At 33.4% G+C, this 243,793-nt stretch overlaps 2 pseudogenes; both read right to left on the bottom strand.

Annotated features, from left to right (window-relative positions):
- Nucleotides 1-1,361: 1,361 nt before the first annotated feature.
- Nucleotides 1,362-138,493, bottom strand: LOC113268769 (peptidyl-prolyl cis-trans isomerase H-like; annotated as a pseudogene).
- An 18,873-nt stretch (nt 138,494-157,366) lies between these two features.
- LOC113268770 (proliferating cell nuclear antigen-like) lies at nt 157,367-158,371 on the bottom strand (annotated as a pseudogene).
- Between the last annotated feature and the right edge of the window lie 85,422 nt (nt 158,372-243,793).

Below are 243,793 nucleotides of genomic sequence, written 5' to 3'. Positions count from 1 at the left end.
TTTCATAAAAGCAAATTTTTCAGTCCATTCATTCAGTCTTCATGTACTCAGTTTTTATTTTGTGGCAGAAGGGTAAGGAAAGGGGGAAAAAAAGCAGAATACAGATGTAAACTGCAGAAACCCTGACATTCTGGGGTAGATAAAAAAGAGAATCTTATAAAAAGACTGGGAAGGAGATACTGAAAAAGACAAGCAGTCTCTCAGAGACTAAAGAAAACCAGGATCACAGGAGGAAGTTGTCAAGATTACTGAGTATCACATAAACATCAGTTAAATATGGACTGAAAAGTTTCTGTCCATTGCATCTGTCCCTACCCAGAGAAGGTAGGGATGACTTTCTCTAGAGGAGTTAATTGCACGTGAGGGTAGATGTCAGATTGCTATTGCGTTACAGGTGAAGGTGTACAATGAATGCATGTAAAAACTGATGAAATCTGAATAAGACCTGTTGTCCAGTTAACAGTGTTGCACCTATGTGAATTTTCTGGTTATGTAAGATAATGCTTTTGAGAAAAGCTGTGTGAAGACCTTACAGGAATCTCTGTACTATTTTTGCAACTTCCTGTGAGTCTATAATTATTTCAAAATAAAAAGTGTAAAAAAAAAAAAGGAATGTCCAATTCAAGTAAATTTGAACCCAACATTTTGATTCTATGTTCTCAGTGGAAAGAGAAAAAATAAACAATCTTAAATTCTATTTAATAGTTTGTTTTTCATAGTATTTTGGGTGTCAAAATTCTGTAATCAACCAGGCAGTACTGTAAGACTGAGTAAATATACTGATGTTGTTGGAAGCCAGAATCCTCACTACACAAGAAGGGAATAAGAAATGCTGAATGAAAAGAGGCAAGAATGGAGATTCTGTGGTGTTAGATAAAAATTAGAAATGTCAGTATAAATTCATGATTTCACCATATATTAACATATTATAATAATATTTACCTATACATAGTTCAATGTGTAGCTTACTTATATAGTTAATATATTTATATGTTATATGGAAGAAGGAAGATAAAAATATGGAATGGGGGTTGGAGGTGGTGCCTGGGTGACTCAGTTGGTTAAGCGACCGACTCTTCGTTTCTTTTTTTTTTTTTTTTTTAAGGTTTATTTATCCATTTGACAGTGAGATAGACAGAGCCAGAGCGCGCAAGCAGAGGGAATGGCAGAGGGAGAGAGAGAAGCAGCTCCCGGATGAGCAGAGAGCCCAATGAGGGACTTGATCTCAGGCCCCTGGGGTCATGATCTGAGCCGAAGGCAGATGCCCAACCATCTGAGCCACCCAGGTGCCACTACATGAAGTAGTTTTATGTGATGGAAGAGGAAAAGTCTTCAAGGCATCTGATCAGTCTTGCTCTGGACTACATCTTCCCACACTGTGAGATCACCACAGGCAGCTTGTGTTTATTGTTGGGGCCTGTGGGGACATTCTCAATCTTTCGCATTACTAGAAGTTTATCAATGATTTTTCCAAACACTGCGTGCTTCCCATCCAGCCAATCGCATTTGGAGTAGGTGATGAAGGACTGGCAGCCATTTGTACTGGGACCACTGTTTGCCATGGAAAGCAGACCTGGAGCTGAGTGTCTGAGCTTAAAATTTTCATCTGCAAATGGCCCCCGGTAAATACTGGCAACTCCAGTACCATCTCCATTAACAAAATCCCCATCCTGAATCATGAAATCCTTTATGACCCTGTGGAAGGTGCTCCCTTTGTATACTATCAGAACCCCATCCTTTCTGAATTCTCCAGTGCAGAACTGCATAAAATTCTCGGCTGTCTTAGGCACAATGTCCGCAAAGATCTCAATCTTAAATGCGGCCAACTTCCTGGCCGCCAATGCTGACATCCCTACTCTTGGTTTCTGTTCAGGTCATGATCTCAGGGTCTTGAGGTTGAGCCTTGTGTGGGGCTCCATGCTCAGCTTGGAGTCTGCTTGAGATTCTCTCTCCCTCTGTCCCTTCCCCTCACTTATGCTTGTATACTCTCATTCTCTCTCTAAAATAAATAAATAAATAAATAAATAAATAAATAAATAAATAAATAAAAATATATATTATGGAATAGGGTAAGGCTTGGGAAATTCCTGACTTTATGATTTTGTAAAGGACTGATGTGTTCATTACTACTGGAAAATAATTGTTCCAATTATCTTTCAGTGGGCAAAGGCAAAACTAAAAAGGTCAATTTTATCCCATTCATGCCAATTATAAATAGAATGTGTGATCATGCAAAAGTTGGTAAAAAATGTTTGGGGATGTGTGTGTGCATGTTATAAAAGAGTAAGAACACATGTTAAAGTAAATGTAGCAAAATATTAACAACTGGTAAATCTGAGTAATGGACACTTGACATGCTTCTTGGAAGTTTAGAATTATTACAAAATTAGCATTTAGAAAGACCAAATATCAGATTAGTAAGTAGAAATTGTAAGTATAAACTAATAATTTAAAAAACTTATTTTTGAAAAAAAGAATAAAAAGTTAAATTAATGATTAATTAAATAAAAATGGAAATAATAATTTAAAAATAGTAACATTCAATTTTTTCTGAATATTTACTATCTGTCTTGCACTTTCAAAATGCATTTTATTTCTTCATTCATTTAATCCATGCAAATTCCTGTGGTGGTAGATTGTTCTCCTAGCTTTAGAGAGGAGAAAATGAAGGCATAGGGATTTTAAATCAACCTAGCCAGAGTGACTCAGGTGATAGTTGGAAAACTGGTTCAAATAGAAGCAGTCCAGTTCTCTAACCAGTTAGATCAACCATTGTAGTTGGTGAAGTAAACATCTTCATATAGTGATGAGAAGAACGCAATGTGTAACCAGGCAGCGAAGCCCATAGTTCCCTACTGTAGGAGATACTGGATTTCAAATTACATGTGGAAAGGTTGGCCCCAAGTAGCATAAATGTTACCTCTCTTGTGGTATCTAGAATTTACTGTGGCAATTGAACAGGGTGATTAAGATAGCTATTAAGATCATTTATGTAAAATCTATTTATAAATTTAGATGGAATCATATTATGTATCTATTTGGAAAGTCACATTATTGTTGGTGAAGACTAGAAATTTTAGCCTACTTAATAGGCATGGACCAAATTGAAAACCCCTTTATAAGCAGCTGGCTGCTTTTCATGTTTACTGTAATAATTTCTTGAGTTCAAACATAGCATCTAACATAATATTACGACGGGAAGTATGGCATTAGTGTAAAGAAAATAAGGCATTTCATTGCTTTTAAATTGATAGCAGAAATAATTTGATACAAGTAGAATAATACAGGTATATGGATAATCTAATTCAATTAGTTATACATACTTTGGATAATTGCTGAGAAGCAGCACTATTCATTCTTTTAAAAAGTTACTATGAGGGGCGCCTGGGTGGCTCAGTCATTAAGTGTCTGCCTTTGGCTCAGGCGTGATTCCGGCATTCTGGGATCGAGCCCCACATCAGGCTTCTCCGCTAGGAGCCTGCTTCTTCCTCTCCCCCTCTGCCTGCTTGTATTCCCTCTCTCACTGGCTGTCTCTATCTCTGTCAAAATAAATAAATAAAATCTTAAAAAATAATAATAATAAATAAATAAATGATACTATGAGGGGCATCTGGATGGCTCAGTTGGTTAAGCAGCGATCTCAAATAAATAAAATATTAAAAAAAAAAGAATACTATGAGATCATAATGGTATGTGTCCATATTGTGTACTTGTGAGATAATCAGGTACTTGTTATATTAAAATATACGTATATAAATGTAAATGTGTGTGATAGAGAATATGGGCCATCTTTAAAAAGCTCAGAGCAAATTAAAATCATTTCCACCAAGTGCTGATTTCCAGGTCTACTCGTATTGTGACGTACTTGTGATTATTATTCTGACTCTTGATTCTCTGTTTTCCTGCACATTTCTAATCCAGATTCAGAAAAACTCTTGGGTTGGTTTTTTTGGTTTTTTGGGGTTTTTTGAACCACTTAAGGAACAACACAATCATGAAATCTCTCTGCTTAAATCTTTTTAATCATCCACTCTACCTATAGAGTTTTATATGAAGTCCTTGAACACGCTCACAGTGACATTTTTGATCGACACTTCCCTTCACAGCATACTACCTTATACCCAGTCAGTCCCAGTGCTGATTGTGTTTGCATCCTCTGTGTTTTATAGATGTTCTAATGTAGAATTTGGGATCGCCTTGAAAATTTTACAAAAATGTGGACCCTAGCATTTGTAGGCAGTTTTCAATGGCACATAGAGGTAACTAGAATTTCTTTTAAAAATATTAAATATTAATTTCCCTCATATACTATAAGATATATTTCCAACAAGAATGAATACATGGAACACTTTGAGAAAATACAGTAGTGTAGAAGAGTTTGGTCACTTCTTATTTGAATCTACAGCAAGACAGAGAACCAACAGATAGGACTAATGGGAATTGAAAGGAGGTAAGGCATGTGTTCAGAGAAGCTTTAGTGTGAAGCCTTGGCAGATGAATCAGGGGTGCATAAACCATTGTATCAATGGTGGGTAGCCAAGAGTATGCATCATGTGCCCACTTGGTTTGAGAGGTCAGAAGACTGAAAGAGGGAAAGTGTCAGAGAAAAAGTTGGTCTTTGAGGGCATAGGGAATTCTCCGCAGGTTACAGATCATTCAGATTTGAAATTCATAATTGCTACCCATTCCATGTTTTCAAATTATAAGTCTAAATTAAACCTATTCTCAATTGTAAAGTGCTTATTTTTGACCAGAACTGATTAGAGAGTTTGTGGGTTCCTAAGTCTTTCTGTTTCCTTCTTTTCCCATCTGATTTTCAGGGATGGCTCCCTTGTATTGCTGTGATAGGACATATATTTTCGCTCATATTATGTTTTAAAAAGGGACAGCTCCCTGTCACTAGAGAAATAAATTAAAGTTCTTACATTGGTGCTTGGAATCCAAATGGACCCCAACTATCCCTGCCCCCAGAAACAGAAAAGGAAAGGAAAGGAAAAACAAATTCAAGATCTAATACCATCTAAACGTATTTATAAATAAAATACATGCACACATTTTGATATAAAATACAGTATTTGTAGCTCAATTTCAACAAGTATATTCTAAGTGACATTTTTCAGGTCACAGTGTAACTATCATGTTATTAATGGCCATTAAAACTGGACTGAAATCACTATGATCAGCCCAGTTGCAGCAGCAATAAGTGGGCTGGTTGTGAAAACACAACTTGATTGTTTTCATGCTTGATTTCTGACATGTGACAGAGGGGAAGAATTGTTAAAATTCACAGATTTTATCCCACCTACCCCTTTTGACTTTGTTCGCACTACCAGAGCACAGGGTTATTGCCTTCTAGACTTTGGCATCTGTGCTTCTAAGTATAACAGATTCCTGCCACTATGTAGAGGAACAAATACCCCCCAGTATGCTGAATGTGATGAGAGTATGTGAATGTGTTAGCTGAGGGGGTTTCTGGAACGTTACTTCTCCAAAACAAGAGAACTTCATTGTTTTTCCAGCACTTTCTCCAAGTCATTGAAATACAGAACTGTAAGAATCCTTGTTTACCAAATAACAAAATAAAACAAACAAACAAAAAAAAAAACGAAAGAAAGAAACACAAAACACAAAAACAATCTATTTCCTCTGCTCTCTGAAATATGGTGACTGTTGGAACAAGATGAACAAGTACAGAGACTTGACTTAGATTACAGGTTCAAACATGAATTCTAAAATTGTGGACTGGTTTGTCTAAATTTAGTGGCTTTTCTGTCTTCCATTCTTCTTTGATAATCTGCATGATTGCCCAGCCAAGGATCATTCAACAAACTGACCTAGCAATTTTGGTCACTCATAGTTTGAAATCTTCAGAAATAATGAGGGTTTGAAGCAGCGTTTAAAAAAAAAAAATAGCACAAATTCTGAGCTATATGATAAGCTAGCTCACATGCTGTTTCTAAGTGGTTAGTTTTTTATTCCTCTGGGAAAAATAAGGGAAAATAACCCAATTTTATTTCCTTTACTCATAAATCTTAAGGTTATTTTGATACTTAAGAAATTGGAGAATAAATAAATGGATTATTGCAAATGTCATAGCAGTACTTCTGTGCCTAGTAGGGGCTTAAGTTTTACAGTAATACATATTTGATAATACACACAACCAGGAAGATCATAGGAAATTTGCAGTACAAGTGAGTGTAGATTAATATAAGTAGATCTTTACTGAGTAAAATATAACCATCAGATTATATTTTATACAACAGAGAGATGGGAAATGATGATGGCTCTGAACTGTATAACATAAAGCAGAACAAAATACACAAAAGTAAGGAAACTATGGAAATGTGCTAAGCACTTCTAAAATGATTGGCTGCAGTAAAACATGAGGCCTACCCTCCCAGGTGCTCTTCTTTCTTTCTTTCTTTTTTTTTTTTAAGTTCTGAAATAGGGCTGCTTTGCCATAGCTAGTTCTAAGTGACCCTTCCCCCAAATTTCTTGCCAATTTTATAGTGTATAGAATTTTGGTGGAATTGTAAACTAAAGGTTTTGCAATTGGAAACTCAGATGCCTTAAAAAAAATCTTTCATTTGGCCAGACATACTTATATATCTTTAAAAAGTGAATTAAATAAACCTATTTAAGTGCTGGTAGAACTTCTTTAGTATATAAAATATTCTTAGAAAAAAATCAAACTTTATTTTTTCATAATTGAATTCACTTCATACCTTATACATCTGATTCTGTCTGTCTGATGCACAATGACACAAAAAATGATCATTTCTAGTTAAGTTGTATAATTTTGTTATTTCTCAGTCATATCAAATTATAACTCCAATTATATTCAGTATTATTTTCATTTTATGCTTTCAGCCCTTCTGAATTTCATGTTAAGCATCTAGTGGCTTATGGAAATACCAGCCACATTTGTGGGGAGGAGAATATAGAAGACTATTGGTTTTTCTTGATGTTATATTAATAGCATTTGAGTTGTAATCAGTTTCATTTGATCCTTAGGAATTACAACTTCATTGCCAACATTGACAATAGAAAACTAGTTAGCCTAGAAGGCTAATCAGCAAGAAACAGAACCAATTGCCTTGATTTCTAATTTGTTAAACTGGAGCTTATTAACAACATAGTTAATAAAAGAAAGTTCTTATTCTTATTGGCTCCTCGTCTTCTTTTCTGCATCCCCCCTCCCCGCCATTTTTCTTGGCATATTTTATTTGAAAAGTCCTCCTTCAGCTGTTATTTTGAGTTAAGAACCTTCTTTAGTCTCACCTTTAAACTTATTATGGACAAATATGACAACTTCCCTTGATTTTCTCATACTTGTACAGCACACACAAAAAATTGGCTAACATTATTTTATACCAACCATACTTTCTTATGGTAATTACATGCTTATCAGCCTTTCTGTTGCACACACTGAATCCTTATTCCATATGAAATAAGACTGGAGGTCAAGTAACCATCAACCAATCAAGCAACCAACCAACCAGAAAAATCTTTGGCTTTTTCAACTTACCTGTAAAATGTTTCCTTAATCTCCTTGTTTTAACTAAGTATGACAGTCTGCAGACACTGCTTTTCTGGTCTTCTTAAATACTAACTGATTTTTTTTTTCTCCAAATAACTTTATAAGCTCTAGGTTAAGAGATATGGTACATATTCTTGTAGCCCACACCCTCCTTTAGGTGTAAACATACATTTTGAGGCTCATACAACCAGAACAGAAACTTGTCTAATTTCTTTGGCATTGCAGTGATTTCTCCCCTTGATTGTCTCTTTAGGATGCTGTTATTGACTCTATCTTTCACTCTAATAGAAGTCCAGCTATCAGTCCTGAAGGGTGACTTCATAATCACAGGAATGGCCCTTCAAAACCCTGAACTCAGTTTCCAGCTCTCCCCAAATTCAGTGACTTATCTCCCAGTTTCCTCAGTGTAATGGGGTTCTCTAGAGAAAGAAAGATAATAGGGGATGTATTAGAGAGCCAATTCTAGAGGCCTCAGAACTAATTTGGAAAACTCATTTTTAAAATTCTCATCTTCTAAAACCACTCTCAATACTCAAATATTATTAGTCAGGATTCTCCAGAAAAACAAATCCAATACCTTATAATCCCATGATTATGAGGCTGAGAAGTCCCATGATAGGTTATCTGCAAACAGAAAACCCAAGAAAGCCAGTGGTGTATTTTGATGACCTAAGAGCCAGGAGTTCTTACCACAGAAGATCAATGCTCAGACTTACTCAGTTAACCAAAAAGAGAGGGAATTGTCTCTTCCTTTGCCTTTCTATTTCATTCAGGCCGTCAATGGATTAGATTATGCCCACCCACCTTGGAAAAGGCCATCTGCTTTATTTGGTTCTCCAATTCAAATGTTAATCTCTTCAGGAAACACCTTCAAAGATAGACCCATGTGTAGAGGGGAGCGGGGTGCAGGTCCTAGCAAGAATAGAAGCCTGAAAAGGAGCAAAGGGGGGAAAAGCCTTTTTTAATGGGGTCCCTTCAGTTTCCCTGTCTCGCTCGAATACTTTTTCCTTGATAGCCCGTAAGTTAAATACTGTTATGTAAAATTAACAATACATAAACACTATGATATAAAGTCAACATATTCTATGCTACATTAAAGGAATAAGAGATAAAAGAAAACAAAGACACTTGCACACACAAACATCTATCTTTTTCTATCTATCATCTATCTATCTATCATCTATCTATCTATCTACCTATCTATCTATCTATCTATCTATCTATCATCTATCTATCTATGTATCTATCATGTATCTACAGTTGACCCTTGAACAACACAGGTTTGAACTGTTCAGTTATACATAGACTTTTTGACAAAATCAGCACAGCACTATAAATGTATTTTCTCTTGCTTATAATTTTCTTAATAACATTTTCTTTTTTCCAGCTTATTTATTGTGAAAATAAATAATCTATATAACATTCCAAATATGTGTTAACTGCTTATGTTAAGTTTTGGCAAAGTCAAAATTATATGCCAATTTTTGACTGTGGGGGAGGTCAGCATCCCTCACCCCTGCATTGTTCAAGGGTCAAATTTATTACATTTCTTCTACCATTATCCCACCTCCTTAGTATCCATTTCCACATATATTCCCTAGATTCATGTTGGTATAAATTAGAATACTCGAGTAGTTCTTTTGGAGTGTAATACATCTCTTATGGGTCATTTGTTGTATCTCACTTTTAGGGGCTACTGGGTCTACGGTCTAGTTATAGATCAGAAGCAAAGAGTACACATGTGGGTGGTTCTAAGGAGAGTCAGCATTATGCCACAAGGCAACTGCTTCAGTGGAAGCCTTTTCCATTCTCTCAAAAAATGCAGAATATATGGTTAATCTGATCATACAGAGATGAAAAGGCTTACACTACTGTGGACAGAAAAGCCTGATACCACTGGGGGTATGGAAGCTACTTCCTTTGGCGGGTGGGAGACCTCTCCTCTCCTAATGGCAAAAAGAAAAACAAAACAGAAAAACAAATTGGAGGCCATGGCTGGCTTAGTTGATAGAACATGTGACTTTTTTTTTAAATTTTATTTATTTATTTGACAGAGAGAGAGAGAGACAGCCAGCGAGAGAGGGAACACAAACAGGGGGAGTGGGAGAGGAAGAAGCAGGCTTCCCACGGAGAAGCCTGATGCGGGGCTCGATCACAAAACTCCGGGATCACGCCCTGAGCCGAAGGCAGACGCTTAATGACTGAGCCACCCAGGTGCCCCAGAACATGGGACTCTTGATCTTAGGGTTGTGTGTTCAAGGACTACGTTGAATGAGGAACCTACTTTAAAAAAAAAAAAAAAAAAAAAAAAATATATATATATATATATATATATGTTATATTGAAAAAATACATATATATTTGATATATAATATATATTTAAATATATATATATATATATATTAGGTTGAATCTGTAAATCAGCATGAGGAAATTAATATTTTAAAGTCTTCCAATCCAAAAAAGAAAGAAAGAAAAAAGAAACAAAGAAAGAAACAAAGAAAGAAACAAAGAAAGAAAGAAAGAGAAAGAAAAAATAAAAGGAAAGGAAAGGAAAAGAAAGGAAAGAAAAGAAAAGAAAAGAAAAAAAAGCATCAGAATTTAGGAGCTCCATGTCCCTAGATTCCTGTGTCTCTCCACCTCCAACTTTAGGATCCCATTCTTCCATAATCAATACCCTCATTTTAACAGTAGACATCTTGTGAGGCTGGGAATTCAACCTGCTTTGGAATTCAGCCAGCCATAGAGTGAAATTCTATGTTGATTTTCAGCAATCTCATCTTTGCATCTGCAAGAGATAAGGGCCTATCTCAAGGACACAGGTAATTTACACCATGCTTGAACCGGGAATTTAAATCCCTGAGTTCATTCTTTTCATTCATAGGTCACATCATAGACACGGCAGGCTGTCAGTGCTTTTTGCTACTGTAAATAAAATCATTTGTGTCTTTAAATCTAATCAAATTGGAGAGCTAATTCCAGAAACCCCAGAACTAATTTGGAAAACTCATCTTTAAAATTCTGTTCCTCTAGACCTACTCTTAATATCAAAATCTGTATTAAGGAACAGAATGAATAATATGTATATATGATTTTTTATAATGTCTTGACTCATACAGTTATGAAGGCTAAGCCCCATGGTCTGTCATCTGCAAGCCAGAGACCCAGGAATATCAGTGGTGTAGCTTAAAGTCATGAGAGCCAAAGAGAAGACGTAGATTCCAGTCAGTCTGAAGGCCTGAGGACCAGGAGAGCTTGTTTCAAAAGACCAATTCTCCAGCTCATGTAATCAGGCAGAGAGAATTCGATCTTCCCTTTTATTTTTGTTCTATTCAGGTCCTCAATGGATTAGGTGATGTCCATGCCCATTGGGAAAGCTATCTGCTTTATTCAATTCACCATCCCAATTGTTAATCTCTTCCAGAAACACCCTCATATGCACACTCCCCAAATAATGTTTAACCAGATACCTGGACATCCCTTGGCCCAGTCAAGTTGACACATAAAATAAACTATCACATCCAGTCCTTTACATCCATGACCACACTATCTCAACTCTCCTCTTCACTGACATCCTTTTGAGAAGTGGTTGGTATTTACTGTCTCCACTTCCCCACCTATAATTCATTCTTTAGTCTGTTTCCTTCTTTGTCCCTTTCCTTTGCCATTAGCAGCTTATTTTCTCTCTTTTTCTTCGCTTCAAAACTGAATGTTCACTGACAAAGTTGCCAGTTATGTTCTGTTTATAGATTGTGTGACTGCCCTTTTCTAGACCATCGGGCACTGTTAACCACTACCCATTTCCTCAAATTGCTTTCCTTTCTCGCATCTTTGTGGCACCTAATCTTACAACATTTTAGTGGCCCTTATTTCTCATTCTCCTTTATTGTTTTTTTCCCTACTATTCTTTTTCCTTAAATGTTGATGTTTTCCAAACTGTGTCCTTTATCCTGAGCATATTCTAAGTGAATCTCTAATAGATTTTTTACAGCCTAATACCACTCCCTTAACACTCTGCTTTAAATACAATCTTCCCAAGGTTTTCTAATGCTGTAACCTCATTTAGAGAAAATAATAAAATATAACTGTAGAGCTTATTAAAATCTATCAGAGCCTATTACAACAATCCCCTAAATAACATGTCTTATTTTTTTTATAAGTCTTTGTAATGTATATCCAAATAGTGATATCCAAATATTTTATAATGTTATATGCTAGTCACTTTCACTTTCCATTATAGAAATTTAACAATCAATATCCATAACACTTTCAATTAACATAAAAATAGATGTGAATTCTTGCATCCTACTTTATATGCCATTATAGACCTAGATTCTATTAACAGATACTGTCTTTGTAAATAATAGGCTGTATATTTATTTACTGTGTACTGTTAAAGTATATAGTATGCTGTGTATTAATAGTAGTTTTATAAACTTTACTAAACAAATCTGATAGTGCAACAGCACATGAAAGAAGAAATGATATTTGCTGATGAGAAAATATTCCTTTAACAAATGTACATGTTACTTATGTACTCACAACTTCAGTGTTTAAATTAAATGTATGAGAAAGTTAAGAGTTGATAGAAAGATGGTACTATTGAAGAGAGCATCGGTATCTTTATCATTTTAAACAATTTTTATTTAAACTCCAGTACTTAACATCCAATGTAGTATTAGTTTCAGGTGTGAATATAGTCATTCAACACTTCCACACCACACCCGGAGCTTGTAAAGACTAGTGCACTCCTTATTCTCCATCACCTATTTAACGCAACCCCTCACCCACCTCCTCTCTGGTAACCATCTGTTTGTTCTCTATAATTGAGAGTCTCTTTCTTCCTTTCTCTCTCTCTCTCTCTCTTTTTTCCCTCTGCTTGTTTGTTTTCTTTCTTAAATTCCACATGAGTGAAATCATATGGTATTTGTTGATCTCTGACTGACTTATTTTGTCTTTTCTTCAACAATATTTTTAATTGTAAAACTTGGAAAGCCAAATAGAAATAATAAAATAGAATATAAATTATATATTCATTTGTAATGAATATGGATGCTTTGAAAATGGATACTATATTAAGAAGAATAGCAGAAATGTGGTGTATTTTAACTAACATGAATTTATATTAAGTCTTTGTTATTTTAGGAAAAAATTTCAAAGTATCTTCAATCCAGATTTATTTTTGACACACAATTTTACTTTCAGCTGATATAACTGTGTTATAAGTTTGAGCCCATGTGTTTGTATAAGATGGGAGACTACTGAATATTGTCTATGTCATTATTTTTACAGTTTGTGTCCTGTTCTTTCCAAAATTTGCGCAGCTTCTTGTCTCTAATGTAGGCTCTAAAATATTGCCTAAAACCAACAGCTAAGAAAGAATGACTGGAATAGAATGAAAATGATATGTATATTTGAATGAATATAGGAACCAATGAGAGCAGTCTCTGGGGGCACATGGTAATCATTGGTAATGGAGGCAGGATTTCTTTGTAAATTACAGTTTGAAGACCTTACCTAAAAAATCTCAGTAGTAAATATAAATAAGCACATTGTTTTATTAAATAATAGCTTTAAGATTCACAGATTTCCTTGTAAATCCTTTGAAATGTTCTGATCATGTCTATAGGCATTATGCTAAAGCAATATTTGTGAGTTAAAATGAATTAATCACTGGAGAAATAATTTAGGGTACTTGAGATCTGATTGAATAATATTCTAGGGAGATGGTATTAAATTGGGTGAAATACACTAAAAGGACTTCTTGTTATTTAGTGAGACAATTTCAAAGGAAACTATTTTAGGCTCAGTCTGCTAAAGATTTGAAGCTATTTTCAGTGGCTTGATGATTTGAAATGTTGATTGCTAGCCAACTAATAGATTAAGTCCTTTAGGAACGCAGATGAGTCAATAGTGCAGTAATAAGCATCATAATACTTAGCACTTTTAATATTCACAACATTTTATAAACATTATCTAATTAATCCTTATATCAATCCCATGAGACAGATGAATATCGTTCTCATTTTACTGATGGTAGAGCAAAGAATACTATGCGTAAATGCCAAGTCACAGAGTACAAAATGTTAGTATGATCTCAGACACATTTGCAAATGTGAATTTCTAAACATGATGAAGTTGATTTTTAGAGATTAAATATATGATTCCTAAAAGGTGGTACACTGTAATTAGCATTATATAAATACTTAAAGTACAAATCTAGTTGTTTATCTTTTACTGGTAAAAGTCATTTTACTGTTATTCTTTCAAATTGCAGGCAAGATTCTGAATTATCTTTTTTTAAAATTTTGTGTTTTATTATATTTCTTGTTTAAAATTGTGGACGAGAGTATTTAAACTCTCTTCAAACTCATCCGTTTTTGATTATTCTAAAGTTACAAAAATAATATAACCTCACTGTAATAAGTGACACTATGAAAACTGCCGATGAAGTTTTCTATCCCAAACCCGCCATCCCAAGAGACCGGAGGCAGCAATATTGGTAGCCTGGTTGGTTATGTGTCCTTTCACTCCTTTCTCCTTGCTCATACAAACATATATATTTGGAAGGATTCCAATTATTTTCTTATACATTTTTATACAGAAATAGCATATTTTACACTTTGCTTTGTCACTTGCTTTTTTCACTTTCATTTTGGTACTTATTTAAAATTGTACTGTGAAATAAATTGCCTTGATTTTATTCTTCATTGGCACTCAACAATACCATTGCATTTCTCAACCAAAACATCTTTTTATTTCACTTACATAAAATTCCACCTTTGTCACACATTTACATGTATCGATATATATATATATATATATATCCCTAGATTATTAATAATATTTTTCTACCTGTATTAAAACAATATAATGATTTGATTATAGTGGTTTATACAGATGGAGCAAATCTCTTTTCATTCATTTGTTGACTATTCTTGGGTATTGAATTGTCTATAGTGTTAAATGAAAAGAAAAGTTTGGGATTATGAGTTTAAATGCATTAAATTATCTTTATCACTTTCTTTCTTTCTTTTTTTATTTTTTTAAATCCCCTATAACTTACCCTGAGTCCTCTATGTAACAGAGCCTGAAAAAAAGAATCAAAGAATGGATATTTTATTTAGGAGGTGCAAATAGAAGGCAATAACAATGGGAAGGAGTAAGGAAAGGTGAGATGTAATGGGAAACCAAGCATCACCATGTTAGCTACTGATTTCAAACAAGCTTAAGAAAAACTGACCAGACTGCTCTAGATTTTACAGGACACTTAAGGACTTCTCCCCTACAGCTTCCTAGAGAAATTCTTTCTTGGTGCAACACAAAAGAGAGGGGAATAAGGTTTACTCCACGAGTGATTAATTCCACTGTCTCCTCTGGTGTCTTATCCAGTAACTTCAGTGGGCATTTGGGATCATAGACTCTCGTGCCCTGAAGTGAGGCAATGCCTCCAAATCTTCAGTGGCAGATGAGCCATAAACGCTCGGCTACAAACTGGTGGTAAAGTTGGAGAACCTGGTCCTCCCACCCTAAGTGATAAATTTAACTCTTTTAAGTGTAGATGGAACAGTGAGAAAACCAGCTATGTTCAGTACAATTTAAAAAGCATTTTAAATTAATTTTAGTATAGTTGATGTACAATATTATGTTAGTTTCAAGTATGCAATACAATGATTCAACTTCTCTATATGTTATGCTATTCAGAATCTTTTAAATAGATGTTTAGTTTCCATCTTAAGTGTCTCTCCCTGCATTGGTCTCAAAGTGCTGTATCCTTTCTTGTCAATACACATTTCTACTAAGAAACCATTCATTTCCTCAGCACTTTACACATCAATTGGATAGCAGTGTATTCTTAGACTCATTTGTCTCTACTGTATTTATGTTTATATCTTATTTCTCACTTCATTCCTTTCCCTTTGGATCTCTTTGCTTTTAATATTATAAAAGTTTTGTCTCTTTTGTGGTTCTTTTAAAAAAGAATCAGCGTTTGGATTATTTACCTTTGATTTTTTTGTTCTTTTTTTCAATTAATAATGTTAACTTCTATTCTTGACATTTTTTAGTTTGTTGTTTTTATATTGACTTTATACATGAAAGTAATTTAGACATAGTCTTATTTGGAGAAAGTGACCTATATAGAATAATATCTTCACATTCTTTTTACAATAAGCTTAAAAATGTTATGAGTTATCAATCTAAAATAATGTTATAACCACCTGAAGAATGACTACAGATGATTACATTAACAGTAAAAATTAAATTTACTTCCAGACATTGGAGAAATTTCAGTGAAAGATTTGTGTTCATTTTGAAAGTTAGGATATTACTGATTTAATAAGTATATATTAAAATGCCTAATCATCTTAGTGTTTCAAAGAAAAATAATAGGTAGATATTATCTAGAATTTTAAGTTACCAATTCATCACTATTTCTGATAATTGTTCCCCAAACTGTCTTTACTATAATAATTTCCTAACAATATTGCTTCAAATGTGACAGTATAACAATGGAGATGAACACAGAATTTATACTATTCATGGTCAATTTATTTTAAAATATTAAGTATATTTTAAAATTAGATTTCCACAATGCACTTCTGTGAAGGATTTTGTTCACCCACAGGCTCTTTTGTATGTGATGTTTCTATCACCTGAGTTCTGGGACTTTATATGAATTTCCTCAGTGATTTTAACACAACTTCATTCTTTTATTCTATATATCCTTCATATAGTATCTCTATTGTGATAAATCAAGTGTTACCATTATTATACTTTCTCTAGTCAATTTGCTTGAATATTCACTTTATTTCAGACATGGACTAAAATGATTCTATCTTTGGCTCATCTGTTATCCCAAATCTCAAACTCTGAGTACTCCCCGACTGAAATCTACCTATTTCTACATCTCTCATTCACTCACTCTTACAAACGTTTGCATGAATATTATTTTCTTGATCTTTCCATATTCTCCAAATCTATCATAAGTCTTCATAGTCATTTCTATGCTAATATTCAGCTCTATTACCATTTTTTCTCTTTCAAATCTGTGATGCTGAATTTTATGAGAAAAATAAATAAAATTATGCCTCACTCTACATTTAACTTTAGCCTCAACTTGATGGTTATTGATAAAATCTTTTTTCATGCCTTCTGTATCATCTTCTGATACACCTTTCTGTGGCTTCATCTACCCTTTTACATAATCTTCAAACCTTCAATTCCGTAATTCCTTTCCAAAGTTCCCGGCTTCATCTTCCAAAAGTAAGACCATCACACCAGTTCTTTTAAATTTTTATTCCAATGTCTTAAAAATATTATTGTTTCATTATCTGTTTTATTTTTAGACTTCCATCTTGACCAAGAAAAAAATTCTTGTTTTCTTTTCCTGAGATCTTTCTCTCTCTCTTTTAATTTGAAACACTTCTCCCTTGCCTAGGTACTCACTTTAGCAATTATTTGCCTTCCACTGCATTTTCTTTGTCTCTGATAGCTGCTTTCTAGTCAAAACACTTATTAGAATGGCTATCATCAAAATGACAAGAAATAATGAGTGTTGGCAAGCATGTAGAGAAGAAGGATCCCTTGTGCACTGTTGGGAATGGAAATTGGTTCAGCCACTTTGATAAACAGTATGAAGGTTCCTCAAAAAAAGTATAACTATCACGTGATCCAGCAATTTCACTTCTGGGTATATATCTGAAGGAAATAAAAACAGGATCTAGAAGAGATATCCACACTCTCATGTTCATCGCAGCATTATTTACAATACCCAAGATATGTAAACAACTTAAGTGCTTATCAACAGATGAACGGATTAAGAAATTATGGTAAACATATACAATGGAATATTACTCAACCACAAAAGAGAAGAAAATCCTGCCATTTACAGCAACATGGATGGACTTTGAGGGCATTATACTAAGTGAAATAAATCAGACAGAGAAAGTCTTATGATCTCACTCATATGTGGGATCTAAAAAGCTCAAAATTACAGAAACTGGGACTAGATTTGTGGTTGCCAGCGGGAGGAGGGATGGGGGAGGAGGATTGGGGGAGAATAGTTGAAGGTAGTCAAAAAGCATGAAATTTCAGTTATGAGATAAGTTCTGGTTATGTACGGCATGGCGACTATAGTTAACAATATTGTACTGTATACTTGAAAGTTGAAAGAGAGTAGATCTTAAAACTCATCACAAGAAAAAAATATTTAACTGTGTGAGGAAATGGCTGTTAACTAAGCTTATTGTTAATCATTTTATAATATATATAGATATCAAACCATTATGTTGTGCACCTTAAGTTAACACAATATTATATGTCCATCATATCTCAATAAAATTGGAGACTATTTTGTTCAAAGTCTCTCAAACAAAAAGCATGCCAATAACCTCCATAAATCTTTAGGTTGGGTTTATATTTCTCTTTTATTAAAAAAAAAACACCAAACTTCTAAAATATACCTGCTACCCTCAATAATTCAGTGAAATTATTTAAGCAACCTTGATATTTACATTTTCTTCACTGTAATTACCTTAGTTACTCCTAAGTTTTGACGGTGTTCAATATGTATCCCTTGTTCTTAAAAACAGTAACTTCTTTGGGGGGAGAAGTGTTCCCTTAATAGCTTTACACTTCCATTCATTCTTTATTGCTATTTTTTATCATTTATACTGGTATCCTTTTCTCCTCTATGTTTAAATAAAGTATGACTGTACTCATCTTTTTTCTCTTTTTGGGGGAATATTATAGATTAACTTTCTAAACATCTGTTTCATTCTTCTCTTATTTGGAGAGGTTACTCAGATTATTCAGAGCTAGAAATCTGGATAATAATTCAGGTTTTGTCACTTGGATGCAAATGTATAATATTTGAAAGACAAGCGAGGGGTAGGGATTTTTTATATAATTTCCATTTCTCTTCCGATTTTTTCCTTTCTTTGTTTCTCTTTACTTTCCCCCTTCTTACATTTATAAGCAAGCCATGCTTTAGACATTGAGCGACTATCTGTGGTGTCATTTCAGGGTCTATTCTTCAGTTTATTGGGTGCTGAGAGGCAATTGTGTGGTGACATGATGGCAGAAACATCTTTTACTCTCTGAGACGCAGGTGCAATTTTACATTAACAGATCTAATGTCATCCTCAGATGCAGTAGCTCTCCTTGCGGCAGTTCTGTGTTTTTCTCCCAATCACTTCTGAAGATCCACCCTAGAACTCATTCATTCAGTTCTTATAAATACTTATTTCCTTATATTACTCTTTTACCAACTTGAAAGTGACTTCATCTACTATCAAGAGTTTGATTTTTGTCTCTTTAGTAGTTAACTCAAAAATCTACGTATTTCACACCATTGGTATACTGGAAATGGAAGTAGGTTGAAGGGTTGATTCCAGCAGCCAGTTTAGACAAAAATCAATTACTTACTTTGAGTTTAAATCTTCTCAGGGTGCCTAGGTGACTCAGTTGGTTAAGCATCTGCGTTCAGCCCAGCTTGTGGTCCCAGGGTCCTGGGATTCAGCCCCACATCTGGCTTCCTGCTCAGGGGAGCCTGCTTCTCCTTCTGTCTCTGCCCTTTCTCCTGCTCGTGCTCTTTCCCTCTGTCAAATAAATAAATAAAATCTTTTTTTTAAAAAGCTTCTCGGCACTAAAAATAAAATAATGATACTTATCTCACATGGTTGCTTGAAAAAAATGAGATTATGTATTTGGAAGCATCTAGAATTGTTCCTGAGGTATATTATTTGTTCAATAATTTAAAGTGTTTTTTTCCCTAACTTTCTCTTTTAGAATTTTTTTCCCCATTCTTCAGATCTTTCATTGTGTATATATTAATTGATATCTAGGAGCTAGCCCAGATATAGGATATCTAAAATAGAAGTAATATTTAATAACCTTGCTTTTCTTAACTTTTTCTGCAATGAAGTTCCTTAATATTATTTCCCCATATTTGATATCCCCATATAAGCTTATTCATATTTACATAAATTTCTACCTTTCCAATCCACGACAAATTCCTATTCAGTATATTACTAAAACGTTTCTAATGTACACATTTCTTTCCATGACTGCAGTTATTATTCAAATTCAGTGTATCATTTTTCTCTAGAAAATTTTAAATAGATTCTTACTTGTTTTTGTGCTCTATCCACTCCTTGCTTCCTACCACTGTAATTGTCCATTGTGTAAGCCGTGTGGATGAAAGGAAATGAAGATATCAAAATATCAAAATGTTGTACTAGTGGTGCCATTGTTCTTCTAAGGAACTTTGGATTTCTTTCTGTATTGTATATACATTTAATCCTATACCTCTCTATCCTAAATTCTAGTTGAATTGGACTCCTGGTATTTGTTTACTAGACGTTTCTGTCCACTTGACCATTGCCCATACTATCTGCCTGCAGTTCCATTACCCCCAGCTACTTCCTTCACCCGACAAAAATGTTTTTTTCAGCTTCCTCCATGAAAAATGTCATGGACATTTTTCAATTTCTTTCTTAAAGGACATTAACACTTTTGCAAGATTAGAAAGTTAGCTCTTTTTCATAAATCTCATTGATATATGAATCTGCCTACTTGTTTCTTAACTCTTTCAAGACAGGGATTTTACTTACACTGTTTTCTATCTTGATATCTTTAACTGAGTGAACACTCAGAAAATAATTGGCAAAGTGTTGTTTTTATTTCAGTTTCTGGAATTATTCATCTTAAATATATATATGACATATTATAATAAAGGTCTCTAATAAATGAGTATGAAAGACAAAAATAAGAAAAGTCTCTCCACACTGTATTAATGGTATTTCCACACCTAAGCCATTGCAGGAGCTCTGTAAATATCAAATCTATTACCTTCTGTTCTGTGGGACTGAAACCTCTTTCATGGGTTTCAATTTTAATCCCATTTATAGTATTTAAATAACTTTATTATAATACTGAAAGAGTCTCTTGAATAGGTAACTTTCATTTTCAATTAGAGACATTTATCGAAAAATACATTATGTATGTATTTACAGGAAATGGAAATACATAGGAAATAAATGCCAAAAATAGAATTTCCACACTTGTTAAGGACAGTATTTCATAGAGTCTGTGTAGTTCAAGAATGTTTCAAATTGATTTATATCTTCTAGTCTGTTTGGCAACTTAGCTGAAGATGAGAGCCAGATTTTTCTCTTTTATTTACTTTTCAGAAGTTGTACAGACTATAATCTTTAAAGTATGATTTTCTAAAAGGTACTCTCTTTTTTGAAGTTCTTAATAATTAGACATGGAAATTAAGAAATATATTTCAACTTTGATGTGTGTGGGGGGATTTGGGTGTGAGTATGCGGATGTGAGTGTGTGTGTGGTGGATAGAAGAAAGGAATGCTGGAGAATTTTGAAATGACTTATTTTTTTCTTATAGTCTAATATTTAACTTTCTTAGGAAAACTTTGTTGATGTTAATGTAAAAAAACCCATTATGTGTTATAAAAGCCATCGTCAGATGTTATCTATCTTGACCATCAGAAAAAAAATTATCTTAATGTTTCTAAAAAGTTTTAATTAAAGATACCTGAAATCTAAATAGATTTTTAAGCAAAAAATCGTATCAGTGTAGTGTTGAGAACACTAGTTAACCTATTTTATTCTGATACATCAATTCCCATCCTTATCACATGGACAGATTATTTTATACAATTATTTTAGAGGTTCTACTTTTTAAAAATTTTTGTAAGCCACCTCAAGTACATTTTGAATTACATGATGTAAAAAACACAAGTTTATGTGCAAATAAGTCACTGAAAACTCATTGAGATTTATATTTCTCTTCTTTAAATATATATGTCTAATTTTTGAACTTTGTCTTATAAATTTTTTATTATGGATTTTTTTTCTTTCAGCATCTTATCTCCAGAGCCTCTCTTCTCTTAAATTATATATTTGAGGCAATTCTATACACCTGTGGTAAAGCCTCAAACACCTCAATTTTGGTGTGTTCCTGACTGGACTACACATAGTAAAAATGAAAACATATTTTGATTTCTGATCATCTTAGACTTGGTAATATATACCAAACTAAATCTTTATTTCCCTAATAATTGTTTATAATCTTTGCCATGTACTATGGTTTTAACTGAGGAGAAGGTCATCGTAATGAAATGCTGAGGGACAGAATGAGAAGACAGAAAAGAGAGTTAAGTGAGAATCCAGATTAAAAAGGTCTTGTGGAAACACTAGTTAATTCAGAACTCCAACAACAACATCACAGCATCAATAACCTAATTTGAGGAAGTAGAATTTCATGCAGTGATCTTAAGGATATGAGATAGAAATGAGTCAAGCTGCATTCAAATTTGCAAGGCAAACACATGACTATAATCACTTTCTTATACAGACTATACAGATTTTGTTCCAAAAAGGATTTAAAGTTGCACATGAATAAAAACTAATTTTGGTGATCTTCTTTTTACAAAGATCATTATTACATGAGAAAAGAGTTTCAAGAATGCTATGAGAGTCTGAGAGCATAAAATCATTGTACCTCAAATATTGAATATGATGGGCTTCATCAATAAATGCTCATGAGAGGAGAGTGCCAGGAAGTCGTTTAAGGAGAAGTGATATGGTCTAATCAGTAAAGGAAGCCCTTTTCTGTCATGACCAAATACAGAAAATAATTTCATTCAAGAAGAGATTTACAACTGCTCTGCACTGATAAGCAGAAGGCAAATGGATAGTAGTAAAGAGGTGTCTGAAAAAAATGAAGGGATGCAGAGACATGAAATGTTCTAGTTAGAGAGTTAAAGAAACGGAATGTGGTAGTCATCTTGCAACCAATAAGCAGGCAGAAAACACTTGGTATAATACAACGGGAGAAACAAAGACTTGCATAAGACCAAGACTCTGTACTCAAAGACAATACTTGGAGCAAGTAGATAAGCAGAGATCCAAGATTCTCTATGATTAAGTAATACAGGTACCTGAAGGGTACCAGCATGTGAACACAGGCAAAGTCAGGTTGACAGGAAAAGGTGACATTTAGGTGCTTTTGGGTGATCCACAGACTCTAGGTGAGGTTGAATTGAAGTTTATGCAACATCTGCTTCTCTAAGTTTATCAAAAAACAAACTCAGAGAAGCAGATGACTGTGCATGTGATTTACAGAGGAGTGCTACCAGGAAAAACTGGTAAGGATACAGGGAAACCTGGACGAGAAAGAAGAGCCACATAAGTGTTTGATTTTCAGCCAAGTCTCCTTACCTTGCAGAGGAATTCTAAACTGTAAGGGAGTCATTTATTAAAGACTGCCTCAGGGTAACTAAAATGCCTAGGCGCTTTTGGAACCCAAGCACAGGCCTCTGAAAATGTGCAGTTATTGGCCATGGGAAGAAAAAGCACGCAAAAGCAGAGGAAGAAGTGCCCCCCAAATATAAAAGGGATTATTGAGGATCTGGGTGGAGCGCTAACCATGTCCGTTGCCAAAACTTTATAGCTATTTATGTAGCTCATAGTAACAGTATTCCATGTTATGCTGAATTCTATTGTTGATGATAAAAATGAAAAAAAAAAAGGTATTTTTTTCATGTTGTAGAGTTTATAATTTTCAGTAAATTCTATTGTCTTCTTTACATAGTTCCAAGTTCTGGGTGTTGGGTTCTGAGAACCCAAAAGTATTGTGAAATATAGGAAGTTGATTATATACAGATAATATTTTCAGTGGTGCCTAATATAGGTAAGTATCTTTCCTTAATAATTGGGCTTAACAAGGCATATTATCTGTCTAAATACATTAGAGGCTATACTATGTAAATTTGTTAGAGATTGATTACTAAAATTTGGATGACCTTTACTTTAGAGTCTATTAAGAATTGGAAGCAAAATGATTATTACTGTTGTGTTTGTGTCTAATTATAATTAAGGAGTGTAACCTTAGTTTGTACTTCCTTTCACCTTTTGCGTGTAGAGACAACCCAGGGGTGAGCAACAGCAGTAAAACAGCACTATCTAAATGCTATTTATCTGAGAGGATCTTGAAAAACAGAATCTTTCTTTGGTGAGGAATAAGCAGGGACAATGGTACTAGATAGCAGTGGTGGATGGATATTTATAGGTTTCAGGCTTCAAAGAAGCTTCAATTTACTAAGACTCTTGACCTCTTAGAAGGTTCTAGTTAATTGATAGTGTTTCCTTGATATAAAGTTAGTGTAACCCGATCACTCTGAAAGAGAGAATAGATGTTTGGAAACCACAAATGTTGGTCTCTGAAATTCATCAGACTGGTTCCAAAGTTCAAAGTTTTATTGAGGGAAAGAGAATAAAAGTCCATGAAAGTGCAATATGATAAATATGAGGAATCTATTAGGTATCAATGTGTTCTTGCTATAGGAATTCACCAAAAACATAGTTAACTTTTTTTTTTTTAACCTGAGCAAGACAGTCTAGTTCAGTGTGAGGTGGTAGGTGGTTGTTAGCAATTGTTACAAAACGGGTGAGATGTTGTCTCTGTTCTCAAGGGACTTACGGCCCATTTTGAAAAACAAAACTAAACTATTTTAAACAATGAAAATAGTTTGATTCAACATAAATTAAAAGCAGAATTGCGTTTAAACTGTAGGAGTTAGAAAAGGATACAGTGCACATTTTGCTTTTTAAAGAAATTGCTGGGGCAATACAAAGCGCTGATTATATAGTTAAGAATTCAAAAGCATGTTAAGCCAGTCTCTATGAAGTGGTTTATTTAGAGATAATTTCCTTGGAAATTATCTTAACAATTAAAACACACCAATAATTTGTCACTACCACAGCGAATGAGCAACAAGAGAGAAGTAATTAAGTGAGGATGAAATTGGCAGGGACAATAGGCAACGTCTAATAATGGTTTGTGAAACTGGGAGAAAAATAAATAAAGCACTAATGAAAAAAGCATAAGAAGATAAAGAATTATAAATCTCTAGTGCCAGGCAAGGCACCGCTTTCCACAGTCCTAGGAGGCATCATGAGAAGTCAAGGTGTTCCCTTGTCATAATATACAGCTTCTCATGAAGTTATGTAACGCTCAACAATGAAAGGTTCCAGAAGGTGAGGAGTCTAACCATAGCATAAGAACAATATAGAAAACTCAGAAATAAGCAAGGGATCAAGGTGTATGGAATCATCCAAGGTCAGAGGCTTTGCTAGCTACTGTGGTGAAGAGTACCAAGCATATAGGTAACCCCAAAATGTGGTCAAAAGAGCACCAGTCAATGAAGAGTTAGAGCTGTATCTTGTCTGGGAGATGAGAGATGCTAAATGCTGGGAAAGAAAACAGTGGCCAGGATTTCTAAGAGTGAAATAGTCAAGCAGTTTTGTATACCCCAGGGTATTTTAGATTTATTATTGTCAAAATTAAATCCATTGGTTCATTTCTTTAATTTCCCATTTTTATCCTCCTATTGATTTATATTATCATAAATATACTCATATAAAATAATATATGGAAGACAATTACAGTTCAAAAATAATAAACACAATCATATACATAATATAAATACATTAATACATTCAAAATCACTGGTAAGTGCTTCCTTTATCATTTCTCTCTCTTTTCCTAAGATATAACTACCACAGTTTGGATTTTGACTTTATTATTCCACTTTTCTTTTCCATTGTTATATATGTATACATACATATATATATTATTTATATATTACACATTAATATATATTATAGAAAATTTTCCTAGAAATAATAATTTCAGTTTTGCTTATTTTTCATCATATTCTACATTTTATTTAGTCCCTGTGAGATACTATTGCATGGAATTGTGATTGTGGGATGTATGCATGCATATATATATATATACATTTATGTAATGTATTTATGCCTATATAGCATTCTATTTTATGAATATACCACACTTATTTCTCAATTCTGGTATTAATGGGCATATGGATTATTTCATTATTTTGCTATTATATACCAGTGGCTATGAATTTTCTTGTATGTGTTACATATACAAACAGAAGTTTCTTTATGGTATAGACCTATTTGGCATTGTCAGAATGTGGGGTATACATATATGTATTGGTATATGTTTTTATACACACATATACTTGTGGGTGAATGATTGGTGATATTTCCCTGATTACTGTTATGGTTAATTGTATTTTCATCTTGCTTATCTTTTTCATAATGGATTTTTCTTTTTATTATTTATTTATTTATTTATTTATTTATTTATTTATTTATTTATTTTAAGTAAGCTATACCCCCAACAGGGGACTTGAACTCATGACCCTGAGATCAAAAGTAGCATGCTCTATGGATTGAGCCAGCCAATAGCCCTGATTCTTCTTTTGTAAAATGCCTGTTGATATCCTTTGCCAATTTTTTTTTGCCTTTTTCTTATTGGTTTTTAATGGTTCTATTCCTCAAGATCGATCCTTTGTCACTTACAGATGTAGTTACCCGTGCAAATTTGTTGCTCGACTGTTTTGTTTTCTTTATGGAATTCTCGCATTAGAAAAAAAATTGTATTTTTACTGTGTGTTTCCATTTATAAGTCTGTTCTTTCTAGTATGTGGTTTTCCAGATGGTTTTGAGAAATCTTTGCCTATGTCAAGGTCCTAGGACTGCCTTCCATAGATATTTTAACAAGTTATATAATGTTACCTTTCGCATTTGAGTATTCCATTATCTGAGATGGAAATATAACTTTGTGAGGAGTTATCTGTAATAATTTTTGTTTGTAGGAATATGTAACGGTCCCAGCATCACTTACTTTAGAAGTCTTTCCCATCGCCAGAGATCTGCTGGCCACCGGTCGTGAGTCTTCCCTTATACATGTGTCTTATTCTGTGTTGTCTATTGTGTTGCTAAGACAGTCCCTCTCCTTTGAAATCTGACTGATATAATTACTATTTTTAACATTTCCTGACAGCTTACTCTTTGTAAGTGATTGCTTAAGAATTACTCTTACCATTTTATATTGTCTTTTGTTTTCTCCCAGAAAGGGCCTAAAAATGGGTGATCTAGGTGGATATTTGGACCAGTTAAAATAACAATTTTTCACCACTTGAGCATGACCTGACATTTTATTGGTTTTTTTGTTTTGTTTGTTTGTTCGTTTTAGGAAGAGAGAGAGTGTGAGCACGGCAGTGGCAGGGTAGACAGAGGGAGAGGGAGAGACAATCGATTTAAGCAGGCTCCAGGCCCAGCACAGAGCCTGACCCATGGCTCGATCCCATGACCTGAGCCAAAATCAAGAGTTGGTTGCTTAACCGACTGCATCAACCAAGGTGCCAGTGCCATATTATTGTTTAAGGTAATTCAAAAAGGAGTTTCTTTTCTTTTCTTTTTTGAATGAGGTATTAGATCTTTGTTCTTGACTTGAGTTGCTGCCACTAGAATCTGCTATGTATATGCTAAGATAATGTAAAAAAATTTTTTTTTGGAAGTTTTTGGAAAATTCCAAAAAATCTATTGCTATAGGGAAATGATAACTTTTAAAACACTCATAGTTAATCTTCATCAATATATAGCAATCTAGAATGTGATTTTAAAAAAGAAAACACAGAGGCATCTGGGTGGCTCAGTCAGTTAAGTATCTGCCTTCTGCTCAGGTCATGATCTCGGGGTCCTGGGATCAAGTCCCGTGTCAGGCTCCACACTCAGTGGGGAGGCTATTTCTCCCTCTCCCCCTGCTTGTGCTCTCTCTCTCTTTCAAATAAATAAATAAAATCTTTAAAAAAAAAAAGAAAAAAGAAAACACATATATATCTAAATTAAGAGTAAGTGACCCCACTGGGTGATGCATGGAAATGTTAAATCACTATATTGTGCACCAGAAGCTAATATTACACTGTTTATTAACTAAAATTTAAATAAAAACTTAAAAAAAGAGTGACTGAGTTCCTTATGCATTGATTTCTCTGAGGGGTTTGTTGGTGACATATAATAATGCTTTCCTGCTTAGACATTTTGTGAGCATTTCTCTGCTTTACATGTATGTTCCTCTTTTTTTCGCCTTGCTGGTTATTACAGCTTGATTGAATTCTAGCCCACCAGGAATCACAGTTATATTCTTCTTTTAATTAAAACTATTTAAACAAGCTGTTCTTCCTTCACTTGAGCAAAGCTATGTCTCCTAGTTACCTCTGCTCAGCATCTTCTTCCAATTAAATGTAATCTCTTTTGTCATAATTCTCCCAAATATGGCAACTTAAAAAAAGTCTTTGATTTAGGGACATTTTTGTCGCTTAATGGGAACTTGGCAGCTCATGTTTAGTCTGATTCTCTTCTTTGAATATCCTCTTCTTTTCTTGGAGTTTCTGTTTATACACCCCACTTGATGTAACACATTGTGAGCAAATTTAATCACTAATACACATATTTTTTCCCTGTTGAAGTTCTAAGATTATTTTTTCATGACCAAAACAAATAAATACACATGATATACAATATCTATCTATATAAACCTGTGGTTTATTCCCCAACAGTTTTTTACTTTCAAAAGGAAGTAATTTTTCTTTGAATTAAACACATTCAATACAATTATTTAATTATAACTGTAGATGTAATTGTGCCATATTCAAATACATAAGGTTAACATAATTTTGATAAGCAAAATTCATTCAATATGTAAATATTCAATTCATAGATAACACTCCATTTATTTGGTGTATTATCAGAGCTAAGAACTGTTGAGATATATTTATAAACAGCTACTTTGGTAGCTGGTAGTTTAGTTTGTGAAGTCAGAAGGAAAGAACCTATAGATAATTGATTATTAATCCAATAGTTTACAAAGTTGCCACAAAGACTTTTATCAAATGTTTCAAGGAAAACTAAAAGGGTTGTACTTGGTTTCAGCTTTATGGCTTTTTTACTCTGTAATTGTCAAGTTAAAACAGTGAAAAGGCCCCAAAGTGGAGAGCTCTGAGGGCTTTTATTATTGGTGGCAGGAAGAGGTTGGTGACTTTCTTCTGGAAGAGTTGTCTAAAACTGGACAAATTTTAAAAACAACAATTTTGGGGGCATTGCACATTGACTGACCAATCTTCAAGGCAGATAACAAATTGAGAAACATTTCATTCTTAAAAATAGTGTTAGAGTTTTGGAGAAGAATGATGGGACCATTCTCTTTCTAGCTCTTTTCTAAGAATGTTTTCCTTCCAGCATGAGGATGGTTATGAAAATTAGCAACTTTCCTTACAGAGGGAAGCAGGCTTCATTTGGGCAGAGTATGGGAAGCCCACAGCTTTGCCAGCTAAAAGTGGCAGAGTCATTTGAAAAGGGTGAAGTAAATCTAGGGACTTGCTAGCTAAAGTTTACAGCTCTACTTTATGGCAATCAATGGACTAGACAGAACCTTTAAAGGAAGAGCCTAGAAAAGAGAGAGACATGTAAAAACTGAGGAAAGTTCTCCTGGCAGACTAGGAAACTGTCCATGAGCAGATGAGACCCTAAGTAAGATGATGAAAAATGAAAGCCAAGAAAACCTTAAGAGCTGGCTGTAGCTTTGAGTGTCTTGCTTAGCTCAAAAACTGATGAGCGATAGTAGATTTTTGGGTATATGATGTTTGAACACAGTCCCCGTCCAAAACATTGGCTGACTAATTAGCTATGCAGATACAGTGGCAACCTTTAGATAGATAGACTGAAAAATAGTCACAATCGGTTTTAAAAAAAATCTAAGTAGTTAAGTGAGTATGTGAACACAATGAGAGAGACCAATTCTAGTTTAAGTGCAGGCAAGGTACTTTAAAAAAAAAAAGCAACTTTCAGAAAAAAATATTTTTAAAGATCCTGAGTTGCTACAGTATGTTACCTAAATATTTAGTTTTTAACTAAAACTCCCTAGACACGTAAGGAAATAGGAAAGTGTGACCCATCTTTCACTACAAAAAGGTCGAAAGAAACTGATCTTGAGGGGTTCTGGGTGTTTAATTTTGGAAACAAAGACTTCAAGGCAGTTATTATAAATGTATTCATAGAGTAAATAAGCAATTTTAACAATGAGCCAACATATAAGAAGATGCAAAAGAAAATACAAACTGTAAAAAAGAATGAAATTGAATTCTGAAGATCAAAAATACAGTAATTTAAATGAAAATTCATCGGGCATACTTAACCACAGACTCACAATGACACAGGAAAGGATCAGTGAACTCAAAATTAGTGGGAAATGTCCAAACCAAAGAAGAGAGAAAAATAGTTTAGAGAATGATGAAAAGAGGTTGACTGACCTACGGACTCAAGCAAGCAATCATTCCAACATAAATTTAATGTGAGTACCAGAAAAAGAAGAAATATTAAAAATTGCAGAAAAATTACTTATATAAAATAATTGCTTAAAACTTTTGAAATTTGATGATAAACATTAATCTACTGATGCAATGAACTCAGAAAACACAAAAAGAATCACACCAAGACACATAATAGTCAAACAGCTGAAAGCCAAAAACAAAGAGAAATCAGCAAAAGACTATAAATCCTAATGTACAGAGAATAACAATGTGATTAAAAACAGCTGGCTTCTCAGAAAAAAAAAAAGAAGGAAAGCAGTGGAATAACATATTTAAAATGCTGAAAAGAAAAAAGATCTATCAACCAAGAACTTAAACCAATTGCAGCAGAATGCACTTTTCTTATCAAGTGCATATGGCTCATTTTCCAGGATAATCCAAATGCTAAATCATAAAACATATCATATTGCATTTAAAATTATTAAAATTATACAAACTATATTCTCCTATCTTTATAGGTTTAAATCAGAAGTCAATAGCAGAAAGAACTCTAGAAAATTTCCAAGTATCCAGAAATTAAACAACTCAGTCCAAAATAACCCAGTTGAAATCACAAAGGAAATCAGAAAACATTTTTATTTGAATGAAAATGAAAAATAACAATGTATTGATGTATATGGAATACAGGTAAAGTAGTGCCTAGAGGAAGGTTTGCAACTTTTGGCACCTACATTAAAAAGGAAGATCTACGATTATTAATCTAAGCTTCTTTCTTATAAATCTAGAAAATAAAGAGGAAATCAAATCCACACACAGATAGAAAGGAGTGGGGGAAATGTCAGAATAAAAATCAGTGAGATAAAATAGAAAATAGAAAAACATCAATAAAACCAATATTTGCTCTTTGAAAAGATTAACAAAATTGATAAATCATTAGACTGGAAAAGAAAGACAGATATAGAGATAGGAGAGAGAGTGAAGGAGAGAGATGGACAATAAGAGAGAAAGTGAGAGACAGACAGACACAAATTACCAAAATCAAGAATGAAAATCAGTTCATCAATACAGATCCTAGACCATTTAAAAGATTAAATGCATTATTATATAAATAACCTTATACCAACAAATACAATGAAGTAGACAAATTCCTAGAAATAACAAATAATCCTAATAGATTTATCAGGTAAATGAAAGTCTTCTTAAGCTTACATCAAGAAAAGAAATCAATTTAGTGAAGAAAAATCTTCCTGTAAAGAAATGTCCAGGCCTAAGAATTCTATATAAACACTTACAGAAAATGGAGGAAGAGGAAATTCATCCCCACTTATCTCATAAAGCTCATGGTCCCTGGATAACCAACCAGAAAAAGACATAATAAGAGAAGGAAACTACAGACAAGCATATCTCTGAACATGAATGCAAAATATCTTTAAATATTAGAATTTCAGCAAAATATAAAAATCATTATGTATCATGAACAACTGGTGTTTATCCCAGAAGTGCAAAGTTGTTTTGATTTTCAAAACACCATAGTACACTATATTAAAAGAATAAAAGACAAAACCCTTAAGTACATTTTAATAGAGGTAGAAAAAGCATTTGATAATATTTAACATCCATTCATATTTTAAAAAATATATCAGGGCGCCTGGGTGCCTCAGTCATTTAAGTGTCTGACTCTTGATTTTGGCTCAGGTCGTGATCTCAGGGCCTTGGGATCCAGCCCCGCACTCAGCACAGGAATCTGCTTCTCCTCCTCCCTCTCTTCCCCCAACCTCCCCGCTCATACACTTATACACACACACTCTCTCTAAAACAAATAAATAAGATCTTTTTAAAAATGTATCAATAACCTAGGAATAGAAGGGACTTTTGTTAATCTAGTATAGAGCGTCTATGAAAACCATACAACCGACATCACACCTAAAGGTGAAGGTGTGAATGCTTTCCTCTAAAGACTGGGAAAAGAGTACGGATGATTCTGTTGCCAGTTCTAACCCCCTTGGTTAGGGATGACGAGGGATCCTCTCGGAGTGAAGGGAATGACTGGATTGTGGTGATGGCTGCACAACTGTATAAATGTATTACAACTCATTGATATCGAAAGTTAAAATAAGTGTAATTTGTGGAATGTAAATTTTGCCACAATGAAATTATTTTTAAAAGAGGAAAGGAGTCATATGAATATAAATAAAATAAAAATATTCTCTGGAACAAAAGACTGAAAGAAAAGAGAGATAATGATATTGAAGAATTCCCAAATGTGACATGAAAAATGTTGAAACAAAGCCTGTAATCAGATCCAGTTTGAAACTATGTCTATAGATTGAAAAAATAGACTTAAGAGATTATTTTTAAATTACCACAATAAAATTTTCAAAGTGCTAGGACATCAGCTCTCTTGACAGACATTTTATTCTAAACTTATTCCAAGGTTGGAAACACAGTATGAGATCAATAGATAAATTTTGATTGAATAAATGAAGAAAAATAATTTGCTACTTCTATTTAAGTCTCTAGTGATTTAATTTGGACTTTAAATAATTATTACATATTTTCATGCATTTGTTGGAAATATGAGGTGACTTTGAATACAACAGTAATATCAGCATTAATCATAGATTAAAGTATAAATATATTTTGTTTGCTGTTATGCTTTCATTACATCTGAAGTGGATTAATAAATAGAAACCAATTAATTGCTTCACTTGATTGCATGAAATGGTATTCTCTAGAAAACCACTAGGGTTGTGAATAAGAACTATTTAATTTAAGCATTATGCATTGTGTGATATATATTGCCAATTAAATAAGAAAGAAATGTTACATTATTTTAAATTAAACATTTTATTTATAACTGTAGGTGCCCCTTACAATGATTAAATTGAAACTTTTATTAGAAAATTATATTATTTCTGGGTTTTGATGAAAAGGAACTTCTCTTAAATTGATCAACATTCATATTATATGCATACATAAAGACATTTTATACTTTGGTCAATTCAAATAAACACATAAAACCCAGATCATACTTACCTATTGTTTCCAAAGAGCATTGAAATTTTGCACTTAGGCACTTTCATTAGAAATGCTGTATGAGGGGCACATGGGTAGGTTAAGCAACTGACATCAGCTCAGGTCATTATCACAAGGTCCTGGGATGGAGCCCCGCATCTGGCTCTCTGCTCAGCAGGGAGCCTGCTTCTCCCTCTCCCTCTGCCTGCAGCTCCCCCTGCTTGTGCTCTCTCTCTCTGTCAAATAAATAAATAAAATTGTTTATTTTAAAAAAGACATTCTATATGAAAATTAAAAAATATGAAAAGATATCCTTTCTCAGAATTTTCTCGTAAAGATTTCATATTCATCAGTTTGAGATATGCTCTTGGTGTCTTACTTCTCCATTTACACTAAACATGATTAACCATTCTTTCTTTGACATACTTCAGGAAGATGGGCTTTGATCCAACTGCCTCTTGGCTAAGCCTCTAGACTCAATGACTCAAACAGTTCAAAACTACTGATTCTAGGATAAAGACTTTGACACTTTGTTTTTTTCACTCTCTGTAAGTACTGCATATTATTAAAACATTTTTACTGGCTTTAAAAGAATGAGAATAGGCTAATAGTAATGATAGTAGAGAATACCTTTGTCTTATTTCATGAGAATGAAATTAGTTTCAATTAAGAAATTCTTAAAAATTTAATTTGTTTCTTTGTATGCCCCTGAATTTGGGGTATAAAAAAATTTCTGATAAAGTTTCAATTTAACAATTATAATTCTAAAATTACAGTTAAAATTAAAGATCTCTTCCAATATCACCACTTTTTAAAGATTTTATTTATTTGAGAGAGAGAGTGAGAGAGAACACGAGAGGGGGAAGGTCAGAGGGAGAAGCAGACTCCCTGCTGAGCAGGGAGCACAGTGTGGGACTTGATCCTGGGACTTCGGAAAAATGACCTGAGCAGAAGGCAGCTGTATAACTGACAGAACCACCCAGGTGCCCCTATATATCACCATTTTTAATTAATGACATCAGCATTTTCTGGTGTCATCAGTTAACCTCCCTGATCTCTGAGTACAGTGATCTACTATGTCCTTGAAATTAACCAAATTTTTAATTCATTGACTCATGCTCTATATTTAGTAATTGAGCTATATACATACATACATACATATATATAGATATATGTCCATAAAACAAAATGATAGTGATCTTTTAAAGAACTTTCTAGACATTCCTTGAGGTCAAAATCTTGAAGAAACAGAAGAGTGACCACTACAATGGCCTGACTGTCCTTCCCTTCTGAACGGAGTCTTCTGGACTAAGCATTACAGTTGACAGCATACATGTTCAATCTTGAAACTTACATATCTCCCACCCTTACCTTCTACCCAGTTATCTATGAATTCTTACATCTCCCCAAAATTGTATTTCCCCTGGTATATTTATTTTAAATACTTGTTTGTCTGGATTTATATTTGTTTTCTTACATTTATTTGTGTGATTTTACCATAGCAATTCCATGAATATTACAAAGACCAATATACACTGTGTTTCTGGAGAATATTGACTTTGATGGGAAGAAAATTTTGTTCTGTTATAAATAAACTACTTAGAGATGGTCATATAGTTTTCTTTTAATGATGAAGAAAATTTCAAACCCTTTTTAGGCACCTTGAAATACATGAACTCTGGGATCTTTAACACTAGTGCTAATTTCTTCCTTAGTATTTCACCACTCTTGTATTCCGTAAGAATTTCTGGGAAATTCAAGTTTACAAGCCCATGCTCCCTTAAATAATGGTTATAGAGTTATGAAATTGTAAGCTAAAAATAAAACGCATTTGAGAGGTAAACATTTTAAGCATATATTTCTCAACTCCTATTCAAAACAATATGAACTATTTTATTTTTTAAATTTTTTTATTATGTTATGTTAGTCAACATATAATACTTCATTAGTTTTTGATGTAGTGTTCCATGATTCATTATTTGTGTATAACACCCAGTGCTCATTGCAATATGTGCCCTCCTTAATACCCATCACCGGGCTAACCCATCTCCCCCACACCCCTCCCCTCTGAAACCTTCGGTTTGTTTCCTGGAGTCCATAGTCTCTCATGGTTCATCTCCCCCTCTGATTTCCCCCCCTTCATTTTTCCCTTCCTTCTCCTAATGCCCTCCATGCTATTCCTTATGTGCCACATATGAGTGAAACCATATGATAATTGTCTTTCTCTGATTGACTTATTTCACTAGCATTATGCCCTCCAGTTCCATCCATGTCGATGCAAATGGTAGGTATTCATCCTTTCTGATGGCTCAGTTATATTCCATTGTATACATGAACTGTAGTAAGAGATACGGAAGGACACTGTATCATTCTTAAAGGGTCTATCCAACAAGAAGATCTAACAACTGTAAATATTTATGCCCCCACATGGGAGCAGCCAACTACATAAGCCAACTGTTAACTAAAATAAAGAAACATATTGATAATAATACTTTAATAGTAGGAGACCTCAACACTCCACTCTCAGCAATAGACATGTATCTAAGCAGAAGATCAACAAAGAAACAAGACTGTTTGAATGACACACTGGACCAGATGGACTTCATAGATATATACAGAACATTCCACCCTAAAACAACAGAACACTCATTCTTCTCGAATGCACATGGAACTTCCTCCAAAACAGACTGCATACTGGGTCACAAATCAGGTCTCAACCTATACCAAAAGATTGAAATTATTCCCTGAATATTTTTAGACCACAATGCTTTGAAACTAGAACTCAATCACAAGAAAAAAATTTGGAAGTAATTCAAATACTTGGCAGTGAAAGACCATCCTGCTAATGAATGTTGGGATCAACCAGGAAATTAAAAAGAACTTGAACAATTCATGGAAACCAATGAGAATGAAAACACATCATTCCAAAACCTATGGGATACTGCATAGGCGGTCCTAAGGGGGAACTCAAAAAAGTAGAAAAATCCTGAATACACAAGCTAACCTCATACTTAAATGAATCATTTTAATGATAGGTTCTTGGTATCTCACAGACATGGACTTTAATACAGGAAGACTAATTGCTAAGTGACTCAGATTTATCCAAAATACAAAAGGAAAGTTTTGTGCTATATAAATTTATTTTGGATGTTTCTCAGAAAAGAATTATAAATGAATATCATCAGTAAATACAACAACAACATTATTTTAAATATTTGCCCCATTTAAGTCTTCCAGCATATGGATTTAGCATAGATTGAATTCTTTGTAATTTTACTTGTTAAACAAATATAAATTTCATAGACTTTCTGTAAAAATACTTTACTTCTTTGAATTCACTTTCTAGTCTTCACTTTGGCTTATTTTTATTCTCTGGTAAAGGGCAGCTTAGCTTTATAGCACCTGTCAGCATTGCAGGTGATACGTTTCTCTCAGTACATTTGGATAGTAGTGCGTGGAACAGTTGGTAGGTGATATTGGTGCATTATATAGACAGTCATCCTTTTGCCCAGAAACTTACTAAATCCTTTTTATAACACACTTCATCATTCACATGCACAGGCCTGATATCTAAAGTCTGTTGCACTAAAAAGGTATAGTTCAGCTTTTCAAGAAAGCTTTATCCCAAATAGAATTAATAATGCACATTCAGTGGAAGATGGCTAGGTAATAAAACCTGTAGGCATTCCTATTATTTATTTGAACATTACATTTGTTTTCAATGAGTTTGTGTATATAATATAAATGTACACATCTATGTTGTGTGTTTGTGTGTGGGTGTGTGAATGAAAAGCATGGTGGGAAAATAAAAATTTTTAGAGTAAAATATTTCCAAGTATGATCTATTTACATGCACTTTTTGTATGTTATATAAAGATCATCTATGTTGCATATATTATATACTTGAGTTTTTATTGATATGTGTAATATTAATAAATATAAAACATTTGGAAGTTACATTCAGAGAGATTTGGGACTATCAAATGCAAACCATCAAATTAAATTTCATAAATCTCAAAAAATATTCTAATGAAGTTATCTGACTTAAAGTAGGGGGAAAATGTTTATAGATGTTATTTATGAGCAAATAAAATATGGAAAATAGGAAAGGAAAGAGGGATAAAGTCCAAAATCCTTCTCTTGGCTTATATATCCCTAGTAATTTGTCTTCTCTCTAATTTTCTGATGGCAGCTTCTGCTAGTCTCTCCTTTATTTAGGAGCCTCCAATTATACTGACTTCCTAATTCCTAAACATCTAAGTTTGTCTTAAACCTTTTGGGCTTATTGTTTACTCTTTCCAAAAGACTCCTTCTTTAGATCTTTGTAAAGTCTTTGCTTTACTTGACACTACTGGGCATGTTAAAAAATATTTTAAAAGTTAAGTTCTCTCTCTCTGTGTGTCTCTCTGTCTCTCTCTTTTTCTCTCTCCAGATAAATAATCTAGTCTAAATCCATAAGTCTTGTTGGGAGGCAGAGCAGTACAATCTCCACTAGAGAAGCTAAAATGACCAGATACTGACTTTCTTAGCTCAGTTTTCAGCTTAATTATCATCACATGATATAGAGAAGGCCAATTAAATGCCATGGAAAATTCATTCTATTGTTTCAAAAGATTAATTTCTATAGCAACTCCAAAATTTTTGTAGCTTAATAAAGCTGATTTTTTAAATCTATACAAAACCAAATCAGTATGTAGCCTTCTTTATGGTTGTTCCAGTCTCAAACTCCCTCCACCTTAAGCTACACAACTCATGACTTGAAATCCACTCAAATTAGAAATATAATGGAGGGGCGCCTGGGCAGCTCAGTTAGTTAAGCGACTGACTCTTGATTTCATCTCAGGGCATGATCTCGGTGTCCTGGGATTGAGCCCTGTGCCTGGCTCTGTGCTCAGTGCAAAGTCTGGTTGTCTCTCTCCCTCTGCTCCTCCCCCAACTCGTTCTCTCTCTCTTTCTTTTTTTTTTTTTTAAAGATTTTATTTCTTTATTTGACAGAGATAGAGACAGCCAGAGAGAGAGGAAACACAAGCAGGGGGAGTGGGAGAGGAAGAAGCAGGCTCCCACTGGAAGAGCCTGATGTGGGGCTCGATCCCGTAACGCCGGGATCACGCCCTGAGCCGAAGGCAGACTCTTAACCGCTGTGCCACTCAGGTGCCCCTCTCTCTCTTTCTTAAACAGATAAACAAACAAACAAACAAACAAAATAAATAAATAATACAATCCTTAAGTTAAAAAAAAAAGAAATATAATGGAGGGTCACCTGCAGAAGTGATACATACTCCTTTTGTCACATCCTCTTAGCCAGAACTCAGCGGCATGGCTTGGTTAATGTAAAGAGAGCTGATAAATATACTTACGTGCAGAAGAAAAGGAGGGAGAAAGTTTAGTGAGTAAATATAGTATTTATATACATATTTAGAGAACAGTTGATCACCTATCAAAGTTTAATTATGTACACCATTTACACTACAATCTCATTTCTACAAATACGTCTTCTAGAAATATAGTGACACTCTATCCTAACACAATAAATGGTATCCAGAAATGTCAATGACAAAGAATGGCTTAATTTTGTGGTTAATGAAATGACCAGGATAAACATGCCCAGCAATCTGGCCAATAGATAGATAGCTCAAGCTACCGAATCTAAATCCATCTGAGTCATAGCTGTGTTTTGGCACATGTCATCTGGTACTAATTGTCAAATCTGGCTTAAATATTGATGAACAAATTTCTGGGACTTGTAGTCATCTAAGATTTCCAAACAGTGGGAGCTTGTGTAGGTAACTCCCTAGTAAATAACACACATTTTGTCAATCCATTCCTGACAAACCATTTGAAACAGGAAGTACTATAGCCCAGTAGCCCAGTTCAAGAATGAAAAAGGGTTGGAATCCATTTCTTTCTTTCTTTTTTTTTTAAAGATTTTATTTATTTAGTTGACAGAGACAGCCAGCGAGAGAGGGAACACAAGCAGGGGGAATGGGAGAGGAAGAAGCAGGCTCATAGCAGAGGAGCCTGATGTGGGGTTCGATCCCATAAAGCCGGGATCACACCCTGAGCCAAAGGCAGACGCTTAATGACTGTGCCACCCAGGCGCCCCTGCAATCCATTTTCTAACTCTATTATATCCAGAGTCACATTGTTCAGATATAATCATTGCATCAATCTAAAAGTCGTTAATAAGATCTTTTACTTTTTTTTTTTTTCATTTTAAGTCTTCAAAATCTGGTGTGTATTTTACAATTGTAGCATGACTAAAATCCAATTAGGTACATTTCAAGTGCTCCATAGCCACATGTGGTGAGTGACTCCTATACCAACAGCACAGTGTTAGGTCTTAGGGTATCCCTGTGGCCCAGAGGGGCATAGGGAAACAGCATGGCACCCATGCATCAGTGGGATCATCAAATCAAAGGAAGAGAAACATCAGACCTATTGGGAATGAGAACAAGAACGTGCAGTGGATGTATCTTGCTGGAACTTTGCCACAGGGTTACCCCAAGAACTTGGACTGAAACTAGAAGAGGCAACTGATTATAACTAAGGTCTCACTAGTTCAGCAAAATTAGGGTTTGAAATAGACATTCCTTAGTTGTGGAAAAATAATACAAGTTATGATTCCTGGATTGAGATTTATAATACACACTTAATTAAACAAAGAAGAAAATCTGAAAGTGTGACACAAACTATTAACCAGGTAGGTTGGGCCAGAAAGAGAGGACATTTGCCTTTTATTTTTGCTTTATGCTGTATAATGTAAACATCTCGGGGAAAGTTGTGGGGAATGAATTATTTTACTTTATTTTCTTGAGAAGATTATAATTTTTAGTGTGCTTCTGGCTGATAACAACTGATATAGTTCTACTTTTCTGTTTAGACCTTGACCTGAAAACTTTAGGGATAGTGTTGTTAGGTAGAGTTTTTTTATTTAATTAACATAAATTTAAAAGCAAAACCTATAGTTTTTCATTCTTCTATTAGTATTTGAGTATGGGCAGAATACTAAATGTAAAGGACACATTTTATTCAGAATTATTTTTATTTATTCATATTTTAAGTTTGTTTGCTTTTTCAATAACTAGTAAAATAATAGAACATATATGTATTTCTTAGATATTTTTCAGTCTTTTGAGTTATTGATCTTAATAAAAATAACTGTTAAGCCACAGACTTCAAGTTACTTTTCAATAGAATAAAACTGGAGAAATTCAAATTAGCAACTAATTGACTAGCCTATAAAAAGCCCTGGTTATAGTAGTATCATGTAGAAGATATCCACCCTCAACATGCAAATAAAAAAGTAGGTCACTAGTTGTTCTTTAAATAAATCAAATAGACCAGGATGTAAAATTTATTTTGTATCTTCATATGGATAAAAAAAAATCAGTCTGAATGTTCACTTATAGTTATTTGCTTAGCTGTTTATATCAAAGTCAAAGTTGTATAGATAAATTGTTTTGTTCTACAGTTAGGATACAGAATATTTTTCCCTAAGTAGAAAAAATAAATGCAAAACTGTGACAGGGTTTCAAAGATTGGAAAATATTGGAGAAGCCTATAAAATGATCTTGTCTATGCTGTACAGTATTATAATATCTGGCCATATTTGGCTATTAAAATTTAAATTAATTAAATTTAAATTTAAAAATTCAGGTCCTAGGTTACACCATCCAGATTTCAAGTGCTTAATAGCCACATGTAGGTAGTGGCTCCACATTAAACACTGCAGATCAGAAACATTTCCATCATTGCTGATAATTTTATTGGACACCACTGATAGATCTGTAATCTAACTATGGATTAAATAGTGTTCACCATTTTACTAGGAAAATATTAATCCTTTGAGAAAGAACTAGAAATCATGTGTATTTTATTTTCATGGATAACACTCAATATGATATTTCATGAAATCCGTAAATACAATATTACTACTAATAAATGTAAGACAACAGAATCTTTTTATACTAGTTAAGTGGTAGAAACAATGGGAGGGAATCACTGTTTCCTCAATATTGCTCTAGGCATATAAATCCTGTTCTAGGAATATTGCAAGCTTTCATTGTTGCTTTAGTGTATTGCTATGTCATTCATCTTATAAAAGTGAGGCTTTATCATTTCTGGGGGCATTTTTCTAGAATAGTTGAGGACTTACATGCAAAAAAAAAGAATGGATTTGAGAGAAAAACTGTTAAATCTTTAAATCAATGGGATAAGATATTTTCTCATCATTTAAACGACAGATCAATGGTAAAGATCATTCTGGAATAAAGTTGATATTCACTACCAGGAGCTAGGATGAAAACTGGAAAGTGAAGGATCGCCACAGATATAGATATATAGATAGATGATAGATAGATAGATAGATAGATAGATAGATAGATAGATAGATAGATAATAGTTTTCCTGGGATCTCCTGTAAAATTGGCCACAAAGCCTTGGAAGTTTTTTTTCCCCTGACTCAGTCAGAACCTCTTTTATTGTAAGTCAAACTACTTACATTCTTGGTATTTTACTTTCATTCCAATCCGTTGAAAGAATTTTTGAAACTTGTGTCTGGTGCAGCTGTACCAAGGATATAAAATCTGGACTTTGTTCATATTTAAGCAAGACTTCCAATGTTGAACTTGACTGAAGTCCAAAAACGAAAATACCCTGCCCTCACTCCCAGGGATGTTGCTGTGCCCACACAGAGACATACTCCTTCCGGTAGTAAAACTCATAGATTTTGTGTGCTTTGTTTTACAAAGGCAATTCATTTTTAGAAATATATCCTTAGAAATCAGATGATTTATTTTCCTTGTGACTTTCTTTGTATGCAACAATTATCTGATAAGACAGAAATTCTACAAGAAAATAATTAAACAAATATAAATTGAAGCAGGATATCTGTGATGATATCTTAGAAATATAAAGCAATTTCTATTATACCCACACGAGCCATTTCTATTATTTTTCATATTAATTTGACTTAATAGCATCTTTTCCATTTCTAACAACCATAAACATCTGAAGAAACCAATGTGCTTCTGCATCATGTACTTTCTCTCTTAAAGTTATATTATTCCTTGAATCATCAGTTACTTCAAAATAAAGCCAATCACAAATTTACCTCAGATTTTAAAGAAGCACTCATTTAAGAATAGCTAATTCTGGAAACAAATATTTGTACCTCAAACAGCTATTAAGTTTGTTTGTTCCACTACTGTCTTATTTTCCCTAAAAGTTTAATTATTAAAGGTAATGATTTTTAAAAATATTTTATTTATTTATTTGAGAACAGGGGTGGGGGAGAGGGAGCATGAGCAGGAAGAGGGGCAGAGAGAAAAGGAGAAGCAGAGTCCCCGCTTAGCAGGGAGCCCAATGAGAGACTTGATCTCAGGCCCCTGGGATTATGACGTGAGCCAAAGGCAGATGTTTAACTGACTGAGCCACCCAAGCGTCCCTAAATGTATCATTTTTGTTTCGTGTTGACCAATGAATGGTATTTAACAGAACTTTTTTCCACAGCAATGCTATAATTTATTGTATTTCCTGATTTCCCCCTCTCCTATTTTCTACTTAAGTTCCAGTCTAATGTTATCTCAGTAAAAACAGAGAAAAATAATTATTTCAGTGGGAACAGCAATTGTCAAAAACATTTACTCAGTTTCTTGAATTTTCTCTAATAGTTTTTAAAAGAGTAACATCACGTTGAAATGTTTAATACATAATTGGCCTTGTGCTTCTTTGACTTTACTCATGTAATTGAATTTTCCAATGCTACACATAGGCATTATGATTCCCTTTTCCAAATGAAGAATATGGGTTATAGATATTAAATGACACTCCTCAGTTAATGATGATGATGATGATGACACATGACTTCAATATCCATATTCTTTATGCTCTTTCAGATGATAACGTGTAGGAAAGTATCTGAAATGGTCAGCTGTAAATTCCAAATATAGTTAGGTGCTGATTGTAAATGGTGAAATATACTGAAGTACCTAGGAGCCTGCTTTCCTATCGTTTCCACTACAATGATTCAAAAATAAAAACGGAGTGGATTAAATCCACATGATCCATCCGTTTAGGTTTTAATATTAAAACAAAGCATTATGTATTTATTTACCAGATTAATTAAATAGCATTGTCTCATAAAATCTTGGTATATACAAACGTGGTTCTATAAAATGAAACTGAATAGTAATTTTGAATACTGCCAAAGAATAATTGTACCTGACAAGTGAAACAGGCCTGGAAGGCTTTACTTAAGACTATTCAGTAGGGAAGAGATTGAACTCAACTCCCATGAAACAAAAGGTGGGAGAATTTTTAAGCATGGGGTGAGTTAGTGGAAAATGCAGGAAGACATTAGTTACAGGTGTGAGTAGGCATTCTGTCCTTGTTAATTGTCCCCTATGGAGGTTAGATTCCTATCCACCCACAGTGACTTGGACATAGGGGAGCTTCTTTGATGGTTACATTTCAAACGGACAGCTCCCAGGTTCTTAAGAAAGACATTTTTGGATTATAAAACTGGAAAGAGAGGGAGAAAATTTACATCTCAAAAAGAGCAAGACTTTACAAAAGAAAATTTGCTGAAGTAAATGCTCTAAGAAAAGGGACATCAAGGGCCTAGAGTCTGGAAGAAGCCTGTCTAAAGTTCAAGCTGAGGGAAGTGTTAAGACAATCTAGGTTAATATTGGATATTTACTGTTGCAGTCTTTCTTTTCCTTTTTAACTTTTTATTTTGATATAACTTTAGGCTCCCTTTGCAAAATTTGCATAAATCGTACAGAGAATCCCGACAGTCTTTTTTCCAACTATTCTTACTATTATTAACACAATGCTATTAACTATGTAACACATTTGAATTTCACCAGTTGTCCCACTAACATCGTTTTTTAATCCAAGTTCTCATTTAGTTGTTACATCTTCTTGGTCTCCTTCACTCTGTGACAACTTGTCAGTCTCTGTGTGTCTTTGATGACCTTCAGATTTTTGAAAAATAGTAATCTTTTTTTTTTTTTTCCAAACTGCCTCTCAGTTTGGGGTTTGTTTAATGTTTTCAGATGATTAGATTGAGTTTGTGCAATTTGTCCACGGTTGTCACTGAAATTACATTGCTCTCTTCTCTGTGCATCATACCAGAGTGTACTTGAAGTCAATCTCTTATTACTCATGTTGACACTTTGATCACCTGACTAAGGCAGTGTCTGCCAGGTTTCTTCACTGTACTTGGTTTTTCCCTTTATAACAAATTAGAATCTGCTGAGAATATACTTTGAGACTATGCAAATATTCTTTTCCCCATTATATTTTGCACACTAATTTTAGCAACCATTGATGGTTCTTGCCTATAATAGTTACTATTTATTAATAGTAATTTTCATTTTCCATTATTCCTCTTCCATTTATATATCAAAATTCTATAAGGAAGAATTTTCCTCTTCCCTCAATAACTTCTGCTTTTCATTACTCATGTACTTTTGTAAGATGGACTTGTGGATACTTATTTTATTCTATAGATTAGAACCCAATACCATCCCTATTTATTTTGTTGTTTATACTGCTGTATTTTCCAACAGACATTCCACTGTGGGAGACTTAGACTTAAGGGAGCTGAGAGGAATACAGGAAACTTTCTATCCTGTGTTCACCCCATATTCACTCAATACTTTTACTGCTCTAACAAAGATATAGTTTTATTTCTGATGTAAAAATACAGATTTAGGCACTCCATGACTGGCGAGTGTCTCTTCTGTCTTCAACAAATGGCTTCTGCTTGTGGGTCCATGAGAACTCTTACTCCCCACCTCATCTTTCCACCAGTAGAAAGAAGGAAAACACCAGGAAAGTGCATGTCTAATTGTTTTCAGGACAATTTGCTCTCAAATCTCATCAGCTGGAACTGGTGATATAGCTGCATTTCTCTGAAATTATTGCTAGGAAAATAATCTAATCAGGAAATGTAACTCCAGCATATATAGAGCAAAAACTCTATCATAATGGAAGAAAGAAAAAGAAAACTGATATCAGAAGACAACTGATTGTCTTCTATAATTGACATGAAGCACAGTAATGAAGTTCACCAATGTGCCATCAGTCTGGACAGAAATTCTTTGTGATTTGATTCCGTATAGTGGGTTAATGCATACATTGAGGGATATGTCAACCACATATTCATTGTCTGACTGCTACTGCATGAGAGATTTCAAGTCAGAACTCCCCAAGCTGAGCCCTTCCCAAATTCCTTACTTACAGAAGTTATGAGATACAATAAAATGATTGCCGTTTTAAACTACTAAATCATGTGGTGATATTCAAAGTGTATCTTCTAACTGAGGCCTTCACTAGTTAACCTGTAAAATTGTAGTTCATGTCCCTGCCCCCACTCCTTATGCCCCTTACCTTGCATAAGTCTTAAACATGATGCCATATATTTTACATGGTTTTTTTTTTCTTATTCCGTGTTTATTTCCACTAAAATGTAAACTCCTTTTGGATGTGGGCAATGATTTGGGGCCAGTCTGTTTACTGCTGTAATCCCAATGCCTGAAAGTATATCTGGCACTTGGGGACCACTGAATAAGGATTTATGAAGGAATGACTGAAAGTTGTAAGAGAGGAGATGGTGAGAAGAAAGAAAAATAGAGAGCTGCATATAGATAGACTAAATGAATAATAATGACAGCATTAAAGAATACCTGATATAGATGGCCAACATTCATGTGTCCAACAAGGCTTGACTTGGTTCCTCTGAGCCCATCCGTGGCTCGTCATCTATTTAGACCTTTGATTTAAGTTTATTTTCTTTATTGCCTAAGAGATTAAGGAAGTTCTTGATAGGATAAATTATTCTTTCTGTGAGAACTAAAATAAAACAGAATAAGAAGCTACTTCATGGTAGGTAGTTAATGGAGAAATGATACGGAAATCAATTTACTTTCTTTGTCTCAACATGGTGTTAAAATTGTGGTTTTTATTCTTGTTATTTTCCCAAAACATATGGGTATGATGTCTTGGCTTGGTATATAATTTAATAAAAAAGTGTTTTTTCCTTTAGTTTGATTAATGCCAGCAGGACAAAATGGTGGTGGTGAATTTTCCCATACCTAACAAAAGTGTAGTTACTGCTGGAGATGGAGACTCTCCAAGGTTTTAATGTGCTTCAGGACACTTCTTTATTCATGAAAAGGGAAAACTTCACATTGGTCACGCAGTGCATTTGTATTTTTATTATTTATCTGAAGTCTTCCACAGGTTTTTGCTCTCCAAAAATACATGATCTTCTTTTAAATGGTTGTCAACAAATTTACCTTTCTAACAGTAGGAAATGCCTATTATTTTCTTCCTCATAAGTGCTACACATTGCCCAGAACAATTATAGTATAACTGCCAAAAGAAAGAGCTGTTAAAAAAATGTCAAACATGAATTTTTAATTTTCCCCTATCATATCCTTACTTTCCTCCCCTGTACCTCATTGAATTATAAATGTTGAAAGGATTTTGGAAATTATTATTTTACATGTAAAAAAAATAAGTCCATAGACTATCCTTTTTTTCTCTCTTTATCACAGAAATAAATAAGTTAATTTACTAGTATTAGTAACTATTTTTCCCAGGCTACCAATAGTGTAAATTAAAATACAATCACATCTGGAGTCCATATACGTTTCTACAATTTTAAAGATTTGTAATTTTATGAGCTCAATATCTTTTTATTTACTGCATTTTGTCTATTACTTTATACCGCAGGTGATGTTCCTTCCAAAACTGAAGACATTCCAGTGCCTATACAAATGTGATCTGTTTCTTGGATGATCATGGGTGACCTTATGGGTAATATAGACCAAAAACTAACTACCCTGCTTGGAATTTAAAGGCACTCGTGAAACTCCTTCAGTGTTAAATCAATGTTGTTATTTAAACCTGGAATTTTTTATTACCAGTGTATATTTGGAATGCTTCAACAGGTCTGTAGTTGATCTGTTCAATCTGTTTCTACTTTTTGTGCATGTTTAAAAAAAAAACCTGTCAAATAAAGGAGTCAAATTTTTTACTCAGGCAGATGTTATTGAGTTTGTGATATTAAGGTCTTCTGTGAAGGAAAAGATTTTGTGTAAAAACATTTACTGTAAAAATAATCCAAAGACTCTTAACTGCTAAACAAAAACAGGAAAAAGTTACATTTTCATTTTACTTATATCATTATAATATAAAAATATAGACTTTCTTTAAAATATTTTCATACCACTTTCTGCATATAGTACAAAGGGTCAGCTCTGGAACTCAGGAACCAGGATTGGGTTTTAAACACACAAAAAAGCTTCTCACGGAAGGGACATTATTTATTTATTTACAGGAAAACCTATTTCACAAACATTAAAAATTGGCTATATTTTTCCTTATAAGAGATCTTGAATGAATTTAGTATTTGTGATCTTATTTGAAATGACTAATGTGTTTTTATTCTAAAATAATGATTATTTTCTTCAATATACATATAATCATCTAAGAAGTTTGTTCTCTGGACTTTGAGAAGCATTTAAAAGTAAGATGCTATAAAATTAAAGTGGTTTACTAGTTTAGGTAGTATGGTGTATGAAAATGAGTGTTAAAGTAGGGTTGAATTCATGACTTTTTATGGTTATTAATTTTCTCCCCAATAATCTGTATTTTCCCTTTAGAATATCTACAATAAGATGATGCTATATTCATTATGTTTTCATATCTTACCAATATAAATAACATATGAAATCCATCCCCTTAAAGTTATTTACTAAATATTTCCATGTATGTATTATTTTCCCATTGCTGCTGTTACAAATTACCACATTTGGTGGCTTAAAATACAAATTTGCTATCTTATAGTTCTGGAGGTCAGAGGTCTGAAATGAGTTCCACTGAGCTAAAATCAGAGTGTTGGCGGGTGGCATTCCTTTCTGAAATCCATTTTCTTGCCTTTTCTAGCTGCTGGCATTCTTCAGTTTCTAGCTACCTTCCATATCTCAAAAACAGTAATGGCCAGGTGAGTCTTTCCAAAAGCTATGGAATCTTCCTCACATCACAATGCATCACTCTGGCTCTTCTGCTCCCTCTTCTATATGTAAGGAACCTTATGATTACTTTGGACCCCCAGGGGTATTCCAGGATAATTTCCCTATTTTAAAGTCCGGCTGATTAGCAAACTAATTTTGTCTGCTCTTTTAGTTCTTCTTACCATATAATGTAATGATTTCACAGGTTCCAGAGATCAGGATGTGGACACATGTGAGAGGCCATTATTTTGCTAACACAATATATTTTAATCAAAGTAATAGTCTGAGGATTACATTTATAGGGACTTGGTTGTTGTTAAATTATTTTACAAATGTTCTGATTTAAAGAATTAGAATACAATTAAATTCTCCCCTCTATGGCCTCAGATTCCTTTCTTGGGACATTTTATTTACTGGCATACATAAAATGTAGTACTTATTCCATTACATTATATTACATTACAAGACAGAACTTAGGTGGAATTTAGCATATGTATAAGTTCAATTTACTTGCTAAAACAGAGAATAACTAAAATGTTCACTTTACAGCATATATAATTAACTTTAGATAATTTGAAAACAGTATAAGAATTGAACAAAATTGCTCTAATTAATTTTACATGTTTGCATGCATATTTTCATTTCTGGTGAATAATCAGGATGGTTTGATGCTGCATGACTGCCTATTTTTCCTTCTATAGTATTTCCCACAAGTCAGCAATCAATCTATTCTTTCAAATTAATGTTACTTCTAACAAGAGACCAAATCAAACAATGGCCAAGTTCCAGGAATCTGATTTCCTGTTTTTATATACTGTATTGAAATTTATTTACAACTACAGCATGCTGATGGCAGTAAGTCTGCTTATTCAGAACGAAAATAATGAATGTTGTATAAATACAAATGCTTATGGGAAAGTGTTATGTGAATACAATTTCTGCTGTGATCTTTCAGGTGAAATATTAATGGACATGTTTTTCTAATAATGTTGCTCATTGAAAAAGTAATTAGAATAAAATTCTAACTCTATGTCAAGGGCTTATAGTTGTTTGAGGGTTATGTTAATCTGAGTTCCCAATGTGCTAATTTCATACTGCTGTTTATACAATATGGAAGATTAAAGGCACGTATTGTTCTTTTGATTATAGTTCACATATATCAAAAGAATCATCTGATTACTTGCTTCAGGGACACACTATTGTCTGAATGTCCTGTCTTATGAGTATTTTCGTGACTTACTATTTAATCCAACTTGTTAGCTTTATTGTCTTAATGACAAAATAGATAAGACAGGACAGATATTATTTTTAAAATTATGAAGAAGTTCAAGTGATTGTAATGTTTGAACCTTAAAATTTATTTTCTAAAAATGATTTTGTTGGGCCACCCAGGTACCCCAAGGCATAACATTTTGAAAAAGGAAAGTTGATGAACCCCCGAAACAGATAATCCAGTGAAAAAATGGACAGAAGACATGAATAAAAGTTTTTCCAAAGAAGACATAAAGATGGCTAACAGACACATGAAAAAATACTCCACATCACTCGGCATCAGGGAAATAAAAGTCAAAACTACGATGAGATATGACATCACACCAGTCAGAATGGCTAAAATTAACAACACAGGAAACAACAGGTGTCAGCAAGGATGCAGAGAAAGGGGAAACCTCTTACACTACTGGTGAGAATGTGAACTTTAGCAGCCACTCTGGAAAAACTATACAGTTTCCTCAAAAAGTTAAAAATAGAGCTACTCTATAATCTAGCAATTTTACTATTAGGTATTTACCCAAAGGATACAAAAATACTGATTTGAAGAGATACATGCACCCCGATGTTTATAGCAGCATTATCAACAATAGCCAAATTATGGATAGACCCCAAATGTTCATCAACTGATGAATGGATAAAGAAGATGTGGTGTGTGTGCGTGAAAGAATGAAATCTTGCCATTTGCAACCACGTGGATAGAGCTAGAGAATATTATGCTAAGCAAAAGAAGTCAGTAAAAAAAAAATACCATATGATTTCACTCCTATGTGGAATTTAAGAAAGAAAACAAATGAACATATAAAAAAAGGAGAGAGAGAGGCAAACCAGGAAACAGACTCTTAACTACAGAGAACAAACTGAAGGTTTCTGGAGGGCAAGTGGTCAGGGAGATGGTTTAAATGGATGGGTAAGGAAGGCACTTGTTGTGATGATCACTAGGTATTGTATGCAAGTGATAAATCACTAAATTCTATGCCTGAAACTAATATTACACTGTATGTTAACCAGCTGGAATTTAAATAAAAACTCAAAGAAAAAAAAAGATTATGGGGAAAAAATGAAAGTGGGTGACTTTTCATTATGAATGACACAATGAAAGAAAATAAAAACACTTTTAAAACACAGACTAAGCTAGAATTAGGGAAAGAGTTAGGGAGTACACAGAAGGGGGAATGAACCACGAGAGACTAGGGACTCTGGGAAACAAACTGAGGGTCTCAGAGGGGAGGGGGATGGGGGATTGGGATAGGCCAGTGATGGGTATTAAGGAGGGCACATATTGCATGGAGCACTGGGTTTATACACAAATAATGAAACATGGAACACTACATCAAAAACTAAGGATGTACTGTATGGTGACTAATATAACATAATAAAAAATTATTATAAAAATAAATAAATAAAAATTAAAAAATTAAAAAAGAGTTAGGGAGTACAGTGAAGGTTTATGGTAAACATGAATCACCATTTATATAAAAAGAAATACTTTCTTTGGTATAAGACATGCACAGAAAGTATGTATTTATATTTAAAGGCATTTCACATTTCTAGTATCACTCACTCCCCAGTATATTTCTGGTCCAGCAACCAGCATTTCAATATGTAGTTGTTTATGTGCATGAGTACAGGTTAAAAGAAACTCTGATGTAAATGAAACAGTAGATAAATACAGTAAAGTTTATGGAACTCAGTATGATGCAGAAGAAAAGACATAGGCCGTGTGTTTTGGATACTAGCTCTGCAGTTTTAAATAAAATGGGTCTATCAAAGATGTGCAGGGTGTCAGTGAGGTTGGGACATGCAGGTTGGCAAAATTTGGATGTTAAAAAATTAAATGGAGAATATCCCTGAGATTTCAAGTCTCTGCATTTCATTTTGTCAGTGCGTTCTAAATTTAGAAAATATCCAGGGGAACTTACATTTAAGGAAATCATCATTTCTGACAATGAATTGTATAACTTAAAGATACTATAAAGTGAGATAGTCAGCAACTTGTTCTACAAACATACTTAGAGCAAATAGATAGATGATAGCTAGATAGATAGATGATAGATAATGTATAGATATAATTAAAAGATAATTTCACTGATGCTCTGAAAATGCTTTTGGATAACTGTCATATGTAGTCAACAGTTTAATGTCTGCATATCCAGATTAGTTCCTTCAGTGCCTTTTTTTTTTTTCTTACTTCAATCATAGAAAAACATTCTGGAATGCTTGGGATATGGTTTCCCTTTTCTAGCATGTTGAGGGCTTCTGTTAACATCTTTATTCTACAGAAAAGAATTCATTAAATTGTCTAGATTGAAATGGTTTTGCACATATTCAGTGTGAAAGGAGAACTCTTGACAACCTTGGGAATTTCTAAGTTCTTTGGTCTCTTTCATAGTCTTTCACATGGGTTAGTCCTACAGATGGTTCAACTTATGTGGGAGTAATTTACTATAATCTTCCTTACACTGTCACATAATGCTTTTCTCTGCTTATCTTGGAAATATGAGCATAAAATCAGATATTGCTTGTGAAAAGTTTTAATACTCTAATCTAACCTGTAAAAAAGGCATATGCCAAATATTGGAAAAGTGGGAATTTTCTCAACAAAATCATAGTTTACCATATCTATTATTGAAACATTTAAATATTGGAAAGACCATATCCTAAATATGTACCCAGGAAAAAGATTTGTACAACCAGACTTTGTTAAGGAGTGATGATTAATAACCAAAGTCATATGGAGCATTTTGAATCTACAAATCAACTCATACTCAATGCTGTACTTCATATTTCTAAAATGCTTTGCTGTTTAGAAAATGTGTTCTTATATATTATTTTATTTAAATCACAAAAATCTTATGGTCTATGTAAGCTGATATAATTAAAACTACTAATAATGTCATAGTATTCTTGCTATGCTCCTTAATTTATCTTAATTTTGTTGATAGAAATTACAAAAATATGTTGATTGACTAACCAATATTATTAGATTAATAAGCACAGAAACAATTTTATTATCCCAAAATGTGTATTTTGACCATAAAATGCACCTTTATTTTAACTACATATGAGAAAAAAAAAACCCTCAAGATATATTATTTAAATAATACAAATAATAATGTGATAATGTTAATTGGGATCTGTTATATGAAATTGGCACATAAAGCAATCTTACCTTTATTTTGATTCTATCAATATCTATATTTCTCCAGTCAACTGGTTATTAAAAAAATAACTACCACAAATTAAGATGTCAGATTAAAAAATATATACACTGAATTAAAATAAGAATAAATCCTGTGACTTCACCAGCCATTAAATTTTCAAAAATAGTGCTTCAAACATTTTTTTTTTTCATCCTTGAAAGAAACATTAAATGAAAACAAATTATATAAAGTGTTCTTTTCTGGATATAGGTGTTTGTGTGTGTGTGGGTGTGGGTGTGTTTCATTTTGAAAGCTTCTTTCTAAGTCTATAATAAATAAACAAGACATAAATTAGAAAATTAAAATTTAAACATCTACCGAAAGAGAGTTTTATCTCTAAGAAAACATGCTGCTGTTTAAATATAAACTGAATATACACCTATAAGGAAATCATCTCTGTGAATTTACTTCAGTGTTTCATTGGGATGTTTAATTTGACTTCAATAAAAATTTGAGTTAGATTAAACTTTGAGGAATATTTAATATATTTGACTATGCTTATGTACAGTAGAAACAACATACAATAGAACAATTATTAAATTAATTTTGAGAGAGTCATTAATAAACATTTAACTGAAGCTGTTAAAGATGAGAAAACAGATGAAAAGTAATTTTTAAGAATTGGTGGGAGAGTCTAAACTATGACCTTTATTACCTCCAAACATATAAATTAATCTTAATTCAAAATGCATAATCTCATATATTTCAAAATAAAGGAGAGCTCATAATTATTTTGTGTACCAGAATGTGCTATACGACTGTCAGTGTTTTTGTTCTATATAAATTCTGTTAATTTTTCATTCATTTATGCTCTAGTGATGTAGAGGAATAGCTAAACTCCTATAATGATACAATTCTGTCTTTTAAAAAGTGATTTTCACTGTTTCTTATTGCTCGAAAAGAAAACATTAAATCAAGGTGAAATATTTTTGTTTTACATCAAAATAATGATTAAAAATACTAACTTTTGGGACTAATGCTTACTGAGTTTTATTTTCTGTTGTGATACGTTTTTAATCTGATAATTATGCAAACCCAGGTCAGACAGAAAATAATTAATAATACCACAATTATTTTAATGTACCGATATTAAAATAAATTTATCCACATTATGGAAAATTTAAAACAATTGTAATACAAGCTCATGGGCATATATTTAAAGAAATTGTGTACATTTATAAGATGGCTATGAAACCATTAATTATGGTTACCCAATTATTATCAATGATCATCTCTGAGTAATGAGATTATGTTCATTATTGTATATAATACTTTTCTTTGTATATTATTGTATACTATTCTTTTCTATATTTACACTATTCTTTTCTATATTTTCCAAAATGGTTATGTTTCTTCTATGCTTGCAAACATTCTTTTTTTTAAGTTACATAAAATTAATAACCAAAGAGTAGTTGTCTTATATTACTCATGGCCTTTAAACAGCATATTGGCCTTATTTATTCCTCACGGCAACTTTGTGGGGAATTTAAGATATAATATATAAGTTAGCACATCCCACTGCTGTCAAAAGGCACTGAAATCTAACCGTCTTCTGTCCTGAAGGCAAAACATTTCCCATTTTCCCTGTTAGAAATAAACTTCTTCAATGTGGAGGTAAACATAGCCTCCTTTAAAGGACACAAACAAAATGATTTGTGAAATTTCTTCGGAAAATTTAAGGCATGAATTCACTCCAAATTGGAATGTCTTATATTTTATTAGGTTTACCTTTTTCTTCCACTTTTCACTTACCTCGTATCTCAGTAATCAGCAGATACTTGCTTTTTCTCCTGAAGCTTATATTTTAATGGGGCTAGGGCAGGGGATGGCAGAGGCAAGTGGACAATAAACAAATAGCTACATAAAGCAATGTGACAGCAGACAATGACACATCCCTGGAAGGAAAATTCATCTGAATGAAAGGAAACAACATGAGTGTTCTTACAGACAGACCATCAGGAAAGGCCACTTGGGTATTACCCTTGAGCAGAGGTCTGGATGTGATGAGGTTGCAAGTGCAGTATTACCGGCTGGAGGAGGAGTGTTCCTCACCAAGACACAGGCTCGCTGGCCCTGTGACAGCAACACAAAGGAGGCTGGAGTTGCTAAAACAAAGGGTGACAGCAGTAGGATTTGAGGTCAGACAGGAGAGCACAGTTAGGCAGGGTCATATGGGGTCTTGGGGGACATGACCTGTTAATTTCCATTATATTCCCAACGAGAAGAGGAGCCATTAAAAGATTTTCAGGAAGGGATGAAATAATCAAACTTGGAGAACAAAATGGGGTGTGGGGACCAGGAGGGTAAGGAAGAAGCAGAAGCAGGGAAATCAGTAGGGAAGCTTTTGCTGAAGTCCAGGTAGAACCTGATGTTTGAGGTCTGACCAACTAGGTGAAAGGTATCACCAGTTTCAGAGATATGAGTACTAGGAAAGAAATAGACTGGGGAGTAAATCAGTGCCAAATGCATAAGTTATCTACTAGACATGAAAATAATCAAGCCAAACATCCATTTGAAGAAACACTTCCAGATTTAAGGATAGAAGCCTGAATTAGATAAATTAGCTGAGTTGTGTGTGGGTGAACTTTACAAAAGTGGAAAAGTAGATGTTGGCTTTACAAACATTTTCATTTGATATAACTTGGAAGTGTTTCTTATAATTTGGCCAGTATCAGTTTTCATATGAAGACTTAATTACAAAGTCTGTGGGAGATTTGGCGTTGAGTTAATCTGTGTGGTTTTTTACGCTGAATTATATCGGTGTGGATATAGTCTTTCATAATCCAACAATTATCACCCTTTCCACGGCTACCATCAGAGTCCAAAGAGCTAACAGCTCTCATTGGTCTGATCTCTCTGTCTTCCTTGATATTCTCTGACTATACCGAGTACATTTCTTGGCCAGACCTTTGCACTGGCTGGTATCTCTACTGGCAATGTCCTCTCTTGCCTTCTTCCATGGGTCTCTGTTAAAATGTTGCCTCTTACTCTTAATTATAGGAAACAGGGTTGCTGGAGGGGAGGTGGGTGAGGGGATGGGTTAATTGGGCGATGGATATTAAGGAGGGCACAAGATCTGATGAGCACTAGGTGTTATATGCAACTGATGAATTACTGAACTCTACATCTGAAACTAATGATACACTGTATGTTGGCTAATTGAATTTAAATCAAAAAAATTTAAAAATATTGCCTCTTTTGAGATGCTTTCTTTGACTCCTATGTAAAATAATACCCTCTCACTCTCACTCCCTCTCCCTTGCTCTGCTTTATTTTTCTTTATAACATTTTTACCATTGGTATGTTATACATTTGTTCAGCTTTTTTTTTTTTGTCTTACTAGAATGTCAGCTCCATGCTTACATATTTTGTATCTATTGTATCAGCAGAGCTTAAAGAGTACTTAGCACACACTAGGTGTTCTAGTCTATGAATATTGTTGAACATGCACCAGTTAATCATAGTGAGGTCAGTGATGAGCTCAACCATGCTTTGCAAACACAGTGAAATTACAGCATGTTCATAGCACACATTTAATAAAACATTCTTATTAAAATAACTTTTATTATCTCAAAGTTGTGAGACAATAGACTTTGGAATTATTAAAATTGATCTTTCAATATCATAGGAATTGACTTAGCAAACAGAAAAACAGAACTTCTGCTTTATGGTGATAAGAAACAGAGATAGTTTAGATTCACATATAATGATGATTGGTGTATAAATATTTGCTAATCTTCTTTCTTATCTATCTAAACAAGTTTGATTTTAATTTAGGGTTTCGCATTCTCAAATGCACTTTTATACTCCAAAGTTTCTTGCTACTGAAGCGTATAGCTCCTCTTCTAAGTTTGAGTTTAATCAAAGCTGTATTGAAAATAGTTAATGGTTTGTTTGTATACTAACCGCTATTATAAGTCATATTGTGTATATTCTGATGCAAAAAAGTGTTGTCAAGAAAACAAAACAAAATAAAAAAACCGTAAGATGGTGTATCCATTTTGTGATATATTAATATCACTAAATTATCTTTCTCTTTCCTCCTATTAGGAAATTAGATATTCTATGGTCAACAAATTTCTCATCATTAGACTGTACTTTTCATAGAAAGTAAGGTGTGTTAATTATTCTTCTCAATCATTATCACTACAAAGTATGTTAGAGGCAGAAGATTTATATTGATATTAAATTAAACCTGTTTCTTACTTCCTAATATTAGTTTCAGAAAAGAGAGTTATAAAACTGACATGAAATGGCAAACTGCATGATGTATCAATTACAACTCTCTTGTTAAACTTTCTGATGAGTCAGTTGTTTCACTGGCATCTAAATCACAATTGACTTTCATCACAATTGCATACATAAAAAGTATAACTGCTATGAGAATATACTTTACCTTTATTTAGTTTTGTGGAGGGTAATCTATAGCTAAGTCATGTTATATTATTTATTGAAGTTATTATTGTGTCTGTTTACTATGGGTTGAGCTTAATTAAATGAATTTCAGCATTCATATGAATGTTTTGAACTTTTTTTCTTTGAAAAATGTTGATACTTTTTCTTTGGAGTAAGAATCTAACATGGTGATTTCAGTTTTAAACAATGACAAATGCATCTCAATTTTTATATTTTCTCTACATTGGCTATAGTACATAAGCAGAAAGAAGAAAAAAAATGGATGATTATTTTACTAGGGCACGTCAACTCCTGCACAGTGAATTTCAGAAAGAATTTAAATGTGTGGACTCATTTTAAAACTTGTATTTATTGAAGTTGTGAAGAGGTTCAAATTTGAAGCATCTGAAGAAAAATGTATTTATTTGTGTCTTTGTTTCCTTTAAAGGAAGCAATCCCTTTTGGAAATAAAGATAAAAAGCAGTCAGGACTGTGCTGAGTCTATTTCTTTGTGTAGCTGTTTCATTTAAAGTAACAAATCCTTTAAAAAGCTAATATGATACTTGATAAACATCTTGAAAGAACATTTCACTGTTGTCACCAAACTACATTTTAAGCTCATGTCTTTCTCGTCTATTTGGAACCATTTGACATAATTTTTCTTCCTTAGAATGGAATGGCTGTATTTCCAGAATGTCCTGTATTACATATCACATATTTTAAAATCAACTAAAAGTTTGACATTGCTTATATGCACTTGTTGGTATTGGAAATTTCTACCAACTATCATCATCTTTTTTTTTTTTTTTTAAGATTTTATTTATTTATTTGACAGAGAGAGAGACAGGCAGTGAGAGAGGGAACACAAGCAGGGGAAGTGGGAGAGGAAAAAGCAGGCTTCCCGCAGAGGAGCCTGATGTGGGGCTCCATCCCAGAACTCCAGGATCACGCCCTGAGCCAAAGGCAGACGCTTAACGACTGAGCCACCCAGGCTCATCTTTGAACATAGTTTCATACACCTATAAAGTTCTTTCCCAAAGGTCACATATAAGACATTGTACAGCACATGAAAATGCTCCTTAACATTTTCATTACAATGTATTTAAAATTCAAAAATCATTTTTTCCTAATTCTTCCTTAAATTCTTCAGTGAGTTCAATGAAAATATTCGTAACCTTGGAATTACAAATTCATTCAACCTAGGGCTATTTATAGACCTGCTAACTTGAATAGTGAATTATTAAAATGTATGAAATAACTGGATCAGCCTTAAAATTAAATCTTACCATTTATATGTGTAGAACACTCAATGTTTTGTCTTCAGTTTCTTGTAATAAGGACAAATTTTTCTAGTTGTAATCTCTTCCTCAGCCACTCATTACTCCTAGAAACACATTCTTAGAAATTTAGAAAAATCTCTTTCTCACCCCTATAATGTATTTTGATTCCCCCTGGAACCACTTATGATCTTATGCAGATTGACAATAGAATTTTTGTAGTAGTGAAATTTTATTATAATTAAATAAATATCAGGTACTGTCTCTATAGAATAATAGATACCTACTTCCAGTCTAATTAACCATATTTTCCTTAGGTTCAATTACATTTATTTAAATACATAATTATCCATGATACGTCTTTTGGATAGAAAGTGATAAATTCATTTATTTTTTATGGGTAAGTGGTGAATAAAAAATTTCCTGTCTATTCTCACAAATCTTCCCTTGTGGCATTCATTTCCTGAGTACTCACATCTCTGTTTGACTGTCAATAACCTGAAGGCCTTCATTAGAGAATTCTCACTACTTGGTCCATTTGTTGTGCATTACAGTCCATAAAGTAATTGTTACAACACACTGTATGATGTCATCTGTATGGAAAACCAAGCAGTTCCAGGGTGAATGACGCTTTTCTCCCTCACTGTTTTAACTTTTACAAAAACAGAATTTCTAGAAAATTCCTTTATATTTTACATACTGTTTGTAAATGGGGATGACTTTCTCTTTGTGTCACAAACTTATTTTAAATGTTGAATTTTATTTAAATGTTAGATTTTTAATATTTTAAAATTTATAATACTTTTAGATTTATATAAGGACTCAGGCATTAAGATACAATGCAGAAAACATATCTTTATTTTTTTCTCTCAATACTTTCAGTAAACATTCCCTCATCATCTGAGTGTGTCATGTTCTATTTAAGACCACTGTGTTTATCAGAGAATTCATATGACTGGGTGGTAGAGGAAAAAGGAAGAGAAAAAAATGACTCTGGTGTTTTAAATGTACTGACAGACATAGTGTTGGCAACAGTGAGGAAAACAGCTTGCCAGGAAACAAAGAAACAATGTTTAGTTTTGAGGGTTATTTTGGAATAGCAGAAAGACACATATTTGGAAATGGATCTTAAGTAAATAATTGGTGGTAGTTATAGGCATTTGTGACTCATCACACTAAATAATGGAATTACTTTTATCAAGTATATTCCATATTCCAAACACCATTCATATCTCTTTACCTCCATTAACTACGTTGGTGTTCACCGAAATCCTGTGGGATAGATATCATTGGTAACTCCATTTTCCAGTTGTTATAACTGAGACACAAATTCTGCCACTTCCTCAAATTCATACAGCTAATATGTATTAGACTGCAATGTGAACTTAGAAAGTCCAGCTCTTGAGCCCATCATCCTGCCTAAACCCACACATAACTCTTTTCACAAGTACAAATTGTTTTAAAAATTCTATTCTTCATTGTTTAATATTTCTATAATGAACTACTGGATTAGATGTTTCATAAATCTCTTTAGTATTGTACATTTTAAAAATCGTTTTAAAAACTAATAATCATATGGCAGAAAAATATCTAGATTACAAAGTATTTTACTATGTAAACTTCATACATATTGTTCGAATTTTAAAGGAAAGAGACTCAGGCTGCTTATTGACATAGTGGTGAGATAGCTACCAATATGAAGCATGGAGGCCTGGTTTATTAGAATATTTAGTACAAGGCTTACCTCAAAAGTCTAGAACCCTTGAGAGTATTAGTTTTATTTATAAAAATGATAGAAGCAGATTTGGAATAGTTGGTGGCCTGGCAGCACCCACACCAGCTCTGCTTTTCTCTCATATTGTACAGAACATGATAAAATACCGTCAGAGACCACAGTATGAGAGTAATTATACAGACTGATCTTGGCTTTGGATTTCATGTGGGGATCTATTACATGTGTGTTATGAAATATATCTGGCATTATTGGCCAAAATGTCTATGTGATGCTGAAACCACTTCAGCGTGGATCTGTATGTACCAAAATGTCATGTTCTGAGATTCTTTAAAAATGCTGAGAAGACTCTGAGCATTAAAATAGATGATCTGTTAAAGAAGAAATGTATACATTTCTAATATTCAACACGTTCATGCATTGAGCCAGCCGATAAATTAGTAACAAAAAATGAACATTTTTAAAAAGGTTTATGTATTTATGTATTTATTTATTTGAGAGAGAGAGAGAGCATGAGTGCACTTGTGAGTGGTGTGGGGGGGGGGGTGCAGAGGGAGAGGGAGACAGTCCTAAACTGACTCTATGCTGAGTGTGGACCCGACTTGGGGCTCAATCTCACAACCCTGAGATCATGATCCTGAGATCACAACCTGAGCCAAAACCAAGAGTTGGACGTTTAACCAACTGCACCACCCAGGTACCCCCAAAGTGAACTTTAAACGGCAATCAACCTGATTCTAAATTCATAAGGAGATAGATTATTTCATTTATGTATATATGTAATCAGAGTTTACTTCTATAAACATATTTGGGAGTATATAAAGATTATTTAATGAGTGAGCAGTCAGAAATAAAAATGGATATTAAAATCATATGCAAAGATATGTAAATAAAATATTTAGGTTGAAAAATGAGACTAAAATAAATTACATCTGAAGAAAACAGTAAACTATATAAAATGTGAAACTCAGGAGCAAAAATTAAAACATGTCCAATAGAAACTTTGAGAAATGAAAGTAATTTCTACTGAGGAAAGACTTGAAAAGAGACTTACCTGAAAAGACGTGCAAAAAAAAAAAAAAAAAAAGCTTAACTATTAATTTTTATCTTCAAAATATTTTGTTTTTTCAATAATTTTAGTTATTCAAAATTATACATTTTTTTCTTTTTCTTTCGTGGGAGCATACCCCCTCTTTCAGTTAGTCTAGATATCGAGCTTGATCTAATCTCATGGATGGTTTTGGTAATTTTCTCAGGAAATAGTAATAGATTAATTTTATACAGAAATATAAATCAGGAATGAGGTAAAATAGTGCTATTTTTTCATATATTTTCACAAATCACTTCTTAAATTGTAATTATGATCTTGATTAAATCCATGTTAAATTATTCATAGTTATCTGCAATCACAAATTTTAGTTTTTCTAACAATGATGGAGTGGTTATATTTTTAGAAGAAATAAACTGGGTCTAAATATATCTTCAAACTTATTTTGTTACGAAGTATAGATTAATTATATAGTGAAATTCATTATAATAAAAAGCAATAATATACAATGCTTCATAGCTTAGAAAATATCTTTGTTTTTGCAGTGAGGATAAAGTCTGATTTAGTAATATTTGGGATTTTCTGCAGAAATAACAAAAAAAACATTATTAATGCAAAATTGTTTTCTAAAACTACTATTTTCCTACAAATAATGGGATCAAATGTTTGAAAATGACTGAACTTAAAATCACTACCATTCCAAAAAAATCAACATAAAATGTTTGTTTGAACTGTTTTGAAATTCCATGTTTTCCTGATGTAGGTAATCAAGCACATAAAATACTAATTCATGATTAGATGTTATTCATATTCCAATGTTTTGAGTATTTCTTAGGATCATTCATGAAATTCTCATATTTATATTAACAGAGTAGGATATAATTAATTTTCATAATCTAAAATGTAATTGATTAAATGGTAATATGATGTAAAATTAGAAGTTTTCACACTACTAAAACTAGATTCCAGTCATTAGCAAATCTCCGTATTTAACAACTTACTAAATTTTTGAAGCCTTTGGATTTTGGGTCTGGTTTGGAGTGGATAGATCATCCGTTAATAAAACACATATAGAACAGATACGTTTGAAAAATATCATATAAAATTTTAAGAAATGAATGGTGAATTTATTGAAATTTAAAGTTCAATAGACAAATTGTCACACCAAGGGGACCAGACGAGAGATATGGTATCCTGTATGGGATACTAAAACAGGAAAATAACATTAGGTAAAATCTAAGGAAATCTGAGGAAACAATGTGCTTTTGTTAATAATAATTTATCAAAATTGATTCATTTGTGACAAATGCACTGCACTAATGTAAAATGTTGATGATAGGGGAATATATAGAAACTCTTGCAACTTTTCTGTAATTTGAAAGCTATTAAAAATGTTTATTTAAAAATGTCTTCTCAAAAATAAAAAAAAACCTTAATGACAAGTTAATTGGAAGAATTACATAGTACCTAATTGACAATTAGTTAAATGTATCTAATTATATTAGATCTGAAGACAGATTTGGGGGATTTACAGCAGGTAGTGATGAAAAAAATGAAAATGTAATATTGGGGAATAAAATACAACATTATTATGTGAATTAATTTCATTTCTAACTAAAAGTCATTATTTCAACAAAGTAACATTTTCTCAATGTTTTTTTTATAGATATATAGGATATAAGGTGAAATTAATGATTGTCTTCTATAAGCTCACTCTGAAGGAATTGTGAAACTGGAATAGAAATACTCAATGCGTTTAATAAAATATTTAATAAAAATTATTATTATGTATTTGTGGGGCATGTGGGTGGCTCAGCCGGTTACATGTCTGACTCTTGATTTCGGCTCAGTTCATGATCTCAGGGTGGTGAGATTGATCGGCCCAAGCTAGAGCTCTGAGCTGGGCATGGAGCCTGCTTGGGATTCTCTCTCTCACTCTCCTTCTACCCCCAACTTCCACCCCAATGTGTGCACGTATGCTCACTCTCTCTCTTTCTAAAATACTACTACTACTACTACTGCTACTACTATTAATAATATGTAATGTGTGATAGATTTAAACTAAAGCATTTAAAAAACATATTTGAAAATGTCCTGTTTGATCTAATGCCCTTAGTACATATTAGTGCCAGATCTTTTTGTAGAGATCACTTTTTTAAAAGATATGTTGTCTTTGTCTCATAATTTATTTTAGAAAATGATCCTAAAGACTTGATTAACTGAATACAGTTCATTTTCAGACATGAATAATTTATAGCTATTTCACTGGATAGAGTTCATTAAATTCTATTGATCCTGTGGTATAATTGTATATGAAATGATTAATACATGAAGTTCAATTATCAGTTATTAAACAAAGACCACTGTCATACATGTATTTCATAATTAACAGACTACTCCAATACACGATGTGGGTTTAAGTAATGAGAATAACCAGGTAATTGAGAGCAAGCTATTATTAGAAGCTGTCTAGTAATAGAAAGTTCATCATTCAATGAATGATTGTTCCCAACTATAGTCTTATTTCTATTTTGTTTCCATCTCTTGCCAAGCTGATCTGACTTTGTGCTAGTTAATTTGAAAGGATGCTGGATTTGGAATTAGTTTGATAAGGAGGGAGAAGAAAGAGAAACAGAGGCCTCGTGATTATTTATACAAATGAAACCAATTAACATAGTCATGTAGAATACCTAATATATAATGCTACCTAGGGAGAAATCTTTTTCTTTTTTCATGTCTGTTTCAGTTATAGGGATGTATGCTTGCGAAACAGAGAAGGATGAGGAATTTGAAGAAGATGCATTTTCTATTATAAAAAGGAATGTGTTGTTTATCATTATAAGGAAAATGTGATCAAATAAGGCATTGCTAATAAATTGTCTCACGTTCTAAAACAATGTCATTGTGCTGCTCTTCCTATTATTTCCACATTCTAACTCTAAATTACTTGATGTAAAGCTGGAAACTTATATTTATTTTTGTATCCTCATAACCTAAGAAAAAGTGCCTTTCACAAAGTAAGCAATCAGTAACAATTTGAATAAAAGAAGAAAACAGCAAAGGGAAGAGTGAACAAATAAACAAATGACTTGTAAATTATATATTCGGGCTTAAATGAATAAGTTGTAATAGGTTTAGATACATGGAAAGATTTGTTCCACAAAGTAATACTCTTTCAAAATAGAGTGAGTATGAGAAAAATCAAGATTTCAGACCTGAAATAGCAGTAACATCACTCATAACTAACATTTATTGAATACTTGCTACATCCCACTTACTCTTCTAAAGGCCATGCACAATTAGATTTCATTCTAGATATAAATCTATGCATAAAATGCTAATTTAATTTATACTTACACTATTATTAAATTTTGTAGATTCTTCATGCACACATCTAGGTTTGTGTATACCTCTTTCACTTCCAGGAGAATTCAGTTACTCTGCCAATAATATGTCACTATAGCCGTCTAGTATTCTATAGCTATCCCTTAATTATTTTAGTGGATATTGTGAAGATGGTAAATAGAACAGCTACCATCTGCCATCCAATGTAAATAAACATTTATCTCAAGTTTAAGGATTGGGCATAAGAAATGTTTTGCTTTAGATATTAAGATAGCAATTGGCTCCTTTTTCTTCTTTCCTTCTTCCTTCCATCTCTTTCTTTCTTTCTTTCTTTCTTTCTTTCTTTCTTTCTTTCTTTCTTTCTTTTCTTCCTTCCTTCCTTCCTTCCTTCCTTCCTTCCTTCCTTCGATACTTAAATGAAAACAAAATACACATTTCAGATTTTTTCTACTTAAAAGGCTTTCTAAATAGAATTACATTTATTGAAACATTTGTATTTTGACTTGAAATCTTTCAGAGCAATTTATTTTATTTTGTGAACTTTTCTTTTTTTTTTTCAGTTTGAGCAGAACATTCTGGGCTTTGTTCAACACATTACTCTTCCAAGCTCTTCTTTGCCAGAGTGATAGAATTGATTAATTCTCTACTGTAGAAGATGTGTGTTAAAGGTGTCTTGTGGTTATACATCCTTGGCTCAGCTCATGAAAGGTAAAGCTAGTTTTAGTCTTTGATTTGGAAATTTTCTTTACGGAATACTGTTTCATCTTTTCTCCACCTACATTGAAAAAGAAAGCATATGTCATACTAGTGTTCACTGTTCACAAAGTATATATATATAGTGTTCTAAAATTACAAAGAAAATGTTATGAGTTTGTACTAGACAGAATGATCTTTCTGTATTTTAAATACTGTGTTTTCTGGTATTGCCTATTTTCTTTCCCAGGTAAGATCAGATAGTTTAGCTGATGAAAAAGAAGCAATCCCCTGCATCTCATAAAACAACTTAGGGGAATAATGCTGGTGGAGATGGAGAGAGCACGTGGGTGTGTATGTGTGTGTGCAATAGTGTGTGTGTTTGTATAATGGATAGGAGCTGGAAGAGACACTCTTACAGGCGCTGGAGGAATGCAATGTACAGGGAGCTGTTGTGTTTGCTTAGCTGAATATGAGACCCAACTTTAAATCTACTGCACTCCTCATGTAATAATCAAAAAAGAAAAAAAATGCCTATAAAAAGTAATTTTGTGTCCAGCAGAAGTCATTTATTTACTTCTAACCAGTGATGTTCATGCTGATGAAGCCAGCACAGAGTTTGAAGTCATTCTATTCCGGGGAAAAAAAAGGGGGGGGGGTTGTTTCCATGTGTAAGTATCTGTTTACATATGAATAAATGCTTTATGTAATTGAACTATATGTAAGGAAGAGATACAATGAAAATTGGCTGACATTAACTATTTAAGTTAATCTAGGAACTACTTACAACTTCTATGTAAGTGTGCACTAATGTATGTGTGTATATATCTACGTCTACACCGGCATATGCATCTAATACACATCTCTCTCTGTATCTCTATATGGCTATCACTCAATCAGTCTATCAATTTATCTACCTATCTCCATAGTTTTTATATTGGAAATTCACTGTAAATTTTCTTAACCATACACATTATAATTAGACCAAGACATTCAGTCATTCTGGAAGAGCCTGAAATTATTGCTTATCCAAATAAATTAAATTTAACCAGAGCAGAACTCGAAATGCTTGGTTAGTGTTCTGTAATTATCAAATATCTACACATATTGGCAATCCTGTGTTTTAATACTTCAGTGTTTTGATTATTTAATGTACTCAATGAGTCTGTTAATCCATCAAAATGGCATTTGCTGAGCTTGATGAAGTCATATATTACTCTATTTATTCTTTGTGACCTAGGCAAATTGTCTTTCACTATGGTTTTGAGTACATTAAAGATTGTTTTAAATACTACCCTGGCAATAAAATAAAGAAGGAAATAGAAACACTGGGTATGGACAGCATGGATATTTTAGTCTCATTCAGCTTTCTTGGTCTTTGATCTTATTCAGCTTTTGTGGAATTAGACTACTTCGTGGAAATTGAAGCTTTAGGTTATATAAACAAATGTCCACACAGGTTCCTAAATTTAATTTGCTTTACTAGTGTGTTTAATGATATTTTCAGAATGGAAGCTACCTCAACATGAATTGTTATTATTTATAAATATTAACCAACACAATTAGCATATATTAGGAAGGAAAATCACAAGCAGCCACAATCTGCAAATATGTCAGGCATTTTTTCTAGTCATAGTGAATACACATGGAAATACCTGTGTCTGCCTTGTACATGTTTTATATCTTTTTTTTTTAAGATTTATTTATTTATTTCAGAGAGAGAGAGGGAGAGAGGATCTCAAGCAGACTCTGTGCTGAGGGCAGATATGGGGTTCGATCTCAGAACCCTGAGATTAGGATCTGAGTCAAAACCAAGAGTTGGAGGCTTACCTCACTGTGACATCGAGGTGCCCCTGTTTTACGTCTTTCTAAAATACGTCTCTCTTTTCGATGTCTCCTTTAACATCTACATTTTGTTTCTGAATTTTCAACGTGATCCATGAAAACATTGTACAGAAGTGAGGCTCCTGATTTTGGGGTAACAACTTGCTGATGTTTCCCTCCTTTATCACATACATTCCTAGGGTTAGAGGAGGTCCTTGCAGGGTCAACCACCTTACTTCTCCCTAAGAGAGAATTTATTTAAACTTTCATAGGAAGTTGATATTCTATCACCTTAAGGGTCAATATCAAGGTTTGTTCTACATTCTCTTAAAGCAAACTACTGTAGCAACTGATAGTCCTTCTGTTCAGAAAGTTGTTCTGAGCTCAAGAAGAATATTTGTCAATTTAAAAGAGAACTAGTCGTAGACATTGCCGTATGAAGTGAGAGTTTCGTTTACTTTATTGCTAAATTCCATTCCAGGGGCGCCTGGGTGGCACAGCGGTTGAGTGTCTGCCTTCGGCTCAGGGCGTGATCCTGGCGTTGTGGGATCGAACCCCACATCGGGCTCCTCTGCTATGAGCCTGCTTCTTCCTCTCCCACTCCTCCTGCCTGTGTTCCCTCTCTCTCTGGCTGTCTCTATCTCTGTCAAATAAATAAATAAATAAATAAATAAAATCTTAAAAAAAAAATAAAATAAAAAAAAATAAATTCCATTCCAACAAAACCCTATTAATTTATCAAATTTTGTTCAATTTATTTCACAAATATGTTTCCCATTACTTTGTAACTTCTTTCTTTTTTAATGATTATTTTTAAGTATATAATTATAAAATAACGTATTATTCATTAAAATGCATTTCTTTTGCTTTAATATTTACTTTCTAGTCATTCTGTCTTTGTCTTCTTATCATAACATTCCTATTTTTCCATTTTTAATATACATAGAATGTATATTTGGTCAAAATATCTTACATAATAAAGATACTAAAGAAAGTTTTGGCAAAGTACCAATGAATTCAAATATTGATTTTTCAAAGTAGAAATTTAAATGTATACAATTAAAAATATGATGTTCCTGTTGCATGCTGTGGGAGCCTTAAAACGCCTGGGTGTCTTGGTTGTTCATGAACTCAGGATGCTGTGATCAAGCCCCAGGTCAGCAGGGAGTCTGCTTGTCCCTCTCTCTCTACCCCTCCCCTCACTCATGCCCATACGCTCTCTCTCTCTCAATAAATAAATAAAAAATCTTTAATAAAAAGAAAAAAAAACAACTATGGATTCCACTGTACATAAACAGACCCACCCCTCATTCCTTCCACACACACAAATACAACCTATTGGGAGTTTCTTTACCTTCTGGTAAACGCATCAGCTGTTTTACTTTTTTTCCCAACACTTCTCTCACTGTTTCATCATTTTCTGTTCCTTTCCTTTAATTAGGAGCTAGAAATGAAGCATGACAAGTCACTTTCCCAGTGGAAATGGCCTTGGAATTTCTTCGCACTTTCCTGGGTACCTTAGGTTTTTATATTTTACTCCCTCTAAAAATTAAATTTAAGAAGACTTTAGTTAGACACTTCCCATGCTCAAGGGATAGATTACCTACGAATCTAATGAAGTTTAATGCTCAAACCTCCTAATTTTCAAGACCTCACGAATGGCCCTAACAAGGTGTTCATATAGCCATGTATTTTTGTAAAACTTCCAGTCTGAATTTCCTTCTGTCACAATGTCATTCCTCCTGGGTGACATTGAACTGGCCTCGAGGATTCAGGGAAAGTTGTCAGTAGCTCGTTGAGTTTACACTGAATTTGAGTGAGGGGTATATATTTATGTGTGTGTGCTGCAGTCATTTTTTTTTTTTTTTTTTTACAAATGTTAGTTAAGTTGCTACTTGTCCAAGTACAGAATCTGCTTCTGGGAATATTTCAATTGCTTATGATTTGGTTCCTATCATTGCATAATAACTGTAGAAGTGCTTTCACTTCAGGAAGAGATGGAGGGACCCCTGGGTGGCTCAGTCCGTTAAGCGTCTGCCCTGGGTTAGGGTCATGATGAGCAAGCCCCGCATGGAGCTCCCTGCTTAGTGGGGAACCTGCTTCTCCCTCTCCCGCATCCCCTGTTTGTTCTCTCTCTCTTTCTGTCAAATAAATCAATAAAATCTTTTAAAAAAGGAAGAGATAGAGATGGGGAGAGAGAGACACAGAGAGAGAGAGAGAGAGAAACACAGAGAACAATGAAACACAAACCACGCATCTGCTTTCCTTTTTTTTTTTTTTTTTTGATAGAAATTGTGGTGGCCCTAAGAATGTGCCTCTCAGATCTCCAGGGAGCGTAACTGTCTGTAGGGCTCAGCATTTTGAAATCCATCCCAGTATTGGACTGAAGCCTTGATTTCCCCGACTGCTCCCTGCCAATGACAGTGTGGCAGGGGCGTCAAGGCAAGTACACTCCTGGAAGGTGCAAAACTCCTCTGACAAACACCTTTGGCTTTTTGACTTCCTGACAGTCTTGTGGACCTTTCCTTGGAACTACAGCTCAGTCTCAAAGGCTTCTATCCCACTTTCCTTTCTTCTGGCTTTCTCTCCCTCACTCGCCATCAGATTTGCATCCTTGTCTGATACTGACTGCCTCATTTCTTCTCACAGGCATTTTCATAACAAGTTTGCTCCTGTCTTGGCCTCTTTTCTCAGAGCACCTGGATTAACACCGGAATCATATGAAATATAATTCAGGAGAAGTTTTTTTAGTTTTTTTAGTTTGAGGAGACAAAGCTAAAGCAGTACGACAAAAACATTAGAATGTCTAAAATGGCTTCTACAAAAAACACATTTTATAGCGTTTTATAGAATTTTCCCCAAATTTGACAATAGCCTTAAATTTTCCATTATCAATACATTCTGGTAATCCTGAAAAAAATTCTGAACTATTAAAAATGAAAACAAATTACAATCCTCAATGCCAGGAGACACTGATTAGGTTTCTATTCTCTCTTTATAAAATCATTATCATGTGATGTATTTAAGGGATTTTACGTCCAAATTGTATGTACGTATAGGGGAATATGATAAAGGCTTGTCAGACATTTAGTTAACAAAATTATGTTGCTTTATTAGATTTTTTTGTTGTGATGGTCCTATTAGCTTTTACAATTTTGTAATAGTTATACTTTTTCTCAGTCTATAAAGTACTTTTATATCTAATATTTAATCCTAGATTTATGTTCTCTTTCTTTTTTTTTTTTAACAATTGTATGCATTTATTTGAAGAGAGAGAGAGCATGTACACATGCATGTGTGAGTGGGGTGGGGAGAAACAGGAGCAGAGGGGTTGGGGAGGGACAAGCAGATTCCCTGCCCAGCATGAAGCCCAGGCAGACTCCATCTGAGGACTATGAAATCATGACCTGAGCCAAAACCAAGAGTGGGATGCTCAACTGACTGAGCCACACAGGTGCCCACAGATTTGTGTTCTTTTTCTTAAAAAGTATCTCCCAAATTATATAATCTTCAGATGCCACAAAATGTCCATCCCACCCACTTCTACATTGGGAGGGGGTAAAGAAGGAGCAAGGCAGGTGAAAAGTAGCGTTAACCAATCATTGCCCCGACCCCAAATTACATTTTGAGGAAGAATAGAAGAGGAGGGAATATACTGCTTTCTGCTATTGCTTCTAATTTTGTTTAGTAGTGATTACCAAGAGGTTCTTTTTGTTGGAACTCTTTCCCATCTATTTAGTCATGGAAATTTTTTTTTTTTTACTTTGGTACTAATAATGCAGTATTAGAATTTAATTTTTTGTTCATATATGCTCTTCCTTTTAAGCATACTTATATTTTTATTTATAGATTTGTTAATTTTAAATTATAATAATCCTTTCCTGAGTAAAGTGTGATATGATGTTAAAAAGTAACATTTTTGCATAGACACGCCATGGTTTTGTTAACACATTATTTGATGAAATTATTTGATTACTTTTGTGTCCAGTTTGAAATGCTTTCTGTCCCTTTATTTTGAAATCCTCCTTTTCTTTTTTTCAACTTTTCTCCATGCAGGTCTCTATTTTCTTTTGTTCCTTATCACATTTATATTTTATACAATTTTGCATCTATTACCCTTTCTGTCATATCTGTTTCTTTTTCTTCATTATTGAGGCAAATCTCTACCACCTGGATCTATTTTCTGTGAACTCAAGAATTCTCAAGTCAAGTCTACACAGCAACATTTTATGCTAAATGCACTTCTTTTATCATCCCATTCCTATTTGGGAAATTTATACATTTTACCTCCTCACCCTGAATTCCCCCATTGTTTAATGTCACCACAATATACCTATTTATATGCACAGGAGCTGATTGGATAATTATTCTCTGATATTTATGTCTATCTTTATCTGTCTTACATTTTTACCAGATGCAGAAAATGCTATCCACATTTTTGGCCTATTGCTAACATTTTCCCTTTATTTCCTTGTTCTAGCTAAAGATACCAGCATTTTCATGGAAAAGGTTTCCAGCCTTCTTGATGGAAATCTAACCTGAATGCCAGAGAAAAGCAGTGTTTTCAACCTGACAACGCTGCGAAGAAATATGTGAAAAGAGAAAGACAATAAAAGGCTGACAGCTGATATTGGTCAAATTGAGCAGTTGCTCACAAGAACAGAACTCTGCCAAATTAGAAGCCTTTTTTTTTTTTCTAGCAGATCTTAAATAGCAGTGCTTTGCAAACGTCATCTAAAAATTCCCATGCTGTTTTTACTTTGCCCATGGGAAAGAAACAAGCCTGGCAAAATAAATATGAACTTATATTTTGCAAAGAGAGCGAGAAAAACTGACTTGCAGTCTATTGAGTTCTTTTGAAATTACCTTCTCTATTTATCAGTAGCTTGCAGTCATCACTGTATAAAACTATGTCATAAAATCAACTACCGCTCCCTTAAACATAGTGTCATTTAAGGTTGTATTTTTAATACTAACAACTAAATGTATTTATAGGGTCATTTATATAATATTATACAAGATTCTATAAGTAAACTATAAAAATATAATTTATCAAAAAGGAAATTTTATGATCTTCAGAGATAGGAAAAGAAACCAGAAAATAAACTCAGATTTATAACAAAATGCATCATTTTTGGTGCCATTGTAAAAGATGTTTTTTTAAAAAATTTAAATGCCAATTATTCATTGCTAATATATGGAAGTACAATTGATTTTGTAGGTTGACTGCACACTGCAATTCTCTTAAGCTCATTTATTAATTCTAGGAAACTTTTTGTAGATTCTTTAGAATTTTCTACATAAACAATGATTCCATCTATGAACAGAGACACATTTATTTCTTTTCATTATTATATGCTTCTTCCTTTTTTTTTTTTTTTTTTTTTTGTCTTGTTGCAGGGGTTAGGAGTACTACGCTGAATAGGAGTAATCAGAATGGACATCATTGCCTTGTCGCCAGTCATAAGCTGAAGTGGGTAATGTTTATGCAAAGAAATAAGAATCGCTTTCTTTCTGCTAAGTCTTCAGTGGGAGGGTTTCAGTTTGTCTCCGTAGAAGTTGAAATTGTTTGGGGATTAACTGTTGTTTCACTGTAACACAGGCTCTAAATTCCTAAAGGGCTACTTTCTGTTCAGAGTAGATGTTTCATTTACCTCAGTAACTGTTTGATTCTGAATTGTAGATCTCCCCTTTGTGCTGTACCTCAGAGAAGACTTCTTTATTCCCTTTTGTTCTCCTCCTACCACCAGAAGTTTTGCTTTAACTGTTAATAATTTTGACTAATTTGGTCTGAGAAGTTAGTATTGCAGGGGTGTGTTTTTCTGTTTTTCTGATTAATCCTTAGTTTTAAGCATGCACTCCATCTCTGGGTCTTGAGGGTACAGACATTTCAGTTCCTCGGCCCCTCCCCCGCCTCTAGTGATAGATAGTCTCAATATTGCCTTTCTCCGAAGAAAAGAGATCTCCTTTCCTTTCTTGACCTGCGCATGGTTTCTGCCCATGACAGGCACTTCATACACCTCTTTCCAACCTTTTTTGTGAGTACCAAATATGGAATGAAGAAAAACAGCATGCAAGAGCCTTGGGACTCCCCCAGTTCTGCCCTTCCTCCCAATGGTTATCACTATTCTTCCAGCTAACACTTGGCCATCACCGATTAATCAATTATCGTAGTTACACTTCTTACTGGTATCTGGTTGTTTCTACCAGAGATGAGTATATTGCTTGATCAGTCAGCTGTCTGACTGGTCTGATAAAAAGTAACACATGTGAAGGTAGTCTGGTTTTGTTTTCATTGTAAGTGAAGGCAACACTTACAGCTCTTTACTTCCTGGAGTAGAAGGCAGAGCAGCCAAGAATCTTTTAAACTGTTAAAAATTAATATGATGATTTGAAATTAAATGCAGAAAATTGAACCATTATAAAGAAAGGAATTACCCTTCTTAATAAGAGCAGGAAAATATTTCTCATCACGTTATAGTCTTTTGTTTCTATCCCTGACAAGAGGCTTAGAGACTGAGCAGAGAAGTGAGCAGAGACATGCAAGCATTAGGCCAGAAAAAAAGCACATTCTGCTCATTAGAAGACGGGTATGACTCCCTTTAGATCTTCATGACTTCGCAAGATGAGTGACCCGATATTCCACAGTCTAGCCAGTTCTCCTTCTAGGGAATCAGGTATAAATGCTATCAATACATGCCAATGAGAAGAAAATTGTGTTCTGCAAACATAACCGGATCAATGTCAGACAGAAGAGTAGGAGAGTAAGCCATATATTACCTTTTCACTGTTTTTAGCCAACAAATAAGATTAATGAGCTCTAAAAGAGTGATGAAGGGAATCCAGCTCATGACGAGGATTGGGTCTTACACTGAACTAAGCAGCAGAGGCTGTGTCCTCCTTGAGTGAGCACTCACTGAAAGCAGATGCACGCAGTAAAGGCATAAGCCTGGGAAAGACCCATCAAGTTTCTGAGTTTTTATACCAATCCAGGAACAAGACTTTAGATTAGCTTGAATATCATGAGATTCATCCACCCTGTCTCTTATACTGGCTACTGATTCTAGACTCAATTCTGTGTTCTCAGGGTTAGGGTTCTGTTTTCTCCTTCTTTTAAACTACTCTCCTGAAGTTTATCTCAAACAACATGCCTCTTTTCTGAAAACTGTGTAAGAAGCACAATTTTAGACATAAGAGATTCTTTGAGGAAAATCTGCTTTTACAAATATAAACCAAATTCAATCGAGGCAAAAAACAAGCTAAGAGAAGGAGCCATTTAACAATTCTTCAACTGATAAAATTATTAGGAAAAACAAACAAACAAAGGAAGAAACATGGGCCCGAAGGATTGGTATAACAATAATTTGCAGCTGCTTTTGTCCTGAAGAAGAGGAAATGAAAACAAAGTAAATGATTGGCTTCCTAGTGAGAAGGTTTAAGTTCAAGTTCATGCTTCCATGTGAAGGAAAGGTAAGTGTCCTTTAAACCCAAGAGAAACTTCTCATACTTCCCAGTTCCCTACCAGGAGTTGCCCCTTCAGATCCATGATTGTTTTCTCTGTTCCAATACACAAATCTTCAGGGACTGTATCATTCAGAATCTCTTGGTTTTTAGTTTTTTTTTGCTTTGACTAATGGGAATCGCTGGTTGGAGATTAGAAGATGGAAGGAGACATCAATATGGCTACATATTTGCCCACTCTTCCTTGCTTGGCTGTTGGTCTGGCTCCTCTAGGGTACTTCCTTGTGACATCCTCAGTCTTCACTGGGTTCTAGTAACGTCCAACATGGGATCTTCCACTGTTCCCTTCAGGCTTTAGGTGACAACTGGTTTCCATTGTTTCTCACCTAGGGGCACCTTGCCACCTTTGGTTAATCTTGTTTATGCTTCTGAAAATTGCCCCTTTAAAAATAAATATTCCCTTCAGTGAAACACCTTTGGAGCAGTGTTTAATTTATATTTGTTTCAATTTGTGTTTTTCCTCTCATGTATTTATCACTGAGTTTCTCAGAGACTACTTCCTGTTGGCTATAGTTTTTGATGGAAGTGCCACTTGATGTGATAGTTCTCTATCTCTTTATCTCACCTCAGAACTCGGCATCTGTGTTATCACCACAGCCAGCTCACTCTGGGGATGGAAGTGTCATTTTAAAATCCTTTTAAATGTTAGAATAAATTTCTTTCTGGAAGCATAAATGAGAATGGACTTTCTGTTATACACTAAGTAACACTCTTTCGTATTCCCTGGAAGCAGCAGCTCAGAGTTTTTAACCAGTAGGCGACAGTATCATGAAAAGCCTTTACAGCCAGCTTTAAACAACATTTGTTCTTTATCTAGCAGGTATATTTTTAGCTTTCTGCTCATAACTCAGAAAGAGGAGTTAAATTTCTACTTTAGAATCCCCAGTAGTAAATTTGAGCACACTAAACTTTCTATGACACCTCTGATTTTTATATCATCATTATCTTTATAGCCTGGCCTTTGAAGGGACTGGTAATTCTAAGGGACTTTGGCCTCTTTTGCCATAACATATGTTTAAAGAGATAAAATTTGCTTTAAAAGAAATATATATATTATATTAAAATGTAAAAAAGATATTTTTGATATCAACTGTACCATAATTTAAAACGTTTAAATCCATATTAAAAATATAAGTAGATAATACACACACACACACACACACACACATATATATATACACACATACATACACAGAGTGCTCTTTAAAATTGACAAAGGAGCCAGCCAATATAATAAGGTTAAAAAATACACTATGTACAATACAGTAAGGTTAAAAAATATGGTAAGATTAAAAAATATTGTAAATGAGTAAGTTTGAAATTTGGATGTTACTAAATGGTATTAGTTCCATGAGACTAAGAATACCTAGATCATGTCTTAACCGTCATATCTACCAATGATACAGAAAATATTAGATAACAGCAGAAAAGAGATAAATTGCAAATTTATTATGTCTGCTCATGTATCCTTGTCAGATTTAGGTTTTGAGACTAAGGATGGTCTTTTTAGTTCATCCTCAGCGCTGCCCCAGATAATCCATGTGTAGTCCTGCATTTTGTGGGATGCCCATGTTGAGAAGAATGACAGGACCTTGAGAGGGCTCTTTATATGTTACCATAAATTTATTTTCATTTTAGACCTAGAAATGTCACTCAGTTGAAAATGCAATCTGATAATGTCTTAAGCTATGACTTTTTAGATTCTATCCTCTTTACCACTAATGAATTTATTGAGAGAAGGGTATGTGCTAACAATGGGATGATTCCAGGTCTTAAAAGAGGGATAAAAGGTTCTCCTCTCAATGAGTTCATTTAAACTAACTCAGAACATAATAAACTGAATGTTACACAGCAAAATTTGGGTTGTTTTCTAGAATTTTAATAAGAGTGTTCCAGCAAGTATTTCTCAAAAAAAAACCCCCACAAAAACCCAAAAACAAAACACAAAACAAAACAAAACAAAAAGAGTCCAATTAAAATAGGGTTGGGCCAGAAAGTGTATATTTTTGTCATTGTATATTTTTTGTTGTTGCTACATAGCGTTTGTTTTTATTGATAATAAATTTGGGGAGTATTTTGAATTAGAGGTCAACTTGAATAATTTCACGTTGTTTTCTCTGTATATTTAGGAAATACAATTCTATGTTTACTTCAAAATCCAACTGAATTAAAATTACATATAAAAGTTCCTCCATAATTTAGAATATCTCATTTCATAAACATATTTCCCAATATTACTGTCTGGAATTAGAAAGTCTAAAGCACTTCTGATTTTTATGTTTCTAGGCTAGAGTTATTGTAATCATAGAAAGTACTTGTGCTTGCAAAATAACACTTAACCATTACTGAGATGAGAGATGTATTTATAAGTCCTTCCATTAAGCTGAATCTAAGCTCGAGATTTTTTTCCTTCTGGCTCTTAGCAAGTGCTATGATCATATGCACAAAATTGTGATGGGATTACGTGTGTGGGTTTGTGTGTGTGTATGTGTATGTGTTTTTGTGACAGACAGAAAAAGAGAGACAGACAGACAAAGCAATGAGAGGAAAGAGTGTGGAGAGAGAAATTGATTCCTAGAGAAATGGTTGAAATAACATAAGATGGTAGACCAAAGTTGAATTAACAATGGTTTCAGAAGTCTCATCAGATAACAAGAAAAAGAGAGCATTTGTGCCAGATGAAGACACATAGTTGCCATTGTCTCTATTATTTCAATATAGCACCTGTGAATAAAGCTCTTTGCCTGTGATTCATAAAAAAACCATTTTATTCAAATATAAACCACAGTTAATGAAGTTTTCAAGATTTGTAAAATAAGAAGCATTTCTAATAATAATCTCATAGATTGTATTAAAACTATTTTAAATTATGAACCTTGACTATTTTAAGTACTTACTGAGTGTATTTTTATACATAGCAGACATATTATCATTAGTTTTCAAGACAGTATATTTATTGAATTGAAAACTGCCATGCCATGGTATATACTATTAAGTTAATTACTAATGAAATATTTATAAACATCTCCAAGTTATTAGTACTTTTTAATACGGTTTTACACTATATAAAATGTCCCATATATTGTTATGTACTCATTACAGCAACAGTGTTAGTGATTCACAATAGGGAGGCAGTCATTAGGAGGTTCACTGAGTGGTGAAAGGCCTCAGAGATCCAGGAAGATTAGGCCATAATCCTGGCCTCTGTCACCTACTTCAGTGGCCCTTGATGGGTTCTCACACAGGATTACAAAACTAGTGACAGTATCACTAAGCATACATCACACAAAGCATTAAAAACATAATAGTGCTTATTGACTAAAGCAAACTGAATAAATCTATGAAAGAAAACAAGAATGATTTCAGGTATAAATTTATTTCCATAATTTATTCATTCCGAAAATATTTATTAAACAACCATTATACGTTAGGCACCATTGTAGGTAATGAAAATTCTATAGAAACAAATAAGACACATAAATCTTTGTCTCATAGAGTGTCCATTCCAGTGGAGAAACCAGACACAAGAAAAATCAATCAAACATCTATTATGGTGGATAATGGTAGGTGATAAAAATTAGTAATATTAAAGTAGGAAAGGGGAAGCCTAAAAGCAGCAAATAATGGCCAGGACCTTAATAAAAGGTGTGGTCTGAGAAAAAGTGTGAAGGGAATGATATCTATGTAGATAATTAGTGAATCAGTCTGTGTTTAACCAGAGATCCAGAAAGAACCAACAGGAGATATGTATTAAGATATTTACTGCAAGGGGCTGGTTTATGTGATAGCAGGGGCTGGCTAGGAAAAGCTGAAATCAATAGGGAAGGCAATGAAAAAGGACAGTGCAACTTTTGTGCATGAGCTAAAGCTGCTATCCACAGGGAGAATGTTTTCTTCCTTTGGGTTGTCTCAACCTATTGACTCGGGCCCACTCATTATCTGGACTAATCTCTCCTACTAAAAATCAACTGACTGGATTTCAATCATATCTACAAAATATAGTCATAACATCTCCTAGATTAGTGTTTGATTAGCTGGGGGGGGGGGGACTATAGACTTACCAATTTGATATATAATACTGACCATCACACTGGGGGCAGCATTCAAGGCAGAAGGACAAGTCAGTCAGTAACAGCAAGGTCCTGAAAGACCACACCTAGTCTGTTACTGGAATAGCAAGAAAGCCAATGTGTCTCGTGTGGAGTGAATGAAAACAACAACTCTGAGAGATGAGAAGTCAAAGGGACAACTGGCAAGCCAGATTTATGTTGCATTTTGTGAGTTATAGTCAAAAGTTGTACTTTTACTCTCAGTGAGATGGTGAGACACTTCAGGATCCTGAGCATAACTGATATGATCTGAGTTATACTTTAAGCCATTTCTCTGGTTACTCTGTTCAGATTAGACGAATCAGAACAAGAATGATATCAGTGGGAGGCTTGAAAATAATCCATGGTGGTTTGAGAACAGTGTGAGTTTTTATATTTTCATAATATGTTGAAAACAGATCCATGAACATTCGATGGGCTGGATGAAATAGAGATTCTGATATTTTGGCTAGAGCAACCAGAAGAATGGAGTTGACTCTAATTAAGAAGGGCAAGACGACAGGAGCTTTATAGAAGAGATATCAAGAGTTCAGTTGTGTATTTGTTGCATATCAAATGCCTATTAGGTATTCAGAACGAGATACCAAATTTGTGGTCTTGAGTTCAGAGAATAGACACAAGTTGATGCATCAACCCTTGGACGGTACTGAAAGCTGTGAGTCTGAATCAGAAAATGGTAAGGAAATTAAAGCATTGATTTAGGTTTTTCAGACTTTTAATTGTGACTTTTTCATTGTTTTTAAACTTCCTTTGACCTCTGATTGATTTTCAAGAAATTACACACTCACAGTAATTTGAGAGGTTGCATAATGTATAGAGTGACATAAAAGTCACTCAGAATCCCACCACTTAGTGCTGAATGATGTTACATCTTTGGCATGTTTTTTTCCCAAATTGTTCCTATCCATTTTGTTTCTTCACTTACTTGAAATGACAGAATATATGAATTTTCTAACTATTTTACTTCAAATTACATTTAAACATTTTCTTTAATGACTGCATAATATTCTACTGTATATAATACACAATTCCTCGCTAATTTTTCATTTATTTTTTCTCTACTCTCTGTTATAAACATCATAGCAATGATCTTCTTTATTTATTGTTTTAATCATCATTATATGTCATCATAGACATTTGTTACATAAATTTGATCACAATTTTCAGATACTCAATAATTGACAGAGCAGTTTGACAGTATGTTTTATGGTATTGCTAGCCTGAAATGCTAGTTTATAAATAAGGATCAATATTTTGAAGAGTGTCTTAAGTAATAAAAACACGGAGACCAGAAATGGTGTGTTGTAAATGAAAAGAAATCATCTCTTTTCAGCAAACTTAGGCAATCAGGGATGATTAAAATAGCCTGTTTACTGCTGCAGGAAGATACAGTCTCTGTGCAATTTAGACGACCTACTTCCTAGAAATAAATGAGACAAGCTGCTTAAATATGTGTGTCACCTAAGATAGAGAAAACGATGTTTAGAAACTTTTTTATCTTCCTATTTCATGAGAAGAAAAGTTCTCAGACATCCTCAAACTTATTCTCGCAAGACATGCATCAAAGGCCTAATTCTCAACACACCAATTTCTGAGCTTTAACTTACCAAAGACTCTTCCATCCCTAGTGAGCAATTTCTACTTTTGCAAAATGGCAGAAAATGTCACATTTGACAACTACTCCCAGAAATCAGTTTCACTCAAAAGAGGCTATTTGTGAAAGAAATTCATACACATACTGAGTCTTGTAGAAATCTAAAATGAGATTAAAAACAAACCTTCTTGAGTTCCTTTAGACCTTTTTGCTCCATTGCCCTTTGGTTTTCTACATCATTAGTGTTCTGGTTTTTGCTGGATTTCCTTACTTTCCTAGCTGCTGGTTATTGCCACTTTGATCCTTGCATGAAAGTGTCCAGCCTGTAATGAGTCACTTTAATTTGGTAGCTCATCTAGGAAATCCTTTTTTTCAAAATTCAAATTAATATTTTAGATCCTTATTAGTACTGGGGCATTGATGCTCTTTCACCAACCAGTGGAACTGCCTTAATGAGACTGTTGCTAAATGAGTGCTGGATGAGCTAAAGATTGCTTCTGAAATGATTTGTTTCCTATAACTCACTGATATAAAAAAAGGGCATAATATTTCCTTGAAGATATCAACAGTACTGAATGAAAAACAAATGTAAACTTTATTAATATTTAATTGCAAATGGAAATCTACCCATTGAAACTATAGCAAGAAAATTACTTTAGTGTAAATATAACCAAAGCTGAAAGTCAAACTCATACATTTAAATAAGTAATCAGTTTAAATAGATATAAATTGTATAGTAAAATTTTGTTCAGGAGAAATAAAATAATTATGTTAGATGCTATCTATATATGTAGATCTGTGTTAGTTTATCTACCTTGTTAATGTAATATTTGCTACAATGCTATAATACAATGATATGTTATCTACATTAAAATCTGAAAGGTTCCAAAATTATAATGCCATTAAGTGTGTGTGCAAACAAACCATCCCAAACAATAAGCTGAAGCTGAACTAATTTCAAAAAGCTAAATCAAATGTGAAAACAGGGAAAAATCACAATGAATAAAATTGCCCCAGCAACCACAGTGAGCATACAGACTAATTAATAACTTCTTGGGCTCATATGACAGTCACTTATTAGTTATTAGTATACTTCAATTCCTCTAGGAGTTTACTGTTTAGAACTCACATTTTTTTATTTTTATGAGACAAACTAATAATGTTGTGTTTTTAGGCAAAACAGTTTTAATTTCAAAATGAAAACATTTATTTTCTTTTACTCAAATAGGCTTGCCCCTTTTCAAGAGGCACAACTTCAACCGGAGAAAGCCTGTAGAGTTTATTAGCAATGCTATTAAAATCAAAGCATGGAATAATTTTAATGAGAGAGAGAGAGAGAGAATGGTATAGAGAAGGATACAGAAGTTTGGAGAATCTGAGTTCAGTTTGTGAATCTGGGTGAATTGCTTACTTCAGAAAGTCAAATTTTCATCATCTGTGAAGGAGGGAATTGGACTCAGCACCTCCTAAGCCTCTTTCTAGTTATCAGGTTTAATAATTCTATGAAAATGGTGAAGCTCTTTGTCTTTCAAATATCCAACAGTGATGGGGCCTCAGATAGGGACAGTGGCAGAGACAAAGAACTGGTCGAGTGGCAGTGTCCTCATGTGGAATCTGCCTTGGTTTTTCACTAGGCTTTAGTGGGGCTTAAGCAAGGTAATCTGTATGTTAGTATTTTGAATACTGTAGCCCCCTATACGAACACAAGTTATTAGCAGAGCACTTAATCATCTTTAGTTTAAAATCATATTTTAATACTCCTGAAACCAACATTACACTATATATTAACTAACTAGAATTTAAATAAAAATTTGAAAAAAATAAAAAATAAAAATTTAAAGCAACATTTTAAAATCACTAAAATAAAATCATATTTTTATTGCTTGAAAGTGTGTTATAACTACCCTTGCAATGTTATTTGGCCATCCAGGGTTGTAGCCCTGGAAAAAGTCGGGAAGTTCAAAGAAGAAATAAGGAACCAAACTAGGTAGAGATGAATAAAGCAACTGAAGCACAAGTACTGATTTTGGCAATTGGTAACCATAAAATCTTGAGCAAATTACTTTCTCTTCCCAGACCTCAATATACTCACCTATAAAGTGAGGATAATGAGATCTACATCATAAAGGCACTGTGAAACTCACATGAAATAATATATGCAAAAACATCTAGCATACGTTTTATAGGTGGATGTTTCTTAAATTTAATTGAATTCTCAACTTCTCTCTCACCCTCACCATCTTATCCATTTGTCATAGAAATCTGTTAAATCTAGTTCATAAATATCTCTCAAAATTCACCTTCCTTTTCATTTCTACTGCCAATAGTTTTGTTGGAGCCTTTATTACCTATTTTATGAACTGATAAACTCCTAACGTTTGCCTCCTGTGTTTCCATCTTGTAATTTATTCTCAACTTGGCTATCAAAATCACCTTTCTAAACTGAGTATATGATCATTTCACTCCTCTGCTTAAAAATTTTGGATTGGGAAAAAAAGTAGAATATGGATCTTCCCCCTTCTTCCCTTGATACACTCTTCAAATGTACTTCCATGTCACTCACCCATCAGTCAAACTCATTACCTTTAGCTGTGTTAAGATTTTTCATATTTGGCATCAGATTATGTTTCCAATTTTCATATTGCTACCTTAGTTGCCAGGCAGCATTCTACCCAATTGTACTCTACAAGTACACTCCGCTCTTTCATATAAACATGTCTCTACCTCTGCCATTATTTCCGCTGGAGATCTCCTTTTATACCCTCTCTGCAGCTAAAAATTTCTATTCCTTCAAGAATATGCCTCCATTGTTGCATTGCCTCTGTTCCTGAACCTTGGCTGAAACTCCAAGGAAAATTATAAGCACTTAAAAAATGTAATGTGAAGCCATTGGTTGCTTGGATTATAGTGCAATTTTTGGTTTACGTATTTGTATTTGTCTGTTTGTTTTCTTCCAGGGATCTCTGAGCTTCTGAGATGAAGAGCAATTTGATATGCCTCTTTATATCCCAACTTCTCCCTGTGCCAACCGCTGCACTGTAGTACCAGAGGCCGGAAACATTTGTTTAAAAGGATGTTATTAATTCTGTGAAACTTGTTTATGGTCCATGATTTTCTCTTATAATTTAGGGATTCAAGTGGTAGACTGTAAGGGCAGATTTTTTGTTTTGTTGTGTTTTTTTTGCTTGTTTGTTTAATTAGGAATTTAAGAGTCATATGAGTGGAGAGGATAAGGAATTTCAAGTCTGACCAAGGAATAAGGTATCAGTTTTATGAATTGAAGAAACACTATATACTGGAAAACTCTCAAGAGCATAGAATAATGTTTGATTACCTTCACTAAACAAAAAAAATAGATAGCAAAACTAAATATCTAAAAACCTCTCTTAAAAACACCTACCACTGCTACCATGTGTTCCCGTTCACTAGTCAACCGCCACCGCAGTTTGGTTTTTGCTATAAGCTCACCGTCTTATAGCAGTTAAACATTTTCATGTTAGTAAATACAGGATATTTTCATCTTCACCTTATGTAATTGACTACTTTAACAATCTTAAAGATTTCTATTTCTTTGTCTTTTCTGACATTGCATTCTTCTGTATTTCTTTTTATCTCTCCACCAACATTTCCAAAATTCTTGTTGACTTCTCCTCTGTATATTGGCCTGAATAAGGGCTCAAACACAGTCCTATCTACAAAAAATCGTGTAAAAGGATTACCATTTTACATCGTTACATACCACTAATAAGTAGATGATTGACAAATTCATATATTTTTCTATAACTTTTCTTCTAAGTTTCATTCTAGAATATTCTAACTGGGTATCTCTTAAATATCTCAAAAAATAATATTTCCAAAAGATGAACCCTTGGTTCATCTCCCAAATCTATCTCCCAAATCCATCTCTATCACCTAACCTGGTTCTCCACATCTCATTAGTGTCATCAGTACTTATCAGTTACCAGAAGTGAAAAGTTATTTATGTTATTCCTTTACCTCATCTTGCCTCCTTTAAAACTAAAGAATATTGACCCTAAATTGCATATTCGTTCAACCTTCACAGTCAATACTGGCATTTGCCATAGACTTCTAACCAGATCCTGGAATCTAATCTTTATTCCTTTCCATAACAGCAGGAGTGCCTAAGTATATCAGCCTGCCCTCCTTGTTCTCTAACTAGCAATATTCACACACTAACCAAAATTTTAATTTATTATTCTATAAATGTCTCCTTTTTTTCTTTTATTTTTCTGCTTACTCATTTAGGATGTAGGCCACAAGAAGTCATATAGGCCACATGATGTCCACAGTGCCTAGAGAGTGAGTACCTAAATATAGCACGCATTCAATAACAATTTTGGGAAAAGTAAACAAATAAGGGCAAGTATAAACAGGCATATACCTGCTTGGCTAACATCTTCCTAATTTTGCCCAGTTTATACCTGCAAAAGTCCTCTTACATTGTAGTGGGGGGGGGGGGGGACTGTAGAACATGAACATATACTCATAGAAACCCTATGAAGTAGGTGTTATTTCTATAGAAATTTGTGGGAGATTGTGGACAGAAAGATTATGCAATTCACTCCTAGTCCTTTGGATTATAGTCGGCACAAAAGTCTACATTATGCATTCTGAACCATAATATTGTACTACCTGTGGAAAGGTCTATAATCTCCTTAACTAATTTTAGCAGAATTTCAGGTAATGGAGGTTCCCTGTTACATGAAAAGCAGCTCACAGTTAAAATGTTTTGGTGATACATAATGTTAGAGAAGGAAAATACTTAGGAGTTGTAGGCTTTTTGCTTCTACTAGTTACTTGTAAGTATTTGCCAAATTCTCAAAACAACCATCAAAAAGATAGAGTCTCCCTTTTTACAGAGTGAAACTTTTATTTAACTACTTACTACTGATTTTCAAGTTTCCGTTAGTTTCCATACAACTATATGTACAGTTGTCAGATGTGTAAAGCAATAGAACTTAAACTGATGAGAATTTAAAAACATCTGAACATGCTGACTAGTGTGCTTATTTAATGTGAAAAGAACAAGAAATAAATCTGCCCAATCTAGTTGAAGGAGAGAGGAAAGCAAACAGTAAAAAGAGATTTTTTTATATTTCTCCAAAATAATGAGGGTGAAAATGAACACTTACTTCAAAACAAGAAATATATTTTATATATATATATATATATATATATATGTATATTTAAATTAAACCTTATCTCTTCAGCATAACCATATTGGCTACTGACTTTAGAGCAAGCATTTTATTTGTACATAAGAGCTGTAGTGTGAATGAAAGATAAGAAAAAAGTCCAAAGACATATTAATAATCATAAGCTTTGCATGCTCTGAAGATTTAGCCAGGACCCAGTAGGATATGGAGATACTTATAAATACAGTCTTTGTTGTTAAATCATGAGAAGACTGTAACAAAATATTGCCAAAAATATTAAATTAAAAAAAATCTTCTGGAAAAACATTTAGATTAAATGTGTAGTATAGATTCACTTTGAGTAAATAAAGGTATAAGGTTTTTTTTTTTTAATTTAAATACTGCATTACTCTAATCAGGAAGAGAAAATGCAAAATTAATTTGGGATTTCAGATTAAGTTCCAGGCTCAATCTGATCCCTCAGGAAGCTCTGGAGAGTAAACTACACCCCACAGTTTATCTGTCTAGAGGCAAAGGAACTGGATTTTACAATTCCAAATCTGTCAATATTTGGTTACAACCACTCTGGGGGGATGAAGATGGGTTAAAAAAAAAATCCCAATTATTTCTGGCTTTTCATCGACAGGCAGCTCCAGTGCTCAAGGGCATTCAGGTGAAGAAATTTATAAGTGCAAATTCTTAACTGCCAAGCACACAGATGTTAGTGGAGGAGCTCCGACCTGGGTGAGTGGTCCGAGGCAGATGGGAGTGACGGAACAGGGCACCAATACTGTCCACTGTACAAAAGTTTTATTAAAATAATAACTTTTTATTGTTTTCTAAAACAAACCCACCCACTGCTAAATATAGAATGCATTTGAACATGTGATAGAGGTGATGGAGAAGTAAAATAAAAGAGCATTTTAAAATATTGCAAAGGGAGGAAAAAAACCCACATAAAGTAAGATGAAATGCCCACCATAATCTGGGATTGAGATGTGCATTACTTACATACCTAAAGTCCAAATTCTATCAATGAAGTGCCTGGGTATTGTATAATACAGACTGAATTATACAACTACCAGAAAACCATTGAAAATGGTTAACTTGGAGAGGATCTATGTGGTATTTCTAACAAGAGCATTTAGAGTATTCTCAGAGGGACTCTTTAAGTTTACTGGAATACTTTCTGTGGTTGTTTTTTAGAAATCCTTCCACTCAGCAGAACTATGGGGTGGTTTCGCATTTTAATAAAAATATCAATTTTTTAACTTTTCATTTAAATTCCAGTTAGTTAACGTACAGTGTAGATGTACAATATAGTGATTCAACACCTCCATACAGCACCCAGTGCTCATCACAAGTACCCTCCTTAATCCCCATCACCTATTTAACCCAGCCCCACCCCCCCCAACTCCACTCTGTCAACCACTAGTTTGTTGTCTACAGTTAAAGAGTCTGTTTCTTGGTTTGCCTCTCTTGTTCTTTTCCCTTCCCTTTGTTCATTTGTATTGTTTCTTAAATTCCACACATGAGTGAAATGATATGGTATTTTTCTTTTTCTTATCATTTCACCTAGTGTATACTCTCCAGCTCCATCCATGTCATGGCAAATGGCAGGATTTAATTCCTTTTTATAGCTGAATAATATTCCATTGTATATATATCTACCACCTCTGCTTTATCTATTCATCAGTCAATAGATACTTGGGTTGCCTTCATAATTTGGCTACTGTAGATAATGTTATTATAAACATTGGAGAACATGTATACTTTTGAATTAGTATTTTTGTATTCTTTGGGAAAATATCCAGTAGTGTAATTACTGGATTGTAGGGGAGTTCTATTTTTAACTTTTTGAGGTACTTCCATACTGTTTTCCAGAGTAGCTGCACCAGTTTGTGTTCCCACTAACAGGTCAAGAAGGTTCCCGTTTCTCCTTACCAGCACTTGTTGCATCTTGTATTGTAAAAATATCAGTCTTTTAAAGAAAAAAATAAACATTTTTTAGTAATTCCATACTAAATATCCTAATTATGCCATTTCTGAAAATGCAACATTAAAGCAATTTGAAGTACCAGTCCATGATCTTCATTACTAGCAGATAAACCATGACTACATTGTTCTTACAAAATCATGAAGTCATTTACTTATTCAACAAATACTTAATTAAGTGCTAACTGTGTGTTAGGCAATGTACTAGGTCATAGAAACACATAGATTAATGAGAACGATATTCTGTCCTCATGGAGTTCACAGTTCTTATGACGATCATTATCCCATTCTATAATTTAGCACAATATTGAAATATGTAATCAGCTGCCTGGAAGTCATTGGTTTTATAGATAACTATGTGTTGAATTACTTACAAAAATTCCCCCTGAAGTTTTCTACAAAATAATCACATAAAGATGATAGATAGATAGATAGATAGATAGATAGATAGATAGATAGATAGCATTATATTTAATGCTAAGTTTCTGCTAAGGTGAATTATGTTACATTCAAGCAGAAATAAGTCATATTAAACAAAATATTATAAAAGAGCTATTTCTTACACTGGAAGCCATAATTTTTACCACAAACTTCAATATGTCCAATCTGTGACAATTTTCTATGATAATAATAATAGAGGTATTGTTTCAGCAAGGAATTTATTATACAATGAAGAGATTTAGGAATTTACAGTGTAAGAATATAAAATGTAAGAATGACAGAAGAAATTCTATAAAATGAAAAGAAGTTATTTAGCATAGAATTTAGTTTATTTTAATCCAAGCAAAGTGGATCCACTATGCAACACAAATTAGAAAAGACAGAGATAAATATAAAGAGAAAAGGTAAAATAAATTATGCTAATTTCACCACCAGAGATAAAAAAGCGTAGACTTCTGGTGAAGAATGTTTTTAGACTTCTCTGTGTATGCATATATTTTTTTCCCACAAAAACCAGCATTATACTATGTCCATTGTTTACTACAATGTAATTTTTATTTAGTAGTATGATGTAAAAAGTACCTTTTATCTTTAAAGGTAGTTCTACATAATCATTTTCAAAGGCAGATTACTATTCCATTTCAGGAATAAGTAGTAATTTTTAAATGCAATTCATCCTTTAGAGTTCTAAGAATTCTTACGTATTTAGGTTATCCAACGTGTTGCCAAAATTCTCCTTATAACGTCTTTCATAACTGATACTTCTCTCAGTACTATTGAGTAATAGCTATTTCCTCACACTCTTCCAGTTCTGTGTCTCGTTAATATTTTTATCTTAGATTTTGTGTATGTGTATGTGTTTGTGAAATACTTACACTGAAATATGAGCTGTAGATAATGTTACCTAACATGATTTGTGTCACATATGACAATTAATTTTAATATATTCTAAAATCATCAATTTAATGTATTCTTAGTTTATACCTTCAGGGTTATTCTTAGGAGGTCATTTACTAGATCAAGATTATATAAATATTAACCTATAATTTTACTAAAATGTATTATACAGTTTTTGATGTTTTTCTTTGTAGTAAATTAATAGTTGTTAATTGACTTAATAAAATTAAATTAATTAAATCAATTTATTTTAATTTAATTTACTAAAATTAATCTTTTACAAAAACATCTATTCTTTCTACTCAAATAAAATAACTTGTACCAGTATCATACTGCTTTGAAGACTATAGATTTTATTATCTTTTTATTTAAAGTGAATCAGTTTTCCTCTGTATAATTTATAAATCTTATGAATCTATGTATATGCCTTTATTTTTATAGATTAACTTTAGAATCATTTCATTAAGTACCCAGAAAATCTCTTGGGGGTTTTGATTAGAATTAAATTACATTGTAGAATAAAAATAAACAAATAGACTCCTTTAGGGGCACCTGAGTGGCTCAGTCCATGGAAACTGTGACTCTTGATTTCAGCTCAGGTCATATCTCAGCGTCATGAGATCGAGCCCCACATGGGGCTATATGCTCAATGAGAGTCTACTTGGGATTCTCTCTCTCCCTCTCCCCCAGCCCCTCCCCCTTTTCAAGCACACACGCTCTCTCTCTTTCTCTGTCTCTATATCTAAATAAATAAATAAAAATCTTAAAAAAAATAGACTCCTTTAAAATATTGTTTTCCCATTCAGGGACATGGCATAAATGTCACTAGAGTTTTAGAGTTGTTTTCACATGCTTCATAAACATCACTTTCAGGTTTATGCTGACTACATTTAGTGATGCTCTTTTGAATGGAGGAGTTTCCCATTCTGTTCTTCTACCTGGACATTCTTTGAATATATGAAACTTTATTTTTTTAAAGATTAATCAATTAATTTATTTAGAGAGAGAGTGAGTGAGTGGGGGGAGGGGCAAAGGAAGAGGGAGAGAGAATCTCAAACAGACTCCCTTCTGAGCACAGGGCCCTACGTGGGCCCAACCCTACAATCCCAAGATCATGACCTGAGCTGAAATCAAGAGTTGGTCACTCAACCGACTGAGCCACACAGGCACCCCTGAAACTTTATTTTTAAAACTTGCAACTAATCATTTTATTTTACTCATTTATTATATTCTTTCTTTTCTCATTTTCCAGCTATTTTTGTTTTATTTATTTTAGATGAATGACTGATCTACAACTATTTTGTTTTGTTTTGTTTCCAATATGTACCTCCTTCATCCCCTTGCATTATTTATTTTAGGGTCAAGACTTTTTAAAAAGAAATGTTATATAGTAATGATATTAACAAGCATTTTAATAGTCTTACTGATTTAAGGGAGATGTTTAATCCTTTCACCATTAATTAATGTGTTTGTTAATTTCAGATTATTATGTAATTAACTAATGCATGATTAAATATCCAGTAAATTATAAAAACTATAACTAGTATTCTGATACAAGTTTTCAGTTCCCATTTTAAGTAATAACAAACATGGTTAACATTTGCTGAATATTTTTATGTTGAGGCATAGTTACAAGCACTCATATACATTTATATTTAATTGTCACAATAAACTTATTAAGTAGATAAAACAGATTAAAAGGCATGGAATCTGGGATTTGAATTCAGGTTGTCTGGGTTTAGAGTCCTTCCTATAAAAATAATATGCTGAGTGTCAGTAACCGTTGAAATCCTAACTAACGTGTAACGAAGTAGAATAAACTCTCCCATGTTCTCATCAATATTCCTAAGGAGGGCATTAAGGGAAGTATGAAGTAAATTTCAGATGTGATGAATGTGAGCATCTTTAGGATATGGAAGTGAAGAACTCAAGTAAACAGCAATATATACTGATTTGATGTTCAGGAGAAAAATCTCAGATGTTGTTATTAATCCAGGCTCAGTCAGCTTAGCTGGGTGAACATTTCCCAAGTTGAGTCACATTGTGATTGGATCGTAGTTATAGGTCTGGTGGCCTGGAGAGGAAATGGAGGCAAATGTTAAGGAGGACAAGCAATGTCCTGTAAGGTACCAGTCGTATCTGAATATGCTCAAGCTTCAAGCAAGAGAGAAGACTTCATATTTAACACACAGGGAGGGGATTGAGACCTAGATCATTTCTTCAGGCACAGAGTTCAAGGGAATCTGGACCTTTCAAATTCTCAAGTGAATGTCCCCATCCTAAATGTCAGGGTTCCACTGAGTCCTTATTATGGTCCTGATTTTGACAAGGATGACAGTCTTTTTTCCTGAAGTTCATCCACTCTTAAAATTAAGTTCCTACTTTTTCAGCTCTTTTCTCCTCTAGTATAGGAAGGCAGAGTCATTTACTGCTCTTGAAATTTGAGGGACCTAAAGAGTTGTTTCAAAATTCAGAAATTCCGAATTCTTTAGTAAAATCTATGGTTTCTTTGGAAATACATTGCCTGAAAAATTTTTTGAAGCTCTTGATATTTATTCTGAGTCAGTTCCACATGCCAATAACCACGTTGATGACCTAGTTCTCCACAACTTTATTTTTTCTGCTTTTTTAACCCTATCTCTCTCTCTCTTTTTTTTTTTTTTCAACTTCAATGCAACTTTCTTTTGACTGTCTGGAACAATAGACAGGTGTGGCTATACCCTAATCTTATCATTAACAAGAAAAATTTTAGTGTTCCTCTATTGATCAAAGTTTTTAAATCCCATTTCTTACTGTTGGAATCTAGCAGTCGTCTGCTTTTCCAACTCTGTAAGGTCACTTTCATTTTTGCCTTGGACACCAGCCAACATTTCCTCTGTCAAGTCTTCCTTGTAATAATTTGTTAAAAACAGGCTTCCCGAACCACCACACTCTATGAATATTTTTTTTCACCCTTTCCTCTACTGGAGCTACAAGATTAGTAGGCAGAAATTTACCTGCAAACTTATTACAAATAGTGCTTTACCAAATGGCTTGCCGTGGCACACACCAGGTCCAGCCTTAGATGTCATTATCCACGACCTCTGCCACTCTCCGCATTTTCCACCACCAGTCACCTCGCTAATATTACAGAAAGTAGGGGTTATTTTGGCTGTTATTGTTATGACAATAACCCCCTGAAGCTAGCAAGTTCTGTACTTTTTCTTATAGGAAAAACTATGCTGTTAGCATTAAGTCTTAAGATGTCCGTGGCTTAAAGTCATAATTATTTATGTCTTGTTTATATCACAGGCAGATTTTACTCAAGTGTTTACCTGCCATCTTGAAGCTCTGAAACTTGGTATGTAGAATCTCCAAAAATGTTGTGGCAGAAAACTTGAGAGAGAGGAGTTATATTGGTTCTCTTAGACAGAACTAGTTAAATGACATCAGCCTAAAGCTGAAGCTCTGAAATAGATAGAAGAACATGAATGTTTGGTGAGGGTTAACTATCTATGCCACATCTCTCTCTCTCTCTCTGTGTCTCTTTTTCTGTCTCCTGTGATTAGCAACAGTTTAAAGCCAGAGAATGAATTTTCAGAAAAAACTAAATATTTTCCTTTCCTGGTTTACAATGTCCTGGATAAATGATTGTGAGCCTCTTCGGGGGTAAGCTAAAAAAAAAAAAAAGGGTTTACAGTATAATATTTCAGTAGCAGCTAGAATTCTTACTTAGGGAGCTGGACCACCTCTATTTGCAGGGCTCCTGGGAATGAAAAGTAGATTAAATCGGGCCTGGTTGAGAGGCTCAGAGTCTTCACTGTAATGATATAGTGCAAGTCTTTGTTTACAAGATGTGGATAGAGGTATAGATGTATATATTAGAGCTCTAGTGAGCTGTCAATCTATTTAAGACTAGAGTCAATCATAATCAGTATGAGATCATTAAAAGTTCTTCAAAGAAGGGAGGGCTAACTTTCTCAAACTGAAAAAGAAGGCTGTTTCTGCTTGCCAAAAAGCTCGGCGGTATTTGTGAGCTCAAGGTTCCTAGAATCCACCAAATATCACATTCTTATTATCAGATTTCCTGTTCCATGAGTCCTCTAAGTTTTATATAAATGATCTAATAGTGATGAGAATTATTCAATTTATAGTATAAACTGCATGTAATCTACATATGTATATAATACAATTTGCAGGATTTGAAACATGCATTTCATATGTTGTTATATCAGGTTTATAAAGATAAAAATGGATAAAAACTAACCTCAAATCTCCATCACTAAAGGATATTCCCTAGAACCACTCTTGGTAAGAAAATATGGCATAATCAGTTTAGAGTTGAGAAGAGAAGCCACTCTATATATTTCCATCTGAAAGGAATACAATAGAGGCAACGGAGTGCTTAATAAATTACTGGAGGGGCTGAAGGAAGAGAAGTCGGATAGCGCTGCTAGTAGGTCTTCAAGTCCTGCCACTGCAATTTGCATGCATGATACCAGGAAGTGGCTGCTGACACCTAGACTCTAGAAGGCTGCAGAAAATATCTGCTCCATACGTGCAGCTGCTACACAACCCCCAACTGCTGACTGGCAGAGGAACATGGAGCCCGACTGGTCTCTGCCAATACCCATGGTTGCCAAAAATCCATGTTTCCGCTGCTGCCACCGCCAGAGTCAGAAACTCATCTTGCTTCTGCCTTCCAAACTCTTGTAAGGACATCTCACTGGCAGACTGTAACTGACGTCCAAAAATCCAAGCAGTAACGGAGACTGGCATAAATCCAGATTACAAGTTAGCTCCAACCAGCAAAGCATCAGGATACTTTAGAGAAGTCTATGAGCTTGAGGATTTGTTGGTATGTTATAGATGCCTAGGGCACTGGGGACACTTGCCAGAACGATTTCATGGGATGGTCAAGTGTTAACACCAAGGTTCAGTAGTGATCTGGAGGTGATAGAGGACTCAGTGAAAAGAGAAGAGCATTTCAAGAGTCTTTGCCTTGTTGGGAAAGAGAGAAAAAAATGTAATAGTTCAAATGGGACATGAAATTGACTAAAGGTTTTTTTGGGGGGGGCCCTACTTTGTTCATTCTTTTTCCCTACCCATCCTCCCCTCCCCTTCTCTGTCGTATACATTAGGAAGGAAATTTGAAAATATTTATTATGAGCTAAAAAAACCTAGTGAACTAGTGGGAAAAGACAGTAGTTCCAGATACTCTGGAGGGAAGGGAAAATTGCTAAATCTATGCCTCTGAGGAATTCAGAAGGTAAAAATGTAACAGCGAAGTTAGAAGAGGAAAAACTGTGCTTTGCTTCTTTTCTGAGCAGTGCTGCTAACCTCTGCCATTTTGTTTTGCTCTAAGCATTGTTTCTCTGGCTTGAGTTCTAGTAGTTGGCAAAGTTCTGGCTCCCTTTAACATAAGTTTTCCCTGTACATTCCCTAAACCTACGAAAAATCAATGAATAAGAAAATTTAGAAGTTTGATTTTATAATTTTAACTAAAAGAGCAACTGAAACTAGTTTTTCTCTTCATGTTATTTAAAAAAACTATGTAAACAATAATGGCTACCTGCTGATACTTTACAATATATTTTTATGAACTTTAGACTTTTATTTCCAAATAGGCTTTTGCCAATGTCACAATTCTCAGAAATGTTTATGTACCTATGATTTCTTAATAAAAATCGTAGTCTGGAGTTGTGAAAAGCCATCTGGGCTAGCATCAGGGACTAATTGGGTGTATCTATAACTAGTTCTGGGACCCCAACCATGTTAGTTTATTTCTCTGGAATTCATTTTCCCACTCTTTCAATGATAATCATATCTACTTGATCTTTTTTATAGGGAGGTTATTGGTATGGACAGTAAAATAAATTTGTGATCCAGGTTTCTAGAAAAAAGTCACTGTCAATTCCACCAATGTAAAGGAAAATTACACCAGCCTCATGTCATGGGCTGAAAGAAAATGTCTTTCTCGGTTACTGGAAAGATGGAGACAGAGATACTTCTTTGTGACACCTGGAGACTGACTTTGTTTTCTCTCTCTGGTTGACAACATGGCCTTGTTGATATTACATTGGTTTTAGATACAGGAATGCCTGATGTTCATAAATACTGAAGTGAAAGGAACATATACTATGAATGTCATTTCTTCTGATTTAATGTTCTAAGCTTTGATGATAGAGTGTAACAAAAGTTGTGTTGTGTTGTCAGCTCTGGCAAGTTCTCTCTGTAGAGATTAGCAACAGCTGTGTACATTCTTAGGGGATGTGGCTGCCAGGGAGAAGCAGCTTCAATAATTAATAAATCTTTTTTATGTCACCACCACGCCACCTTTATTTATTTTTTAATCCTTGGCTAAATATATTGGCTAAAGCTGTGTTTGTTTTCTTCCTGCCAAAGCATAACTTACTTAAAAAGCTGCAATCAGATGTGTTATACTAAGGATATAATAAAAAAAGACTTTGAACAATTAAAAAGTATTGTATATATTCAAGACAAACTAGACTTTTAAAAATGGCTGAATGATATTCAAAAAGTATCAAGAGGTCAATTCTTTAGTATCTTTGTATGCCATTAATTTTTTTAAAAATTCATTTAGGTACATTGTATTTTTAAACAAATGTATTTATTTTCCCGATAGCTAAAAAAATACTATGCAAGAAAAAATATTTTTAACTGAGATTTGTTCAAAATAGAAAAGTCCCATGATATAGTAAGGGAAATCAAGGAGATTGAATAACTCAGGAGACATGATCTAGAATATCTTTCTGGATGCATGTCTTGAAAAGTAATGATGTAAAAATGGGGTCGTGGCTTGGATTTGCTCATTTTTATTGAGACGAGTTCAGGATTCAGTCCTTGGAGGCCTCAGGATGGATCCTTAAGAATAATATGCATTATTGTCTAGTCTAGAATCTATACTTTTCTAATTCTTACCTTTGTTCTTGGGAGATCCCAAAGATCTCAGGGTGTTAGAAAAACCAGCATGTTTCACTGGTACCTCAAACTCAGAGTCACTGAGGAAAATGTAGGAATTGACAAGCTAATATGAGCTTAGAAAGCGCAGGTCTACTCACTGAAGTCAACAAAGCCCTCTGTGAACAGGCAGACCCTCTGAGCAGGACTTGTCACGATAAGGCTAAATTTGAAGCAGAACTTTTAGTAAAGGTTTGAAGCATATTAGGAAAGTCAAGATTTTTCTGACAGATTTGAGGAGAATATGGGAACTTCTGAAATCAAAATAGAATGTCAAACTGAAATTATCTCCACACACTCTTGATGTTACAAATGCTTGTCACAGAAAATTGTTCAAGCTAATTTGATAACAATTTAAACACGTCCATTAGTCCACCTACACCAATGGTTCAGTTATGATTTGGATTAAAGTGCTCCTGTGTGAATAAATACATAGAATATTTGAAAGTAATATTTTCCTATCCTTCTGCTACTTCTGCAAAAGTGTTGAGTATTATTATGGAATGTTGTTGTGTCCCCTGAGAGTGTCAAGATGTAATAGAATGCTTTATGTATTATCTGTATGTTTTTATAAATTATAAAATTACATTATCAAATTCACAGGCAAATCTAGATATAGAATACAAAATGCATCTTTATGTTGAAAATCAACACTAAATCAATATATTTTGTGGTAATGATATGCATTAGTATGAACTTATGAAATAAGTCAAGATATTTTACACATATTAACTAATGCTATATCAGCTTTATGCTATTACCTTTTCCTTTTAATAGATGCCTAAACACAAGAAAAATGTATTAGGTGAATTTTAAAAGGAAAACCAAATTGATTTTTGATCAGGGAATGAAACTGTTCTAGAATTTTTAATACTAGTTTCCTTAAACTGAATTTTGGAGAACATTTTTCTTGCTTTTCTCAAAATATTTTTCTTGAGCTTTCTGAGCATATTGCTATTTTAAAATTATTTTTAGATATGGCATTAGTTTAGAAGTACTTGAGAAATCACACAATACTTACTTGTAGACAGATTAGTATTTATAAGAATGTATGCTCAACGAGTATAGAGTGCATGAGTTCAAAATCATATCTCTAATCTTGGACACATTACTTAAACTTTCTATTTCAATTTTCTCCATGAATTTGGGATAATCATACTCATGGTACTTTTGTGAAAAGTAGGGCACCTGGATGGCTCAGTCCGTTAAGTGGCTGCCTTCCGCTCAGGTTATGATCCCACTGACATCCTGAGATCGAGTTCCATGTCAAGTTCCCTGCTCAGGAGGAATTCTGCTTCTCCCTCTCCCTCTGCCACTCCCCCTGCTTGTGCTCTATCTTTCTGTCAAATAAATAAATAAAATCTTTTAAAAAAAAGAAAATTAAATTAATCCCTAAGAAAGTTTTTAGCACAGTTCTTAGTTTATAGTAAGATTTAAGGAAATATTACTCTTAAAATCAGTAAGTTTGTGGCACATAGCTCTTATTTGACACTTTTTTGTTGAAGAATATTAACAAAATACAATTATAATGAATTTTTACAAAATATTTATTTATTTGTTTATTTGAGAGAGAGAGACTGTGGGAGGGAGGGGCAGAGGGAGTGGGAGAGTATATCAAGCAGACTCCCTGCTGAGTGCAGAGTCTGAGGTGGGTCTTGATCCCCACCTGAGCTGAAACCAAGAATCAGATGCTTAGCCGATGATCCACCCAGGTGCTCCAATTATAGTGAATTTTAAGCTATTCCACTACATAGATATTTTTAGAATAATAGGTAAGTAATTTCTAATTATATCTGTTGAACATTACATTTCATGATAAATTCAACGTTACGACTCATGTAATTTCTTATTAGGAATATACACATAAGCATGAGCAAAGATTTTTGTTATAGACTAAATGGCGCTGGTTGTTCAACTCTCCTTGCATCCACATCTTTGTGTTTGTGTGTGCATGTGTGTGTGTGAAAATTTTACTGCCCTTATTTTAGTAATTTTTTCAAGCTTTATTAAAATCTAATTGGCATACAACATTGTGTAAGAGATATACAACGTGCTGATTTGATGAACTTATGTATTTTAAAATGACTACCACCAGAATATTAGCTAACACCTACAGTATATCACATAATTACTTTTTCTTCTTTTGTAGTGAGAACATTTAAGATCTTCTCTCTTAGCAACTTTCAAGTATACAATATAGTATTATTAACTATAATCACCATGTTGTACATCAGGTGTCCAGAACTTATTCATCTTATAACTAGAAGTTTGTACCCTTTAATCAATATCTTGCTATTCCCCCCTCCCACTGACCACTGTTCTACACTATGTTTTAGGAATTAGGGTTTTTTAGATTCTATATGTAGGTGATATCATACAGTTTTTCTCTATCTGACTTATTTTACTTATAATCCCCTCAAGGTCCATCCATCTTGTTGCAAATGGAAAGCTGTCCTTTCTCATGGCTAAATAATTTTACATTGGGTAGATACCACATCTTTATCCATTTATCCATTAATGGACGCTTGGGTTGTTTCCAGATCTCGGCTATTGCCTGCATCCTCATCTTTGCCATATCCTCATAATGGATGTATCTTAACTACCTTTCAACATAGGGCTTGGACATGTGGCTTGATTTGGAGATGGCATGTGGTGACTAGGAACAGGTCTGAAGTCCTAGGTGTTTTACTTTGCTATAAAATAATAGCATGACCTTGAGTAGCTTGCTCACCCACGTTGGAAAACAGACCTTGGGCACAGAAGCCTTGACTGCCCGCCCCTCTAACCTAGAATGAATAGTAAATCCACACCAGCATTTGTGGCCTGAAGGAGAGTCACTCCAGAATCCAGCCTCAAGGAGCTGAGCCCCAGCTGACCTGTAGATACATCAAAAGAAACTTAAAAAAAAAAGATCACTAAGCTTTGGGGCACCTGGGTGGCTTGGTCGATTAAGGGTTGGCCTTTGGCTCAAGTCATGATCCCGGGGTCCTGGGCTCCCTGGTCAGTGGGAGCCTGCTTCTTCCTCGACATTAATAACAAATATTCTCTAAAGCCTCTGTTCATAGTATAAGAATATTTTTTGTTCTCAAAACCAAATTTCCAGCAAAATTAAAATGGGAAAATAAATAAAAATGAAGTCATAATAAACTATGGAAATATAAATAATTAAAGGTAATGACTTGTGTTTTAAAATAAATTTATTTGTCATGATCGAGGTTTTATAGTTTTTTAAAAATCATCCATTTCATGAAAGTATTTTTAATGACTATTAAAATCAAGAACAGCTAAGGTTTTCTTAGCTAGAATTAGTAATATATATGCCATGCATTTAAATACAAATTTAGGTAAGTCCTATGTGATTTATAACTTATAGATCATCATAAGTAGCAGGAATTCCCTGCTACTATTACTAATAATAACTTACATCTTTATAGCAATTTTTTAAGGGAAGCTTTCTCAGAAAATGTCATAGAAATATTTCTGCCTTATAACAACATAAACACATTTAAATGAAGGAAGATTTCTTCAATTGGACAATATGATATTTTCATCAAAACAAAGTAATTATTTCATCTTGAAAACAATTTCAGATAGAAGGGAAAACGTTAGGGGTGCCAGGGTAGCTCGGTTGGTTAAGCATCTGACTCTTGGTTTCAGCTTAGGTCATGATCTCAGGGTCATGGGATTGAGCCCTTTGTAAACTCTGCACTGGCTGTGCAGTCTGCTTGAGATTCTCTCCCTTTCTCTCTCCCTCTTCCCCTCCCCCTGCTCTCTTTGTCTCTCTCTCTCAAATAAATAAATAAATAAATAAAACCTTAGGGGAAAAAAGAAAAATGTTATATTTATGGCCATCTTATCCACAGCAATTTTTTTAACTGTTCTGTGTGAATGAATGTTTACTATATAGTGCATATACTTGATAAGGCTACATTAGCAAGATGGTTAGTGACTAATATATTTTTTTTCAGTGCCCTAGGATTTCTTTTGTTATATCACAGTGTTTACTCAAATTCTCACAATGAAAATAACAAATGTATTTTCTTAAAAAGTAAAAGTTGTATATACTATTGCTCAAAATGTAGTGTGTGGAGAGAGTCATCTCAGTAGAGAAATGTGGCCATATGGTAGGTCTTGGGAGAGCAGAGCTGGGGTCCTATTCCTGGTTCATGGCTTTTATCCCTATGATCCTGGCACAGTAACTGAGGAACCTTCATCCTAAAAGAAATAAAAATTTAGGGGCTCCTGGGTGGCTCAGTCAGTTAAGCGTCTGCCTTCATTCAGCTCAGGTCATGATCCCAGAGTCCCAGGATCAAGCCCCACCTCAGGCTCCCTGCTCAGCAGGGAGTCTGCTTCTCCCTCTCCTTCTGCTCCTCCCCCTGCTCATGCTCTCTCTCTATCTCTCCTTGCTCACTTTCTCTCAAATAAATAAATAAAAATCTTTAAAAAAATAAAAGAAATAATTTAATTGCCTTACATGGATATAATGACTAAGAAAGTAGTCTGAATTAAAGTTTAACATTGCTTAAGAAATGTTATTGTATTTTTTTAAAACAACAAACACCAATACAAGATCAAAATGTTTGAAAATCTCTGGAAATAAAGGTAGTAGAACGTCTTTGAGACCATAGGGCTTGGTATTTCCCCATCACGCAAAACTGTTTCCCCAGATAATCACATGGCTTTTTATCAATCTTCAGTTTAAATATTATTGTTTTATAGATTGTTTTCCTGCTCAGTCTTCCAAGTAGTCTCCCCTTCCTCAAAGCCTTTCTCTAGTTCACCACCTCCTTCCACTTTCTTCCTAGAATGTATCACCACCTGAATCAATCTACTTGGTTGTGGTCATTGTCTGTTCCTTTAGGGGCAAGTAGCTATTCTTATTTATTTGCTTATCTTCAGTGCCTATTTAGGTCCTCAATAAATATTTGAGAATAAATCAATGAACAATTAATGATCACAGATAAGGTTAGTGTGTGTATATATACATACATATATACATTATATACATACAGATATATACATATATATATATATATATATATATATATAGTTACGTCAGCATGTAACTGATTACTCACTAACATAATAACATTTTAAGAATTCTTTGTGCATAAAATTGGATAAAGAAGATTAAGGTATTACATGAAATTGTTATTTTAACTTAAGGCAAACTATTTTAATAAGACTTTTGTATAAGAGTATCTTTGTTGGCTTGTTTTGTCCCAACAAAATACTACCAACTTTGGTATACTTTGGGTGGCTTAAACAAGATTTTTTCCTCAGCGTCTTGGAGGATGGGAAGTCTCAGATTAAGATGCCAGCTGATTTGGTGCCTGGTGAGAGATCTCTCCCTGGCTTGTAGACAGAAACTTCTTTCGTCCTCACATTCTTACATGGCCTTTTCTCAGTGCTATGTGCAGAAGGAGAGAAATATCTTTCTCCTTCTTTTCTTTTTAAGATCATCAATCTCATAATGAAGACCTCAGTTTCATGACCTAATCTAACCCTAATTACTTCCCAAAGGCCAAATCTCCAAATAGCATCACGTTGAGTAGTAGGGCTTCAACATACGAATTTGTAGCAGGGGAGCACAAACATTTAGTCCATAACAAAGACTAAAGTATTTTTACAAGTTTTTTTGTATAAAGTCAAAATATCTTCAAAAGCTTTTTGTGTAAAAACTCGATAACCAGCATATATTGTAAATTATGACTTTAATTTCTACCATTATATATTACATTTTTTTCATTGTCCGTTATTTTGCCAACTATTAACTCTCAGGTTTTAATTGAAAGCACATTTAAAACATTAAAATAATTAAAATTTTATTTTTATTGCATTGGCATTTCCTGGATGGTAATAATTTTATGTTTTAAAATTTGGGAGCAACTATTTATTATAAAGCTGACAGTCCACAGGTGGGTAATTCACTAGAATTATAAAAGACTAGACTATCTACTTGATTTATTTTATTCTTAAACACTTAATCAGACTTTCATAACCAGAATAAACTGCTAAGGAAAATTAAATTCCATTAATTCTTTCAAGGCCAATTTAGTGATCACTTCTACAAAAGAATTATCTAAGGAACATATGAAAAATTCAGATAAATATAATTCAAATTTTCTATTAAGTTGATCTGGAGATCACCATCATTCAAAATAAAAAATCAACTATAATTTATATAAAATATGTATAAAATAAAATTCTATATATTATCAATAAAAAGCTCATTTGTTTAAATTAAGAATTAAGGTATCAGCAGTCACAATATTCTGTTAGACTGAAATTCCCTTTGTTCTTACCATTCCATATTTTAGAAAATTCTTAAAGAAACTAAATCGCAATTTTAAAGATCATAATATTTGGGCACCTGGGTGGCTCAGTCAGTTAAGTGTCTACCTTCAGCTCAGGTCATGATCCCAAGGTCAAGGTCCTGGGATCAAATCCCAACTTGGGCTCCCTGCTCTGCAGGGAGTCTTCTTCTCCCTCTGCCCCTCCCCGCCCTTGTTCACTGAATCTCTCTCATTCTTTCTCTCAAATAAATAAAATCTTTAAACAAATAAATAAAGATAATAATATTTAATGACAAAATTGTACAATGGGAAATGTACTTAAATAATGGAGTTTATGACACATCTAGCTCTATCAAACATGTGAGATCCAGTATCATTTTCAAAAAATAATTTTCAAAAGAGATTATTGTACTAAGGATATAAAATAAGTTTTAGATTTCATGTAAAATGTAATTAAACAGAAAGCAAAGTTATTCATTTTTTATCTAAAATCATTAGAAATGTAAAATTGCTACATATTTTGAATGTTGAATTCAAATATTTTGAATTGTTAAATGAATGAGAGAAAAGAGAATGAATCTTGAATTTTTTCCTCTTAAAGATACTTGAGGTATAATGAAGTCTAACACAATCATTTAGAGAGGAGGATATAAAATATCAAGGATGCTACATAATCCCTACATAATCAACAGCTAATGCTAATCTTTTACATTAAACTTCTCAGGAAAAATCTCAGTTGAGCTCAGGAAAAGTAATTTTGCTTATCTAGACCTAATTTCCTGTTCTGTAAAATCAGACAGCTGTCCTATATCTATTTCAGCTTTAACATTCTGTAGTTTAAAATAAAGCAAAATTCAGATAAAGTACCCAAATTAATTGAGGACATAGGGAATTAAGGAAGAACTAGATTACTCATTAGTGGAGAAAAGTTTCAAAACCCTCATGTTTTCAACTTATCTTAAAAATTTTGAATGATAAAAATAACATTTAAATATGTACCCTGGTTCAATTTTATTTTTTTCATAATCACTAAAAAGAGCTATTTCCTCATCATCCTATGTCTCATATAATTATTCAAGGCATATTTTTTAAAAATTTTATTTGGAGATAATTTTAAATGTAGAGAAAATGGCAGGAAGAAAATAATACGAAGGCCCTCATGTACCCTTTACTCATATTTACCAACTGTTAACATTGGCTCCTTTTGCTAGTATATTATTTGTCCTCACTCATTCTATCTTTCTGTCCTAGTATGTATCTCTTTTTGTTTCTCTTTGTCCAAAATGAATCTGTTATAAATTATATTTCAATAATTAAAAATTATACTTATTTCCACTCCCTCCCACCAAACCCTACTGTTCCCAGGATATTTCAATTTGCTTTCTAATAATTTCTTAGGGATAAATTCAGATTTAGTAAGGTATATTAAATTGAATCTTTATGGAACTGTGATACACATAAAATCTGCATCTATCCTCCCTATAGCTAGCACATCTAACTCTAAAATTAGCATGGAGTAATAGAAATGAAATAAGATCTGACCAATAGCATGGGCAAATTGGTTTGGTAATTTGAAAAAATTGAAAAAATTGATTTAATAAAAACAATGAATGAATGAATTTTACAAAATATTACTATAAATACTTTTAAAATGACATGAATCAACAAAAGTAAGACAAATGATAGAGTTTAATATTTATTTGCTTACTTAAAATTTTTTAATGAAATTATTGTATTTGCAGAGAGCAAAAACTTTATTATTATAAAAATTACCATTATCTTTTTATCCAATTAGGAAAAAGAAATCTTGCACACACCGAATTTATATTTTTAATTTTAAATTTATTTTTATGTTATTTTTATTTCTGCATCAAGGTAACATTAGATTTGCAAAAGTGAATTAAATGTTTTCCATTTTTTTATCTGTCCTGGAAGAAATAAAACAGTGCATGGATTAGAAAATAATTGACTTGAGTCCCCACCTGAACATTTTATGTGTCTGTACTTTAATGCTTAATGGGAATTTAGGAGAGAGTTTATTGAGAGCTGCTAATTGAATTTTATTTTGAAATGCATTCACTTCCTTCAATTACATAAGTAAATGAAAATATTTTATGGGATACATTTAGCAAATATGTTCTGTGTTTCTGTCATATAAAATGGTCTGCTTTGTTTTTTAGTCCATCATTTGTAAAGTCATTTATGAGATGGAATGAAGAATAATTTTATTTGAATACATGATCATAATTAGAAATTATTAAACAAGTGATTTCCATTTATTTTACTTTTAAAATATCCCTTTTATACGTGTTTAACAAGAGCAGAAAATTTTCCTACACTTAGAAGCATGGCAAGGAGTATGTCGAAACATCTAAAAATACTTTATTTTTATGGAACTTAAAGCAAATATTCAAAAGTGCTTTTCTTCATGTTTGAAAGAAATGCATTATCCAAATCCATTATTATTTCTGCAGATCTGTTTTACTGAATGTAAAATAATCAGAACAAAAAAGTCAACATTTTTTCAAGTGATTTGTTTAAATTTATGATAAAATGTGAATCTGCTTTCAATAATGTTGATTAATTTTTCTATTTCTTATATCATAAGTTACATATTTGCAGGCAATAACCCATTTCAAACTCAATTGAGTCATCATACACATTCATTACCATGGGCAACAGCCATTTTAATATCCTATTGCTTCAATATTGTTGGTTACAAAATCAGCTCCCACAATGATATTTGGGAGTAAAATAACTATATAATTCTAAAGCATCATTGGAGGTCTTAATAATTTTGTGCCAAAAGGTAGTAATCATATCACACAAAGACCTAATGATTTAATTTATTTTTGCCTTACCCATGAAAACAATGGAATAGGGACTATTTTTATATACACATGAAATTGCTATTTATTTAAAATATTTCTAACATGAACATGTCATGAATTGTGTAGAGTTTTAAAAATACTAATATAGGGGCTATTTGCTATAAAGAGAAGGAGTACAATGTTCAATTTGGGAGTAATAATACTACAAATTCCATACTTTACAACTCAAGCTTAAATTGTTCCTTATTTTAACTAAAACTAATTGATTGACTTAGGTCATTTTATCTGTAATCAAGTAGCATTCAATCAAATAATTTTGCCTAAAAATTGTTAGTATAATTTTTCTATATAGCTATATCAGTAAAATTAGTTTTGTTTACATAAAATATAAGGTTGGTCAAAATGAGAAGAAAGCACTGATAGCTATCTGGATGGTTTTAAACATAAATTAGAGTCTCTTGCTAGTACATAGCTTTTCCTCTATATTTAAATCTATGATTTAACTTGTGCTTACCTGTAGCATTTCTATTTAGATAGTATCTTCCCAGAGTTCATTTTAAAGAAACAAACTTCCTCTCATATTTTATCATTTTGCCAAACTTGTTTGTCTTCACCTCTTCATTTACTTCAGAAAATAGTATATGTGCTCTTACTTACAATAACTTAATATAAATTATACATTCAATGATTTTAAAGGGAAAAATCAGTTCCTATATTCTGTTTTTTTTTTTTCTTGTCCAGTCAACTGTAGGCATAGCAAAGATCTTACAAGCCTAACAACTTAAATATTTTCCACTAAATACCTTATTTCTCCCCAAATCCTTACTGTTTCCTGCGATTCCTGTGATTCCCTTTTTTATGAAGAGAGCATGACATCATCCTGAAGATAATCTCTATGTTGAGAGAAACCTGGTCTAGTTGTGGAGTTTCTCTTCTGATTAAATAATTGAACACCAGTACATTATTAAGTTCAGATTTAAGAGTTTCTTTTTGATGTGGTTTCCCCCTCACAATGAAGAATAGCTCTACTAAAATTCAATTTGGTATGTATACCAATTTCTACCACTTATACATTTTTCAAATGTCTGCTAAAAATATTTCTGTCTTGTGGGTTTTTTTTTTTTTTTGTCACTTTGATTTCTGCTAAGCCAAAGTCAATTCTTTCTCCCTTCCGCTTTTCTTTTCACATCAATAACCTCTCTTTTTAAACTTAACTAGCAAGCTGCTTTAAAATGGATTCATTACAAAGCACTTTCACATAACGTATGAATTTATATGGCTAAAATGTAAACGGTAGTTCATTTATGAACATGTGAAATTTATTCATCAATGTTCATATCTGTTAGTTGATAACAAAACATGTCAGAAGTTAGCATTTCCCTTTGAAAAATTGATTTAAGTATTTGTTCTTGTTTAAACGTAATAAATTTAAATAGACTGAAAACTCTTTAACAATTATGCTTAATTAGATTTTTTGTTTATCAGTATTTAGTACTTCATTATAACTCCGTTATGGGCTCTTGTCATGTTGCTTGCATAGATTTTAAGGGATGTTATTGAAAGAAGAGATATTACATGTGTACAAAAATTCAAGATCTTAATCTCATCTTTTATGCATAAGAATCAAATGTTCATACCTTCTAGGAGTCCTCAATAAAGAGTTATAGCATGAAAATACTGCTTTTAGACTACACCATAGTAAATTTTACCTATGTACTCCAAAATTACTAGAAAAGCTTTGATCTGAATCTCTGGGCTCTCACATTGTTCATATTGGCTAAAGACTTTCTAGAAATAATTTCTGTCATTCTTGTTTTTCCTTTTTTTAAAAAAAACTTTTTACATGTACTGTAACAGTACCCTCTGAAACTAATAATACACTATATGCTAATTAATTGAATTTAAATTAATACAATTTAAAAATAAATGTAGTGTTATAAAGAGAGTGAAGATACAAGCTGATGGACTATTTATACTGTCAGTCTTAGCCAATAAATGTCTAACATTTTATTTAGGCTTTATTAATAACAGTCAACTCAATGGAAATCTTACATCCTTTTAAAAATTTAAATGAAGATCAGCTTGACTCAGGTGAAAGTAAATAAGGGCTGCAGTTGCTCCTAAAAAAACTTCATGGAATTCCTAGGAATAACTGAGGTAGATTTGGGGAACCACTACTAGAGACATTATTTTACCCATAAAACAGACTTCATCTCACCAAAATAGTTTCAAAGCTAAGCTTTTTCTAAATTATTTGATTGTGTCAACTTTTAAATAGTTAAGAAACAGCTTACATTGTCATTTTCATTTTTATTTATTTTATTTTTATTTTTTATTTTTATTTTTTTAAAGATTTCATTTATTTATTCGACAGAGATAGAGACAGCCAGCGAGAGAGGGAACACAAGCAGGGGGAGTGGGAGAGGAAGAAGCAGGCTCATAGCGGAGGAGCCTGATGTGGGGCTCCATCCCATAACGCCAGGATCACGCCCTGAGCTGAAGGCAGACGCTTAACCGCTGTGCCACCCAGGCACCCCCATTTTCATTTTTAGTAACTGAAATAACATAATTTCCCATAGCAAATGTAGTGTTTTATAGTTTTTAAAATAATAAAATATTGAGACTTATGTAAATTCAGCTTAAAAATGAAAATATATTTACTAGATTCAATATGTCAAATAATTGAGTATTAGCTATTACAGAGAACTATTAAGTTTGCTTTCCATCCTCCCTTTTGGAGGAAGTTAAGTTGAATAAGTAGGCACAAGATAAATGAAGCTCCATTTCTATCCTTCAGAATTATTCAAAAGTAGAAGTCATTCCTTATAGGAATCTAGAAAGTCAGTCTTCTTTTAGGCTGTGGGATTTAACTGGCCTTTGAGCTCTGGAGGAATTTCAACAAATATACATGGCAGGAACAGCTCCCCAGAGACAAGGAGGGGCCAAACGAATAAAGAGGCAGATGGAAAGGAAAAAAAGGAGTTGAGGACAAGTAAGTGGATTAATGTACCTGGATTTTAAGGTCGACGTGGAATAGTAGAGTTGAATGCTAAACATTTTGGAAAGGTAAAGGTCAGATTGCAGATTAATTAAATGCTAGGCTGACTTTGAAATGTTGGGAATAAATGAAGACAGAACTAAATAATTTGGTTCAAGAGCAGGTAATGGTCAATGCTGAGTTTTATTTCTATTATTCCTACAGGAGCGTATATAGTGGGTAGGAAAGAAAAAAATACTAAATCATGAAAAAAGTTAAAATTATCACTGGAAGCAAATACTATGTGTTTGAAATTCAACTCCAGTGAATGACACTTCTTTCTGACACTCAGTATCTCACTACCTTTTCTCTCCAAAGAATTGTTGGGTTATACTGTTTTAAAGTCAGCCTTGAAACAGAGCTGGTTTCAAAGTCTAGGTCTTCCTCGTTGAGCTAACGTCTGCATGTTATTTAATCACTCATATTTCACTTTATCAGTGAAAGAAATATAATTTTCTCTTCATCAAATTGAAAAACATAATTTTAATCATTCTGAATTACGTAAAGATCAAAGAAATAATTGTATTGTGTCTAACATGCAGTTAGCATTCAATGCTATTTTACTCTTTCTTTTCCTATAAAATGCATGTATGGAAATTTCACCATGTTATGAAAGGGGACTATCACATAGGCCTCTTTGGAAATAGTAATATGCAGAAGGAGAAAGGAAGTAAATATGCACTGAATTACATTTAGTTTTATATTTGCTTAGTATTATTTCTTATGTTTATTACCTCTCATTATCTTATAACAGTTATGCCAAGGGAAAAGCACATTTGCTTTAGTTACATTTTTAGTGTGTAACATCATAACAGTACAAAAGGGAATTTGCACACTCAAAGGTGTATTTGTAATTGACTTTTTCCACTTAATGTTGTTCTTCTCCCAGATTTTATCTTCCTTATTATAGCTCACTTTGATCTAATAAATAATTATTTTGTCACTAGAATAAATCCAGTACTGTGCTAATCACTATGAATACCCAAAAACAATGAAACTGCACATCTGCATGGTGACAGAAAGCGGCTCAAAGCAGAGAAAATATTTAATTGATTAAAAAGCAGCCATACTTTTCTACTAATTGTCGCTAAAATGTAACTTTTACTGACATTTCTTTCAGATTTCTTTAATAAGTAAAAAATAATTTGAGATCCCAGAAGCAAGTGTATTCTATCAAGGAAGGACTTTATTTCATCTTGGATGGCTCTCTGTCAACTCTGGTGTATGTGAAAAATACACTAATTCATCTACCCTCTTTTTACCTTATTTGTCATTCTTCTGGATGGCTAGCATTAGAATCTGCTCGTCTTTCTTTCTTAATTTTAAATGTTTCTGTTTATTTAAACTTATATGTAAGCAAAAAGAAAATGCAACTTGCTGGCACTTGACATTATGTGTAAAAGTGTCTAACACCTTGACACCAAGGCTAGAATACAATAAGAACAACAATCCCACATCCTCCAGTGAATGACACCCTGTTTTTTTCCTGCCATCAGTCCCGTTAATGGAATTAAAAAGAAAACAAAATTTTTGTTTGATATAGTTTGAGCATAGTTCTCTTTTAAACAAGCAACAACAACAAAAAAATAAGAACCTATACATGGGAGGTATTTATGGGTATGCATGAAAACCTTTCAAACAAAATAATGCAGTGTAAAATCAAGTCAAACATTTATATTCTGTAACTAAAATAAAGTCACAAAGTGCTTATCCCATTGTATGAATTATAGCCATAGGCTGTTATAACTTATAAGGTATAAGACATTTTATCATGCCATGCTAAGAATTCCCAAATCATTAGCTGAGTTTTAGAAAATAGCTGTGTAATCACTCTGATACTTCCATCATTTTGTTGCAACAGGTGGGTGGCTAAACACAGTGCTCACACTATAGAGCCTGGTACACGCCTGAATGCCTGTACTTCCCACATTGCCATGAAAGTTTCCATCAACGAAGACACTAAATTGCCCTCCCAGCCATTTGCTCCCTTTTCTCATCGGGACAAGGCCACTCTAGAACAGTGGAAAGATGCTGCATATAGGCCATCACTGCCCATTACTCTGTTGTCTCCTTGATGACCTTCAAGGTCAACCTCAGCTGTGCTAGTACTGCTCCCATACCCATTTTAGCTATCGCTGAGGTTGAAACAAAAGAAAATTATTAGGTGACTTCTAACTTCAATAAATGGATATTTTTATGTACATCAATTTTTTTTCTTAATGACCCAATCTTGTTCTAGAATGAACTAAAATCAAGTATATTGAAATATTTTCTAATTCTTAAAATTCTCTGAGATGTTTATAATTATCTCTATCATCAACTAAATCTAACTTATGATATACTAGGAAGCCATTTATCAAGGTTGCCCTAACATTTTGTGACTTCAACTAATGTTTTTGTATTAGAACATACTTTATTAATTAATTTTATATTTTATTGAGGTTACTAACAAATATTTGCAAACAGTATAAAATTACTTAAAGATTTCAATATTAAATCAACTTGTTCTGTAGCTATTTTCAATCTAATGGCTGAATATAAGCCTTGTATGTATGTAAGAAAAACATGAAATGGGTGGCTCAGTCGGTTAATCGGCCAACTCTTGATTTCAGCTCAGGTCATGATCTCAGGCTGATGAGATCGAGCCCTGCATTGGGCTCTATGCAGTGTGGGGAGTCTGCCTGAGATTCTCTCTCTTCTTCTGCCCCTCCCCCAAATCATGTGTTCACTCTCTGTGTGTCTCTAAATAAATACATAAATAAATCTTTTTTTAAAAAAATTTTAAAAAATGATATAAGTGGGGCATCCAGAAGTGGATTAAGTAGAGAATTGAAGTGATAAGCAACTATTTTATGAGTAAATAAGAATTTAAACAATTGTTTTTGAATCGATGTTCATGATGAACAAAACTGTAAGTTGGGTATCTTTACCCAGATTACTTATCCTTTGTACCAAAGGCAATCTGGAAAAAATACATCACTTGTAAAAGCTGAAACATTTTTATGTAAATTAATAACAAATTTATTTATTTATTTGTAAAGTCTAATTTGTAGTAGTTGTATATTTTATTTATTTTTATTTAAGTTTTTATTTAAATTCCAGTTAACATCCAGTATTAGTTTCAGGAGTATAATATCATGACTGGACACTTCCACATAATACTAGGTGCTCATCACAAATGCCCTACTTAATTCCCATCACCCATTTAACCCATCTCCCCATCCACCTCCCCTCTGGCAACCATTAGTTTGTTCTCTATAGTTAAGAGTTTGTTTCCTGGTTTGCCTCTCTCTCTCTCTTTTTTCTTTTGCTCATTTACTTTGTTTCTTAAATTCCACATATGAGTGAAATCATATGGTATTTGTCTTTCTCTGACTGACTTATTTCACTTAGCATAATACTGTCTAGTTCCATTCATGTTGTTGTAAATAGCAAGATTTCATTCATTTTTATGGCTGAGTAATATTCATTTCCATATATATTTACACATTAAATGCAATCTCAATCCCTATTAACATACCAACAGTATTTTTCACAGGGCTAGAACAAACAATCCTAAAATTCGTATAGAATGACCAAAGACCCCGATAGTGAAAGAAACCTTGAAAAAGAAAAACAAAGTTGGAGGCCTCATATATATATATTATTGTTGGATTCAGTTTGCTAGTAGTTTATTGAGAATTTTTGCATCCATGTTCATCAGGGATTTAACTTAAAATACTCTGTCATTTATGGAATGAGCAAGAGTTTATAGTATTCTTGTAGTCCTTTTTTATTTGTTTTTAATTTTTTTTCAGAATCTGAAAATTATATATCTCTATCACCAACTAAATGTGTTCTTCCCAGTCCTTCATTTGTTTCCCTCATTGGAAATTTTAATGCTAACTGTCCAGTTCCAAATAAAAATCTTACTAAATGAACTACATATTTAGAAGTAATTTAGCTACCTTTATTTTGCATTCCATGTAATTTTCCTCCTGAACAAATGCAAGAGGTTTCAATTTGAATTAGAAGCTATAATTGAAGACATACTTATTAATATAAAGTCTAGAAATGTCTGAGAAATTAATAATTGTTTTGATTAAACTATATTCATGTAGATGAATAAATGAATAATTTCAGAGTTAATCAATCAACCCACGCAAAACACTATTATAACACTTTAAAGTCACACATACCACAGATGATTTCTAGAAAAAAGTTCTATTCTCAAAAAGAAAATTTCTTTTCTTTTGCACTTGTATCAATGAAATCTTGTTTGAAGCACTTTGTCAAATTATATAATACTATTCTAAGATTGCCTGGTTTGACAGCACATAATTAAATAGAAGGAATTCAATGTGATATTTTCTTTCAAAAATGGGGCAGTATACTTGCCAGGGGATCTTTTCAGCAATACATTGACTAAACAAAGCATATGCAATAAAAATAGTGTTAATTACTGCTGGAATACTTGATTGAAATTTTATTTTTTAGCATAGTTTTATTTACTAGATAAGTAACAAACCATTAAAGGTGTTTATACTAACTGTAATCATACTATGTATTTCTGTGTTATCTATTGTACTGTTTTCTCTTCCAATTCTCATTTTTTAGTTTTCCCTCTTTTTTCTCTTAGTAAATGTAGTTAAAGTATTGTCAATTTTGTTTAATTTTTTTAAACTGCTCATTACTTTCAATGTTATGTTATTGTTTGTTCTCCTCCCTATTTTATTTATATCTGATTTTTTTTAGTTATTTCTTTCCTCTACTAAATTTCAGCTAAGTTTCTTCTTCTTCTTTTTCCTTGTGATGTAATGTTAAGCAGTCTATATGAACTTTTTTCTTAATACAAAGATTTATAGCATAAATTTCATCTAACATCTGTTTTTGCAGCATCCCGTAGGTTTTGGAATATTGTGTTTTCTTTTTCTGTTGTTTTGAGACATATTTTGATTTGCCTTCTGATTTCTTATTTGGCCCATTGCTTGTGCAGTAGTGTGTTGTTTAATATTTACATGCTAAATATTTAATATTTACATTGTAATTTCCAGTTTTGTTTTATTGTTGGTCTTTAGTTTTGTACCATTGCAGTTGGAAAATACACTTACTATGATTTCAGTCTTCTTAAAAAAAAACAAATAAAAATAGAAGTGAGATACTTATCAATCATTTGTCTGAGTCAAATTGTGGAAGAGTAGCAAGCAAACAAAAAATGCCTTACTCTTGGGGGATGACATGATTGAAATTAGTCATGACTCAATCCAGTGGTTAGCTCAGTCACAGTGATAAGACTGACTGCATGGTCAACCTCACCACTTAATTGTGCATGCAGAAGCTTACTCTAAGTTACAATGCTTACCTTTAATATATATAATCTCATGTTATATTAATATATAATCTACACAACACCACTTTGATGTGTTCATTAATATCTCTTTTCAGATTGAAAAGATTGTGCCTGGGTGGCTGGTTGTGCCTGGGTGGCTCAGTTGGTTAAGCATTTGCCTTTGGCTCAGGTCATGATGTCAGGGTCCTGGGATCAAGCCCCATATCAGGCTCCTTGCTCAGTGGGGAGTCTGCTTCTTCCTCACTCTCTGCCCCTCCCCCCTGCTCATGTGCACTCTCTCTCTCAAATAGATAAATAAAATCTTTAAAAAAATTAAAAGTAGATTGAAAAAACTAAAGCTTAAGATAGAATAACATTTTCTTCATGGACACAAAACTAGTAAATAGTGAAAACAATTCATATTTTAAACCAACATAGGAGTATATGGGAGTATGTGGCTTTAAGTTTTGTTTTCATAAAATTATAGATAATGTAAGAAAATCAAAGCAAAACACTTGATTTCAAATGCTTGCCTATGTTTAATGACCCTGGCAAAGTCTATTCCACAACCCAATATCTGAACACTTTTGCAATATTCCAAATGTCTGAGGCTTGAACAATTTCAGAAAAAAAATATTAAAGACAATTCTCTTTTTGAAAAGCTCTGGAGACAAATATTTTCATAAGTATTCCATGAAATGATCATGTACTTTTCATGTTCTTCATTCTGACCCCTGTATTTCTGAAGTCTAATCTTCCCTTTACATGACTCTGAAAGATTTTATTGTGTTTCCGTAATTTCTCTTGTCTTTAGGCTAATGCCTTTGGTTCCAACATTTGTGCTCATATGATAATGTCTCTTCTCATTCCACCACTCACTTCCTTTTGATGAAGCTATTTAATGTCATACTAGATCCAACTATCATTTCTTAAGCATTTACAACATGTCAACATCTGTTCAGGTTCATTTCATAAACAAAAGTCTTTTTTTTTTTTCTATTCAAGCTCACAGGAAAAAAATGTTCATAGATTTTTTTAACCATGTCACCCTTCAACATAGGGTCAAGAAAATTTATGATTATATTCAGCACTGTAATTGGTGAGGCTTCTTCCATAATTCTTGTTGCTAGGCAATATGCTAAAAAAAAAGAGATTTGTGTGTTAAAACTTAATATACTTAATTCGCAAAAATAAAACTAACCTGAATTATAAAGGATAGTGTAAGTAAAATTCATTATATAAGTTGGCATCAATGAAAGACGTTTGAAGATCTTGATAAATCTACCAGCATATATTACACCAGCAGAATTTTTTTTTCTTAAGGATAGATAAATTTCTAAATATCCAATTATTCATGATTAATATATTACTTTATCTACTCAGTGCTAAAAAACGATTTTCCTTCTGTCCAAAACACATTGTTATTCCTCTAAAAAGCACTCAACAAGAATCCATAATCTGGAATTTTGAGTCCTTTTATTTTTAGTTTAGTGTACTTAGAACCAACCTGCCGGTGTATCTACCCAGTTATTTTGCATATTATTGAGGTATTTCTTGTTCCAAGGATATGTTTTACTAGCGGCCCCATCACTTCCACTGCATAAATCCCTAGGAATTGACTTTATCACTTATCTAACAGAAGGTAAGAAGTTTTTAAATTCATCAGCAATTTTAATGAAAAAAAAGTTATTGGTATCTAAGTCAAATCAAATTTGTAAGTAAAAGATTTGTCTACAATTTTCTTACAGTTTTTAGAGACAATGACATTCTACAGTCTTAAAATGTGTTACTGCAGTCAAGTTACATTTCAGCTACTCCAAGAGGCAACAGAGGTCAATTTAAATATGCTCACAGTTAGCCACATGAAAACAAACTCTTTGTATGTCTCATATATAATTTCAAATTTTATATCCTAAAATTGAAACATTCTTTCCCCCAAACAGGTATTTTCCTATAATGGTAGTAGAAACATGGCCTTGAACAGGACTTTTTAAAAATTTTAAAGACCATTTCTTCCCTGTAAAAGTTTTAATTCATATGCAAGAGGAAAAATTTCTATGAACAAAGACATCTGAGAAATGCCATAGATATTTATTGCCTTGGAAATTCTTATTGCATATTATTATATAAAGTTGCATAGAAATCCTATAGTGAAGAAATATTTTAATTTTATTTAATCTATTGATTGCAAGTTTGTGTAATCATATGTAAAATAATTTCAATATAAAATGAAACTGAAGGATATAAAATGGAAAATCTCATGCATGTGCCTTCAGGAAAATAAATCTTAAGGACGGAGAAACTGATTTCCCATAAATGACTGATTTACAGAAAACTGATAATATTGGAATTTCCTTAAATAATACCTATTCACAGGTTGTCTCATATCCACCTTGGGAAGTTTTATTTATGGTTTCCAGAGACATGAATAAGAAATGACCCAGGTCAGGCTGGTCTCAAAATAAGCTGAATTGAACTTTGTTTGTGTGACTGAATTGGTTTTGTCTGCTCAGGGAATTTTCAGAGCTGGTTTCCCTTTGTTTTTGATTTTAATGGATTGTAACTGAATGCTCTCTTCTTTACGTTTCCTGCCCTTAAATATAGCTAAGGTCAGCTTTAGCTTGTGTTCCAAATTGCAATTCCTCTGCTATTCTCAAATAAACTCATCATTTTGACAATTTGAGGGTTGCCTCAGTTTACCTCTTTATATTCAGGTTGACATACATGATTTAAAAAAAAAAAAACCCTCATGGTACACAGTCACCATCCACACAAATATTTTCTCACAACTCTCAGATTAAAAATACATACACAATCAATAAAAAGTTAGGATAATTCAAAATTTCCATGGAAGAAGCTTTTCCTTATTTAAAAAAAATGTTTATAAACTATTGGAACAGTGACAGATTGTTACTGAAATTCTAAAGAATGGAAATGTCCTAATCTTCATGAATCCCAAACACTAATATACGTATCACTTGCTAACTACATTTAAATTTGAAATATTTCATTTAGATTTGTTATTTTAATGTTCTCCATTCAATTACATACATTTTAAGTTAACCACATTATAAAATGAATAAGCTGGGAGCCTGGATGGCTTAGTCAGTTATGCATCTGCCTTCAGCTCAGGTCATGATCTCAGGGTCCTAAGATCGAGTCCTGCATCTGGTTCCGTGATTAGCTGGGAGTCTGCTTCTCCCTCTACACCTCTCCCTTGCTCATGATCTCTCTCTCTCACAATTTCTCTCTGTCTCTCAAATAAATAAATAAAATTCTTAAAAGAAAATAAGCCATGGGGATGTAATGTACAGCATGGGGGATAGTCAATAATATTGTATTAACTTTGTAAGATGACATAGTGACTAGCCTTGTTGTGGTAACCATATCACAATGTTTATAAATGTTGAGTCACTCTGTCATATACCTGAACTTAATATAATATTGTATGTCAATTATACCTGAATACATTTTTTAAAAGAACATTAAAATAAAACTAAAACAAAATAGTGAAAAAAATTATAACTTTAAATATCTACCAATAAGTAAAATATCAAAGTGAACATAAAATGGAACAAAGTGAATATACAATTAAACAATTCTCAATGACTACAAATAACTCTGGTAGAATGAAATGGATGTTCATATAAAAAAATATTTCTTATTAAGTGTGCCAAATTTGCAAAAAAAAAAAAATCCCGTTGTTTCCTCTTCCTTCTTTCCTTTCCCTTTTTCTTTTTAACTTTTTTTTAAAGATTTTATTTATTTATTTGACAGAGATAGACAGCCAGCGAGAGAGGGAACACAAGCAGGGGGAGTGGGAGAGGAAGAAGCAGGCTCATAGTGGAGGAGCCTAATGTGGGCTCGATTCCATAACGCCAGGATCACACCCTGAGCCAAAGGCAGACGCTTAAGGACTACGCCACCCAGGCGCCCCTCCTTTCCCTTTTTCTTTCCTTTTCTTTCTTTCTTTCTTTCTCTCTTTCTTTCTTTCTTTCTTTCTTTCTTTCTTTATCAATGATGTACAAACAATTCTAAAACCTTGCTAACATTAAGACACTAATAAATTATAAATGAGATATAATTGCTTGAATCTGAAAAATTCTCATAAATTGAAAAGGTAGTTAACACAAGCAGAAGGAGCTGAAATATTATTTGTATTCAGTGGTTTAGAAAACAAAACAATGATTACTTAACATATTGCTGGATATTCTTCAGAAGTCTCTTAACATTTTCCTAGTTAGAAGAAACATCCATCTTCATGTTCTTAAAAATCGTATTCATTTGAACTATACAAATCAACATCATAATTAAAATTTCTAATCTTAAGAATCTAGATTAAAATAATACTACTTATATCAAGCATAGCAGAAATCCATATCTGAATTTTCTCTATCTTCCTAGACTAGAGGCCTAGCTTTCAGTCTTTTAGCTACTGACATGCCTTCCTCACTAAACTTAATAATTTATAGCTTTTTTTTTTAAGTGAGAGAAATATGACTCTTCCTTTTCTTTGAACACTTAGAGGTCACTGTTCGGTAATTAGCTGGTCTAATTTCAATATTGTTGCATTTCAGGACCTGGAGAGAGGAAGAGAGATGGTGGTGGGATGACCAGTAAGTGGAGCAGTCAAAGCACACACAACATTTTTTGATCAATTTTGTTATCTTATATGGGCATGGTTCATCGTGCTCCAAAACAAATACCATATTAACATCAAAGACCACTGATCACAGAAAACCATAATGAATGTAATAGTTTAATAGTAAAGTTTGAAAAGTTATGAGAATTACCAAAAATGTGACAGAAGCATGCAGTGAGCAAATTCTGTTAGAAAAATGGTGCTGATAGACTTGCTCAACTCAAAGTTGCCACAAACCTTCAATATGTAAAAATAAATAAATAAATAAATAAATAAATAAATAAATGTCACATAATATCTGTGGAGCACAATAAAGCAAGACACAATAAACTGAGGTACGTCAGTATTTAGGAAATCTTGAGGAACCCATCAACAAAGAAACCTACAAGAGCTGATAAATAAGTTCAGCAGGTCATAGGATACAAAATCAAATACATAGATCAATCATATTTTTATGTACTAGCAATAAAAAAATCTAAAAATAAATGTAATAAAATATTTCTAATTACAATAGCATCAAAAAGAATATAACATTTAGGAATAAAATTAAAGAAAGTGCAAAACTTACACACTAAAGACTACCAAACATTGCTGAAAGAAATTAAAGGCCTAATAAATAGAAAGATACCTCGTGTTTACAGATTATTAAGACTTAATCTTATTAAGATGGCAATATACCCCAAATTTATCTATACATTTCTATCAAAATACCTGGCGGCTTCTTTGCAGAAATTGACCGGCTGATGCTAAAATTCATAAGAAATTTCAGAAGATGTGGGAAAATCAAAACAATTTCATAAACTAGCAAAGTTGGAGTACTCACACTTCCAAGCTACAGTTTCAAGACAGACTAGTACTGGAATAATGATAGACATATGGATGAATAGAATAGATTTGAAATCCCCAAAATAAACTGGTATATTAACAATCAACTGATTTCCAACAAGGGTGACACTACCATTCAATGGGAAAAGAATAGTCTTTTTAACAACTGGTACTGGAACAAGTAGATATCAACATGCAAAAGAATAAAATTGATCCTCACACTGTACACAAAAATTAACTCAAAAATTAAATACAAAGATACAAAAATAAATACAGAAAAATAAATCAAAGACCTAAATATGAGATCTAAAACTGTAAGGCTCTTAGAAAAAAATATAGGTGTAAATCATTGTGTCTTTGATTAGGCAGTGGTTTCTTGGCTAAGACACCTAAAGCATAATCAGTCAAAGAAAAAATTGATAAGTTGGACTTCATCAAAATGATAACTTTTGTGTTTCAAAGGTCAGTCTCAAGAAAGTTAAAAGACAACTCACCTATTGGATTAAATATTGAAAATGTTTTAAAATTATATATTTGGTAAAAGTCTAGTATCAAAATATATACAGTGCTATTACAACTCAAAAATAAAAAGGCAAATAACCCAATTAAAAATTGGCAAATGACTTGAATAGATATTACTCCAAAGAAAATGCATGAATAGCCATTAAGCATATGAAACATGTTCTACATCATTAGTCATTAGAGAAATGCAAATCTAAAGGATGATGAGATACCATTTCAGATCCACAAGGATGGCTATAATAAAAAAAGATGGACAATGGCAAGTGTTAATGATAATGCTGAGAAACTGGGACCCTCATACATTGCTGGTAAAAATGTAATACATTACAGCCACTTTGGAAAACATCTTTGCAATTCCTCTGAACATTCCAGAGAGTTGACCATATGACCCAGAAGTTCTACTCAAAGTTATATATTCAAGACAATTGATAACCTATGTTCACACAAAAACTACACACAAATGTTCATATTATTCATAATAGCCACAGTGAAAACACCTCAAATGCTCATCAACTGATGAATGGATTAAAAAGAGTGGAATAATGACATACTAGAAAAATCAGCCACAAAAAGCAATGAAGTACTGATCCCTGCTACAAATTGGATGCACTATGAGAAGATATGCAAAAAGAAAGAAAAAAGACACAAAAAGCCACTTACCATATGATTCAACCCCTGTGAAATGTTCAGAATAGCCAATCCATACAAACAGAAAGTAAATTAGTGGTTTTCAGGAAGGCTCCCCTCTGAAGACAGGGGATTTCATTTTGGGGTGATGAAAATATTCTAGAATTAGATAGTGTAATGTTTGTAAAACCTTGTGAACTTATTAAAACCTCTGAGTTTTAAACTTTAAATGCATGAATTTTATGGTATGTGAATGACATTTCTACCGAAGAATATGAGAGAAGTGAGTATCTGAACCAGGCAAAATTGATATGAAAGTCTGTTTTGCTGTTGCAGGGTAGTTCATGCATCAGGGAAAATGGAGAGTGTTAAGGTTTTGCAAAAGTGTGAAAATACCAGCAAATATTAGCCTCCAAAAGGAATGGACTCCATCCTGAGTGGAGATCAAAGCAAGTGAATCTAAGAACAAATAGATCAGGATTGAGCACCAGAGTATTGGGAGAAAAGGACACTGGAAATTCTGTGGCAAAAAGGGGGGTGAATTCTTGTCTTGAATGCTTCATTAATTAATAAATTACCTGTCACTAATAACAGATAAACTAAGAAACTGGGCAAGCAACCTTTATCCATATCTCTAACCTTCTATTAATGGCTAGTCTGTGAAAATCCAACTTTTCATAAATGAGTTGTGTCATCAAAATAATCTAGAAAAATAAATACAGAGCACTGATCAGTAAAGAAAAAGAAGAAAAATATGGAGTTAAAATTATGAAAAAGTTTTACACATAAAATATATATTTTTAAGGACAGAAATAGGAGTTGACTAAAGTGTGAAACTGGAATCAAATATTTCAGTTAATGTGGCAGATTATATTATTCAAATATGGCTGCAACTCTATGTCCTGTCCCATATGCTCTTCTAGAACCTTGACACTCCTCCATTATAAAATAAAGTCTATGTTCCTCCCTTCAATCTTGGCAAGCTCTTATACTGTACTAGTACTAGCATACAGCAGAAGTGAAAACATTTGACTTCTGAGGCAAATTATAGAAGGCAATATGGTCTCTGCCACTACCTCAAATTTTGTTTTTTGGAATGCCTGCCTTTGTAAACCAGGCACTTTGCTGCGAGTAAGCCCAGCTGAGATGGAGAAGTCCACATGAAAAGGAACTGAGGCTCCATCAGAACACTCAGATGATAGCCATACGAGCGAGCCATCTCTGAAGAGGATCTTCCAGTCCCAGGCAAACCATTTGAGTTGATGCCAGGTGGAATAGAGACACATGCTTCTCTTCAAGCCCTGCTAAAAAAACAGAGTTGAAGCAAAATAAGTGAGTATTTTGTTTTTTTAATGTTTCAAGATTTAGGATAGTTTATTATAGTAATAGAGAACTAAAAAGGTAAAGAAGAAAAGGAATAACCTCATTTCAGAAAAAAATTACAAGGATGACAAGGAAGAAGAGGTACCATTGATAGAATATGAAGGGATAGTAATAAGAAAAGCCAAGAAAATGAAAATGAAATAAAGTGGTAAGTAGGAGTAGAGAGGAAATGATAGAGAAGAAAATCTAAGAGACAATGTATGTATGACTGGGATACATATAAAGAAGAAAAACAAAAAATGAATCAGAACAAAGTTTCATACTGGGTACCTGTAAGTATCAATAAAGAAAAGTCAACAATGAGATATATCATCACAGAGTTGTTGGACTTTAAAGATAAAAAGAGATCCTTTGTACATCACGCAGGTATCAACTTATTAAAGGGGAAAGAAAATCATGTTATCATCAGAGTTTTAACTTTAATAATAAGCAAAAACACCTGTGAGAAATTCAAAGGAAAAAAGTCCAAGCCAAGGAGAATTTCAATTATTATAGCAACAGACATATAATCTTGAATATATAAGATTTCAGAAAATACTGTTCCCAGAAACTCTTCCTTGAGAGCCTTGCAAAATGAAAGCTCCAAATGATTGGAGAAGCTTTGGAAAAATTATCGAGTACATTTAACTGTTGAACTCTTAAAACAAGGGTGGAAATATGAATGATAGGCAAGCAATCAGGCAATTCAAAAGCATCAGATCATATCACAGGACCTATTATCTGTGTTCAAAGACAAGGCACATGTTGAGGAGTTAACATCCACTGCAACTGAAGTTGCATCCACCACTTCAGTGCAGAGAAGAAGAAAAAAGTTAATTAGAAGAGGGCTTGCTCCCAAGCCTCCTCCAGTGACAAGAGACTTCCTGATATTTTGCTGGGAGGAAAAACTCAAACAGATTCTGCAGAACTGTCTGTCTTGGAATGCATATTTGATAGATTTATTAGATGTTCTTTTTCTAGCATAATTTGATAGAGAAAGACAAGAAGTCATTGAAGAGACTGAAGCAGGGTAGTATCTTTTAGGAGACATCAGAAAAGCCACCCTCCCTCTCCCTGCCACACCCATTACCAGACATCAAATTCAGCCTGAGCACAGATGAGTGAAGAAGGCTGAGAGATACAACAAAAATTTGTGGTGGTCTGAGTGATAGTCCTCTTCCATAGTATACACTCCCTCACCACCAAAATTCTGAGGTTAGATGCTGTCCTCTGGTCATGTGTGGGACTTCTACTTTAGAAATATTCCCTAGCTTCTGATTCATATCCAAGTCAATTTTCTTAGTGAGAACTTGGGAATTGCCTTGACTCCAATCTACTATCCTATCTTCACAACCATTGATTACTTGTAGAACCTTTAATTACAATCATTCCAGAATGAAGATAGCCATAGCAGGCAAGGCATGTTTTATCAACTGGAAAGCAAAACACATGGAATAGGACAAAGGCAATGGAAGTGGTTCTTGTTGGTTTGGTCAGCAATGGGAAATTAGAAGATAGTAAGGCATCCACCTGGTGTTCCACCATTTCTAGGCTTCAGTTCAGACTTCTCAATAGCTCAAAAGAGTCAAGAAAGGGGACAAAAGAGTGATGCAAGCAGGGACACTGAGGTTTGTGTCCCAGTACTTCAGAAGTAGCATTCAAGACACTGATCCATTATTTGATTTCCCAAATTCCTAATACATAGCTGAAAGTAGCTATTAAGAGGACAGAGGGTTTTAGGATTCTGTCAGTCCTGCCTGTGGATGGGTGGTTAGTGTTAGCCTGGTATAACTTATCTTTCAGGCAGATATGCCTGCTTTCTAAAAGGCAAGGTAGATGCCACTAGTAGCAAGAAATCAAGGGCATATGACCAGGAAGTACAAAAAGCAGCGACAGTTTTACTGGGAGAAACTAGCAGAAAGAGAAGAAATGCAGGTGCAAGTTTCTGTCATGGGTGGGGTAGCATTCAGTGACATATCAGGGCCAGATTTCAGACAATGAGATTAGAACCTCTACACATAAGTTCTATGATTTATACACTGCACAGCTGGCAAAACATCACCTCATCCCTCAGCAGTATTAGGGATAAGTCAAATCCTTAAAGCTTACTACATAATGAAGTAAGAACCATTGCCTCCAATCTTGTCCTTCTACTTCATCGTTCATGGTAAAAGAGCACGATAATTGTATGATGTGTCCATGGATCAGGTTCCAAGAATTGTCATTGCAGCTATGTGACACAATGACTCTGGTCAAAGCTTTGATCCAGCAGCATCTACTGCGTTAACACTTGGTACAGTAGGATTGCATTAAGCAATTTTCAGTTCCTAAATATCCCCACTATGAAGCATCTTGGCTTACTCTTTAGAAGGACCTCCTGAAGAATATTAGTATTTGATTAGTTAATTTTTGCCTCTTGAAACAGCAACAGTGATGTTAAGAAAGAAATTCTCTTACCATAGCAAATCTTTATTTCTTGCTCAAACTACAGATTCAACATGTCACTGGGGGGCTATTTGTTGTAGATTTTCAATGACTCAGGCTGATGGAGACTCAACAAGGAGCTTCAATGGTAGAATGAATCAAACAAAGGCTTGTAAACCGTCTGCTAGGAAGTTATACATATCACTTCTGCTCATATTTCATTGGTAAAATGAAGTCATATGGCTAGGCCAAACTTAAAAATAAAGATTTCCCTCATGGGTGTATGGGGTAGTAATATATCACAGTAGTTTCAATTTCCTGATTTTTAAAGAGGTTGAGCATACTGCCACATTTCTTTTGGCCATTTGGATATGTTATTTTGTAAGGTAGCTTTTTTATTCTCTTGCCCATTTGTCTATTAATTTCTCTGTCATTATCTTCTCTATTTCTAATTGACTTGTAGGCTCTATCTATCCATCAAATCTATCCATCTATGTATCAATCAATCGTTTATCTACATATAGAGATATTATAACTCCATTATTAATTATAAGTCCTGCAAATATATTCTCTAGCTCTGTAGATTGCCTAAATAATGTTTTTAAAGGACAGTTCTTAATTTAATGAAGTACAATTTATCAATTTTCCCCATTTGTTTCTTTCTAGTTAGTGCATTTCTGTCTCTCTTACAAACCAGAAAGTAGAAAGTAAGTGTATTTAAGAGCCAACAAAATACACTAAAACAGACCACTAACATTGATTTCTATTGGAAGAATTTGAGGGGGAAAGGGAATAAAAATTTGTAAGTCAAATTTTGTTGCTTATAAAAGGGAACTCATAGACACGTATAGAAAAGGAGGGGACACAAGGTTTTATATTAAGCTGTAGGCGTAAAGTTCACCATAAGAATAAAAATACTTCTCTCAATATAGGAGGAGCCACATAGAAAGAAATGTGTGTATATGTATACTTACATGTTCTACATGTAAAGAATACTACACAAAAAGAGTAAAGGTGAATTAATATGACAAAAAGGAGTCCAAACATGTTATTTATGTCAATAAAAAGTTTAGCTTATGTCTCTTATAAGAGAAAATTTTTTTCAGATTGACTTATAGGTTAAAATCTCACCAAATGCTCCATATTAGAGACAGACCAAAAGTTAACTTATCAGGAGTTTGAAAATAAAAAGAGAATCATAGTTATATTCAGGCAAAAAAGAAAAGCAAAGAGAATTCTCTAATATTAGATATGAAGAGAACAAAATACATTAAACAAAATAGTACATAGAACTTTTAATGTTAAAGACTGTAACTCACTGTGAAGATGTTATCATTATATCTTTGAACTAATTACACAGCAGTGAATTTCATATAACATAAGTGACAAGAATTTAATTATAGTTAGCTGGAAAGACACTGGTAACAGGTGACTTTAATATAACTTTCTTAGTCCTAACAGATAAAATACCAAAAATAAGATGGACAACAAAACACCTGAATATCATAACCAATAAGGTAAAATTTCAAGGTATATAATAAATTCTGTGTCACAGTACAATTCTTCTTTTCCAGTATTTACTGAAAATTTACAAAAGTGACCCAATATTATTAGGCCACAAATAAAACTTATGATACTTGTAATCTACAAGTTGCTTTCTTATTGTGGTTTTATGTTGTCTCATCTCCTCTAGTCCTGGTAGCAAAGAAGATCTCAGAAAGTCCCTTTTGATAAAGGATACAGTTTCTAAATGTTCATAATTAAAAGCTTATCACAACTCTAAATAATAGTGAAGACAGAAAAGTAATGTATAATGTATCTTTTTAATGAAAAAATAGAATGTTTTGAAACAAGAATTGGTATGAATTCATAACTGATAACTAATGAGCTCTGAGAGCATTTTAATGGTACATGAATTTGCCTTAGGCTGGGGAAAAAAAGAAAAAAAAACTTGGTGCTTAGCAAATTATTTAAAAGTACTAATACAATATTATAAATAACTTCATGCTTGAATTAAAGACAGGATTGATGATGAAAAGGTTTATCTAGGGGCGCCTGGGTGGCGCAGTCGTTAAAGCGTCTGCCTTCGGCTCAGGGCGTGATCCCGGCGTTCCGGGATCGAGTCCCACATCGGGCTCCTCTGCTGGGAGCCTGCTTCTTCCTCTCTCACTCGCCTGCTGTGTTCCTTCTCTATCTGGCTGTCTCTCTGTCACATAAATAAATAAAATCTTTAAAAAAAAAAAAAAAAAAGAAAAGGTTTATCTAAAAAGTCTTCGGTAAAAAATAACAGTTCAAGTTGATGAACAGGTTAGAATATTTGATGTATAAAAAAAGCAATAATAATAATTGGCTTAAGATATTTCTACATATAAAATCTTTAAAAAAAAAAAAAAAAAAAAAGGGGCACCTGGGTAGCGCAGTCGTTAAAGCGTCTGCCTTCGGCTCAGGGCGTGATCCCGGCGTGCCGGGATCGAGTCCCACGTCAGGCTCCTCCGCTGTGAGCCTGCTTCTTCCTCTTCCACTCCCCCTGCTGTGTTCCCTCTCTCACTGGCTGTCTCTCTGTCACATAAATAAATAAAATCTTTAAAAAAAAAAAAAAGATATTTCTACATAATAATTTACCCAAGTGAGATGAAGGAAGAAGTGTTTTAAATGTATTGCACCAGCAAAGTAAGAAATTAAACTAATGTCTGTTACTCTTTATCTGTTTATGATTATTTAATTTACTAAAACTAAGGAATAAGGCTTCATATAGAATGGGAAAATATTGGCATCTTTCTCCTTGTTATGGGCTATATTTCTGTAATTTTAATAAATATCAAGTCACCATTTTAAATTCATCTACATCTTCATTACTCAAATTATTTTGGAAGCACTTAACCAACTTCAAGAGGCATAAATGTGGCCCAATTTGTGCACAGTTCTTTCTATCACTATACTCAATAACTTTCTTATTGCTTTACAGATATCCCTGTAACCAGCTGTGAAGAGTCTGATTTCACCTTATTGGTATTCCCTCTGATCCAGAAGGAAATATCATTTCTATCTTCCATGGTTGTTTGCTATATAACCATCCTTGCAAAGTTTGTCTGGAATGAAGAGCAAGTGCCTCTGCTTGTACAACATGTAGCCATATGATTCCCATAGAGAATTTTCTCCCAATACCAACCCACCATAAACCCTTAAACTACAATTGTGCATTAGGTCAATATTATTGGTCAGCCTTAAATAACAACATCTGGATGCTACAGTTATAATGGGAACTTAGAGACCATGATCCTATTCAATTAAATTTTCTAATATTTGTATTTCTTTGTGTGATTTCCAAAATAATGTACTTAGTGTTTTTAAAAATCTAAAGTCGGGTAAGACAGAGCATTGTCTTCATGTACCTGACAGTTGAAAGTGGAGACCATGACACATAACAACTAAAATAAAGTGGTGAATGTTAATAAAATAAATAAGGAAGTTGAAAGAAAGAAAGAAAGAAAAAAAGAAAAAAAGAAAGAAAGAAAGAAGGAAGGAAGGAAGGAAGAAGGAAGGAAGGAAGGAAGGAAGGAAGGAAGGAAGGAAGGAAGGAAGGAAGGAGAAAAGAAAGGAAAAGAAAGAAAGAAGGAAGGGAAAGGAGAGCTCGTTACTGTTTGGAGCCATTAGGAGTCTTTGGGGTTAGAGTAGCCCTCTGAGATGAATGATGAATACAATTTTGATTGAGAAAGTGAGTGGGCAGCTTTTCAAGTAGAGGCAATGGTATAAGAAAACATTTTTCTTTAAAATTAATACTTATATTACACTTTTCTGTGTGGAAGAGTTAAACTTACAACTTTTAAAAACATTGATGTAGCCATTTAACCAATAGAAATGCATATTGTTCTGACATAGAAATATCATTGTTTAGGGCATCCTATGTGTGCACTGCTAATGTGGTTGAAAAGCTGATATATTATGCCGTTTCACCATTCACTCTTCACTTGTCCCAAAACTTCCTCAGTCACAGAGTTCAGTTTATAGACAGAAGACAAAAGCTCTTCATTTGGATTCATTTCCTAAATAACGAAGACTACTTTATTTATATTATTTTACCTTATGTAAATTCAACAAATCCATGGTTATTTTATTCATTTTTTGCCCATTAGTATGGGAACCTTCTTTGAAACTGTTGTCAGTGGAATCTTTTTCTTTCATTAGTACTGATGTCATAAGGGCCTGTGCATTAGAATACTTTTACTACAATTCTGTTCACAGGGACACTAAGGGTAGCCTTTGGTAATGTGAACAGATTCTGTGAGCAGCATTTACTGATACAATAATGTGTTAAGCAGACTTAATCTTAAAATAACAATTGGGCAAGAAAGAGGCAATGAATAGTAAGTATCTTTTTCTGTGTGACTATAGTACAAATATATGAAAATTTTTTTGAATACAGTCGGAACTAATTGGTAACGTATAAGTTACTACCTCATACTTGTCTATTTTCTTGATTCAGAAGGTCGCAAGCAGTAACCCATGTACATCTAATGGTACTGCTGAACTGTGTTCATAATTAATAAATACTTCACAGGATAAGTTTCTTTCTATGCCCGTGCATGGTTTTCAAATATCACACGTTTAGATCACTGTAGAAAATAAATAGATAGAAATATGAATCTAAATAGATAGAAATATGAATCTAAAAAACACTGAAAGTATAAAATAATTTTCCCAGAATCTGTGTGATCTAGTAGAAAGACCACATAATTTAGATTCTGATTAAGCTAAGTTCCAATTTCACTCTCATATTTGCTAATAGCATAACCATAGAAATAGGTTTTATTGTTAACTCATTTATTTCTTTGCCACAATTATTTAATAAATTAGGAATATAAGGAAGACATTAAGTTTCATGCAAGTGCAACAGATCCTTCCCTCAATATTAAGGAAGGAAGATAAATTGATACACAGTTTACCATAGCTTAGTAAATGCTTCTCATTTGGAAGTACCTAAGGTATTTCTTAGGTAAGAGGAAATACCAAACTTTGTCTAGGAAATCTTCCCAGAGACAAGAACAGCTAGACTGAGTCCTGAGGGAGTAGACATACTAGTCATGTGTAGGTGGAAAAGAGAGAGCATGAAGCTGTCAAGAATATTTTACAGAACAGTTCCTTATATGCTATAAAAAAAGTGCTCTAGGTATGCATTATTAAAACACTCAGACTTCATTTTCTTGGGAACTGTTGAAGGACTTTCCTTAGGAGGTGACAAATGAAATGTTCAACTCTAAATACAACAAGAAGAATGACGAGAAACGAAATGCCCAGAAATGTGTACTATTGATAAGGGTAATAGTAGTGGAGATGAGGAAATGTGCATTAATTGGAGAAATGTAAAGAAACTCACATGGTTTACTCCCTCACTTCATTCAGGTTTCTCAGAGGTTTTTCTTTACTGTTTAAGCTGAAGTTGTGTGCCCCTGAAGGTCTGTTGGCTTATTTATTGGCTGCTTTGAATATAGAGTTTAAACTGACTGATCTTTTTCAGAGTCTGGAATAGAGCAGCCACGTGGTAAATAATCATTCGATAAATATATTAAGAATGAAACTTGGCAGAATTCAGTCATAGATGACTTTCAGATTTTGTCTTGGTCAAACTGCGTGAAGGTAGCAGTGAATAAGCAGGTAATTTAGGAGAAAATGCATACTTAGGTAAATGGTGATGACCAGTTCATTTTAAATGACATACCATTTAAACTGCTTCCTAAATGTGAAATGTTAATAATAATATTGACCTTTAATGGTATTGTGAGGTTACAGAAGATAATATTTGTCAAACTGGATATCTTAGTTTTAAGAATGAATATACGGTCTCTACTCAGGTTACCTAGACAAAAATTCATTAATTCGGGTCCCATAATTTTAGATACAAGTCATCTAACATCTCTGAATTTCCTTTTAATCATCTGTGAAATGGGAGTTTCTCACAGAAATGTTGGAGCTAAATAAATTAATCTGTGACAAGTGAACTCTTGTATCTTAGACATTGACACAAAGCATCCTAGAATTCCCTGATACAGAATAGGCCCTAAAAATATGTCTCAAGTTTTCCTTCTGCCCTTATGATAAAATGCATCAGAGGAAGAGCCAGGGCTCATGGTGGCATTTCTGAGTCTTCATATCATGCATGCCTATTAATCTACTAAATTATACAACTTTCTTTTACATTATTGAAATGCAAAAACAATTCCAATTTAGAAAAGTCAATGTTAAAAAGTTAAACATAGAAATAGGCAATGGGTCACAACATGATTTTGAACACTGTTGGTCAAGATAAGCATCTTCAATTAGAAATTGCCAGGATGAAAAACAATATAATCCAACTCTATAGTTGTAAACTCCAGATGGTTTGAAACCGTATTTCTAGTTAAAAATTTTTACGCCAGCTGGCACTTTATTCATATATGCTAGGCGTCCAGCAAAAGCTAAGATTGCAGTAGTCTAAATAGAAAGGCCCCAAAGACCTCATCATCAGCAAGATAGGAAGAAGGATCCTCTTGGGGAAAAATGTCTCCATGGTCACAGCAGGAAAACTTGATGTGAAAAGATACTATTTCAGGATTCGTTCTTGAATTCCTTTGCATCACTGCACAGTGAGCCAAAAATAATAAACTGGTGAAAAACAGATGAAAGATGACGATGATTGAAGTCATTATTTTGAGCATGTCACGAATAGATATTGCTCCACTTCAGTCTTAAGAATGTTTAATACAGGAAAAAAAAACCTAGGAGGGGAAAATAAATTTGGCAAAGCATGGATGAAAAGGTTCAGGTAAGAGGCATGATTTTGCAAATATGCCATTATTGCATTCTGTAAGCATATCGCAAATTAGTCAATGATTGCTCATGGCGATTAAAATAATCTTACATATTTTCTCTTCTGAAGCATACATCAGTGATGAACACCTGGAATCTGGAGGGCTTAGAACAAAATTACTGAAATCTACAAGAGCATTATATATACATATATATATTTATGACATGAATTAAATATGAAAAATGAAAACTACAATCTAATATTTTAATACGTTCTTGACATTTTATATAGTAGTCACTAAATTAATAACTGCATGAGGTATTAGAAATCTGTTACAAACAGACTCAAACTGTCTAAACTGTGACTTGACTGAGATGTTGGTGACCATATATTACTGCAACAAACAGTTATAGCAAGACAATTTAATTATTTAAATAAATTTAAATGTATTTTTGCAAATAAAAAGGTACTGCAAATCTTATAGACTTGAATTTTAGGAATGCTAACACTGATAAAGGCAAGCTAATACATCATTATGTATTATAAGGCAAAGATTATTTGACCACATGTTTTGTGTGATATATTTATGCACATATTTTCTGAAAAAAATACAAAAATTATAAGAAGATATTAGTGAAATATGATTTAAAATTTTACCTACAGAAATGCACTTTATATAAAACATTGAACAACAGGTTTAATGTTTAATAAATTGATAGTGATAATGGCACACATAAGTTAAGCAAAGATTAGTTCATTCTTAAAAAGCTGGACTCCATTAATGATATATTTACTGCCTTATTTCCAGTGTTAATAGAAAACAACAAAAAATTTTGAGTCCTCAAGAATGGCTCGTCTTGGGGTTTGACAAGTCTGATCTTGCATATAGATAAGTTGTTTAATATCTAAGTTATATTATTTTAAGAACCTGCTTTTACGGAATCATAAAATATTTTCACTCGATCTCCCAAAATCCAGTCATAACTTATAAGGTTGTCTTCCTATAGTTTTCTACATTTTCCCATATAACCTAGTAGATAACTAGCTTTATTTTCTATTGTTAACATAATTGAAATATATTATTTTATTAGCATCAAAATATAACATCGAAAAGTATTTATTGTTTCTCTTTCTGAAATGACAGGAATTCACCAACATTTCTTTATACTGTCACCACCCCCATTTTCAAATTATACTCGTAAATTAATGGATCTTAATCTAAATTATTCTCGTCTAAAATTATATAATTTATCTTTAAATTGCATTTTAAACATTTCAGTACCCATCAATGAAAGTGTGAATTGGCTTCAATTCTATATATGCTTTTAATTTTTTTCAGTAGCACCCATTAATTGTTTTTTCCTATTGTTTCTGATATTTTTTAGTTATTTACATTGATTCACTGTATTTCCTAAGATTCTAATGTGGAGCAACTTATTTTTAGGAAGGATTCAAGTTTTCCTGCTTACTGAGTCCTCTTATATTCAATGCTCTCTATTCAACATTTTCTCTCAAAACTATTTTCTTTCCATTTGTTTTTTTCTGCTAACTTCAGATGACATTTATGCCCAATTTGTTCTTGCTTTCTTTTATTTTTATAGCAAGCACCTTTCATTTGTTTTGCATATTATATTGGCCAGTCTACTTGGGAGATTCTTTCTTTGCTTTAAAATTTTATAATTTCACCAGAATAAGGTTGCATTTAGTAAACTGTGATTGTGTAAACATTCTCATTTTATCCTACACAATTCTAATTATAATTTCTGCATTGTCAATTTTGTGTTTTACAGTTACAAAAAATGAAGTTTAAATTATGTTATTGTTTCTTGGGTCTTCACCTCTCCACTTAGTCAAAGGACTCCTATGTTTTTCCAAGTCTCTTCTGCTCCCTACTACCCCTTCTTCATTATATTCTATATATTTCCATCTCATCCTACTTCCTTTGGTTTAAGAAGTTAATATTTTCTTGAATTTTATTGAGATTCCCAAGGCAGATCTCTCTAAAAGTATGTTTTTCTTTTCTATGACACATCTTCCCTGACCCCAAATTTTCTTAAAAATCTTCATCAATTTCCCCTTCTTAGGTGGAGTCTCTGTTCTCACAGATCCCTTTTATCTACACTCAAAAAGATTAAGAACAGAAAGAGTAATGCTTTTCTGTGATTCATTGTGGCTAATTAATATGAGGTAGTTTGGTCTTTATTGGGGTTTTTTTGTTTGTTTCATATTTCATTTAACCAGTATTATTTGTCAATCATATTAAAATTTCTCATTAGTACTTTCTTACATCTCTAGTGAGTCCTTCAATTATAAATTGCTTGGATTAAAAGTTTATTCTCTTAACAATGGTATGACTATTTTGAACAGAATTTTATATAAAAATTGAACCCAAAACTTCCAAAATGAATATATTTGCTTCTAACACTAATGGTCGGTTGCATATTTATTGAAAGGTCACTGTCTAAAAAACAAGCTGGTTCACATACATAATCTGAAGTAAAACTCATTGAAAATACTAAGTCTATCTGTGATAACTTTATTTGAAGCAACCATCCATCATCATTTGTTTACTAGATTTGTGCTGTCTGGCTATTATTTTACTGTTTTCTGTTGAGTTTATTAGGTATATTAGCAAAACAAAAGTTATAATATTAATCATGCTGTAAGTAGACAAGCCTTTGTATTGTTTTTCTATATGGTATTACATGATAAGCTGCAGATTCCATATAATAACTAAAACATAAAAAGTCTATAGGAATGTTTGTAAATCGCTTGATATGATTTTAGCTTCCGTGTTTTCTGAATTAATTCTAAAATTCCAGAGAAATTAAATGAAGATTATAAAAACAAAATGGAATTTTAAAAAGTTTAAAAATCAGGTTTAATTTGCCTTCTTTTTCATTGTGAATATTTTTAATAATTTAAAAGAGTAAAAAACATCCTTGATAAAACTGATATGTAGAATGTGAACAGCTTGCAATGCTCAATTTCTTTTTTTTTTTTAAATATTTTATTTATTTATTTGACAGAGATAGAGACAGCCAGAGAGAGAGGGAACACAGGCGGGGGGAGTGGGAGAGGAAGAAGCAGGCTCATAGTGGAGAAGCCTGATGTGGGGCTCGATCCCATAATGCCGGGATCACGCCCTGAGCCGGAGGCAGACGCTTAACCGCTATGCCACCCAGGCGCCCCGCAATGCTCAATTTCTTGATCAGACTAGTACTTAGGTGGGTTTATTCCACTTTAAGAAAATTCATCAATTAGTACACCTTTCTTTGTGTATGTTACACTTCAATAAAAATATTTAATTCTGAAATTCCATTTGGTTTGTTGGCCAACAATCATTCCCCGAGCCCTTCCCAAAACCTTGAGTACAGCTGAAACACCAACTCTTGTTTTCTATGTTTTGTCATGGCTGTTGTTTATTGTTTGTAAGATTTTCTCCTACAAACTTTCACATTCAACTATAAATCTAAATTATGTTTCTGATATTTCATTAAGAATTTCTAGGACTTTTGTAGCATTTGGGTTTTCTAGTTATTGAGTTGGCTATGTTTCAAGAAACAGAAGTGCCCAGAATGCATCTGGTTCTGTTTTATTTTTATAAATTTTAATTTTACTTAAATTTGCATACTTAGTGCTATTTTCAGCCCAGTAAAATTTCCTTCAGTTCCAAGTGTGATTTTAGTTTGTATCCCAATTACTTCTTTGAAACACCTGTAATTTCCAGATGGCTCTTTGTTCCTTCATCTCTTCTCTCATAATTTTCAGCTCTTTGGCTTGTTTCTGTACACTCTTAAAGTGTACTCTTAAAGAGCCTCTCAAGTATGCTTTTAACATCAGTCATTAAAATTTTCATAGGCTCATTTTAGTCTTTGCTGCCTCCCATTTTTATTTACTTTTGTGTCTTTAGTTTGATTTTAATCTTTTAAAGTCATCCAGAGTCCTTTTTCTCATCAGTTGTTCTTTTCACAAGACTTTATCTTACCCAATTTCTAATTTTTCTACAAGTAGAACAAAATATTTATATAAATAGCATGTGTGACTATTAGGACTTATATATATATATATATATATATATATATATATATATATATATATATATATATTATTTATTTATTAGAGAGAGAGAACACGAGCAGAGGTGGGGAAGAAGCAGAGGAAGAGGGAAAGCAGACTCCCCTCTGAGCAAGGAACTTGACACAAGGCTGGATCCCAGGACCCTGGGATCATGACCTGAATAGAAGGCAGATGCTTAACTGACTGAGCCACCAGATGCCCCAACTAGGACTAATTTTTAATCTCTGCTCACAACTACATCTTTTTCAAGGGCCCTAAACCTACCAGGAGCTAATACAGTTCCACCAGCCAAGTCACCCTTTCTACTTCTGACAAGTGAGATCTCTATATGGATGTAGAAACTAGCAATTCATACAAACCCTGGGAAAAAATTGGCAAAGTGAATAGAGTTTTCAAATTTCTAACTGAGCAGCAGGGATGTTTGTTTCTTTAATCCACAGTATTGTTTCCTTGTTGTTTTAAAACAAGGTAGACCTTTCTTTTCTGAACTAGGTGTAAGCACCAGATTCAGGCATTAAGTTTGTTGGTCGGGATTTGATTCTAAAATGGATATATGTTTTATTTACATATGATATATTTGAATGTGTTTTATTTATACATAATATATTTACATGTGATATGTTAATACATTTTTATGTATATTATTTTAAGAATATTCAAAGATAAATTTAGAATGCAACTAGTAAAGTCTTAGAGTTTTTTAACCAAATTTGTTTTTTACTAAAAGCTATTCTTATCTACTTATTTTTTTAAATACCTTATTTATTTCTTTGTCAGAGTGAGAGCAAGGGCACACACAAGCAGGGGGAGTGGCAAGCAAAGGAGAAGCAGCCTCCCTGCTGAGCAAGGAGCCTGATGTGGGACTTGATCCCAGGACCCTGGGATCATGACCTGAGCTGAAGGCAGATGCTTAACTGACTGAGCCACCCAGGCATCGCTCTACTTATTTTTTTTTTTTTAAGATTTATTAATTTGTTGTGGAGAGAGAGAGGAAGAGAGAGGGCATGGAGGGGGGGAGGGCAGAGGGAGAGAGAGAATCTCAACAAGACTTCCTGCTGAACACAGTCTGACCTAGGGCTGGATCTCAGGACTCAGTCTGACCTAGGGCTGGATCTCAGGACCCAGAGCCAAAATCTCAGGACCTGAGCCAAAATCAAGAGTTGGATGCTTAACTGACTAAGCCACCCAGGTGCCCCTCTACTTATTTTTTTATTTAATTTCCATGTTCAAGATTCTCAATAAATTGCTCCTACTAAATCCTTTGATTCCCTGTAAAAGACTCTCTCCTCCAGTAAAGATAAAATTCTTGTTACCTTCTTACTTTACTTAGACAGGTTCAATTCTATACTTATTTTCCTGGAATGTCTTCCCATTTTCATTGCAAAAATAAAAATGTTGTCTTTTTTTAAGGCAGTGTTGAATGATGGATAGCTTTCTGTAATAATTCTAATTTATAATGAGTATTATTTCTCTTCTCAGAATTCCTTGAGGTGTTTTCTATATACTATACAATCTTGCTTTACCTTATATTCCAGTTATCACAAATCTTTTTCTATAGATGGTAAAAAAGGTCACTAACAACAGGTATTATTTCTTCAACTTGAAGTTTAAACTCATAGCACCTATACATGTTTTAGTACAAACACATGTATGTATCACGTATATAGGTCTAGATTGATGGGTAATACATACATATATAAATAATGATGCTTTACTTATCACACTGTTAATTACATACAATTTACACCAGTAGATTTAGCTAGGAATTTTATAGAACAAATATTCTACCTATTAGATAAATAAATCATATCCAAAACCCAACAAATTAAAAGATAATACAACTTATGTCCTGTATCATTACTTATAAAGTGTAAACCTGTTATATATCATTATTTCTAGTTCTTGCAGAAAATGCTGGGGAAAGTGGTGCAGTTTATGCCTATAAATTAGTCAAGATGGAGCTTCACTTTTTTTTTTTTTTTTAAAGATTTTATTTATTTATGTGACAGAGAGACAGCCAGCGAGAGAGGGAACACAGCAGGGGGAGTGGGAGAGGAAGTAGCAGGCTCCCAGGAGGAGCCCGATGTGGGACTCGATCCCGGTACGCCGGGATCACGCCCTGAGCCGAAGGCAGACGCTTTAACGACTGCGCTACCCAGGCGCCCCTGGAGCTTCACTTTTGATCTAAGCCAGAGCAGAGTGATGAGGCCACTCTGGTATTGTGACAGAGCTGTTATGACACAGTTACTTAGATATATCCAGGAATACACCAAAGACATTTATGAAAGAGCATAAAATCAAACCATTAAATTACCAGCAAACAAATATATGCTAATTTAATTTCTGGTTTATCACTAGGGAAAGAAACAAGGATGAGGCAGAACGAGAGGAGGAAGAAGGAGAGATGGAGTAAAGCTTCTGCATTTTTGTTAATCTCAGAATCAAACAAAGTATCTTCTCATTCTTTGTGAATTCACTTGAATATCAAAAAGGGAAAATTTTAAATTCTAAATTTCCCCTTGAGGCTTACAATTTTATACTCATTGTTATAAGCTATTATATAGATGTGCCTGCTTAACGATATATTTCTTTTTCTGTTTCTAATTCAAGATTGGGTAAGATAGATCTCATTGTATTTTGTGAGTTTTTTTATTCTATTATACTCATATGATTTCATGCATTTTAGAGACTATTGAATAATTAAGAAAGATTTACTCTGTAGCCCACAACATAACCCCTTTATTATTTCCAGACATCACAATATATTTTCCTTAAATTCTGAATTTTCCTCAATATTTAGGACATATGTACATTTAATTTGATATAATAAAATTAATTTAAAAATAAAGACAATTGGTATTTGAGTGATAACATTCTAACTTTAGTGGCTAACTCAGGTCTAACATTTTTTTTTAGGTCTAACTTTTTAAATCATTGAATTTTTCAAAGAATTATAGAAGTTACATGTACCTAGAAAAATGGAATAGAATAAAAATTAATGAAATAAAAACTGGAAGTTTTACATAATTTAGCTGAGCATTCGAAATGAAGAATCAGGAATATTTGTAGCATCCACTACTTAGCAAGCAAAATAAAAGGGTTATCACATTTCAGGATTTGACAATGTCAACAGTGACTCACTACTTCCATTAACACCAGAATAGAGTGTCCGTAAGATTTTGAGAAATGCTGGTATATGGGAATGAATAGGAACCCAGTCAGGCTTAAAACCTTGGTAATTTCGGTTCAGTGACATTTTACAATCACTTATCCTTTTATTTTATTTTTTAATGTTCTTTTATTATATTATGTTAGTCATCATACAGTACATGCCCGGTTTCCGATGTAAAGTTCGATGATTCATTAGTTGTGTATAACACCCAGTGCACCGTGCAATATGTGCCCTCCTTACTACCCAACACCAGTCTATCCCATTCCCCCACCCCCCTCCCCTCTGAAGCCCTCAGTTTGTTTCCCAGAGTCCATAGTCTCTCATGCTTCATTCCCCCTTCTGATTACCCCCCCTTTATCCTTTTAAAGCCTAATTGCTTTATTATCTAAAAGTGAATACAATAAAAATATCTCAAAAATTAAATAATAATTTTAGAGTGCACAGTATATAAGAGGTGCTAAATAAAAATGAATTCTAGTTACTTTTTTTTTTTTTTTTGTCTTCACTCTACATAGCACAACTTCTTTTATTCTATCTTTTGGTTCTCAAAACAAAAAACTAAGGAGCTTTGAAAAGTAAAGGTATTTGGTCTGTATGATTAAAAAAAAAAAAGTGTTTGAACAGTATAAAAAACAAAATACTGGTTTGAATTACTCTCTGATAATTGGCTCATTACTCACTTGAAAAATATTCTTAATTTTTGTACTATGATAAAAATATGCTATAATAATTCTAATAGAGCAGTTCAAAGAAAAGGTACTATTTTATCCCTAAACTTCACATCCTACTTTTATATGCTTTTCTTCCCCAAAGTTCCCTATCTGTTATTTTTAGCACAAATTGGTATCTCTTATGTTTGAGTGATTGTATTGCCAAAATTTTAATAGTTAAATTCATCTTTCACTCAGAGCAAACATAAGGAAAGCCATAAAGTAAAATGGCACACTTAATAAGAAATTTTTAAATTTAAAGATAATCAACTTCCCATACTTCTGTTAAACAGATTGAACCCAAGTGTAGGCTGACTAGCTTTGACCTTTCCTTTATGTAACAAGATTTCACTATCATGCCCCTTTAGGGAACACCTTCATCTTAATCATTTGGAGTATGAAGATTTCTGTGTCTGCTCCAAAGTCAATTTCCCTGATGTACTTGGCTTCAGAGTATTACTCATGGGCACAACTTGTACATCTGCTTACCTTCTTGAAAGTCCAAAATAGCTGGCCTTCTCGAATATGTTGCAAAGATTGTCTCACTGGTCTCAATCCTCAGAGTGGACCGGGTAATAAGCATTTCTCTTAACCACCCCATCCCAGACTCATCAGGGCCCATTTCTTATTACCTTCAAATCTCCACTACCATAAAATCATTATATGTGAAATTTTCTTATAAATCTTTGAGAGAGATAGAGAAAGGTTACAATACATTTTATCATAGGACAAAAACACTTACATTTGAATATTTTTACTGCTAGTTTTCTTGGCCATCCATGCCAAGAGATCCATTCTCATTAAATGTTTCTGGAATTGCTTTTCTCTGTCAAGGTCCTTCTCCAAGTTTCAAGATCAGCTATACTTTCTTTCCTTAGATTTATACTAGGAAAATTTCTCATGGAGTGTTATGCTGAAGACACCAGCAATATCCTCTTGTTTGACTTCTTTGACTCACTGAACCAGTCCAGAGGAATTTAATCTTTATGATCAGAGCTTATGAAGATGTTTTCCTAAGTGGCAGAAGATCAAATTCAATGTTATGTATGATAAAAGGCCAGTTCTTTAAAATTTCAAAACCACCATTTCTCAGTTATATAATGGAAATAATTACTCATCTCGAAGAGTGGTGCTGAGAATTAAGAGAACTGAAGCATGTAAAGCACTTAGAATAGTCTGTGTTGTTGGACAATAAGTCTTTCATCTTAGTCATTGGTTTGTTATTGGTGCTCACTCTGTTCTTCGCTCTTTTGACAAATATTTATTGAGTGCCAGCTGTGTGTCAGGTTCTATTAAGGAAGTTGGAGAATAAGTGAGAAAAGATAGTGCTTGTGCTCCAAGGAAGGTGGAGAGAAAGAAAATAAACAAAAAACATCATTTCAGAGAGTGATATGACGTTGAAGGAAGATGAAGCAGAGGCAGGGTCATTTTGATAGTTATTATTACTAAAATAACAGGTTTTGATTTTCATCATTTAAAGTTGCATCTCTTGGGGTGCCTGGGGGTCTCAGTTGGTTAAGCGTCTGCCTTCAGCTCAGGTCATGATCCCAGAGTCCTGGAATCGAGCCAGCATTAGGCTCTCAGCTCAGCGGGGAGCCTGCTTCTCCCTCTGCCTGCTGCTCTGTCTGCTTGTGTGTTCTCTCTCTCTCCTCTGTGTCAAATAAATAAATAAATAGATAAATAAATAAATAAAATCTTTTAAAAAATAAAAATAAAATTACATCTCCTGGGGCACCTGGGTGAATCAGTTAAGTGTCTGCCTTCAATTCAGGTCATGATCCCAGGGTCCTGGGATCAAGCCCCACATCAGGCTCCCTGCTCAGGAGGGAGCATGCTTCTCCCTTTCCTTTTGTGCCCCACCCCCCTCATGCTCATTCTATCTCAAATAACTAAATAAAATCTTTAAATAAATAAATAAAATTACATCTCCTCATTTTTCTGTCCACCATTCTTTCAGATATATGTTCTATCTAAAGACATATTTATAAAATAGATTCCTAGAGATAAATGAGTCAGTAGATATTTCTAGAGTAAGCCTTTTATTATCACAGAGAGAATGAATTTAGACCCATACATTTGTTTGGGGTAACAATATCCCCTGGAGAAAATAGATTTCCAGCTGCCCTATTAATAAGTAGGACAGCTATGTGAGGGATTTCTAGCTCCTAAGATACAAGCAGAAATAGGTAAAGGCGAAATCTGTTAAAGATTATAGACCCACTTGGCATATGTCCTTGGGCTTTTTCATTTCTTATTATTTTCTTGCCTGGAATTCAAAATAAACATGTGATTTTGCAACCAAGAGGACTATATACATATACTAAGGACATCAGAGAATGAAGAATGGAAGTGTCCAAATCCCTGATGGGCTTTACAGAGCAGCCGCACTAACATTATCTCTGGATATATTATTATGGTTGAAAAGTCCTGTAGGGCATAGGTTAAATAACTCTTTCAGTATAGCTTTCCCATCTTTTTCTTACAGACTGGTCAGCTCTATTGTCAGTTAATCCTCTTTTATGGGAGTCCATTAAAAAGAAAAGTCACAAGCAATAATCAGCATACTACTTTCCAAAATTTTCACGTTTGTTCTGAGCCAGTGAGCAACAATGTAACCAAAATTTTTGCCATAGCATTAAATGGGGTTCCACCTTTTCAACCTACAGTTTGGGTCTCCCCTGCCCAAAACTCTCTTTCTTTATATAGTTCATTTACATTTTAGATTCTGTTAATTATAGCACACTACTAACCTCTAGTAAATTCACTAACAGGGTTACAAAAGCTGCTGTATGCAAAATCACTCAAACTGCTAAAACAAATAGATTAGTTTGCCACACATATCAAGTCTTGAGAGAAATTCAGTCAAAATAAAACTGATATTGTATACTCATTTATAATGAATAATAAGAATAATTACATGAGGAAATTACCCAAGCCTGTTCACAAAATAATAGTTTGCTTCTTCAAAGCCAACAGAATAGCCTGCTTTAGTCATTGAGTCGTATATAACATAATGTAAGCTTAAGAGTGACAACCCCATCATCTTTGCCAGATAACATAACTGAATCAAGGGGATGCCATTCCGTCATTTTATTCTATTGGTCAGAAGAAGGTTGTTGGTTCTTCTGGCACTCAAGGGTAAAGGATTACACAAAAGTATGAATCATTGCAGATTAGTTTATGGTGTGTCAGTCACACCATATACACTATTTTCTAAAAATAGAGAAAGATGTTCTGTTTCAATCATTATCAGTAAAGCATGATCAAAAAACTATAGAATATGTATTTATTATCTATACTTATTTAGATATCTAATTCTAAAAGCAATTAAACTAATTTCTGTTCTTAAGTATGTGTAATTTATTACTTTTAGATATAATCTTAAAATTTAAATTTTGTATTAGCTCACTTTTCTTAAAATGTTCATGCTCTACTCTTATGAATTTTTTATTCTTATAAAATTTTTTATTCTTATAATATATTCTTATATAATTTTTTATTCTTATAAAAAAACAGAGCATATTATATTTTTAATATTAGAAACAGGAACTTTATGGGTTGACAATGAACGCAAAACATTTAGTACGAGTCTACCTCCTTTTTCAAGCCAAATTACATGAAATGGCAGGAATAAGTTTGCAGAAAAGAAACTTGGAATGATACTGGCTACGTATTAAGAGATTCCTTGAAGACTGCAAAGCAGATTGATTTTAATTGGCAGAGGACCAGAACAAATAAAACCATAGTGCTAAACACATTCAAAAAGTTCATTATTTTTACTATCATTATCTTTCTTAGGTGCAATGCAGGAATTGTGTTTCCAAAGAAGTTTCAAATTCACATGCAGTCTGTGTAGTATCATCTAATACAAACCATAATGGATAAGTCCAGGCCCTTTGGCAGCTGATCCCACCTGGAGTAGATCTCAGAAGTGGTTCCCCTACCAAATCCGCTCCTATTACCAATCCACAGGCTAACTCTATGAGGAATTTCAAAGTCCAATGCTAGAGAGAGAAAAGCAGAACCTGAAGTAACACTAGTCTCAAAAAAAAAAAAAAAAAAAAAACACAACAACAGAGAAAACACACAGATGCATGTGCAAATGAAAAGGAAACATTTTTGTATTTGGATACTAAGAATAAGTGTGCTGGTTTAGGACACAAGAAACACTAGATACTTTTCTGGGGACAGGGACGTAGGAAAGAGATCTTAGTAACTAAGGGTCAGTCGCTGGAAAAAACTGGCTGCTTCCTTCAACTGCACAATTAACGGGGCTGTACTTCCACAATCAAACCTCACCCACAAGGCTGACAGCAGATTCTTGTATTCAGACTTTTCATTGTCTGTCAAACGAATGGACGATTATTACTTGGGTGGCTCATTTCACCCTCAGGGACTAGCACAAAGTCTGACTCATAAAAGAGTCTCAAAATAGTTTTTTACAGTTTTTACTAAGTAATCTCTACATCCAACGTGGGGCTTTAATTTACAAGATCAAGAGCTGCACCCTCTACTGACTGAGCCAGCCAGGCTCCCCAAGTCTCAAAAATATTTACCAAAATGCCAATATTTGAGGAAAACTAGTACCATAAAAATTTTTTAAAATCCAAAATCAGAATAATTTACCACTCATGAAGCAATCAATAAAGAGTCAAAATAATACTATTTTTAAAAGTATAACAAATCTTTCATAAAAGATGATTTTATTAAGAGAAAAGAATTGACATTTCAGATTTTGTCTTTAAGAAAAAAAATTGAAACTCAAAACCAAATTTTTTAGGGACTGCAGAGACATCTAAAATAGAATGATAACAAGTTTGAAAATATAAATGAAAATATACAACATGAAATTAATAGCAAAAAGAAAGAAGGCTGGTAATAATAATATTAACAATGAAATGTAACATGAAAAACTAAATGAGCCCAAGATGTAAATATAATAATATTTACAGTTAATACCAAGAATATAAAATTGTTCATAATGTACTCAAAATTGTATAAAAATATTTAAGCCAAAACTTTCAGAAATACATGAATAAATGGATAAATTTACTTAATAAGCTTTTCATAAATCAATAGAGAATATTTAAACTATGAGCAGGACTCAGAGAATTAGGACAACATATTATCACACTTGGGCTAATGGTTATATATAGATATAAATATTGACCAAAGGCAAGTTTAAAATAATTCTTTTTCTAACACTGGAGAAATTTTATTTTTAATAATGGTCAGGGGCGCCTGGGTGGCACAGCGGTTAAGCGTCTGCCTTCGGCTCAGGGCGTGATCCCCGCGTTATGGGATCGAGCCCCACATGAGGCTCCTCAGCTATGAGCCTGCTTCTTCCTCTCCCACTCCCCCTGCTTGTGTTCCCTTTCTCGCTGGCTGTCTCTATCTCTGTCGAATAAATAAATAAAATCTTTAAATAATAATAATAATAATGGTCAAATACTGAACTCCAAATAAAAAAGTGTCTAGAATATAAGAGGATCTAGATTCTCCTAACAATCTATCAAGTTAGATGTCATGATTTGGTTCCTTTTTTACAGTATGGTTTTCTTTTATTTTCATTACTATAAACATACGTCCCTCCGTTATTTGTTAATTGATATTTACACTAAAATTTAAAAAATGAAACTCTTGGGAGTGTGGTGGCGGGGGGAAGAAGCCTTCCCAGGAGGTTATTACCTTTGTCAATTTGATTGCTTTCCATCAAGGCATGACAAGTATCATCCTGGGCCTCATTTAGAGAATATTATTTAGGTGTACCAGTTTAGCTCTGTTATTTTGGTAGCAAAAAGGTATTTTTGGACTTTTCTTTAACAGAACTTGGTGCTGGTTAAATAATTGATTACAAAGAAAACTGATTGCTAAATTTCAACAATAATTTTATAATTGAATTCATGATCTCTGGAGCAGTAGCATGATATGAACATAAAGAACATTCCAGGAACTTGGCTCCCCTGTACAATGTTTGGTACAGACCTATATTTGAACACAAAACTGTTTTTCAGATCTTGTTGTAACTTCATGATTATCAATTTGATATAAAGAAGCTCCTTTTAAATGTAGATAAAAAGGACTCCAAATAACAAATGAACAAAAATAGAAACAGTTTCGGTAAAAAGCTAGACTTCCCTTGCAAAATCATTAGGCTCTGAACATAGCAAAATTGTATTTCTTAGACATTGCTAAGTTGGAGCTTTTAGTTTGTTTCTTCTTTTCTTTTTTAGAAAAATTACTCATAAAGTGTTTACTTTTTCAGAATGTTGAGTATATAAACACAATTAACCTCCTTCCGTGATAGAAATGTGAGCATGTGGAACTGTTTAGATTCATCCCTTAAAGAAAGATTAAGAGTATTCCAAACTCTTAGGGAAGAAAAATACACCCAGAAAGTTGGTAAAATGTTATGCTTAAAAAATTAACATTTGGAAAAGGCCAGGAGTTGTTCTTATGCGATGTAAATATTAATTAAAAATAACTTTGTATGATCTTGTATGCTACACAAACTATAGAAAGCATGATGTCTTAGAAATTAAAATAAAATTTCAAACTCTCGGAATAAACAAACACATGTATGTTTTTTCTTTAAAAATAGGATGAACTTTATGCTTAAATAAGAGTTTCAACATATTTTAGTTCAATAAAAAATTGGAATGTAAATGAATTGTAATAAAAAGTTATTAAGCAACTTTGTATTTTATTACTTTATCTTAATTTAGGTGTAATTCTTATGATAGCAATATTCTATCACCGTAAATATTTATTTATACTTGTTTTTTAGTTTGGCTCCCTCATGCATATTGTATCTTCAATACCTGGGCTTTGATAACACCAACTAGATATTGATTGAATAATATTTATGGGTGAGAGATATTAACTAATTATCCAAAGTTCTGATGAGGTCTGAAATCCTCAATTGAATGCATTGAATAATCACTAACAAACAATAACATATAATTTGTGGAGCACATCTTACCTGTTAGGTACTGGAAGATATGATTTCTGTTAAGCTTCAAAAATACTTGAAATTGTTACTGTTATCTGCATTTTGAGTTAACTGTCCGTCCCTGACTTACAGTAGTTCCACTTAAGATTTTTCGATTTCATGATCTAAGTGAAATAAGTCAAGCAGAGAAAGACAATTATCATATGGTTTCACTCATTTATGGAACTTAACAACCATTCTATACCGGTATAAGCATTCTGGGTTTTTTGTTTTGCTTTGTTTTATTAAGTTTTGTTTTTGTTTTTGTTTTAGTACAGTATTCAATAAATTACACGCTATATTTGACACTTTATTACAAAATAGGTTTTGTGTTAGATGACTTTGCTCAACTGTAGGCTGATGTATGTGTTCTGAGCATGTTTAAGGTAGATTAGGTGAAGTTATGATGCTCGGCAGGTTAGATGTATTAAAACATTTTTGACTTACTATATTGTCAATCACAATGGGTTTATTGGGATGTAACCCCATAAGTTGAGGGACATCTGTACACATTCTAGCCAATTTGATTTAGAGTCCATGTTTTTGCCACTTTACTCTTAATTCCTTCTATTTCCACTAAACTTTCTACATAGGTTCAAACAATTTTTGATAGCATAAGGCAGGCCCAGTTGAGAGATTTTCTGCTTCAAGGGCTGTTTACCTGGCCACTGTGAAAATGCCCTCTGTCATTTAACAATAACATTTCCTTCTTTCCAGGTAGCAGTGTTAGCTGGTAGAACAGGTGAGACAATGTGATATGCAAACACTTGAGCTATATCTTATCAAATATAACAGCATTGATTATAAGACACATCAATTTCAAAGGCGTTTTTTAAAGTAGGAAAATGTATATTTAGAATTAATTAAATACAGCTTTATCTATATTCACTTTCACTAAATTAAGGGAAAAGGACTTTATGTTTCATATCAAGCAAACTTGTGTGGAAGACTTAATTTTTTTATATTCTTTCTTTCATAAAATTTTATTTATCTGGTGTTCAAACCCCTATCCTTTTTCTCAATAAAAAGATTCTGATTAAGGCACTGTGTTACCCTGTGAATTTAGAAATGACAGTAGCTTTTATTGCACGGTGCACTGGGTGTTACACACAAGTAATGAATCATGGAACTTTACATCAAAAACTAGGGATGTACTGTACGGTGACTAACATAATATAATAAAAAATATTTAAAAAAAAGAAATGACAGTAGCTTGGAATATGATGACGGTGAAGATACAAAGAATGGAAATTGTTTGAAGTCTACTGATGAAGTGAGATTGATAGAAACAGATTATGCATAAAATATAGTTTTAATTACTTCATAGATGAAGGGGATTATGCCTTTCTATGTTATCCTGATTGAGAGAAGAGCAGTAGCCAGCTGTTTCCATATATTTCATACAGAAGCACACAAATGCTATTCATTTTCATTTGATAATTTCTTCATCTCTGATACCCAAGTTAGGTTATAAACGTTGACTTTTGGAAGATCATTTATACTTACATTTTGCTTTGTTTGTCTTTCTTCATGGAAGTGTGTCTGATCATGAAATGTATGCTGTAATTTAATCCTATAGTACTGCTTTTCTTCTCCTGGAAGCCTAGTGAGATCTCTCCGTTCGTAAACCAAATTGCAATTGTTAGGTCTTTTGTGATTCTAATTAGTAAAAATCCTTGATTAATATGCATTTGATGTTTTCCATTCAGTTCTTTACAATATATTTTTTACTAATACCAAATGAATGGGAAAAATAATAGATTTTTTTAGTAGTAAATTACCTACATTTTTAGAGGATCAAAAAAATAAGTGCAGAAGGAATTTGGAACTACATTGTAAAAAGCAGGGCTATCCCTTGTTAAAATATATATACAGTAGCAATAGACAAAAGCTCCATCTAATGTGTAATTATATGAAACTCAACAAATGACATACTAAATACATAAAGAGAAAAAAATAAATGTAATATTATATGAGATTTTATTGTGTTGAACTTTTCACTTTCTCTGTCTGTTTTAATCATAACATTTCACTTACTATGGTTTGTTTTAAAGACTTATTTGTATCACATTTCATGTTTTACATTTTAGAGAAAAAGCAATGAATAATAACAACATAAATAAAAGTTTTCTCAATGAACATTTCTTACATTAATATGTCAAATATTTCAGATTTTAATATTTCTCAAATATTTACTACTTAAACTGAATTGTATGCTTATATGTTAGTCTCCTAGAGATGGTATCTTCTTTGGAAAAAAAATATCCCAAGGCTATGAACTTCATTTCCATAATTATACTAATGAAGTTGAGTTTCCTAATGCATTCAATCATAAAATCAGTTCCTGACTACTAGCTGCCTTCAAATGAGAGACTGCTTTTCATAGCTACAAGGCAATTCAGACAAAAATAAAAAATATTATAGGAGCTGGCCAAAATGTAAATTGAATGTGAAACTTCCTAATTTTATATATTTCCCACTGCTCTCTTGGAAAACCCTGTTCACATACAATATTAAAAAAGCATAAAAGGAAAAGTTGGGGATTCTGTCCACTAGAACAAATTAGAAGAGGAGACTACTATTTTTTTCTTTTCCCATGTAGTTTGACAAATATTAATTTTGCATTTCTATTCAGCATAGCTCTTTGCCATGCTTTTTTTTCAATTATGCATGTTAAATTTGGGTCACATTGCCACAGTAAGAAGCACAATATAAAAAACAGATATTAAGAGCAACAGGTGTCAAATGTTGTCCTATTAGGTAGCCAGGGCCTCATATCTAACATGCAGGCAGGAGAGTTCACAGGACAGTTCATCAGTGACAAACAGGAGCAAGGCTTCAACAGGAATTCTTCTTTGAACATTTATTGAACACCTCACTCAAGCCAAGCACTGGCTCGATCAAGTGACTATATATCAATTAACATGTTATCTCTGCCTCAAGGCATTTCTAATCTACCAAGAACTTGTAAATCCTCCAGATCTAGGTAAGCAAGAAGGCTCCAGAATTTTGGAAATAAGCAATCTAGCAAAGCCGCGGTAATGAAAAACAATTGTGACTTCTTATCGGTTTTTTTTTTTAAGATTTTATTTATTTATTTGACAGAGAGAGAGAGACAGCCAATGAGAGAGGGAACACAAGCAGGGGGAGTGGGAGAGGAAGAAGCAGGCTCCCAGCAGAGGAGCCTGATGTGGGGCTCGATCCCAGAACTCCGGGATCACGCCCTGAGCCTAAGGCAGACACTTAACGACTAAGCCACCCAGGCGCCCCGGGACTTCTTATCTTAAGGCAAAAGTATTTTTGTCTCTGCATGTTTCCCTGTCTGCCTCCATGGCCTTCCTAGGAATCACAGAAGTTCCCTGAAACAAAGGAGGTCAGAAGTCTATAGTGAATTCTGAGGCTGACAAAAAAGAAGCAAAGATGTAGGAGGCGCCTCTGAAATACAGCTATCTATCTATTAAAAAATGTGAGTGCCTCCAAGAAATTAAGAGAAAAAGAAAAAATAAAATAATTTTAACAAAATTGAATGTTATCATATAATAACAGGATTATAGTATTTCATATTAGTGATACATACAAATTAATGGCTGTTATGAGAATAATGAATAAGGAGAAAGAAATGCAAGAGAGTGGAAATGCCCCCCCCCCTTTTTTCCCACAAGCTGAAACTTTATCTTGTATAGTAGGGAACTGGATGAAGTGGAGAAAGATAGATTTGAAATCAAAAGATTAAATAGTTAAAATCCTGGGACTGGCCTTTGGTAAATGTTGGAATTTTGGCAAGGACTTTTGAGCCTTAATTTCTTCATCATAATATGTGAATAGTGATACATGACTCATTGGGAGTATTATAAAGGTTAGTGAGATAATGGGTGACAGTGATATCTTAGCCATAGCCCTGATGTCTACAATTGCTAATAGAAGCTCTAGGCCTAGAGAAATAGGATGGGAATTAAGAGGGAAGATGTAGTCTTTCTAATAGGATCTGGGCCATACCACCTCTATAAGTAAAGTATTCCATGGCTGTTGTAGCAATTTACCCAAAACTTAGTGGTTGAAACAGTATAAATCTATTATCTTATATTTTTGGAGGTCAGAAGTCTAAAAATGAGTCTCTTAGACTAAAATGAAGATGTGTTCCTTTCCAGGGTCTTTTGGGAAGAACTGTTCTCCTTTCCATCCTCAGCTTCTAGAGATTGTCCACATTCCTTGGCTCATGGCCCCATTCCTCCATCTTCAAAGCCAGCAAATTGGGCGGAGCCTTCCTCACACATCCATCTCTCTAACTGTCCCTCTTCCACCCTTCTCTTCCACTTGTAAGGACTCCTGTCATTTCTCTGTGCCCACCCAGGTAATACAGAACAGTCTTCCTATTAGTTTACCAGCAATCCTAATTCCATCTGCACACTTAATTCTCCCTTGCTATGTAACAAGACATATTTACAGGTTCCAGGGTGTAAGATACAGGCATCATTTAGGGACCATTAATTTGCCTATCACACCACCCACTGGCTCAGTGATTGGGCCTATAACATTCCTGGTAATACAGCTGAAAGGACTCCAAAATTCCTTCTGAGCTTGGACTGAGAGCCAGGTAGTTCAAAGTAGGAAGTCACAAAATGATACACAGTGAAGGATAGAGACCTAAAAATTCATTTGGGTATGAATCATATCTAAACAAATACAATATGTGGTAGTTATCAATACCAGAAGTTTCAAATTTCATTTAGTATACTTTTTGTTGTTGTTGTTGTTGGTTTCCCCTTTTAACTTTGGGTCTTCCCTCATTCTTTTCCTCAAATGGAGTCTGCTTCTTAGAGGTCTTTCACTTTAAATCTCTGTATGATTCTGGAGCCCTTTCAGTGTGATGGTAAAATGTTAAGGGAAATAATTCTATAACCCTATGATTACATGTCAACCTTTATGGGCCTGTTTCTTGGGGCTGTGTTTTTTTTCCTTTCTTCAGGTACATAGCTTTATCTTTTATCCTTGGTCCCTGGCTATAATTTCCAAATCTATTACCTTGAAGTCCTGTTCCGTGAAGACAATGTTCTCTCCCTAAAGTTGGAAAGGAAGAATGAAGGAGACTGGAGTGGGGAGAAGTTTCATTTCTCCAACCGGAACTAGGTTTCACAAGCGCCCTGAGGCAGAGCCATTTTCTCTGGAGAGCAGGTCTTTGTTATGTAGAGGCGCTAGGTGTGTCTCACAATGGTCAGAGGAGACTGTTTGGAACCTACCTGTGAGAAGCACTGGAGTTCCTTGAATGAAACTTCTGTAGGTGTCTCGGCCCCTAAGACTGGTGCCTTCAAGAATTTTGTTATTCTCATGCTAGTCTATGCTCAGTCTCCAGCAATTTGTCAAAATTACTGTTTAATAATTCCTACCAGATTATGGTTCCAGAGGCTTTTGCTCCTGGTGAGAGCTTTTGAGTCTAACTCCCCCCCTACTTTGTAGTGAGGTATGCACTACTACTCACTTGTAGTTCTCTAATGGGTCCACACTACTACTCTCTTGTAGTTCTCTAATGGGTCCAGGAAAAGTCACTGATTTTCAGTTTGTCAGGAATTTTCTTGTGGAAAAGATGGAAGTCATGATATTCAAGCTCTTTATATGTTAGAATTGAAAACAGAAGTACCTTCATTTTTCTTTTTATCTACATCAAGCTCATGGCAAAGCTGATTTTCGCATCTGGGGAATGTCGACCCAAAATGTAGTATTAGTGTATCAGAGATTGATATTGAAGATGAATTATACTTAAGATTTTGAAATAGAAACCTAACTTCTTCAGAAAATTAGACACGAAAGTATATATTACTGGAAGATAAATACAAGAATAAAAGAATTAAGGATATTTGAGTGTAAATCACTTTCTTAATGTTTATTTCAAAGATGGTAATTTATTGTCTGCTTGGAAATGTATACATCTACCCTGAAAGAAATGGATGTGTTGACCCGTAAGAGAACTATAATCTCTTGAAAGACTATAGACATTATGGTAATCTATCCTCCACTATAGTTGTCATATTACTTTAGTACTATGAAGATAGTAAAGGAATTTTATTATTTCTATAAATAAAATGTCAATTAAAGCTCTACAACCTTGAGCCTTCATATAAGTTTATTCTAGACTCTTTTAAATTTAATTTTCCTAAGTAAACTTTTCTCAAATAAACTACAGTTGTAACAACTGTTTCCTAATACAAAGTTCAGTGATTCTCACTTAATCATTTCTTGATAATTATTTTCAATATTAATTTGTATATAATACATTGGTGTCTTCAGGGTATGTTAACATATATTGCTATTTGTCCAAGCATTGACTACTTTCAGATTGTTATTTTTTGCTATTTCCTCATTTCACCATTATTTGTCAAGAAGTGCTTATTAGATATTTGCTTATACTTAATATATTTCAAGTGATTTATACTGGGTACTGGAAAGAAAAATGTAAATTAAATGTGGCCTCTGTTTTTATCTATCTTATCTATTATCTATCTTTCTATCTATCATCTATCTATCATATATTTATGAGCCAGAGCTCTTCTTTCCTAACTAAATATCATGAATATTTATGGCATGCCTATTAGGGCAATAGTTCTCGGTTACCTATTATCTATTATATTTATTCAGAGGCAGTTTTTCTTAGCCATATGTTCTTGATTCCTTTCTGCTCTAGTTAGCAGGCCAAAAATTTGATTTAAATGGTGAAATACTAGAAGGTGAGTGAATTTGTGCAGGTTATTGGGTGGCACATTGGTAGGATATGACATTATTTGAGGCATCCCGAACTTAATGATTACCATATTTTTAGTAAAGCAAATATTTAATTAAATTACAATTTATATTTATTTTAAAATAGAAAATATGAAAAATGCCATCAGATAATTACGTTAAAAACCAAGTCTACAGATACTTGATAATAAAATAAGCATGAATGTATGAAGCAACTCACTGTGTACCTTCTGATGCGCTAAGAGTTTCTGTGCCTCAACAGAGGGAATATAGTCAATGATATTATAATAGTGTTGCATGGTGACAGACGATAGCGACACTGTGGTGAGCATAGCATAATGTATAGGGATGTCGAATCACTATATTATATACCTGAAACTAATTAAACATAGTGTGTCAACTATACTCAAATAAAAAATTAAAAAATTAACAAAATTTAAAAATATATTTTAAAAAATTAAGAAAAAAACAAACAAAAAACAAAAACAAAAAAGAAGAGTTTCCATAACTTATCTCATTGAAATACTAGTATTCCTGTGATTTTGGGACTTTCATTAACTACATTTTATAGATAAGGAATGTAAGGCTCAATAATAATTAACTTGCCCGAAATCATAAAGCAAATAAGTGGTTGAGCCATGATTCAGACTCAAGAACTATGATTCAAGAATCCATATTTTAACCATTACTTGCTTTGCCTCCCAATACTTCTCTTATTATGTCCCCTCGGAAACACACACAAGAGTGACTTACAGCATGATATTTTGCTGGTCAGGTTTAAGGCAAAATTTGTGCCATGTTTTAGTTCTGTGACACCCTCAGGAGCTATTAAGTCTTCTAAGACCATTTGCCCCATTATTAAATGGCTTCTATCCTCTGTAGAATATGAGACTAATCCTTGGTCTATATTTTTTAGAACTCTGTAAGGCTTTGCTAGAATAGCAAAATATAACCCATGGAATACTCATTCCAAAGAAACACTCCACCATAAGTAAGTCAATAAATAAGACACCGTCATCTTATGCAATAGTAAGTACAGATTTTAACTTACATTATATGATAACATATGTAAACATTCTCAAACTTCCTCCCCTATATTTTGCTAAATCATTTAATTTTTCTAATTTTTTAAAGAAAATGTAAAATATATCTACAGCCTATATGTATCCTACATGTACTCACCTCCCAGTGTAGCTAATGATGCTGTGAACCTCTCTTTGAGTTTGGCCCTTCATTTACATCAGACAAAAATAACCACTATTTTGAATTGGCTTTTCATATTACATACATATATATTTTTAAACAATACATACTATTGTTTTTCATGTTTTATATGTCAATAAAATAATGTTGATTATATTATTCTGCAAGTTATTTATATGACTGCATAGTATTTATCAGATCCATTCAATTGAATGGATATATGCCATGTTTTTTCACATATTTTCTCAAGTGGAGAGTGTTCCCTGTGTACATGTATCAATATTTTTATCTATTCTCAATTTTGGATATATATTTCAGTTCCATTTTTTAAATTAAGAGCAATGTTGCTCTAAACTACTCTTTACAATGTTTTCATAAATGTGTGCAGAAGTTTCTCTGTATTATATTCCTAAGAGAATGACATGTCACTTATTTTATTACTAATTGCAAAAATGTCTCTGTAAAATGTTTGTACCAATTTGGGGGAATTTTATTTCACCCCCTTAGCCACTCTTTACACCCTTTTCTCTCCTTTTTCTTTGGCATGGAGTTATCTACCAGTCCACAGAGAACATATTCACTGGTCTAATTACAGCTACTCGGTACAGTGGTATTAAAGAAATCCATGAATGGATAAGTCATTTTACCTAGGTAGTTCATTATTAATGCACACATAAACCACTTCTTCCAATATGGTTTATGACCTTAAGGATGATATTTTGATCCCCATTTAATATACTCCTTTAAATTTTTTTATAGTTTTATTGAGAAACAATTGATATGCATCACAGTATAGGTTTAGGTGTATGACATGATTTGATTTAGATGTATTATGAAATGATTATTGCAATAGTTCAGCTAACATCCATCATCTTATTGAGATACAATATAAAAAAAGAAGAAAGAAATTTTTAAAAAATTCTTGTAATGAGAATTCTTAGGACTTACTCTCTCAACATCTTTTCTATATATCATACAGCTGTGTTAGCTGTGGTCATGATGTAGTACATTGTATCCCTAGTACTTTACTTATGGTATATCTCCTAACTGGAAATTTGTATCTTTTGATCACCTTCCTCCAGTTGCTCCCCACACATATACTCTCCTACACTTTAAGTAACCACGTCTGATATCTTTTTCTATGAGGTATTTTCTTCCCACATATAAGTGAGATTATACAGTATCTATCTTCCTCTGTCAGACTTATTTCACTAGCATAATGCCTTCCACATCCATCCATGTTGTCACAAAATAGTAGGAATTCATTATTTTGTATGGCTGAATAATACTTCACTGTTACATATATACCACAGCTTCTTTATCCATTCATCCATCAATGGACATCTAGATTGTTTCCATGTTTTGGCTATTTGTAAATAACACTGCTATGAACATGGGAGTGCAGAAATTTTTTTTTTGATTTAGTGTTTTTGTTTCCTTTGACTATATTTTCAGAAATGGGCTGGATCATATAGTAATTCCATTTTGATTTCTTGAGAATTCTCCATAATGTTTTCCATAGTAGCTGTACCAATCTCACCAGCAGTGATTACACAAAGGTTCCCTTTTCTCCATATCCACACCACCGTCTGTTATCTCCTGTCTTTTTGATGATGGCCATTCTATAGGCATGAGATGATATCTCGTTGTGGTTTTAATTTGCATTTTCCTGATGATTAATGACATTGAGCATCTTTTCATGTGTCTGTTGGCCATGTATGTTTTCTTTGGAAAATTTCTATTCAAGTAAGTTCTCTGCCCATTTTTTTAATTGGACTATTTGTGTTTTTTATATTAAATTGTGTAAATTCTCTATATATTTTGGGTATTAAAGGCTATTAACCCCTTATAAGATGTATGATTTGCAAATATGTTCTCCCATTCAAGAGGTTGCCTTTTTGTTTTGTTGATTGTTCCCCTCTCTGTGAAAAAGCTTTTTAGTTTGATATAGCCCCTTCCATTTGTTTAATTCAGCTTTTGTTGTTCTTGCCTGAGGAGACTGCATATATATATACACACATATATATGTATAAGCTAAATATATATATATATATATATCTAAAACTGATATCAAAGAGCTTATTGCCAAAACCTACAGTTTAAACTTTGTAAAATCAATTATCTGTGGTATAAAAAAAACATGAGAATTAATTACATACTTTACTAACTTCTGGAGCTATAAGGAGTCAGGATGTTTATATACAAAAAGTAACTGGTTTGAACACTAATGCTGTGACCATGTAACTTCAAAGTTTCTTTTTTAGGCTCCAAAATTTTTAATTTGGCTCAGAGCATATATCTCTAGGAAATGTTTCACCCATTAACAAGTATCCAATAAAGATCTAGTTTATTTCTTGAACCAGAGAAAAAGATCTAATATTTCAGTGAAATAATGGAAGCATTTAAAAAACAATCATTTGTGGGGTGCCTGGGTGGCTCAATCATTTAAGCATTCGGGTCACAGTCTCAGAGTTCTGAGATCGAACCCTGCAATGGGTTCCACGCTGGGTGTGGAGTCTGCTTGGGATTCTCCCACTCTCTCTCTCTCTCCCTCTGCCCCTTCCCCCTCCCCCATGCTCGCGCTCACACTCCCTCTCTAAAGAAAAAAAAAATTATTTGCAAGCCCCTGTTTTCATTTAAATATCACTACATATATTTTAGAAAATAATAACTTACGATTATCAAAGATATAAAAATGTATAAAATTTCACTCATTTTGGCTTTTTTTTTTGCTAAAACCTGACTTTGTTTTGTCATAATTTCAATGATCACACTTTTATCCATTTTTAATTGTAGTAATTGTTATATTAAGTGGCCTCTTTAATCAAATCCCATAACAATTCAACTTGCCAGTTTTATTTTATTTTAGAACATTAAGTAAATTTGGATTAAAATCCATTTTGTTGAGTCTATTTACTACTCTGCAACATCCTAATATTTTTTCTTTTCTTTTTTTTCCACTCATCTCCTTGTCTTTCTTCTCTTAATAAGACATATTGTGCAATATATTGACATTTTGTACTTATAAATATTTAAGTGATTCTTTAACTGTTAAAAATAAGAGTTTTTAGCTTATTTTTTCCCTGCCATACACCTTAAAGAAAAAATGGTAATTTTTTTTAGCTTTTTAAATGTCAGATTTATTAAAGTATAATTTACATACAATAAAGCGCAATTGGATGAGTTTGACAAGTACATGCAGTCTTGGAACCATCACCACAGTCTATATATTTTCATCACTCCCAAAACATCATCAGACCCCTTTGCAGCCAATCTCCTTCCTCACCCCCACCTTCCAGACACACAGAAGATAATGAACAGATACTTACTGGATACAGTGAGTTCTATAGCCAATAACTAGAATTCAGTCCAGCTAATACAATGAAGAAACCAGTCATTTAAACCACCAAGCACAAAATAGACTTTAATGAAGCAATTCTCAATATGCAGTATGCAAGTTTGAGGCCTCGTGGCACAATTACTAGGAACACTTAAAACAGTCTGTTTCACGGCTGCTGGGATTAAGTCCCCAAATAGGCTACTTATACTAGAAAAATTATTTTTGCAAGAATGTACTCCTTGGGCCCTATCACAAATTTACTAAAACTTTAAATATTCTTACAAAAGGCTCCCTAGGCTAAGAAATACTGGCCTATAGCAAAGCTAGTCTTCTGAAGCCCACACAGTTCTGGGTAAATAACGCTTCTGAAAAAAGTTTTTGCTAACAAATTGACAAAATAATGAAATGTATAGGATTTGGTCTACTCTCCTGTTCATTTATTTATTTATTTATTTTTGAGAGAGAATGACAGAATGAGCAGAGAGCGCGCTCCAGCGCGTCCAGGTGAGTGCATGGGGGGAAGGGCGGAGGGAGAAGGAGACAAAGAATCTTAAGCAGGCTCCATGCCCAGCTCAGAGCCCATGATCTCAGGATCCACCCCAAGATCATGACTTGAGAGGAAATCAAGAGTTGGATGCCTAACCGAGTGAGCGACCCAGGCAACCCTTCCCTGTCCATTTCTTGAACTCAAGTTAGAATACCAAAATAAGTTTGGCAAATGAATCCCCCAAAATATCTTGTCACCTACTGTATTGGGAATACTTCTTATTGCGATATCTCATGTATATATATCAGACTGCTCTAGACTGAAAAAATAAGCACATTTATAAGAAATAGTAGCTTAAACTGAATTCCCTTGGGTACTTGCAATCGTCATGGTCTAAATGAAGGCAATGTCTTAGGATGTTTGAGATTCAATTAACTTTTATTTAAACTGAAAAAAAATTATTAAAACAGCATTTAGAGTCAAAACCCTTTGGCTATGAAAATCATGAGTATACCTAGGTAAGGCAGAAATACTTCCAGGTTAACAAAATCAGATTTGACTTTGGACTTTATTGTTTAAACAAACTATAAAGAATGGAGGAAAAAATAGGTTATTTATAGAAAATATCTATGTATGTACTCAGAGGTAGGAATTTGGTGGCAGAAGAGACTTAAGCACATGTTAGCATCTCAAAAGCAGTTCTGAAAGAGCTTAATTTTATTTTCTTGGATTTTAAGAATGCCTAAGATCCTTCTTCATCCTCCATCTTGGGAGTGAAATAGTACTTTAAATGTCCCAGAGCAGCAATTGTATACACTATAACAGGGGGTACATCTGCAGACATACTGTTACTGCAGGAGAGAGGGGAGAGGCTTTTGTAAAGAAGTTCGGGTATCTCAGTGCAAAAGTTAGCTGACCTGGCTCATTTATCTCTATGGCAACAGGTTCCTCCTTTTTATCGACATTGTTTGTAACAACTTAATATTTCCATTTTCTAGTTCTCCACTGGTGGAAAATTTCACTCTGTCTTTTGTGCAGGAAATTACAACAGCATCTCCAATATGACTGAGATCTCAGCATATACGTGCAAACTCACCGGAAGGCATCTTTACTACACGGCTATACTCTCGTTCTGGAATTCCAGGTTGATCAACATCTAAATCCACAACCTTCATGGCATAGTCTGAAACCTTTTCTTCATTTGGAGCTTCAAATACTGGTGCCAGGATGTCCGCATTATCTTCAGCCCTTACTGTAATGATGTCTTCACTGACTGCACACTTTAGTGTTTTGGACATTCTGCGAGATTCACACTCACAGCCAAGTTGTGGTAGCCGCAGAGTGTGTGGTAGGAAGCCCGCGGAGCGCATGGTGTGCAATAGGGTGATGTGGGAGGAGTCCATGTTGCGCAGGTTTACGCTGCTCGAGCTTAGTCCCAGCAGGCCTCACTGCTGAGATCCTTAAGGGCTTCCAGCACCTCTTTCAGGATGGAGCCCTGGACCAGGTGTGCCTCAAATATGGTGGCAGAGTTGCAAGGACCCGGCTACAGGTGGAGGTAAAGAGGAAGTCTGAGCCGGCTTGGGTGTCACAGGATGAGAGCCAGAGAACACCGGAGTGAAAATGTGAGACCCAGGAAGATCACCAAAAACGGTAATTTTTTAATTTGTTTGATTTACGCCTCTATTGGCTAGAATTTTAAAAGCTACTCATTATCGACATTATGTCAACTTAAGCGTCTTACTTTCATTTCGTCGTGATTCACCTAACTCAGCATGAACACTCAGGCTCCTTCACCCAAAGTTAGATACTTCTCATTTTTCCTGATCAGAAACTAATAAAGAAAAAAGAAAGTGTTACGCTGGAAACATAAATTTAATTCAAAACATAGCTTAAATATAAAAATTGAGTTTTCTATACAAATATAGCTATATGCATTTTTTAGAAGTTTTAGGACCCAATAAAAATGCTGTAATTTTCTAGGCGCCTGGGAGGCTCAATCGGTTAAGTTTCTGCCTTAGGCTGAAATCAGGATCCCAAGGTCCTGAGATAGAGCCCATGTTGGACTCTGCTCAGCGGGGAGCCTGCTTCTCCCTCTCCCTCTACCTGCTGTTCCCCCTCCTTGTCTCTCTTTCTCTCAAATAAATAAATAAAATCTTTTTTTTTAAGTTTTAATTTTCTACGTGGAAGTGATATTTTCAATGGAAAAGATTATTTTAAGGTTTAGTGCTCTGAATACTAATATCTTTAATTCTGTTAATAATCTGTGCTAAATCCAGAGTTTAAATTTACAGATTTCTCAGAAAAGTAGATTTCATTTAAAAGACAATAAAGAGGGGCACCTGGGTGGCTCAGTTGGTTAAGCGGCTGCCTTCAGCTCAGGTCATGATCCCAGGGTCCTGGGATCTAGCCTGGCTAGGGCTCCTTGCTTGATGGGGAATCTGCTTCTCCCTCTCTCTCTGACCCACCCCCCCTCTCGTGCTCTCTCTCTCACTTTCTCTCTCTCTCTAAAATAAATAAATAAAAATCTTTTTAAAAAATAAGTAAAAACCGGGGCGCCTGGGTAGTGTAGTCGTTAAGCGTCTGCCTTCGGCTCAGGGCGTGATCCTGGCGTTTCTGGATCGAGTCCCACATCGGGCTCCTCCGCTGGGAGCCTGCTTCTTCCTCTCCCACTCCCATGCTGTGTTCCCTCTCTCGCTGGCTGTCTCTCTGTCACATAAATAAATAAAATCTTAAAAAAAAATAAGTAAAAACCATAAAGATCATATCATTGCAGCTGGTAGGATCTGAATGGTTCTTAGGTTATTTTTCTACTGAAAAGTCTAGAAATGTACCTAAGAGCTTTGTGATGTAGATTATAATTACAAAATTAATTTTCATTTTAAGGTTTGCAAGCTTAAATTAAAGTAAAATTTCTTGCCTATTTTTAGTAAATAGTTGTTATGAGGAACCAGATAAAAACTGAGAAAATTTAATTTACATTTTTAACAAGTTGCATGTAAATATTCTCCTTTCCCATTAACTTTTAACTTTTTGGATGAATTTTCTCTCTCTCTCCCTCTTTTCCAGCTTTGCTGACATATATTTGACAAATAACATGCAAATTTAAAGTGTACAATGTGATGATTTGGTGTATATATGTACTGTGAACTGATTACCACTATAAGGTAAGTTCGCACATCCATCAGCTCCCACAGTTACTCTGTGTGTGTGTGTGTGTGTGTGTGTGTGTGTGTGTGTGTGTGTGTGGTTAGAACATTTAAGATCTATTCTTTTAGCAAATTTCAAATATGTATTCTTTTTTGATTGAGAAGCATAAATTGCCTTAAAACAAGAACTTCTCAAAATGGGCTTCACAGCTTATTCCTGTCAGAATTATCTTTCATAGTCATCAAAAATACTTGTTTCTTGGCCTAATCCAAGTTCACTGAAGCAGGAAAAACTAGGATTTAACTGTTGGAAATTGCATATTCAATAAACTTTCCTATCATTACGGTGCACATAAAATTCACCTGGAAAACACAAAATATTTCAACATGATATATATTTCTTTTTTTATAAAGATTTTATTTATTTATTTGACAGAGAGAGAGCGACAGCCAGCGAGAGAGGGAACACAAGCAGGGGGAGTGGGAGAGGAAGAAGCGGGCTCCCGGCAAAGCGGGGAGCCCGTTGCGAGGTTCCATCCCAGGACCCTGGGATCAGGCCCTAAGTCGAAGGTGGACACTTAACGACTGAGTCACCTCAACGTGATATATATTTCAAACCCCTGTGATCTTAGCAGCAAATTTCAGACTATTCCGTTTGGAAAAATAAAGGGTAAAATGTGTTTCCACAAGAAAACAAAAGACATTGCTTTGAGTTTGTTAATTAGTTATGCCTAAAATAATTTTATATTATTTAATTTCAAACCTATGTTTAAGATTCAGCAATTTGTCATGATCATTCTTGTTTCACTAAAAAAAAATTATTTGAAACTTATATTCAAATTTCTTGTCAAAAATACTGTTTTTTATTATCATTTTTATCCAAGGTGATTTTTTTTTATGTGTCTATGTTTTAGAAACACCTGTAGGTGTTTTTAATAGCATAGATTCTAAACTCAATAAATTTTGGTACAAAAATTTGCCTTGATTCTTAGTTATAAAACCTAGAGAATTCTTTCTTGCTCACTATGGTACAGTCACTAATTTTTAAAATATTATTGTTAATAAATAGAAAAGAATATCTGTGATAGAAATGTGACCAAAAACTTTTATTATTTACTTCATTAATTTTAGAGTTCCTCATGTATCCCTTCCTAGTTTTTAACTACAATTTTGCATTCTCAAATAAAACCATTATGCAGAATGTTGTACTTATGATTCTCTTGCTTATTTAAAATATGTTTACCAAATATAGTTGTATCATTATACATTGCATATTGTGCAGTTTTTAATGTTTTCCGTTTTTAACATCTAATGAGAATTCTGCTTTCCACATCTTCTGTAATTTTCTTTATTATTTCAACAGAACATTTCTGAGAACTTAAATATTGCAGCCACTAACTGTTCTTTGTTCATCCTCACTTGTGTATTGCAAGTGACACGTGGTATACGGCCTATAAAATACAGTAAGGATATTACATTATATTCTTCTACCTTAATTTTTATATCTGTGTTACTAGTACTGGAAAAGCTACTAGGAATTCTTGCATACGTTTTCCAGGGACATGTACAGGAGTTTTTTGTTGTTGTTTTATACCCAGGTGTGGAATTTCTACTTCCTGTATATACGTCTTTCTTTTTACTGGATAATGGCAATTATTTTTCTAGTAGTATAGAGATATTGTGGATTTTTCTATATCTTTTTGTTATTTTAAGTGTTTTTAACAATTTGGAGAGTATGTGAAATTGTATTCCATTTTCTCTAGCTACTTCATATGTTGATGTCTCTTTAGGACAATGTCTCATGAATTTCATTATTCTCTTTATATTTTATTTTCTTACTTGCTTGTTGCTGGTGTATATAAAAGTGATTGGTTTTGAATGCTGACTTGAAATCCAGAAAATCTGAAAAACTTAGTAATTCCCAAAATTTTTCTAGATATAGATTCTTATAATTTGTAAATAATTGATTTTTTTTCTATTTTTCTACCATTAAATATTACTTATTTGTACTGGGTAGGATCCCCAATACAATGTTAAATAGAAGGGGTGATATTAGGCCCTCATATGTACTTAGAACATAAAAATGTTTTTATATTTTAACAACTAAGTGTAGTATTTGCTATATAACTTTGAAGATACATGTGATCAATTTAAGGATATTTCTTTTCATTTCCACTTTGTTAAGCAGTTTTGCAGTAAATGGTTGCTGCTATATTCAACCTTTTATATTGCTTTTATGAAGTTTGTGATCAGCATTTTTTCTTTAGCTTGTTAATTTGAAGTTTTTATTGATTTGTAAATTTGCATCTTTTAATAAAAAAATTGTCATAACTTTACCTTTTCTAAAATACCTGGTTAGATTTGGTTTGCTACCAGTTTAAGGAATTTTCCATTCTAAATATAAATATTGTTTTCTTATACTGATCTTGATAGATTGTGTATCTAGCTTATATTAGCTTTATAAAATAAGTTTGGGAGGTGTTCTCTTTTCTCAACTCTGGAATTGTTAGGCCTTTAAAGATAATCAGGACCCAATTCTGCAAAGTTGAATGTTACTTTATATGACAAAGGGGATTTAACAGTGTGATAAAATTAAGGATCTTGAGGAAGAAGAGATTACCCCGGATTATCTAGGTGAGTCCTAAATTTAATGAAAATTTCCCTCACTAAAGAAAGGCTGGAGGATATTTCACTGCAGAAGAGAGGGAATAGTAATGACGAAGCAGAGACTCATAGACTGGAATAATGTGATCACAAGCCAAGGACGGCTGGCAGCAATTAGAAGCTGGGAAGGACAGAGAATGGGTTCTCCCCTGGAGCCTCAAGAAGAAACCAGCCCTGGTGACTTTGATTTTAAGTCTGTAGGTCTCACTTCAAATCTGTGGGCTCCAAGCCATTAGGAGAACAAATGTCTGTTGTTTTAATCTGTAAGATTTGTTGTAATTTATGGCAGCAGCAATAGAAAACCTATGTGTGTGTGTGTGTGTGCACATGTGAGTGTGCCTGTGTGTGGATGTGTATATGATTTGAGTGTGTCACCAAATTTGTGAAAAGGCTTTGAAGTTTTCTTTTTGAAACTTTTTGTCTCTACCGTCAACTTTTTAATGATTAAAAAATATATTTTGCTAGATTTTAAAATGTGTTCAGTTTTTATGACTGTTATATTTAAACTTTTAAAGAAAGTGTGTTCCACGGTTGCTGATTATAGTTTTCCACCTATAATCATTAGGTTAAGATTTTTTTGGCGAGTTGTTAAAATGTGCTCTATCAATAGTGATTTTTCTTTTACAGTGTGTGTCCCCACTATAATTAGAGACTCGCAAATTTTTGCTTCTGTTTTTATCTATTTTTGCAGCATGTATTTTGAGATTATTGTGTTAAGAGCTTTAATAAAAATTGTGAATTATATATCTTTTGCAGGAGTAGAACATTATCACTATTAAGGGTGTCAAACCACTAAATGGTCACAAATTTCTGTCCTCTTCTTCCAGGACACAAAGCTAAACTACATTTATCAGCCTTTCTTGAAGTTAGATATTGTCACGTGACAGAGTTCCTGCAATTAAATGTAAACAGGGGTTGATGGGTGTCCCATTCATCCTGGCCCATAAACCTACCAGCTTAATACATCCCTTGCCTTTCCTATGTGACAGCTAGACATCAAGTCTGAGGATGACATCAACAGACAAATTCTTAAGATGGAAAAGACCATATAAACCAGAGTTCCTGAATGCCTGTGTGGAGCACAACATCCCGACTTTTTAAATTGCCACCAACTAGAAAATCCCACTCTGAAATATTGCGTGAACAAGAAATACACTTTCATAGGGTTAAATCATTGCTATAAATGGTCTTGTCAAAAACGTACATTATGTTAATTTTTACCTCCCTTCTTAATTTCTATCAATATGTTTCACCTGAAAGTTTATTCCATCTTTATGCATTTAAATAAGTTAAATATTATTATTTTATATTTTTTAGTTTTGAATTCCATCTGAGAAGTTTTGTTATGATTCTGCTCCCTGCTGTGTTTACTTCCTCTGATTCATTGTCCAATGTTTCCTTGTGTATTTTGTTATTTATGAATATAACCTCAAGTTTTGGAGGAAATTATTAGATAGGAATTATTTGAGTCCTGAGATGAAGATAGGTTCATTCTGAAAGAATTTTCTTTCATGTCTATAAAAACCGAGGGAATTATTTTTGGGAAACAATGTTTCATAAATATTTTCATATTTCTTCACAGTCACGAATTTCTGAGCCAAAATTACTGGTAACTTGGTTTAAAATATATTATAATGGCAAACAACCCTTGGAAATAAAATGGTGACTTTAGGAGAGATTTAGAAACATCTTTTCTGGAGCCATTTTTTTTACATTCCAAAGGATAACTTAATTGACTTTGGGAGTTTTCATTCTTTCCCCGGAGAGGATTCGTTTATATTAGAAAGATAAGGACTCTCCCTGTCCTCTGGAGGAAATGTTTGGGGAACGATATAAGCTCCTAGATTCGTAATACACCACCCTCCTCAGGTAATGAACCCCCCTGTATGTTCAGGCTACATCTGACTCTCATCTTGCTACCCAATTAGTGACCAATACGTGTCCATCCAATTTAAGAGGCCGTGTGAATAATTAAGTTTATCTCTGATTCAAAAACCTGTTTTTATCAAGAAAAAATATAGATGTAAAAACTTAAGTGGACTATTTTTAACTAAATCCTTTGCTTGGAGTAGTGTGAATTCATTCAACACATTTATATGAAGGCTACCTTCTGGCTGTTAATTTTCACAGGTATTTGTTTTCTACTCCACTGGGTGCCAAATTAGGCAATTTTCCTAGGGATCTGGAGCATGGACTTATTCTTAATTCACCTTTACACTGAGTATTTGGAAATTTAAATCCTATGTTAGTAAGTATTCCCTTTTATATTACCCAACTTTAATGGAATTGTTCTTTGTATACCGTCCATTCTGTCCCTAGAACCAATGAAAATTAAAACACGTTTCATTTCTATTGGTAAATGTCCTCATTGCTAAGTCTTTTTGTTCATGCTCTACTGAATTTTCTGGGTTTCTCTTTACATTAAATTTCTATCCTTTCTTGCCAACTCTTTAGTTCCTTTAAGTTTTATTTTCCAGAAATCAAGGTTATTTTCAGTTGAACTATTGTCATGACTGCTTGGTCTACCATATTGACTGGAATAGATAACCTTCCTGAAGTCCTCCTATTTCTTAAAAAAAAAAAAGTTGGTTAATTGGTGTTTTGAATTTTTTTAAAAAAAATGTATATATAAGAGAGAAGAAGGAATAGGTGGCACACAGGGGATTTTTAGAAGAGTGAAATTCTGTCTATTACAATGGTGGATATATGTCATTACACACGTCAAAACCCATAGAATGTACAACACAAAAAGCAAACATTAATGTCAACTATCAAATTTAGCTAATAATAACATAGCAATATTGGTTCATAAATTGTAACAAATACACTACACCAAGGCAAGAATATTAATAATAGGGGAACTTGGGGGAGAGATTACAGGGTGCATGAAATCTCTGTACTTGGTACTCAGTATTTTTATAATTCTAAAACAGCTCAAAATAAAGTTACTAGTTAAAATTTTTAAAAACTGTGTCAACTTTTTCACTAAAAGTTCTTCATAAAGCACTTGTGAAACGTGTGGACTATAATTTCACTACAGTTTTATAAAAAGCAAAGTACTTATGGATTAATTTCTACTACTTTTATTGTCTTTTATTTCATTAACTCCATATTTAGAATTTAAAAATTGGATTCTAAAGTTGTTAATCATTGAAAAAGATTTCACAACTTTTATAAATGCAGTTATTTTCTTGGTATCAGTTAATCACCACCCAGTGAGATTGTAAGCAACACATATGTATTGTGGCCCTTGACAAATTTAGACAAAATGGTTTGCTTTGCCTCATTATCAAAATAAAATCTCTGAAATAAGATACCAAAAAAATAAAATTAAAAATAGAATGATATTTTTGAGAGAACAATTATTAATATATATAAATCAACTTCTTTTAGAATATACAATGAGTCAATTTAAAATATTGAAAGTATGAAATAACATATCTATATTTTAATTTAAGCTCATATTAATATGAGCTTTATGAAGCATAGACTATATAAAATATTATCTTTTGAATGTACTTTTTGAATATGCAAATATGTATCCAATGTTTTTTATTTTAATGTAACATGTAATCAAAGAGATAAATATGTATTTTTTAACTTACAAAAAATACTAAAATTCATCAATGTAAACACTTTCTATTACACCATCATCAGTTTATATGATTGGCAGTAAAGTAATTCAGAATTCAATTTTTATTCATCTATCTGAAGCTTTAAAAACACTAGTAACATAGGTTCCTAAAATGCAATGTTTGAGACTAAGAGAATAATTCCTTAAGTATATTTTGTATAAAGACATGGATGATAATGTATTTATATAAACTAAAATCATATAGATAAATTTTTTTTAATTGACAAAAGAAGATCTTTTCTATTATGGTCTATTTTATAAAGTTGGAAAAGATTGGGTAGTTTAATGGATTTCCTCCATTGCAGTTCATTCTTTGAGGCAATAAAGGTCAAAATTAGATCAATTTCATTGAGCAAAGTAGTAATTTTAAAAATTACCTTCAATTGTCTACATTTAAGAAAATGGTGATATTCCAAAGATAGTGATAAATGAGGCTGGACTGATAGAAAATTTAATTACCCTTTGTTAAATTGCGAATTTCTTTTCTATGCCCTAGTTACAAGTTGTCTTTTTGTATAATGGTTTCAAAGCTGAATGAGACCTAATTGACTGAAGATTGCTTCAACATAACTTGTTTCTCAAACGTGAACAGGCCATAATATTTTATTGTTCTTGATTCAAACTACATTGAATGTTAAAACCTTGTCACAATGTTTTCAAATGAAAGATTTTAATTTTTGTAACTTTAGGGGTTTTTTCTCCATAAATTTACATTTATTTGCATATGAACAAGCTTAAAAACTGTGTTATTTATGTCCACAGTTTTATCTATTCATATGTGGAGTATTTAATATTGCCAGAGAAAACAGACGGTTATAATTCAGTCTGTATTTTATACTGACTTCATAAACTATAAGAACACAGTAAAATACATGATGGATATGAAAGTCCATAGCAACAATTTTTCAAACTACCATGCAGTACCTGACTTATAGACAAAAAGGATTCACTCGTAATCTTGGATTATCATTTAGGAATACCTGAATAACAACTTTTATGAGCTTTATTCTTTCTGTTGTTACTTATTTTGTGGAATGTACTATTAGTTCATTGTATATTAAAAATTTCCATACAAGACAGTTATTTCAATATAATGTTTTTAAAATATGTAAACTTGATAAAATTTTGTATGAAGTGATAACTCCATCTTTTTTCACTAACCACAGATCACACAACTAATTCATCGTAGAGTCAACTCTCGTTGTTAATCTATTTAGGGTTTATTGATCTGTATTCTAATATATATTTAGTGCCTTTTGATTATATAGGCCAACTTATTTTACACAGACATTATTTCATTTAAATCTCATAATACTTATTTGAATGGCTCTCACTAACTTGAAGTTAGTTTTTAACCTCTTATAAAACACAATTATTTTTAAGGGTTGAATACAACTGCAACAGAATACTAATATTGTAATATTACTATTTGTGTGTATATTATTAATAATAATGTTGATTTTGGAGGTATGATGATGTCAATACCTGTAAGAGTTATTTTAACATTATGAATTAATATTGAACACTTTCTCAGTGTTTGTAAGATGTTATGTCATGCAGGTACTATTATTATCCACATTTTATAAGTGAGAAACTATCCTGGGGATCTTGGGTAAACTTCCATGTAAGTCAGAGTCTCCAGCCCATCCTTTTTAAGCACACCACTATGCTATATCTTTAAAAATTGGGAAAGATGATACTTTTTTATTGAATATTTTATAATGCCAACTCTTGCTGTAGTTTTATCTTCTCACCATTTCTTGGAGAGAATTCTGTGCTAAATTTCTTACAAAAGGACCCTCATCATTTTATTTAACATTTTAAAATAAAACCTTCAAATATATGTGAAATAGGCAAAATCTGTAATAAACATCCATGTAGTTATCAAGTTTCAGCAATAATCATCTTATGACAAATCTTGCCTCATCTATATTTCTATCCACCCTCATATCATTTTAAAGCTAATTTCAGATACCACGTTATTTCATCCACGTATATTCCATTTACCATTTCTCTCCTATCATGTACCTAACATCTTTTTTTGTACTACTACCATAATGCCACATCATACCATGAAAACATTTATTTCTTAATGACTTTAACCTCAATTATCCAGTCAGTGTAGAAAATTCTAATTTTTAAGATAAATAATTTTTTACAGTCTTTTTTAAAAAAGATTTTACTTGAGAGAGAGAGAGAGAACATGAGAAAGAGTGAGCACAAGCAGTGGGGAAGCGTAGAGGGAGAGGGAGAAGCAGGCTGTCTGCTGAGCTGATGCAGAACTCCATGCAGGACTCAATCCCAGGACCCTGGGGTCATGACCTGAGTTGAAGGCAAATGCTTAACCCACTGAGGCACCCAGACACCCTAATTTTTACAGTCTTTATTTTGAATCCAGACTCAAAAAAAAAAAAAAATCCCACATGTGATTGGCTAACATATCTTGTGACTCTTTTAATCTACAAATTTCCTCTCCATCTTTCTCTGCTTTGTTTGTTTTCTATTTATTTACTTTATAAGAAACTGGGTTGATTTTACTGTAGAATACCTGTTTGTCTCTGCAGAGTGCAGTATCACAGATGTATTCCTGTAAAAATTTTGAAAACTGTTAGTGTTATTTAAGGATTGATTAAATTCAGGCTCAGAGGTGGTGGAATGTTCTTTCTTCAGTTGACCTGTAACATATCCACACCTCTCTTTTTCCGATTGTTAATAACCACTGATGTTCAATACCTAGATTCACCAAATTTCTTAAGAATTGCAAAATTGCGATAATTTAATTCCATTATGCTTTTTAATTTAGGACTTAAAATTCTTTAACAGAATAATTACCTTCATTAAATTTTTAGTTACACTGGTACTTAGTTTATGTTGGAAACCCATTCTTTTTCTTAACTTTACGGTTTTTAAAATAATGAGTTAATTCACTAGATATTTTAAAAATAAATTGTGTGTGTGTGTGTGTGTGTGTGTGTTAGTCTATTTGGGCCACGGTAACAAAATTACTCTAGAGTGTGTGGCTTAAACAACAAACATTTGAGGCGCCTGGGTGGCTCAGTCGTTAAGCATCTACCTTTGGCTCAGGGTGTGATCCCGGAGTCCTGGGATCGAGCCCCACATCAGGCTCCTCTGCTGGGAGCCTGCTTCTTCCTTTCCCACTCCTCCTGCTTGTGTTCCCTCTCTCACTGGCTGTCTCTTTCTCTCTCTCTGTCAAATAAATAAATAAAATCTTAAAAAAAAAAAAAACCACAACATTTAATTTCTCAGTCTGGAGACTGGAAAGTCCAAGATTAGAGCATGGCACTTTGGTGTCTGGTTAAGGACATCCTTCATGGATTGCAGAAAGCCATCTTACTGTGCTCCCACGTGGCATTAGGTGCAAAAGAGCTCTTTGAGGTCTCTTTTACAAGGAACGTAATTTCTTAAATTTGCAGTTCCTCATGACCATATACCCTCCAAAAGCTCTCCCTCTTATTTCTATCACATTGGTGGGTAATATTTCAACATAGTAGCAGTGTGTATATGTATATACATATATTTACATACACATGTATAAAGTATATATACACACACACTAAATTTAATCATACGCACACATTTTTTGGTCTCAATCAATTGCTATTATTATCTTTTTATCTTTAGTGGAGCTCAAATTATCCCATCCCTAACCAGGCAAAGTCATCCCAAATGGGTTGTGAGCCTTTTTGCCTGGCATGATCAGGTGTTTCAGGCTCAGGCTCATCTTGTATCATTCCTGCCCAGACTTGATTAGCCATTTCTCCAATGAACATTTTAATAGGAAACAGTATTTAGATGCCAATATTTTGGCCCCGGAAGTACTCATGACTCTGAAGCAGTCATTCTTTCTAGTTCTTTTCATCGTTCAAATGGACTAAAAAAATATGTGTTTGCTTTGCTGTCATTGGGTGTTTTTTTTTTTTTAATTTAAGATAAAACATAAGTTAATACTGAGATTCTCAGTTCAAATTCATGAGAGTCTTTGCTCAGATCTTTCTATTTTATATCTTTAAGCTGGCCAGAGAAAAAACAAATATAACCTATAAGGAAACAAAGATGTGAATTACATCTGACTTCTCATCAGAAATTATACATGAATCCAATAAACCCTGTCTTTTGGAATTCATGCCTTTATAGATTTCCTTCCTTTCATTGAGACTTTTGATTTTCTTATAATTGATAGAATATGGCAAAAATAATAGGTTGTCATTCCTGTGATTATTTTATTTTTGTATGACTCCACCTTGCTAACAAACTCACTGTAGATTTCCTCCTTTGCTGGCTTTCAATAATAATCTGCTAGAAATCTTAGAGCAGCATGGAAATGAATTCTACCAACAACATGAAAGAACTTGAAACCAGATACTTTCCCACTTGAGCCTTCAGATGAGAACCCAGGTCTGGTTTATACCTTAATTTTAGCTTTGTTGAACTCAAGCAGGGGACTTAGCTAAGCTTTGCCCAGACTTCTGATCACAGAAAATATATATGATTTTAAGTCACTAAATACATGCTAATTTTGAAGCAATAGAAAACAAACACTATATAAGCCAGAAGACAGTGGGGCAACTCTAAGCTCTTAAAAAATTATCAACTTAGAATCTTCTACCAAGCAAAAAAATCTTTCAAAATAAAGGGGAAATAATGACTTTTTCAGACAAATAAAAGACAAATATACTCTCAGTAGATAAGCAATACAAGGAATGTTAAAAGAGCTCGTAAGTAAAAGAAACATATCAGTTGGACATTGGTATTTATCCAAATAAATGAAAAATATTAGAAATTTGGAAAAAATGAAACAAACAAGGGATTTTTCTTATTTTTAATTTCTTTAGAGAGTACAAATTATAATAATGTATTATTGGTTTTAATATATGGCAATATATGAACTAAAACATATGGCAAGAAGAATTCAAGAACAGGAAATGGGAAATAGAAATACATTGGTATGAAGTTCTCAAAGCACATGTGAAGTGGTGTTAGATTCAAAGGTGAATTGTGCTTGCTAAAGAGGTACATTTCAGGGACAGCTGGGTGGCTCAATCAGTAAAGCATCTGCCTTTGGCTCAGGTAATGATCTCAGGGTCCTGCATCAGGATCCCTGCTTGGTGGGGAGTCTGCTTCTCCCTCTGTGTGCTCTCATTCTTTCTCTATCTGTATCTCTTAAATAAACAAAATCTTAAAAAAAAAAAGATGTGCATTGCAAAACATAAGTAACCACTCAGAATATAAAAATGCTATTACTAGTAAACCAATATTTGAAATAAAATTGAATCATTACAAATATGTAATCTAAAGGCCAGAAAAGAGAGACAAAAAAGAAGAAGGAAAATATGTGTCTAATAAAAAACAACTAGCAGGATGGTAGATTTAATTGCAGCCATATTAAAACTACATTAAATATAAATGGTCTTGAAACCACAATACAAAGTGAGAGGTTTTCAGATTTCATTAAGAAATGGCAATACTCAACTATAAACTGCCTACAAGAAACTCACTTTAAATATGAAGAAGTAGATCGTCACAAGCCAAAAAAAAAAAAAAAGAAGAAGAAGAAGAAGAAGAAGAAGAAGAAGAAGAAGAAGGAGAAAGAAAGAAACAATAGATGTACCTTATGAACATTAATCAAAAGAAAGCTGTACTGGCTATATTAACATCAGACAATATATATTTTAAAAGCATTTCCAGTGATACAGAAGGAATGCCTGGTGATAAATAAAAGCCTGATATTGCAAGCCAAGAAAGGCTCCCTTGTTCTTTTTTTCTTTGTTTCCTCCAAAGAAGAGATAATAATAATTGATCAGATTCTTGGTCAATGTACTTTCCATGTTTATTCTATGAATGAGGTACATTAAAATCAGAAATATGCATAAAGTTCTCTTTTTAATCCTCTCTAGAAAGAATCTACTCTTAATTCAACATTCAGTGTGCTTGGGATATAAGTTTGAAAATGATTAATGGAATATAAGTTTGAAAATGATTAACAGGATAAATATTAAGGGGAAGAAGTGAGAATGACTCATTTCTTACATTGCAAATGTCTACATTATAAATTAAGATACATATTTAAGTGCAACTCCAAAATAGGAGACAGTAAATATATAATGGATTTTCCAGTAAATGTTGAAACATATCAAATTATATTTCTTATGGGAGATATTTCTCACTTTCCCACAGAATCAGATTGATCAGGATGCTAGGAAAGCTGAAAACAGATTTTTCTTTTTTCTTAAAGACTTATTTATTTGAAAGAGAGTGCATGTGCCAGTGGGAGGAGGGGCAAAGGGAGGGGAAGAGAGAGAATTTCAAGCAGATTCCTGCTGAACAGGAAGCCCTGCACCAGTGATCCCATGACCCCAAGCTCATGACTTGAGCTGAAATCCAGTCAGACACTCAACCAACTGAGCCACCTAGGTGCCCCTCTTTTTTCTTTTATCTTTCTTTTGTTTTCCTTTCTTTCACTTTTTAAAAAATGTCTTCCATTTTCTGTATGACCAATCTCCACTCCAACAACTTTATAAGAAAGTAGTTTTCTCCTGACCAAAAAAAAAAAAAAAAAAAAAAAAAAAAAAAGTTGTTCCTTGTGCTTAATTTTGTTGGTGTAATAATATGTGTGTTATTGGTCCTGGGACAGTTTTGAAAGGTCAAGCCGTATCTGTTTAAGGTGTTCCTATGCTCACTTAGACACTTGAGTGTAATCCTCACTACTGATATTGAATAGAATAAATATATAAAATGGAAGGTTTGGTTTTGGGGGTAAAAAGTGGTATCTAATTTCCTGGAAAATTATCTCAAGAATAAAAGCTCTACATCCCTGCAGTGAAGACTATGGATTTTGGTGTCAACTCAACCTAGATTCACTTCCTAACTTTCTCCGAATGGAAAGAATGAATGGCCTTGGGCCAATTATTCACGTAGTATTTAAACCTCATTATATTCATATGTAAAATATAATGACAGTTCATACCTTAGAGAAATAAGGTAGAGATTAAAAAATAAATTAGTAATTCATATAATGCAGCTAGCACAATTTGGGAAATGTTTATATTTCCAGCACTGCTTAATGTGATCTCTGCTGCCATGTGGAGTGACAATAAATGAAGATTTTAGAAGCAACCAAATTTCAAATCTTAGATCTAAAATTGACTTGCTATGTGACTTTAGAAAATTATACTCTTAGTCCCCAGTTTCTTCATCTGCAAAATTGAAAGAATAATAATATTATTTAAAAGGGTTGTTGTGGAAATACAAGTGAGTTAGTGCATATAAAGTACCACATAGAAAGGCATAAGTTCATGGTCCCACATAAGAACCTAATAAGTGTTAGCTATTGTTATCGTTGTTAGTACCGGTTAACTCACGTGGGAACATAGCTTGGAAAAATTAGAGTAGAAAAACTAATGGAGATGAATTTAAGGTGAGTATTAAGAATAGTCTTAAAGTTAATTTAATTTTCATCCTTCCATTTCAGAAGCCTAAAATGATATAATGTGGAATTACTTTCTTGAATTGTTTGTGTGTAGGAAGATAAATCAAAATAGTAGTAAATTTATGGTGAGTACTTTGAAAATGGGAGGTGATATGCCTGCTAGCTTCTTACAACAAGCTGTACAAACCTAACTATGAACAAGGAGACTTTGCTTTTAAACCCAATAGTTTCTTCAAAATATTACATGAATAGTGAGGTCCTCTGTGAGAGGAAGGGAGTGTTTGTGGGTTTGTTGGGGGGGGGGTCGAAATGTCTCCCACTTCCATTCATAGAAGTTTTCCTTTCTCTACTCTTTCCTCCTTTATATAGAGGTGGAAAATATTTACCTTATAAATACAGGATCTATTTCTCAGAAATCTGGACTGCAAAAAAGACAAAACAATCATTATTTACAGATAATACAATTGTTAAAATAGAGAACCTCGAAAATAATGAAAACTGATCATAAAGTAGTTTAGTTAAAAGACACAATAGAGGGGCACCTGGTGGCTCAGTTGGGTAAGCATCCCACTCTTGGTTTCAGCTAAGGTCGTGATCTCAGGGTCCTGGGATCTAGCCCCTAGTCCAGCTCTGCACTCTGCAGGGAGCCTGCTTGAAGATTCTCTCCCTCTGGCCCTAACCCCCCTCTGTAAATTAATAAATCTTAAAAAAGAATAAAAGACACAATGGAAATTAAATAAATTTAAAAACAGAGCATTAGCTTCTTATGCATCAATAAATTCCAAGAAAAAATAGAGTGGAAAGTAGCCCATCCACTATAGGAATAAAATATAGCACAGGTATTTCCAAAATAAAACAAGGCTATATAATAAAAGAAAAATAAAACAAAGAAGTTTTCAAAACACAAAAACCCATTTTAAAAGATTTGAATAATTGGAAAGATGCATCCTTTAGTTAAAGAAGAGAAAGAAGGAGGAAAAGAAGGTGAGGAAAGAAAATGAGAAAGAGAAGGGGAAAAGATATTGTATCAGTCAATGTCTAGGAAGAAGCCAAAAAACACACAGTAATTTGAAGAAGGAAGGTTTTAATATAAAGAAATATTAACAATTTCCAAAAGATTAGCTACTAAGAGTAAATAAAAAGTAAAAATTTCTCTAAGACTAAAGAAATACACTGAAATAAAAGAAGGTACTTGGAAGGGGGTTCTCCTCCCTAAAACTATATTTCAGACACCATTGGAGGGTATGTCACTATAGCCCAAGGCATGGTGACGTTTGCTGGGCTGGTCTACTCAGAGCAGATCCATAGCTGGTGGAGTGAGCCCAGTGAGCAGAAAACTCTGGGCAGGAACTGGAAAGCTAGAAGTTCCTCATCAGTGTGCCATTACATTGAGACTGGACGGTAGGGAATGGTGGCTGGGTCTGCCAATCAGAAAATCTCCCACTGGGATGTCATAACTAAAGCTGGTAGACAAAGAATGGTGGGTTGGCTGCCAAACATCCAAGTCTCACTAAAACTCTCTGAGGGGCGCTTGGGTGGCACAGCGGTTAAGCATCTGCCTTCGGCTCAGGGCGTGATCCCGGCGTTACGGGATCGAGCCCCACATCAGGCTCCTCTGCTATGAGCCTGCTTCTTCCTCTCCCACTCCCCCTGCTTGTGTTCCCTCTCTCACTGGCTGTCTCTATCTCTGTCAAATAAATAAATAAAATCTTTAAAAAAAAAAACCTCTCTGAAAGATGCTGGCAGGCCAAGACTGGCTGTCAGAAAACCTCAATCAGGTCACTGTAAGAAGGCCAGGATTGATAAGCAGGGAAACACAGGCCAGGACTTTCAAGGAAGTAACCATCTATTGGGTATCAATGGACCAAAGCTGGCAAAAGGAGATATGCAAGCCTGGAACCCCCTGGGGAAGCTGATTGACAGAGGTTGATGGGGCAGGGGACTACAGGTGTAACTAGCAAGCTGGAAGCTAAGCAATACTGGCATCAAGTCAAGAAAAGGATACAAGAAACAAGAAGGGGAAAAAAAAAAACCAAAACCATATTTCCCTCCCTCTGCCCACAAAGCTTAACATTGTGACACCTGGCAAGGGAGACATTCTGTAGTATCACAGGCAAGACAATGACTAGTTAGTTTGAATCCAAGAAGCAATAAATTGATAGCAGGCACAACTGTAATTATCAATTCTGTTCAAATTAATTTATAGATTTAATGTAATTTCAACTAAGATAAAAATTCAATGTTGGGAGAATTTGTAAAAAAATATATATGAAAGGTATTCTAGAATGGCAGATTTAAACATGAGTCTAAGGAGCCCAAATTTTCTGCACATGGGATGTGGTGCAATCCTTGCGGTCAGGGCTTCAGGCTTGTGCAACCAGAGCAGCTCAGCTTTCATCTGCTTTACACTCTTGCCTGCTCAGGCTTAGTTTTATAAAACGGATGCTGCTATCAAAAGAAAACATTTGAAAAATATACTCTGCAAGGTTTAAATGGCTGAGAATAGGAAGGTGAAGAAAAAAGGAAAGAAAAAGTAAAATTAGACCTGGCAATATTTTTTTTTAAAGATTTCTTTTTCTTTTCTTTCTTTCTTCTTTTTCTTTTTCTTTTTTCTTTTTTTTTTTTTTTTTTGAGAGGGAGAGGGGGAGATAGCAGGGGGATGTGGAGGGGAGAGACAGAGAGAGAATCTTAATCAGGCTCCACAGCCAGCACAGAGCCCCATACAGGCTCCATTGATCTCACAACCCTGAGATCATGACAAGAGCCAAAATCAAAAGTCGGATGCTTGATGAACTGAGCCATCCAGATGCCCCTAGACCTGGCAACCATTAAAACATACACAATTGCCTTAAGTTTAATAGTGAAATATTTATTCAAGAATAAATTGATCACGGTGAAAAATTGGTTGCTTACATATAGATTCAATTATACACCACTTGATGCATGTTAAATGAAGCAATTCAAAGGAAACACGTTTATTATTCAATAAAAGATGTTCTGATTGAGAAAGCTTTTCTTTAAAAAAAAAGGTGTCAGTTTATATTTTCACAGCACTTTTACTTTATTTACTTTATTTATTTATTTATTTACTAAAATAAATTCCAGATGGAGTAAAAAGTAAATATTGCAATAATATATATATATAAGTTTTAAAAAGTGGATACTTTTCAAACCTGGGGAGTGGGTGGAATTTTCAACCTTAGAAGAAATAGATGGACTCACAGGGTAAAATGGACATATTAGTTTTCAAATATTAAACTCTTTTCAATATCAGAAGGTAGATAAATACAATTTATAAGGAAACAACTTTTTGCATTTCAAAGAGGGAAAGTGTCCATGTCTGAAATAATATGAGTTCCTACAAAAGGAAAGGAGGGAATCACATAAAACTTTAAAATTTCAGTAAATAAATGGGCATTCTAGACTACTCAAAAGGAAAGCTATAAGTTACTAGCACGTATGCTAATAAAACTTTATAATGGTAATCAAAATAATTATAATAAAACCAACATTTCTAAATAACCTAGAAAATATAAAATTTTGTAGTCAAATATAGTGGGTTGAGTGCAGTAATAGATTTCTGTCAAACTGTAGCTGAGATGAATAAGCAAACATGTAACTATTAAAAATTAGTTTTTAAAATATGTGATTAAATGGCAAATGCCTCACTTCAAAGATAAAAACACAGTACTCTAATGTTATCAAATATAGAGGAACACTTTGTTATATTTCTTTAAAGAATTACAGAAGCATGAAAGATTTATAAACCAAATAACAGGAAAATCTTCACTGAGGGGTTAGGGTGGAGCTGAGCCCAGAATAAAAGATGGTTTTTTGTTTGTTCTGGTTTTTTTTTTTTTTTCGGTAGTGGAGGAGAAACAAAGATATTCTAGGAGGAATGAATAGCACTAGCCAAGGATGCAAGACAGAAGAGTTAAAGATGTTATTAGGCTACGGTAATAAGAAGACAGAAAATGTGAATTGGGAGCAGATTACAGAGCGGCTTATAAAGTCATCTAGAGTATGCAAATTTTACTTCAATTCACAGGACCTAGTGATTCCATATAAGACTGTGACATGCACAAAATCGTGATGTTAGTAAACCTAACTCATTGTCAGTATGTCAGATAGATTTTATGGGAAAGACTACAAATAGGATATCAATCAGAAGCTTAATATAGTTGAAACAAGATGTAACATATCCCTGTAATAATTCATTGCCATGTGTGTTGAGAAGTTGGAGCTGGTGTACTGAATTAACAACATGCAAATTATGATCTGCTGACTGAGGAGGCACAAGCCATCCACACAGGGGCACAGGTGGCTCCCTCAGTATCTGGGTTCCAAGTTTGGGGAAGTGTAATTTATGGGGTCATTTTGACTGAAGGCACACTTTAAATACGCCCACACAAAGCAGTCACGAGGTTATTACGAACAGATCCCAGAAACGATGGGGCGCAATTGAGCGGGGGGAGGGGAAGGGCTGTCCCTCCCCCGTCAAGGAGCCTGCAGGAGATAGTGGAATAGAAAGCAGCTATTACTTCTAAGGTAGTTGGGGCGAACGTCACCAACTTTTCGGAGGAAAAGTACAGCAGGAACTTATGGCAGGACTTCTAAACTCGAGTTTTTATCTAAATGTCCAGAGTATGGTGTGAGCAGGGTTATCAAACTGTAAAATGCGTAGGCCCCAATTTCTCGAAAAGTTGTTTTTCTCATCACATGTTAAATATTAAAAAAAATAAATTCATAGGTAAAATATTAAAAACCGATTGCCAAACCTTTTCTAAATGACTAGAACAGAAGGTAAAGGAAGAACAAATGTTAAAGAAAAATTCCAATCATTTTTCAATCTTTTGTGGCAAAAAAAAAAAAAAATTAGAGGATCATTAATTCGAACCAGGAAGCCTAAAGGGAAGTTGATAGTAAGGATAAAAAGCAGGTTTGATTTCAGACTAGCAGCAATATGAGGAAACACAGGAATTAAGGGACGCTCTCTAAAAGGTAGTCAGAGCATTCACAGGGAAGCTTAAGGATATGATATCTAAGTTCCATACTCAGGGATTAACATTTTGTTACTCCTTTGAAATTTATTACTATCTATTCATTTTCCTACAAACAAAAATTTCAAAAAAAAAAAAAAGAATTTCACAGAGTGTCCATGTAAGTCTCTACAATAGGTCAGGAAAATAAATAACTTGACAACATCATGACTACTAAGCTTGGTGGAGGAAGCCGGCAGGGAATTCATCAGTTTACATTCCCACCCAATGTATATGATTCCCTTTTCTCCACATCCTTGCCAACATTTGTTTATCTCTTGTGTTTTTGATAAAAAGCTATGCCAACAGGTGTAAGGTGATATTTCATTGTGGTTTTGATTTGAATTTCCCTGTTGATTAGCAATGATGCTCTTCTTCCTCAAGATTGTTTTGGCTATTCAGTATCTTTTGTGGTTCCAAACAAATTCTAAAATATTTTTTTCTTTTTCTGTGAAAAGTGGTATTGGGATTTCGAACTAATAAATGGATCCAGTAAAGTTGCAGAATATAAAATCACCATAGAGAGATCAGTGGCATTTCTATATGCTAACAACAAATTATCTGAAAGAGAAATAAAAAAGGCAATCTCATTTATAAGACCATCAAAAACAAGAAAATAATTAGAAATAAATTTAACCAAAAAGGTGAAAGACTGTACATTGAAAACTATAAGACACTGACAAAGGAAATAAAAGAAGGCAAAAATAAATGGAAAGATACTTGTGTTTCTGTACTGGAAGAACTGACATTATGAAAATTCCCATACTATTCAAAATGTTCTGCAGATTCATCTTAATTGGTTTATTTTTTAATGTGGAGTTTTGACAATTCTTTATATATATTAGATATTCACCCATTGTCAGATATGTGGTTTAAAAATATTTTCTCACAAACATTTTCTGTAGCTTTTCTTTTCAGTTTTTTTAAGAGAAAATGGTTTTAATTTTGATGAAGTCAAATTCATCAAATTTTCCTTCTATGGATTATATTTTAGTGTCAAGTCTAAGAACTTTTTGCAGAGAATATACTCTATAATTTCAGTTCTTTAAATTTGTCAAGGTTTGTTTTATGGTTCAGGATAAAGTCTATCTTAATGAATGTCTTACAGATACTTGAAAGAAAAGTATATTCTGCTCTTGTTGGGTACAGTGGTCTATATATGTTGATTATATACCATTTTATTATGTTTTTCAGATTTTCTATATTATGTTAGGAGACTTTGAGTTCTATTTACATTGTTTATTTTTGCAGGCAATTCTTGTTTGCTTTATCTCTTAGGTCCTCGTCTCTTGTATACTTTTGTGGGCTATTGTTTCAAACAATTGAATTCTCTGCTTAGTTATTCTGGTGCAGTTAAAGCTACTAGTGCTCCCTGCATCTTCTGTCCATGTAGGGAAAAAGATTTCCCCAAGGAGGACCATCCTGATGCTTCAAGGTGGGGGAAGCGACTCTCAGGTTGGCAGGATGACAAAGCTTTCTGATTTGAGATACTTGCTGTGAACTCTTGTCCCTTTGCTATTCATCTTGTCAGTGCCACTTGGCCATCTGATGACACTAAATGAAGGAGGGGAGTCTCAAGTGCCTAAGGATGAAGACATCTTTTGATTGCTATGACCAACCGGATCTCCCTGGCCAGTGCTGCCATCTGTCCAGTACAACCAGACTGTCTCTTGGTGGGGGTATGGTGTAGAGCCTCAGGCCCCACAGGGAAGGAGAATGTTTCTCTTGTCTTCTTACTGTCTGTAGAGTTCCCTTTGTCTTGTGTTATCAGTGGAACTCCCATTTGATTCCAGGGAGAAATGAGCGTACCTGAGTCACCTTGTGTTGATGCTGGGGATCAGGAAGTATCAGGCCAGAAATGTCTTCATCTGTTAGGTTGGGTATGGAAGATGCTCTGCCACTCTGTTAACTCTTCCAGTTCAGGGGTCCCAAACCAGTTTGCTTTCCCATTTCTACCTTTCAGAGTTTTCCTTTGATTGCATTATTTCTTCAGTTGATAGTTGTAATTAGAAAGAAGGAATATTGAGTAACAAGTCTATACATTCTTCCCCGTACTAGAAGTTCAATATCTGTTTTGTTTTTCAGTTTTCCTCCTGAGCTTTATTTATTGGCATTGTAATTCTAAACACTTTGAATTTAAAAATACATATAATCTCAGAAATATAACATTCTCAATTCTATGAAAGAAAATCATATTAAAAGTGAAATTATCTTATAATGTGGTATTGTGGTACTTCCAGAGTTAATGCTTTCTGGATAGCATCCAGGGTGATTTTACATATTACCAAATTTCATTATATTTAGGATAGTCTTTCAGTAGAGTTCTGTTGTTAACAATTTAAGTATCATCAATGATCTTTATTCTTGGAATTATGGTCTGAAAATAGTAAGCAGGCCTTTGGGTGTTATGAACAGCATGAACCATGAAAATGACTGTAGGGAAGGTACTGCTAATTTTAAAATTAAGAGCCCTTGCTGGAAGAAGGTGATATGAAGCAAGAATAGGCTAAATGAAATGACTACTTCAAGAACTAAGAAAAACCTTAAACTAATACAGTCTTAAAGAAACTGGACAGTACAAGAAAAATAAACTCATTAACTTCAAAAATAATTTTTGGCAAAGCATCATTTGATGGAATGCTTCACGTTCTACATGGCTTGGCAATAAGATAGATACAGTTATCATACATATACTTTGAATTATGGAACAAGAACCCAAGTCTGTAATTACATGGCATAAACATAAATTGTACATTATTTTAATGAGATAGTCAGAAAACCTGTTCCATATTCGTTTGCAGATTTTGGCTTAAGTACATATAAAAACTACATCATTTAATGCTGAAACATTTGTCTTAATTTTTGCCCAAATTTTTCATTTTAAGATAGGTTATTGATATTGAAGTATTCATTTAGTTTACTTGTTTGTCAGCCAAGCTAAACATTAGAATAGATATTACATTGGAAAATACATAAGGTTGTTACAAAATCATGTGTTTTTACTACAGTATATGGTACCATCAGTCTCAGAATTATGGAAAAAATTATTAAAATATAATTTGGGTGTTATGAACAGCATGACAAAATCTGAAGAAGCATAGATAAGATATGAAATATTTTTTAATTGGATTGAAACTTGAAAGGCTGGCCATGAGTGCTTACTAAAGAATTACTAGAAACATTGGTATATTTATATGACTTCGAAGTAGTGAGAACATAATATGCCCACCTAGGTTCATGGAAAAAATAAGACATAATCATAAGACAATAAAAAATGAACAAATTTATTTAAGTAATACAATTTTAGACACACACATAAATGTGCTTACACGTGCAACTGCACATGCATATGTCTGATACCAACACTGATAGTACTAATACACTATCTGTGTGTATACAGATCTTACAGAAGTGCAATCTAAAATAAAAAGAAAAGAATTGTGATCTTATGAAAAGAGTACACATTTATAATTAGAGAAACTGGTAGTTGAACTTATAATACTAGTATTATTAAAGATTAAATGGGATCAAAAATGTAAAATATGTAATACATTATCTGGCATATAGTAACTGTTAATAAATACATTATGTCTGCTTAGAAATATGCAACCTTATCAATCATCAAACTAATAAAAATAAAATAATAATGTAATGGGCTAAAAAATATACGGATCTGGCCATTCTGTGCAGCTATGTAGAATATCCATACCCTTGTACTGAATAATTCCATTCTATAAGACATTTTTCTAAGGCAAAAGAACAGGTTTCATATACAGATTTATATGATGAATGTGTATTATAGCATAATGATATGAATAAAAATGAAAATAGCCAAAATGCAGAAGAGCAGAGGCTTAAATGTATTATGGTACTTTTATATCCTGCTATATTACACAATCATTAATATTAAATTTATAAAGAATTTTTATAACATAGTAAATGGATAAAGCATATATATATATATAGCATATATATATATGTATTTATATAGTAAAAGGATAAAGCATATATATATATATAGCATATATATATATGTATTTCAGCTCTACCAAAAATATTCTTAAAAATGTATTATGGTACTTTTATATCCTGCTATATTACACAATCATTAAAATTAAATTTATAAAGAATTTTTATAACATAGTAAATGGATAAACATATATATATATATATAGCATATATATATATATGTATTTCAGCTCTACCAAAAATATTCTTAAAAAATAACTAGAAGTGATTATCCATGGTTACAAAAATCATACTCTGTGTAATGATGCTTTAGTCATTAAAGAAAAATTACACTAGCTCAGTAGAATTATTTAGATTTTTTTTTTTGGTTCAGAATTCCCTTAAATTTTACTTTGTTAGTGTTATGAAAAGAAATAAGGTATTAACAGCTCCTTAGTTCTTTTCTTGAAAATGTTTGCATTTTCAAAGAACGTATAAGCATACACAAGAAAAATATAAGCCCCTCTGAAGAAGGGAGTTTCAGGCACCTGGAAAACAGATGAAGGGACGTTGTACTGAAGCCACTCTTTAATTCAGTCTTTTAAAGACTGACCTTGATTACAGAAAACACAAACAAAGCAAAGTGCTTATGTATACTTAAGATATGGATGATATGAAAATTAGAACATTGAATCTCCTGTCCATCTGCCTCTTTTATTTCCAAAAAACACTTATATATTTTGTTTTTATTGGTCTATACTATTTTTAAAATTTTTTTCCTATTTGGATAATAGGAGGACTCTGCTAGTGAAGCAGAGTAAGAGCTAAAGAAGATGGAATCATTGATCCTAATATCTGTTGAATAAGCACAGGGCTGTTGATGTTTTTATTGATTAAAAATCAAATGTGAAATTGGGGAACTCACTTTTATAGGGGTAAAGTCTTATGGAAAGTGAAAATCTTAAGTGCTTACCAAGCAAACAATTAATTCAGAATTTTCTTATGGAGAAAATCATTTAGCAGTTGCTATATATCAAGGCTGCAGCCAAAATGTGGGTCGATGATGATAAGCAAACAGCAAACCATCTTTTGTTTGTGATGTTTACACTCTTTTGAGGGAGATAAACATTTTAACAACTAGTTATAAATATATCTTAAGCACATTTGAATGTAGAATCCTTAAAAATACATAGAACAACTAATTCATTCTCCTTCTGGATGAGGAACATCTTTGGTATTTTATTTGGTGCATGACTGCTGGTGATGGACTCTCCTTGTTTCCTTTTGTTTTTGTTTTATTTATCTTTTCCTGAAAATATCTTTATTCTGCCTACACTTTTCCTTCTAACAGGTGACTAGAGGCAATTATAATTCCAAATCACCTGAATCCAAGCTCGGTTTGAGAAAATTTGAGGCCAGTCTTCAGCCCCTACGTGGTCTAAGTTATATCTGATTTACACTTATCTTAGGTGGAACACCCAGAATCTGGCTTTTAACACGGCCCGGTTCTTCCTTTGGTTTCCTCCTTCCCTTAATCTTGGCCTAAGAAAAAAAAAAGAAAACTACAAAAACAAAACAAAAAACTTTCTTCCCTTTAACTCCAAGATGCTATCAAATGGAAGCTTTTAAATTTGTCCAGTTTTTCCAGGTATTTTCAGTGGAAGAGTTGATTCAAATTAGGTGGTCTACCAATATGGATTAAGTCATAAAATTGTTACAAACCTAACAGAAAACAAAGTTCCTAAGTCCCCCCAGGACTTAATAACCCTCCTTCTCTAGATGTGGCACATGTGTTGAGGTGCTCTTTCAATACAATCTGCAGCTGTAAACACAGGAGGTACAGTAACAAAGACATAATAATGCTTTGATGAGGCCATAATTTTGAGATCTATTTATTCCTGGTTAATAGGATTCTCAGAGAAGATTAAGGTAAGGTAATTAGTGGCTTTCTCCACAGGATAATATTCTGCCTTCCTTTATGATCCCTTCTCCATTTTTCACTCATTGAAGTGTAGTCTGAAATTTCCATTAAGTTGACTCATATTTATTACCACACCTCTCTGACTTTTTTTTTTTTTTTTTGTCACTGCCATTTTATAGATTGTAACACTACCAACACTTTTTTCTACAGACGTCCAGACCTCAGGATTGTAGAACTCTTGATTGGACTACTCAACTGCTACTACTCCAGCCAACTGAAACGAGGCAATAATTTTATTAACTTGGTTTGAAGAAAGCTTTTCTAACTATGACTTAAAATCCAGAAACCATAAAATAAAATATTGGTACATCTGGCTACACAATCAATAAAATATACTTGGCTACAGACAGTGCCATATTTAAATGTATAAGGAAAATTAAAAACTTGAGGAAAAATATTTTCCAATTACATGAGAGAAGAAAAATTATAGTCCTGATGAATAAAACATTGCTAAAAATAAAAACATAGGACAATCTATCGTAGAAACAAAAACAAAACAACTCTAAAATAAAACCAAATGCAATGTCTCTTAATTAAAATTAGATTTCTCAAAAGAAAGAATATTGGATGTATTTAGAAGCTGAATAACACATAATTGAAGGTCAATAATTTTCATTGATTAAAAGTAGTCAATGTAAGGGGCATCTAGAAAATATACTAAAGAAAGAGGACCAAAAGCTAAATGACCATAGGCCAATATTAAGTGGTCTAACATAAGTGAAATTCATATCCCAGTAGGACAAAGAGAAAGAATGGATTAGAAATTTATTTAAGGAAATACTAGTTGACAATTTCCCAAATTTGGTGAAAAACATCAAGCTCAGTAAACTCCAAGCAGGATTTCCCATCAGATATAAAGGAAGCAAGTAGAAAATGCAATGACATATTTAAATTGTTGAGAAAAAAGTCAACTCTGAGTTTCCTATCCTGTAAATTACCCTTTATTTTATTTATTTTTTTTAAGATTTTTATTTATTTATTGGACAGAGAGAGACACAGCCAGTGAGAGAGGGAACACAAACAGGGGGAGTGGGAGAGGAAGAAGCAGGCTCCCCCAGAGCAGGGAGCCTGATGTGGGGCTCGATCCCAGGACCCTGGGATCACCCCCTGGGCCGAAGGCAGACGCTTAATGACTGAGTGACCCAGGCGCCCCTGAAATTACCCTTTAAAATAAAGACAAGGGGCACCTGGGGGACACAGTTAGTTAAGCCTCTGTCTCTTGGTTTTGGTCATGGTTTCTAGGTCAGGAGATCGAGCTCCACATCAGGCTCAACACTCAATGAGGAGTCCGCTTGAGATTCTCTTTCTCTCTCTCCCTCTATGCCTCCTACCTGCATGCTCTCTCTCTCTAAAATAAATAAATCTTTAAAAAAAATAAAAGTAAGGACAAAATGAAAGCTTTTTGATAAAATGAAATCTGAGGTTATTTGGGTCAGTCTGAATTATACTACAAGAAATGCTAAAGGACGTTCTTCAGGATGAGAAGAAAACACAACACGTCAGAACATCACCTTACTCACTCCATTGTCTCATGAATGTAAAGTGAACTTGTTCAGAAGCTACACTATGTGTGATATTGTAACAGACTAAATGTGGAAGTGGATATAATAATCCAGCTATCCTTTCTTCAATAGACACTAAAGAGATCCCAAAAAATGTAAAATTTGCTTTTTTTTCACTAGTTTTTTTTAAATATAGTTATTTCAATAAAAAGTCCTTATTTATGTCAACTTGTAATGGGTTTATCTTTGCTATTTTAGTGATTTAGTAAATATTTAAAATTAATCCATTTTTATTTTTATTTATTTTGGAGAAAGAGAAGGAGCACAGAGGGGAGAATGAGAGAGAAACTCAAGCAGACTCTGTGCTGAGTGCAGAGCTCAATGCAGGGCTTAATCCTAGAACCCTACTGATTAACCCAAAACCAAGAGTCAGACACTTAACCAGGCACCCCAAATTTATCCGTTTTTTGAAAAACTCTCAAACAAGTAAGGAATGGTGACTCAAATTACCATTTGATTAAAGACTATGACTTATATTAATTGTTTTAAGAACCAATTGACTCCATTAAAAATATATATTGTATTTTGTGACTTATGGCATACACAAAATTAAACACAAAATAATGGGAGAGAGGAAGGAAAATAAATTATCCTGCTTTAATGTCACATTTTACATTAAACACTATAATATTTATTCTAAATAGACTGTGATAAACTGAGGAAATATATTAAAGTAATACAAATAGTTACAGGAGAAAACAGTAGAGGAAATAATATCAAGCTCGGTAAGCCCCAAGTATTAAACAAAATAGCAATTAAAATAATAACACAAATATTTAATAAAATAACAATTAAGCCAAGATAAGGCTGGAAAGAAAAGTAAATGAAGAAAGGAGGTAGGGATATATAAAATATATCAAAATTACATTAAATACAAATGGTCTATTATCAACAAGAGACATATATTTAATATAAAGAGGTAGCAAGAGGGAGGGCGCCTGGGTGGATCAGTCACTTAGGCGTGCAACTCTTGAGTTCAGCTCAGGTCATTATCTCAGGGTTGTGAGATCTGAGCCCTGCATCGGGCTCTGTGCTGAGCGTGGAGCCTGTTTAAGAGTCTCTCTCTCCTACCCTCTGCCCCTCCCTCTGCTCATGCTCTCTCTCTTTCTCCAAAATAAATAAATTAATTAATTAATAAATAATAAACTTTAAAAAAAAGGTCCTCTTTAAAAAAAAATATAAAGAGGATAAAATATAGGGTATAGAAATATTAAGCATAAGAGAGCTTTTGTGATTTTATTATTATCAGATAAATTTGATTTTAGGACAAGAAGTACAACAGAAGTAAAGAGGAATATTTCATAAAGATAAAAAGGATAAGACTTCAAGATGTAACAATTCTAAGCATGTATATACATAACAGTTTCTAGTGTAGCACCTAACCAATCTAAAGGAAAAATAAGACTAATCCACATTTACAATTGGAGTTTTTTTGACACCCTATGTTCCTTAATTGATAAAATAAGTAGACACAAATTCAGAAGGTATATAAACCAGCAGTATCAGCCAGTGCTTGACCTAATTGATATTTATGGAACACTACGTGAAAAAACTACAGAATAACCATTTTGCTGAATACATGGAAAATTCACCAATTTAGTCCATATTAGGAGCCTATAAAATAAGCCTCAATAATTTAAACAAGTATCAAATGGAATATATCTTACAGAGTATGTTCTCTGAATATATTCAATTAAATTGGAATTTAATAAATTAAGATGCCTAGTAAACCCTGAAGATTTTGGATATTAGAGAACACAGTTTTCAATAATTCATAGAATAAAGAGGGAATCTCAAGAAAATTTAAATTCATTTTGAACTGAATGATAAATCAAAACAAAAGTGTACAAGATGATGATAAAGCATTAGCTGTAAAAATATTTATATTTAAAATGCTTGTTTAGGAAAGAAAAACGGCTTAAAATCAGTGATCCATGTTTCTTTCTTAAGATACTAAGATATATTTTGAAAAATTGGATTAAATGTACAAATTCATTGACAAAAACAATTCATCAGACACAAAAGGAGACAAAAAATTTAAATAGTATTGTATCTTTTTAAATAAATAAGTTTGTAATACTTCCCACATAAACAAACAAAACCTCCAGGGTTTCTATCAAATAAAGCAATTCAAATTAAACATTTAAACAAAAAATTAATATAAAGGAGAAATAATATGGTTCTAACACACACTTCCTGAAAATAGAGTTGGAGGAAATAATTTCTAAATTATTTTATAAGATGTGTATAAATCCTAATACCAAAATCTTATAAGAACATTATATGAAAATATATTATAGAATTTTATGCCTCCAGAATTGATTCAGAAATCCTTAACAAAACATTAGCAAATATATTTCAGCAATACATAAACAAGTTGATACATCATTTCCAAATTGCATTTATATCAGCAATTCAGATTGTTTAGCAACTGAAAATCAATCCATGTAATTCATCACAGTAGCAGAAGGAATAAAGCCATATGCTTTATATACTTGGAAAAAAGCATGTTGGCAAATTTAACACACATTCATGCTAACAACTCGAACCAAATTAAGAATGGAAGGGAATTTACTAAGTATGATAAAGGACATTTACTAAAGAACTACAGTTAACATTACATTCAATGGAAAAGTATTGAATGCATCCCCACTATCAATGGAGAATAAAATAAAATTATGTGCCTGACCACTCCTGTTTAATATTGTGCTGCAGAAAAATGACTATGCAACAACAAAAGGAAGAGAGAAAGATTGCAAATAAGCCAATAAAGCTATTTATCTGCAGAATGCATGGTTATATACATAGAAAATTATGAGAAATCCAGAAATTTCTTAAAAAGAAGCAAAATCCTAGAAGTAAATGTATTTAACAAGAAAATGGCATCAATACAGAGAAATCAATTATATCTTCATATGTTAACAAATGATTGGCAAATAAAGATGAAAATATATACCAAAATTTTAAATACATAGAAATACATTTTTTGAACAAAAGATATAAAACTCTTGGGCAAAATGAAGCACAAAATATTACTAAGAGAAACAAATGACCAAATAAATAAATAGATATTCTCATTAGGACATTCAGACTTCACCACATAATCATGAAGATATTTTTTCTTTTATTTGTTTTAAGATCTAATTATTATTTAGAGCTACAGTAAATCTTATGTTGATATTTGTTTATAGTATGATCAATAGTTATTTTTAAAAATACATATAACCAATTGACACAGCAACATTTATTATAAAAATATCTTTTCTTTGCTGTTGCACAGGGTTATCTTTTTCATAAATCAGTTGTTCATATAAGCATGAATCTGTTTTTACTCTCTCTATTCTGTTCCATTGGTTTAACTCTCTTTGTTTCCATGTCACATTGCATTAATCTCTCTACATACATTGATAATGAGTACTTATTATTTGCTGGTGCAATCTTCCATATTTGGTTTTCTTCAAAACTTTTGACTACTCTTGGTCCTTTTCATTTTCATTAAATTTTAGAATTAGTTTGTATAGTTTTGACCAAAACAAGCAAAAAAAAAAAAAAACCTATCTGAATATTTATTTATATTATCTTGAATCTAGATGTCAATCACACATAACTTATGTCTTAACAATATTGAGTTTTCCAAGCCATTAACATGACATACACTCCATTATTTTGGCTCTCTGTAATTTCTGTTAGGTATTTACTTTAATTTTTGGAGTAGAGTCCTATCACATTTTTTACTCGATTTATGCTAAGGTATTTGATTTTTTTGATATTCATTTTTCTAAATAGTTTTTGTGTGTACATGGATAATTTTTGAATTTCATGTTTATCAGATGCTATTGCTATATTTACTTACTAATTTAAATTGTTTATCAGTAGATTTTTAAATTTTCTATCTATTTTTGGCTTATTGTTGGGTCCACCAATAACACATTGAATAGAAGCAAGAATAATTAATATTCTCATCTGAGCTTTGATTTTGGGAGGAAGGTATATACTATTTCATTATTATGCAAAAAAAAATATTTTTTTTACTAGATCAAAGATGATCCCATGTTATACCTAGAATTCTGAGATATTTGTCATAAACAGGCATTCAATTTTATCAAATTATTTTTCTATACCTATTGGGATAATCAAATGTATTTTTTCTATTTCAGTTAATATATCAAAATTACCTAAACTGATTTTTAAAGGTTACACCAATCTTACATTGCTAAAATAAATGCAGCATGAATATGTTGTTTTATGTTGTCTTATCATTTTATTTTTCATTGGATATAATTTGGTAATATTTGGCTTAGTTTTTTTTTTTTTTTTCACTTATGACAAGAGAGAATTTATTCTGTGATGTTATTTTCTGGTAATGCCCTAGCCAGCTCTTGTAATCAAGACTTTATAAGACCTTTTTCTGAGGAAGTGGGTTGGGATGAAACTGGGCAGTAGTGAGATGGGATGTGGGGGTTGGGGATGGGGTAGGGTGGGGGGAACCAGGGAGCAAATTTTTCACTATGGACCGTTCATGCTTTCTGGATCCTTTGGAGACCATTTGAAGATATTATCCAAATAATTTAAAGTAAAGAGAACAGTTGCAACACTTAAAAAAGGGGGGAGGGGAACTTACATAAGAATATGTAATCCAATTGTCTGTAAGGTTTAATGAGGCTTGGGTGTTATTTTATAATTCTGGAATAGTTTACGTAAGTTTGGTATAGATTGTACCATACAAATTTGGAAAAAATTCTTACTGAAACTCAGTTATGAGTTTTATTTGTGAAACATTAATATCTAATTGTTAATAATTAATTTAGATAAGTGATATTCAGTTTTCTGTTTTCTCATATCAGTTTTTAAGTTATGTTTGAATGTAAATTTATTCATCTAAATTTTCACATACATTAACATAAAATATTCATGGTTATGTCTTAATATTATATTTGAAAAGTGTGAAGATCTGAAGTGATGCCTTTGTTGTTGTTCTTATAAACATAATTTTCTTCCTTTGTTTATTGATTCAGTTTTTTCAGAGATTTATCAATTTTCTTAGACTTTTCAAAAATCAAATTTTGTTTTTATTGGTCCACAGTCATGCTCCTATTTTAACCATAGACCAGTTTTTTCCTTCAAAATAAATTTTCCTCTGTAATAGTGCCTTTTGATTCACAATTTTTAAAATTTTCATAAAGTCAGTTTGCTTAGTTTTTTTTCTTTTGTTGCCTGTGTATTTGGTGTTATATCCAAGAAATCATTGCCAAATCCAATGTTGTAAGCTTTTGTCCTATGTTTTCTTTTAAAAGTTAAAACTCTTGTTTCAGGTCTTATATTTAGATCTTCGATTCATTTTGAATTAGTGTGTACATGGTGTTAGATAAGAGTCTAACTTCATTCTTCTACAGGTTGATATTCAGTTTTCCCAATATAATTTGTTGAAAAGACTGTCCTTTCCCCACTGAATGGTCTTGGCACTCTTGCCAAAATTATTCAATCATATGCACCAGGGTTTAGAGAAATGCAGATCAAAACTACAATGAGATAACATTTCACGCCCATTAGGATAGTTACTATAAAGAAAGAAAGAAAGAGGAAAGGAAAGGAAAGGAAAGGAAAGGAAAGGAAAGGAAAGGAAAGGAAAGGAAGAAAGAGAAAGAAAGAAGAAAGAAAGAAAGAAAGAAAGAAAGAAAGAAAGAAAGAAAGAAAGAAAGAGAGAGAGAGAAAAAAGAGAAAGAAAGAAAAAAAGAAAGAGAGGGAGGGAGGGAGGGAGGAAGGAAGGAAGGAAACAAATGTTGGCAAAAATGTGAAGAAATTGAAATGCTTGTGTGCTATTGGTGGGAATGCAATATGGTATGGCTGCTGTGGAAAACAGTATGGGAGTTCTTTAAAAAAAATCTAAAAAGGAATTACCATATGAGCCAGAAAGTCCACTCTTGGTATATACCCAAAAATACTGAAAGCAAGGTCTCAAAGAGGTATTTGTACACCCATGTTCATAGGAACATTATTCATGAACACTAAAACATGGATGCAAACCGAATGTCTATTGATTAATGAATGAATAAGTAAATGTAGTGTATACATACAATGTAATATTATTCAACCTTTTTTTTTTTTTTTTAAGTAGGCTCCATGCCTAACATGGAGCCCAATGTGGGGCTTGAACTCACAAACCTGAGATCAAGACCTAAGCTGATATCTAGAGTTGGACACACCAACTGAGCTTCCCAAGCACCCCTATTCAACCTTAATAGGAACGAAATTCTTCAGTATACTACAGCATGGATGAATCTTGAGGACATTATGCTAAGAGAAATGAGCCAGTCACAAAAACACAAATGCTGTATGGATTCCACTTATACTTAGTCAAAATCATAAAGACAGAAGTATAATGCTGGTTGCCAGGGGTTGGAGGAGAGGAAACTGGGAAGTTATTTTTTAATAGATATAGGGTTTCAGATGTACAGGATAAAAAAGTTATGGGGATGGATGTTGGTAACGTGAGTGTATTGTTCATACCATTGAACTGTACTGTACACTTAAAAATGGTTAAGATGGTGGCATCTGGGTGACTCAGTGGGTTAAGCAACTGCCTTTGGCTCAGATCATGATCCCAGGGTCCTGGGATAGAGCCCTGCGTTGGTCTCCCTGTTCAGTGGGGAGCTGGCTTCTCTCTCCCCCACTACCACTGCCCCCACTCATGCTCTCTCTCTACCCCGCTCACTCTCTCTCTCAAATAAATAATAAAATCTTTAAAAATAAATAAAATAAAAATGGTTAAGGTGGTAAATTTTATGTTATGTATATTTCAACACAGTAAAAATAAACAAATTTACATCAAAAGGACATATTCTTGATTTTAAAAATCAAAAAATTCTCTTTCAAGAAAATACACTAAACAAATTGAATTTTTGATGTTTGCAGTTCTCAGAAGGTAAACTGTTTCTGCTACCATTAGCAATCTTCTAACAAGTCCAATATTCAGAGGGAGTGCCCACATTATGTATGCAAATAACTTATTTGCATCCTTTAAAAGATACTTCTACATGAAAAGGGATAATTGCAAATCTAAATACTCATTGGCATGTGAAAATATGTCATTTGCATATGCAATTTAAATATCTGTTTTTGAAAATCCTGATGCTAATGTGCAATTATTTGTTGCTTTGTTGTGTGTTTTTCAGATTTTCTTTTGTATTTGTTTTAACAGGCTTCTTTGTTTTTAGACTATCTTGTTATTCTCTAGCATTTTTGCTGACTCATGCTTTGTTTTTATTATGTGAACTGTGCTTTTAATCCCATCAGTATACAATGTGGTATAAGTATTAGTGCAGAATTAACACGTTTAAGTGAGTCACTGCCCAAATCCTGTTAATGAATCTGTATCTGGTCTTCCCTCTTAAAATTCATGTTTCCCCGACCCCCTGAAACAAATTTTGCCTACTAACTGGAAAAACATTCCATACAGAGGAACATGATTTAATTAATTTACCTCTCACCTCTGCAATGCTTTTTTGGAATACGCTTTCTTCTGCTAATCCTCCAGAAGACAAAATATAACACAGCCACTTCACAGGTCCATGTATCCACCCTTCTTTGAACTCCAAAACAAGACATGTTTCATCATTCTCTGATAAATACCAGATTTCTATTGCTGTTCAAAGCCATTACCTTCCATCTTGATTTCAATTACTTATTCTAACAAATACTTTTTGAGCACCTACTCTGTGACAATCTTCTAGGTGCTTACAATGCATCTGTGAACAAAACAAACATTCCTGCTACCTTAACTAGTGGAGAAGAGAGACAATGGAGTAAACATCACAAATAAATTGTGTATTATATTAGAAGGTATTGAGTGCTAGGAAAAAAGAAATGAAGCAGGTTGAGTGGCATTTAAAAAAATGAGCATGGAAGGAGAGAGATGAAATTTTAAACGAACAGACAGGAAATGCCAAACTTTGAAGATATTTGAGCAAATTTGAGGGAAGTTAGGCCAGAGGATATATGGAAGAAAGCACTCCTGAAACAGACAGAAGACCAACACTGGGGACCAGCAGGACTGAGAAACAGCAAAAGACCAGTGTGACAGAGGAAGAATGAATGAGGGGAAGAGTCCCAGGGTATGTGATCTATGAGGTAAGCTATTGCCTCCTTTTTGTTGTTTGCTTTGGTGTCAGAATTCTTTGAAAGAGTTGCATCATTATGCTCACTAAGCCTTATTCTCTTTCTTCTCATTTTCACCTAAAACTATTCTAGTTAGGTCATCTTAACTACTCCACAGAAACTGCTCTTGTCAATAACCTCCGCACTGAGAAAGTCAAATGTTGGTTCTAATTCAGCTCTTATCTCACGAGTTATCAGCCCCATTTGACAGTTGTTCACATTTTCCTCTTTGAATCCCTTTTCTAACCTGGCTGGTTTCCTCCTACCTCGCTGATCTCTCTTCAGATATACTATAGTATCTCTTTAGAATGGAATCTTGGTCAGATTAGTGGGTCTGGGGGTGGGAATTGGCTGTGAAAGGGCACAAGGGAATCTTTTGGGTGTGATGAAATGTTTCTTATCTTGGTTATGGTAGTGATTTCATGTTTATATATTTGTGATAAATCATCAAAACCTACACCTGAAAAGGGAGGAGTTTACTGCATTGTCATTCTACATCCATAAAGAGGATTCTTAGAAAAACACTCAAGAATTATTAAAAAGCCATGGGAAGAAATCTACATTTGTAGAGCATAATCAATTTATGAGAAATGTACCTGCAAAGCAGTAGAGAAAAAATATTATGATATAAAATGTATAAATATATATATATTATGTATAAAGGCATTATATAAATTTGGTCATATATAGATGATTACGAGATCTAGAATATAGAAAGACAGCCTACAAATTTACAGATAAATGAATAAGTATTCAGCTTTATCAGTTTTCAATAAAATAATACAAATTAAAATTTTCAATTAAGTACTCAATGGAATGGCTAAATTTGCAAAAATATAAAACAAAACTTGATAATAGCAAGTGTTGACAAAGTGATGGAGGACAGGACTTCTCAGATATTATAAATATATATAATATATATACTTCATCTGCTTTGGAAAAAATTGTGGCAGTGTCCACGGTGTTAAAGCAAGGATAGTTAGAGGGAATAATGGCTGAATAGTTGTATTAATTTGCTTGTTACTTTCCATTGGTTACACAGATGTGTTCAAGCTATAGAGTCATAATTTTTATGGTTTCCTCTAATTACTACTTTAATAAAAAAATATGGTAGAGTCAAGGTTAACAACAACAAATCACCCTAAAAATATTGTTAAACTGTTTCTAAAAAGAAATACAGATACAAGAGTTCCAACCAGCGATATAAATGATCATATTATGTCACTGCACAGGATATTATCATTTTAAAAAGTTAACCAATTATAAAATCAAAAAGTAAGATTTTAAATATGTAATGAATACAGACTTTGAAAATGATTCTCTACATTGTTTTCCATTTAGGATTCTATGCAACATTTTATTCTCTGCTAAATATAAGTGAAAGTTTTACATACAAATTCTTTTCCTTTTTTTGGTGGCTATAAAATATCAGTTATTTATTCCTTTGAACTGGCCATATTTGTTATCTAGGATATCCACATACATTTATTTGTTTCTGATGAAAATAGTCTTCAATTGCTGTGTTTAAGTGCATGCAGTTTGTTTCTTTTGCTCAGATAGATACAATTTGTTTCCAATTATTTACAGCATTTTATACACCACTGCAAGAAAACGATTAAGGGAATGTTTCAAGCATTGTTTGCCGATATTTCTCTGACATCTTAAATGTGATTAGATAAGAGAGTCAGGTTTTAAATATAATAACATAAATACATGAGATATCTTGCTGCTATGGAGATCTTTTTTAAACAAATGTTCACTGTCCCTTCATTTGTGCTATGCTTTGTTTTTGTTTTTGTATTATACATAAAAAACACAATTGAAATTGAAATAAGAAAAATATCAAGAAAGTATATTTTGTTTAGAAACAGAATTTTCCATTTAAAATGGGCATTTTGTGTTTCCTTGATCTCTAAGAGGCTTGAAAAAAAAAGCAGTTGTTTTATTACATCCATTATTTGACTTATCCTCAAAAGGCTTTAGATCATAAAAATAAGAGAAGTGCTCAACTATCGCTGTCAATACTTTAGTTTTTCTAACATACAGATTTTAAAAACAAAGATTATTTTAAATGGAAATGGAAAAACCACCTAAACTAAACTAGATACAGGAGAGATATGTATTGCCCGGGTAATAATACAAAAATCCAATGCATTCTCCTTTGAAGGCTATAGTTTTCTTAAGACATATAAGAGGGAAACAACTGTAACATTATTTCCCTCACTATCTCTATAACAATTTTCAGAAATACAATTTAATTATTTGGTATGTAAAAAATAGCAGGGATATCGGTAGGAGAAGGAAGGGAAGAATGAAGGGGGGATAAACAGAAGGGGGAATGAACCACAAGAGACTATGGACTCTGGGAAACAAACTGAGGGCTTCAGAGGGGAGGGGGGTGGGGGATTGGGATAGGCCGGTGATGGGTATTAAGGAGGGCACATATTGCATGGAGCACTGGGTGTTACATGCAAACAATGAATCATGGAACACTACATCAAAAACTAGTGATGTATGATGACTAACATAACATAATAAAAAAATTAAAAAAATAATTATTTGATATGTAATATCATTGAATGAATTTCGAAGATGTTTTATTAAAATCTTTCATGTGGCAATTTATAATCTCATCATCTTACCTGATGAAAGCAACTATATAGATATCTGTACATCTATATAGATATATATATATCAAAATGCATATATATATATATACTTTCATTGTTAATTTCATTGTGACTGTTAAAATTCAGCAAGTATTAGGAACTACTGCTACTAGGAACACAGGTATGTAATTAATGCTGCTTTATGGTTTATACCTAAATGTCCTCTGCCTTACTGAAATATTGAGGTCAATGTACGTGCTACAGATCAGATTGGGTAGAAGTGGTTATAATTCCATCTGTGCATCTCACTAGCTATATAATCTCACAAAACATAAGGATGCTTTCTATTTATACTTCCTAACATGTGAGCTAGTTATGGTCAAATGACAAAACTAAAGCAATTTAGTAACGAATATGATGTCGTTTACTCAAGGGAACACAGTCCATGGAATGGGGGAGTACAGCACCTCACATCAGTGGAACACTGTTCCTCAGGGATTTTGGGCAAGAGGAAGTTATACAGAATATTAGACAGATGACGGGGAAACAGGGCATGATTGGCTAGGAAGCTGGGGTTTTCCTTACTGAAACTGGCAGGTCCTGTTTTCTAGGATAAAGTAACCTGATCAAATCTGAGTTGGAGAATTATGATTGGTGTTCGGTTTCCTTAACACTGAGGTGCTTCCTGTAAGTGCAGGCTGATTTAGTTTTAGATTTGTGACATGAGCCTCCAGGGTGCCCTCAATTTTGTGGGTCCCAATATACAAACTCACTTTATTAACTAAAAGAGAAATTAGAACAATAGTGTCTGCAGTCTACAGATCCTTAAATCTCACTGGCCTCCAGGGCTGTCATCTTTCCAATGTGGAGGCGTGGCTGATCACCTTGCATCTTCACTATTCCAAGAGCCTCTCTACCACAGGAACACCTTTTTTGGGAGAGCTACCTGTGCTCCTCCTGGATTTATCTTTATCTGTGGAGATCTAAGGGCAGCTCAGTGTTTAAATACAGGGAAAATGATGAAGAGCTTCTGTCTGGGCTGTTTAGTCAATGACTGCCCATAACCAAACCAGGCTTCATAATAAGCATTCATGGTTCAAAATTCACTTCGTTTGGCAGATCCCTACTCCCGTGGCTAGGAGTACATTTAAATGAGGCTATGATCAGGAACCTCTCCTTAACTCTTGAAGATATGGCGGAGTCTATTGCTAAAGCAATAGGTGCCCTACAAAAATTCCTAACTCTCTGTCCAAAGAGATTGATTATCTTTTAGATGAGTACGGAGCTGTCTGTGCTATGGCCTATAGTACTTGCTACACTTGGATGAAAACTTCTGGGGAAGTTGAGACTCAGTTATATAAGATCATTGAACAAGACACTTGGCTTAAGAAAGTGACTTCTTCCAAGAGGTCTTTTTTGGATTCATTTGATCTAAGGTGGTTTGGGTCCATGACTATAATCCCCAAATCCACGGACCATTTTCCCTTGCATAAAGGACATCAAACTCCTTATTTAATTGTCTTAGTTTTTACATTTGATGACATAATAGCACCAACCTCAGACAGCTGTAAGGACAGAATTAATTGTAAAGCACTAGTGCTCTTGGCAAAATTTAGCTATGGGTACTAATTTATATCATTAATGTAGCATATTTATGTGATATATTATAAATCACCATATATTTATTTCAATACCTTCCACTTATGTACTTATATAAATAGCATTTTCTAATATACATATGTAAATATAAATTTACATTAATATCTTATATATATAAATTATCTTGCCAGTAAGGTCTTTCCTCATAATTCAGAATTTCTTTATTTAGACAGTGTGAAGGATAACTTTATTGAAATAGCTATTAATATAGACACTTTTACCAAAAATGTTTACTAAATTTTCTAGGGGGACTGATTGTACTGTGTTTGAAGAAATAATTGTGACACGGTGGCCAAACAGATGCTGGCTCACGTGTTTACTTTATAGGGTCTTAATTCCATTAACTTGCTATGAATTTGATAGTTCTAGTTAATATTTAGGCCTTACTTGGCTCTTGGCAACTTTTGATCATGAAACCAGAAACCAGTCAGGGCTATATGTCACAACTCATTATACACTTCCCTTGGGGATAGGAAATGAACTTCTTCATGGATTTTACTAGACATTTTTTAACTATCTTTAGATGGACTTATTACAATGTGTAAAATTTAGTAACTTAACTATGAACTCTGCTTATTACTAATTTGGAGAGATCCTCTAGATTTCCCAACTTGACAACACTGAGTTGGTCTACTTTATGTTATTGCATTGGCTTAGAAATAGCCAATTAGCATTTTGCTCTAAATGTTCCATAAATTAAATTTTCATGTTTTTTTTTCATTCAGTTCATCTTCACAGATTGGAAAAATCTGTAAAAGACATTTATTTTTAAGATTCACAAGAAGTTTTGGAATATAGTGTTAAGAGTAGGCCACTTTATATTATCTTATAATCAAACAGATTCAAAGCATTTTCAGTCCTAAACCTGACTTTATTTTGTGGTGAAAATATGTTTAATTTCAAAAGAAGAAAAAATGTAGAAAAAAAGAAATTTGAAAAATTTTACTATGACTAATTCAGTCACAATTTTTGAATATGTATATAAATACTTGGGTCTACCAAAAATATTTATTTTGCAGCCCCAATATAAAGTTTTTATCTTTCTTTCATTTTTGGTTTATACATAAAGTTTTGTTCTATGTGTTTGATTATCTGTTTGGTGTTGGCTTGGTTGTATGTGTGACATAATACTGTTCAACCATGAGCAGTGAAATTTTTCTATGAGTTAACTGAATTCAACAACCCCAAAGTGTAAAGATTAGTAAATCCAGATGCAATGGACATGATTCAAATAGTATTAAAAATGACCACAACTGGGATGCCTGAGTAGCTTGACTGGTTAAGCATCTGCCTTCAGCTCAAGTCACGATCCTAGGGCCGTGGAACCAAGTCCCACATTGGGCTCCCTGCTCAATGGGGAGCCTGCTTCTCCCTCTCTCTCTACTCCACCCCCCTGCTCATGCTCTCTCATGCTCTCTCTCTCAAATAAATAAATAAAATCTTTTAAAAAATGACCATAACTTACACATGCAAAAAGGTTTGTTGTTTGATCCCTTAAAAAGAGTTACCTTGATCCATGGCTTTCAAACTTTTTGAGTTTGACTCAAAATAAGAAAAATATATGACATGTTCACACATCCATGCACATACACAACTGAACAAAAAACTTATGAACCAATTCTAATCCAATCTAAGATGAAATCATTATATAGACAATGAGAATAGCTTCTTTTTATAGCTCATACTTTGGCTATGAAGGGAAGACAAAGAAAGAAATTAAAATAGTGGTCTAAAAAGTGGGGCTCCTTTATGTGGCTTTCTTCCCTCCCTATATCCCTTCCTTCCTTCCTTCCTTCCTTCCTTCCTTCCTTCCTTCCTTCCTTCCTTCCTTCCCCTCTCTCTCTTCTATTCTTAGCAGAGTACATTATTTACTCTCAACTCTAAATTCCACCTTTGTTGCTACACTGCAAAAATGGATCTGGGTCCTTAAATATCTTTCCTTTGTCAGCTGGCACGATGTTAAATTTTGTCAATAGAGTGTATGCTAGGGACAGCACAAGGAGAAAGGGCCACTTTCTGATTCCAGTGTGCTCGCGGGACAGGCTCTTGCAGCATGTGCATGTTGTCGGGGTCTCCTGCTCCTGCAGACATTTGGCCATCCCAATGCTGAGCTCCTTCAGCTTTCTCCAGCACCAGATTCATGCCATACTTGTAGTTTTTCCAATGTCTGGACCCTGAAGATGCACAGTGGGCAGAAGTATCCCATGGCCCCATCTTCCCCTGGCACCTGCTCCTGTGCTGTTTTACCAGGATGCCACAGCTGAGACCCCTCCAAGGCATTCTAGTGAGCAGATTTTGGGAAGTTGGAGGGCACCTTTCCCACAACTTCTGCCAGTGTGACACCACAGTGACTTCTCCGCTATTCTGTGAGCCAAGACTCTGCCTTCTCCAGTAAGGTTTGGATTCCACCTTGATGCGGCCTTTTCCTTCAGTGTTCTATCTCAGCCCTAGTTTCTATTTCTACAGTCTTTAGATTTTCCTTCTTACTATCCAGTTTCTCACTACTCAAATCCCCTGTTATAACAGTAATTCTTCATATTAAACTTCTCCTGTTAAAATTACTGTGTTGTTTCTCTCTCCTAATTGGACCAAAATGGATATATTTATTTCCTTCCTTCCTTCATTTACTTACACATATTCTGTCCTTTGAAGATAATATAAGAATTTACTATTTCTATAAGATGCCTTACTTCACATATTTTGTCTATATACCTAATATAAATAGGTATTATATAAAAATTATATAACAATTATATATAATTAAATATATATATAAATTCATATATATTAGAGATTTATTTATAGCCTCTTACTAAGGAAGATACTAGTAAGCAATATAATATTCAAATTAGTCCAAATTGAATATTTGGAAGGGGGTGAGAAGGGTGGAAGAGTACAGGAAAAGAAGAAATGAAGTAGCAAACTCTGAGAGCTGAAAATAAGAAAGTAAGTGATAAGAGTAGGGAAACAGCAGTTACTAACAGGAGGTGGAGAATATACTTACAATTCTGTGGTTATGAAATAGAGTAGGGGAATACCAAGTAATTAAATGTAAATGAAACAAAGAGCTCAATAAAAAGTAAAAATAACCCATAATTGAACTTCATATTAAAAATTTTTGACTTTCCTCTGTAGGTTGTGAGACATGAAATGTTTTACCAATACTCTTCTTTTCTCAATGAAAATTCATGGAAACTTCCAAAATTACTGGAAATATATTAAGGAAATCTTTCCTACAATTTCACAATACAGAAAGAACCAACGTTAATATTTTAGAGTATTTATAACCAGTGTGTTTCCAAGGCATGAAATATATATACTTACTGAATAGATCGATGAATAGGTTGACACATTGAGAAATATACTTATAAAATTAAGAATATATGTATATTGTTTTATAAATTTATTTTGAGACATATATTATACTGGCTGCTAAACATTTATGTTTTAAATTAATTTTTCAAATAAATGGCTTACTATAGCAAAGTGCACAAGTTAAGAGTGTACAGATTAATGAATGCACCAAAGGAAACACACACCCAAATATATGTCACAGAATAAAGCAAAGCAAACTACTGAATACTACCGGTACCCCAGAAATCCCACTCATGCTCATCCACACTCTACCTCCAGCAATGCCGCTGAACACAGCCACTGTGAAGTTGAGCGAATCTCTACGCCGTCTTTCCTTTTACCACTCCCTCTTCCATGCTACTTTCTTGGCAAAACTGAAGAGGTAGGGGAAAATTGCTAGGGCTAGTGATCATTCTTGTGTTTCTGATTCTCCTGTCATTTTCTTCTCATCTTCCCAGAGTCTCTCTGTGTAATCTGACCTTCTTGTACATAGATTAGACATCTGTCCTCGGAAAGGAGGGTGTTCCAGCTCCCCCCCTCATCTCCTGATGGCCCCATTCTCTATGGAATTCAGTTCATCAGGTTTTTCTTGTATATGATGCTCTAGGTCACTGTATTAGTTTGCAAGGATTGCCATAATAAAATACCAGAGACTGAGTGACTGGACAACAGACCATTATCTTCTCACAATTCTGGAAACTAGCGGTCCAAGATCAAGATGCCAGCAGAGCTGACTTCTGAGGTCTCTCTCCTTGACTTATAGAGATGGCCCTCTTCTCCCTGTGTCTTCATATTGTTATTCCTCTGTGTATGTGTCTGTCCTAATCTCCTCTTCTTATATGAACATCGGTCATAATGGATTCTTGTATTTTCTCCTTTTTTTCTAGTTTTGTCTGGAGATATGATATAAACTATTCTGCCATACCCATTACCAAAAGTGAAGATTCTCTAGGAATATAATTGTTTAAAAAATCATTTGTAAATAGATGTTAATTTAGCTTTATGTTTAGAAATGAACAATCAATAATATCCTGAATAGTCTAAACCTAATTAAAGTTACATAAATTTTTACAACAAAAACATGAATAACAGACACAAAAAGTGTTAAGTATAACACTTTAAGTGTTAAGTATGTACAAAAAATATTAAAATGCTTATAATATCAAGTGGGAAAATTACATCCTTAAGTACATAGTATGCTCATAGTTGAACAAAAATAATTTTTAAACTATTTTGAATATACTGGTAAATATACTAGTCTACAGTTCAAGTGACTAGGTGTCTATACAATTAACAACTGAAACTGGCTTTATTTTAAAATTTTTAGTTTAAGAAACAGATTTTATTTCCATGTCTTTGAAAACTATTGCCATATTGTATGTTAACAAAATTTTACAAGTATAATATAAATATAAAACAACACAATGGTAGCCTTGTTTTGTAGTTCCTAATTTTGATGGTATGAAATAAACTACTCAGAAGTTTCTCATCATACGAGTATACACATGTAAACAGTTCTCATAGATACAATGTTAAAATGTCTTCAGTGTAATGAGTGTTCTCATATAATTAGATGATATTTATGCATATCCGTCCATTTTTCATTTACAATGGAAGATGACACATATAATTTAGAGTTTTTTAGACATATCATCCTATAGGTTCTCAGCCATATCTTTGCAAACTAAGGACAATTATTCCTTCTGAAAGTGTTTGGTTTGGTTCAAAACATTTAATTTATATTTTACTGAAAAGCCTTATTTTTAAATTCATCATCAGTAAAATGATTTGCTCCAGGCAATTTTTATACTTTTTATCACTGTATTTCATAACGTTATGTTTCCATTAATTAACATTTAAAAATCACTAAATGTTATGGTTATTTGTAGTTTATTACACTTTCTACCACTTCTTGTTTTCGTAAACTTGTTATGGTTCTTGTTATAGTATTGCAATATTGCACACGAGTTAACTGATTTGGGGAAGAAACCCACACACAAAAGAGTATGCAAGTTTCCTATTTAACAAAGAATACTAAAAGAAAATCAACGAATGAGAAATGCAAACAGAGAAGGAATACATGCTACATAGCTCACCTAAGACTCCCTGAGCCTCACAAGCCACTCAATGGGGATAACTTCAGGACAAGGTGGTGGCAAATATTACGCATGGCGATCTTACCAGATACAAGCAACTGTATTTTATACTTGAGTGAAAGCTTGAAGCTTACACACATACCAGGAGAAACTTAAACCAACAATTTGCTTTTAGTTCTAACCATTTAAAAAATTAATTAGGGAAATATGGCTCCTCTATTTATTGAACCAAAATCAGTGGTAACAAAGCCACCATATCAATATGGGGAAGTGGAGGCAGAAACAGAATCAGAGTGCAGACATCCCTGAGCAGTTCCCCTGCCTCCAGTTTATCGGTGCTTTAAAAAAAAATTGCATTTCCCTACAGGTTTGAGTCCTATTGAAATCTTAGGCATGTGCTCCTGCTGCTGCTGCTGCTGCTGCTTCTTTTTTTTTTTTTTTTTGCCACAGTTACATATTTTTCTTATTAAACACATGGGAATACACTGCCTTTCCACAGGAAAATATACTCTTACGTTTTCTTGAAAAAGTCAAGTCCCTGTCTCAATTTCATGTTCTCACTTTTGATAAAGACACGGGGATAGTGAAATATTTGTCTAATATCAAGGAAAACAAGGGCAAGCCCCATGATAGATGGAAACTCTACCAGTCAAACTCTAATCACTGGAGAGAAACCACACAGTAATTCAAGCAGGGAAAGTTTAATAAAAGGGGTTATTAACTATAGCATGGGATTGGGGAAGACAGGGTTGGCGAGTAAGAAGAGAACTCTGAAGAATGTAGGAATGCTGTGTGTTGACAGCCACTGTCCAGGGCAGAGCTATAGTACCCCAGCAGGTATTGTTGGGGAGAGAAAGGCAGGGGCTCATTGGATGGCAGAGAATCTGATGGAAATCTGCCTTCAAAAGTGCTGGGTGATGTCTCACTGCAGGCACCCAGTGACGTAACGGCCAGAAAGACGTTGAGGAGGAGGTGGTACCAAGGGAACCTCTTGGTCAGTGGGTGCTCCTAGCCACGCTGCGCGGCACGGCATGAGCCGGGTGCTGGGACCGTTTTCACCGGCAGGTGCCAGCGCAGGGAACACACTGGGACGAGGAAACAAAACCTTTTCCTCCTTCAATGTCTCTCCAGCGCCCTCTACTGACAAACCTTCAGGGCCAGCTGGCAAAAGAAAAAATATTTAAAAGGCCCCAGGTCCATTTTTACCGAGCAATCAAAAAGGGTGAACTTGGAACTGAAAGGCAATAAATTGAGACCCAGCGCAGAAACTGACACTTTGACTCAGGATAAGAGAGCCAATAAAAAATGATTAAGACAGTGGGCATGGAAGAGTGTGGGCCTAGGAAGGCAAAATTTTTCCTGAGAAAATTGAAAGCTGGACTTTTTGTGCAAAACCTCCCATATTTTAAGTATTGAGTAAATTGCAAATCATATCTGAATGATCTGTTTGGTAAAGGAACAAACAGGTGGGCCAAATCTGGCTTTTTCTGAAACCTCTGTAGTTTGACAGACTCTCTTCCCTCTGTTCTCAGCACAGATCGGATCCTGACTTCAGGCTACTGAATTGGTTCCAACAGCATTCTAAGTGCAGTGTGTAAGCCATAACTTGAAATGCAAGTGATATATTCTAGGCCACACCATTTTTTCCTTCAATTCTTCCCTTATTAGTACCCTAACTCTCCTTTATAAGGACTCTAATTCTTTGCAAAGACCACACCACTTCTTTTTGAAGACACAGTTTCAGTTACTGAATTTAATTAATAGTATTCTGGAGCTGTAGGCTTGTTTGTGGTGTAAACATTTGAAATGCATGTAGCAACTGTACTTTCTAAAATACTTAGAATATAATGACAGTAATGGCCACAGGTTTAAATACCATTAAAATCAATTTCTTAAACATTTTGTAATTTTGTTCTTGTTTTATATATATACCTCTATCTGCTTTGCATTTTCACATTTTTTTCAATGTTTTAATTGTTGAAGGTCATAATATTATCTTGCATTTTTACATATATGCATGTAAAAAATAATGATTGAGATTGTAAAAAAATGGAAACAGAAAATGTATTTAATTAATATACATACATTAACACTATTTAATTTGTCACACAGGACAAGTTTTCATGACTGATTTAGACACCTCTACCTATAGAGTGTATAAGATAGTGTATTCCACTATCTTAAAATTTTACATACCACACTGTATTTTTTGTCTTATTTATCTTATCTGAGCAAGATGGTAAACTTCTAATGAGCAAGAAGAACAATGTTTATTTTTATTTTCAAATATCTGGCTATTATAGATAAATATTGAATGATTTAAAAATTAATGATTGAATGATGAATAAATTCCTTTCCATTTATGAGTTCTCTTCCATACCCACTTCTCATAATCATTTTTAACAAAAACAATAAGAAACAAAACCAAGATATTGAAAGGAATTTAAATATAGTTTTAATGCCATATTAAACATCTAAGGGCCCATCTTCATTATTTTTGAAATATTTCTTTTATATATTTAGAGATTTAATCTTTAAGCTTTTTTCACCAAATAATGGCTCAATTTTGTAAACAGTAAAATCAGTCCAAAGTCTGAAATACCATTTTAAAACAAAATTTGAAATACATTTTTGAATGACAGATCTTGACCTTAGGGGGGAAAGAAGCTACAGAAAACAAACAAACAAAACCTTCTCTATATTGAAAATTATTAATTTTGTCAATATAATTCAGACTTGACATTTAGGCATAAATTAGTAACTAAGCATTGTGTTTAAAAGAATTCTTTCTGGGTCTCTCAATCCCCATCCCACATTCTCAATTCCTGACAGATCCACTTTCAACAGTTTTGTTGCTATTCTTACATTTACTTCCATGTTTATAAATAGTTTTTTATTTATAACTTTTAACAAATACCTGCCAATATTCTATAATTAACTTTGAAGACCTATCTGTCTTATCCTCTTCCCTAATAGAACACAGTAAAACTACGTATTAAACAGAATTAGATTATTTTTGTTAATATTTAATTATTTGTGTTAGCATTTTATCCTAGCTTTATTTTATTCTACAGTTTCTAAACCACAGTTTTGACACCTACAGTTTTGAATCTTATAATGATTTTAAATCTTTCCTGGGATTTGTGTATGACTCGATTATCCCAATTCTTTTGCCATTAGAGGTGCTTTATTTCTTTTTTTTTTCTTTTAACCATACAGCTGCTTATTATCAAATGTGCTTGAGTTATTCCTCACGTTGTGGTGACTTCAATCTGCTGTATAACAAATACTCTATTTGTTCTTCTTAGAGCGTACAGCTGATGTAACTCTTCACCAGTCAAAGAAATGTACCGAATGGCCCTGTAGACAATCTTGAATCCTCCTCCACTTATGACAACACAAATCAAAAAAATTGAAAAGAATTTAAGCCTTTGTTGTATTTCCTAAAAATAAAAATGAAGTAACATTATACTTTAATTATAAAAATGAGAAAAATATGTAAAAGATGGTTCCATCAACTCTTCCGGTCATTAACTATTTAGCTATAAAAGACTTTCAAGTCTTTCTAACAATAGCTGAAAGTCAGTTCTAGATTTTACAGCTGGCTGTTTCAAGAAAGAGTATCAGAAATTGCTCTCAGAAAGAAAATATGTCTCATACAGAAAATAGTAATAATAATTTCAATACAGTATTGTACCAAATTAAAACAACATCCTGGCATGATATCTCAGCATATATGGCATGTATGTACAATATATAACTATTTAAATTGTATTTAATAATTTGTGGTAATCACATTTGTTTACCCTGAGCTCTATTTTTCTTAATCCTCAAGCAGTACATAACATTTTATTTCAATAAAAAGACAAACATTATGCCACATCATCCATCACTCTTTATTATAAATGTCTGTACCTATTTACTGAAGTTGGAATTAAATGATTTTTCCAAGAGATAATTGACTGTACAATGTATTAATGTGAGGCATTCTACAAAGCTTATTTTCTTACCAAAAAAGCCTAAAATACTGATGTCACATGCATATTTTACAAATATACATTACAAGGGTTTTTTAAACTATATTTTTAAGTCATAGAAATTGTATCAAATATAGTTGCAAGTATGTTAGATATACCTAGAAAAAGTCTGGAAAAGTCAAGGATTTTCAAAACTGGTAATGATAATGCATTTTAATAAGGAAGTCTAAGATCTATACACTTTATTAATTTTAGAACAAATTGAGGAAAGAATAAAACAAAACTGCATTTTCTGACTTTACCAAATAACTTAGTATCTCTTAGTTGTGCATATTTGTTATGCCTAGTAGATGATTTCCTTAAAAGAAAATCCCCATTTTGTATTCTAGATCTTATAATTTTTAAAACTTGGGTTAGATTCACCAAGATTCGCTTTATGCATTTTGCTGGCCCTAGCATAAACTTGATGTTTATGTACTGTTAACTAAAAGTAACCCTCAGTAATAAATTTAAAGGAAATTCTCTAAGTCCACCTAAATCATTAACCTGCCTTAAAAGAAAAAAAAAATGGATTCCTTTAGTCTAAAGGATATACTATTGAGTATGTACCTCACATCCAATATACAAATTTCATTTTGGCTGAATTTTTATGCAAGGCTATTTGCCAATACTGCTTACATAAATCCATAGATAAGATGATTTTAGCAATTCCCAAAGCTACTAATGGTGTGTCAATTCTGGGCATAGGATAATAAGTGTCAGGGTTGGTTGCAAAATGTAATTATGTATCATCCAACCAGAAGCTAATTATACCATCCAGTTTGAAAACAATGACTACTTGAGATCCCCAGAGCCTATAGACAGCCTATTAATTCTTAGTTTAACATCGTCTCAATCTAATTTCTAATGTCACCTAACAACTCTGGCTAGGTTTTCAATATGCCACTATTTTTTTTTTTTATTATTACACTGTTTCTAAACTCTATTACAGATAAATCACATTCTGGTTTGCATTTGAGTGTATCTCCACGTGATTGTCAATTCTTTACCAATGTTCTAAGACTTGCTATTTCAACGGATCAGTGGTCCTAAACAATGGTCAGGCAGAGGTGGGAAGGTTCATATTGTGCTCTAGCAGGAAATTTACTAGACTGAAGAGCAATCTGGGGATTTAATAAGGAGAATTATTTCATAGCAATAGTAAAATCTGTATTTGAGAAAACATTTTGCAGGTCCTTTGGACCAATTCAAGTGTTTTTACTACAAAATTCTAATCAAGACAGGAGAATAAAGAACAAAAATGTATAAATCTCTTTATAACCGCAATTTCAGTATTTGCCCCAAATTAGGAGCAGGTGTTTTACCCTTCTGCTACTTATTTTTTTTTAATTCTCCCATCTGTTCGTTCTGGAAAACTAAAATATCTCAGCCATATCTAACATGCCACAGGTCACATTTTGTGATTGCAGGTGAAACACTCCCTATGGTGATATCAACACTCTTCTGCTGCCCAGTGCCAATCCTTATTCTCATCACATTTCAGAAAATCATGTGCTCCTCCTTTAATCCGCTTGAATCTCCTAAGGCTGCCAAAACTAGGAGGATTGAAGCACCTGGGAGGAAATTTAAGATCAATGGAAATGTATCTATTTAGATGCTGTATGTTTGTACAGTATCAAGAAACATTTTATCATGTCAGCATATTTATAACATTCAACTATAAGTCACAATATTTACAAAAATTCCAGTAAAAGTTGAAAAAAATATAAAATAGAAAAGCTTTATCTTGAAAATTTTGTAAGCTCTATCTGTCAAAAAGATTATATATATATGTACATATATATTTGATGTTCATCAGGATCAAGAAATATTGTTAGGTCTCTAGTAATATATTGATTTTTTATAAACATATTTTACCTCTTATTTATTGCAGATAATATAAATACTGTGCTTGATCTTTAAATATGTTCATCATGAGATAGCATATATTAGATATCTATTTTACACTAAAATATATGCAAGTATTGTAGACACTTTTTTTCTTTTTTAAGATTTTATTTATTTATTTGACAGAGAGAGAGGCAACACAAGCAGGGGGAGTAGGACAGGGAGAAGCAGGCTTCCCGCTGAGGAGGGAACCTGATGAGGGCCTCGATCCCAGAACGCTGGGATCATGACCTGAGCCGAAGGCAGATGCTTAACAACTAAGCCACCCAGGTGCTCCAGTAACACAGACATAAGTTTTAATAGTATTTGAGCTAATTGTTTATTTTGTTCAGATTTTTTCAGGAACGTACTGGTATATACGTAAGAGACAGCAGTATGAAACTGAGCCTATCTGTTTAAACACCGAAATTGTGGGAAAGGGAAAAGGTAGGAATTCAGGAATCTGAAATAGTGAAAAGGGAGAAAGACTTTTGGATACCTATTCAAAGGGGTCTCAGGCTTGATTTCAACTAAATTTGATCTGTAAAAATATGGTAATTAAATTTTTGCACTATCTCTTTAGTCCCAAGTGCATTTTGATGCAGCTCTGATTGAAAACTGGCTCTTTGGGCCCTATCCTAAAGCCGTTTTCGGCTATTACAGAGCATGACCGGAAGAGAGGATAAAACATGGGTGTTAAAGAAATAGTCAGATTGTGATGTTTCATATCCTGGTTTCACTGTCTCCCCACTCTATAACTTGGCCACAGTAGATGTTCAATTAAATGTGATGCATGAATTTTTCAGGTAATATACATAGCTTTTGAGGATTTTATTAAATGTTTTAAAGTTTTGTACAGCATAGGAAATACAGTAAAAAATATTGTAATAACTTTGTATGGTGACAGATGGAAACTAGACTTGGAAATGATCATGGGGATCATATCCTAATGTATGAAATATCAAATCACTATGATGTACACTTGAAACTAACTGAATATTATATGTCAATTATACTTCAGTAAAAAAAGAATTATTCTTTGGAAAAACATATGCAAAGTTCTTTATGACATTCCATATGTTCTTGGAGACTTCTGAAACTACATTAAATATAATGTTTGTTTTTTATATTTACTTTTACTGTATTTGAATACATGTTTAATTTTTATTAAGTTCTGGTAAGTAATATCAATCAAAGTTGGAACAGCTGTTCTCTGAAATGTGTCCATTTTAATAAGAGACTACACATTTTTAGGAATATCTTTCATATCTGGAAACTTCTCAATTTTACAAAGAGAATTGCCATGGAATTCTGCTTCAAGATAGTTATCTTTTCTCTTCCAAACACTATTACAACGTTTACTTCTGTGTATATTCAAATTTATTCTGATTAAATGAGTCTGAATATAGTAGAATACAGTGTAACTCAATAGGGTAAAATTCTTCTTCAAGATCTTTATGAATGAGGGAAATAGGTGATGAACACATAATCATGCAAAATAGAAAAGAATATAAAATCCGATTACACACATATATCTCTGTTGTTACCAAGTTTATGCATAAGTGTAGAGGATTGCTCTTTGCTTGTCTTGTTTTTATTCCAGTGTACTTATACAACCTTTACAGGGTGAGAATTACAAAACAGGTCTATAAGTTAAAATAGAGGATATTATAAATTAAGCATTTACTTTAGATTGAATGCTTAATTGTGATTCCTCAATTACTGAAGTTCAGATTTTCACATGTTCATTCGAAGGCTATTATTTCTCTGGCAATTAGATAATAAAACATTGTTAGAAACATAATTTTTTGTAAAATTTTATTTATCATCATTCTTCAGTCTTTAAAATCTTTTTAATTCAAAAAAATAAAGTAAAAGGTTTTTAATTCAACTTCCCTCTCTAGCTCAGCACTTCAAAAGAAGGCAAAGATCACTCTTTTTTTTCCTTTTCTTTTTTTTTTTAGCTGAAAGCATTTGAGGGTGGGAATAATTCCAACAAATGCAGCTGAAGTGCTTATCCAGTTGTCAGTTTGATTCTATATCATTTTGTTTGATTTTATAACTGTGTTTATAGATTGTTAGTGTTTGAAAGCACTCTACTTACTAGGAATTTGATAAGTGATTAAAAATTTGGCAAATGTTTTCTCCAAGTGCTTCTAAATAGATTCTATAAACAAAGCCAAACAAAGTGAGGTGCAGAATGAATGATGATTTGCCCTAATGGTTTCACAGTATTTAATGAGTATAGTAAGAGATATGTTTAGGGTATTTTTCCCTCTCTATGAGGTTTTGGGAAATATACGAGCATATAGCTGTCTTTCCACAAGAGGGCTTCATGTTTCAAATCAGCATTATCATAGTTTTTTGGCATGATGCCCAGAAAAGTCTATTGCTTGTTAGCTTATTGAATAAAGAAGAGTTTCCACTGGAATATTTTATAACTCTTCTGGAGAAGAACTTCCAGAGATATATTTTTGCGCATATTTGTATATTCTGAGAAAATACAGACACACATGTTCAAATATTAATTAGATACCTATTTGATTAATTGTTATAATTATATATGAGTATGAATTATCTACACATATATATTTATGCTTATATAATTCTATCATTCAAGAGATTTTTTTCCCTACAGGAAATTTTTAGATCATTTGTATATATGAGTGAAATAAATAAGCATAATTAATATATATAAATATACAATACATAACATATATCCTCTATCATCTATCTATCTGTCTGTCTATCTATCTATCTATCTATCTATCTATCATCTACAGATGTACTATAAGGAATTGACTTATGCAATTATGGGGACTGAAAAGTCTTATAATCTGCCATCTGTAAGCTGGAGACCCAGGAAACCCAGGGGTATCATTCCAGCTTGAGTCTCAAGGCCTGAGAACCAGGAGTAGAAGACCATGTCCCAAATCAGTCAGTCAGGCAGAGAGTGAATTCACCTATCCTCTACCTTTTGCTCAGGCCCTTAACTGATTGGATGAGGCCCACTCACACTGTGTAGGCAATCTGCTTTATGCACTCTACTGATTCAAATGACAATCCGATCCAGAAACCCTTATGTTTAATCTGGGCCCTCAGACTCAGTCAGGTTGACACATAAAATTAACCATCACAGCACTACAACTTCAGTTCCTATAGACCACAATGTTTATGGCCAATTGCTGACTCTAAGGTCTTTTTTCTTTATACTATTCACTAATCAATTATTTATTATTCTAGATATTGCTCATTCATAAATTATTTATTTTCCCCATATTACCCTACTCATATTATACTAGTCAATTATATTTTATTTAATTTGACAATGCCATTATAATAAATATATTGTATCTAGCCTTTTTCTTTTATATGCTCTTTTTCATATACCATATAATTCTACTAGGTGTTTACTGTGATGATGATGATGATGAAGATGTGTTATAACCGGGATTCAAATTCAAGTTTTGTGGGTTCTTAGTTTGGAATCAAGTATGGGAAGAGACATGCTTGTGTAGGAAAACATGGAAAGTGATTTAGGCTAATCTTTTCCCAGTTTGTGTGGTTAATTGGACAGTAAGATAAGCTAAATGTATATTGATGTTAAAGGTACAGCAATAGAATTTAACATCGGTATGTACAATATGTATATAGGTTTAGGAAAATATTATAGATTATTACTGAGTACATTTTACTTATCTTTCTAAGCATCCTTTTCCATATTTCTAAAAGATAAATATGGCCATTCCATTTTATTATAGTACCATTTATCTGTGGATGCACTCATTCTTATAGAGCTTATGTATAAAATGCTATAATTTGATCTTTTAGATGGATGGATTTTCCTTAGCTGCACCAAATGGGTATAGATAGTTCATTGAAAGGAAACAATTCTTATGCTAAGGAATGTTATTAAGTCTTTGAAATAGATGGCCCCATGGTAAGTGTGAGGTAGATGTGACTGTATTTCAACCTCTCTATACTAAAACTGGGAATCCTCATTTACAAAATGTAGCTGAAATCTTAAGATGTCCTATCATTTCGAAGCTATAGTGATATCTCATCTTTATTATATCAATAACTTCCTGACTGATTGCCTTACCCTCATATTTACAGTCCTCTACCTCTAGCCAAACACATGCATGACAAAGTAATCATGTCATTATGACAGTCCTCTGCCCTATACCAGCCAATATTTGCTTGTCACACTCAGAATAAAAATTGTAACACCTTATGATGACCCGAGAGACTCTACGTGATTTGGTCCCTAGCTGCCACACCCATCTCCTCCTCTACCAATCTTTATGTTTATTTTATTCCAACCATAACTGTCCCTGCTATTCCATGACCATGCCACACTCGACTCTGCTGTATGAACTTTGGACTTGTCCTTTCTTTTGCTTGATATAAACTTCTCTCATATTATCTCATGACTTACTCCTTCCCTCACTTCATTCTCATATCACTCTGGCTCCCATATTTCATTCATAGCTTAGCTAACACATAACCTGCTCAAAAACATTCTGTGACCCCCCCCTACATTAATATCATTGTCCCACCACCACTACAGGCCTCTCTTTTCTTTTTTCTAAATGATTTTTCTACGAATAGAATATTGCCACAAGAATGTTTTTCTTTGCTTATGGCTGTCTCCTACTAGAATGTGTCATGTGGACAGATTTTGTCTTAGTCACCATTATATCTCAGCATCTCAAATTATTCCCAGTACATACTAGATTAATATTTTTAATTAGTTAAAATCAGTATCTCATTTTTAAGATGCAAAATAACTATTTAAATTATAACATGCATTATTTTTTAATAATATATTATAATTGTCCTATTTAGGTTCTTTTTATTCACCAATCAGCAGCCACTAAACACTGAGCCCTATGTGGAAAACTCTACTGTGAAATGAGAAATGAGATAAAAATAAATTCCTTTAAAAAAATCTGCAAATAATTTATTTGGATGCTGAAACATGCCAAGAATATGCACAGCCTCTTCACATGGATATCTAAAAGTAGTTGGGTCAATAAATCATGAAATAGACAAAAAAGTCAAATATATAAAATAAATAAGTTGAAAGATAATTTATAGGTAATATCTTATAATCTGGAAGAAATAATCCTTATCAATGGTTTATATAATCTAAGTAAAATGACAACTGAAATTATGTCTGGAAATTTGTTTCAACGTTTTAAAAAAGTTGTCATGGTAAAATGACTAGTTGGACATATGCATAAGTTAACATTTGAGCATTAGATTAAAATCATCCTATTAAAATTTTAGGGTTTTTTTTTTTATTTAGGAGAATTAAAAAAACTCCTTGCAAATGAATTTTAGTAATACTTTTTAGTACAGAATATTTAAAATGATTAATAGAACCCTCAATAGGGAGAAAAAAAAAGAAAAAGAAAAATATACTTGAATGTATTACTTAATGACGTGATCATATATGTTTAGATGTATCACTCTAGATATTGGTCACATATCTATAGTCTCTGATACTGATATATGGTTGCAATTAAAAGATCTTTACTATGTCTTCCAATATGTATTTCTTGAAAACTTACTCTAGTTTTTGTAGTAGTTATCAATTTTACCTACATTGTGTGCGTATATACACATATATACATGTATAATGTCATCTGTAGAAACTTGAAAAATTGAGAAATACACTTGATTTTCATTTATTTACCCTTTAAGAATTTTAATCATGGAAGTGACCTGCCATTATTCTCATATTACTTGGAATTGTTTTTAGCTGATGTGCAAAAGTCTCTAAAATTGAACCCTCATAATCATTAAGTTCATCCTACCCCACAAACTCAGCTTTCCCAGACTTCCTTAGTACCTTACATAGTATCACCAGAAAACCCTTATTTGGGGGTAAGGCATTACTTTTCTGGAAGCTTTCTCTTTATATTGTTCTGTAATAATTACTGTTTCAGATCTCTAGACACCCCACCTCTGTTAGTTCCAGATGTATAGCCTTTGATATACTACTTGGCATCTCTAAGGTCTCCGTTCCCTGCCAGGGAATGCAAATATTAGCAATATTAGCCTCATAGATTTGTTGTGAGGATTAAACAGACAATTTATGCAAGGTACTTATCCTTGTAGCTGGAACATAATAAGCAGTCAAGAAACACTAGCTGATCTTGAAGTGTAAATGCCCTTAGAAGGGTATTTGGATAAGATTAAGAAAAACTGGGGGCGCCTGGGTGGCGCAGTTGTTAAGCGTCTGCCTTCGGCTCAGGGCGTGATCCCAGCGATCTGGGATTGAGCCCCACATCAGGCTTCTCCACTAGGAGCCTGCTTCTTCCTCTCCCACTCCCCCTGCTTGTGTTCCCTCTCTCGCTGGCTGTCTCTCTCTCTGTCAAATAAATAAATAAATAAAAATCTTTAAAAAAAAAAAAAAAGATTAAGAAAAACTGTGGTTAAAAAAAAAAACACCCCCCCACAATGACAATGTTTCATAAAAGGCATAAGTTTATTTCTCTCTTATGGGTAGATATGATGAGAGCAGACTCATCAGGGCTAGGACTCCTTGCTCACCCTCAAAATGAAACTTTCATTTTACTATTAAAAACCAATTTTCAGGCTCCAGGATGAAATCCACATTTCAGCCAGCATTATAACTGAATAATGTCACACTACCACCACCGCCCTGGACAACTTGCCCTGAGACACAGTGCAGAAGTTGAATATGCCATTTCTAATTGTACTATATTGACCAGAACATAATCACAGGGCTACACCCCTTCCAGGAAAGCTGTGAGAAAATATTGTAAGGGGAAAAGTGAACAATATTTCCTTATCAGGAGTCAACTGATTGAACTTATGAGGCTGATATATGGAGTATGTGGGTCTTTGCCTTTCCCTCCATGACTTATTTGAACTCACCTATTATAATTCTAGCCCTTGGTTACTCTGCTGTGTTCGCTCAGAATCTTCCTTGCTAATCCATAAACATGCCAGACATGCTTCTGCCTTAAAGGCTTTACAATTGATGTTTTCACTACCCGGACTGTTCTTACTCCTGGTGACTATGTGGATCATTCCTTTAACCCATTCAAGACTTTACTCAAATATTACCTTCTCAGTCATGCCTCCCCCATTGTACCTCAATTAAGATTCTAACAACATAGCCATCTTCTGCACTTCTACTCCATGCTTAAATTTTTGGTCTTCCCAACTAATCATACTAATTATACAAGAGATAACACTCATACATTGTTTACTGTGTAACAGACACTATTCTAACTGCTTTACATATATTAATTCACTTAATCCTCAGGACTACTCCTTTGAGATAAGTACTATTATTAGGCCTTTTTAAAAATTCTGTGTTAACTGAATCACAAAGAGATTAAGAAAATCGGTTGCAGTCTCATAATTCTGAAGTGGTAGAGCTGGATTAAACACAGAAGTCTGGTCACACAGTACCTGCTGTAACGTCTATACGGTGTTTCCTAACGTAAACATGACACTATTGACATAAGCAATGCTTTTCTGTTTCTAGAATAAGCCTCCTCCCAAATTGGGTTGCTTTGTTCATTGCTGAATCCTGACTATGAAAACAAATCTAAATCTGCTCCGTCTAATGCAGCATATATCAACCATTTGAAATGCACCTACTCCAGATTAAGATATGCTATAAGTGTATAATGCATGTCAGATTCCAAAGACTTAGTAGCAAATAATGGAAATATCTCATTAATTATGTTCGTATTTAATACATGTTAAAATGATAATATTTTGTCTAAAATTATATATATCTTTATATATATGATTTACTTTGTTTTTTAAACTTATTTTTAACATGGCTACTAGGAAATTTAAAATTTATACATAACACACCTGTGATTTGATTTATATTTCTCTTGGATAGTGCTATAGAAGATAGAAAAATAATTGCTGAATAAATGAACAAGCTATTTTTTCCAAGCAAATGTTTTTTTAAAAAAATGATGCGGTTGTTTTCAATTCAGATATGCTATTGGAAAAAATGGTATAAAAATATATTGTTAGTAAGTGGCAAAGGCAGATTTAAATTCTAGTAAGTCTACCTTTAGAACCAATGCTTATAACTCTTATAACCACTATAGTAATTTTACTTTACATAATTTTATGTGAAATAAAATTTTGACTCTAGAGAATAACTAGTACATACTATTAATTTCAGTTCTGTTTTTTATTGAGATACAATTGGCATAAAACACCGTGCAAGTTTAAGATGTACAATGTATAGATTTGATACATTTATATATTACAATATGATTATTGCCATAGTGTTTGCTAACACTTCTCTCACTTCACATAATTATTTCTTTTTTATCGTGAGAGCATTTGAGATCTAGTTTCTTAGAAATTTTGAAGTATATCATGCAGTCAGTATTATTGACTATAATAATTATATTCTACCTACAATTTTGTATCCTTTTACCAAAATGATGACTTGTTTAGACATAAGAAGTTATTAAATATAAGACTTAATTAAAATGGATTTGATACAGTTGTGAGCATTGGGGACTGGTTAGTAAGCTAATATAAAATATAAGAGGAATATCCAAAGGATAATAGTAAAAATTATTTTTCTATTTCTACAGTAGAGGAATAACTATTAACAAGGCAGAAAGGAGGCTTTAAGTTCCTCAAGATGTTAAAAATAGAGCTATCCTATGACCCAGCAATTGCACTACTAGGTATTTACCCCAAAGATAGAGACATAGCAAAAAGAAGGGGCACAGACACCCCAATGTTTATAGCAGCAACGTCCACAATAGCCGAACTGTGGAAGGAGCAAAGATGCCCTTCAAAAGAGGAAAGGATAAAGAAGATGTGGTTCATATATACTATAGAATATTAGTCAGCCATCAGAAAGGATGAATATCCACCATTTTCATCAACATGGATGGAACTGGAGGGGATTATGCTAAGTGAAATAAGTCAAGCAGAGAAAGACAATTATCGTATGGTTTCACTCATATGTGGAACATAAGTAATAGTGTGGAGGACCACAGGGGAAGGGAGGGAAAACTGAATGGGAAGAAATCAGAGAGGGAGACAAATCATAAAAGACTCTGGACTCTAGGAACCAAATTGAGGGTTACAGAAGGAAGGGGGTGGGGGAATGAGATAACCGGGTGACGGGTATTAAGGAGAGCACATGTGGTGATGAGAACTGGGTGTTACATGCAACTAACCAATTGTTAAACACTAAAACTAATGATGTACTATATGTTGGCTAATTGAACATAATAAGAAAATAAAATAAACAACAAAAAACCCCACACTGAGATTATAAAATGCATCATCTTTGAATATGAACAATCAAAATTATAGTTACATGATACCACTAGGAAGTGTGTATTTGTGCATGAAAATTCATACGCTTTGTCCTACCTGGTATTCTTATTGCACTGAATCGATTGACTAACCCACTCATTGATTCAGTAAGCTGTCAATGAGCATCCACTATGTGTAAGCCATGAGGCTAGCTTAGGTGAATACAGTAGTGAAGGGATGGGCATCGTTCTTAACCTCAGTTAGTTTATAACTATTTAACTAATTCAGTTTATAGTTCAGAAGTCCAGAAACAAAAAGCATCAATGAGCTAAGAATTTAAAGTAACTGCTAGTTGTGTATATTGGAGGAAGAATAAGGAATAGTATGAAGGGTAATGAAGAGGAGCGAGCACTTTAACTTCAATTTCGTTGGAGGCTTCTCTGGGTAGGTGACGGATCATAGGTCTAGGCACAAAGGCTGAGAAGGATGGAGCGACATCAAGCTTCGGTAAATATTAAAAGCTCCCAAGGCAGCGAGAGCCTGGTGTGTTTGTGGACCTAAAAAGAACAAGGTGAGTGGAGCAATGTGAGCTATAGAAAGGAAAGCTGAAAAAGGCTGGAGAAATGTTTGGTGATAATGTAGTCAAAAATAGAAATTGAGGGGCGCCTGGGTGGCAGAGCGGTTAAGCGTCTGCCTTCGGCTCAGGGCGTGATCCCGGCGTTCCGGGATCGAGCCCCACATCAGGCTCCTCTGCTATGAGCCTGCTTCTTCCTCTCCCACTCCCCCTGCTTGTATTCCCTCTCTCGCTGGCTGTCTCTCTGTCGAATAAATAAATAAAATCTTTAAAAAAAAAAATAGAAATTGAGACTTTATTATAAGCATGGAAGTCTCTAAAAGGTTTTAAGTAGGAGGTGGTCCAATTCACATTAGGGATTAAAAAAAAAAGGAAGATACTCATCAGGGAATGGACTGAGGTGGGAGGAGTAGAACTGGGGACTTGGTTAAGAGGATATAATGAGAAGCCAGTGGCCTCATTTGTGTGGTGTCTGATGGAGAAAAGCAGGCACAAACATTGCCAAAACACTACCTGAATACGCTATTATCTTTAATCAAATTCCCTAAATGTTTACAGTATAAAACAAGCACTTCAAGAATCATACCAATTAGAAAGTCTGTGTTCAAGTTTAAAAATCAATTTATAGATATTTCCAGATTAGTCTTTTCCTGTTATTTCTCACCATTACACAAGGGAGTTAAGTAAATGAAGCATGGTATTCTTTGTCTTTTTTTTTTTTTCAGTCTTTGACCACTTCTCAGTATTATAAATAATACTACAGCCATTGCATTAGAAAAGTGGACATAATGCTCATCAGAAATTGCATTTTCAAGGACGCCTGGGTGGCTCAGTCAGTTAAGCATCTGCCTTCAGCTCAGGTCATTGATTCCCAGGGTCCTAGGTCAAGTCCCACATATGGCTCCCTGCTCAGCGGGGAGCCTGCTTCTCCCTCTCCTTCTGCTGCTCCCCCTTCTTGTGCTCTGTTTCTGACAAATAAATAAATGAAATCTTAAAAAAAAAAAGAAAAGAAAAGAAATTGCATTTTCAAATACAATCAAAGATTTTTTAAAAATTTATTTAACTTGTAAACTTCTTCTTACAGGCTAAACAATATCCTCATTTCAGATTAAACCTTTCTATTTGATTGGAACATTACAGACTCTTGTTTAAAATTTTAGAGCTATGGCATACTAACTACCCTTTTATCATTTAAAAACATCATTGTATGATCTTTATTTACTTTAGGGGTTACGATTGTTCATAATCACATTTCCTCCTTAATATAATCCTTTTTATTCTAAGAAAGAGGCTTTAGAACCTGGCCAGTGCTCTCCATTTATTATTCTCATCACAATAGAGGTGGTGAAATGCCACTTTATTGTCATTAGAGGACCAGGTGAGTCTATCGAACTTGCATGGTAGGGACAACCTGTGCTTGATAAAATGCTTCAGCTTCCAGTTAGTGAAATTTTGTTCAATCAATATAAAGTGCTGAGGTGACATATCCTGCTTTAAATTGTGCAGGGTACTTTTAAGTAGTCGACTATGATACTCAATGTCAAGGTAGTACAGTGATGTATTTAAGTTTAAAAATCCTTTACCGACTTTGAGTGCTATAAATTTACCTTTTGTGAATGATAATTATAAGTTTGACTTTACAGAAGTTTGGCAGAGTCTCACCATTCTTCCAGCAAATATTAAGATTGAGTTCTTTTTTTAAATGGTCTATTTCGGTGCAATCTTTTTAGACCTCTCTAGCAAAACAGCTGTATAAATCAGGTAACTCTGTTTCATATGTGTAAACACATCACAGTGTGATTATATTACCAAAATTGTTTATATTTTCACAAGAAAAGCCAAAGCAGAACATCGGAGATGCCATACAAATGTGAAAATATTACAAGTAAAGAAAGATTAGAGAATCACTCACTTCAGTTAAGTAAATCCAAAAGTCGGAGGACTGTCTCTGAAATGTATAAACCAAGAAGCATGTACTTAAGTCTGTTGATTATGCCAACATTATATGCCAAAATCCACATGAAACGAGAGGAAAGGAAGGAGGGAAAGAAAGAGGAAAAGGAGAAAGAAAGAGAGATTATGTTTACTTGTGTTTAACCCATCTTAAAAAAATAGATTAATATAAATATTTTGTTCTATTAAAAGGGAATTCAATCTAAATCCTAAAGCAATTGTAATCAAAGACTTATCTCATAGACCGGTATAACATTATTTGAAATTCTGTCAACAACATCTCTAGATTAAGACTTTAAATAAATGCAGGTTTTATGCACTGCTATTCCTTTCCCCCCATCAATGTTGGCCTTGTGATTGACAAATCTTCAACTATCACATTCTCAAATAGGAGTTTGGAGTGACCTAGGGAAGAGGTGTCCAAGCTAGCTCTGGGATCTCTGGAAAATAGTCTAACTTGCTTTACTCTTGTTGCTAGGGTAAAATATAAAACTTGACTGTAATATCATGACTTGAGGCATTAATTACTTTGTTTGCAAAAAAAAAAAAATGAGCCCAATGATAAGCTTTTCTTCTAATTTCCTTTGGATTGAATATGAGTTCTAAAATCTGAGACTGAAATTTTTGCTAAATTTCTTTCCTAAAAAGGAAAAAAAAATGCTTGAGAAACACACACAATTTCTTAGAATTCTAGTTTCTCAGGTATTTGAAATCACCTGGAAGGAAATATAAACTTCTTACAATGGGTTATCTGTATAGCTCATTTGTTTTCAAAATAGGATTACTATAAATTTTATTTTGATTATGGAATAAAAGATAAATTGATCCACTGTTAAATAAAATAAAAAATTCTGAACAATATAAAATAATTTATTATATATGTACATATTGATTTCTTAATACTACTATTAGTGAATACTACTATTCTAATGAATATGTGCAATAATATCTTTGTTTTTCTTTATGCACTAGGGCTTTGTGGGACATTTCAAATCATCCCTCCCTCTAAATTTACCATATTAATTATAGAAAAAATTTAATAATTTTTAAGTCTTTTCCAGATTTTTCTTACTGAGAAAAAGAATCAATTTGAGGTAATAGTAAGATTATAGAAAATATATTTCTTATTTTTTAAAATATTTTATTTATTTATTTATTTATTTATTTAAGAAAGACAGAGCACAAGTGGGGAAGAGGATAAGATGGAGGAGGAAGCAGACTCCCGGCTGAGCGGGGAGCCCAACTCAGGCCTGGATCCCAGGACCCTGAGATCATGACCTGAGCCAAAGGCAGATGCTTAACCGACTGAGCCACCCAAGCACCCTGAAAATATATTTTTTAATTAAAATTCTCTTAGATTAATATTGAAGAAATTACTTTAAATTTGCCTTCATTTCCTTTAGCTAGCTATGCATATACTAACAATGGATAAAGTAAGGAAATAAAAACACCTCCTCTAATTGAGACATTTTATTTTATTTTTTTTAAAGATTTTCTTTCTTTCTTTATTTGATGGATGGGGGAGGAGCAGAGGGAGAGCACGGAGCATGGAGCCAATGGGGGACTCGATCTCATGACACTGAGATCATGACCTGAGCCGAAATTGAGTGGGAGGCTTAACCAGCTGAGCTACCCAGGTGCCCCTAATTAAGATTTTTAAAATTGAAAACAATACATGATTTTAATCAAAAATTTAAAAAGGAACTTCAGAATTAACCCAAGTTAACACCATATCCTGTTAGTACATGATAAAGCAATATAGAATTTAAATATATGTAACTTTTTATTTAAAAGTATTAAGCTAATGCTTATCTCTTTAGACACATGTTCTATGAGGTATCAGCTTCCATTCTGTCTACAAAGATAAAGCAATTGCTGTGTCAGGTATCAGAACACGAGCATTACTTTGTTATTTCTTTAATCTCCTCAATGACTTTATTAATTTGGTTTTAATCAATAATATTTACAAATAAAGAAAATTCAGTTTAAAAAAGTTAAATGAATAGGCCAAGATCGGTCAATTAAAAAAAAAAAAAAAGTCAAAGAGTCTCCAAAACGGCTCTGAACCTCTAGCAGAAACATTTGAAGTTAAAGGAGGCTATTTTTTGTTTAGAAAAGAAATTTTCCAATGAGGAGTTTTTTTTAAAAAATGGAGAGAAACACAGCAATAGCAATGTATTTTTCCAGTTGATTATATACTGTAATAACGAGGACAGCTTAGGAAGGTGATTGATGTTATTTTCCATAGATCAATGCTACAGAATTAACCACATATCATAGGGCTTTCATTAATGATTACAAATCCCAGTAATATATTTTTTAATTACAAGTTTCTAATAACAGATTTACACTTTGGAAAATTGTGCATGAAGGAGAAAATGTGACTAAGGAAACTAAAATCTTTCAAATATTATTTCTGATAGGTTATCCATTAAATACACTATACAGCACTCTTTCTTAGGCAATCACGGCACTAAAGGGAACTCCTTGATTCCTGGAATGACTGTCAGCAATGCCTATTATGTTTTACAGCTTTGAAATGCGAGGTAAATGCCTGAGTAAATATCGTAATGCAACACAAGATGCATTACATTCTCTTCCTGCAAATTTGATTTCTTCTTTTATACTGCCATAACTTCTTTCAGACAAGATAGCCAATAGGTAATTCTATTCCTGTTATACTGCAAAAAAGAGAGCAAACTGGGGCTGAAAGTGTGATACGCCTTTTCTTACCAAAATCACCAATCTATTTCCATTTTCTGTGTTCTAATGAAAAAGGGACTGAGAGAAATCAATGAGACATCTCTGTTCATTGTTGTCTCTCCTTATTTCCATCTCTAGATGTCATCAATTATGTGTTCATACCTCGGTGAAATTCCATACAAGCTTCATGTGAAATTATACACTTATTTTGCCCATAACTAAATATTTTAGTGTCTAGGATCTGAAATAATATTCCAAGTCCTGATGTGAATTTACCCTAAAATCTAATTGATTTTCAGGGTTTAAATTTTTATTTTCTCACGTCTCCCTATTCTTTGAATTCCTATTAATTTATCTGACCTTTGAACACTTAAAAATAGTCTTATAGACTTTTTAGAAATTCCAAATGACAGAAAATGCATGAAAAACTTGCTTAAGAAAAAAATAGTTTGAGGGAAATATAAAAAGGACGGTAACATATATTCCCTATAAAACTGCAAAGTCCACGGGTGTATAATTACAGGCTTCCATACAGTTTGATTCAGGCCTCAAATATTGGCCCCATTGTCCTATCTGTCTTCGTCACACCAGGTATCTCTCTTCAATTGCGCCTCTTTGTGAGGTCTCACATTGTGTTGAGATGGTGGCTGCATTCCCAGATTTGTCACATGATCAGCATTGAGTTCAGTGGGGAAGCAGGCGACTCTCTGATCTAGTATTACCCCCAAAAGTCTTAAAGAATCTAGGTTTCTCTGCTTAGGTCATATGTCCACCCCTAAAGAAATTAACTCTGTGTCCGGAAAATGTAATGCCCTGCTTCCTTTTGATCAATATCACCTGTAACAGCCATTACCACAGACCTCGTTCCTCACTCAGGCCTTTGGAGCAAAAGTAAAGAGGTGTATATGACCAGACTGGTATTATTAGAATAGATCCCCAAGTCTAAACACATTTCTTCTTATGCAAACACACCAAAAATACACCATTTTAAAAAAATAATCCAATACTACTACACAAATGTCTAAATTCTGCAACAAAGGATCTCACCCACCTCCTAAGTCCAGGTCCAAATTCTGGATCTCACAGTTTTTTCCATGTTTTTTTCTATTAGATCTGGATTACAATTCTAAGTGCTAAATAATGGGTTTACTTAAAACACATAAAATAAAACTGATGAATAAAGAACCAAGTAAATGTGCTAGAGAAAAAGAAACACATATTCATATTTGGGAGATGGAAAAAAGAAAAACAATGCAAAGTAATACATTACAATATTAAACTTAATCGAACTTTGCTTCAACTGCTTCAATAAAATACTTAATTTTAATAGAGTAGTACATTATTGTGACCTTGAACTCTACTGAAACCCTCATTTATAAGTAATTTGTTAACTAAGAAATCAGTTCTTGATGTATTTCTACTGGCTGAAATATTACTGATTTTTCATCAAAGTGCTAAAGATTATGTTCATAATCATTTAAGTTGAAGGGACTCTTAGGCATTCTTTAATGTAGATTTTAGGAAAAATATACCAGAATTACATTTACTCATTTAAATAAATAATTTATATTTTGTGTCCTCTTTTGTGGTTTATAATCATTATATACAAAAATACATACATGCCTTTTCCATTGTGATTTTGTGATGATGTCACATTTATACTCTCAAATGAAATACAGCTGCACTGTGCAGAATAAATTGAAAGCACACAGACACTCACCTTACTCTGCCTGGAGGAAGTTCCGAGGCTCCTAACTGCACTTCAGCTCATTTCCACTTCTGGGGTTTCTGAAAGATAAATCATTATATGCCACATTTTAATGCCTTAAGAGAACAACATGCCACTGCAAGAAAACCAGAACCAAAGTAAGAAAGCTCTTGTTAGATCTCACAATAAAGTTCAGAAGATATAATGGTTAAAAGTCGATTTTAAAACTTCCCGCCTGCAGTTTTCTACAAGAAGAATTTGTTTCATGATTCTTGTTTCTTCATTATTATTATTGTTTTGTTATGGTTTTGGAAAGAAGAAAGCATAAATAAGTAGATTAGGATAAATTCTTTTTCTTTTTCTTATCTATTAACCTCAGCAAATAGCATTGACATTTCTGTAAGGGGGGTATTTTATTTTTGGAGTTGTGTATAGGACTTAGATTCAGGAGTAGGGATTCTGACTCTAGTTTATATAAAAAGTTTAACATTAAAAACACTTCTGTCGATACAAATGCACACACATTTTATGTCAAAAACATGAAGAAAAAGCTTGCAACCTATTTCTAAGAAAAACAAAGACCTTTGTTTTAATATCTGTCTACTGATTCTTGGGAAAAAAACATAGCAAAACTGATTTCAGTAGAGTTGAAATCCAAGACAAGCTGATCTGCAAAATTAGACAGAAAAAGTCAGAATTTTCAAGTAGTCACAGGGTGCCTGAATGCAATGTGTAGGTAGAAGAATTGGACTCTTGTATTATTATGCCTTTAATATTGCCCATAAATCAATCTTGGTTTACTTTGTCAACTGAATGTTGATCTGTGATGGAATTTACTCACTTTTCTTCTGTTTAAATAAACCAAGTCTGCAAAAGAAATGAGTTATACACAAACTAAGTCCTTTGCAAGTATATTTGATCGACCTTAATTATATTTTCTACTAATAAAAAACAAAGTGTATTTTTGAATACTTAGGACACATTTCAAAGTCTAAGCTTTTATTTCAGAAGACTGAATCAAGGAGTATTTTAACCGGAAATGTAAGCAATCATATATACGATTGTTATCAGTTGCATTATGCTAAAGAGGACAAATTGCAAATGTGTGTTTTGTGAGGTTTTCTTGTTCTCTTTCTCTTGTCCTTGTCTTCCTCCTTCACCTCCTCCTTCTTTTTTATTGTTTCCACAATAACTTCAAAGTATGAAATAACATTTACACAGAATTTGACAACTGCCCCAGTATCACGAGGGCATTGCTGAAGTTCTTTAACTAATCTACACTTAAATGTCTTCCCAGACAATCCATTAATCCTTATGTAAACTATACTGATTGATACTTAAACAGAAAAATAAATGTTTATGTCTAGTAGTTTACATTCTAGAATTCCCAGGTAATCCTCTTTCTGCCATTTGAAGTGTATGTTTTTAAGTTTGAGGCATAATTGACTCCCTGTCTCTCTGTGTCAATTTATTATTATAACTTAATTTAGTAAGTACAGCAATGATACATAAATAAAAAAAGAGAGCAGTATCTGTGGACATTGATTTGTATAATTTAGAAAAACCTGTTGATATCAAGGCACTAAAAAATTACTCACTGAAATTGTTTTTTGTTAATCACCTTTTAAAAATAGGGAAGAAATACAAAATTTATTAAGATATTAAGCTATTCACCTTGAATACAAAATGTCATTTGACCTATACTACATTTAAAATTTTTTTCTATCCTGTTCTTCTTGTTTCTATTCTTCAGTTCTAGTTGTGTTTTTTTTTCCCCATTGAGTGCTAATGGAATTCTATTAGTTATCTTAGAATTTGTAGGCACTTCTAACTCCTGCTGAAAGGAATTTCAGTAGCAAAAATTTCTTCTTTCTGTGAGGCTGGATCTCTAGATACAGATTTATATATAATACATATACACATACAGATATAACATCCAAATGGAGAGGTAGCGTAAGGGGATGGACAAATTGGTTCCAATTTCAGAGAAAAGATCACGGTACGTAACATATATGGAAAACACAGCATATAGAGGGCATTTTAAGGGAGCTATAGAGTGGGACCATTCAGAAATGAGAATACAAGACGTGAAAAGAATACTAAACTGAATGCATGAGGCACTCATCAGGAATGAAAGAAGAAACTTCTAAAAAGGCTGTGATAACAATTATTCAATACAGAAGGAACATCACAGTGAGAATTTTATATGTTTTAAAATACTAATGTGAAGCCTACTAGGGGCTTCCATTTCTAAACCAAATAAAGACAGCACATCCAGACAGTTGGAGTAAATCACTATATTTCATGCCACCAAGAGGTTAGGAAGATAAGGTTTAAGTGTTCTCCATTGGTTTTAGCAATATGGATTTTACTAATGACTTGGATGAGAATAAATTCATTGGAGTTTTGGGAACCAAGAGAGTAAGTTCAAGAGAGAATATGTTGAGAGGGGTTGGAGACAACATAATTCTTTCAAAAAGTTTGACACACAGAGGAGAAAAGAAACAGTGTAGTGGCTGGATGGAAATATGGATACAATGGAAACTATTCTCAAGAAGGAATATATAGTGTGGATTTTTTACAATTTTCATTTTGGAAGCATTCTAGTTTTTTAAATTTCTAGACAGCATGCAATTTATTGTATGTTTTTCAGTGTTTCATAATACTCTGACTTAAAAATTTGCAATTTCAATTTGTTGGCAGTAGGGGAAAATTTTAAATACCTATAGTTGGGACATCAATTTTTCTTAAAAGCATAGTATTGTCTAATTTTTTATATATTAATTCAAATATTGTTAGACAACACATACAGATACACCTTATATTTTCCCCGGAAGGTTAATTATCCTACAGAATTTGAAGAAAAATGTGACATTTTATTTTTTTATGAATTGAATTAATTTGAGAAAAATATTTAGGAATTAACTCTATTCTACACACAAAAACAGAAATAATAAAAAATGCAATGCCTGGCCCTGAAAATTATGCTGTACAAACAAATTGTGCTAAGTGATTTTAGAAATTTTTTAAATATGTAAAACACTGAATTCTGAGTGTATACATTTTACTTATTGTTTTTTCCTAATTCAGTATTTTTTTTCTCAGAAGTAAACAAAAACATTTTTTTTTCTGGTCTGTGCATTTTCACACACAAAGATAAGGTGTTCAGTGTTTACAAACAACATATTAAAATTTGAAGTTTATTTATGCAAACCTCTTTAAACTAGTAAATATCATTTTCTGGTATTTTGCATGTTTTCACCATTACTCATCAGGAGTTACTTAAGCTTTTCACTTTTAAAAGTGAATTGAAGATTTTAAGATCAATTATATGTAATAAATCTTCTGTTTTTCCACAAGTTCTGTTTATATTGTTCATGATATTCAACCCTAAACTCCTTCTATTACCACTTGTGGATTAAGAAAGGGCTCTATTTTTTTGTTGTTGGTAATAGCTATATCTTTTATTCCTTTGAAACTCTATTTCCCAAATGGCCCCCTTCCTTATATCTCCTCCTTTAATACATGTCCAGGCCAAGATGAAAAGTGAAGAGCGTAACTGGTACCATTCTGCTCATTAGCTCTAACCCACATACACCTACAGTGCTTTTCTTCCCTAAAGCACTCGAAGATTTAAAAATAACATTTTGCTGTTGGAGAAGAAACCCCAGGCAAGAGATTCACCTGGGGAAAAATATTCACTCTTCATTATTCCTTCGAAGAAGGCATATCCAGCACTTAAAATATATTGTTCTAGGCGTATTTTTGTTTTGTTTTGATTTGATTTGTTTTGCTTTGCCATTTGGAAACAAAGACCCATGAAGAAAAGAAAAACCCATCATTGGAAAAATAAAAGATAATTGGAATTATGATAAGAATACAAAGTCATTAGGACAAATCATTTTACCTGGATTATCTTTCTTATTAACCTCTCTAATTTTCTTTAATCTAGTACATTAGTAGTTTTAATACTTTATTCCTAATTTTGCACTGTTGGTATAGAAGTCTTCACAAAAGATTATCAGTGAATATTAATCCGATTCTAATATTAAATTACCTTATTTGCAGCATTTATAATTTAAATTTAGTAATTAATGTTTTAATGAAGTGGAGCAATATTGAATTGAAAGCTGAAAGCTAGAAGGAGGAAAAACAAATTTATTTTGACACACTATGTCACTTAGAGAATGAGTAAGGCACGCAATTGAGCTATCTCAGAAAACTCAGTGTAAATATTTCCATAGTGTGATCCGTATCAGTCTTTATAAATTTTCCTAAGTAAGATAAGTAGGATTATTATCTCCCACTAAAATAATGATTTTTAAATGGCCAATTTTATTCGGTTGCTGTGAGCTGAAATAATGTATCTAAAATACTCAACATAATGTATGACAACAATAAATGTTAGAATTTAAAAAAGATGTGAAATGAAATTTTAGACACTTTCTCTTCAACTATCTTCCAGGCTAGCTGATGAAGCAACTCTGTAGAGAGTAGATGAGGAGGAGGATTATGATGATGGAAATGACAGATAGATGCATAGATAGGTAAGTGTATGAGGGAATGACAGAGAATGGATAAAAAACAAAAAACCAAAATCATGTAACTTAGTGATGATTGGGGTCTTGCATTCGTAGGCTGAAGTAAGAAAACTCAATGTGCAGAGTCTTGCAGAACGGTAGGATTCAGTCAGAGTACCAGCGATATTAGAGAGGAAGAAGGCTAGAGTTACCGAGTTACCATAAGATCAAACTGTGAAAACATACTGTTCAAGTTTAGATCTTGTTCTAACCTCCAAGTTCTGTGGCCTTAGCTAAGTTATATAACTTCTCATCTGTAAAATGGGGCTCATAATAGTTCTAGCTGCATAGGTTGTTACAGCATGAAGTAAGCTCATATATACAAAGAACTTAGAGGAACACCCATGAAAATGTTCACTCTTGTTAGAACAAACCAACCAACCTCGACATTTGGGGGACAGGATGGCATGGAAGCAAGTTACAGGCAGCAGCACCTGTTTCTACAGACTGTCAGTTCGTTGTCTGCAACTTTTTTTTACACTTGAAATCACCGTGTGTGTTTTGTAGTTTCTTAAAATACCTTTATTCTTTTCATTCATTCTATCATATTTCATTGTGTTGTAACACACAATGCTTTATTTTATTTTGAATATTTACACTCAAAGACTATGCATTTATACCTATTTGTTGAATAATTAAATCCAGATTCCAGTGGTAGTGCTGCCACCTAGGCCAACCTGACTTTCACGAGAAGGTTCTTAAATGCATGTACCATGACTCATGCTTTGTGATGCAGAAGTTGTCCAATACAGTAAATATGAGATCTGTGACATGTCCATGACTCATAAAAGCGAGAAAATTCCATCACTCTGAAGAAATTGAATTTTTCATTTATTTTAAAACAATGGCACTGTGTTTATTGACACGCTGCCTTAAAGATGGCAAGATTTATTGACAACTTCTAGTCTTTGATTTAAAAAAATATACTAAACTAAATTTACTTATTTCAGGTTGATAAATATAATATTTAGTTTTTAACACATAATCTACTATTTTTCAAGATTGGTGGACTCATAAATGCATTCATAAAGAAAGAGACCTGGAAAACCAAATATTCCATTCATTATCACTTTCCATATTATCAGACTGAATAGCAATAATGGATGATATAATTTATTGCTATATGCAAGGCATTGAGCTAAGTTACTTTCATGTATTAATTCAGTTAATATAGTAACCTTTGAGGAAGGCTCTACTATTGACCCAATTTAAAAATCTAAAATTTCACTACTTTATTTTATATAATTCTTTTCCCTTCTGTACACTGATAACAACGTATAGTAGCTGATAATTAAGACCTTAATTTAAAATTCTTCTGTCATCCCCATTTGCTCCATGTAGTGCTAACAAGCAGTAAACAGGAAATATTTGTTACTAAGTGGAAATGAAAAATTCAAGAATAAGATTTAAATAAAATTATTAAATATTTAAGGGAATATTTGCAGTTTGAAGTTTAGAGTAAAATATCAAATGCTATAAAGTCAAAAGGAATAACAAATTATTTACTTCACTAATACATGAAACCAAATATTCCTAATATTCCAACCTTATTGGAAAGCATGCATTACACTAAGTATGCAAAAGCTATTGAAAATTTCTTGTAAAAGTCACCTCATGAAATCCAAATTCATGGTTTGGGATATGGAAAAGAGAATTGGAGGTAACATATAAACAATTTTATAGCAAAAGTATTGAGATTATTTATTTCAATTTAAGATAACAATGACCTCTCAAAAACCCCAATGAAATTAGAGCCCTAAATTTCTAAATCCCACTGTGAAGTGACCTATTAAGAGTAAACTTTTGATCCCACCATAAAACACTGATATTTTCACATTAAAAATGATTTTTAAAAATAATACACATCAAGAAATACATAGAAAGTAGTCATAGAGCCAGTTTTAATAAAATTTAACTATATACATTGAAAATACTAAATTTGGTGTCCAGTAACCATGTTGTTTCAAAATCTCTATTTGTTCATTAGCTAAGTAAGGATTTAAAATCAATTAATTAATTTATTTGATAATTATTATAACAAATCACTTCATACATTTAGGCGGTAGCTAATCTCATAATTTAAATGAAAGAATGGTCCTGGATGATTCTTGAGGTCTCTTTCAGTTCTAAAATTCTATGTACTTTGTAGTGTCCAAATGTACTTTATTATCTGAGGAATAAGTTAATGATATTTGGGGTAAATGTGTCTGAAAGCAATTCACCTTAAATGAAACTGTTTGCATTTAGGGAAAAAATATACTAAACAGATCATATTGAATTCAGTAGATAGAAGATATTTTGTCATTTACATAGATTAAAATTATTTTTCCTCTGTGGATACTATCAGAAGAAATATACACCTTTTTTTCTAAGCAAGAAATTAATCTACATGTGTTTTGGTCTCATTGCCATCATCATTTCTTCCTTATAGCATCTGAAGGGTTAACTGAGAGAAAACATGAATCAAGTGACTTTTCCACTCAAGTTTGTATTCAGACTCGTCTAGCAGACATAAACTAACACATGCAATATTCTTCCATCTTATTAAGCTTATACTATAGAAACGAAAGAAACTAGTGATTATTTGCTCTTATAACCCTAAAAGGAAAAATCTGAATCTTAAGTAGTAATTAAAGAAAACAAAACTACATTTTAAACAAAGCATCTGTTATTTGGGCATGCCATTTTCCCTTTTCTTTTGTGAAGAATAGCCTTGAATTTAATTGTACGTTATAATTGCACATCATTCCTTTTGTAACTGCTAAATTATTCCTCTAATTCCCTTTGTATTTCTCTTCATTTTTAGCCAAACTATTTTTCAGCAATACATTATTACCGATTCTATAATTAAAATATTTTTGTTTCTCCTTGAAAATGGCTATATAGCCTACGCCTCATTCTGAGCTGTTAGAGAGAGGAATTTAGGGCTCTCTTTCTTTCTTTCTTTCTTTCTTTCTTTCTTTCTTTCTTTCTTTCTTTCTTTCTTTCTTTCTTTCTTTCTTTCTTTCTTTCTTTTTTTTCCAACTGGAACAGAAAATGAACCCTAAGTCCATTCAATAGTCTTTTCATTCCGCAAGCAAGCATATACTTTCACAGAAAAAGAGCATTGCAGTGACAATGTACCTTATGCAGACACTAGTGCTTCAGATGAAGGTTAATGGTTTGAATTGCAAGAATACCAGTGTACAGACTGTAATTAGGAGTGTCTGATGAAAGCCTGCAGTATAATATGAAAAGAAAACATCTGCTTGTTCATAGTAATGGCTGTCTTTCATTCTTTCTGTGTAATTTTTCTGTTTTAATAGACCATTTATCAAAGTCTCATATGCTCATTAATCTTAGGTTATAGGAAAAATAAAAGTGCATATTGAGTTTCAATAAAGAAATTTTATTTCCTCTTTTTACCTTCTTTCAAATAAAAGTTAGAACCAATGATGCTTTATGTCCTGAATGTTGCTTAGTTATTTGGCAATGGAAATTATACAAAGGTCAAGTTTTTCTGTGATTTCTAGTAAGTGTCTATTTTACTCAGTTTCATAACTAAATATACTTATTAGAACATTAATTACTATTACCAGAAATACTGTATACTTCATATGGAGAAATGCATCCTGACTCATAAACTTATGTGTTAAACTGTTATCATCAGTAGCATTATTCTAAATTGCCATTAGGAAGATGATAAATTTTAGGGTAAATGTGGTAGGCAGGATTCTAAGATGCCCCCAGTGCTACAGCTTCTTCACATAAAGGCCCTGTGTGTTCACTCCCCTCAAATGGGGGCATTACCTATGAATATGATACAATATCAACCTCTGTGATTAGGTTACTAATCAGTGGACTTTCAGTTAATCAAAATGAAGATGATCTTGAAGTAGGTTTAATTAAAGGAGCCTTTGAAAGATCAAACATCAGATGTGTTCCTGCTGCCCTGGAAGAAATCAACATTTGTGTTGTGAACTTGATTATGCAGGGCCCATGACAAGCAACTATGTATCCTGGAAGACTCAGAATGAGCTTGGAAGTGGATCTTTCACCAGTAGATCCCCCAAATGAGAACTACATCATGGCCAGCACATTGATTGCAGCCTTGTGGGATCCTGAACAGAGGACCCAGTTAATCCATGTCTGAACTCATGATCCGTGAAAATTGTGAGTTAATTAATGGGTGTTGTTTAAAGCCTCTATGTTTATATAATCTGTTATACGGTTATATAAAAATAATATAGATTATATGGGTATTTCACTATCTAAAATATCCAGAAAAATATATTTATATGGTCAGATGGTAGAAGAAACCCATAAACTAGAAAAATGTAAACTTCGATACAATAAGGAATATACATTTAAGAGAGCCCTAATTCTACAATTAAATCCCTAAAAAAAGAAATGGCTCTTTAAAATTAATCTTCTTTTAAAGTTAATCTTGGGTTTAATATTATGCATTATAATTAAGCCCACTTAAAATATTCATCATGAAACATAATATACAGGTTTCCCCTGCTATCCAAAACCCAGAACATTCTTATGAAAACTTTCCTAGGTCCAAATGGCATAAAGCAAAGAACATCCTCCTCCTGCTTCCCAAAAGTTGGCCTTATACTACATTACTTTTACCCAAGACCTACCTTAGTAACTGTTTTCATCAACCGACAGAAATCTGAAGAGAATTTCTGCTTGTACAGAAAAAAGCCACTATGTTCTAACATAGGTCTTTCATGACAGCAAAATGGTGCAAACTTTCAGAACGTGGAGGATACCTGTATTCAAAACCACACTTCTGAGATTTACCTCTCCTCTGCCTGACCAAACCTGCTCCTGCTACAGCCTTCTCCTCCTTAGTTAATCAAAAATAGAATTCTACCAGTGGTGCATGCCAGAAACTTTAAGCCATTCTGTATTCCTCTTACTGCTACACCATACATGCAATCCATCAGCAAAGTCGGCCAGCTATTTCTTCAAAATCCCCTGAACCTGAATCTTTCTCATCATCCCGCCTGACAACACCCTAATGAAAGCCACAGCTTGCAACTCCATCTTTCACCTGGGTTACGTCTTACACAGGCTACTCTCATTGATTTATATTAAAGATATATTTTGTCCCTCCCCTTCTCAAAATCTTCCAATGGCATCTACTGTCCCCATAATGATAGCCAATATAATCTGTATTTCATTTCTCTCTCTGACCTCACCTTTGACTATTTTCCGCTTACTTACTCTGCTCTAAGGGTCCCAACTCCCCTTGCTTTTTAAAAATAGTCAGATATCCCCCTATGGTCTTGACAGTTGTTCTTTTTTTCCTTCTAGCCGGAACACTACAAGTGTTTAGCAAATATGATCTTCTCACTGAAGGCTTTTTTTGTTATTTTCCATAGGACTCCTGTCACCCTACTTTTCTTGCTTAATTTATTGGCAGAGAGCAGTTGTTATTTTCTAACATAGTTCATCTTCATCTAAAATTAGAATAGCATTCATTTTGTTTTGGCTTCTGAAGAAAAGGGTTTATAACTTTTCACTGAAATCATTAAAGATGATCATGCTTTCCATCTTCTGCTGAATTCTGGAATTCTGGTATGCATTGTGCTAGTTGTGCCTGACCCAACCAAAGAACATTTGCTATGGGAGTGAAATTCTCCACCCTACTCAGGGTGCTCTCTTTTATCTTTGTACATCAGTCATGTTGGTTATCTATTTTCACATATTTAAGGTAAAGCATAGGATCTTCAATCTATTCATCAAAGATCCAATTCCTATACTGCTCTTTTTAATTTAATTGTATATTAAACTATGTAGTATGAGTTCAGGCATGGACATAGCTGAGGTATTGTAGAATGAGTAAATTACATCGTGCAGTATTAATTCTATAAATGGAACTATCTCAACAAGCATGTTTCCTAGCAAGATTTTTTTTTTTCCCTACCAAAAATTGTTCCAGAGAGAAAAGAACACTGAGGAAAATTTAGTGTGCTGAATCTTCAAAAGTCTTTTTAATTATTTATTTGTTTTTTATTATCTTAAAGTAAAGAGAGCTTGGTCTTTTTAAGAAGAATATAGAATATAAAAAAAAAACCTGAACAGTTTATTGTGCTTTCATAATCAGAAATTGACAAACTGCTCTGAGTTTGCCGTTGACCTTCAGTGGGTACACTATGACTTAGTATTTGTCTCTCTTTTTCTTCTTTTTCTACAATCCCTTCTTAGTTACCTAGTTTCATAACTTTGATAACCTTTGTAGGCTAACAATTCCCAACATTATTCTTGTGAGTTTTAAACTCATATATTGTAAATTCATATATCCTATAGATATCTCAAATTTAACATGCCCAAATGTACTTTTTCCCTTCAAATGTCTCCTACCCAGAGTCCATTTCATTTCATCATGCCAGGTACTCAGGCCTATAGATATCTCAAATTTAACATGCCCAAATGTACTTTTTCCCTTCAAATGTCTCCTACCCAGAGTCCATTCATATATCCTATAGATATCTCAAATTTAACATGCCCAAATGTACTTTTTCCCTTCAAATGTCTCCTACCCAGAGTCCATTTCATTTCATCATGCCAGGTACTCAGGCCTATAGATATCTCAAATTTAACATGCCCAAATGTACTTTTTCCCTTCAAATGTCTCCTACCCAGAGTCCATTTCATTTCATCATGCCAGGTACTCAGGCCAAGCACACAGGAGTTATCATTGACTTCTCTATTTGCAATCTTTATTAGCCTACAAATCCCAATAGGGTAATCAAATTTCTTGGATTGCCTGGGATTGAGGGATTTACTGAGAGGATTTTCAGAGTTAAAACAAGAACAATAGCAGGCAAAGTGAGACAGCTGTTCGCTCTAGATGGTCTGCTCCCCATTATGTCTCTGAGGTCATTTCCTACTAAACTCTCCCTCACTCACCCTGTTCCAATGTCTCTACGCCTCTTGCTTTCTGTCAAGCATGTCAAATACTTTTCCACCTTAAGGCCTCGGTACTGGCAGCTCTGCTGCCTGGAATGTTATTTTAAATGGATAACTCCCTCTTCCCCTTGAAGTCTGCTCAAATGTCTACTTCTCAAAGGGCCTTCTCTGACAATCCAATTAAATCCTGCACCACCCCTCCCCTATTTCTCTGAATCCACCTTATTGTTTTGGGCCTTGAGCATAAGCAACTGGCGTAATCTGTTTGGAAAAAAACATTGTGACAATTTTATTATGTAATGTGCAAAGTGAAAAATTATTACACATCATTTTCTTGTGCATGTGCGTGTGTGTTTAATTAAAACATGTTTGGGTGGGGCGTCTGGGTGGCTCAGTTGGTTAAGCATCTGCCTTTGGCTCAGATCAGATCAAGCCCTGAGTCAGGCTCCCTGCTCAGTAGGGAAACTGCTTCTCCTACTCCCTCTGCCCTTCCCCCTGCTTGTGCGCGCTCTCTCTCTCTCTCTCTCTCTCTCTCTATCAAATGGATGAATAAAATCTTTGAAACATGTTTGGGGCACCTGGGTGGCTCAGTTGGTTAGGTGTCAGATTCTTGATTTCTGCTCAGATCATGATCTCAGGGTCCTAAGATCCTAAGCTTTGGTCTCCATGCTCAGTAGGGAGTCTTCTTGGGATTCTCTCTCTCTCTCTCTCTCTCTCTCCCTCTGCCCCTCCCCACCTGTGCTCTCACTCTCTCTCTCTCTCTCTCTCTGTAAAATAATAAAATTAAATAAATAAATAAATCTTAAAATCTGTACATTCTTTTAATTGTTTAAAAATATGTTTAGATATTGTATAGACTATAAAAGTGACCTCTGTATTAATTATGTTTAATCAAGGAATGTTTATATTTAACATATATCAACTTAATATAAATTTTCAGTGTCACTTCCACATGTGTTTAAGGAGAGAGAGAGTCCAATTTTAGTAACATCCATGGCCATATATTAAAACTTCTTAGATTTTATATAGTTATAATGCCAGTGATTCAGCATGTCTTAAAGTGTTCCACTCTTCTCTTCTGGTTCTTCTTTCAAGCTAATGAGATCTATTCTGCAAGTACTGATGGTTCTCTCTTTGTCTAACTAGATGGTTTCCATGGGATATTTCAGAAAACGAATGGGAAAATTTTTTTTTTTTATTAATAATGATTTTTTATTATATTATGTTAGTCACCATACAGTACATCCCCGGTTTTCGATGCGAATGGGAAAATTTTTAAGTGGCAATTAAATTCAACAAATGTATAACAATAATTCACAAAACCAAACTGAACTGACAGCATCATGAAGAAGTTCAAGCATATACACACGATGATAAAAAAACCAGTACTGTCACCTAAACAATGGTGAGAATATGATTTTAACAAATTCACTATGCCTCTTAAGTCCAGAGTTGTTAAACCCTGAAAAAAGTGTCCTCTAGAATCACTGAAATGTTATATGATGGAAACAACTTCTGTGGTCAAGAAATGTTGATGTCTGATTATGCGAACTGGCTAATTTGCTGCAAGATTCTTCACATCATTTCACATATTAATCCATGTGGTGAAGCTGCAAGAGTTTTTCTTTTGTTGAATTTCACAAATTGGCTGGCTAGGGACTCCTGCTTTCTCCCCCACACTCCATTTATATTTTTAGAGCAACCGAGTGACTGGTGTTCTAAGGAAAACTCTTTAGTCACTGTTGTTCTGTTGAGTGTTAAGAAAGAAATATCACCCTTCCTTCATTTCTCTTGTCTTTATAAGCCACATAAACTCTGAAGATACCAGACAGAGAGTGGAGTAATAGGAGAAAGAAGTTGAAAGAAAACCCCTTCCAAGGTGCTTTATTGTTTCACCTGGAGAATGCTCACTAGGTCTCAGAGATTTCTCTGCCTTGATTTTAAAATTATCAAAGAAAACTTCTCTTGAGAGGAGCCTTCAATCTTGATCATTTGAAGAGAATTGAACGTACCATTTATTCAGTAATGGGTTGGCCAGCGGTGTTTTTCTATCTGCTGCAAACATAAAAGATTTTGAAGAAAACTTAAAGTTGAAGGAGATAAATCAGAGAGAGGTAAATTTATCTTTGTGTCCCAGGACATTAGTATTCTCTTTAGCAGGGAATATTGGTTTCATTAATCAGAATGTATCTTATTAAAGATATAGAGCCTACTAAGCGCCATCAGAAAAAAGGTGCTAAATGGATTGTATTCTTTCCTGTCCCAAAGAGATGAAAAGCTCTTTACTAAAACTCCAAAACTGAAAAAAGTAGGATCAGAGTACCACCAAGATCTAACAGAGACAGTCAAGAGGCACAGAATGTACACTCTTCAGATTGGAAGGATATCAGGGATCCTGTATGCTAAGATACTCCCATCAAGGAGAAGACTTGCAAGTTAAAGAAGACATAGCATCAATAGTGTTATGGTGATTTTGGTGAGAGACTATTCCCTTAGCCTTTTCATTATGATTAAGAGTAAGGTTCTTCCCTATAATACAGTTCTTGTTTTGTTTTGTTTTCGAATGGTGTTATCTTGATCCAGTTTTGAAGCCAGTTAGTTACCCTTTTTGAGCAGCCACTAAATCAATATCCCTACCCACTTCCCTTATAGGATTCGTATTCTGAGCTATAACATATAACTAGGGAAAGTCCCTTGCCCCAGAGCCTATGAAACTACTCAATTGGCAATTCACAAGTTGCTCAGAGAATCTAGATAACAGCACCTTGCTTGCCTAGGGACTCCTGCCCTTTATAGCTCCAGCTCATTGTTAAGTTGTGCTGAGTTGCAACCCTGACTGGCAGCCTTCTCTTATTTAGAGCTGTAACAAAAAAAATTCTGCCTTTTATCTGTTACTCCACATGAACAGAATGGTCAAATCTTATGAAACATTTCCCACTGCCTAGTCAAAGAGGTGGATTATAAAACAAACACCCTTGATACCGCGATTGTTAGAAAGCCAGGCCATTTACTTCCCACTTGATTATTATTCAGTGAATGAATTTGTTGATCAGAGTTCTTTAAGAATTTGAGTGAGTGGGAAAAAAATAACCTGAAAGATATGACAGGGCAGAAAGAAAACAATGGATCAGCTGAGAGTCCCATGATTTGGTCAGGCAAGGGATGTGTTTCCTCCAGTTTTGGTGGACAATTGCTAGGTATGGTTTAGTCACCCACCCAGAATGTGAGCTGTCAGATAAGGGCATGCCAAAAGGAGGAGGCTATGCAATAGACCAAAGGGGCAGGTGCTGAGCAGGGGGTTAGCCGATGAAGAAATTTCCGATGTCCGGAATCATGCAATGGAGAGGTCATGCATCCTGCCCCCAGAACCATACACACTTTTCATCAGAAAGCTAAGACAGTATTATAGCATCACTAATTAAACAAGGGATTTTTTGCTTGTATTTTTATGTACACTTCTTCTGTATGGATTGAATTACGCCCCCAGGAAAATCTATGTTGAAATACTACTCCCCGATACCTCAGAATGTGACCTTATTTGGAACTATGGTCGCTATAGGTATATTTCATTAAGATAAGATCATACTGGAGTAGGGTGAGCTTTTAATCCAATCTGACTGGTGTTCTTATAAGAAGACACAGCGACATGGGGGAAAATACCATGTGAAGACAGAGGCAGAGATTAGAGTAATGCATCTACAAGCCAAGGAATGACAGTGACTGTTGGTCCTCACCATAAAACTAGGAAAGAGGCTGGAATAGATTCTCCCTCAAAGCCCTCAGAAGGAACAAGACAGCCCTTCATTCCAGACTTCTAGCCTCCAGCATAATTTGTGAAAGTACATTTTTATTGCTTTAAGCCACCCGTTTGTCGTACTTTGTTATGGCAGCCTTACGAAATGACTATGTCTTCCAAATTTTTTGTTCCCCACTCCCAACTCAGGAATAGAGGCAGGAGAGTGTGAAGAAAGAGGAGTGAAAACAGGCAAGACAGCCATCTAAGCCTCCAAAGAGAAGCTGGCAGGTACTGGAAACAGAAGAGCCTAGTGTTGGATTGTATATGAAACTGAAGTTTTACATTGAAATAGGTTGAACTAGATATTCGACACTATATTTTATGTCCCTAAGGTATTTTCATTGCAAAGTATGCACTTTAATGAGATCAACTTTAAATATCACTAATGGATTAAAAGGAAAATTAACAGACATTTAATGAATGTTACTGGAGAAAAATAGAATTATTTTGCATATATATACCAACAAGTTCAGAGTGCTTAATAAATCTGTAACATAAACTGGACTAGGAGTGACTGGATCTAAATGGGTATTTTCTATTATGAGCTCACTTACCCTGAAGCAGTACTTAGCATTTGTCATAATCTTGGTAAGTGAAAGGGAAAAAAAAAAAAAAAAACACACAAAGGAAGGAAAAAAAGACAACCGCCACAATTCATGAACAGCTAATAAAATTAATATACATTTTGGCGGTTTATATTTTACAACTTTCAGAAAAATTAAATGGAATTATTTTGTTTCTGGCTTCTAGTCATACCATCTCCCTTTTCCATTTTGAGACAAAAGTTCTCCATACGACTTTATGGTACTAAACAAATAAACTGAGTATTTTCTATAAACTGCATACTCTATTCAGCAAAATTAAAAGTTAACATTAGTTGAACTTAAGTTTTTCTAAAAGCAGCTTAGCAACCATTTACTGCTACTTAACTATGCTTCTCAAGTGATGTATCGAAGTATTCAACCAACTAAATAGGCCCCTTGGAAGACTCTAGTCTTTACAGAAGCAAAACACAATGTGGTTGTTTATCCAATTATATAAGCTGTATACAGAACTTTTACATATGTGTGTGTGTTTATGTAAATACAGAGTCTAATATTAAAAGAATACAGAGTATAAATATTTATATATTTTATATTTCTATATACATATGTAATACATTATATAATACAGTATATATGCTATATTATATGTATTTCCATTATATCATGTACACTAGATGCATAAATTATAAGACAGTATTTTAGGTACTATTGAAGATAAATACAAATAAAATAATTTAAAGTTTTTTACCTATAGGAGAAAATAAATGATTTCTGAAATTATAAATATGACTGATTTGTGAGTGCTAATCAATAATATCACTTTCAATTCCAAATATTTAACCAACTGAGGAATTCACTCTGGAGTCACTAAGAAATAAAATCATATCATTTTTTATTGGTTTGTTTCTTTTTTCCTCTTAAAGCTGAATGGGAGAATGAAATCAAAAAGAGTCTGCTGCTTCTTTTATCATTCACCAATCCCACTCAAGTACTTCTGGACTGTCAAGCTGAAATTTTCTGAGAGAACTGTCTCCCATACCATGCAGTTCAGAGGAAACCAAGAAATAAAAGTCCACTTATGAGCAATGGCCTTTAGGATTTTACACTAGGTAACAGAGAATAATAAAATAGTGGAAAACCACCACTCCTTGTTGGAATCATATACAATCTTCTATTCTAGGACCTTTATCAGAATCATTTAAGATTTAACCACTGAATTATTGCAGATGTTACATTCAGGCAGCCAAGGTCCCTAATCCTGGTAAGAGTGCCTGAGATTAGCTAAGTACTCGATAAACACTGTTTGGGAGTTGTGCAGGAAGGATAAAGACATATTAAAAACAACAACAAAAACTAAGCACTTGGAAAGGCCAGATTTGAATTTGCAGTGCAATCCTCCTGCAAAATTCTTTAGGAGCTCCCCAAATCAGCAACTGAAGAAGATTCATACCATCTTCAGGCCAGCTGAGAACAATGAATTTGATGTATAGGTAAAATTTTGATTACTTGAAAACTAGACTGTAAGGCTAATTCATCAAGTAGAGGGCTAGCATGAGCAAACATACATGAGCAGGGAAAGCCAGTGCTGACTGTAGAGTTTAGGAAATAGTAGGAGATAAGTTTAAGAAAATAGGCTAAATTGCTTCTTAAAATGCTTTGAATATCAGGTGAGAAACTTTAACTAAATTTGTAAATCATTTCATTTGTGTATTAAAATGTGCAAAAGAAATTTTAATGATTGATTATACTATCTGATTATTAATCATTTAATTATTCTATTATCAATAATCTCATTATTTAATTATTTCTTCTAGATAATGTGATTTAGTTTAATTTTTCCACTATTTAGGAGACATACAAGTTAATACTTGAGCTCATTCATTTTCTACCCATATCACCTCTTTTAACCCACAC

The sequence above is a fragment of the Ursus arctos genome, unplaced genomic scaffold (genome assembly GCF_023065955.2).
Source record: "Ursus arctos isolate Adak ecotype North America unplaced genomic scaffold, UrsArc2.0 scaffold_2, whole genome shotgun sequence".
In the NCBI taxonomy this organism is placed as follows: domain Eukaryota; kingdom Metazoa; phylum Chordata; class Mammalia; order Carnivora; family Ursidae; genus Ursus; species Ursus arctos.
The sequence above is the reverse complement of the archived record's forward strand: the minus strand, read 5'-3'. Positions and strand labels throughout refer to the sequence as shown.